The 218389-nt window shown below is 43.8% G+C and overlaps 5 protein-coding genes and 1 long non-coding RNA gene across 10 annotated transcripts in view; 3 read left to right on the forward strand and 3 right to left on the reverse strand.

The window, feature by feature from the left end:
* NEFL (neurofilament light chain) overlaps positions 1-3297 on the reverse strand; it is a 4590-nt gene extending 1293 nt beyond the window's left edge. Inside the window, exons 1-3 of the mRNA XM_062617018.1 lie at positions 2197-3297; positions 1530-1654; positions 323-642 (exon numbers count right to left, since the gene is read on the reverse strand). Coding sequence (XP_062473002.1) covers positions 323-642; positions 1530-1654; positions 2197-3249 — 1498 coding nt within the window. The 5' untranslated portion in view covers positions 3250-3297. The remainder of the gene's footprint in view (positions 1-322; positions 643-1529; positions 1655-2196) is intronic.
* Positions 3298-40185: 36888 nt separating this feature from the next.
* DOCK5 (dedicator of cytokinesis 5) lies at positions 40186-109018 on the forward strand. The gene is made up of 52 exons (XM_062617017.1): positions 40186-40280; positions 54977-55060; positions 61430-61470; positions 62484-62539; positions 63213-63309; positions 66664-66812; positions 67609-67744; positions 67888-68045; positions 68715-68796; positions 69553-69682; positions 70378-70450; positions 71213-71355; positions 71970-72095; positions 72607-72731; positions 73106-73204; positions 73355-73427; positions 73935-74038; positions 74553-74745; positions 75301-75398; positions 76050-76139; positions 77185-77285; positions 77831-77965; positions 78644-78755; positions 79875-79945; positions 80769-80875; positions 81305-81441; positions 82153-82248; positions 82901-82999; positions 85464-85558; positions 86206-86284; positions 86789-86889; positions 87926-87984; positions 88464-88618; positions 90223-90308; positions 90846-91002; positions 91525-91565; positions 91672-91762; positions 92352-92471; positions 93149-93238; positions 94349-94453; positions 95519-95660; positions 98012-98093; positions 98289-98373; positions 99084-99170; positions 99339-99515; positions 101415-101498; positions 102230-102367; positions 102475-102641; positions 103349-103526; positions 105336-105474; positions 106919-107034; positions 108791-109018. The coding sequence occupies exons 1-52, from the start codon at positions 40238-40240 to the stop codon at positions 108887-108889; spliced, it is 5631 nt and encodes a 1876-aa protein (XP_062473001.1). The 5' UTR covers positions 40186-40237; the 3' UTR covers positions 108890-109018.
* A 5209-nt stretch (positions 109019-114227) lies between these two features.
* GNRH1 (gonadotropin releasing hormone 1) lies at positions 114228-117226 on the reverse strand. The gene is made up of 3 exons (XM_062617019.1): positions 117079-117226; positions 116296-116391; positions 114228-114385 (listed from the first exon to the last, which is right to left on the reverse strand). The coding sequence occupies exons 1-3, from the start codon at positions 117217-117219 to the stop codon at positions 114347-114349; spliced, it is 276 nt and encodes a 91-aa protein (XP_062473003.1). The 5' UTR covers positions 117220-117226; the 3' UTR covers positions 114228-114346.
* A 2605-nt stretch (positions 117227-119831) lies between these two features.
* KCTD9 (potassium channel tetramerization domain containing 9) lies at positions 119832-128684 on the reverse strand. 2 transcript variants are annotated; one of them, XM_062617024.1, is made up of 12 exons: positions 128525-128684; positions 127007-127128; positions 126310-126353; positions 126051-126147; positions 125549-125607; positions 124832-124960; positions 124127-124194; positions 123928-124023; positions 123682-123831; positions 123219-123324; positions 122832-122965; positions 119832-122068 (listed from the first exon to the last, which is right to left on the reverse strand). In XM_062617024.1, exons 1-12 carry the CDS (start codon positions 128570-128572, stop codon positions 121952-121954), a joined length of 1170 nt encoding a protein of 389 aa, XP_062473008.1. In that variant the 5' UTR covers positions 128573-128684; the 3' UTR covers positions 119832-121951. The 2 variants fall into 2 exon arrangements, with proteins under 2 accessions (XP_062473008.1, XP_062473009.1); XM_062617025.1 differs by lacking the exon at positions 124832-124960.
* A 175-nt stretch (positions 128685-128859) lies between these two features.
* Positions 128860-141172, forward strand: CDCA2 (cell division cycle associated 2). Its single transcript, XM_062617026.1, has 16 exons — positions 128860-129024; positions 129996-130586; positions 131048-131178; positions 131757-131910; positions 132737-132930; positions 133014-133092; positions 133911-134125; positions 134497-134581; positions 135086-135294; positions 135746-135824; positions 136434-136480; positions 137317-137457; positions 137667-137838; positions 138279-138493; positions 138855-139688; positions 140572-141172. The coding sequence occupies exons 2-15, from the start codon at positions 130061-130063 to the stop codon at positions 139656-139658; spliced, it is 3051 nt and encodes a 1016-aa protein (XP_062473010.1). The 5' UTR covers positions 128860-129024; positions 129996-130060; the 3' UTR covers positions 139659-139688; positions 140572-141172.
* A 2064-nt stretch (positions 141173-143236) lies between these two features.
* Positions 143237-215037, forward strand: LOC134162792 (uncharacterized). 4 transcript variants are annotated; one of them, XR_009964451.1, is made up of 5 exons: positions 143237-145789; positions 145905-146072; positions 153065-153193; positions 156608-156737; positions 214927-215037. It is a non-coding gene; the product is annotated as an uncharacterized LOC134162792 (long non-coding RNA). The 4 variants fall into 4 exon arrangements; XR_009964448.1 differs by having other exon boundaries at positions 143237-146072; XR_009964449.1 differs by lacking the exon at positions 214927-215037 and adding an exon at positions 196476-196888 and having other exon boundaries at positions 143237-146072.
* The last annotated feature ends 3352 nt before the right edge of the window (positions 215038-218389 follow it).

Below are 218389 nucleotides of genomic sequence, written 5' to 3' on the forward strand. Positions count from 1 at the left end.
TAATGTTTGCTGACGTAACATTACCTGCTGTTAAAGTATTATCATTCTTGGGTTTAGACACTTGAGTGGAAAAAAACATCCAGTGATTTTCAAAGGAGTATAATCAGTCCTACAATCTGCCTGATAGTGAACATTTACCTTATCCTACATTCAGTATTCAAGCTTTCCTGCCTACATCTTTGTGCTTAATCCCACAACCCTTTGCTGATGTGAGCAGACAGTGAGAGTGATCTAATTGTTAGACTTCATCAGCATTTCTGGAGTTTACCCCACATGAGCAGGGTGAAGCATGAGAGAGGGATTTGAAAATAACTATAAATACCTTCCTCCTCCTCTTCAGCCTCTTCACCTCCTGCTTCTTCCTCACCCTCCTCTTTCTCTTCCTCCTCACCTTCTTCTGCAGGAGCTGCCTTGGCTTCTCCTGCTTTAGCAGCCTCAACTGTTTCCTCTATGTCTATCTGCTCTTCCTGGACGTGACTGGAGTAGTATGTGGGGAAGGAACGGGTCGTCATCAAGTAGGAGCTGGACTGGAGACCACTGTAGGCAGACCTGCCGAAAGTCGGGGCAGTCTGGGTGTAGCCACTGGTGATGCTTCCCACACTAGTGAAACTGAGCCAGGTCTCTTCACCTTCCAGCAGTTTCCTAGCAGGAAAAAGCAGGTAGAAATCACTTCATTACGCTGGAGCAGTAATCGGACACGGATAAGATACTGTCACGCTTTGAGCGATGCAAGCCCTTGAGACTGCATATTTATGAGTGTAAAGAAATAGGCCATAATGAATAAGTATGTGGCAACAGTACTGTATCTTCTTGGAATCATTTGAAAATTTGAGGTGAAACTATAAGAACACAACCTCTAGGATTTGGTTCCTATAGCAGGTGAAGTTAGAGATGTGTTTTAGTAGCATGTAGGCTTGCAGCGAACAACATAGATCCAAATTCAACGCTACATTTAGCTATTAGACAAGGGTTATAGCCACTTTCTCAATATTCCCCCTTGTGGCATTCACAGAAACTCTTTTCTGGCATTTGCCATTGCTAACAGTGTTTGGGACAAAACATTAGACAGCTATTTAGCTGCAATTCTGCAAAATATTTGCTTTGCAGGAGATGGCTTCTTTGAGTTAGAAATAAAGCGCCTTCTTAAAAGCATGTAATGGATTTTCAATACTGAGAACACAGCCACCTCTGTTAAATTCCACTGACAAAATCTTCACTGCAAGTACAGATCAGGTATTTTTATTTGTAAAGATGAACTGAGTTTATATGGCCAAGATATGTATGCATACATGCAGAGAACGCCTACTATCATACTCACTGAAGCTTGCTACACTGAACATTTTGCTTTAAGCAAGTATTTTGTCTCATAAGTTCTGCTTCTTCCAACAGCAAGGCAATGGAGAAGACCTGGTTAAACTCTGACATCTATCTAGGAACATTTCTGCTAGAGGAATGATAGAGTGAATTTTCCCAAAGAGAGAATGGGACCCTGACCCGTGTTCTGACTTACAACATTACCCCCATCATACCTATATGCAGCAATTTCGATGTCCAGGGCCATTTTCACATTGAGCAGATCTTGATATTCCTTCAAGTACCGAGCCATTTCACTCTTGGTGGTTCTCAACTCATTCTCTAATTTGTTGATTGTATCCTGTTGGAAGCAACAACACTGCAATGTAAAATCCTTCCACGTCTAATACCATGCAAGGAATCCCTCCAATCCTATTAACTTAATCTTGCTCTGGCAGTCAGAAAACGGCTTCAACTCAACCCTCAGCCAAAGAGGCACCACTTACCAAATCCCACCTTCTCTAGCAGGGTTTTCCCATCCCTATATCTACACCCTGTTATTCCATTGCTATTTAATGTTAAGAGCTCAGTTTCCTGCTGTCTTGAGGACAAAAGCATGCATGAAATTTGCTTATTGCTTTATTTCCGTTTCAGACTTTATGAGCTTTTTCTACTTTTAGCTTAAGGGTATCTTTTCCATAGTGACAGCGTCAGGCTTGACTGGCATATAGTTAATGATATATCACGCGCTATAGCTCTGTGGCATTTTGCATCACAGTTTCCTCCTTTACAGCTTCGGCTTGCAATACAGCTACTGTATGAGCTGGGAGCGATGGGTACGATGGTCCTGATGCACGTCTGAGTGCCCCAGAGCCCCCCTCCCCGCGGAGCCCGACCCCTCACCTGCAGGGCAGAGATGTCCGCGCTCTGCTTCTCTTCCAGCTCCTGCAGCTGCTTCTCCAGCGCCTCGTTCATGCCGCGGGTGGCCTCGATCTCCAGCGTCTTGGCTTTGAGCAGGCGGCGGCTCTCCGAGACCTCGTCCTTGGCGGCGCGGACGGCGTCCGTGTTCTTGGCCGCGCTCTCGCTGAGGACTGTGAAGCGGCTGCGGAACCACTCCTCGGCGTTCTGCATGTTGCGAGCCGCCAGCTTCTCGTACTGGGCGCGGATGTCGCGCAGCGCGGCAGAGAGGTCGGGTTTGGCCGACACGTCCATCTCCACGGAGAGGTGCGCGTACTGGATCTGCGCCTGCAGCTCGGCCAGCTCCTCCTCGTGCACCTTCTTGAGGAAGGCCAGCTCGTCCAGCAAGCTGTCCACCCGCTTCTCCAGCTCCGCCCGCGCCAGCGCCGCCTCGTCCGCGCCCTTCCGCACCTCCAGCAGCCGCGCCTCCGCGTCCTCCCGGCTCAGCACCTCCTCCTCGTAGCGCGCCTGCAGCCCGCGCAGCGTCTCCTCCAGGCTCTCCCGCTCGCCCTGCAGCGCCTGCTTCTCGCTCGTCGCCTCCTCGGCGGCCAAGCGCAGCTCCCGGATCTCCTGCTCGTAGAGGGCGCGGAAGCGGGAGGGCTCGGCGTGCTTCTGCCGCAGCACCAGCAGCTCCGCCTCCAGCACCTTGTTCTGCTGCTCCAGCTCATGCACCCGCTCGATGAAGCAGGCGAAGCGGTCGTTGAGGTCCTGCAGCTGTGCCCGCTCCTGGCTGCGGATGGACTTGAGGTCGTTGCTGATGGCCGCTACCTGGCTGAGGTCGAGGCTGTCCACGGAGTGCAGGAGGGAGCCCGAGGCGCTGGAGGTGGCATAGCTGCGGCGCACCGACACCGAGGACACGGGCGCGGACAGGCTGGAGTACGCCGAACGGGTCGAGCTGTACCCGCCGCTGCTGCGCATCGCCGAGACATGGAGCCGCGGGCTGTCGGCGTAGCGGCGCTTGTAAGAGGGGAAGAACGGGTCGTAGCCGTACGAGCTCATGGTTGCGGGGAACCAGCGGCTGCTCTGCGGACCGGCGCCGCTCGACCGCCGGTATTTATGGGCGGGAAGGGCGGGCGGGCGCAGCCGCCGGGCGGGGCCGGGGCCGGGGCGGGCAGAAGCGGCGGCGCGCTGAGGTACGGCCCGCTCGGCTCCGCGCCGAGCCGGGGGTTGTGGTGGGGTTGGTTTGTGGTCCCCGTTAGCGTGGGCCCGTCTCGTACCTTCCTCCCCTCGGGCCTCCTTCGAGTCTGCCCCAGGCTTTCGCGGCTCTATTTCAGGCCCCGGCGGGGTTTACCTCAGGTCCCGGTGGGGTTTAACCTCAGGCCCTGGTGGGGTTTACCTCAGGCCCCACTGGGGTTTACCTCAGGCCCCACTGGGGTTTAACCTCAGGCCCCGGTGGGGTTTACCTCAGGCCCCGGTGGGGTTTACCTCAGGCCCCGGTGGGGTTTACCTCAGGCCCCACTGGGGTTTAACCTCAGGCCCCGGCGGGGTTTACCTCAGGCCCTGGTGGGGTTTACCTCAGGCCTACTTCGGGACCCCTTTGGCTTCTCTCCTGCCCCCAAGCCTGCGGGGCTGTGGGTAACCCCCGTCCGTCCGTGTTTTTTTCCTCATAAACCACTTTTGTGGAAGGCCTGAGGAGCTTATTGCAAGCCCCATTTTGCAGGAGGGCTCCTAGGGAGGCCTTGTCCCTCAGGGGAGCTGCATGCAGCCCTCGCTGCACCTCAGAACCCAGAGACAACACATGTAAGTAATGCTTTTCTCGTTCAATTGGCAGTTTTTGCAAGGCTTGTGTGCTCTTTGAGCTGTTGCTGTGCTGGTCCTGTTCTCTTGCAAGTGGCTCCTAATAACCAGGTAATACATGAATAAAGAAACATGATGGGGTGTGGTTTGCAGTGTTGAAGTGCATTAATATGTAGTTATCTAGCTTTGCTTCCTCTGTGCCTTGGGTTTTTCAAGAGGCAAATCTGAGACTTGGATCACAGGGACTGAACATTTATCCTTGCCTAATGTGGCTAATACCCAGATTAAAATGAGGCAGCTGTGTTGCAGCTACCTCTGATGCTGGTTATTAGCCACTGATTGATTAAAACAAAACAGTATTTATGTAGTAGATGTTTATTCAAAGTAAGCTAGGAACACGTTGAGCACAGACTTCACTGGGTGTTTGAGAAGGCAATGATAAGTTGGCTGAGTCAGAAGGGCAAATGCATTGCAAGCCAAAGTCAGTTTTCTTGAGGAAGAAATAAATGTAGGTGTGGGTTGGTGGGTGTTTATTAAGAGATACCACAGAGATACTGAGTTATTTCCTAAAGAAAGGGGAAGGACTTAGTGATGCACATAAATGAATCAGTGTGCATGTTAGCAGTTGCAATGATACTTAAGTATTTCTGGCACAAAGAGGTGTTTGCTTAATATCAGCCATCTACTAAAGGTAGAGCAGGGTTGTGTTGTGTTTCCTCCTATCTTGTAGTGATTGCAAGCAGAACATTACCTGTTGTAGGCTTCAGGGTACTTGAAGGGTATTAAGCTGGGAAGGGCAGTGGCCTACCAGGGGTACAAAGCTGCAGTCTCTTCATCTGAGCTCATGCTAGGTGGAATGAGCTGCACAAAGAGCTTGTAAAGGCTTGCGTGTTCCCTGTATCACAGCAGAGCTGATGAGAGATTCCATTTTGCAAATCTCGTGTCCCCATGCTGATCAATGGAATTGCTCCCCATTTATGAGCACTGCAAGCGAGGCTTCTACTGCAAATTGTGTTCAACATTTGTGATTTGAATTTCAGTGGCAGTTGTATTTATGTGTGTTAGACCAGATATCCATTATTCAGGTGCTGAATATGCAAATTGCAGCAGCACAGGTACAGTATTATGCGCTAATATGTTTTAGATTCAGACAAGATTGGTTTTTGACTTTGGTCCAAAAGAGCTCATTTTTGTAGCAATATAGATATTATAGCAGATGGCAAGATACACAGTGGGCTTGGTCAGAGATCCAGTGAGCTTTTAAACATAAATTGTTCTGGGAAACTCAGTGCAAACTGGCATTCCTTGTTTCATGCCATTGGATTCATGCTAATCTCTCCTGTGTTCAATTTGAGCATAAGAATTATTAATGGTATCATTTATTATGCCATGCATTAATAAATGAATATACCTCAGCTTCTAAAAATGACTGTGCTTCATGTCCCAGGAAAGTGAGCTTTGTAATTGCAGGCTGTTAATATTCTTTCTCATATTGTTTTAGAGAGGGAGAGTAGTGTGTGCCAGGGAAGTGTGTCTGCAGACAGCCCTTCAATCTTGAGCTTCAGTGTGACTCAGAGGTAAGGATGAAGCTTTGTTACTAAAAGGAAAAGAAGGCTACTGCTGAAGGCATCCTACTTCAGAAGCTTGTACTTCTAGGTACAGGGTAATGCTAACTACTATTTACCCTGTCTCCCTTAAGGCTTTTAGCTATAATGCAGACTATAATACAGCTTCTTGATACATTATTGCTAGAAAAATCATTGAAGTAGTAGTGAACAGAGTAAATGCAGCCTTCCACCTAGAATGCAATGGCCTGTGCCATTTGTGTTGTCTTTATCCAAGATGCATTGAAAAAAGTGGGCAGGCAGTCACCAGAGATGAGCTGAGTCACCCAGCAGCTTGTAATATGTCCCTATCTGCTAAAGCCAAAGCTGCTCTCTTGCTGTTTTAGTTAGGAGTGAGTATCATGATTTCATCTAACACAGACTTAAGGTGGAAGAATCCCAAGTCCAGGTTCAGCCCTTGAAAGCCTCCCCTAGGTTGACTGACCTAAATAGTGCAAATTATTATGATAAATGATACTGAAGTAACAGTAGTGGTGTGATAAAATGGCAGCTGTGCTACTGCTGTATAAGCAAAAGCAATCCACTGCATGTCAATGCATTCTTGTTTGTACATTTTCCTCTGCTGCATACTGTGCAATTAATGTACTCAGTCTACAGGTGGCATTTTCTCAAGGGAGAGTTTAGGTTTAGCCCCGTGCTAGGGCCTCATTGAGCACCAAGAGGCTACTTGGATGCAGCCAGAGTCAGTGAACATTTCCCTGTGCTGCAAAAAACTTGGGTGTTGAAGTCTAGTGGGGTTTGCCTTTCTGCTTTTAAATCAGACTGGTTTCCCCAGCAGAAAGTGTAACGACTATGTTTGAGGTGGCTGGCAGAATGAAATCTGCATTGTCTGCTCCTGGTCTGATTTCAGAAGCATAGGAAGAGCTGTGCCTGCTTAGTTTGAACTTGCACAGAAATTGAGCAGTTCTAAGTCAGAAAAGCAAAAGCATTGTTTGTGCCTTTTTCATTTTAGTTGTTTCTACTCCATGAGGGCACAGCTCTCGAGAGAGGGGAATCAGGCACTCCTGCTCTTTAAAGTGTTGCACAATTCAGAGCTGTGCAACATCCTATTTTTTATACAATACATAAAATGAGATGGTAAGAGCTGATCTGTGCGTGGTACCTATACTGACAGAACAGGCAGTCGAGAGGTACTATACATAGTAAAGTATGATTAAGCAATTTCCTTTCGCAGTGTTCTGTAACTGTTAATAAATTTACTGCAAATTCAGAAATTAACATACTGCATTCAGTGTCACCATGTGGTATGGATTGATTAATTTTTATTGAGAAGACTGATCACTGCAGTTCTGAAGGAGAAAGGCTGGAACAGGCCCGTGGTAGCAGCCAACATTTGGTGCTGGTACTCAGTGCGATAGGGATGCAGTCGAGCATGCCTAGCTGTCCCCATAGGTTCTCTTATTGATCTTTCAGAGGTACAAAGCTGCAGTCTCTGGTGTGTTGCAAAGACTGAAAATGAGAATTCTTATTGAACCCCCTGGGAACTACATCTGAGAAACTCTGGTTTCAGATTTGAAGTTGCCCTCCAATGCTACCTGAGTGCATAGCTCTTGCATTCTTTAAAGCTTCTGGGAGGGAGGAAACCCCAAGGAACTTTATTTATGCCATATACAGTAAGAACCTGAGCAGCTTTCATTATTTTGTTATTGCTTACACCAATACTGTTTTGCTGTGCACAGTAACATTAATTTGCTCACTTTGAGTTTGCTCTCTCTTGATTACAAGAGCTGTAGGAAGCAGCCAGGCACTTCTTTCATCTGAGCTCTATCAATGAATGCTTAATTAGAAGATTCATTAGCTTTGTTTACTCTTTGGATCAGGACTCCAAACGAGGCCACACCATCTGATGGCAGACTCCTCCTTGGATTTTCAAGGGTTAGTTCTGAACTCGCAGAATCAATTTAATAGATGTGTTGCTTCTGTTTGATTCCAGCAATTAAACATAACAAAAAGGTTCTTGGACAGCTACAACTCCCCTACTTTGCCAGCTGCAATGTTTGTGGTTTGAAAAAGCCCACTCTGCTCGGCCTGTTTTGAAAAGGACCGTTTACTCATTTGCAAAGTTTATTGCCAACATGAGAAGTAAGTGGTTAGACCTGAGACCAAGGGCCACATCAGAAGCTTGGTGTGAGTTGGCATGGGGCTGTAGACTTTGCTGAAGTCCTGCCACTTAAGGCTACCTGGTGATCTGAGCTTCATCTTTGCCTTTTGTCTCCTTGTGAATGATCTTACCTGACTTAACACTGCCACCTGAAAAGTGGTATTTGATGATGCCATAAAATACCAAAGAATCGTGACAGTTCTCAGCTGAATCAGCTTTTGGGGAATTGCAACAGATTCCTTTCTGTCCCCTCACATGATTTGGTGAGGTACGGAACGCAGTTCTTCTTCTGTATTCACTAAGTCACAGATCTTGCTGGTTGTACCATCCAGCTTGTGCTGGATTGTGCAAGATTGGAATCAGTGGATGGATTCTTACGGTACAGCATAGAGCCAACTGATAGGCATATTGTTAGGGTATCCCGTAGCAGTAACGTGCCAGGCTTGGAAGTAAGCAATAGAATCGGTGTCCTTTGCAGAAAAGGATGAGTTACATGCCTTGTGTCGTGCATATATCTCTCTCTGTAGGGGCAGCTGAATATGTATGCTTACAAATCTTCGCTTCCCTGTGCCATTACATGGTGATTTCTACTTATGGTCTATACTTGTGCATGTTGAACAATGGAAGGACCTTAGACATTCTCATCAGTCCAGTGAACTACCTGAACATTTAAGAAACAAAGTGAACCCTAAGTGCTGGTGTGCCCCAAAGAGTTGCTCTGGGGAACCAGCTCTGTGACTCCTGCAGAGTTTTAAACAGTCAGTGAACATAACTATGTATATGTAGTTTTGTTTGAGGGCTGTATGCTGTAAAACAGGTGCTTGAGCAGCTCCAGATGATAATAGTAGGAGGAATCTAATATCCCTCATATGTTTGAGGTTCAATACTCATAGCTGCAGCAATATCCAGAGGCAAGGAGTGTGAATATTGCCCTGTTTTCTCATTTCTGCTGACCATATATTGGCTGTGCCAGCTGAAGTTAGTTCTGCTGGTGATGCAGAGGGTAGAAGAGAGGAGACTGCATTTACAGTACGGTTGAGAGCTCATAATACAGTCGGAGACTATTTCCTTCCAAAAATTTTCCAGTATGAATGGCAATAAAAATAAAATGTGGGTCAAAAAGACTATTTATTTGTGGACTGCTTGCACAAGTAAAAAGCAGAGAGATCTTGTATCTGTGGGCTGCAGGGATTTTAAGCAGTCTGAATTCCTGATGACCAGGATATGTTCTTCCTTTGATCACGAAATCCGGATGAACACTTGAGGAACGCTTTCCCTATAATGCAATTCTTCTCCAGAGCTTTCTCCTTGCCGCATATGCAGCAATAAAATTTATGTGGGGTGTAAACAAAGCACCCTCTACCTCAGAGAATGTGGATAATCTTCCCCTATGCATACGTGCAAGCATTTCTTAGCAAGACAGCATCATCCCATTATTTAATAGCTTGGCAAGTACTGGTGCTCATCAAACACAGAAGAAGAGTGAGCAGTAAAACTGTCTGAGCATTGTACTGCAGCGAGGTGACTGGTGGTTTCACAGCAGTTGAAGCTGCTCAGCTCTGCAGTACATGAATAAAAATTACTAAAGCTCTGCAGCCAGCGCATCTCGTTTCCTACATCAGATCTTGCATGCATCAGGTTCTTGGTATTACACTGGGTTGTTAAGGCTGATGTCAAGGATTTATGCAGATATTGGATAGAAAACGAAATGCAGCCCATTGCTCTGGTTTTATGCTAATGTAGTTTAATTGAAACATTTGCAGAGGTCAGCAGGGGTTTTATGTCTGGCACGACTCCTCCTAGAGAGAAAATGGCTTTTTACTTATATTATAAATTATAAATTCTGCAGCCTGCGTGAGAGGCTCTCAGTGCCTCTGTTGGCTGTGAGAGTTCAAGTGTTTTCTTGATACTATTAATAAGGGCAGATGAGAAGCTGCTGTTTCTGCTTTTTATTTGTGTACGGTTTTGGAGGGAAATGGGAATATTTCACTTCCATTAAAACTGCTCTTGGTTTTCTTTTTTCTATCTGAGTGGGACTTGCTCATAACGGGAACCCTGAAACTTTGAGTCTTGCGCAGGTCTTGTGGTCTTTCATTGCTGAGGAATAAAGATTGAATTTTAGGGTTTGGAGTTTTGACAAGTTCCCAGGTTTTTATCTTAGTTTACTCCATCTGAACAGCTATGATGTTATGTGACAGCCATCACCTTCTATGATTCTGAAGCCTAAAATATAGTAAGTTCCATAGTGTGGAAGAATCAGCTCATCATGGGAATAGTCCTTGGTTTGCTGTTAGTGAAAATGAGAGATGTGTTTCGGAGAGCCCTGTGCAGGTGCAGTGCCTTCTGTCTTTACATTCTATGATCCCCACAACAGGAGGCAAGACTTGGGTAGGTCAGGATCCATCATACCCTTTTAAAACTTCTGCTATCTTGATGATAAGCTCTTAGCCCTTGCTGTGACTAGTGGTAAAAATGTCAATGGTGAATTAAATTCAGCAGTTCCAGACATCTAGTTTGTGTCTTCTGTACATCTGCCAAATGTTTACATGAATAAATCTGTACTGATTCTTTTCATGTGGCTTAATCATCATAATCATATATTTCTTGTTTGTTAAATGTGCATTCATGAAGTCTTTTCACAACAGTACCCTCTGGCTTACCCTATTCCCAGGGAATGTTTCCTCTGAACTTAAGTGATGCTAAAAGGAGTTTGGAGCCTATATTTTTCGAGAGATCTGGACCTTAAGAACTTCCAGTTTTAATATTCAGCAGTTGTGTTGTCACTATCTTTGACGCTTTAAGATCCCTCAGGTTAGAAACTTGAAGCATGTACAAAATAAATGTATTACTGAAATAACTTCAGAAGCGCTTACCCTCTGTAACTAACCAGTCTCAGTCTCCTTACTTGGCATTGCCAAAAGCTACTCAGTCATTTATTTCAGTTACTCCAGAGTCTCAAAGGGGTGTTGTGGCTCTTGAGCAGATGGTTTTCAGCGTTACCTTCTAAGTGGTTGTCTGCTTCCTGTCCAACAGTGTAAATGGTGACGTATGCACTTAGATTGGCCCCAGTAATTAAGCAGCAGAGGTGTATGAGATCATTTGGTTTTGCCTAGCTGGTCCATTGCTGCTGGGATGAATGAAGTTCTGCAGTAGCTGCAAGGAGCGCAGTTTCTAGGCCTCCACAGTGAAAAAGAAAGAGATAAATCTTCAAGGGTCTGCTGATTCACGAACATGACTCTCAGAGCTGACTAGAAATGGTGTTAAATTTGCTTTTCAAGGAGAATAACCTGGCCGTTTATTATGAGGTAGGATAAAGCACTCTGAGTAGACAGGGGATTAGGAAAGATGAGGTAGCCAGATATATCCTTTTATCTCTTGTTTTTCTGCTTCTGCTGATGGAATCCGTAAGAGGATGTTTGTGAAGCTATAATAAGCATATTTCGGGTACTGAAGCCAAACACGAATGGTCATGTTCCACCTTTCAGTGCAGCTGCCTGCACTGCAGAACAATCCAGCTGGGCAGCAGTGTAAAAGCCATTTGTTTTGCAGTGGAGGATTCTAACTGCCTCCTGGTTTGTGCCTGCCTGCAGATGAGATGACATTTGGGAAAGCTGAGAGCACTCTCTCACCTACAGCAGCATGTCAGTGTAATGGTTACATGTCCTGGTATATAGGTATATACAAGCAGAAGACCAGAGGTTGTAGCAGAGGGTTCTCAAATATGTAATCCACTAAACCATCAAATCAGGAGGTTTTAGTGGCAGTTTGTGCTGCTACTCTTACATCAGTTCATGCATTATAAATCCAGACAAGATTATCTCTTCCAGTTCTGCTTTTTAAACTGAAATTCCTGAAAATTTTCAATTGGTAAAGGATAAAACCACAGGATAAAACACTGTTAACCTCTTTGTGTTACTGCACCACGTACTGCAACATTAAGGAGAGAGTACTGCATCTTTCAGTGGCACCTCAGAAATTGTATGGGGAGTTATCTGCTCATTTCTATTTAAAGGGAGAATCCTAACTGCATAAATATTTGTTGTATTGTTGGGAGATGCTTCCTTTATGCTCATGGGCTAAAAAGTCGCTATATAATAAGAAAACTAGATCTAAGCACAGCTCATAGACACAGACCAGAAATGGTTCTAACCAGATTTAAGGAAGTCTTTGTGCTTTGTGTAATCTTGGGCAAGTCAAGCACTACTGAAATGCCTTTGCAGCTCCTCTGCTCTGGAAAGCAGCAGCTTAGCGGCAGAGTCTTCAGTGCTCCAGACTTCAGGTAACATTTTTCCTTTGCAGATGCTTCTTGCCTAATTACATTGCAAGTGCTTAAGAGCAGGCTCACCCTCTGGATTTACATACTCTGTCTAGCAGACTGGCTCTCTGGTGTCTGCCCATAAAGCGCAGAAGTAGCACTTCTGGATCAGTTAAAGTGTTTATCATAAAGAGGAATATGCTTTAAAAGATTTCAGTGAAGGCATTTGTACAAGCTCCAGTATGTACTTGTGTGTAAGGCTGGGGTACTCCTCGTGTATTTATTGAAGCCATTTGTGAGCATGGCAGTGCTCTTGTTTCTGCTGATTGGAGCAAAGGAGAAATGGCACAACCTGGGTTGTTTCTGTAACTAGTATGACCTTTAAATCTGGTAACATCTGAAGTTTGGAATACGACCAGTAGATGTGGATATCAGATGTTCAGGAAGGTGGTTAGATGCTACGAGCCTGCACATTCTGCTGCAGAGAAGCCATTCTGCCAGTTGCAGCCCTGCAGACAGCTGCTGCTCCAGCAGCACTGCACAGCCAGGAGGAAGCAAATGACTTTATTTGTAGGCACAGCAAGTCACAGAGGTAATTTTGAGGCTGCCTCCCCCAAGTGTGTATGTGTGGGATAGCTGAGGGGGAGGAAAGAGTAAGGGAGGAGTTGTTATAGTAATGCAGCCTGATGAGTGAGACAGGAGGCCGCCTATTCAGTTTGATGGCCCCCCAGCTTTGATGCTGCTGGGTTCAGAGCTCAGAAAACACTCATTACAGATTTCATTTAGGCTGGGCAAGACTGTACAACTGCATCTAGGGCTCGCCTTGAGATGCAAAATACTATCCATGTAATCTGACCTAAATTAACTCCTTCAGGAAGCTTGCCATGCCTCAGGACAGTCTGCAGTGGACTGAGAAATGCAGGGGAAGAAGGCTGCAGGGGTTTGCACTTCCCTGGTGCTCCGTGTACTCCTCCAGCGCCTCCTGCCGGGATGTACCCCATGGAGCTGCACTTTAGGGGGACCAGGGAAGGCAGAAAGGGAGCAGAAACTTGTTTTTCCTGGATTCCTCAGGGAAGGAGATGGAATCTGCATGCATGAGGTCTAATAGGGGCCTAGGACTGTTGTGTCAGGGATAGCAAGAGGCAGGTGCAGCCCAAGGGAAAAGCTTAAACAAGCTGTTTGTGCATCCTTAGGGAGGGATGGGACATGGGAGAGAGGGATCTGACCTTTTGCAGATGGAAAAGGAGAAGCAAACTCTCTTGTGTCAGCCCTTGGCAGTGTCCTCTGCCTGTCACTGCAAGGATGTGATGGTGGGTCCCTGCAGTGGGGTCCTGCCCTACTCGTGTTCTCTGTAGTGGGAATTTATGGATTGATAGAGGCGTGATATAAGCAGAGAGGGTAAGGAAGAGGGAGAAGGGATTGTCTGACTAGCTGCTGTCAAGAGGAGCTTAGAGCAGGCATAACTCAGTCTGCCTCTTCCCTCCTCCCTCTGGGAAGCTGCTGCTTCTGCAGCAGGTCCACTTTCTGGCAAAAGTTCAACACTGCACCAACTTTCAAAGAGAGAGGAGGAGGGAGAGAGGAGGAGAGTCCCGCATAAAGGAGGAGCTACTATGTCCCAGGCTCTCTTTGGCCAGGAGCCCAACTGCTGCAAGCAGGAAAAGCCTTGGAAAGAGCAAGCTTCCCCTTTACCATTAGCAGCAGTGTCTGCTTTGCCCCAGCTTTCATATAGTTAGCAAGCTTTTGGTGGCCTTATCACCTCCAGATCTCACCCCAAGAGCTAATGGTTGTGGTTTATACTGCATAAAACTCCTCAAGTTGCTAAAAATGATGTAACAAAATCAGGTGATTGGGGTATCCCTGGTATCAGAACTGTTTTCTTCCAGGGAAGGTGTCTGGGGAGTAGAAAATGTCTATTTATCCCCTTGCCCAAATCAAGAGCACTCAAGGGGAAGGTGTTAAATAAGGAATAGGAATGTAAGATGGGAACAGATAGGAAATAATGATAAACCTAACGGAGCATGAGCATGAGTGGGCTTTGTACCAGACATAGGTCTCTTCTCCCTGGCTTCTGGTGGCCTTTGCCACGCACTAACTTACAGGGTGGTGGTTGTGGGCACTGAGTGCATCTCCCCACCAAGTCCAGACTGCAGGAACTGGGCCCATTTCCGCAGTGGGAGTGGGAAGAGCCCAGTTTCCCACTCTGGACAGCATGAGAGGAGTCAACTTCTGTGCCTGCCCTTGCACACCAAGCATGAGATTCTTTTCCCATGTGCACATTCATATGCACTTCATGTGGGAGAGCAGCTTCAGTTGTGTGGGTCTGGACATGCAGTATGATTTGCCCTTCTTTTTCCTTTTCCTCTCCTATGCCAGTTATTAAAGTCAGTGGTATATTGTGGTGTGAGAATTAGATGGGGTGCAGGAGAGGAAGAGCGATCAGCTGCTCTCCTGCTCCCCGTGGGTAGGATGTGGAAGTTAAAAGCATTGCTTGGTGGTCTCTGGCTTGCAGTGGGGAGCTGGGAATGTGGCAGCTTTGTGGATGCTCTCCCTGGAACCAGCTCCTAGGGAAAGGGTCCTATGGGTGCTCTGGGGAGGCGGTGGCTATGGAGGAAGCTGTGGCTGTTGCAGTTCTTTACAGGGAGGTTTGTGGGAAGGAGACCAGCTCTCTATGGGAAGGGCTCTGGTGTGGCTGCAGTGCCTGTCCTGCTGCCGTGTGCTGGCAGCCTGGGGTGGGCGGTGGCTGCTGCCATCCTCCCCTTTTGCCGCAGAAGGATGCTGAGTCACTCCTGCAGCGCCTGCTCCTCCTTTTGAACTTCCCAGTCTTCCTGATCTCCCGCAGTGAGACTGATAGAGGCTGCTCAGACTCTGCTTTTCCTCTAGCCTGACTTACCTCTCTCTTTTCTTTCTCTTTCTCTCCTGTATTTTGTCCCTTTCTGGGTCCCAACCAAAGGAAGGCATTGCTTTAAAATAAAAATGTATCGCTGCAGCTACCATAAGGTGATACTGAAGCTCTTTCTCCTTTGGTAATGGATCTTCTTGTTCCTCTAGAGAGCAACAATAATATTTGATGAATACAGTGAGTGCTGCAGCAATTTTCTTCTTTAAAGGAGCCCTCCTGGGCACTGAATCAGCAGTGATCATCCATCGGGCTGACGTTTCTTGGAAGAAGGGCTGGGGCAGGGGAAACATGATTTTTTGTGTATGTGCTTTGCTGGAATAGGCAGCAATAAAGCACTGTGTACTGCTGCTTTCCGCTGCCTGCTGTACAAGCTACTCCTTTAACCTCTTCTTCCTCCGGGATTGCTGCAGAACATGGCACTAAACTCTACAAACTCGCCCTGTGTGCAGCCTTCGGGAGGATGCTCTGCAGGGAAAGAGGAAAGATGAATCCTGGTGAAGGACTGTGGTGGTTTCACAGGGGCAGGGGCCTGTGGGGAAACAGGTGCTGACTGCACACTGACTGCTGCCTTAGGAAAACACTGCCAGAGCATTTCACTGTTTGTCCTTTCCAAACATCAGGGGCAGTTAATGGCTGTACCACATAGGAATTCATTAAATGAAGAGTCCTGGTCTCTTCTAACTCAAAGCACTTGTTTGAACAAGCTTTCTTATCAGTAAATGATGATTGCTTGCTTACAACTCTATCTTGAACTATCCTATAATGTTACTTCCTTTGTATTATTACAAAGAGATGTTAGCACTGCATTTTTTAAGATTAGCTTGTTCTTGCTGTTTTAAAACCCTGTTTCCTTTTGTTCAGTACTTCTACATCTAATATTAAAAAGAAAAAGCAAAGTCTAACTTGTACTTCAGAGATTTTTTTTGCCTTCTTATATTGTAAAGCAGGGTCTTGCAGTTTAGTGATGAGGAGCATCACTGCGTGGTCGTATCTTGCTTCATCCTGATGCATTTTCAAGCATTTTAATTAAATAATCTTGCATGGTTTTTCACAGAACCTTTGTAGATTTAGACAGTAAACTAAAGTTTAAATATTAATATAATCTCTTTTTAATCCTCTTCCTGTAGTGTTTAACGCCTTGTACTGCTTACAGCATGCAAGCCAAATTCTGCAGGGAATATCTTTCATTTTTATATGTTTTTTTTGCCATGGTGCACACACTAATTGATTCTAAAATGCATAAAATGGGGAAAGAGATGCAAAAATAAAACATTTTTCCATTTAACAAACCACTGAAAGCCGGGTTCCTCCAAGTGTTAGGACAAAGCAAGGCCAATTATGGCCAGTTCCACAATAAATATGGCTCATTAGCTCTTCCTGGCCTGAAACCTAACTATAGGCTCAAAAATAGCCAGGAGCTAGCTGGGTACGTTAGTTACACACACAAAAAAGCTTGATAATTAGTCCCTGCTGCTTCTGACTCTGGCATTTATTTTAGTTCAGTGGCCACAGTAGCCACAAATCTAAATCCAGTCCTTAGCAGGGACCTGCTCTGAATCTCACTGAGTGCTAACACTGATGTGTTTGGAAGCATGACTTTTGGGGAGGATTTTCTAGAAGAATAAGAACCTGAAAGCTCATTTCTAAGCTCTGAAGTTGTGTCTTCTACTGAGCTGCTGGTCAGATGCAGGAAAAGCCTTTTTCTTTTCCTTAGCCTATGTTCCAGAATCTGCTCATAGACTTATTGCTTCCTTGTTCCAGTCTGTTTTTAGCTCATCCACTCCTAGCTGCATGTCTTTAGGGGTATGCAGATGATCCATAATGAATAAGTTCTTGTGCTTGTGCAGAGACAAGAGGGTTAGAGAGTAGGCTTGGAATTAGAGAATCTTTTTTGCCAAGTCCTGCAATTCTCATAGTTATTTATATAGGCAGAATTATCTATCTGTCTGCCTGCAACATCAGTTACATCAGGCTTCAAGATTTCATTTGAATAGCTTTAAGGGGATTACTCAACTTAATAAGGAGTGTGTGTAGGAAGGCTGATGGTGTTCCCTTCTCTGTGTGTCTCTGTCTTCCTCCCACACTCATCATCAAAGTCTCTGTGGCTGGTAAACTGCTTTAGAACATTTGGAATTGATGCTTGTGAGCCTTCTCTGGTAGGTAATGGGTAGGTCATTCCTAATCTCTCTGTGTAGCTACAAAAGGAGTATTAAAGACTGGCCTCTTGAAATGTAATAGTTTATCAAAGAAAGAGAATTAAAGGATAGAGGAAAATAAAGGGGAGAGGAAGCATCAAGGTTTATCCAGCTATTTAATTTTGATGGGTGTTTCTGTATGTTTGATTGACTAATAATTGGGTAAAACATTGTCGTATTCTAGAGCTTTTAATCTGTAGATCTCAAGATGCATCACAAATACTAATCAGCTTCAAAAGAGATTTGGATTGTTGTCACTAAATATTAGTGAAAGAGCATTGAAGTGGTACTGGCAATGTGTTCTAAAGATGGTCCTATTGTGTTTGCTCATTATACAGACCAAGGTCACCACAGCTTCTCATGAGTTGCTCCAGAATTACTCCACTGCAAAGTGAAACCAAAATGAGGACATTTTTGTTAGTGTCTGATGTTAATACATTTGATTATTGATTCTGGTGAAGAATCTGAAGAGAATGATCCTGGCTGTGTCTCTTCTGCAGTCTGACAACATTCAGAATGGTGATGTGCAAAATGACAACTCTCTTTCCCCAGGCTGGTTCACCAGATCTGTAAACCCAACCTGTTAAAGGAGCCATTTCCTTAACAAGGCACAAAATTGGCTTGCCATCCCCTGAATTATTGCAGTGAATATCTGCCATCTGAGCCCTTGCTGCAACCACTAATACACACTTAGATGTGCAAGGCTTGTCTGGACCGTGTGTTAAAGTGCTTTTGCATATACAGACTCAGGTGTTTGTGGGGTGGGGAATTACAGATGGGCCTGCTCAAAACCCTGCACTTGGATGGCAAAACAGACATGAACAGGGGTGAGCAGGAGGTAGAACAGGCCAGGTTTGTTCTAGACCTAGTGAGAAAAAGCTTCTGTTGGGGTCTGAGGATTCTGTGTGCATAGCATCCTGTGTTGTGAAATAGGACATACATGATCAACTACGTGTGGTGGGGAGATACATGTACTCTTTAACATCCTGACTTTCACACTTTAGGGAATCAGAGGTCTGGAAATGGGACAAGAATGTAGAAATTATAACTTTTCATTACACAAATCATTCATTTCAATAATAAGTATCTTTGTTTTCCATAAATCCATTATTATGGTCAGGAAGGAAAGAGAATATGGAACGTACCTGAGGTATGGCTCCAGCCCACCCTAGCTCTTTATCAGGGTAATATTGCCTAGCTTAATACCATAAAATGTTTAGCACACGGGCCTACGTAACATTTAACCTATGTCTGGATTTCTTTTAAGTCTGTGTTACTTTACCCTGTGAAGCATTTAGCTCACTATCTGCCTCCACTGCAACCCACACACTACAGACCCACTCTCTAGGAACTGTATTTAAAGATGATTCACTGCATGTGTGTGGCTCTGACAGTTTAGTTACAGTGCTCCATCTGTATGAGGTAATACAAAGAGCATTTGAGAAGAGTCAGAGAGGTGCTGGGGTTCAGCTTGGAGCCCAGATGTTTTGTGCATGAAAGCATGATCCAGGTTATCGATCGGGGAGGTTATAAATGGGCATCAGGAGGCACATGGTGATTGAATGGAATTACATCATTGGAAAGGAAGGAAGCAGGAGCTAACACTATAAAGTCAGGGGTCTGACTATGAGCATGCTGGAGAACATTCACTTATTAACATCTATACATTATGGATATGACATTGTTATTACCTGCTGCCTTGCTCAGGGCTAAACTTTGTGTGCTTCAGAGCCAAAGCTGTGGATGTAAGTAGTTCAAGGTAATGAACTTGTTCTCAAGGTTGGTGTAACTGAAGATTTATTTCTGCTGATCAGGCACTCACTGAACAGGCAGTTTTACGGGTTGGAGTAGTGAAACCAAATTTTCACTCGTCCCCCTCAGAAATTCCAGGCATGAACAGCTTTTCTGGGAATAGCAGCCGTATTACATAGGGAAGCTTCCCAGGCAGCAGCACCCCCTCACAGGGGCATAAGCATTGCTGTTAGACCTCATATGACCCAGACATGCCGGGAGCCTGGCAGACATTTGTACATCAGTTCTCACAGAAGCTGGGGGTTCATTTGGGACTCTGGCTAAATCTTTCGTTTTACTATTGGCATAGCAATAAATAAAGACAAAGAGACTCAGCATGACTGGTTTTGTTTCAGACAGGTTGTCTTCCATGATGAGATCATTCCAACCAGTGTTTTTCAAGATCCAGCACTTTTAAGTCACATCACTGGACTAATGCTGTGTCTAAGCAGATAGGGAAGAGCTGCAGCTTTGCTGCTTTTCTTGGTAACACTGTGAATTATTTATGCCAACTCTTTGTTGTTCTGGAGGCTTTGAGGAAGGGAGAAAAATGCGTGAGTATGCAGCTTCACTTATGGACCACAGTAAAATGGTTTATGAAGCAGATGCATCAGGAGGTAGTAGAGTTGGTTACAAGCTGTTGTAAGGATAGGCTAACCACCTACATGGATGTGCTGTGTTAGCTGAAATTGTAGCAAGAGGAAGTTTGCTGGATCCTGTCATAGAGAATCTGTTATTACCTGGGTATAAGAGGTGAAGTTTTCTGATATCCCTGTGCATCTGGTGTCATATTGGCAATAGAGCTTGGAAAAACTCATGCACATCCTGGTTTAGAGAGGTAGGCAAGCACCAGCCTGGCTTTGGAAAATAATGGCAAACTTGTTACTGATCACTTTTCATCAGAGCATGAACCATCTGGCTCCTGTTTGGAACATATCTGAACACAAAATGTCAGTGCACATATCCTCTGTACACACAATGGCACGTTCACATTCCCCTGTTGGGAATGGCACACAAATTCATGGCACTTGAGCTACTCCCATGACACACTTCTGTGCATTCCTGTGGGTCCCACAACACATCCTTCAGCAGTTTTATACTTCTGAAGATCTTTGTAGTAGTGGCTGTGATATTCTGAGGGTGTCCATGGGAGAACAGGAACCTGAATTTAGTTATGCTGAAATACAGAAATACCCTGTGCTTATGATGTATAACTAATGGCTCTAATAAAACATGAGAGAAGACAAATGGCTGCATGGCTATGTTTGTACTACTAGGTAAGTGCATTTAACTGTTTTTATATATGGCTTTATAGTAAAAGGAAGACGTTGCCTTGTCCATTGTCCTAAATTCTGTGTGGTTTTGTTTGTGCGTCTTCTATTACTGCCCATAATAAAATAGGTTGTTGCAGAGGATGTAGATTCTCTCACATGTGCAGCTGCTGCAACATTTTAAATTCAATTTGTTAAGGGATATAGGCATCAGCTCTATTAAATTACCTGCCTATGAGAAATGTGGGATAGGAAGGACCATTAGCAAATGCCATATGCTAACCTCAGCCTTGTCCACACCACGCTATGTTATGAACAAAGGCATATATTCCCATTTGTAGTTACCTCATATGAAAGAGACTTACAGGGTCATCACATCCATTATTCTTGGAGACTAAAGGCTGAGGTTTGGGTGAGGGAAGAGGACACAGTCAGATGCAAGGCTGCGTGATGGATATGCCTGATTACAGCATGAACAATAGCTGAGGAGAGAGGAGCATGCCGAGCTGCTGCTAGGAATTTACTAAAGTTTAATGAGCCCAATCTGCCATCTTTACATCCAGCAGGAATTCTGCTGCTGATTGGAAAGACAGCAGGATAAGGCCCGATATCAGACAGCAGGTAATGTCATTAGAGCCCAGTTCTGCTACTTTTCTTCTTAAGAGATGCAAAGCCAGCAGTAACTACACTTGCACATGCTTTGTCAGTACTCCACAGAAAGGTAAGCTAGGCTTACAGCACCTTATCCTCTGCTCTAAAATGACTGCTAAAATGACTGACAGACCTTGAGAGGAACCCATCAGATGTCAGGACTGTCCCTTTGCCTTCTCCATATACTGGCCTAATCCCTAGTCTGCCTTTCTGCCCAGAGAGCAAAATGTCATCAAAGGACTCTCAGTCTCTTCAACTTAGTCCTTACATTCCAAAAGAGTTTTTGCCATCAGCCCCTGTTCTAGCTATTTGATACTGTTTCCTTCAAAAGCTTTTTATTGGAGTGTTTCAGTGCAGTTCAGACTTCTTCTTTTCAGACCACCTTATCTTGCTTTTCTTTTAAGAGGTATTCATTATCTCACATTATAGTTTTCTGGCTCAGGACTAGACTAAAGGGTACCTCTGCAGCAGAAATAATACATACTGTCAAGAAGGAAGCTGTCTGGAACATAATTACTCACACTTTTCCTAGTAACTTGGAGTACATTTAAGGTTAAGTTTCACTCCAGGTGAAGGCAGATCTGATAAGTAGTGTTTGTGCACAGAAATTGTCTTTGATATTAGCTTATTGCTGCTTTTTCTCCATCAGTGTTTCCAATCAGCTCATTGATGAAGCATCCTGCTACAGGCACAAAGAAAGGAATAAATAGAATCACATCCTGCACTCCTGCAACTAATCAATGGGCTGGGGTTTAGGAGTCTGCAGATCCCATTACAAGGGCAATTGCTATTGTGGGTTCAGCAGATGTGGCTGCAAGCTGTGATTTTGCATGCAAATGTGATTTAAAAATAACCCAGTCTCCCTGCACCTCGCTCTCTGGTTTCAGAACTGGACATTTCCCTCCAGCCTTTGCTGGGATGTGTTTGTTTAAGTGCCTTTTCACGTGGTGAGCCTGCCACAACCAGGAGCTGCTTTCAGCTCTTCTCGCTATTCTGTTCTTTGCACAAGGCAAAAAGTTTCCCATCAGAAAACCTACTTGAGCCCATCTTCACTGCTTGGTATCATTGGACACTGAGCTAATGAGCAAAGCAGTGAGCTCTCCTTATTCTGCCTGATTCCCCTGCTGAAGGGACTAGGTGGAAGCAGAGTTGACTCAACAGTTGCAACAGAGATGAGCAATTCAGTGGATCTTTTTACGTGCCATAATAATGATTTCTTTCCTTTCACTCGGTGTGCAAAAATGTGTGTTTTGTTTTTGGCACTCTCTCTTTTGTCACTTACTGACATTCTGATATGTGACATTTTGACATTCTGGTAGTATTCCTAAGAGTCCTTTCAATGTTAAGACGGTACTAAACCGCTGAGAATGAAGTAAGAGCTGGGAAGTTTTGTAGGAGGAGCAGTACAAGCACAGATTCTCACAGAGAGAATGTTTTAAATTGATAAAGTAAATAATGGCAGAAGTTTGGCCCCAGACGGCAGAGTGCATTAAGGAAGCCCAGCCTGAACCTGGCTGTCGTCTTTGGTTAGCCATTAGCCACTGTCCCTCCTTGCAACCCCATGTAATATTCTAGTATCTATACAAGAAAATAGACTCCACCCATTCAGTGTTTAACTTCCTCTTTATCAGCACTATATCCTAATATATTCATAGAATCATAGAATAGTTCGGGTTGGAAAGGACCTTAAGATCATCCAGTTCCAACCCCCCTGCCATGGGCAGGGACACCTCACACTAAACCATCTCACCCAAGGCTTCATCCAACCTGGCCTTGAACACTGCCAGGGATGGAGCATTCACAACCTCCCTGGGCAAAAGTAGCTAAAGAAAATGGGACTCTCTGTATTGATTTCTATGGTTCTCACACAAACGTGCCTGAATCTGTTACTGGGAGCTTTGTCAACAATTGTACCCAGTTCTGAAGACTGTTTATCCCTTAACTTCTCACTGAGTTAGCAGGAGACTTGCTGTGGAATGGGGGACATCTCTGTGCACCCCCATGCTCCTATGGAAGGATCAGAAATGCTTAGATTTGGAGCTGTCATGCCAGTGGGTTAAAGTTAGCAGCAAGTGAGGCTCACAGATGTTAAACTAACCTTGTGTTCTCAATATCTGTCGGTTAAATACAGTGTTCAGTGATGCTTATTTCTGCATACCTGCATGTCCTTTCTCTCTCCGGCACAGCGAAGCCTTCCTGTAGTTACTCTTTCACATTTATAAGGAATGTGTTCTTTTGAAATGCAGAACAGTGGCAGAAGGTGTGTGTGAGCAGAGTCTGTAGCTGTGATGAGTGTTTATTTTAATAATGGGTAGCTTAACAGACATGAAAGGGAAAGCTTTTGAGGAAGAGAGGGTTGTCTCTTTCACACCAGGCTGCTAATATACTTGTTCTCAACCACAGCTGCTTTGAACCTTCATGTCCCAATATACATTACATGTCAGCCCGAACCATTTATAGATCCTGTGATTTTTAAAGGAAGGGGATACCTGACCACAGGGCCGCTGTAAGTGAGGTTGTAAAACGTTACATGCAAAATCAAGAATCATCCTACAGGAGTTACATTTTTAGTACCAAGCAGGGCCAGATCCTGCTTACTTTACTTCTATTTTAGCCAAGGGGTATTTTGGAAGGATAGGCTCAAGAGAGATTCTGTCTTTTATCTTCACAAGATCACTTTTGTCAGCCTAGCCACGGCATGGCAGTACAAGTGTCAGTGTTTGGGAGTTGTCTAGAGATCAGCAGCGACTGCAGAACATGACACTTGTGCGTTGGTAGAAAACAGCAAACAAATTGACCTTATATATCAGGCATGTCAATAAAACAAGCAACTCTATTCTTCTCTTTCTCCCTTCCCTGCTCTCTCCTCTCCCTGCCTGCCCCTCTCTTCTTTTCAGTAGGTAGATTCATTGGTGTATGATGCAGATGTTTCTGGTTTGATTTAATTGTCTTCACAACTGAGCTACATATCCTCCAGTTTTCAGTGCTTAACTCTGAGGACAAGAAGCCAAAGGCTGCTGCGGTTTATTCCAGGTTCTGAGCCTGATACCCAGTAGTGGGTTAGTGCATCACCTACCCTTGGGGGGGTATCTTGGAGCAGAATCCTTTGCCTTTATTCCTTTACAAAAGATTTATAGGAAAGAAGATGATTTATTTTGTGCAATGCAGGTTTACTCTTTCTCTACCACATTCTTTAGTTCATTGTACCTGTCCTGTGCTATATACTCCTTTCTGTCCCAGTCACCTCTCTGTGCTAGCTGACCTCTTCCTGAACAATTCCCATTTTAAACTGAATTGCGTCATGTCATGCAGTTCCTTTGGGATTATTTTTTTTGTTTGCTTTTGAGAACAAGGAGAAGTAAGGAAAACGCTAAAATGCTTAAGAGCTGCATGTCTGAGACTTCAGAAACTGAGCATTGAAAAGCATCTGCAAGTGGGCAGGCAATATACCCACTGAGTAGGATCAGGGGTATCTGCACTCCTTAATGCCAGTGCTTCTTGCTGATTGCAAGTGCTTGAGGAACCCTCTGTTGTTTCCTTACCATTCCAGCCTACAACACTAAATCCTATAACCAGTAGTCTGTATTACTAGACAGGAGTATGCTTTCATTGGCACAGTTTTTGGGAAAGGTATCTCTAAATATAGGTATAAAAATTGCACAGCAGTCTTGTATGGCACGGATTGCTTTGAATCTCACTCTCATGTATATGCCTTTATACCCACCAATAAATTACCTGTGTGTAAAAGGAGAATCAGACCCACCTGCTTGACAGAAGCCACTGTACTTTACTGTCATTCTGACTGGAGCAGCAAGGATTCAATGCTTCAGCTGTTAGTGGTGAGACAGTAGCTCTCACCCTTGCTGCTACAGATGGGCACTGAAAAGCTACTGACAGAGTTTTCTTTCTGTTAATGGGAGGTTTAGGCATTGATGTGAATACAAAAGAGCATAGTTTTCTCCATTAGGTTCATGTGTCTGGCTTATATGTAAGGACTCAATGTCTCTCCTGTTTGTGTTTTCACAGGGCATCTATTTTTCCTCTGTCCTTTATAACTGGACACTTTCCAAAAGGCATGTTTCAGTGCTTTCTTCCACACTGGACTTATATTTTGCCTTGGGTTTCTTTTCTTCCTTGCAGCCTCAGGCAATTATGCTGTTAACATGAGGGGCAGGAGGAAGGCAGATATCCAGGCTCTGACAGAGAACAGCAAGCCCTGTGATGCTGCAGTGCATCCCTCCTGTCCATACTGCAGAGTCATTAATAAAGTCCCATAAATTCTCACTGCGTGTTCTCAGGCTTGGAATCTGGGCTGCCCTTGACAGGGGAGTGAGGATAATGCTGGTTTGGCTCTTCCCAAATTCAAATAGGTCTGACCTCTGGGACTGCTCTAATTTATTGTCTACAGCAGCTTTTCCAAGCAGTGACAGACATCGCTAGATGAACTACTAGATCTTTTGTCCCGGTTTCCTCACATCCCTGCACAGTACCTTTATTCAGTGGCAAGGAAGAGCAGCAATGGAAGCTGGGCGTTAGTGTGTAACTGATGGCTTTGGGGGGTAATCTGACACAGCTAAAATCATGATCTTGGAAAGAAATTCAGCTCAGTTGTGAAAGGAAAAGTCAAAGGCGTTCCTTCCAAAAATGTTTCTCTTCTTTAGCGTCAGCAAAGTTCCGCTTTCCCTGCATTCTCCTGACCAGAGCTGTTCACTGAGGTTGACCTGGATTTAAAAATAGCTGATTTTTCATCAAAAGCTTCATCAAAGCCTGTAAGAGAATCGTGTGTAACCTGTGCCTCAGTTTACCAGCTAACCCAGAAGGGTTTGGGAAAACTGCACTGTCATGCTTTCATTGTATTGGGTCTTTGCAACGAAGAACCAGGAATTAAGATTTCTAAACAGATGTTTGCAAACCCTGTTCTGTGCAGCAAGCATTTCTATGTGAAAAACAGCAAACCAAACTATCCTTGACATGTATACATGCATCTATATGTATTATAATATTGTTTTGAGGAAAGAAGGTATCTGTAGTGCATAGAGATCACTTATATCCTAAGTTTCTGGCTTAAACAGCGCACAACGTGATGCCTATGGATTTGAGGCAGTTTGCTCTGAAAAGAGTTAAGCTTTGTGTTTGTCGACAAACCCATTGCAGCACTGCAGCAATGGGGATGAAGTAAGCTTGAAGGGCAGAAATGATGTACTGCATCTTTAATGGGGTGTGTCCAACCCACTTGCTGCAGTCTCTGCTGCAGTGAGGTTAGTACTGGGCTCTGACTGTTAACCCCCTTGATTTACTGGTAATGGGAGGTAGGACCATGTCCAGACACAGTGCTAGTATGGGCTGTTGATTTGCAACCAGCCTGTGAAGGATGGAACCTTTGTACGGCACATCCCAAACTTGGTCACCCGTGGTTTGACTTTGTCCAAAAACCCACTTTTTCCCTGATTCTGTGCTTTAGTGAGTTAAAAAGTTCTGTGGGATATAAAAAGATTTCAGCACTCGGTAGCACGTTACCCTGTTAGTAACTTCACAGCCATCAAGCGTGTTCTGCAGCGGTTGCTGAATGTTGCTGAATCAGTTTGGCACTTACAGGAAGGAGATTATGAAGCTGCTGAATTTCCTCGAGATTTTTGACAGTCCCTTAAACTCCTTTTATGTGAGGTCATAAAAGGTGCTGGTTTTTAGAGGTCCCGAGAAGCAGTTTTTAGAGGATTAAAGGACAGGAGCGCTTTTGGAAGTGTCTACTCTGCCTTCACAACTGCAGTGCCAGCTATTCTGTGCTGGGCAGTCGCTGCTGGCGTATTAGTTGTTACACAAAGCTTTCCATAGTCTCCTGAGTGCTTGTTTATATGAAAACATCCATCTGTAACAGAAATAGTATATTTAAATCTTGTGAATTTGTGTATTATGAACTTGGTAAACAGGGTTTGCAGTTATTTTGATGTAAAAAGAAGACTCTTTCTTAGCCTACATTTTAATTTATTACTACTCTGCCAGAGTGCTGCTCTAAGAAGAGTTCCAATGTCACCAAACATGCATGCTGTTTCGTGCTCAAAGCTCATCCTGTTTTAATGGCTGTTTTGATGATAATATGCATCTAAGTCTTCTTTCTTCTAAGGAACCAAAGCAGAGGCAGGTATTTTGTTAACCTAAACCCCAAAAGTAATATTTAACCAAACCAAAACTATAATTTAGATATAAGTTGAATAGCAACTTGCATGTTCATACAGATTAATGCTGCTAGCTCATGTGTATGCATGGGCTCCTGCAGAGTATGTGGAATCCTGATCAAAAGCAGCTGGCTTCCTGCTAATACCAAGGACTGATTGCAGTCCTGTGTTAACAGGGCAGACCTAATTTGTGCCTGTCTCTGAAGCGTTCACTGTACTTTTGGCACTGCAAATAAGAGAAATTGTTCAATTTCCTCTGATGTGAGACTTCACAATTCTAAATGCTGTGGAGACTTGAGAGGAGGTGGCAGAAAACAAAGCAGATAGCCTTTCACTTGGAATTAATACAGCACATGCATGTTCAGGGGGAGCGCAGAGCCTTCAGAGCTCATTGAGCGGGGCTAGAGACACTGCATCAGCTACAGAACAGCGAGATGCTGCTGATTCATCTCTACCTGTACTTTCCGTTGTGTGAGCTCTGGTGCCACCAAGCGCCAGCCTGCCGGAAGGAGGCAGCGCTGCCTGATAGCCAACTTCCAAGCGGGCTTTTTCAGGGAATGCTGCAGCAGGTAGGATCAGAGCGAAAATAATCTCTGAAACATAGAAATGGGAAGGCTTAAAGTTGGGATTTATAGCATGGATTCTTCCAAAGCCTTAAAACTTACTGCAGTGTAGCTATTAATAACTAATATAGCCACATTATCAGCTTAAATTTGTTGACTGAAATGCTAGAATCCATAGTTCAATAGTTAATGTACCAGACACTGATCCCACAGAGCCGTTTAGCCTCAAACAGTACCAGGTGCCGTGTTCATGACTATGTCTTGTTCCTTACAAGCCAGAGGGTCAGCAGATTTCTCAGCAGAAACATGAAGGGGTGGCCTGAAATGTGAGGCTGCTGGGCTGGATTTTGCATACAGGGAAAGAACTGGAAAGGAGTTTATTCTGAAGGCCTCTGAAATGCTAGTTCTGCAGGAAAAAGGAAAGGAGAAAGGAGACTAGCATGAAATTGTGGCAGCCTTAAAGCCAGGATGGGTGAGACAATACACCAGGATGCATTAATCTTATGTAATGCTGGAGAAGCAGAACTGACGTAAATAGAGAGCTGGAACGTCTGTAGTTACATACTCTTTTGATTCTCAAGTGGATTGTATCTGCCAGGACTCACTGTGCTGCTATTTGTTTTTCTGTACCACTCAAGGTGATTCAGGTTTGTCCTGCATTCCTTCTGCTGTGTTGCGAGAAGGGAATAGTGGCTGGTTTTAAGCTCAGGTGATACAAACTCTCACTGTTCTCTTCCCATCATTAGGTCTTTACTGAATTGCACCATCTCTGGCAGTGTATTATCAAGAGCTGGGTTGGTTTTTTAATCCTTGATTTCTTTTGAATAAAATTGGGAAGGTTTTATACTGGCTAATCATGGTGTTCTACTACAGCAGTCCTGTCAATCAGACTGGAATACTCGGATAAGAGATTAAACTGCATTAGTAGATACCCTGGAGTCTTTTGCAGGAGATGCCTCTCAGAGTGGGGACTGTACCCCAGCAGAGGAGTGTTCCCTATAGTGTATTTTCTAATCACTACTTGCATATGAATCTGACATTTCTTAAGTGGGTGAAAACTGGAAGTTGCCAAGTGGTAGATAAGGCTCTATGAATTTCCGTCTTGGAGGAAAGAATGCAGAGTCCCTTCACTCAGGCAGACGATCGTGCTCCTCACCAGGAGATCAGTGTGTTCCCTGCAGTGCTGAAACAAACATTTCCATGTTCATGGGGCTGGGGATGGCTTCATCAAATTGCAGATCAAGTCTGCTTCTGCCTCTCCTCCTATAAAACAGTACACGGAACTGCTCCTGAATCAGCCATCCCATCTGGTACTCACTGAAACCAGAGAGAGCTGAATCACCACATCAAAAAGAGGCAGAGCTGGTCCCTCAATTGATGGATTTATATCTTGAGATGTGGGAAACATGCAAAGGCCTGAGCAGTGTCCATGTGTCATTGAAGGCAGCAGAATCGTGCTGATGTATATCAGATTCAGTGTCCTCATTTGCTTTCTAATGCAGCTTTGGACATCTAATTACAGATTGTACATGAGCACACATAAGAAATGCACGTATTTTCTCAAAGGACAAAAGGCTCTATCCTTCTTGAGTAGTTTTAGGGGAGTTTTTCCATTTCTTAAGTACTGCAAGTGTGTCTTACTTATATCTCAGGACTGAACTAATGTTCCAGCCTGTCATCTCTCTATTTCTGTTACTTCACAGGCTTCTAAAAGAATGTGTGCCCGATTCCGAACTCCCACAGTGCTTAATCCTTCACTCTGAAAGCTGGTGTTGCACCAAGCACTTCGTCTTGCTCTGATTAGTCTTTGATGTCAGTAAAGCAATAACACAATCAAGTCTTCCTGCCTTTGTTGTGGTGCGGTTTTGATGAACAAATTAGCGTGTGTTTTTAGACTGCTGTGTTAAGAGATGAGTGTTATTTGGGCAGGGTATTGACAATCTGTTCCTCTTCAATGTCTATACTCAATTCACTAGTTAAAATCCAGATAAGAGGAAGACAGAGGGAAGCTTTTTCCTACCTACTACAGAGAGTTACCAGTTGCTAGCAAGTAATTTTATCTTCTTTTGCTTAGTTGGTTGATTCTGCTTTGCTATAGGCAGTGAATATACTTCTAAATGCCTGGCAACAGTGATGTGACGTCAGTCCAGACATACTCCTGAGCCACAGAAATAGAGTCAACGTGTCAGCATATTCCTGTAAGCGGGCTACACGATGCCAGGGCAGGGACAGACACTGTCTCAGACTGCCTCACTGCACATAGCAGTGAAAACATGGTGCTTGGCCTGCTTAGAGAGGGAGGTTATAGGCAGTTCTGGTGGTGGGTATGTGCTGAGGGCATGGATCTGAGCACAGCAGTAGCTGTTTCCCTACAGGAACAAGTGACTGCTTATCACCCAGTGACAACTTCTGTGCACAGCAGTGTGCCAGAGACACTGTCTTCCATAGAACCAAATGCTGTTCCATGCAAGGCAGCAGTTCCTACTTCCCGTAGGACCTGTGGAGCCATTACTGGAGCGAGTTACCACTCAGCCGGTTGGCAGCATCTTGTCTCAGTGACTCCTGGTTCTTCTGGGCTCCCACATGAAGTTTTGCTAAAAATACATACATACTTTGGAAAGTGAGGATGCTTTGGGTTATAGCTGATGTGCACACCTATAGAGAATCCTCATAGAGCATGACTCTGCAAATGCACTTGTTCTCACACAGCAAATACTGAGAGCATAACTGAATGACGATTTTAGCTCATCTATAGTAGTTTTTTTGTGTACAAGAGCATTCAATCTCTTCTTGTTTGTTGTTGATGTTTGCTGCAGAAGCATTTGAGGCAGGCAAGGACTTTAGTAGGAGATAGCTTGGCAGAAACTGAAATACTGCACGCTAACTCTTCAGTGCAAATTGCTCCTTCATGGATTCATGTGGAGCTCGTTTCGTTTGCTTCTCTGTTGCTGCTGCCAAGGAACCAGCCGTTGGTACCAAGTAGCACAGACTGTGCTGTAGGCTTGCCATGAAACGGTCCAGGGCTGATCGCGTTCTGCAGTGAAGAGCAGAAGTTGACTGCTCCCTGCTCTGCGCCTGGGCTGGCGCTGTTGGTTTCCATGCTGATCTCGGAGTGGCATCTAGTGTTTAGTACCTGTAACAGCATCTTCTCGCAAACGCGGGGCCTGCGGTAACCTTGAGGACCTCCCTGAGAGAAAGCATGTAGGTTTCTCTTTATGCAGAATATCTGCTCGCATGAGGGCTGTGGGCTTCGACCTTTAAAAGAACCCATTTCTAACTCCCTCCTTCTCCCTGCATCCCAGTGCTTGCCTTAGAGTTCTTTTCCTTCCAGTGCGCTCGTAAAAGTTTTGCTTCTCTGGGGGGATGAAACAATCGAGTGGGTTCTTTGTTAGAACAAGCCATCAAGGCAACAAATATGGTGTCTGTGTTCATGCTGTTGTCTGTTCCACCCCATTCCTGCAAGCAGTGAGAACCAAGCCTACTTTGCTGCCCTTTTTCCTGCTTCCCTTTAGACAAGAAAAAAGCCCTAAATTCAATGTGCTGCACTGCACGGAGCCAGCTACTCTCTTGAAGGCCTGCATATGCAAGAGGGGTGCAAGACTTTGAATGTCATCTAACCTTTGATTTCTAGGATGGAGGGGTTCCCAGGAGAAGTATTCAACCTCTGGAGAATCAAAACTGAATGAGCCTTTACAATAAATTCCCTTTAAAAAGAAAGCCAGAGAGAACTGATTTCCAGAGTCCATTTAAAGCTCTGCAGAGTCTCTTATCAGCAGTACTGCATGCATCAGGCAGTACCCTGGATTATTGTATGGGTATTGTTCCTTCATTTTGGCTCCCCATATTGTGAATCTGTCTCTTTCCTCTTTTTCAATGGGAGGAAAGGGAAATAAGAAAGATGAAGAAGAAAAATTAGCAAGATAAAACTCATAAAAAGAGTCAGTATTAGATGAATGGAGAAATTCTTAGCACTATGAATGTGTCATTCATGTGCTCATTTATTCCTCTGCAAATGGAACTGAGTCACAAGAAGTGTACAGTCTTTATTTTTCTATTCTGAAGTGCTCATCACCTAATAAAACTCTGTGCCTGTTCAGAGCAGTCCCTGTAGAGTTCTCTAAGCTGCTTATGCAAATAAATCAAGCCCTGTAAGTCAATATAGGGGGATTGTCTTTATTGAGGATGCAAAGAATACACTGTATCCAGAACCTTTCAGTTGTAGATTTGTGCTTCTGATGAGTTGCATATAACCATCAATTGTTTGCAACAAACCACAGCTTTATTGGTCCATACTGAGTGGAGATTAGTCTGAGCCACAGAATGCATGGCTGGGTATTAGACTGGGGGGCTTCTTGAGTGCCTTTGTTGTTTGTGATTAGAAACTGCAGCATTGAGCATTAGCTTGAGTTCATCAGTTCTAAGATCTTGAGTTTATATTTCTCTTTATCAGCATTGACATATTATTTCAGAAAGAATTTGCAGATAACAGAGACAAGCAGGTAACAGACACCTGTGATAACCGATGCAGGTCCTTCCACTGTTGCTGCTGTCTGTCCACCTGAATCTACATCTTCCATCACCAGCTGAATGGTGACTTTTCTTGTAAGGAGCAACCTCTGAACCAAGGCAAAACAATGACCTTTTCTTATAGAATGCATTTGAACTCCTTAGGAAAACCCACTCTACTCCTGCATGTAACAGGCTTCCAACTGAAATAGGTGGTTTTAGCTTGATTTTTGTTGTAATACTTTTCATGTAGACTCCCAGGAGCAGAGGAAGAAACAGAGGACAGGATTTTAGAAAGGAATTATTGATTGCAGTCTGCTGAAGACAACCCCTAAGACTTATTGGAAGCTCATTTCCAGCCTTGGAAATGTTGATTAAATCTGACCACCTCACCGCTGCTGAGGACGCTGTCGGGAACAAGCTCTTCAGACATTAAAGATGTAAGATGTACATTAAATATAAAGCAGTCGATAGCTGTGATTCAGCTGTGATGGATGGATGCCACCAGCACTGCACGAGGGCTTCTGCTAACAGGCACTTTGGAATTAGCCAAGATTCTTAATGAAAATGCCTGCCAGCACTAACTCCTTTTCATCTCTCACCTGATGTCAAAGAGGAGGGAGGAGCAGGATGACTGGCACAAAAGGAAAAGATGAATTCAGAGTCTGCAAGTCTTTTGCTACCTCTTGTAGCAGTGTAGTTGTGTTGTAGTGGCTCTGTTTGAGAGTTGTGGCCTGTATGATAGCAGAGAAGCAGCAATAAGGAAAAGAAAAACTAGTAGAGTTCTGTCTAAGCTACTAAACTACTGGCTAGAGCAAACAGTATCCTTCAGTGATGAGCACTACCTGCAGCTCATGCTGCTATACCCAGAACTATGCTGAAATCTTCATCTTCTTTGTCTGAACATTACTTCTGATTTCATCTCAGCTCCTCAAGTGCTGGCAAAACACTTTTCTGTTTTTAGTGCTAAACTTTTGTCACAGCTTCCCTTGCTGGCCCACGTGTTGTAATTATCAGTAACCTTTTCCTTTATCCTTCAGGCTTTTGCAGTGAAATGTCTCTTACAGGTTGGTGAAGAATGCCACAATGGCAGCAATGACAAAGTGTATTCTGCTATCAGGAAATGAGCTGAGCTCTGTTGTATCTCACTGATTATAAACCCAGTTTTAATTTTCACAGTAAATGGGAACAATATCGCATAAGAAGCCCCACAGTACCTTAGCATTGAAATGAAGTATTTGATCAGCAATACATTTCTCTAAAACATTCATTTCCACAGTAATTATTCCACACAAGGAGAGCACAAGGGGCATATTCACGGTGTGAATGGTGCCGTTAAACAGATATTGCCCTAGGGACACTTTGTTGCTGTTCTAAATCGTGCCAAATCCTCTGCTTCCTTTTCACAGTTCCAGACCATTCATGGAGCTGCTACAAGCAATTGCTTCCATAGAAAACATTATTAGGAAGTGTGTGAATATGTTTTTTAATCTAGTTAAGAAGAAAGGGACGGAACTATAACCCTGTGACTATTTCATTCTGTAGAAATCAACAAAGACTTCAGTATTTCTGAAGGAAGAGTTCCTTGCTCCTTGTTTTCGTCGTTCTTCATTTGTAAAGCCCACAGCAGTAGCTGAGGGAGGTTGAAATAACCCTGAGTTTGCCTAGGTACCAGACTCGGACACAGGCACAGATTTCCTTCTCCAGTGGTCTAATGATGAGTTGATAATGATCATTTCTTGTGGAAGTTTCTGCTCTGCTTCAGATGAAATCCTGTGTCTGCCCCTCTGGCCACACATCACAACTTGTGTTAGTGCACATCCTTGTCGGAACGCTCTCCCTGGTGGAGAACTGCCCATTTCCAGCAGCTGGCAGTGTATATTTTGCTGATTCCTTGAATCTGCTGACTTTGCTTGTGGTGTTTTCTGGCAGGCTTTATTTGGGTAGCTCCTGCCTCATCAGCTCAATTGCTGTCAGGACAAGGTGGCAGAGATCTCCATCTTTCTTCATCACAGATTTTGTAATAAAAGTGTGCAGTACTGGAAGTCTATTTCTGTCCAACTTTTTTGTTCTTTTATTCCCTAGAAACAGCCACAAATTCCAGGCCAGCAGTTTTGATTATGGGATTTTACCCAAGGCCATTGGCTTGTAAAACCTTTCATCAAACATGCAGCAGTCCTTCAGGCAAAGGGAATTGCGAGATAACCTCTGCCTAAACCTTGTGCTGACCTCTTTAGAAGAAGCTCAACAGCAAGACACAACCATTTAATATCCAGCTGTTGGGAAGGATCTTGGCATCATGACTTGAAATATATCAATCAGATGCTCTCCCAACAGAAATTGGTGTCACAACCCTTTCTGACATTACTGAGACCGGCATTTGGTGCATGGAATGTGAGAAGCAAGCAAACTAATGTCTTCCACTGAGTCTGTGCTGATTTACATGTGTTGAGGAGCGCGAGCACTGAATGAGTTACTAACAGGAAGAATAGAGTCTGGCTCCAGCAGTAATTCATTCATGAGCTGAAGAGCTGGATTTGCTGCTGGCCCGTGGGGCTCTTCCTCAGTGCACGTGGCAGTAGGAAATGGGCTCAAGTGAATTACAGATAATGAAGATAGTTAAAAGCAGTTTTTCAGGTGAGATCTCTGAATGTTTTACTACTTGAGTATCATTTCCCACTGTGTTTCATTTCAGGAATATTGGATTTGGGACTTAATACCTTACTCCTGTAGGTACTGTTGGCCTTCTCACATGGAGGTGGTGCAGACAGGTAAACGAAGGCATGCATCATGCTGTCACTTGCAGCTCTGAACATACTCTGAAATGGTGCAGATGTGGTGTTACTTCTTGCATTTTCTAATGAAGCAAATCTCCTCCTGAGCTTTGCAACTAATGCACAAGTTGATTGTGTGATTGATGCTTGCATTTGCATGGATAGAATTCATGTCTGAACAAAGGGGAGAGATCACCATCTGGATAAAATGCAGAGTAGATGAGAAGATTCTTCTATCTTGCCTTAAAAAGAAGCAGATGGAGGAGGGGTAGGGAAGCTAAGCTTTGAAATGTTAATAAACTCAGACATAAAAATACAACGCTATTAAAATGGAAAGCCAACTAACTGATTCCTCAGGCCCTGCTCATCTGACTTAAGAATACATCAAGGCAGAAATTGCCAAAGCTGCCTGAGGGTTCTTATAGTCCCCGTTCCTGTTCAATTGAAAAGGAGTCAGGTTTCAGTAGTCAGATGGCTTTGGAAATATTTGCACAAAATCATGAAACAAAAATGGTTGTATTTCATCTAGAATTCCTCTTGGGACATAGTGATAAACCTGTCTAACAGTTACCCTGCTCCGCACCAGATTACCCCACTCAGCAGCGGTAAAACTGGATTGGAATCAACAGCTCTGCCTCCCAGGACTGACTTGGAGGGAATCCAGGGGAACTACGTGGTGCTGTCTGCAGCCATGTCCCATGCTATACTAGTCATGGCAGTTGGAGCTGCTCAGGGGAAGGAAGGTCCCCTTGACCTCGCCAGGAAATCTGTGCCTGACCGTTATTTGAATGCGGATCCTGAAGTCATTAAAGCTGGGAAGATGTTGAACGTTGCTGAACCCAGCTGAGTAAAACCATGTGAAGGCAGTGTCTGTGCAGCTTCTGGATTTGAGCTGATAAGTCTGTGTGGCACAGTGCTGCGGACATGCAGTTTCAGGTCTTTATTAACTTACATACACGCTAGTGCATCTAAGCCTGAATGGCTTTCTGAGAAACTTGAGGTCCATTTCAACAGGAATTAGCTTTTGACTTACTTCTAAATTCCTACGAGGCACCTTTCAGCATCATTAAGCATCTGAATACCTTTGCAGATCTGTCTCTGAGACATACATCAGTTTTGGGCAGGAAATCTCCTGTCCGTGGAGGATAAAAGCGTGTTATCCTATGCAGTCAGCCTCCCAGGGAATTTGCTCCTCTGTTCTATTTAGAGAAATACTCTAGGCCTTGCTTAAGAAGCAATTTATACTGCATGTATTTATACTTTATATATTAAAGAAACAGTGAACAGCCATTCACGTCAGACCTTGGGTCAGTGAAATGTGCACGGAGCTGCTATGTGTTTCTTCCAGTAAAGATTGTTTCTTTCCATCACCGCAGGAAGATGGAACATACTGGAATGTATGTGTGCAAGAGAGAGGTCTTGCAATAATGCATGAGCTGGTGTTGGTTCCACAGTCCTTTGGTTACTCTTTAGCTGTACAAGTTTGTCGTACCTTAGTTCCATGTGATGATCAGAAGGTGGGTTGTAGAGGTATAAACATCAGTTAATGAATGCTTGCTGTGCTAGTGCATAATGATCCAGAAAAACAAGAGTGCAGTGAAACTGGTGTAGGGAAAGAGTGGGTTTGTTGAAGAATGGTTTAGAAATATCTGTTACTTTAACAGAACAACAAAACGAGCAGACAGTACTGTCAAACTAAGTGCAAAACTAGCATTATTATACAAGGATTTGCAGTGAAATACTCAGCTATATGAGATCTTCAGATAATATGTTAAATATTGTTCCATGATAAAACATGTGCAGGCAGATGCCTAAAATCACTCTTTCCTCCTATTTGTGGTCCATGTGTGTATTTGCATATTTAATTGCTTTATCTGGCTTATCTGCTGCTTTGTATTTGTGGTTTCTGCTGGAGATCAAGAGTCCAGTTCTTACCCGGAGCTGATCATTCATCAGCTACAGGGACTGAGTTATTAAATGAATGAACAGATGCTTTAGTTGCAGTGGTAGTTCTGTAGTTGCTGTGCGAAACCCGCTTGCTATTCTGCTGAACAGTATGGTTTTGTTAGTTTAGGGTTTGGTTTTATTAGTTTAGGATTTTCTCCACGCTGTTTCCACATCCTTTCTCTTGCTTTGAAAGTAAACCGCTTGACTCAAGTGCCAGCTTTCTGGTTTGCATATGCAGAGATCCAGGCTAGATAGGATTCAGGCTGGCGACTAGGAGAGTTCTGAAGTGTTGGATCACAGGAAAAACCTTTTCTCCTTTTCCATTCATTCAGTGAAGGTCTGTGTATTCTTTAGCTACTGTAGTTCTTACCTGGAACACAGGAGGGCACTAGAATTACATGCCTTAGAGTGAGTAATTCGGAACTGTTCCTAAGGCACGGACTTTGTGATGACTCTGTTAACTTCACGTATTGAAATGCTGAGTTTAGGTAAAAGTTTTACTTCATCAGACTGATCATTTGCAAATATACTGTTCCTTCAGCTGTGAAGTAAAATACCCAGGGTAATATGACATCCTTAAGTGCACTTAAAATGTGAATGGACCTTAGTCACCCCCATTCTCTCTAGCTCTGATCTGGAACATGACCTCACTACTGTGGTTTTCATGCGGGGTTTATATATAACGAGTTACTCTCTGATTAGAATTTAACTATATCTCCTGCTCCTGTTTGGGGCAGAGAAGAGCAGGGTCCAGGCTGTTCACATGGCCCTGTTAAACAGCACTTGAGCATTAAAAGAAAGAAAGAGAAGGAAAAATGTATTTGGTGTTATAAAATTAAATGAAAGGCTTTCTGAAAGAAACCCTCCTTTCAGTGATAGCTGAGATTGCTTCCTTCATGTGCTCCTGACATTTGCAAATCTTGATTTGACTTGAGGATTCCTGATTTTGTAGTGAATCTGCCTGCTCTGTGCCAGTATTTTCCGGCCCAGGTAAAGCAAATTCTTGGCAGCAAATGAAAAACAGAGCAAAGCATGAAAGATAGGCAAGTAGTAACTAGAGTAGCTGGTTTTATCACTGAAGTAGGGGAAGTTGGTGAATGTGTCATTTTAACTAACTTGAAGTGTTAGCACACACATAGCACCTTGAATTGCAGTGAGGAATTGATAGCTTGAAGCACTGGAACACTTGGGGCATCACTAGAGCAGCCCTCCAGGAGCGGATGGAGTGTTCCCTGGGCAGGATGGAATGCAAAACCAGCATGGCTTGCTCTGTGCAAGGGCCACAGAAAAGCCATGTCCCACCCATAGCAGGGAGCATTTGGGAATCCAGGCAGCCCAAGATCAGAGCAGAGAGGTCTAGAACAACCTGTTCACTTGTCTTGCCAGCCTGGCTACATTGCTCTGCATGTTAAGGTCTCGAAGTGCTTGCCAATGTTAAGCTTCCATAAAAAAAAGTCTGGGTGAATCTTCCAGAGTAAAAGGATTTGCAAAATATCTCAGTATTTACTTGGAGCAAGGGGCAAGGGGATGGGCTCCAGGCAGTGCCCTGTGCTCTCTGTGAGCCCCCAGCTCTACAAAACCACCCCAAGGGCTGGGGCACTACTAAATCTTTAGCTAGAGCTGCAGGGCGTTGTGCATAAGAACAATGACTGCAGATATGTGCCAGTACAACATCTGATTGTGGTTGGCTGGGTCGAATTAGTGTTTTATAAATAACAGTTAACCAGTTCCAGTTAAGTAGTTGCACATCTCTTATCCTGCTTACTGACACACTGTGTTGAAGCTTCAGGTGCTGTTTCAGTACCAAAGGAGCCCACGTTTAGCCTCTAAGCAGTAGAGTTCTCATGTGCATTGGTTCAGATGTACACATCTGCATGTAGTTGGGAGCATCTCGTGTCATGAGCAGCCCTGGGAGAAGATCCAAGCATCATTTTAGAGAAGGGTTTGGCTTTCTGGTGGAAACTGGGTGTAACATTTCTGCACATGACAGCTGGATGAGTAACATGCTGTGTGTGTAACATATTCATGGGCCACACATTCTTGACAGATGACAGATCACCACATATTGTTAGAAAAACAATTATACAATGATGCTGTAGCTAATAGTGACATCAAGCGTCCTTATGTTCAACATTCTGCTTGCAAAGAACAAGTTTATTTGCTAGAGCAAATGTAAGTATTGTATTACTGATATACTCTGCCACTTAGAGGCACCAGTGAAGATCAAGGCAAATGAAACTGGAAACACAGGAGAGTCTGGAGTATGGAACATGGGGCAGGGATGTGGGCTGAGACCAGGCACTAAGAAAAGATGTAGTTACTTGGAGCACCAGAGATCTGGTGAGAACCTGGATCTGCTCAGCTCGGACCTAACTCTCTGTGAGCCACCTGCTGCTCTGATTTGCAATGCTGCTGCATAATTCTGGGCCTAAGTAGTAGGTGTTACTCTCCCAGGTTGCCAGCCCAGAAGCCAGCTGGTCTGGTCGAGGTCAGAGCACCAGCCCTGCCCTGCAGGAGCCCAGGCCATGAAAATACTTTATCATCAAGTCGTGGTTCCCAGCACCACGCTCAAGTGGAGGTTTAATGTCATCGAGTGCCAAGTCAATCTTGCAAACAAGAACATTGTGTCTTTAGCAGAGTGCAGTCCTGTGACCATTTTGCTGAGCCCTTGGAGTGCTTTTAAAATAACCCTTTTGTTTTCATAGAATCACAGCCTGGTTTGGGTTGAAGGGACCTCAGAGCTCATCCCGCCCCAACCCCTGCCACAGGCAGGGACCCCTTCCACTGGAGCAGCTTGCTCCAAGCCCCTGTGTCCAACCTGGCCTTGAGCACTGCCAGGGATGGGGCAGCCACAGCTTCTCTGGGCACCCTGTGCCAGCGCCTCAGCACCCTCACAGGGAAGAGCTTTTGCCTCAGAGCTCATCTCAGCCTCCCCTCTGGCAGGTTAAAGCCATTCCCCTTGGCCTGTCCCTACAGGCCCTTGTCCCAAGCCCCTCTCCCGGTTTCCTGTCGCCCCTTTAGGCACTGGAAGGCTGTTCCGGGTTGTGAATGCATGACTTTTACAGGTCTGTGTTTGTAACAGCGGCGCAATGCCTGCGCCTGTTCCCACCCGTGCACCGAGGGGCAGCATCCCCCATCCCGCCCGCCCCGTGGTCCCCGTTCTCTCCCCGCGCCCCACCGGCACCTTGCGGCAGCGCCTGGCCGCGGGGCGGGGCAGGGCGGGAGCAGGTGATCCCCGCCGGGGCGGGCAGAGCCGCCGCTTTCCCCCTCCTACCGCTGCCCGCCCTCCCTTCCCCTTCCCTTCCCTCCCCTCCCCTCCCCTCTCCTCCGCTCGGCGCGGAGGGGCCGGCTCCGAAGTTGGGCGCTGCGGGAAGTTTGGTGCCATGGCGGAGCGGCGCGGGGCGCCCGGGCCCCGGCAGCGCGGCGGGGCGGCGGCGCTGAGCCGAGCCGAGCCACGCTGAGCCGAGCCGAGGCGAGGCGAGCCGCGGGGACCGCCGGCATGGCCCGCTGGATCCCCACCAAGCGGGAGAAGTACGGGGTCGGTGAGTGCCAGCCCGCCCCCCCCCCCCCTCCAGCCCCGTCTGTCCCTTCCGCGCTCCGCTTGCTCCGCCGCTCGTCTCCGCGGGTCCTTCCCCCATCTCCAGCCCTTCCTTTGCTGCTGCACGCCCCTGGCTCGCTTGGCTCCCTGCGCTTTCTCAGCTCTCCATTCGGCCGGTGCTCTCCACCACTTCCAGGGGCAGCAGCGGGTGGTCACTGTGAGCCCGCGGGGATGGGGGCCGGGCTGTGTGTCCCGTTCGCACCCTGGGGTGCTGGAATCATGCGTGTTCAGGAGTGGCCTTTCGAGTTTTGCCTCTCCAGCATGTTTCACAGTGAAGAGTGCTCTAACATAGCAGCAAAAAATGACTGTTGTCTCATAAAGATGTGGCTGGAAAAAGTGCTGACAGGATACGAAGGTTGTAATGAGTGAATTCAGGACTGTGGGTGAGACCTTTGCAGGGGGTGGAAATCTTGACATAGGGCGAGGCATGGTGGAAGCTTGATTGACACCTTGTGCCTTCTGCCCTGTCTCCCTCATGTGTAAAAGGAGGGTGTTGGGTGCTGGCTCGTTTTTCTCTAGGAGGAACCTAACCAGTGGTGTTGGTGGTGAGTTCTCCTTTCCTTGAGAGTTTGACAGATTGAAACCTGCCCAATGTTGAGGTTGCTTGTGAGGCTGGGCAGAGAACAACAGACCGGAAACCGCTAATGGCACAAGCAACTTATGACTGGTTTAATGAGGAGGGATCTTCCGAGCTCCTTGTGCCACAGTGGGCTTCTTGATGTGAGAAAGATGCTGCCGTTCATGCAGGCAAAGTGTTAACCACGCAGCTGCCCTGAGTTTGGTCATTCCAGCTCAGCCCATGTGTTTAAAGGTAAAGAGCCTCATCCTGCGCTGTATTTCAGAGTGCATTTGAAATGGGTTCCCCATGTGATTTCACGGTGGGTTTGCAGAGAGGCAGCCTGCTTCTTGCAGGACTGTGGCTTGAGCTTCTCCAGCTATTACCACAGCCCAACCTTATCTGCTTTCTGCTCCGGTAACTGGGAGGGTGTGGAGTATTGTACGCCCTGAACTTTGTTTCTTCTGTGCAGGTAACAGCCCAGGCTGTTTATGTAGGGGAGCCTGTTTGCATGACTTGGTGAGGTTACTCTGAGCATCAGGAATTAAAAGGTTTTGGTTATTAGAATCAAACTCTGTAATGCTGGTACGATTGGCTGGATTATGATGGGTTTCTGAAGCACAGCTTTGAGCAAGGCTCTTCTACCTGAAGAATGGCCTTGGGCAGTGGGATGAATCAGAGGCACTCCTCTGGCTTTCTTTTTGTTAGCTTCCGGGGTGGTATTTTGTGCTGGCTTGAGCCAACTGCTGCTGCTGACAGCTCCTCACCCCAAAAGGGCACTGGCTTGTGAGTAAGCAGGGTGGGGGATAAACTGCCTCTGCCTGCACATCCCCTTTACACCTGTGTGTTCAGGCAGCTTCAGATACTTCTTGCCCATGTATGCAGACACGTGAACCAAACTGACACAGAGTCTGCAATGCTTCAGCTCGTGCATTTAATTTGCAACCAGAACTGATAGGATTAACACACAGGCAGGCAAGAGAAGTATTTATGCAGAGACTGGCTTTATCAGGCAGCGTTTGATACATGGCGTTAATGGAATAGTAATATTGCCTGTGTCAGCACCAGTGAGGCAGCAGGGCCAGGGCACTGGTGAGGCTGCACCTCGAGTCCTGTGCTCAGCTCTTGTCCCCTCACTACAAGAGAGACACTGAGGTGCTGGAGCGGGGCCAGAGAAGGGAATGGAGCTGGTGCAGGGCCTGGAGCACAAGTGTGATGGGGAACGGCTGAGGGACCTGGGGGGGTCAGATGGAGAAGAGAAGGCTCAGGCGGAACTTGATCGCTCCCTGCAACTGCCTGACAGGAGGATGGAGCCAGGAGGGGCTGGGCTTTGCTCCCAAGGGATGTGACAAGGGGAAACGTCCTCAAGCTGCACCAGGGGAGGTTTCGATGCAGCTGAGGAGATTCCTTCCCCAAAGGGTGCTCAGGCATTGGAACAGGCTGCCCAGGGCAGGGCTGCAGTCACCGTCCATTGGAAGTGCTTAGAAATAGTGTAGCTGAGGCCCTTAGTGAGATAGTGGCATTGGCAGTGCTGGGGCAGTGCTTGGCCTTGATGATCTTTAAGGCCTTTTCCAGCCCAGTTGATGCTATGATTGTCAACTTGAGGCTTGCAGACTTGTCAGGTTCCTGTCTGCAGTTGCATCCTGTGTGGTGGTCAAGCTTGTGCTTGGGTACCAGTCCTCACTGATTCTGTGCTGACTTCGAAGGAGTTGGTGAGGATTGAGAGGGAAGTGTGAGCTGCTGGGGCCAGTAATCTGCTTGCTGACCAAGGTACCTACTGGTGCCAGTTAGCAGGGTGGTTGTAGTGAGGGTAATGCCACTGGTTTGTACAATACAGGCCATGGGATGGTAACAGCTCCCATTCACTGGTAGCGCGGGTAAGTTGCTAGCTGTGAAGTGTGAAGATACAAGTTCTTTTCAGACACGCTGTGGCTGTCAGTGATCTGTGCTTTGGAAACATGGAACTACTTGCATTTATTTTAAACATAACGCTGTAAATCGTACCAAAGCAGTAAGAAATTCCAAGAAGTGTGATTCCAGTGTGAGTCAATGTCACTCGTCTGCTCCTTGCACTTCAGTTCAGGGTGGTTTGTGTCCTGGATTATATTCTACACATTTTGTTGATTGTGGGTTCAGATTGATTTGCTGCCTTCTAGTTTGTCCTCAGTTGGTTAAGCCTTTACTGTGGATAGTACAGATGGCATATGGACTGTGTTTGAAATGGCAGACAGCAGAGAGTGCAAGATTGGGAGCTGCAGCGCTTTTAGGGAAGCATACGTGAGAGACAAATGGTTTACACTTTCTCACTTGCAGTGGGTTTGCAACCCAGTAACAGATGGGATTTGGGAAGCTTCAGCCTTGTAGAGGGACAAAAACACTGCCGATCATCTGATGGGCAGCATCTTGCCTCTTCAAGCAGTGGGATTTTCTGGGTCTCACAAAGCTTCCTTGCAGTGTGCTTCACCTCTTATTTGGGAAGGAAAGATACTGCCGGGAAAGGTTGAGAAACGTTGGGACAGCTTCTTTCCCAGCCTCTTCACATCCTGTTCCAGGGATTCCCATTTTGCCCTTCAAGTGTCTGCGTGCACGTGTGACTGTTAGAAAAGGAATGGCCTGATTTGATCTGATTGCAGAAGTGTGGCCACTTGCTATGGCTGCAATACCTTAGCCAGGTGACCAAAGAAACTGTTTGTTATGGTGGCAAAAAGCCTTTGCCTTTCAGTCCGTTATCTTCTATTCTATTGTTTTTTTTCCCTTTTGAATTGTTTTTTTTGCTAAACTGGCAGGTAATTACCCCTAATGGTCATTTTCAAGCCATTACCTCTTTCCCTGCTGCAGGGACCTGAGCATGGGACTGTTCTTGTCGTGAAGAGGTATTTACTTTGTCAGAATACCATGTGGTGCTTGAGTTCTAATCAGCTGCATCATGTCTTAGGAATGGCAGTCATTTTTCAAATGTAAACCAGTGCCTGCCAGCTACACTTGTGATTTATGGGAGCAGAAATGCAAAGGAGCAGAGAGGAAGAGAGAGTGCTGCAGAATACGATTTTCTTACTAATGGTTTGATTTGTGATAACTTCTGATATGCTGAAGCCATCAGCTCTTGGCTTCGTGTTCAAACCTCGTATATCTTCTGCAAAGCTGGCTCAATGCAGTCTGATCAAAGGAGTTTCACAGGCCTGACAGTAGCACATCATGTCAGATTAGAGCACAACTCTATTTGTTTCAACTTGCTGCTTGCCTTGTGCCTCCCATTCCTGCAGGATGCTTCTAACTCAAGTCCACTGTTGTGCATCGGGACCCTGACAAGGGCTCTGGAAGGATGGAAGAGCCCATTCCTGTTGCAGAAGTGTGCGTCTTCCTTTCTGTTGATAGAAACACTCCATACTCATTTTTTCTTCCATTTGCTTTATTGTGATTTGTGTCCAGATTGTCTTGTTGATGGCAATCCCAGCATCGCTTCCAGCAGGGAAAAGTGAAAACTTGGCATTGCTGACAGCAGAAGGTTTGGCTCTTCAAAGGAGTGGGGAACGCTTTCTTTCTGATTTGGTTCCCCAGTTTTTACTGCTGTATCTTGGTTTATTTGATGTCCAGGTTGGCGGTGCTGCTGCTCACTTCCACAGTCTGTCCTAGTTTTTGTTAATCCACATTATCCCAAGTCTATTTCCTCTTGCTTTTTGTGATTACTACTCTGCTCCTTAAGTAGTTCCCTGTGAAACTAATCCTGTGGACTTCAAAGGCATTGCTGACATGAGCAAGACATGTCACCATTCCTTTCCTTATTCTTACTTTGAAAACCAGCATTTCTAGAAGTGTCTGGTGAATTCTGGAGGTGTTGCTGCAATTAAAGTGGATCCCATTCTGGAAAGTGCTGAATCTGGGCAAAAAGTTCCTTGAGATACAGTGGAGATAATAACAGCTTCCTGCTCTTGGGAAGCTTGGTACTTTGATCCTCTAATAATAGAACAGTCTATCACTTCAGCTCTAAAGTTCTGATGCTGTTTCAGAATGTCATGGGCAAAAGTGGCCAACTAATGCTGAGAGAGTGCTTTTTCCTTTTCCTTTTTTAATGCAGGATTAAGTAGCTTTAATATTGGAGACCTGATTCTTGTAGGTCTCCATTCTCAGTGGGGGTATCAAGCTGCAGAGAGATGGAGCTTAATGGAAAGGTATGAAGTAGCTGTAGAAAGTGAAGAGAAAGCTGCAGTGCCAAATTCTTTATCTCTCTGCATCTCGTGCAGTTTAATGAAAACTGATGTGCTTACTGCAGATTGGAGTAGCTTGTTCCTCATTCTTCTGAATGGCAAAAGGATCAGTATTCTTCTATGGCTTTTTTTCCTTGCAGAGCAAGACCTTTAGTTCCCAGCCAAGATTTCCTGTTCCTCATTTCAGCGCTGTTCTCCTGTTTGCCGTTTGCTTGTTACCTGAGATAGGTGGCAAGATAAAACTGCTTTGGAATGAAAGGTGTCTGGAGCTGTGGAGCTGTGCGTCTCTGGGCAGTGGCAGCTCTCTGAGTGGGGCTTGTGTCATTTTGCAAGCATGAATCAATGAAACCACAGGCATCTGTTATGGGAGAGGAATCTGTTAGGAAGCCCGTGTTGAACGGGAAGGACTGGAGGTACAGCATCCAACTGCAATCCCTGTGGACATCAGAAATCCTGCTTGTCTCAGCCCTGCCAGCATGAGTTAGCTCAAGTGCTAGTTTCCATAGGGGTGCTGTCCAGTGGAGGTGAAGAGCTTCTTGGCAGCGTGTCCCAGGTTTCTTAAACTGCAGTGGGCAAAGCCATGCTATGAATTCTTCTCATTTAGATTGTCTGTCTCTTTCTGAGCACATGGATAGGAAGGGGAAGGTGTTGAAGGCCTGAGAACAGTTGGACAAAGATTTATGGCTGGAATTCTGGTGGGTCACATTTGTTTGCAGCTGATGAAGTGGGATCCCTTAGCTTTATACTCTCTGTGGGTCTGTCAGCTTGAGTTTGGAGTCTATGCGTGTAGGTGTGATGCTAGCCAGGGACAAGGAGTTTTAACTCAAGTGAACTGTACGGTAAAGAGCAGCCTGTAGGCAGAGTTGGGCTCCATGCGCTAGTGCTGTACCCGTTAGACCTCCTCTTCACCCTAACTCCCCCTGGAACGAATGCAAACAGCAGGACTCATTAAGATAGTGGTTCTCTTGGTTCTGTACAGCAGTATTTCCAGGTTTTCTTTCTACTCCCTTTGATGTTTTGCCCAGTAAGAACTAGGACAGTAATTTAAAGCCAGTGGCAAATTTACTTAACTCTTTTGAAAGTGCCACACGCTTTCAAGTTGGGAATTAGCTGAGGTGTCCAATTTATCAAGTGATGGGGTTTTGCTCTTACAAATCTGCTTGAAGATTTCATTGCAAAAGTTCTCGTACTTCGTGTATCTGAACACCAGTTGCACGTTTGCAGGCTTGAAGGGGAAAAGAAAGGTTATTACGGATAGACTTGGTAAAATTCATTTGCAGTCTCTATACTGTAAATGAGCATTTGTTCCTTCACAGACCATAGAAATGGAAATGTTCCACATCAGAGGTTACTCTTGTGGACACTGGATTTCAGACCTCTGGTAGGTATATGCAGTTGTTAAAGCCAGAATGTAAGTACCACAATACTCAGAAAACCCCTTCTTTTGTAGAGGACAACCTAAAGACTGGTTGTGTGCCTGTTTTCTTCTGCATCTCTTTCTCTAAAATGCACAGCACAGAGAAGATGGATAACACTTAAGTTTATTGAATTCCCGTGATACCAGTGGGCCTGAACACAAACCAGATTCTGATTCAGCTGAAGCCAGTGCAGTCCTGTTGATTTCTGTGCTCAAATGGTATTTGTTATGGGGTTAAAATGATTGCTCTAAAAGACAAGACTATGATTTAATATATTTTGGGGAGAAAACTAATCATTCAGGCTAGATGTTACTGCTCAGATTTCAAAGAGGCAGGATAAAGCTCCAGGGCTTGGAAGAAATGCACCTTACAATAATATCAAGTGCCCTTTAACCTAATAAGATCTATAAGGCTCCTGTCATTGTGGTATCTAGTTCTTGTAGCCTCGCCAGGAGATGAAAAGGAGCAGTCTAGTCTTGTATCCTGCATGCTGAGAAGGTCACTGTGTTACAGGGAAAGCAGTTGAATGTACATCTTAGTAAAGGAATGAAGTGATTAAGCACACGAGATAGATGTTTTGTGAAATTAGAACTGGTGGAAGATCAGCTTTGACAGCAGCAGATCTGAGGTTTCTCTGTAGCAAAAACAGCATTGGGAGCTCTGGCTGCACCCTTTTCCTCCTTGAGCCAACTCACACTGCTCAGTCTTGAGCACCACTAACCCAGAATGGCAGTTCAGCATCACTGCCTGCCTCTGTGTCAATGGGAGGATATGGCTCAGTGAAACTGCAACATCTGCCAGCAGCTGGGTTGAGAACCCTTAAGTCCAGGACCACCTTCCAGACTGGACAAGCAGTGTGTTGTCATCTTTTTGCACTTGGAAGCTGCTTTTGGTACGCGGGTTCCAAGCTGGGTACTCCTGCATCTGTTCATTCCACCGCAACACTGACATGCTATTGCGTTTTTGGTTAGCTTGAATCAGCCACAGCTGAAACACGCCCTAGCCTCTAAAACTCTTTTACACTGTGGCTAACACCTCATTGTTTTATCTTCCCTTCTTATGTCTGAGCACTGTGAGGTGTTCTCACTGATGGCAGGAAGTAGATGGAGGCTGCTAATGCCGTGGGAGCCAAGGGCATTTCTCTAACCCCCAGCCGAAGTGATGTTGCAGAAAAACCTACATGGTTGTTGTGTAAAGAGGTATCAAGAGAGCCTGATAAAAGTTCACAGAAGTGTGAATCTCCAAGTAGAGAGGCTGGGCTGTTTTCTTTTTCCATCTGTGCATCTGCAAAGGGGGACATTTCATGATGTTCCAGGGAGACTGGAATTGCAGGCCTGGGGGGTTTCCATTGATGTTTTCTTCTATCAAGCACCAGATTGGGTATATGCAGGAGCAGGCTGGCTCCTACCCTGCTCGTACTGATTTATTTCTCCATTGGCTCACGCCACTCCCTCTTACTCCAGACATAAACTGAGACAGATAATGCAGATTAATTCTTTATCGGAGCTTAAAATCCCTAAGGGCCCGTTAGAGAGTAAATATGAAAAGGAAGCAGAGAGCCTAGTGAAGGAGATGCCACAGCCAACAGTTTGTGCGTGGGTTACCCGTATGTACAGTAAATGCATACTGTCGTGTCCTCTGGCTCTGCTATGCGTTATTCTGGTACACATTTGCAGTAAGGTGGTCTATGTGTATAAAACCAGCAGAGCTTTAACTCCGTGTTAAGATGGATAGAAAGGAAAATTGAGCTTTGGGAGATGGGGGCTGCTGTGTAACTTTGGAGGGCAGGATGGGTTATTGCAAATCCTGGAAGCTCTGAGTTGATTCAGGGTGAAGGCAGAGTGGGTTCTGTGTAAGCGTATTTGGAGAGACTTGTTTTCGGGTGTGTATCTCTGTCCATATTGCAGTATAAATGCATTTTGAGAACAGAATCTCCCTTATTTTCCTACAGCTGCTGTGGTATAAACACTGCAACAAATATTTAAGGGGAAGATGACTAATAGGAATTCTGCAGACATGAAAAGATGGAGATTATTTCTTTTTCCTTTATAATCAGTATGTCTCTTGCTTCAGCAGTTCTAAATCATCTCAGTTTGCCTGATCTGAATCTATGAAGCTCTAAATGAAATACATGGACTAATTTGTCACTGGGTCTGCCACTTGCTCCAGAGCATTGTTATGGAACTGACTGTGGTTGGAGTCTGTAGAGATTAAAGACACAGGAGACCATTAGATCATCTAGTTGGAGCCCTTGGGTGATGCTTGTGAAGCCATCCCTATTCCCAGGGGCTGAGTTTGTTCAGTTGGGGTTTTTTAAAGCAATTCAGGCTTTAAGAGATGAAACCATTGATCCTAGAATCTGATCCAGTGTATGATGGAGAGATGCGAGTATCCACAAGCTGAGGATGGCATGACTGAAAGAGAGTCTTCCTCAGTCCCAGGTTTGGAAATCAGTCTGTGCATGACACACTCTGCAAAACATTAGATTATTTGCCCATCCCATCGCCAGGGTAATATTCTGTTATTCAGAGGAAATCAGGAAAACCCTACCAGGTTTTTGGTGCACTGTGCATCAGAAGGAAGGCAGATACCCTTCCTTGTCCTGGGCACATAAGCAGGTAGCACCCTGTTTGGGTTTGGTTATTGGAATAGTCTTAGGTGGGAACTGCAAGTGTAGGAAGCATGTCAGGGACAGTGGATGTTCCTGCTTCTCTCCTGGTTCTCAAAGGAAAGGAATGAATACAGAAACTTGATGGTTACTGAACCCAAATTAGACAGGCAATGCCATATCCTCCTGCATAGGCGGGGGTATGATTTCTCCCTTGATTTAATGCCCTTTTTAAAGATTATAGAACCCTGGAATGATTTGGGTGGGAAGGGACCTTAAAGCTCATCCAGTCCCAACCCCTGCCACGGGCAGGGACACCTTCCACTAGAGCAGCTTGCTCCAAGCCCTGTCCTTGAACACTTCCAGGGATGGGGTAACCAAGTTTAAGGATAAGTGAAAGTCTTTCCAGGTGTATTCCTGTGTGTAAGGCCAGCCTGAAATTTGAAGTGCAGAAGATGTTAAAGATCCACCTCCAGCTCATCATGTGTTTGAGGTCTCATGATGGCTGTTAATGAGAGCATTTCCATCCGTGTAATCCTGCTGTTCTGCATTATTTGCATTCAGAATGCTAAGCAGTCACTTGGAACTTTGTGTGGAACCCGGCATCAACCCATTCAGGAGTGATTTTTCTCATAACCAGTTAATGTGCATGTTTCCAGTGGTGAACTATGGCTTACTTTTTTGGTTTTGAAGTCATCTGACATCTGAATCTTCATTATGTTATTCTCAATTCTTCAGACACAAATTCCTGGGAAGCTACAAGAACATTTTTGCTCCAACATCAAAAAGCCTTTGTTCCTATTAAGAATTAATTCCTTGGGCAGTTCCTTGTCTTTTAAATAAAGCCACTGTTTTTTTGGTTACATCTTGGCAGCAGAGAGCATACCAGGCTTCTCCGAACGGGGCGTCCAGCAGAAATGCCATGGCTTAATACAGGGGTCTGCAGCAGAAAAGCACATGCTTCTGTTTCTGTACAATGGTTCTTGACTCTTCAGTTGAAAGATGTAATGGGACAAAGTCTGGTTATTGCAAGAGCTCTGAATGTGATTCTTTGTTCAGAGGAAGCAAGGCACGGCCCTCTCCTATCAGATAGTGGTGAGGGCAGGCTGCAGAGAAGTGGGACATGGTATTTGGAAGCGGTTATTGTGTCTGTGATGGGTGGAGGGGTGGTTATTTTGAGCCAAGTTAGAGATAATGGATCTTGCAGTGGCTCTGCTTTTCAGGCCAATAATCCACATTTGAAATGCATTTGAACAAGTTATTGAGGGGAGGATTCCGTTTCGTTCTGCTCGGAATTACACACAAAATAGTATGTGACAGTTTCTGCCTCATTCACTTGTTTCAGCTGGTTTAGCTTCACTTCACTGTTAGAACAGTCCTGAAAATGAGTTACTCTTGGGGTTAAAATGGGTCTAGGAATTAATACTTGATTTTCACCTCTGAGTGTGCTGCAGATGAACAGGATGATGTTCAGTTTTCCTGCCCCCAGTTCCTCCGCATGCAGAAGAGACTGGTCACTGGCTTTCTGCCCTGCATCACTGGTACTGTGTGACAGACACGGTATGAGTGCAGGCGATCACTTACCCAGGTGTGTGATGGCTCTTTAAAGCCAGATGTATATGTGGCACTGGAGCCCACTACACCACCACCTTCCTTCCATGTGGATGCTGTAGGCAGGCACTGAAGAAAAGAGCCTGACTTTCATGGGATCTGGTTTCACTGAAAACAAGAGCTGCTCCATGAGTTGCTTAACAGACCTCGTGGAAATGGAGGCTCCTCCCAGGGCTCTTGGACAAAGTGAAGCACTGTGGGTTTTCAAAGTGTGTTTTGGTTTTGGGTTTTCTTTGTAACACAGTTTTGCTGCTTCTCATTTCTCCCCTATGCATGACATTGAGGCTTCAAGTGCCACTCTCTGGGGTTGCACAGAAATGTGCTGTGGGTAGTCTGCTGTCTTCATGCAACTGGAGGGAGTGACATACCTAAACCTGCTCTTCCCATCATAATGCTGCTGTGTGCCAGCCCACATCACGCTCTGTGCCTTCTCAGAAACATCCAGCTCCCTGTTGTCATTGCTCAGAGCCCTGGCTGCCCTGGAAAGCCCAGGTTTCCTGCCTCTGCTTTCCTTTTGTGTAGCCCTTGGTTCTGGGATGACTGTTGTGTGATGCTTCAGAGGAGAGCAGTGTACCCCCACATGCAGCGTGCATGCCCTGTTGTGCAATGCCTTTAAAGTTCCTTCTCCATCTGCTCTGAGGAATCACCTTCTGCCCCGAAGCATGAAAATCGCTTCTCCTTATCTTCACCTCCATTACTCTGGCTGCTGTCATCAGTCATAAAGTTATCTGTTGCCCTTTTCAAACCAGCCCCAATGTTGACTCCTCTGACCTTCCCTCCTAATGAATTCCATGGGCTGGATGCACTGTGGAAAAAAACATTTCTTAGACTTCCCACTCGTCAAACTGGGGACTGTAGATGAAATAATTCCTTATATTGCCTCTAGTTATGCTCAAAAGAATGTGATCTCAAACAAACCCACTATCTCCTTCTTGTGGATCGTGTTCTCCACCTCTGCCTCTTTATTTGTATTGAATTTGCTAGACCTGAGTGCTGCTTTTCATTCAGGATGATAAAAGGAAGGAATCACTGTTCTAAAGTGAATTTCAAAGGACAAAATCTCTAAACTCAAGTTTAGCTTGAAGCAGAAAGACTTCACTGTAGATATTCCTGCACATCTGGGGACAGAAGTCTCTATTTTTTTCCCCTTTTCCATTCTTGTTGCTGTCAGGATTTATATGAAGGATTTTGGTATTTTCATGCCACGACCATGCTTGTTATGTGCAGCTTCCTTTTCCTTTCAAGTCTGCGAGAGGTCAGATTAAATACACACAAGGAAAAAGAGGCGAAGCAGTTCAAATAACTGCAGATGGACTCTTTGGGACAGGAGTGACATCAGGCAGCAGGAAGCATCAGTAAAGCTCCCAGGGAAAATATGCCAGCAATTTGTCTTTTATAACCTTGTGCATAACCATTGGGTAGGAGATTTTATATACAGTGACCCTCTGCTCTTGCTTAATTCAGTCCAGCAAAGCAAGATACTACCACTCTTGCCTTGTTTTGGATGTGCAGAAATGGTTCCTTTAGCTTTTAAGTGCTACACATGGGATCTGAAACCTTTCTGGTAGAGAAGGGAAAGAGAAGGGAACTGCAGTGTTCAGTTCTCTGATTTGTGGCTATCTTTGGGGACGGGAACTGCACTGCTCAGTTCTCCCTCTTCTTGGGGCCGTTGTGCACTTGGGGTTTGAATTAGCTGTGTGTTCTCAAAAGAAAGGCTTGTCTGATGGCCGCCCACCTTTCCGTGGGACACTGGGTGCTGCTCAGACTGCTTTTGTCTGAGGCTGAAGCAGCAACTTATGGAAAAATACAGCCTGGTATTTATATAATGCTGTTTGTCCCACAGAAACCCAAGGCATCTAGAAACTGGGTGGAGGAATCCCTCTCCATACGAGCACACGTGCATTTGTAACCAGGAGCCATTTCTCATGGCGAATGAGGACAGGAATCCCAAGCAGTGTATTAGGACAGAAATCGAGGCAGTCCAGCTGTAACCACAGGAGGAGACAGAGTGTAATCAGCCAAGTTAGAAATTGTCAAAGATGCTCTCCTTTAAATCTTGGAAGCCTGTTGACAGTGCTGGGGGATCACTGATGTCCATAGAGTGTGTGATGCCTGGACTTCACCTGGGGAATGGCAGCTCTGGGTAGTGCAGCGTCCCAATAGCCAGCAGTGACTCCAAAGGAAGCCCGGATTGTTTTATCCATGCACACTGCTTCCTGCTGCACCTTGGGGAGGTTTGGACGTGTCCCATCCAAGTCATGGATTGCGACATCGCTCCTTAGCGCTGGGGATTTGGCAGGTTTGCTGCAGCAGAAGGCATGGCCACAGGGCTTCACTTCCCTTTGGGGTGGGCGCTGCACTTTGCTGCTGACTCCTGCAATCCCTGGCAGGGTTATTTTCTCTCTCTGGCAGAACAGTTTCTCTTTAACTGAATCAAATACAATCTTAACCAGTTCTGACCATTCCTGGTCTTGGCATCTGTCAAAACAAGGTCATTTTAATGGATTACTGTGAGCTACTCCTGTGTATGTTCATGTTTGCCTTTGGTCATAAACATTATCCCGATTTCTCTGCAAAGATGTTGATGGGATTTTTACCTCTGGGCCTATTCTGGGGCCTTTAAGATGTCTAAACTGAATATCCAGATTACCAAGTTCTTCATTTCTTAAGCTTATCCAAGCTTTTATGTCTTGGCCTACAACACCGTTGCAGGGAGGGAGAGGAAACTGGATGTCAAAGCCTTAGGAGCAAAAGTCCAGCAACATTCCTGTGACCCACTGGAAAACAACATCATGGATTCAGCCCATCCTCTGTGTGAATCTCTGCAGGCACTGGGGTTATAGTAGGCATGAATTAGAGCCACTGAGAACAAACACGGCCCCTGCAGCGTAAGGAAAGAAGTATGTGTTTGTGATCAGGGTCTATTTCAGATCCTGCAGGGAATTCACGTCTCCTGCCTGCTTCTCTGGGATTATTTATAGTTAGAAGCTGGTGTATGTGAGGGAATTTCCGGTGTGGTGAGCCACAGTCATTTGTTTGTGCTGGATCCTTTCCAGGAGGCAATATACCTCCTCCTGATGGAAATGATAGGCACTGGATGGGAATTTCCTGACAGGAGAGCTCCATTTATTGAATTTACAGAGTTCTTGAAGCACAGCCCCTCTGAATCTGCAGGATTTTCCCAGAGCCCCCTGCAAACCTTTTGCATCATTGATTTGCCTTCTTAAAACTCAACCCTTGTGCTTGTTTCAGTAATAGGTTTCCTTGGGGTGTGTAAATATGGCACTTGTGTGTGTTGAGGGGGTTGTGTTGCTGCATTTAAGATGTGAACTGTGCTTAAACCAGTGTTATAAAGAAAGAGGTAAGATAATCTCATTTAGGTGGAGGAGTGCTCTGTTCTGATTCAATTCATTGAACCATAGCAAAGCATTGTCCTGGCTGCTTTCTCTCTTTTTTACCTGCACTGGTTTGAAAGCAAACTCAGATTAAGCTTTCTCACCTTAGAAGCCTGCAGCAGCTCTGAGAAAAGCTTTTCTGCTTTGCCCAGTGAATCTGTGCACCTCAAGAAAGTTCCAGAGAAAAGGCAGTTTAGAAGCTTGGGCTTCTGGACTTAATCCTATTCCCACTGGGAAGCCGATAAGCATTTGGATTAGCTTTGTCTTTGGTAGGGATTAAATTTGCAGAGAATCTCAAGTTTTCATGCTAAGATTGGCTCTTGTCTGGGAAGAGCCTTTAGCAGTGAATAGTCAGAGACATTTAGGATAGAATAGTGCCAGTTTTCCTTAGGACACCCAGTTGATGTTGTTTTGCCAGCGCTTGTGAGTGCTACAGTGCAGTTACTGCTGTGAAATGCTGGTCAAAAATCACCATTACCTCACTGATCCCTAACCTCTGTGTGAGGCAGTGGTGACCTTTGCTGGGCAGGTTGTCAGTGAAGTGACAGGAGACAGCTTCTGCATGGAGTGTCACAGATCTGTGTTCTTAAAGGTAACAGACAAACTTTGTTGGCTGTTAAATGATGTTTATTGTCCTTGCAGGAGACGATGATAGGATCTGGAAATAGATATGCTACATGCTTTTCTGGTGTATTATATACACAGGACAGCAAGGGGACTTCATAGTGCTTTGTCAAAATCATGTTCTGTCTTTGACACGTGCCGTGATACCAGATTTCAATATCTGGTCATTTCACAGCTTTCATGACAGTGGGTCTCATTTCTCTCTCCCCCTCTTCCTCTTTAGCCATCTACAATTACGATGCTGTGCAAGATGTGGAGCTCTCCTTGCAAGTTGGTGATACAGTTCACATTCTGGAGATGTATGAAGGTAGGTCGCAGCTCATTTCCAAGTACTTTGCAGTGGTTTTTGAAAATAAATATAGGAAATTCAGATATTCTTTTAAAAGAATACAAATTTCAGGTCTAGATTTTCAACTTCCAGTATGTCTAAAAGCACAAAACTTGCTGGATGCACTTTATTGTTAAAGCTGTATTAAAAGGCATAAACCACAGGAGCAGCAATCAGATCTACACTGCTCCTGGCACAGGTTTGTCAAGGTAACGTGTCACTGGTATCCCTAGGCAGCACTGCAAGAGAAACACTTACTTCTGGCTGTTATTCCTGTTTTTACCCCGCACCTGCTTACCCTGGCTCCTTCATGTGCCAGGCCTCCTTCTAGAGTCATGTGATGAACTGATCCAGCTAGGAAAGAGTAATAATTAAAAAGAAAAGTAGCTTTTAACCTCAATTATTGCTTTGATCTGAGACAGCAGAGGCAGTGGATGAAAGGAGAGGAGAGGCCAGGTCTAATTGTTCCGAAAGGAATGTTGGTTTAAGCCATAATATCATGAGCTGGCATTGTGTGTTTTAAAATGCCTCCAGTTATAGAGCTCCCATGCCTTTTTTAGGCTGTTTCTCCTAGTACTTTACTGGAAAGTTCTTCATAATACCTACCTTAATGTAAAACTTCTTGCAGAAAGGAAAACAAACTCCCTGTTATAAACAAGATGCAAATCACACTTGTGCTTCAGATCTGCTTCTGCTGAATGAAGACTGCAGTATTAGGAATGGAACACAGCCATTGAGTTATTTTACAGAATGTACTAGAAGGCTTTCCAAAATTGAAACACTCTTCCCAAAATACAAACTCAATCGTTTTCACAAGCAGCAGCAGGACTCAATGTACAAAACCTCTTCAGGAGCTCTGCTGGGAGCAGCAAGCTGCTTGTTTAGCATTTTGTTCGTAGCCAACTGTTCCTTTTCCATTTCTCTTTGACCTTGACACTGGAAACAGCCAAGTCCTACATGTCAAAGCATAATGTGGTGCTGGAGTGTGTTTTTACACTCATTTGTGTGATAGTGGTGAGTGCGTTTGGTAGAGAGAGAGGGAGAAAGGGAATAACCTCTGTATACAATAGTACTAACTTAGGAACTGGCTTTGTGAGAAGACACAAGGAAGAGGGAGCATCAGGGATGAAAACTGCCCTCATGAAGAGGCTGCATTTTGTACTTCCCATAATGTTGAGCTAATTTTTTGTCCTTTTTTAAAGCAACATCATTTTTCAATCTTATTGCTTGGTTTCTAACTGGCTGTTTAATGGAGAGACAGTCAAGAATAGAAAGTGAATGGCATCCCTTCTTCTACCTGACATATCCCAGGTTGGAACTTCAGCTGGAAAAGACTGATTGTAAACTGTTTGGGCAAGTGGATGTGTTTTGACTGTTTTCATATGCTGAGCCATCAGTGTGGCATCCTCATTTGAGACTGAGCACCTAGGAGTTACTGCACTACAACTGAATACTCCTCCTGGAAAGACCAGCCAAAAATCCAGGCCAGGCACATGTGAATCTGAAGTAAGAGATGCAGATTGCTTCTGAGATGGCAGCTCTGCTGTGGCTCTGGTCTTGTTTCCCATAAATTCATCTTTAGAACTCCAAATTCTGATACTCTGTCTGCCTGGGAGGAAATTCTTAGGTCCCATTGTATCCGTTTTCCTTTCTTTTGGGACATGAGCTTTCAGCTTTGTTTCTGGGTATCTGTGGGTTGTGTTTCTGAGGATTAGTGTTCCCACAGGCAGCTTTTTCCACTTTCTTCTCTTGCTGATGATGTGAACTTCCAAATACAGCTCCAGGCTGATGGAAGCGGGGTTTTGTTCCCTCATCACTGCTCTTATGTGGGTACACAAGTCCCAGTTTAGAAAAAGGTTCCATTTAACCAGGGCGTTGGCTTTGCAAGAAGAAAGGCCCTGGGGTGCCTTGTGAAGTCCTTTTCTTAGTGTGTACATTATTCCTGCAGCTCCCGACTATCGGAACATTCCTTAGGGAATGAAGGAGGAGTTTTCCAGGGTTGTCCAGATGCTGTCATGTAGTGGTAATAGCCACTTGGAAAATCTTACTCCCTGCTATTGTTCCCTACTTCAGGATGCACGGGAGCATGTTTTGTGAGTTACCAGAAGGTTCTGCATACTGTTGAACCAGCTCTGCAGTCATCTAGAACGTGCCTCCTTTTTCCTCCTGGTTGAAGCCAGCAGGTATTCATTCCTCAGTTCAGGGAAGGCTCTCTGTGTAGCAGCCAGCCCTCACTTGAAAGCTCTTTGTATTCTGCATCTGAGGTTTTGGCTGGCTCCGCTCTGTCTGTACGAATTGAAGTGCAGGGTTTGTTCCTTGACAGCAAGGTTGAAGCTTGTGCTGGGTTTTGCTGTTAACAGTAACTGTTATCTGACTCTCAACTAGCTGAATAGCTTTGAGACATAACACTGATACAGCTAAGCCACTGAGAGAAGTGTGTGAGGAGCAAAGAGGAATTAAAGTGCAAGCCAGAAGGTGTGGATGCACTTAGGTGCAGGCCACAAACTTCTAATGGTACGTGGCTTGGCAGACTCTTAGGTGGACTGCCTGCAGTCAGGTGCTGCTGTTGTACTGCCTGATGGCCTCACAATGAGAAAAACACCTTTAAATTGCAAATTCCCTGCTCATTTATGCTAGTGCATGCTATCAGGAGTTTGAGGCCTGTTGCAAAGGCTGGAAGTCCTTGGAAAGCTGGCCAAATTTGAGGTGAGTCTCTGCCATGTAACTTGTTGGTAAAGCTTTCTTTTCCATGCCTAAGCAGATGCTTTGCCTAATGTTTTATAAGTGCCAGTTTTAACTACACAGTTAGGCATTGTGGGTGCACCAAAGGATAACGGGGGTGATACCGTGGTAGATTGTCCATATTGCTGGACTGCAGCTTGCCTGTGTCAGGGATTCATCAGAGGGTGATCATCCCTATAAACAGAAGTTATATACCTCCCCCAGCTTGGACAGAGTTAAAGTGGAGGTCATCAGAGCTGAAACCAGAGTGAGCAGTTTGAAGTAAAAGGTTTCGGGTATTTCTGGTACAAGCTATAATGTGCTGATGCCCACTGCAGCTTGGATCCATACAGGGACAACCTCAGAGCTTCAAGCACGCTTTGAAACTCCCTGGTGTATTTATTAGACATGAAGATACCAGTTTTCTTAGACTTGCCTTCCCTTTAAAACAAATACACTCTCAGTGAAGGATGGGTTTCTTGGTTTAGGGGTCTTTTTTGTGCTACACTCTTGTAAACTGCAAAGCAAGGGTTTTTTTTCCCCTCCTTTCTCTGGTTGGCCATCTGCTTGCAGAAGGCCACGAGGCCTTTGTGCAAAATGACTTTAGCCACTTGATAACAAGATAAGCAGGGCGTGCTTATCCAGCAGGATTGCCAAATATTGTTAAGACTGGGCTTATGCTGCAGAATCCAAGGGAAGAAGGAAACTTGCTGCACCCAAGGCTGCTTCAGTGCAGGATTTACTCACTGGGAATCTGTCCTTGAGCAGTGAGCTGGGGAGGATACATTCCTGTTTCAGGGAATCTTCTCTAATCTGCAGTTACATATTGTTATTTCATGCAAGCTGTGGGAAATAGCCAAGTAGTGGATAGAAGGAACGTGTGCCACATGCTGTGCTTCCTGTCACTTTCTTCTCCCAGTGACAATAAGTTTGCATTCAGTTTGATCCCAGTTTCCATCTTTTGCGTTTCCTCTGACCACTGTAGGCAACTGGAGCGATCCCTTGTTTCTTCAGTGCAGTGGTGTGTGTTGTGGTTCTGGGAGGCTGCACCACAGTGGAAGAGGAACAGAGACCTTGTGGTTAAGCACGTGATGTGGGATTGCATCATTGCGGATAACTTTTCATCACCTAAACTGTTGTCTTCTGAATCATTACATGCAAAGGTGGAACTGAGGACAAGTGTTCCATTTAAAAACAAACCCCAAAGGCCAAACTTGATGACATTTCTTTGCAAGACACAGTCTGCTCTTCCTGCATTCCTCATCGGGCTTCCTTTTGAAAGAGTGTTGTAGTAGCCAAAACTTGCCCTGTCATCTCCAACTGAAAAGCCTTGCTCCATTTAGCATCTCTCTGCTGAGGGAAACACTCCAGAGAAACCCTGGAATAGTCTGTTATTCCCATGAAGCTTTAGGCAGATTTTGGTTTCTTTTTGAAGAAGAAATCAAGGAATCAATTGCCCACTAGCAAAAGCTGTTGTTCCTTTGGAAATGCTGAAGAAGTGGATTGAAAATTGGAGCAGGATTCTGAAAGAATTGCCTGGGATCCTTGTTGAAAGACTTTTGTGTAATAATATACAACATGCTTTTATGCAATGATTGCAAAATATTGCACAGGAATGTGGTTAATGCCAAGAGGTCACGTTAAATATGAGGAAGCTGAGAGGCTGTGTCAGAAGGAATGGGAATCACTGGCAAAATACTCTTGTTAAATTCCATGAGCTTTGTATTACACCATAAATAACCAGTACTTGGCCATTCAATTAATTACAACTTAGACAAAAATAGAGCCTAAATCTTCTCATCCCTAATCCAGTACCTTATCCATTGGTCCTTGATCAATGGATAATCTCATCTTCATCCTGTGGAAAGAATGGAATTTCTTCTCTGCTTCTAAGTTACCACTGGAATATTTGGGGTTGTGTGGTTGAGCCGATTCACTTTCTCATTGCTGGGGGAAGGGGACAAAGCTGTACTTAACCCCCCTTCCAAAAAACCAAACCAAAACAAAACACAGCCCAAATAACCCCCCCAACCACCCCCCAAAAAACCCCAGAGCAAATCAAAACCAAACAAGTCCCACCTTAAGCTGTGATTCATGGTCAAGGGGTCTCAGATCCATGATTCTTCATGGAACCTTCTTTGCTAAATATATAAATATGGGGGGGGGGGAGAAACCAAGCAAACAACTACCCACCCTCCCCTCCTCTTTGCCTGATTATTCCTTTAAATCCCTTTGCCTCTTGGTGCTGCTCCCTCGGCCAGCTGGCTGAACGTAATCGTCTTGGATCGGTGATGTGTGTCGTGATAGCTCTGAACATCATTCATGCATTACGGACCTTAATCTATACCCTTCATGTCTGCTTAGAGTCAGTGTTTTCAGTTCCAGTTCAAGTAGAAGCTTGGGAGGAGAGGCATAAACCAGTGCTCTAGGAGCAGGGTTAACCGAGAGCTGGGATTGCAGCGTCCTGCCATTTGGAATGATGTTTTTAGCGGCTCAGAGGCAGTGAGAAAGTGCAAGCTTGCATGCTGTCCCAGGATGGTACAAGGCACATTATGTCTACGCAGCATGCAAAATGGAGCAGATTATTCTTCCAGAGTGTTCAAGTTGTTATTTTCAGTACAGTAACTTCTGGAGAGCTCAAGGTGACGGAAACTGTTGCTTATGGCAAGGAACAGGCACCCAGCGGAAAGAGTGCTTGAGCATGCACGGCTTGTACATGGCCCAGACAAATGACACGGTGAGGGGGGAGAGAAAAACCCCTTTGTCCTTCAGTTTGGAGGCAGTGGAGGAAGAGTGGGAATGTTCTGCCCATAGCTCTGCTCCTCTGCTCTCTGCACATTAAGCAAAGCTTACTTGAGGACAGCAGAAATCCAGCAAGTCTCATACACTTGCATTTCAGTGACCTTGAAATCAAAATACTGCTCAAAGCCTGGGTGCTGAAGAGGGGGGATCCTGCATCTCAAAGTGATGCTTCTGAGTTGTGGAGACCACAGTTATTACTTTGTACCTTATACTTTACTAGATCTTGTCCAGAGAGAAACGGTGTCTGTACCAGGGCGAGCAGCTCTTTGCCTTATCTAATAAAACATCAAACATCTTTCAGCCTTCCTTTGAAGGAAGGTTTTAGACTGAGTCGCAGGAGAAAATAAAGAACCTGTGTGAAGTGGAGCTCAAGCACAGTCCAGAAGATGATTTGGGTGAAGATGCACTTCATGAAAAAGAATTGGACTTGGGACACTAGAATGTATTTCTCTTTGCCAGATAGATGCTGTATGACCTTGGGCCAGTAGTTCTGTGTGCATGTCTGTGTGTCTGCCTCGTCTGTCAAATGATCAGACCAGTAGTTCTGTGCTGTGTGAGCTTTATGGAGCAAGGATTGCGCCTTTCAAAACACCTAGCATGGAGTGCCCTGTCAATACAACCCCAAAGGATAGCTAGAGTAGGTGTAAGGGTGTCAATCCATTGTAGGAAGAGACACATGCCCTACTCTGAGGACCCAAATAGAGCAGAGGTGGCTTTGCAGCAGTAGATCTCAAATAAGCAGTCTCAGTAGATAGAAGCATGATGAGAATGGCAGTGGCTGTAGAGGCAGAACTAAGTATGAATGTTTGTGTTTCCCTTTGACAGGCTGGTACCGCGGATACACGCTCCGGAATAAATCCAAGAAGGTACGAGCTCATTTTTCAGGAGCTGATTTTGATGTCACACCTTGCCAGACCCTATCCAGTGCTGGAATCAGCTGTGCTTCTGCTGCATTCTTGCCTTAGTATTGCGCAGGACTCGTGATCTCCATGTCCTTTTCCTAAGTGATGGAAAGAAATATCTTTGAGCTGAATGTTTCAGAACCATTCACTGGGTACTCCTCCACTGTAAGCATGCATAAGGGAGTTTAAAGTAGCAAAATTGACTGTTCCATTCCTGCATACACTAGCTTACTGCCTTAATATTATGGTCTTGGACCTGTACACATCCAGCATTAGTTCAATGTAAGGCTAAGATTAGAGTTTTGATTTGACTTGGAAAATATTCCCCAAAATTATGCACACATGGATCTCAGCCAAACTGCTTGAGGTTTGTGGAACCAGTCTGCAAACTGCATGGAAATCTGGTTTCCCATAGGGATCCTGGCACCTCTCATGTGGTAACATCCATCACAGCCTCCATTTTTCAGGTGTAAAGGGAGTGAAAAGAAAACAGAAAAGGATTCCAGCAATCCTAGAAGGTTTCCCTTAAATAAAAGAAACTTGGAGCAGGTGAATGTCTCCCAATGGTGTGGTGTGTTAGGAGGTTTGCTAGAGACCCACAGGTCCAGGGCAGCTTGACAAATGACTCCAACAATATTCTGTAGCAAGGGCAGATGAGTACAACTGATGGTTTGCAAGAAGAGTTCATAGGATTTCAGTCAGGAAGATGAGGGTTGTTACACTGAAACAGAGACTTTGCTTCTCTGAGATGCTTATATCAAATACAATGGTCAAGCTTGCAGCCTGATGCTCTTTACTGTCTTTTCTCCTGTAATAGCAGGGCTGTTCGACCTAACACATTTAAACAGTAAGCATCAGCCACAATTCCTGTTCTGATCATGCTCTTACCCCTTTTCCCTGCTTCCTGCTGAATACATTTTTGTCGTGTTATATCCTAGGGTGCACTTGATTTACTTGATTTCTGTGTTTGTTTTTAGGGCATTTTCCCAGAAACATACATCCATTTAAAAGATGCCATTGTGAAGGACCGAGGGTAAGTTGGCACTTCCTGAGGTGTACTTTTGGTAGCATTTAGAAACCAATAAACAAGCAAACAACTTTAGTGGTGGTTGTAATGAATGCCACTGCTCTGTGTGTGCAGCAGCGCACACAACCCGTGCGAGTGTAGCTTGTTTTTGTCGGGGTATTGTACATACCAAGCCAGTTGTAGGTATAGGTGCAGGAGAGCTCTATTTGCAAGCATGAGAGAGCTCTGCTAGACAAGTTAGTCGGGAGGCAGGTCAATCAAGCTACTTTTAGCTCCTCTAGGGACTCCTGCAAGTCATAACTTGGCTCCTGCTCACAGCCAAGTAGCCAACAGGAGTGTGTATTCCTTCCTGTCTTGGAAAACACTTAAGGAAATGACTCCTCATTTGATTCTTAGAGCTGATTCTGTGATCATTATAGTGGAAGGAAAACAGCAGTTGCAGAGGAAGAGACGAGACTTTAGAAAGTACTTTTACTAACTAAACATGTTTGCATTAAAAATGGATAATGAATGTGCCTGTATGTGTTGGAGAACCAATTGAACAATTTAGCAGCATGTGAACTGTGTGAATATTCCCCTCAAACTCCATTTGCATAGTTATCACAAACGGATCTTTTACCACGAAGTTTTAATCTCGAGTGTAACACCTATTTTTCTGTCTTCTTCTTTTTTTATCCAGACAACATGAAACTGTGATTCCAAGTGAATTGCCCCTTGGACAAGAACTCACTTCTACCCTGAGGGAGTGGGCAGTTATCTGGCACAAGTTATATGTGGTAAGTTTTCTTTAGGGGTTGATATTTTATTCCATGACCCCAGATGAGATGAGGCTAGGCTTGAAGGCTTTGGAATAGAACATTATGCAGCACTGTAAAACTATCAGTGTTGTCAAATTGGTTTTAAGAGGCTAAAAACGTTCTACTTTAATCTATGTACTTGCATAACTGTGGTGGCACAGCAGTGATGAAGCGTCGATTGGCACAAGTCACACTAGTCATCATGTCAGGTGGCTGGGGCTCTGTGTGTGTCACAGCTCACTAGTAAAAGGTTCCTGCTTTGTTGTTTGTCTGTCCTGTTGAGAGCAAGTTGTGTGATGTTCTTTTAGCAGAGCCTTTCACAAGTATGAACTCTGCTTTTCTAGGTGTATTGTAGGTACTTAACAGAATGGTTGATCCTCACCCCAGAGTGCCTACAGCTCAAATAAGCAAGATGGCCAAAGGGTGGGAAGAGGATTAGGGCCATGTGTGGAGGGCAGAGTCACAATAACATATTGAGTTCTCAATAGGGCAGCAGAGATGCCTCTTGTCTCCTAAATCTGTTCAGTAGCCTGGCCAGATGATAGTCACCTCATAGAAGTTAGAAGCCAAGGAAACACGTAAAATGGGTGGTTTTGCTGAGGTAGGTGCATTCTTGGTTAAAGAAACTCAACTGGAGTTCACAATGAATTGCCTTCTTTTGAAGGTGATTATTAAGGTGTATTAAACAGAACCAAACTTGATTTTTCTTGGATTAGTAGTGATTTCAGCCTGTGTTGTGTGTGCTCTGAGATGAGGGGATGGGTGTAAATCGTCTCTAACCATTCAGTTTACCCAGAGCAAGCTTTCCTCTTGAGAACTTCACCAGGCCACAAGTACATCTTGTGTGCCACGAAACCACAGGAATTTATTCCCCCCTCTTAATTTAATGAGAAGCTATATGTGAGGGAATTACTGTGTGAAAAAAAGAGGTTTGTTCCTGGCTTCTCTTTTTAACTCAGTAACTTCAGCATCCTAGCCTCGGAATCTATTTTTCTTAAGAGCAAAAGTCTTTCATGTTCCTGTGCTTCACTGACAGAAGTCTTAAAATAGCCTTGAAAAATGTTGTGGTTAGAAATGGATTTGAGTTTATTTTCTTTTCCCCTGCAGTATGTATATAAAGAAAAGAGGAATACGAAAGGCTAAAGGAGGAAGGAGGTATTTGAGGAGAAGGAAGCATGGCTGATTTTTTTCTCTTTGGCAGCGTTTCACTTCTTCATTTCACAACCCACTTCTAACACCAGTGGGTATTATCTCCTCTGCAAAATAGGTGTAAAAATGGGTGAGAGTTTTTAACTTCATGTAGTTCATAGGAGCCAGGTAATGTAAACAGCTGGGGAGATAATTCAGCTTTAGCCAGCTGTCATAGTGAGGCCTGCTCTGTGTCTCCCTGGAAGCTAACACTGGTTGCCTTCTCTTTATCGTTATTTTTATGCAAGTTAAGAACATGTTTTCTGTCTTTGTTTGCTAAATATGTCTCTAACGTCTTCCCCGTAGGAAGTAAAAGACTCTTCTTGCCCCTGTCAGCCCCGCGGTCCAAATCAAAAGGAAGATGGCTACTTATAACTCCCTTTAGATTTGTGTTCTCAGGGGGCAAATTAGGAGTAGTTGATGTCATTCATGTTCTCTGCAGAGAGCAGAGTGGGGAAATAATTGAACTGAGCCTCTCTTTCTGGCTGTGTGGGAGCAGCTGGGGTTCATGGTTAAACATTAACAGCTTTGCTGCAGGGAAGTGACACCAGTCAGCTGCTGCCTGAAGCATTGGCCAATTCCTGCTGGCTGTTGGGTGAGATGTGAAAGTCAAGAACCTCTTGACGGTCATTTTGGAGCTGCATAACTATAAACATTAAAGTTTAATGTCCTCTGATTTGTGGCACCTCCCTCTGAGCATGAGCTGCACTTGGCACTCAGTGCAGGTCAGAATCATCCCAGTAGCTGGCTCACTGTGTGCTGGTAGAGGCTGGGTTCTCTTTTGAGTGATATAAATGATTTAGCTGACACTTCTAAAGGCTTAGTTGCTTATCTTAAGTGCATACAAATACGGTAGGTTACCACATAGCCATCCACATTTTAATTATGGCATCAGCCTTGGAGCCTGAAACTATGGGAAAGAGGTGATAGGTGTGAGTGATTTCATTAGGGCAGAACCAGTAAACAGCATGAGAAGTGTTTCCATGAATTAAAGATGATAGCAGTTGGAATGGCAGGAGGAAACTCTTCACGAGGCAGGTTTTGGTGTCCTGTTCAGTCAGTGCTTTCTAATTACAGACGCTGCGTTTATAGCACAAGATGGAAATGCAGTGACTGATGACTGCAGCAAACAGGAGCGGGTACCTGGGTAGACTGGGGAGGTGGTGCCTGGGAATCCAGTCATGTGAACTTCTTGTTGCATTCATGGGCAGTCTCTGGCATGGTAGATGCTGAGCAGCTGCTGCTGGGGTAGTGCTTAAAAGCGTGGGATGAATCAAGACTGATTTCATTCAGTTCTACACAAATGTGTAAGGTGATATTCAGCCTTATGCACTGATAGACACCAGCTAGAGAGATTATTGGGTTTCTACAGAGCTGCTTTGATTTCCATGAAACTCTGGCCTGCAGATCACACATGGGCACAGTGATCCATGTGTGAGTTCCCAGTGGGTAGAGTGTGAACCTTGACATACAGTGTGCATACTGGCAGGGAAGCAGTGTATCCCAGGTACTGCTGCATGTGCTTCTACTCCTGGTTTTAATGTAATGGATTTTGGGGATGTGATGGGACAGGGTAAGAAAGCAGGCAGCCGTGGAAATGGAGGAGGAGCAGATATGAGAAGAATCCAATGTGGGCTTCATTGTGGGTCATCTGTGGTTAGTATTTATGTGTTGGTATCACCTTTAGACTTGCAAAAGCGAATCAAGTTTTTGCATCAGTCTTACAACTAAATAGACAAAAAAGCCTGGGGACAGACATGAGGCTGATTTGCTGAATGTCACACATTCTGAGAGTGGCAGAGGTGGGAAGAGGTGTCTCAGTCTGCTAGAACACAGTTGCAGTCATTTAACATCATCTCTCCATCTTGTGTATCGAGATCATCCATCAGAGCCAGAAATCTGGTTTTGTCTGTGAGGTTTGTCTGAAGTAGTGTCCTGAGGAAAAGGTGAAGGCCCCACATCTTGAGACACTGAAACCTTGGCCGTGCAAAGAACTTGTTCCACGGCTCTCATCTTGCAGTGTTTTAGAGTGCCAGTTTCTCAGATAGTTCTAGTTAAATACAACTTGTAGGACAGATTCAACTGAGCACTTTTCAGCAGGATCACTGAGCTCATTGTTTGAAAGTGTCCCTTTTTGTCCTCTAGACTAACAAGACAACACAGTTCCGGCATGTCCAGCAAATGACTTACAGCCTGATAGAGTGGAGGTCACAGATCCTGTCTGGAACCCTCCCCAAAGATGAGCTCGCTGAGCTCAAGAAGAAAGTCACTGCTAAGATTGACTATGGCAACAGGTAAATCCCAGACTGGGTCTGGAGGGGAGGGGAGAATCCAAATCCCAGGAAAGGAAATAGATGGCTACTAATAGGAAATAATGGAAATGGCCACGAGGCGAGCACTGAATTAAGCGTCCACTGGAAAAGGGACAATTAGAGCTTCCAGTTTCCATCACATTGTAACTAGCCTGGCAGGTGGGCTTGTGGCAGTTGGTTCTTTGTATGCCAGCATTCTCTTTGACTTGGCAGACCTTACCTGTCTTCATTCTGCATAACTGCTGGCACATGATGGCATTTCCCATGGAGCACAGTTTGTGCCTGGCTGGCAGGAGCTGGGATTTGGATGCTGGCAATGAAGTAAACTGCTTTCTCAGCAGTTGAGTAATGTCATTCTATAGGCCACCAAAACTCCACCTTTCATCAGTTTGGAGGGAACAGGAATTGTCTCCAGAACTCATTTATCTGCCTGTCAGACTTGATTCAGGTCAACTAAATCAATTAAGAAGAAAGCTTGTGGTAAAGAATAATAATCAGCCACAATCTATTAGCTTGATAGGTACACATAGTGTTTTGTTAAAAAAAACAGCCTTTAAGCAAGAACAAAGGAGATGTCACCTTAAAATTAAGTTACCTGATGAATTATTTTTCCCTATAATAAGAAAATGGAGAATAACTCTTTTGAGGCAGGAAAGCCAGCAACGTGATTATTGTGTGGAGTTGGTTTGCATTGGAGCTGTGGGTTTGTGCTCTTTCTGTCACCTCTGCTTCTTACATCCTGTCATTTCTTTTGTCTTCTGACTTGCGTGCTATTCAGGATCCTGGGTTTGGACCTGGTTGTACGAGATGACAATGGGAACATCTTGGACCCAGATGAAACCAGCACAATCTCTCTCTTCAAGTCCCATGAAACTGCATCCAAGAGGATTGATGAAAGGATCCAGGAAGAGAAGGTCCATCTCTTGTCATTGGCTTTGTCCTTCTCAACTAACTAGTACCCACTGTATTTTTACATTCCTCTTAAGGAGATTGTGCTACTTTGGCAGCAGAGCTAAACTCTTCTGTTTGTTTTTAATGGAAGTGCTCTCCTTTGCAGTCCCTTCAACAGAACTTGGACCTCCGAGGGCAGCCAATATTCAACACGACACATACATACAGCCTGTATGTAAACTTCAAGAACTTTGTCTGCAATATTGGAGAAGATGCAGAGCTGTTAATGAGCCTCTATGATCCTGATCTCTCCAAATTCATCAGGTGAGGGGTTTCTGAAGATGCAGAAGTAATTCAGGCATCACTGGGGTCATTCTAAAGAAGCAAGTAGAGGTTAGAAAGGAAGATCCAGCAGATCGATTTTTCCAGTTCTGTTGGTTGCTGCCTCAGGGGAGATTTGGAAGGGGGTTATTTAATTTCAGATGAGATTTTGGAGAAGTCAAGGTTCTGAGCCCATGCACTTTTAAAACCAGGGCATTTGGGGGATATTTAGTCAAAATCCCAGATTGTCTTTTTACGTTCTTAATTATCCCTGCTGTTGCACTGGACTTGATGCATTTGCTTCCAGTTGAATCATCTATATATGCATGATGTTTGCTGTCAAGTCAGTGCAAGTTCACACCTAAGAGTTGGGCATCTTTTACCAGTAGGGGAAGATACAAAGAACTTTATCACTGAAGCATGTGTGTGTCAGGCACACTCTGTCTCCATCACTGGAGTTATCAGGTGTGGACATGAAGTCAGAGTTCTGTAGGGAGGTAACTCACATCCTGCTTGCCTTCTGCCTTCGCTGCAGTGAGTCACTTCAGAACCAGAAGATTTTTTGGTAGAACATTTCAAATATTCCTAAGAGATCGAAATGCCTTTGAGCTTTTGCCAGGAAATGGGAATTTCAGGTGTTGCTTGATTTAACTTTTCTTCCTTTATTTGCAGTGAAAATTACCTGGTTCGTTGGGGCAGTAATGGGATGCCTAAAGAAATCGAGAAACTGAATAACCTTCAAGCAGTCTTTACTGTAAGTTACTGTATTTACACCCTGGAGATTCTTCCCCATGCTGCAGACATCTGAGTTTTGGGTTCTTTACCTCTCCCCTCTTCCCATGGAGCAGGGACAGGGTCACATGCAGCATTTTGGGGTGTTTTCATGGACACTTAAGATGTTATAGGTGGCCTCAGAGAAATGCTGAAACATTTGGGTTTTTTTATGTATGTCCAAAGCAGCAGTAAAGGTGTATTATTTTCCATAGTACTGTCAGTGAGTGTTGCTCACCCATGCATTGCTGAAAATCCTATGAAGCACTTCTCTGTTGGAGCCTAACCGCAATGAAAGTCTAGGCTTGAGATCACAGTTGTTTGTTTTTCAGTCCATTGCTTTGCTGATCCTTTTGTGTTGGAGTTTGTTACTTGCAACAAGATGTTAATGGAGGATTTGTACATCAATGGAATAACTTCTGACGAGTAGCAGAGGGTGGTACAAACTGACTGCCTGGTCATCAGGATCTAGTATTTTGGTGATTGACATCATTTACTGTCCTTCCAGTACTGCGTTATCAGAGAGGAATGAGAGGGTTAGAAATTGCTGGGTGAAATTGCCAGTGTTTTGTTGTTTTTTCCCCTGGGACTCAAAGGGAACAGGTTTTCCTTGTAAATACCCAATAGATTTCTTCTTGTATGTGTGTATAGTCTAACAAAACCCATCGAACTGCCTCTGACTTCCTCGCTTCCATTGCTGAAGCAGACTGATGTAACCTGGATTTTAAATGATTTCTAGGATTTAAGCAGTTCTGACTTGATCAGACCGAAAATCAGCTTGGTGTGCCAGATTGTGAGGGTGGGGCATATGGAGCTGAAAGATGGGAAGAAACATACCTGTGGACTCCGGAGGCCCTTTGGTGTGGCAGGTATGACACATTCCATCCATGGAGAAAAGAGCAAGGGACAATGGGCTTGCAACAGGGAAGTGTGTGCTGTGTGTCAGCAAAGCCTGCTAACCTCTTAGTGTCAGCATCTCTGGCTTCCAAATGGAGATGCTGATACTGAGCTGGATGTAGTACCCCTTTGAGACCTTTTAATGAACGTTGTATATGAAGATGAAATACTGTTCCTGTTCTCTTCAATCACTCCCTAGAATGATAACACACTGCCATCAGCACAATACACTTTTTCAGATACTTATCAAGGAGGGATTTGCTCCTCAGGACTAATGGGGTAAAGCTGGAGGTTTTAAAGGAGCCTTGGTGAATGAGACATCCAGTTCCTGTTCAATTCCTGTGATATCTTGTGAAGAGACCTGCTTGAAAGTTGTGCTGGAAAACAAGTTCGATATAACCAGTATTTGAAATCTAAGTGTAATTTCTTCGCCTTGAAATGCCAGAGTCCCACCAGGTTTTTATCAGAGTATATTCACATTCTTTTACCACAGGCTGACTTACATCAGTGAAAAAGTGCCTTTTAAATAGTTGAGATGAGAGTGATGCTGTTATGAGTGGCATTGGCCCAAAATAAGCAATTCTTGTTTCAGGGCTCATAGCAGGAAGTTCTCTCTGTATTCTTTAGCAACTTGGCAAAACTATGGGATGAACTTGTGTCATTGCAGTGATGGACATAACTGATATCATACACGGGAAGGTGGACGATGAGGAAAAGCAACATTTTATTCCATTTCAGCAGTAAGTACTGGACTTCAGAGTTCATTGCATATCTGGCTTATTTAAAGCAGTTGTCCTTTGGAGAAGGACGGATTTGTATGGGAGCCTGGCAGTGTACCAAGGGCTCTACAAATAGATTAGCTTACAGCAGTAGTCAGCTCTTTGAAGGAAAAGGTTTTTGTCAGTCCTCTGAAGCCTTTGTTCCCCTTGCTTTGCATGTCTGCACGATAGGAGAAACTGCTTAGGGAGTTGTGGCAATGAGGTGGAATTGCTAGGTACCCTTATAATCTGAGGTAAGAAAGAAGAGCACAGAGGAATGCTGTGGGGTCTGAGGGATGGGACCTCTCAAGTGGGTTGAGAGGCAAGATTGTCAGAAACACTTAAACTTAGAGCTCGGGTATGTGCTGAGCTGCTCCCGTGTGAGGCCCCAGCTGCATTTGCTCTCACAGGTCTGCATGGTCTGTGGGTGGAAAACAAGAGCTGTGGAGCTGGCTGGGTTTGTGCTTGTCCTGAAGGCTCCTATAGACAAATGTAGTCACCGGGTCTGTAGGTCAGTGTTACTTATCCTAAGCCTGAGCTGGCACTGTGGTGCATTTCCTAGTTTGAGAGTTTAAATGTGTTTCATTGGGTTTGTGCAGGTGAAGAAGTAAAAAAAAAATCCCATGGAATCCTTTAAGGATAAATTTCTTTGGAAAACAGGCAGTGTCGGCCAGCCCTCTCCTTGCAGAGCACATGCTGGCTGTTAGGCTGTCTGCTTCCTGGTCCCTCTTGTTGTTCTTCTAGGATCGCCATGGAAACATACATCAGGCAGCGACAGCTCATCATGTCCCCACTGATAACTTCCCATGTGATCGGAGAAAATGAGCCCCTCACTTCTGTCTTCAACAAAGTCATCGCTGCAAAGGAAGTGAATCACAAGGGGCAAGGTATAGCAGTTGGGTGAGAAGCTAATGGGAAAACCTGGTGCAGGGAAGGGCTGCCCTGCCATACAGAGGGAAATAAATGGCTTGTGAAAGTCCAGAACTCAGGAGTTTGCTCCCTTCCCTGAGCCAAACGGATGGTCTTTGTAATGCTTGTGAGGGGGATTGGAGCTAGATGATCTTAAGGTCCTTTCCAACCCTAACTACTCTATGATTTTATGATCTGTTCTGACTTGGGTGAGAACAGCTTCTCTTGCTGATGATTTATTTGCTACTAGTGCAGTACTACTTTTTATATGGACATCAGATGTTTTTAAGTGAACATGGCTCTGGATTTAAGCTGCATTATTCAGGATTCTTCTGCTCGTGTGTCTGGACTTTACTCAAATACTCTAGCAGATTCAGCTCAGAAAGTATGTATTTTATGTCAGAGAATCTGCTTGCACAGCAAGGTTTTATTCTAGGAACTAGAGAAGTGGGCAAGTGAAAACCAGCTTGGGATATTTAAGGCATTCTTGCATGGAGATCACGTGAAGCAAGTTTTCTGTGAAGCATAACCTCAGATGTCATGTTTTCATACTCTGTTTTTCAGTAAACAAGCATTACCTTTCTTTTCTTAGGTCTTTGGGTCTCCCTGAAGCTGCTTCCTGGTGATCTAGCACAGGTTCAGAAGGATTTTTCCCACCTTGTAGACAGATCAACGGCTGTGGCTCGCAAAATGGGATTCCCCGAGATAATCCTTCCTGGTAAGTCCCATGTGCCTCTCCCCTGCCATGGGGTGAAGGAGCCATTTTCTGCTATGAACAGACTTATTTTAAAGCTGTTTGAAAACTTGTGTTCATTTTGCTTTGAACTTCCAGCTGATCTTTTATTTCTATCAAGGCAGTGAAAACATCAGCTTCCTTTTTGTATTGATAACTGATGGTGTGTACACTGTGGGGGAGCAAAACTCTCTGTAGTCAGAGAGACATTCCTGTTGCATATAGGTTTCACCCTGCTTTATTTAATCCATTCAAAGTGGATTTAGCCCTATAGAGCTCAATACATTGAATAGAAGTTACATAGACAGAGGTTTATTAAGAGGAGAAGGGTTGATTTTAAAAGATTTTGTATAATTTGAGATGAAGATGAAATGGTGTGATGTTTGGGGGTGGTTAAAGGCTCAGTAAAGGCTGAGAAGAAGGTAAGGATAATGCTAAATGTTGACCCATAAAACTGTATGAGAAAACCCAAGTCATTAAGGGCTGTGACTTTCAGGTGATGTTCGAAATGATATCTACGTCACCCTGATACAAGGGGAGTTTGACAAAGGGAAGAAGAAGACTCCCAAGAATGTAGAAGTCACCATGTCCGTGCATGATGAAGATGGAAATCTCCAAGAGGTAGGAGGCGGTTACAAGGCTGCTGTCTTTGCTAGATGATGGTTCCAGTCTGTAGGATCTTAAGTACTGCATGTATGCAAGAACTGTCTGATACCGAACAAGAAAGAGTACAGGTAATCTCAGTGACCCAATTTGAATACTTGCTTTGGTATTGATTTGGGGGTTTTATAATCAACGAGATGTAAGCAGATCTTTAGAGATTCTGTTAAAGTTTGGAAGAGTTGACATGCATTGAGCTCCCTTGACTGGAAAGCACAGACTTGAGTAATTCTGGCAGTTATATACTCTGAAAATTTCAGACCCAAGGTACTTCTTGCTTTCACTCAAGACCTTACCTCTTCTTCCCCCGCCCATCCTTGTCTTCTTGTCCAAAGAAAGCTATCCATCCTGGTGCTGGTTATGAAGGTGTCTCCGAATACAAGTCTGTTGTTTATTATCAAGTCAAGCAACCTTGCTGGTATGAAACCGTGAAGGTAGGAGTGTGGAATTTACAGTCTTGCTTCTTTCATGTAGAAAGGGACCTAGTTTAAAACCAGTATCTGCATCAGTAACAGAATGTCCTGTAAATTGACTGGAGATAGAGAGTTCTGGTGTTGCATTTTTCCCTGTGTTATCCCATGCAGGTGTCCATTGCAATAGAAGAAGTCAGTCGTTGCCATTTGAGATTCACTTTCCGTCACCGGTCGTCACAGGAATGTAAGTACCAGAAGATCTTCAGGAGTCCTGTTCTCTTCCTACTCTCACTAAGGTTTTCTGAGTATCCACCAAAGCTGTAGCATTTGCATTTCTACCTGTTTCCAGTGTTGTGCATTTTCTTTCAAGCAGCCTTTAAAAAAGGTTTGGTGCTGGTTTTGTTCTAAACCTGAAACGAGATGGGGAGGAACATATTAGCTCCCTTGAAAGGCAGTTGTCAGTGTTCATTGCTGCTTTGGCTTCTGTGTGTATGGTGTTGGTTTTAATTGATTTCAGAATTCAGTGCAAGTCTGGTGAGCTTCTGATGATCTTCCTATAGGAGGATTTCTCATTAGGGTAATGAAAGGCAATGAGAAAGTTAGAGCCCTGAAACAAGGTCAGCAGTGTAAGACACAGATGTGTGATGCTGTTAAATAAAGAAGAAGCTGCATGTAGTTAGAGAGCTGCATCATGGCTAGTATGGGCATAAATAAGACAATTCCTAATAAAGCTTTTTCCTTCTGTTTGCAGCTAGGGATAAGTCTGAGAGAGCTTTTGGCATGGGCTTTGTGAAGTTGATGAATGCAGATGGAACCACACTGCAAGATGGCAAACACAATTTGATTGTTTATAAGGTAGTTTGGGCATTTGCAGTCTTCACTTTTGTTTGACTCATCAAAACAACTCTGTGGCTGACTTTTTTCCTAGCAATGTAGATACCAGCATTGGAGAGATCTTAAATAACTTTTCAAGGATAATAGGGTGTTAGATACATAGATATTCACCTTAAGAGTGTGCAGCAAACAGGCAGGTGAATGCCTGCTTTGGAGGATCAGTGTGTGATGAGAAGAAAGATCTGGTGCCGTGAATCACAATAAGAGGAAAAAGTTAATTCAGTGTAGTAGTAAGTGAGGGGAGCAGGAGCCCTTCTAAACTTTGTGGCTCAGCTCTGAGAATAGCTAAATTCATTGACAGTATGGACAACTTCTGTTCCCTGAAGTTAGAGGCCTGGATAAGGTGTTTAAAGGAAAAGGTGTTTAAAGCCCTCTGTGGCTGTCTTGAAGTGTGTCTGCAGATGAGAACTCTAAGAGTTCAGATGAGGTGTGCTCAGCGCGAGATAACCCTTGTCTTTGCTGTGCTTAACAACAGGGTGATAACAAGAAAATGGAAGATGCTAAATGCTACTTAACACTTCCTTGTACCAAAACTGAGATGGAGGAGAAGGAGACCCCCTCGGGGAAGAATCTGCACCATCTAACCAACTTCACACCCACTAAAGATAGTACAAAAGACAGCTTCCAGATTGCCACTTTGATCTGCTCCACCAAACTTACCCAGAATGGTAGGACTTGCATGAGCAGCCAAGCCATATCATGCTGGATATTTGAAATAAAAAGGGTGCTTTTCTTTATGCAATTAGCTTTAATCTTGCTGTTCCATGTGCTGGTGGAATCATGTTGCCAGCACAAGCTGATGTTACACAGCCACTAGAAACCATGTCCGCATCTTAATGTCCTTTATACAAGAGGTTTCAATTTTAACTGTAAGAACCACCTCCAGGAGACTGCTCTAAGGTAAACACAAGCACTACTAAGAGCACACTCCAGTAAAATGCCTAGCTTGAAATGCCTTCTCTTGAGTACATGAGAAGCCTGCAAAGTTGTCCACCAAGTGCCTTGTGTTATCAAATTACACCAAGGTTTCCATTCCTAGCAAAACTCAACTTTCTTGCAAAGACAAAAGAGCCGTCTCAAGGTAATACTCTATACATCAGTGTGAGTTTTCCTTGTAAGCTGGTTCTAAAAATAACCTCTAGTCCTTGTTCTGTATTGTTGTGCAGCCATGAAGTCAGCTGTGATGTAATCTGTATCTAATTGCTGATGTTCTGTCTTGCTAGTTGACCTGCTGGGTTTGTTGAACTGGCGTTCTAACTCCCAGAACATAGCTCACAACCTAAGGAAGCTAATGGAGGTGGAAGGAGGAGAAATTGTAAAGGTATGCAGAGAGATGTGAGTCTCCTTGTTATTCACTTAGGTGTGTGCTTGATGTGGACCTTAAAGGGTTGTAATTGTGCTGTATCCAAAAGCTCTCTGTATAGGCTGTGAGAACCCTTCTAGTTGCTGAGCAGTAGAGCAGAAGTTATACTTTGCCCCAAGAGCTCTCATGAGTGGAATTACACAAGTTAAATGTTACCAGGATCAGGGTGATAGTGGTGACTTTATTTTCCCCTGTATCCTGAACAACTAAAGTAAGTGTTGTGTCATTGCACAACAGTCTTTATGTACAGCGTTATGCCTTTAGTACAGTGTAATGTGGTTGATTTGCCCCAGTGCAAGCTTAAACTATAAAGAATTGTGTGCAGTAGGTCTCTTGCTAGATAAAAAGGGAATGAAACAGAAAAGTGGGGCCACTCAGAGCTGGTAAGAAAAGATCCTGCTTGCTATAGTGAGAGAGAATAGTGTGATGACCGTGACAAGGATGTGAAGGAACACAGGACTAGGATCCCTTTTTCAGTGTTCATTCATGGGCAGCTTTTACAGATCAGCTGAGCTAGGCTGCAAGGGGGAATATGATCCAAAAGAGTAGTCTCTTGTGCAGGATTCACGTTGTCTTTTCCCACCCTTTTACTACTTTTTTCCCCTCAAGTTTTTGCAAGACACCCTCGATGCACTTTTCAACATCATGATGGAAATGTCAGAGAATGAAACCTATGACTTCCTCGTGTTTGATGCACTGGTGAGTGAGTCTTTTGTGCATTTGGAGTACTTGGTTTTCAGCTGTGTTTACAGGCTGTTCCTGGTACTTCCTTCAGATGAGTGATTGGTAATTTGCTCAAAGAAATCAATTCTATTTAAACATTTCTTAAAGCATCTTAAGGACTGAGATACGCAGCGAGCTTTTTAGTAACCACAGTGAAAACGGGAATAAATGTTTACTTAATTTATAGTCATTTCTTCAGGTGACTTTTAAGTTATCTGCATTAAGGCAGTTTACAGCAGAGAAGAGCCTGTTATCTGTCTGAAGCCCTAAATGAAATGTTCGGGGTCATGGTGGTGGAGGATTTGTGGCTGCGGTTGCAACCTCTGCACCCTAAATCCTAGCCCAGGGTTTAGGCAGTAGGGATGACTGCTCCTGAGAACCTTGAGAGAAGGACTGTAATGACTGAGTAAAAGACTTCACAGGGAGTTTTCTGTGTCTTTGGAGAGGCTGTGTGCTAGGTGTGTGAAAGGCACCAGCTTTGGTGTTCAGTAACAGAGCTGCATCATGCTGATCAGCAAACATGTACTTGACAGTTCAGGAAGAAAGATGAAGTTAGATGTATGCAACTGACATTGGTCAGAGGAGCAAATACAGGGGGACAGAATGGCCTACCTCTAATGCATGTCATTGGAGTAACAGGACTGAGTATTTGCCATGATCATCAGTATCATTTCTTAGTTTGAAAACCAGCCTTCAGCAGCTGTGCGCATAGCAGCTATGACAGTGTTACCTAGACTGTGCATAGTGCTGCTTCCTGTGTCACTGCTGGAGCTTTGAGAAGCAGCTCCCTTTAGCTGCTATGACCTGCCTTCCCTCCGAGCAATGATGTGGTCACACACACTGCAGTACTTAGCCACTATCAGAATATGAATAACACTATCTGCAGCATTAATGCTTTTAGGAAAACAAACAAAACCCATGAGCCAGCAAAACAAATGGTGTGCAATGAGAGCCTGAGTTCTGTTCGAGTGAGTTAGAGGTTGTGGCTCTGTACATCTGTTTCCTCTTGTGTTTTTGGCAGGTATTTATTATTTCTTTGATTGGAGACATCAAGTTCCAGCATTTCAACCCTGTACTTGAAACTTACATTTACAAGCACTTCAGTGCGACCCTGGCATATGTGTAAGTATTGGTAACCACAAGCCCACAGATGGTTTCGGTAAACTATGCTGATGTGATGAAGGCAGCATTGACCAGACAAGAGTGTTCCACCTTCTTCTCTGCCTTCAGGAGAGAAAGAAACTCTGTAATTGCTCTTTTTCCCCTGTAAGAAGTTTCTGTTGCAGAATTCCTTTTTTTCTGTGAAGAAAAAACACAGCTTTGTGGAAAATCCTGTCCCAAACTCTGTGATTCAGACTTTCTTTTGACCCATACTCCTCTGTCTGTGATGTAAAAAGCATCTTCATGTTTTTCAGCTTGATTTCCTATTGAAACAAGTTTAGTGCAGTTTGTGTACATCTCTCCCTTATGACTTTTGAGTGCTTTGGTCGAGTGTTGCTGCTGGAAGATCTGGCATCCCATAAAGCCAAGGATTTTGGAAGGAAATAGGCTGTGAAGAGGAACCCTTGTCTGCTACTGATTTATTAGACTGTAGGAATAAGGAAGCTGGGCTTCCACAGAAACCTAGCTGTGTCTGTATGAGTTCTCCTTTTTCTTTCTTTCCAAAGGAAACTCACCAAAGTGCTGAACTGTTACGTGGGAAATGCTGATGACTCCAGCAAGACAGAACTGCTGTTTGCTGCTCTGAAAGCCTTGAAGTACCTGTTCCGATTCATTGTGCAGTCCCGAATACTGTACCTGAGGTGAGACCAAGGTCATTGCCATCCTTATGTCTCTTTTTGGAAGTCAGTGGAGTTGCTTCCAGTCAGCACCACTGGAGGGGATATTCTTGAGCATACCCTCTATCCTTGAATTAAGAGTATCTTCCTGCCCTTTGTAGCTGGAGAAAGTAAGTGAAATAAAAGTTGAAATGCCTGATCTGAAGAGGAGAATCCTTCTAGCAGTGTTTTGGTAGTGCTGAAAAGTAACCCATTCTGTATTAAATAATCAAAACATTAAGAAACTTGGAGAAACAAATGCCCCACAGTTGAGAGGTGGTGATGATACCGTGTCCAAGCAGGGCATGGTCAACAACAGTGTTTTTGCTGTCGCTTCAAAGCATGTTTTCAGAGATTTACCATGAATGTTTGCTCATGTTCATTGTGGCTCTTTTCTTTCATAGAGAATGAGCTACTTGATTCTTGGAACCCAAGCAGAATGTGATGCAATGGCAGTTTGAAAATTGCAGTGTTCCCTTAGAACAGATTGCAGCAGGAAATCACTGCAGAATCCCTAATGCCATTTTTACGCTCATGTCTTTGTAGAAGGAGACTGCATTAAGATGTTGTTCCATAGGATAAAATCATATGTCAGCTACTACGACACTGCTAGATGTGTAGCATAGATTTTTGTGTGTAACTGGCCCTTGCTGGTCTTTGCAGGTTTTATGGGAAAAGTGAAGCTGGGGATGAATTTAATGATGCAATACGCAAGCTCTTCCTCTCCTTCAATGTCCTCATGGACCGGCCTTTAGAGGAGGCTGTCAAGATTAAGGTATGCATGATGTGCAGGGCAAGGGAAGAGCTTTTATTAATAGATACAGTTGGGGGAGCGGGGCTAGAAGAAGGGACAAGATTTGGGGCACATAAAGCCCATTCAGATGAGTCACACCCCACCTCTGACTGTCTGTTTTAACGAGCTGTATGTGGCAGGAAAGGAATGTTTAAGCCCCAAAGTTTATCAAATAAAGATGAGAGCCATGGCTTTGCTGGAAGCCCTTCAGCACCTGCTAGGGTGAAAGCTAACAGCCAATGAAGATGTCATCTACTGCAGTGTGCAAGGCACTTCAACCAGTAACACCAAGCTTGAGGGTGATGGAGATGGAGATGTGAAACTAGTGCAAAAATCAGCGATGCTGGGAATGAAAGTAATGAAAAACCAAATGGTTCCTAAATTTATTTTAGATTTTAGCCTTGTTCATCTGGTGTCACCCGGATTGTGAGCCTTCTGTTTGTGCTCTGAGAGCAGCCGTGGAGTGAGGCTGCTAAATTGCTAAAGGCAATGAGGCCTTTAGATTGCGTTATTTCAGTTCTTGTAGCCAACGTGGTTTTCTCCGCTTGAAGGAAAGATTGATTCTAAACTTTTAATTAGCACTTGAGAATCAAAGCTGGCTTTAAATTACCCAGGCAGTCAGAGTATCTGTCAGCAGCCATAGAACAGAGACCTTTCGTTGCTGTTGCACCTCATTGTCTGGATGCTACACTTATGGAAGCCATACTACTACCTACATAACTTATTACTGTTTATGTGAACATACTGAACTACACAGAACACTTAGTTCTGAGTAGTGCTTTTCAAATGAGGCTGTAGGGAGCTTAATCCCTAGGACTGCAGGATGTTTGCAGAAACAAAAGGACTTGGCTTTGGGTCCTTCCTTTGTCACCTTTTCCGCCCTGCGCTGCAGATGTCTGGTTGCTGGAGGCTCTTTGGATGGATAAATTTGATCTTAAGCCAGTTCTCTACAGGTGTCCACATATTTGCTCTTGACAAAAGCTGGATTTGCCATGTGAACTCTGGGCATTGTTGATGAGACTTTACACCCTTTTAGAATGAACTGACTCATCTAATTCGGTTTCCATGTGTGTTTTATGTCCTTGTTTTTTCTTCTTGCAGGGTGCAGCTTTAAAGTATTTGCCAAGCATCATAAATGATGTCAAACTAGTATTTGACCCCGTTGAGCTCAGGTAACTTTGTGTGTCCTCTAAACCCTGCTTGTCTATCAGAAAGAATGTTGGAAACTTCCCTGGGAGCAGCCCCTCTGATCATGACATGGTGCTGTACATGCTCTGTGTGAATTTGAGAAGGCACTGGCAGGGCTTTAAGGGAAGTCACTTCAGTTCAGAGGAATCTGTGCATCTCTTTGACACTTTGAGATTTAACTGGAAACCCAAATTTGAGGCCTGAGAAGTGCTAGATTGAAATGTGCAAGTTCCATTCTTAATGAGTCCTTCTGAGGTAAACTGAAGTGGGTGGCAAAGGTAAAGCCTTGGTCAGGAAAACAAAAGTTGTATTTGTTGAGGAAATAGCACTATGTGGATTTCTGTTCTTTGGGGCTCATAGCTTTGCCCAGAACCTCCAAGCCATGACTCCTTGTTCTGACACAAATAATTTGCTCCTAAACAGTAGGACAAACAGCAAATGTACATGGAATTTAATTTAATGGAATCTCAGATTGAAATGAGTCATCACTCTTGATGAAAGGGGCATCTGGAAGGATGTGCTTTTGCTGTTGTATATAGCAGTGTTTCAAGTTTCAGCAGTTCAGCAGTGGTCTGCTAAAGCTTTGCACAATTCTGCTTTCATTTCTAATGGATGCAAGCTTCATTTTAGGAGGTTTAAGCCTGCAAAAGATTGGGTTCCATAGTAATTTGTCTGGAGCTCACTTGCAGGTAACGTACCCACACAGTGACAAAACAACTTGCTGAGGTGCAGGACAGAGCAAGTGTAGGATGGTATCAGCTTGGTGAAAACAGTGACCATCTGCTTGCTTTGTGGTTTGCACACTAGTGTCCTCTTCAGCAAGTTTATCCAGAGTATTCCTGACAACCAGTTGGTTCGACAGAAGCTGAACTGCATGACCAAAATAGTCGAGAGTGATCTCTTCAAACAGGCTGGTAAGTAGCAAATCAGAGTCTGGATTCTGCCTGGGGCCATGTACCCATAAAACCAAAAATGTCTTTCAGGTTCCAGTGTCCTTTATATGGGTCAGCAGCTGTAGTCTGCTGTTAAATCCACCTTTAGACATGCTCTTTTCCATGGAACGGCCAAAACCTTTTTTGCTGTTCAGTCTTTATACAGTGCCCTGTACTATATGATCCTAATGCAGTCTCTTGATTTAGAAGGAGGCAGAAGGCCTGAGTGTGCTGTTTGATGCAATACGTATTGTTACAGGTTTTATTTTACTCTCTCTAGTTTGTTAGTGGTAACTCATGCAGATTTAAGCATATTTTGGTGTTCAAGATAAAGTTATGAGCAGAAAGCTACTGTGTGGTACCCAGGTATACTGAGACCAACAAGATGTGGTGCTCTGTTTCATTTTTTAGAGTGCAGAGATGCTCTTCTGCCGCTCCTAATAGATCAGCTAAGTGGCCAGTTGGATGACAACTCAAACAAGCCTGACCATGAGGCCTGCTCACAGCTACTCAGCAATGTCCTTGAAGTCCTGGATCGGAAAGATGTGGTGAGCATCAACTGTCAAGGGTGCGAATGAAGGTTAATTCTTCTTTTGAGAAGTTATGGCAAAGAAGTGTTCTCAGCTTATGCTTTGAAGAGTTACCAAGTTTTCTGAAGAATTCTAAGGAGCTGCCAAATTGCTGATGTTTGCAGAAATTGGGTTGCATTGCTGTAGAGTTCCTTGAATCTCTTTGCACATAAAGTAGCTGTGTCTGGGAAGGAGCCATGAAAAGTTGAATTAATGAGTATCATACAGTACAAAAAGCAATTACTTTCCTTTCTAGGAACCAGAATGTTATTCCTGGGTATTTTGGTGGCTTGTTGAACTATTTGGAGGAAACTGTAAAAATACTTGGATTTTGCAATGCAATAGGGACAAGGACCATTATTCAGTCAGGAGAACACAGTTACACCTCACATTGGTCATGGAAATGGATTCAAAGTTGCTATGAAAAGAGTAGTTTGAAATGAAGAGGAAACAAAGCCAGAGCAAAGCACCAGCTTCGGTTTAGCTCTGCCAGGATGAACTAATGAAGCTGCTATAGATCAGTTATGCTAGCTCTCCACCAAGTGTATACGTACAGTATTCAAATTGATTGCTTCTGTGTTCTCAGATCTCCTTTTATGCGTCCTCTAATAACAGTTAACCACTGTCAGGGCAACATAGAAGAGTGTACATTAAGAATTGTCTCAGCTTTTCCTCACTGACTGTCCCCAGGGGCCCACTGCTGTCCACATCCAGCTGATCATGGAACGCCTGCTGAGGAGAATAAACCGCACAGTGATTGGAATGAGCAGACAGTCTCCACACATAGTGAGAGCCTTTTACTTGCTTCACTTATTACTTTACCATTTGTTGTAGTGGAATTTATTCTCCTGGGAGATTTCGGCGTGTAGCAGTGGTTTATGAGATCATCTTTCCATTTCCTGCAGGGCTTCTGTGCCACTAAAACATGGCTTTTGGTGGTTTTCTGAGACCAGGTATTAGGATACACATTGTCCTACTCCAGCAGCAGACTGAAGTGAGTCACAGTCAGCTGTGATTTCAAGTTCATTTGGGCCCTTGTGCACAAAGAATTTGGTTTCAGTGCAGTTTCTAATACACAAGGAATCACTGCTGAAAAAAATGCTGTTTTGTCACCTTGGCTGAATAGGATTAAATGAAGCATCTCTAAGGGACCTTTCTGACCACTATGTGGCATCTTAGAACATATAAGCAAGTTGGTATGTTCTAATTTGCTCTGTGCTTCATCTACAGAGAGACAGAAAAGTTAAGAGTTGGGCATATATAACAATGTTTTATTTTTAATAACTCTAAGGTCAAGTTAATGCTATTCCCAATGTCAGCCATGAGAATTACAGTTGGACATAGTAAATCTGAAAATCATAGAATCATTTAGGTTGGAAAAGGCCCTTAAGATACAATGAAGTGTAAATAATCAAATGTTTTTCTTTTCCTATTCCAGGGTATTTTTGTGGCCTGCATGACAGCCATCCTGAGGCAGATGGATGACTTCCATTACAGCCATTACATCAATACTTTCAAAACCAGGCAGGACATTATTGTAAGTCAGCCTGGCTGGGGAATTAGCTCAGTTTATAAAGCATTACACTCTGTTTCTGAAAGGTCATTTCAAGTTATTGTGCTCAGTTTGGAGTGATTATACTGAATTCATCAGCAATGACTTACGGGTGCCTAGTGCCTCAGCCACTGAGGGTGCATTGACATCACCCTGCTGGGTATATACAGTGAATGCTGCTGGCTCAGTACAGCCTGAGAACAGCATTTGTAGCATTGAGTAAAAACATCTTTAATGACTATTTAAGTCTGTGCAAGTAAGAAGTTAGGAACCAGAAAAGTGAATGAAGATGGAAGAGGAAAACCATTTCACCCTCTCTTGCACTCACTGTATCTCTTTGGTCCTCTTCTCTTCACCTAATTCTTTCTGCTCCTCTAGATTTTAATGAAATGCTTTAGTCTTGCTTTAGTGGGCAGCAATGCAAATAGTTCCCTTTGTGTTGAAAACTGTCCAATTCATGTCCCCAAAGACTTTCAGTATGATACCAGGTGAGACATTCAGTTTTTATGTTTCTGGAAGCCCTTAGAATTAACAGCTGTGTCCAGCTTTTACTTCAGCCTGCCCAGAACAAGAGCTAAACCCAGTATTTATGCAAGTCTCTGAAGCATGACACAGCAACTGTTCTGGCTTCTTTGTCCCCTTACTCCTTGTTGTGCAGCTTAGTGGTGCTTGCTTATTGAAAAACGGGCTGAGGAAGGGCCTGGAGTTGTGTTCTTCCTGTAAAAGCCAGATCAAAACCCACAAGAAAGTGTTTGCCATTCATTTTGAATAGCAAGGTGATCTGTTTCCCTGTGCAGTTGGAATTGCAATCTGTTGGGCAACATAGCCACCTACAGGACACACATTTTATCACTTCTGCATCTAAAAGGCCGCTCGGCTGCGTTGTCTGTAGAGTACTCATCATCCAGTTTTAGACTGGCTTGTTCTGTTACCCAAGTAATTTTTTGTGGAGGAAGAACAGACAAAACCAAGTTGATTTAGGAGTTCTCTTAGTGTTCATGAAGAAAATGGGTGAGAAGGTTTTCAGTGGGGGCCTGTAGGAGCGCTGTGTCTGAGGAGGAAGGGTGCTAGGAAGTCAGATCCTTTGTGGACTTTGATAAAGGTGGACTCAAGGCAGAATCAAAATAAATTACACGTTGATTTGGCCTCAGTTCAGAGCTTTTCCTTCTCCTGAAGAGCAGTTTTGGGTAGGAGACCGTCATAACTGAAATCCAGTGCAAGGTTAGACGAGTGCTTCCTGAAGTGTGAAATCCTTACATCTTCCGAAGCAGGCCCCTGTTTGTGGGGTGCAGTGGTTGTGAACACCAACAGAACGTTGCGTTTGGCTTTACTGCAATAATTGGGTTTGGTTTTGTTGTTATTGCTGGTTCGAGTTTGCTCTGGTGTTCTCAGCCCTGCCAGGGCATCGTTACTTGGTTGGTTTAACACTGTTAGAAGTTAATTCATGCCTTCAAGGTGCCCCATGTCAGGTCCAAAGCTTTCCATCAAGCTCTGATTTAATAGTGCCTAAAGGATTTTTACTGAGGCAGCACCAAATGCCCATTTCTCTCTCCACATCGATGTCATTTGCTATTCTCTAGAGAAAGCTTTTTGGCTCAACAGATGGATTGATTGATTGATCGATTTTCCTGATGTTCTTTGCAAGGTGGTGATGTCTCATCTGACCTTCTTTGTGGCCCTCTCAGTTTTGAATGCTTATGTCTTTATAGAGTACAGAATCCATTTATATGCTCATAGGTACCATTTATATCTGTAGAGACCACAATATAGAGGTCAATACTGTTGATATTACCTCCTTTTGCTTATCTCTCTTCTTTTTCCTTTTCCTTTTTTCTTACTCTGCAATTCAACCTTGCCTTGCCCAGCTCTTAAGGTGGGATATAGCTGTGTTTGGAGCACTTTAGTGTTTGTGCAACAAGTCTTTTCCTCCAGTAATGTCCTAAACTATGTGTCTGACTGCGTGTTCTCTACCTTGTTTAAATGATCCTTCTTAAACTGGACCAGAAAAGGTAATTGGGAAGGGAAATTACATTCTAATTTCCATCTTTGTGGAAGATACTGTGTAGGGCTGTTGTACTGTCCTCCTTCAGCCATTTGGAAACAAGTCCTTGAATACTGGTTTTGCTTTTTAATCCGACTTGTGCACCAGAACTCCCTACAACACAGCTTAATGCAAAACAGTAAAGACAGATTTAATTAAACAGCTCAACATGTTCTGTGGAATTATTCCTCCTTCTGTAATTGAATGGATGAGATGTCAGAAATAATTTGGTTATTGGGATATACCCGCACAATAAGAGATCCTTCTTAGGAGGTACAGTGCATTGATGGCTAATCAGTGCAGTTGTTCATCAACACAATTGAAACATCTGCATTTCCCTGTGTTTTCCTGTGGATAAAAGATTACTGTGTTCAACTTGATGGGCTGTGGGTTTTGTTTTTCCAACAGGACTTCCTGATGGAAACATTCATTATGTTTAAGGATCTGATTGGAAAAAATGTCTATGCAGCTGACTGGATGGTCATGAATATGATGCAGAGCAGGTACCGAGTTGCTTCTGTTTTAAGTCTTGTTACTGCTTTGGAGCCTTTCTGCTTCTGAATGGAGGGGGACTCACCCGAGCAGGCTTGTGAGTCCCTGGGGTCACAAAGCCTTATTGTCTTTAACGCTTTCAGGGTGTTCTAAATCAGATTTCAGTTAATTGCAGTGCCTGCACTGCCATTTCTGTTGCTGGAACTGGAGCTCTTTCTTCTCCTGCCCAAAGGCACACAATGAAAACCATGCAGTCTTTCAGGCAGTCACTTACCTGCTGAAGAGCACAACATAAACCAGAGAAGCCTTTTTTGGTTTCGATTCTAGGGGAATCACATGGGAAACATAAAGCTAGAGTTGGACATGGGTGGTCTAGGGTTTAGTGTGCTACCTGTGAACTTGAACTGCTCAGATTCACTTCTGCCCTCTGCTGTGGGCTTCGTTTAGCCTTTTGTGAGTCATTCTCCTGCTAAATCTGTACAATTTGAATGGCTTTGGCTCGCTGTCTGCTGTGCTGGGTAGCAAAGCATGGCCCAAACCTGCTACCCACGAGACAGCAGCAAGCATCTGTTCTTGTCTCCTGAGCTTACATGTAGGAGACCTAAACCCCCAGCTCCAATGTTAGCCACCTTTTACTTGATGTTTTTATCTCTTCCAGGGTTTTCCTGCGGGCAGTGAACCAGTTTACCTCTGTACTCAACCGTTTCTTTCTGGATCAAACCAGTTTTGAACTCCAGGTAATAGTGCCATTGTGTCTGGATTTTCTTACGGACCCTGATCCTGAAAGGCAGGAGGAACAAATAAACCCCCCTGTTAAGAGATATGTAGAGATGGCAGATGTCTGTAGTCTTTCACAGCGAAGCAGGAGAATGCAAAGCAGCTCTGAATGACAGAACTGTGGTTAGTGCAGCAATAAGTTGCAAGCAGGTGCAACTGCTGCAGGCTTTCCAAGGTCAAGTTTAGCCTTGTGCTGACTATAGCTGATTTGTGCCTGACTAGTTAAGAAAAAATATTGTATGGGGATACCACTGTCACTGCCTTTAGTTGGCAAGTGCAAGCTAAAAGGAGTGAGAAATTTGAAGATGCTGTGTGCTGATGGCTGGGAACACACTCATCTGCCAGCTCACTGTGGGTACCCTTCCTCGTGAACACTACAGCATCTGGGGCTGTGTAGCTGTGTCGTAGCTGGTTGTTGCTTTTCCTTTGTCTTCTCCTCTTTTAGACTTGTTTCTCTTCCACAGCTCTGGAACAACTATTTCCATCTGGCAGTGGCCTTTCTCACTCATGAATCCCTCCAGCTGGAGACCTTCTCGCAAGCCAAACGCAACAAAATTATCAAGAAGTGAGTTTCCATGCACAAAGTTGCTTCGTTGGTACCATTCCAGACGTACCCATACAACCTTACAATGAGATGAAGAGTGTTGTAGAAGTACTTGATTAATGAATGATGGTAAGGGAGGAGGTGTGACTAGGACAGGTATCAAGTCTTTACGTTGTGGATATCAGTGTGGTCAGGCAGATCCTAAGTTGTTTGAGCTGAACTTCAGCACCTTGCCAAAAGATCCTTTCACTGTAAGGGCTGCAGTAAAAGTCTTGCCATAGTTCCCAAAGCAATGCCTTGTGCAATTCCTCCTCCATTACAGAAGGTGGGTAAGAAGAATCCTAAAAGCTCTGCAGCTTCTTAGTCCCCTCTCTTTGCTTTTTCTATTTTGGAAGAAGAGCACTTCAGAGTCATTCATCAACCCAAAAGGAGTCATTTTTAGTAACTTGGCCAAATTCACAAAGACACCGAGCAGCTGTTCCTTCTGCATTTAGCTGGAATCAATTGCCTAAATGTCTTTGTAGACTTGACATGGAATTTTGCTAGGGCATACACAGTTAATGTTTGCCATCTTTTGTCTGCAGTAATGACAGCTTTAGGATGCCTGGTAATTCAATATTCTTGCACTGACTCGATAACAGCAGTTAAGGCTTTAGGGAAAACCATGAAATACAACAGAAGTCTCAGTAGAATTGCACGAAGCAGCAGGGCTGCAGCTTTGTTCTGCTCTCGGGGACTCTGCAGTCTTCTGTCACGTTGGCACATGGCCATTCTCTTTCCCTGTGCATTAGTGCCGGGCAGGGTAAGGAATTAAAAGGATGAGGTGAACATCTAACAAAAGGTCTGTAATAATGAGGACCTCCTTGGTAGACCTTTAGTAGGGAAGACAGTCTGTGAGACCCCTTGCTATTCAGCATATTCAGGTTTGTGTGTGCTGTTGGTTTTAAGGAGAGGGTAATAGATCTTTGGGTTTGCCATTCATTTCTTCAGCAGCTTTGAAAGGTAATTTCAGTGTTCAGGCCTCTTTCAGCTTTTTCTTTCTAACACTTTTTTCTAGGTATGGGGACATGAGGAAAGAAATTGGCTTCAAAATAAGGGATATGTGGTATAACCTAGGTGAGTTCCAGCTGAAGAATTGTCTTTATCCAAGCTCCCAAGCTATGTTTCACATCCTTTATTACTTTATGAAAGCTGCTCATGTTCAGTGTGGGGAGATACACTGAAGGTTCAGCTGTTCCAGCACACAAAATCTCTTTCCTTTCTCTGTGAATAGCTTGCAGAAGCTGCTGAGAGAATTTCTTAGCTTCCCTTTAAAGGATGTGCTGCCATATGAATGACAAGAGTATGATTTTCCAGAGAGCCTTTGTGATGTGCAGCACTGCACACAGCTCAGTTCAGTTATTTCCTTGGACTGCTCCTGAATTTTAGAGCTGTACATGTTGATTCTACCTTAAGTAGCCATTATCCACATAAAATACACCTTCCAAGTAGAATGTCTGTGGTTTATGGGCTTTACTGTATGGGAATAATGTGCTTAAACATTTGAATATCCAAATCCTGCCATTAACATGTGTCTGCCTTTGATGTTCTTGCAGGTCCCCACAAAATAAAGTTCATTCCAGCAATGGTAGGCCCGATCCTGGAGGTAACCCTGGTCCCAGAGCCTGAGCTACGGAAAGCCACCATTCCTATCTTCTTTGATATGATGCAGTGCGAGTTCAACTTCAGTGGGAACGGAAACTTCCATATGGTAAGGGAGCCTGGTGTTTTCAGTGCAGATGTTCTGCACTGGGCGAGGAGAAGAGAGCATTTAAACAAAAAGAAACCCAGTACAAAAACCCCACACAAAACAAGCCTCGTGCCAAACGCTTTGGGAGGTTCCTGTGGTTTGTAGGAGTCGGGACTCTTCTGTCCCTGACTACCTTTGCATGACTTGGATAATGAGTGAATTCCTGTTTTCCATAGCTTTCTGCATTTGCAGATGTGTGAATGCCCACATCTACATTGTGAAGCAATTTGAAGCCCCTAAGAGAGTACTCTAAAAGATAATGTCTATTTCTATTTATAATAACAGTATGAATGCCCCCAAGACAGACCTTTGGTAGTAAATGTAAGTTTACTTCTCTGCAGAAAATGGCTGGACGGGCCAATGTTAGGACTATGTAGTTGCTTGTGTCCTGACTCATTGACTTCAGATTTGACAGCACATTTATGAATACTGATGCCATCATTCTGGAAAGGAGAAGAGGGGTACAAAGGACAGACACAATTTGCTTGAGGATACACAAGTAAAAGGACAGAGCAGGCAACAGGACCTGGATCCCTGAGTTCCAGCCCTGTGCTGATTTCTCCAGAAGTTACCTTTTATTGTTACTGAGAAAGCCCCAGAAAGTAAGGAAGGAAAAAGAGGAGCTTCACTTTTGTCCTGAGGTTAAGCTTTCACTGCAGTTCCGAAGGACTTATTCTTAGAGCTTTCCTCTGGGGATATCACACATTAACATCTCAACTGGCAGGCAGGGGACACTGTAGTTCTGCTGTAGACGGTCTTCTCCCTGGAGATGGGTAGAAGCCATCAATCCAAAAGGCAGCCACCTTGGCATTTCAGACTCTTGTCAAATGTGATGTGCATCTCCCTAAGCACCACCCTCACACTGGCTTAGACCCCAGCTTCAGTGTGCATATGGGATCTTTCTTCCCTCGGGGTCATCTGTCTCTGATGTGGTTGGCCCCAGGGTCTTGGGGGTTTTTGGGATCAGTAGAAGGAAGCAGGATGCGTGTGGCATGGATTTTCCATTCCAGTGCTATTTCTGTACTAGCTACAGCTACAACTGGGACTATGTACTTGACTGCTTGCACATAACAGGGCATACCTTCATGGCTAGACAGATAATCACACAGGACTTGGTTCTTGCATCATGAGGAGTTGCTTTAATTAGCAGTTACAAGTGTTTTTGATGGGTGAGGAGTTGTGACTTGCCCTTAACTGATGGTGGTAGTTCAGTTTCTGTAGGGTGAGGGAATGACTGTGCTGTAAGCTGGCTGCTAGAATGCTTCTCCATCCTAGCAAAACTGAACTGTTAATGGTGGGGGAGAAGAGGAAGAGTTACCCCAGAGCATGACTTCCTGGTGACTGTAGGATGAGAGAGGGAGGACTGCATTTCTTTGGTCCAATCTCGTCTTGCTTTCTTACCAATTTTAGTGTGGTCCAGCAATGAAAGCGTCTTCTAGCTAGGCTTGTAACACCAGCATCTGATGGTGGGGCGGTTCAGAGCCACCAGCCACAAGCATTGCTAATGCTCAGACCACGCTCCTGAGAGCTGCTGTCTATTATACTGTGTTTTTTTGCCTTTTCAGTTTGAAAATGAGTTGATAACCAAGCTGGACCAGGAAGTGGAGGGTGGCCGAGGGGATGAACAGTACAAGATTCTGCTGGAGAAACTGTAAGTCTTACAAAGCACGTGGGGACCCTTTTTCACAGCTCAGTTGGCTGTTTTTCTAGTGCAGAAACCCTCTAATTCATTACTGCAGTGAATAGGGAGACAGTGGTCTTAGTGCTATGTGGGTATTCTGAGACTGATTGCCTTAAAATGGTGCTTTTATTCTGGAGCAGCAGCTTGCACAACTACAGTGAACTTGGTGCTGAAAGCCCAGAGGCAGGTGCCAAACTGTCAGGGAGCTTGTAAGTGGAAAAGCTTGGGAACAGGAGGCTTGGAGTTAAAGCAGAGTCAGAGCCTTCTTTTAACACCAAGAGTAGAAGCCAGGTTTTTGATCAGTAAGACACACTTTGACCTGCCTGACTTGGGTACCTCAGGTCTGTGGGTGTGATGTGCTGTTCGGCACTGTGAGAGTCTCTCTTAAGGGAGTGTATTTGACCTGTAGCTGAGTACCTGTTCAGGTGATTTACACTGAAGTTCTACTTACCATCACTCAAACCCTTGCCTGAGGTTACCCCTTTGTCCCTCTGGGTGTTTCTGCAGCCTCCTGGAGCACTGTCGGAAGCATAAATACCTCTCTGCATCTGGAGAAGTGTTTGCTTTGCTGGTGAGCAGCCTCCTGGAGAACCTGCTGGACTACAGGACCATCATGCATGATGAGAGCAAGGAGAACCGCATGAGCTGCACTGTCAATGTGCTGGTATGGGGAAGGCTGGGTCTGGAGTGCTGCTTTACTGACCTGGCTTTTGTGGATTCTGAAGGATTTTTGTATCTTTGTAGGATTTTAAGTTATTTTTTATGCCATTTCTGGTTAATGATGGGCCCAAATCAGGCTACCAGCTATTGACAGCTATAAAACATAAAGAAATACAGTCCAAAATCAAGTCCTTGTCTACATGGTAATGTGGAGCCCTGAAATACAGGCAGGAAAGATGGCTGGCTGATAGTTTGGGAAATGTGGGCTTAAGTCCCTATTCCACTGCAAAGAGCCTGTATAAGTTCAGACAAGTCACTTTGTCTCTTTGGCTCACCCCTTTTCTAGAGGTGATAGTAGCCCCACCTCATGGTAAAGGGGTGGTTGCAGGGATAGATGAAAGTAGGCAAAATGACAGTAAAGATCTTTGAAGTGCCTAAACCTGATGCTTAGGTTACTCACCTAGAGACGATCACACACATCCGTGGTGCTTCACAGCATGAAAGTTTGACTTCTTTCTTTTGGCAGAATTTTTATAAGGAGAAGAAACGAGAGGACATTTATATCAGGTAGGCTGTTTCCCTCCAGGAACCTCTGTGTAGCCTTTCCTTCTCTTGGTGTCCTGTACACTGATGCAGTGTCCTTCACATCAACAACTGCTTTCTGCTTCCTTAGGTATCTCTATAAACTCCGGGACCTGCACACAGACTGTGAGAACTACACAGAGGCAGCATACACTCTCCTCCTGCACGCAGAGCTGCTCCAGGTATTACACTGAAGCCAGTTACAGTTTCCACTGTCAGGGTATGGGTTTGAAACGAAGTGCAAATAGCTCAGAATAAACAAAATTCACCTGGTTTTGTTAACGTAAGTTTGCATTCCCTAGGGTCTTGCGTTCATTGTGTTTCTTCTCTCACATGTTCTGACTACATAGCTAAAGGGATGAAATAAAGATGTTATTAGCATCAATTTGTTCTGTACTCTTGTGCTGTAGTGAGCTGAGAGAAAATGTCCATGTTTGGGGTCATAGTAGAGGTTTTTTTCCACTTCTGTGTGAACACTGCAAAAAGCATTAGCCTGAGCAGTCTTAATTTGGATTTGTCAGCCTCTTCGCGTCTTCCACAGGTGAATCAAGCATGCACATCTAGTTAGTGCTCTGCATAAAACCTTAAGCCAAAATCACACCAGTTTTGCAGATAGAATTTACCTGCAAAACTTCCTTGTTCTCCCTTTGCATTGCTGATGGATTTGTCTTGAAAGCATCCCTGCAGAAGCTGAGTCTCTCCACTGCGAGGATTTGTTGATCTCAAAATGTTCTGGTTCTTTCAGCTTTGCCTTTTTCTCTTCTGTACCAGTGGTCTGAAGAGCCGTGCGTCGCTCACCTTCTGCAGAGGGACAGCTACTGCGTCTACTCACAGCAGGAGCTCAAGGAGAAACTCTACCAAGAAATTATCTCCTTCTTCGACAGGGGCAAAGTGAGTGTCTCTGCAGTGTTCGTAAATCCTTGCCTTGGGGCATGTAGCTGGCTGAAACTGGTTTCAACAGTAAAAGCAAACATGGTTCCATAATGGGCCTTTGATGCTTAGGGCTGGCTTTTTAATAGGGACCAAAAACCCTGTTCAAGATACTGGACAGAGGAGAAAAAACCTACTGGTGTTTTCCTTTCTTTTTCTGGGTAATGGCTTTTGCACTGCAGTAAAAATGCTTGTCTGGCTGATACTGAGCTTATGCTAGTTGCACTTTGGATAGATGGTTCTACCAGAGCTAAATGAGACAAACAAAAGGAAGCGTGATGCAGTGAATGAAGTTTTAGTGTAGGGGAAGACCACCTGGGCTTTTCTCCCTTGCTGTTTAGTTCAGACATGTCCTTCCACCTCTTTGTGCCTCAGTTTTCTCTATCAGGAGTAGCAATGGAAACCTTTGTACATCACTTTCAGATCTACAAATCAAAAGAGCTGTGTGACTGTAATGATTGCAAGAAATGTACAGCGTGGAGGCTGAGGGAAAGTTGGCAGTGCATGAAAGTGCTGCCTGAATGAGAATCAGCTGAATGCTTTGTTTACCTATCTCTGGTAATGAATGCTTTTAACTGAGCCTTTTATGTTGCTTGTGCTCTTCTTCCCCCACCTGCCTCCCTTCGCCCTCCATGGAGATGTGGGAAAAAGCCATTCAACTAAGCAAAGAGTTGGCTGACATGTATGAGAACAAGGTCTTTGATTATGAGGGACTTGGGAATCTCCTGGTAAGACTTTTTTTTCTCCATTCTCTACTGACTGCTTAAATTAATATTGTTGAGCAGGATAAGCCCAAAATACATTATGTTAAAGACAGCAATATCTGAGGGGGGCCTACAGGGATGCTGCAGAGGGACTCTTCATCAGGGACTGTAGCAATAGGGCAAGGGGTGATGGTTTTAAACTAAAACAGGGGAAGTTCAAGTTAGGTATAAGGAATAAGTTCTTTACTGTGAGGGTGCTGAGGCACTGGACTGGGTTGCTCAGGGAAGTGGTAAATGCTCCATCCCTGGCAGTGTTCAAGGCCAGGCTGGACAGAGCCTTAGGTGGCATGGTTTAGTGTGAGGTGTCCCTGCCCATGGCAGGGGGTTGGAACTGGGTGATCTTAAGGTCCTTTCCAACCCCAAACCATGATTCTATGACAAACAAACCAACATAACCTCCATGGTTTCGTAAAGCTTAATATTAGAAAAATATTTTCATACTCCTTTTTCAGTGTGTGGTTTTGCCCTCAGAATTAGCATGACAACATCATATGCAGATGTTTGGCATTTTTGGTGTTCATCACGTAAGGTAACATTTGCACAGGGTATTTTCAGGCTCCATAAATCTCATCACCTTGTTAGTTCTGTGATAAAACTGCTGTGCATGAACACAGCACTGTAGAATCATCTTGGTTCTGGATGGTGTTTTTAGCCGTTAAAGATGTTAAGCCAGATGGTCTTTATGTTCTTTCATATGAGAGTCATCTGCCCAGTTTTCCTTCTGCCAGTTCTCTGACATTTGTCACCATTTGTGCCTGCTCAGTTTCAGAACATATTTAGTTTTAATTTGTGCTGCTGTAGTTCGGGGTTTCCAGTATCCTCCTGGTGTCCTGAACGCCGTGGCGCTGCTCTCATGTCTGCACACCAGGAGATGCAGTTGATTCTGGCCCAGAAAAACCAAATATTTAACCAAGTAAATGGATAAGTACGAGACACTTGTGTCAAAGCACTGCTGTAAAACGTATTCTGGAGGGGAGAAAAGAGAGCAGGAGTTGCCACTGGGAATGTTGCTGCAGTCTGGCCGTGTCCCTGAATGCTCCAGAGGGAAAATGCTGGGGCCCTTTTCTTTTTCAGAAGAAACGAGCTACTTTTTATGAGAACATCATGAAGGCAATGAGGCCTCAGCCAGAGTACTTCGCTGTTGGATACTATGGTCAGGGGTTCCCCTCTTTCCTCCGGGTAAGAATGCTTCAGCACTCACATTCTGGGCTGCTGGGTACCCTAAAAGTACTTTTGCAGAGCTTCCAAGATGCAAACTCCTTTTCCTTTGAGAGAAATCCCTGAAGTATTTAAAATCACTTCAGTGCATAAAAAGAGACAAGCAAGAAACCAGATCTGTTTGTGTTACCAGCTTTAATAAAGTTAGTGTGTTGCAGTAGGGTTTGTTAGGTGAGTGGTATCTTCTTATAAGGACTTAAACAGAATGTACCTTTGTATTTGTGCCCCGGAGGCTTCCTCAGAAATAAGGTTGTTGCCATTCATACACACGTATTTGTGCCAATGTGTAGCTTGCAAAGAATTTATCCTGTTGCTTTTCAGCCTTGAATCAACCTTATTTTCAGGACAGGGATCATTTCAGTGCTCAGGCACATTGGTGAGAATCTGTCCCACGCAGAAGGATTAAAATGCAAAGGTGCTTCCTGTTTGAGATTGCTGCTAAGCATTGCTGGATCTATGCTAGCTATAATACAAGAATCCAGCCAAAGTGAGTCAGATGGGCAGGGTGCAGCACGCTAGAAAATATTCCTGATTATGATTTAAAATGAAGGAACATTCTCATTTTCAGACTGGAGTTGTTAGAAGTTATTGGCCTTAAATGGAAGCCAAGCTTAATAAAAGAGAAATATGTTAACTTGGAACTGTGTAACCGGATGGCATCGGAGGCTTTCATCTCCAGGTCATGGCTTTGAATCCATCCCTTCCAGAAACCACACGTTATCTTCCCTAAAATCAGCCCCCTGACTGAGATTTCATGTGTTGAATGTGCTTAGAGTGCTAGAACAGATGAACGTGTTCAGTAACGTGTGTGGAACACTTGAATTTCCTAGGCAAACAAGGGGTTGCCATTGCAGGCCCTTGCTTCTGTTCTCACTCCAGCCTGGGTTTCTTCTCAGGTGTTCTGGTTGTTAAGCCAGGAGACAGCCCTTCATATGAACTAGACCTGAGATTGCCTGTGTGTGTTTGGAAAGCTCTTGCTCATGGCTTTGTTTCCTCTTAATTCTCTTTTTCTTCTGCTACCCACAGAATAAGATTTTCATCTATCGTGGCAAAGAGTATGAACGAAGGGAGGACTTCAACCTGAAGCTGCTGACCCAGTTCCCTAGTGCAGAGAAGATGACCAGCACTGCCCCTCCAGGAGAAGAGATCAAGTCTTCTCCTAAACAGTGTATCTTTTGGTTCAAATACGTTTTGGCGCAGTCATGGCTTGCCTCTTGCCTAGAATAACCAATGCCTAGAGCTGGTAAACAACAATAATAAGCAAGGAACTTACAGCACCAGGGGGACCTTGAAGGCAGGGACTGGCATGAAAATAAGACTATCCAGAACTGCAGTAGTGACCTTAAAACATAGTGAAAGCAGCTTGATATTGTCAGAGTTAAACAAATTGCTGTTAGGATGAAGCCTTAACAAATGGCAGGTCAGGATTTCTCGTGCCACCTTCTCAAGCAGGTGATGTTCACTGCTGTAGAGTAGTTGTGGTCCAGTTTGGTCCTTCTAGGTTAAGAGGTGAAATACAGGCAGTAGAAGTGAGATATAAAGTAAGTGGAAGTATGCTCTCTTCTTGCTTGCAGTGAACTAGCATTTAGGAAGTAGCTGTTGGTTTGGTTTGGTTTTTGGTTCCCTCAAAGCCATTTTGGAAGCAGTGTGATGTGATTTTGCTGGTGGAAGTTGTTGGGTGAACAGCACTTTTAAAGATTTTATTATTACTATTTTTTCCTTACAGGGATGGGACTCCAAACTGTGTGTCCCAGAGCACACTTAAGGCTTAAGATCCCAATTGTGAGCGTGACCAAGTGTAACCTAGCAAGAGGCTTGTTTATGACTTCCCGTTGACAGGAGCTGCGCTCCTGGAAGATGTGTATCAGTAACAACCAAGTTACTGGGCTTCCAGCCTCTGTTGTACAGGCCAGTGTTACGCAGGCCAGACTAGAGAATCTGATGGTCCATTTTGGCCTTAAAAGCCTGTGCACAAAGGCACAACTCAAGCAGTGATACCAGATGCTTCCCTTGCAATAAGCCTGCCAAGCACTACATCCACATAGGAAATTAAAAGTCATTCAAGACCAAACTTGGTATCAAAAAATGCCTCTTCTGTTGCTGCTTTGTTTCAGCTACTTCCTTAGCATCTGTTTGTGTTTGTTGTAATGGTTTTGGCTCAAGATGAACCTGAACTGCAAAATTTGGATCCAGATCTGAACTCTTCCAAAAGTTTGGGGGTGTTTGGTTCCGGGTCTTTGGCATAGCCCCGCTATAAAGGGGAGCAGCTGCATAGTTTGGATTCGGTACAGGTTCTTCTCGGACTCTTACAAACACCTTCAGAAAAGATGAGGAGTTTGAGTGCCCAGATCTCTTGTTGTGTTAGGCAGGCGTTGGTGGCTCTGCAGTGTGGTTTAATTTCATGCTTTTTTAACCTCCTTTGCCTCAGGCTTTTTTGCTTCTAATCTTTTTTCACTCTTTTACCATCAAATGTCTCGTTCTTCCTTTGGTTGTTTCAGAATAGGGTCGTGGAGATACCAAGTGAGCTCCGCACCATCCTGGGGAATGCCTACGCACCTAAACAGGAGTCTTCCACCAGTTCTGAACTAGAAGCTGTACTAGAAGCACATTTAGCATGGCATGAAGGCCAAGCTAATAAGCTCTCCTGAGAGAAAGAATGTATTAGCTTGGGCTCAGTGCTTGATCTAGCGTGGCTATGAGGGCTTGGGTTCTGATTTGGCTGGTATCCAGCTGGCTCATCAGTGTGGGCAGAAAGACCTTGTCTTTGCTTTCCCAATGCTGTTCAGAACTACCCTCAGTGAAGTGAAGGATGTGGAGGGCTACTCTGCCCACCAGTAAATCAGTGCCACTTCAGGGTGCAGTTGGCAGGTGATTTCACAGGAATAATCTGTGAATGAGAATCCACACAGGTTTTTACTTCTGTAAAGCCTTCAGTTCCACTCTGGAGGAACAACACTGTTAAGCTGTTGTGTTTAGGGATGCTATTACCAATTTATTTTTGCTATCTGTCACGGTTCACAGGTGGAAAAGCTGAAGATGAAGTAGATATTCACTGATGCAAACCAGCCAACTTCTTCCGTTAGCTTTATCCGTCTAAAAAGTGGGAGGGAAGGAGGAGCTCCTTCACTGTATGGAAGTATCTGACAACCATGGGGTGCTGAGGGAGAGAAGAGAGACAGACGCATCCATTACAGAACCTAGGACGGAATCTTGTTTCCTGTCTCCGGAGCAGAAATCAGTAACACCCAGGCTGCCCAAGCATCCTGCGGGGGGATTTCAGTAGTTGGAAGTGTTTGTACAGCCCTTATCTTTGGGGCTTTTAGTTCACAAGTAGAGGACAAACTACGAGAAGCAATAGAATGCCCATGGTTGTTGATGAACCAGGAAGTACTGTTCTTCAGACGTGACAAGAGCACAGGGAATTGTTGAGAAGTCTCTGATATTTGAGGAAAACAGGGAGGGTATTTCCCTCCCTCTCCTGGTTTCCAGTAGTTTTTCATCCTTAACTATAGCGCCCAGATGTGCAATGCTTTATTGTGAAGCCTGTGATGAACCTGCCGCCTAATTATAAAGATAAACCTGTTCCTGAACAGATCTTAAAGTAATTTCTTTTCCCTCTTTTCCTCTGTACTTTTCTCCACTAGCCCAGGCACACAGGAGGAGGTGCCTTTGTGTCCTGTGTAAATCTTTTCACTGTCCCGTTTAAACTTGGTTGGTTCTGAGAAGAAGCAGAGGAACATTTATGTAAGGAGGATGGGAGGTGAGAAAAGTCACCATTTACTCTGCTTCTTTCTAGCTACTACAGAGCAAACGAGGTGCAGCAGTTCACACACTCCCGACCAGTCAGGAAAGGAGAAAAAGATCCAGACAACGAGTTTGCTGTGAGTCTTTGGCTTTCAATGCCAGTGTCTGAGCTATGAGCAGGCAGTTCTATACCTGTATTTTGTTGATGGCATTTTGAGCAGCGCTGTCACTTTTCCCTGTGCACCTGGGCAATGGAGTTTTGGTATTAAAAATGCAGGAGAAACAAAGGGCTGTACTTCACATGGCAATCTTCACCTAAAGCCAGTGTGATCATGTCAAGGGGTTCCACGGCTGAAGCTGTAACATTCAAACTCCTTGATCTGGAATCCGTAACTGTTGTGCTGTGAGTGACGTAGCCATCCATGGGGAGGCCAGCCACTAACCGTGATGGATCAGTTCAACTTCAGGCCAATTTCTAAGGTTTGAAGTGGAGAGTGAGCCTTGGATGTAGTGTTATCACCTTTGTCCTTGCTGCCTACGAGGTGTACTGTTGCTCATGTGCAGTGTTTGGGCATGTTGCATATAACTCTCACTAAATATGCCCTAGTAGCAGTCCTGCTAGTAATGGTCCACACGGAGGGTAACATCCTACTGCTGCTAATGTTGATACCATTGCAATAGAGTTGGTATTTCATGCAAAACCCCCTGGATTCCACCCCAGAATTCCTGTGTAAGTCCTGCCAGCTCGTTCTGGAAGCCTGGCTCTGTGCTCTGCTGCAGAAGAGAATTAAATTGCAAGACCAATGTTTTCGTTACATCTTGGAATTTTATTTCCTTCTCTAACTAGAACATGTGGATAGAAAGGACAACCTACACAACAGCGTATTCATTTCCAGGCATCCTCAAGTGGTTTGAAGTCAAACAGATTACAACGGTGAGTTCTGCACATGGCTTGGGTCTAATCCCTTCTAATCTTTCATGAAGCAAAGAGTCTTGCAAAAGTGAGAAGTAGTCCTTCTACTGTTAGGCTGCCATTCATATACGAGGGGTTACTTAACTTCATATTCAGAAGAAGGTTTATTCTGTTTCTTCTTTCCATCAGGAAGAGATCAGCCCCTTGGAGAACGCCATAGAAACGATGGAGCTCACTAATGAGAAAATCAGCAACATTGTGCAGCAGCATGTCTGGGACCGGAGTCTTCCTGTACATCCCCTCTCTATGCTCCTGAATGGGATTGTGGACCCAGCAGTGATGGGAGGATATACCAACTATGAAAAGGTCTTTTTTCACTTTGTCTTTAGCTCAGTCTGTTGACCTCTGCAGTGTTGAAGACCTGGGTTGAAGCCTTTAGTGACATGGCTTAGTGGTGGGGTAAAGGTTGGACTTGATGATCTTAAAGGTCTTTTCCAACCTAGTTGCTTCTATGATTCTATGGGAGATTTCAAGTTCAGTTTTCAGCTACTACTCAGTGCATTCTGTAGCTGGATCTGTGTGTTCAGAGCTCAAAGAAGAGGAGAAAAGAACAAAGATGAGAGATTTCCCCTAGACTCCAAGGTGGGAAACATCCACATCTGTAGTGCTTAGTTTTAGTGCTGGGCATTGCCACAGAAATGAATGATCCAGCTCTTTTGGGCCTCCTTTATGGCAGTGCTAATAACATGATCCTACCTCATGGGGGCATTGAGGTGCTTGGTCAGCCCAATGCACACCGCGAGTAACAAAGGAAAGCAAAAGAGCTCGTGTTTCTCCATAGAACTAATACAGAGTGGTGAGGCAAATGAGGATTTCTCTTTCCAGCACATAATCTGCCTTTAGTGTATTGCAGCAAAGAGCAGGTATTTCAGGAAAAAAGCAGTATTTCCTATCCAGGTTTATTCTGTGATTCAGTTGACTTCAGTTGAACAATGTATGTTCCTCCCTTTCCGTGATGTTTAACTTAAGGTGTTTACTCCCAGTATCTGATGATGGTATTCCCAGCACAAAATACATTGCTTATTTCCACAAACTGAGTGGATGGTGTTAAAACACATTTAATTCTACTCAGATGTGTTCCAGTCACATGAAATGAAGTGCAAAAGTTAAATGAGAGAGGGTCTGATTTATCTGGGGTCTAACTCTGCTGATTCCAGAGGAGTTGCATATGCCTTGCCAGGGCTGAATTTGGCCCTAAACCCTCCCATTTTATGAATTAAGGTTGACATAAAGTTTAGAATTACGAAAGTGGGAAAGCAGTTAAAGCGAGGAAACACAAAGTATCCGAACCACATCTGGAAATACTCATTCCTGCTTCATATTTTCCTATTTCAGCTGAAGATCAGTGCAGAACATTTGGCTTTTGTGGGCGGCTGAAATCTTCAGTTTTAATTGTTTCATTGTAGCCAAAAGCCAAAGCCTGTGTTTCTAACGTGTGCTTTCTTCTTGCAGTAATTAAACACTTTCAAGAGTAACCCTCTGGGACCTACCCAGCAGTCCTTCCAGAGGCTGACCTCCTCTTGACATCAGCCTCGTGCAGAATCGTTCCTCTAGGCCTATAAACGCTGGTACATACAGTCCGGTTAATGGAACGCAGAGGCTGAAGTAGATCAGAGACGTGTTTTCAAACCAGATGAAAAATTATGAGGAGTTTTATCTAGGAAAAAGAAAAACGCAATTCTTCTGACCAGGAATTGTGATAGGTTTGCAATACACTCAGTGTGACTTGGCACCATTCTAAGGCTTCAATCCAGGAAAAGCGTACTTGTGTTTGTCCAGCTTCAAACCGAGAGCAGATTCTGTTGATTAAAGGTTAAACACATAGGAAGCACGGACTAAAGGTGCTTTGTTGAATCAAACCATGAGTCAAAAGTGTCAACGCAGCCTGTATTTCTGCTGTGCCTTTGTGACAAGCTTCATGGGATAACATTGGACTTAAGAGCTTCAATCACAGAGCTTAAGGAAGCTGCAGGCAGGATGTGCCCTGTTCACCTTTCTGCTGCTGAGGTGGTTGGTGTGTACTGCAGGTCACTGAGTGCTAAAAATAAAAGAGCCTTTTGAAAGTGAGAACGCCAGAGATGGGATCTGCTGCTTGCACTTGTGCAAGAAGTGATGTGACATGGGTTATTCACATCAATGCTGCTTTATGAGGAGGTGGAACTGGAGAAATGGAGTGTCTGTCTCATTTTCTCTCTCTGCTTTCAGGCCTTTTTCACAGAGAAGTATCTTCAAGAACATCCTGAAGATCAAGATAAAATTGAGCTGCTCAAGCAACTCATTGCTCTACAGGTATTGTAGTGGGAAAGAAGGGGGAGCACTGTATGTGCAGAGGCTTTTCCAGCATCATTGTTTTGGAGAGAGGGTGGAGATAAACACTGTAAGAGCAATCTGGAAGCTGCTGTGTTCTGAAATTGTGGCCTAGAGTGTTCCATGTGCCTTGCGTTGCTCTAAAATACTGTTCTGAAATAGTTGGCAATGTGGCATAGATTTTTCCCTCATGAATGCAACACGATAGCTTTTACCTTTTCAGGAAATCATCAGACCTGGTGTTCTGTCAGTCTGAGCACTGAACCTTGTCTCTCGTGGCCTGCATAGCAATGAAAGACTGCCCTGTTTTCTTGCAATGCAGATTGCAACCCTACATATTCCCACACAACAGGGCCCAGTTAAAGCCACCTCACAGTCACACAGCTTCAGGGGCTGTGGAGTGATAGCCCAGCATTTAACATGCTCTGTTTTCTAAAGCAGAATATGGAATCTGAGTGGGGAAGAGAGAGCCATAAGTGTAGGTGGGGAAAGTGTTCACATTTCTTGAACACATGGAGCTCGAACAGTCAAGATACGAGCCAGTGGCTGAGCTTCCTTACTGTGCGGCTGCTTTTTTTGCCTCTACAAACTCAAACCACATTGATTTATGTCCTTTAAGTGTGTCTGAGATGTGGAACATGCATAGAAAATTCCTTCCTGGAACAGGAGAGCTGATTTGTCCTTTTGTAGCTTCTTTTTATTCCTCTTTTCAGATGCCATTGTTGGCAGAAGGGATTAGGATCCATGGTGAGAAGCTGACAGAGCAGCTGAAGCCTCTGCATGACAGACTGACAGCCTGCTTCAAGGAGCTGAAGAAGAAGGTGGAAAAGCAGTATGGTGTGATCACTTTGGTAAGCATAGCTGGGTGTTTAGTGTCCTGCCTTAAAGAAACCCAAGTCTCCCTTTCCCACTTGCGAGTTAGTGTTACATGACTTACCCTAGGTGTGTTTGTCTGCAGCCTCCCTCCCTCACCGAAAGGAAGCAGAGCAGGTCAGGCTCTGTGGTGTTGCCCTATATCATGTCCTCCACGCTGAGACGGCTCTCTGTCACATCCGTGGCCTCTTCTGTGGTCTCTTCATCTTCCACGTCATCTGATAGCACTTCTTCCAGACCGGGTTCAGATGGGTGAGTAATCCTCAGCTTTTACCTGGGATTTACTTGGGTGGGGATATGCCTTCGCCAGAATTAATTACCCTTAAAAAGAAGGTGTATTCTATACACAGTAGGAATTCTTACACATCAGACTTTAAATGGAAACTAATGTTGATATTCCCATTTGCAGGTAGGGGGTTTGAAGCTCAGCTAGGGATAGTTCTGGGAATTGACTGTTTCTGAAGTCCCAGTTACCTGTATGATACTGAAGAGGGATGGAGGCAGTGTTTCAGATGCACACTACATTTCTTCCCCAGGAATGCTGGGAAAACAGAGCTGTAAGATACTGCAAGGTGATTTAGTTTGATGGGGTCTGCACAGAGGTACACAGTCGTATGGTACTTGTTCCTCCTACCTATTTGTAGTTGCCACACATGGAAAGATTTCCTGATGTCACTTCTCTGTGCATTTAGTTTGCATCTGTGACAGGCAGGGGGCCTGGGTGACCTGCTCAAGGTCCCACAGCTGACTCAGTGGCAGGGTTCAGCAGAAAATGCAGGTCTGGCAAATAGCTGGAGTAACTTAGGAGCACAAATCGCACTGAAAATGCCTTGGTCAGAGCTGAGTTTTTTGCAGTAATCTGGTATTCAAACTAAGAGATCACAGCTCTTAGCAGACAGCACTTTACATGTCTGATGGACTCATGTTTCATGTGTTTTCACTCTCGGTGTGGGCCACAGATCTATTCTGGAACCTCTCTTGGAGAGAAGAATATCAACGGCTTCCAGAGCTGAGGAGCTGCCCATGAAAGATGACGGTGATAACCGGATTAGCAAACTGAAGCGGAAGGAGTGGAGTATTAGCAAGTCTCAGGTTATTGTAGAGAAAGAGCCAGAACCGGAACTGACTTCCAAAATGGTAAAAAAGCCTTTTAAACCTATCAATAGTAAAATCCCTAGCAGGAGCCTTTAGTGTTTCCATCAGCCATGTTTGTCATTGGGAACTTCACTAAATAGTGGGAGGGGTTCAAATACCAAAAGCTTTGGTCATCTGAGTCATTCTGGCTTTCTTTTTTATGTGGGAAACTTGTGTCACGGACCCAGCTGCAGTTTGGCTTTAGGTACACACTGGAAGCATGAGGCACTGATGTTTCATCTAGGTGCTCAGTGCCCTCGATTCTTGTAGGAGTGGAGGACTCTGTGATGCGCTCAGCCCCATGTTCTGTTTTTGTTGGAGCAAGCAGACGGTGCGAGCCCACTCAGAGAATCCAGCTGTCAAACCAGATGTTCAGCTGCTGTCAGTCAGCAGCACTGCACTCATCAGACATAGTGCACGGTGAAGATGGGTTTGGTAGATTGGGGAGTTGAATAAAGAAGGTCTGGTACTTAGGTCACCAGCTTGGGACTTGGATAAACTGGTTCTTCCAGCGTGTACTCTGCTGCAGACCTCCTGCGGGAGGGCAGGAGTGTTTACTCCTTGAGCAGATCATTTGCAAGAGGAGTAAAAGAGAATCTCTGTCCGCACAGGAGTGTTGTAATGGGGAATGTGGTGGAGGCTGTTTGGCATTAAGGTTGACAGTGGGATTTAGAACGAACACCTAATACAAACGGATAAGTTTCAGCCCAGAAGGAGAGTTGCTTGACCTTGGAGTATTACCCTGATTGATGCAAAGACTGTGTTACCCTGTCAGAGAGCATGGGAGAATTGGGCATCTGAGTAGTTAACCTGGTGATTCAGTGATACTGATTTGACTTAACACAGGCTGCATAAACAATGAGAAACACAAGTTCTTGTATTTCCCCTTTTCTCCCAAGACCTCAGCTGAATCTGGCAGGAGCAGGTTATGCTGCTTATATATTCAGGAATTCTCATCAAATCTGAGTGGTGCTGCCAGCACTTGGAGCCGGCAGAATATTTATAAGAAGGGGGAAGGTGGTTCTAGAATCATGTCATTTGGTATTGACAGGCTTTCAACCCCAGAGGAAAGGCTGCGGTTGTTAACGTTAGGGGTTCATGAGACCTGGCCTTCTGCCTCTGCAAGAGCTGCCCTTGAATTCAGTGGGTTTAAGGCACAAACTGTGATATCAGCTGCTGCTATCACTTGATGAAGTAAAACTGGAGGGAAAAGATCTGGGAGAATGGCCATGGTGTCGACCAGTTCACTGGGACACCGAGGCCGTATTCAGGTGACCTCGTTATTTGAACAAAGAGCACAGAGGACGTGTGTGACACTGGAAGGAACAATATCTCCCAGGTCCCATACGCGAGGGGTTTGCTCTGTGAAGCCTGAAATAGTCTTGTTTCACAGCCCTGAGGAGCTGGATGATACCAGTGGTCCTGATTTCATCCATGTTTTCTTCTTGGAAAGACTTAACCCCCTTCCAAATCTGTTCACAGAACTGCAGGTCAAATGCAGCAGTTCTTTAGCCTGACGTCTTCCCTTCTCGGTTAATACACTAAGGTCATTGAAAGCAGTTTACTATTGCTACGAAATTAGTAAGGTCCCACAGAGAACTGGATGTGTCATAGGAGCACAGTGAATGCCTCCTGGCATGGCTCAGCTCGTGCAGTGCTTTCACTCTTACCGTTTCACCTGACTGCACCTCTGTCTCTATGCATGGCTTTTCTGGAGCACGTTGATGCCTCTGTGACAGGTGTGGTTATCCCATGTGTGTGCAGCAACCTTGCTGACTTCTAAGGGGGTTGTTTACTCTCTGTTTCAACCAGGGCATGTCAGGAAAAGCACAAAGGCCAAAGAGTCTTCAATTAGGAGACAACAGACTGACTTTGCTTCAGGGTTCCTCGCTCCAGCAATCAACACCTCGAAGCCCACCACCCATCACTCCCAAAACCCCAAGAACCCAAAGTAAGTTCCGTTATTTCAGGGCAATAGTAGGAATTGCTGTGTATTTGCTGAGGTAACCTCACTGGGGAGGGAGGGAGGAACTGCTCTGAAGTACTTCACAGAAAGTGACTCTGGGCTGCTAATATGTGCAGACGTTTTTGTCAGATAACGGGGTTTGGCAGTGCTATCAAAGGCACTACAATCGTACTTGTGACTTCCATATCACTTGTTGCAATCAGTATATCAGATGAACTCCAGAGAACAGTTTTTCCAATTTCTTTCTTGTTTCCTCCTGTATTGACTTGAGGGAAGGTATATTATCCCCAAAGAGAGCATCACATGCAGTCAATGTAGATGAGGGAAGGTATATTAAACCCCAAGGAGAACATCACATGCAGATGCTTATAAATGCATCAGGTCAGGAGGTTACAGCACATACTAGAGAAGTATCTCCTGTGGGTTCACTGGGTGGAACTGCATCAATCCAGCATGGTGTTTCTCATCAGCTCTGTGGCTGGATTGTCTCAGCAAGCCCCGAAGGCTTTGGTAATTCGGGGACAGTAACTCCCATCACGTGGCAGAAAGCTTCAGGAGAAGCTGCTCTGCAGCTTGGAGGCTCAGCTGATAAATGTGATACCTGAAAGAGATGGAGTTTATCATTAGCAAAATGAGCATTTCCCCTTCCTTGCATATCCAGCAAGCTTTGCAGTTTGTTCTGAAGCAACAGATCAACATGGCTAAGGTAAAATTGTGTCACCACTGACAGCTTCCTTGCTTGCTCTTGCCTTTCTCACTCTACTGCTCTGTTTCAAGTTCATACATAGGGCCTGACTGTCCTTCCTCCTAGAAGGATGTTATTCAGAATCCAGTGTAGAATATAAACTGAACTAGCCTAAAACTGTTGTGAGAGGATTAAAAGCAAAGAATACATGTCAGACTGGGATGGAGTGGGGAGACAACCAGAAACACAAACAACTGCAGGAGTATTGTGTGAAGAAAGAGCTGTGAAAGGAATTTGAAACCTCACTCTTGTACTTAGCAAGCGGTTTTAACTGCCTTCAGTAGCAGGAATTCTTCTGAAGTTTGGTCCTTATCTGCTCCATCAGTTGGAGTTAAAATCAAAGTGAATTCTCAGGTTGAGGCCCAGGCTGAAAGGAAACCCCACTGAACATTGCAGATGTGATAATGGATTCAGTTTTCTCTCAGGCATGCATTTTTCACAGAAGCTTAGATTCACTGGATGAAGATAGAACTCTTCTGGGCATTTGGAACTTAAGGGAGATCCAGCTGTGCCTCTACTCTGACATACCCATTCGGGTTTAGCTGCTGAAGTAGAGAACTGTACACGGACTAAAAGAGAGATTCATTTAATATCTTGTGCTTAAAATTCTGCATGGTCAATCCCATTTCTCATTCCTTTTCCACCTACTTGAATGTCTTTTCTCATTACTGTTGTTGCTTCTAGGTTTTCCCTCCTTGCAAGCTGATGGACTGGCAAGTGCTGGCTTACAGAGCACCCCACCTCCCCCTCCGCCCAAGAGCAAGCCCTATGAGAACAGCAACCCCAGGAATTCTGTGGAGGTAAGGAAATGAGAGCTGACATTTCTTTGGAAAACAGCTTTGGAGACAGAGACACCAGCGGAATTTTCCGAGCTGCTTCTAGGGTGGTGCTACTTGAAACTTGTCTCCTCGGGTTACTGGCTCACTCCCTGAAACCACAAAAGGATAAGAGGGTTTTTTGCTTCAGGAGGAGGCTGTCAAATGCAATCCCTTGTTTTTTGGATTCCAAGTGGGAGTTGTGTTGTCCTGGGATAGGCAAACTGTGTGTGGGGGTGGGAAGATCTGTTGGAAACAAACAGGCACAATGATTGAAACGTCTCAAAACCAGGATCAGCATAACCCATCACTGTAATCCGGCCCTGGAAGAGAAGGGAAAAGAGTTCACACAGGTTCAGAAACGATAAATGTCTGCTGTTGAGTTCTCAGCTCAGAATAATCTGATTTGTCAATGTATTAGTCACTGAAACCAGTCTGTATTATATCACCGTCTCAGTCACAGCCCTTTTCTCCAGTTTGTGAAGTTGATTTACTTCTAAGAACATCAAATTGCCACTTTTTTTATGCTCTTAACTAATGTTTCTCTTATACTAGGGGGTTGCAAACAGCTTGCAGATACTTCATGCTCAAATACTCTGGTCACTGTGTCAGAATCGTTTCATCTGCTCCTGAACCAGTGCTCCTAATAGGAGACTAATTGCTTACCAGTGCACAGCAAAAGAAAGCATCCTTTTGTAACTGTGCAAGGGCTGGATGTCCTCCCCAGTCCAATTTGCCAAGAGGATTTATGGAGTACTTTAGTGAGATGAACTGGAATTTGACCAAAAAGAATGTAAAGAATGATTGCTCTGACAGCACAGGAAGACAGCAGACCTGCTGATCGCTTAATTCTGTTAGAGAGAGATACAACACTGGCATAAAGCCTTGAAGCATGGGATAAATAGGAGGGCTTTCTACTTTGCCCTTCATTTGGTCAGGATTGACTGAGAAGAGGCAGTATAGCTGCTGTAGGTGGTGTGAATGGTGGCACTGTGACGGCTCCAGGGATGCTGTGGAAGTCACTGGTTCAAGAGAATTAATAAAAGAGCCCCCTTCCCTTGAGGCTTGTAAGAAAACTAATTACTGACATGTTCTGGCTTGCAACATTGACCTTGGCTTGCAGCCCAATGAAAAGGATTCAGAGGCACTAAAGGGAGATTGTAAAAGTATTTTCTGAAGGGTTTTCTTGAAAGAACCCACGAGAGCAAAGCACAGGGAGCATCCTGCAAGCCCTTGTGCTGGGCAGGAGGCTGTGGCTTACTTAGTAGACCTTCACTTGCTGCCATTTAATGCAGTTCCTTGTACCTTTCTGATTTGGAAGCATTTTGCATCCTTCTGACCCCTACTTGGTGCAACTCATCCAGCCAGCAAGATAAACATAGGTGAATTTTGAAACCATAAGGGAAGTGATTTGAGTGCCTTTCTACTGCTAAACAGGAGTGGGACAGAGGGACAGATGGCTTTGATTTGAAGTCAGGTCAGAAGCAGCTAAAGTCTGTCTGCAGCTCAAGTGTATTCTAGCAACGAAAACGTACCTTCTCCTGTTAGCTACTGGGCCTCTGTCCTTGTTTGCCCTTTTGGTTAACTGCATGTAGTACTGAGAGGCTCAATTCAAAGATTTGGTCCTGGAAGAAGCATCAGGCCGTACAGGACCTTTGGGTTTTCCTGTTTGATGAAGCCGAATGCCTTAACTTGCTGGCAGTGGTTCATTTTAAGGTGTGTTTTTGTTCTGTCTTCTCAGGTTGCTCCACCACTCCCCAGCAGACGTGAAGCCAAACCTCCCCCTCCACCCCCCAAAACCAGGAAATCCAGCGTTGTCTCTTCAGAGCAAGCCTTGTAGTGAGGATCAGCACTCGCTGGCGCAGCAGCAAGCACCCAGAGTGAAATGCCTGCTTTCTTTTTACTGACAGTGCTGGGGCTCTCTGCCCTGAACCCACCACTGATCTCGCCCACCATTCCATTCACTCCCTTTGGGAAATACCAAAAGGAACTGGTACTGTGACTGTATGCCCTAATCGCTGGTTTCCTTTCCAGTCCTGACACACTAATCACATCGCAGGAGAGGTCACCCTGCCCTGCTGGAATTCTCCTCTTAGTCTTGTCTGTCGCGCGTCCCTGATGCAATGTCAGCAGCTCACTCCTAGTGTAGATGTGTCACAGTAGTGATTTGCACCAGTGTTTGGAACAAGGTAAGCCACACCAGTGTGTGCCCTGCAGTGTTTTCACATAAGTTCATTACACTTTACAGCTGCACTTCCCTCCTCCTGTCCCTGTGGCATAGCCCAACCCTGATCCGCATGAAGTGAAACAGATCACAGCCAGCCCTGAGTTGTGAAATGTCAGCTCCTGGGATGTCAGGTGCTGGTGTGTGATGTGCAGTCTCTGAAGGGTCTTGATTGCAGGCAGAGACCTGAGCATTGTTAGCAGAATAAGGTCTTTTTTTTCTGCTAGTCATCGTATGTATTGAAGATGAAGTGCAGACATTCTGCCTTCACCTTAAATACATACATCTACCATCTCTGTTCTGAGTACTGGCAGTTGCTCATTCCCAATGGAGAGTTTAGGTTCACCAGTACTTTGTCATAATCTCCCTGTTGATTCTGGTTTTAACACTACAGAGCAGTTGATACTCCACCCTGAGCTGTGTTACCTCCCTGGTTTGTGCTTGCATCTGGGACTTGGTAGAATGTTTCATCTTGTGCTTTTTAATAGGGTGCAAAAGGGTTCCTCACACCAGTGAATATGTGAGAAGAATGGAAGCTGCACTGAGACCAGCACTGTACTGGTACCAGCACCTGAGAGGATGGAGTGCACAGCTCTAACTGTACATCCTGACCTCAGAACCAAAGTCTGAAAGTTACTGTAACCTTCACTTTGGCTGGGTAAATTCACAAAACCATAGCTAATTCTCATTCTGTTTTTTTCCCTGCACCCATTTGTGGCAGTTCTTGCACTTTGTTTTCCAGCCTCCCTTGATCTGGGTTTTTAACAGCCACTGGACTTTTAACGAAGCTGTTTAGATCTGGGATGCATTTGGAAGACTTAACTGTTCACCACTTAGTTTCCTGTTGCTTCCTCTAGCTCTTTGCAGCTTTTAGTTCCTTGGAGGATGAGTTAATGTGTTTAATTTCTTTTTTACTTATTTGTTTCCTGTTCTGTCTGAATATCAGCATCAGTCTTTGTATAGAGAAGAAAAGGCACCAGACGGGCCTTAGACACAGCATTGCTCTGGGCCTGAGCACACACTGGACTCTGGCTGGTACAAACCAGGACATCCCCATTTGTGATCAATACTCCTCATTTCGCACCTTTCAGGGCTACTTGCTCTGTGCTGCAGCCCTGAGGTGGGAAGCCAGAAGACAATTCAGTTTCAAACTCTCTTGCAGTGCAGTTCTTCTCTGTTCAGGGAGAAGCAAAACCAAAGCAACCCCGGGGTGGTTTTTGTTCAGACTGAAGTAGCCCTTTCTTTTGTTCTTACACATTCCTTTGGCTTCAGTGTGGTTCCTGTTAAAGAAACCTGCAGAAGCTGCATTTGCTTTGGTGCCTGCATGGCCCTGTGGAACAGGTTGCTCTCATGGAAGGATCCTATCGGATTCACATCACAGAACAGGTTGGAGCCATTTGGAAGTTGCAGTCGCATCACGCACCTCTGCAGCGCTGTTGTTGTTTAGCACACATACAACTGCCTTCTGCATTGTTGCCTTCTCAGGGGACATCTTGGAGACCTTCCTGGACAACTTGACCATGGTTCCCCCCCTTTCTCTGGTGCATTGTAGGACTTGTCAGCTCCACATTATGGTCTTGGACGTAGGTGCTGCTTGACTTGAAAACCACAGGGTTTTCTTGTCTTTCATTTTTTGCCCACTTCCTCCTCTTGTAACCACTGTGTTCCTTCTGCTGCACACATGAACTGAAGGTTCAGGTCCTCTGAAACTCTTCACTTGAACAAGAACTTCTTGTCTTTCGCTTGAGGCAGAACATCAGGATGTGGTCTGAATTGTAGCAAAGTGGGTATTAACTCCACCTCTTGTTAATTCAGTGCCTTCCCCCATTCTGCATCTGCCTGTTACCTCAGCCTTGGGTGCACTTCTCTTTCAGAGCAGATTGGCTTTTAACTCCTGTGGGAAGCCAGCAGAAACAAAGGACTCTGTGTAGGAATCTCAGCTAAGGGTTTGTCTGTTGTGGGGAAACAAACTGTCACCTGTGGGGATTCTGGTTCCAAGTGACTTTTGAGTCTTATTTCCCTACTTTTCTGATGTGCTTTAATCACTTTAACTCATACTTTGGGTTCTTTCTCTGGAGGAGGGAACTAGTCCATGCAAAAAAACCCCACTGGAGGAAGTCTGAGCTTGGGAGGAGCTGTTCAGCCGATCTTCAGTGACCCTTTCCTAATGCTCTTTGGTTCTCGCTGTTTCGGGTGTTCCTTTGCAGTTTTGTAGATGAGGTTTATGAACGGCCTTTCATTTGTGTTTTGGTCTTTGGCTTTTACTGTAGAGGCACTCCTTAAGAAGCAGGGAAGGTGTTACCTTCCTGTGTGCTCTGCTTGCAGCCCACTGCCTCACCTGGCAGGTTCCTTAAGCTCAGTCTTGGTGTGCTGTCCATGCAGGTCAGGCGTTTCTCCTTGCTACCTTTGTTGTCTGGCCAGTTGGAGACTGTTGTAGCTGAGGCATCACCTTAACTGGAAGGAAAGGAGCAGCTGATGCCTAAAGAGCACAGAGCAAGAGTTTCCTTCCTGGGATATTTTGGGCATTTCACTGGCAGATCTGCCAGAAAGGGGTTTAAGGTTGGGGGATTTTTCCTTCCTTAGCGTTGTTTTTGTTCTCCAGTCTGAAGTGCTGTAAACTCTCCCTGTTTCCCCTTCTTATATTTGGGAAACCAAGTCACAAATAGGTGTTCCTTTTTGACAGGTGTGTTATTCACATTGCGTGTGTGAGGAGTTCTGTTCTTAGCTGATATAAGTCAGCATAGGCTGCTTAGAGCTATGAGAAGGACTTTCTGTACTGATGCTTTGGGGCTTTGTGCCAGTTTCAGGAATGAGCATTGTCTTCCAAGTGTCAGATTCCTAAAGGCAGTTGGGCATTTATGTCTGTTAATAGGGATGGGGCCTGGCTCATTTTCATTAAGTGAAATAAGTGCCCGCACTTAGGAGAAATCCCACCAGACCACTGGTGGTTTAAGTGTTCCACTCTTTACTATGGTACTTCCCTGACTTAAATGCTGAGATTTAACTTTCAGAGTCAATTTAAGGTCTCACTACTTCGTTTTCAGAATCAGAATCATCTTTCCACGTTCATTAGGTGCTTTTGGAAGTGTCACCTACTGCCTTTTAAACTGGAGGGCTAGAAATGGGAGTAGAACATTAACGTTGTCACCTCTGCACCCCAGAAGTGAAAGCAAACAGCAGTGTTTCTAGCCAGTTCATGGCTTTTGAATGAAACAAACCTCCAAGTTAAATACCGAGTCTGCAGAGAAGACAAAACTCTAATCCCATTTCATAGCTGTGCTCTTCAAAGCGAGTGTTACATGTCAAGTCTTAGAGGATTTTGGTTTGCTTTGGAGAAATATGCTCAACACTTGTTTTCTGGAGCTTTTAATTAAAACTTGTCATGCTGTGATAAATTCCTTTAAAAATGATGCAGGCTCTAATCCACATCAGGGAGGAGGGAAATGGACAGCTTTCCATTGCAGTGGATTATTGGATTAGGAAAGGACACCGATTCCAGTGAGAGCAGCTCTGTGATCTGCAGTGGCAGAAAACACCATCCTGTCTATGCAGTGGGTTTGGAGAACCTGCATCTAACGACCTTCACACTGTGCAGCCCAGTGTGTGCTCCACACATGAACAGTGAGTTAGACTTGGAGTGATGATGGCTCAGATTTTCTCTCCTTATTTATTTTTATAAGTGTAAATGGAAGTAGTAAGTTTAAGATGTCTGTAATTTAACTGTAAGCTTTTTTATGGTGAAAGCATTCCTGACCCAGTACTGCTGCCTTCTTTTAATTCTTGTAATTAAAAACCTTCTCTATTTGATATTTACTGTCGCAGACCAAATTATCTAGGGGATCAGGGTGAGCTTTTCCTAGGACTACATGGGAAAGAAAAAGAAAAGGAATAATGTAATTTCATTCAAAGGCACAGGAGGTTCACCTGACTCTGCTCCTGTTAATATGAAAGCACCTTTAGGACTTTGTGGCACTACAAAGAGTACACAAAGGAGGATAGAGGAGCTTAATAAAGGTGAAAAGCATCTGTTGATGCTGTATTGGTCTGACTGTCCTGATTTAAGGCTGTCAACCCCTGGACGTGCCTGACTGTGTACTTCAAACCTGGTTTTCACATGCGTGGTCTGCAGTTGTCTGTTCTCTTCAGCAGAGGTGTAAATCCTCAGCAGCTCTGAAATTCAGCCCCAACATGCATGGTATTAATTAATGTAGTTTTTCATTGTTGGCGTTACAAAGGTTTAATGACATGATAAACTCTGGGACTCATTCATCTTGAATTCAGGAGGATATGGATGTTGTGTAACAGTATTTTGTGAGTGGTTTGAGATGCTGGGTGTGATGGTTCAGTTACAAAACGCACCTCTGCAGACTGCAAAGACCTTTCTCTTCTTCCTCTTTCTTTTAGTTCCCTGCAATTGAATCAGCAAAAAGTACAGCTTTTAAACTGGCTCTGGAGAAAGAGCAGGAGCTAAGCTTTGGAAAGGGAGTCTGCGTCTCTCTGGGTAAATGACATCTGATTCACTAAGTCTGTAAAGCAAGGTGTATAAATTCTTGTGGTTTTTAAAATGTATTAACTGTTGTAAAGTTTGTAAATACCTTTTTAAAATAAATGTAGTTTTTATGAGTGAACCAGTAAAAAAAGAGCATACAAAGGTCTTTCATGCAAGGAGTACAGAAGCGCGAGTGGAATTACATCCCAGCTGTAAGTTTAGCCTTGGTTTTTATTGTTGCATTACTGTTTTATCCAGAGACCAGTGAGATCAGACACAGCCCTTGGCCAGGCATTGTCTGCATATGAGAAACAAAAGCTGTCATGTCCAAGTTCTCATTGCAGGACACAGAGCAGACCCTCTGCTGCTGAGTCCCCACCACTGGACTGGAACGTGTTCTCTTTTACATGCAAGCTGATAATCAACACAACAATTATCTCCTACTATTTACATGCAACTGCAGAGGATTTATTCACATACAGCAATCTGAGCAAAGTCCATTTGAAGAGAATTTAGGGGTTTGGGAAGAGAATTCTGATAGCTTTGACATGTTATTCTGGGTCTGTTCCCTTTGGCTTCACGGGTTAAGGCTTCTTTCGTCTGGCTTCTTCCATCAGACTTTCCTGTAGACACACACATCATATACTTCTTTTAAAGAGAAGAAATGACTTCGATAATGGCATTTTAAGGCTTGGTCAGATGCTCAAATGCTAATGGTCTACATGGGAGGAGGATTAGAATGACATAAACCTGACTCGACATGTTCCCTCTGCCACCTGCCCCGGGATCTGCTCACCCAGTATAATGTAACTGACACTTATAATGGCAGTATTCATACCAAAGTGCGTGACCAACTTTACATCTGTTGGTGGGCCCAGCACCGCAGCAGTTCTTGGAGTGAAACCCAGCAGCTGTTCAGCAGCACACATTGACAGCAGCTCAGGGCAAGCAGCATGAACTTGAACAAAGCAACGCCTCTGTGAGCTTGAGCAGTTGGCCAAGAGAGCAGAGGCAAGAAGGCAAAAGCATCACAGGGTCATTACAGAGTGGCACAGTTGCCCTGTAACCATTGTCTGTGTAGCTTGGTGCTGTTTGAATGGAAACCGTGTTCCTGTGTCACATCCTGCTGGATCTGGTCTCCTATCTGTTTGTTTCTGTATGTTCTTGCCTCAGAGTCAAAAGCCTGAGGTGTTTTGGATGGATGCCCTGGCTGGACATGTTCTGGTTTGCCCTGATGTGCCTTAGCTAGGTGTATTCTTGTTTGTGCTCACTACCAGCTTCTCCAGGAAATGATGAAGATAATTGGAAGTGTTTTTCCACAGGGTGGACCGTTTCCAGACACCTCCCCTTTCATTGCACAAGATTCCTGTAGCAACTCCAGGAATGGGTTACATCGGAAAAGCTGCATCTGGAAAAAGCTTGACTTTGTTTTCAGTGTCATTAAGCAGCTAGAAATAAGAAGGCCGCATAGTTCAGGCTGTGCTACAGGAATAAGACATGCAAACTAAGGGTTTGATGCTGAGGTTTAGGAGCTTTTGTACTGATGTGCAAGATTAGCAGCAGTTTCTGAGCAAGCCGAAGAACTAAGTTGGAAGAAGAATCCTAGAATGGTTTGGGTTGGAAGGGACCTTAAAGCTCATCCAGTTCCAACCCCTGCCACAGACAGGGGCACCTTCCACTAGAGCAGCTTGCTCCAAGCCCTGTCCAACCTATATGTTCCATTTTATGTTCAGGACAAATAGGATTAAAGATGACCTAAAAAATATTTAATTTTCAGGTAGTTTAAGTAGTTCCTGCATGCAAACCCAGTGGCAGCCTGGCTGTGCCCTGCCTGCAGCACTGGTACTCAATTCATGAGCCAGGTTCCTCAGTGAAAGCTGCCCTGGTACTCAATTCATGAGCCAGGTTCCTCAGTGAAAGCTGCAGTGCATACTTGAAACTTCAGCTCTTGGCTTCACAAGTGAAGTACAGGTTGAGAGTTTCAACTTCTAGGACAGCTCGGAGACACTTCCCAGGAAGTGGTGACCATCTGGCCCCATCAAGGTGTTGCTGTATTAATTAAAGAGCACATTTTGGCTTGAGAGTATTCTTTCTGTGGCAGTCGGTTTGGATGCGAAGTCTCTGCTGTCATGGCATTAGAGCATCTAATGGAAAATCCATTTCCCAGCCTAGGGACCTTGGGAGCAGCAGCTTCCATATGGCTTGATCCTTCAGCTGGCAAAGAGTGCCTTTTGAAGTTAAGCATCTGTGAATGCTGCATAGATTTATATTAAGGTGGAATGTGTGTGACTTGGTTTTGATTTAGTGGGTAACGACATTGCTACACCGGAGCATAAGGATAACGTAGCCCTGTCCTAGGGCTGAGCTACTTGAGGCTGATGCAGACACTGGGGCAGAGCCAGCATTGCCACATGTGAACTGAACTTAATGCCTCTTCCTCCATCAGCCTTTTTTCTCTCCCCTCCATGTACATTCCCAGCCTGCATCCATCCCCTGATTTTCCCATAGGGATGAAGTTACATCCATTACTCACCACGGCTTCCTTCAGAGCGCTGAGCCTGGAGCGCTGGTACGAGCCTGGGCATTCTGTCCTCTGCACTTCCCCCATTTCTGCCGTGTCACTTGCAATCTGGAGTGGGAAGTGACACAGCCTTGGGAAAGGGGTTTATTTCTGCTAAAGCAATGCTGCCCTGGTACAGATGAAGAGGAAACTGTTCCACTGCACAACTTCCATTCAGCTCCTCCCCAGGTGCCGCAGCCAGCTTCAAATCAGGATGCTGGGACTACCATTACAAGGGACTACATAGGAAGTACTAGAAAGGATGGGAAAGTCATGGGGGGACAGAACCTTCCACATCAGCTTTGTCATCCAGCTGCTTACCCTCTAATTCATTGCCATATGACAGCCACCCCCTGCCGCATCTCTGGATGAATGTTGTCTAAAACAGCCCATCAGAGGCTGAAATGTAGGAGAGAGGATGAAATCAGGTTTAACCTGGAATTCAGACTCCATCATCTCTCCTTTGGAGCAGCCTGCCCAGGCCTCTCCATCTTCCTGTAAGGCTGGCAAATGTCATCTTACCCCAACAGTTACTTTCCAGTTACTGCTTTAAAAAGGTGTGTGTGTGTGTATACATATGTATAGATGGATAGATATATAGACATAATGATACATAGATATATAGACATGATATATAGACATAATGATACATAGACATATATACAGTGAAGCTATGTCACCTCTTCTTTGCTTGCATCTTTTCCAGACAAGGGATCTTAGCTAAAGCCACAGGGTGTTGTACAATCTAGAACCCACCTCCTGAAATGATCCCATCGTGTTTTCCACGCTCCGCTTTCCTCCTGGTTGCAGGCCATAAGACCAGTGTTGAGCAGAGCAGATTTCCAGAGTCAGGACAAACAGGAGGATGCTGACAGAGATCTTCCTGGACTTCTCCATCCTGTGAGAGAACACAACATCTTCCTGCTCATAACAACATCACAGCTCCGTTTTGATCTTACAGAATTAGGAGATGCTGCCATTCTGGATCTCTGTACCCCAGTGTGGCATCGTGCTGATGTGGGAGCTGGCTTTTTGAGCCTCTCCAAATGTGGATTAGCTCCTTATAAAGAGATTTAATAGCTGAAAAATCTGGATGAGGATCTACAGTAGGATTTTTGATCCCCCTTTCAGAGCTTCCAGAATGCCTGGACCTCAAAGGTTCCATGGAAGTCCCTGTGGAGGTTGGACAGATGCGTTAAGTTTAGCCAGTTTCTGTTCTATTATCCCTGCTCCTTAAGAAGTGCTGTTTGCAGTCCCTTCTAACCAAGTTTCTTCTAATACTAGCATCTGCAAGCACTGAACAGGTAAGAAAGAACATGGCATGCTGTTCGGTCACGTTACCTGCTTGCTGAGAGAGGTTGCAGAGGAGCTGCACCTCTCCTCCGTTTGAAAGCGCCTTGTGAGTGTTCTTGTCCTCTCAGGTTTTATACACAACCATCCCAAGGCCAAACCCTTCACAGCAGGTGCCTTTACCTAATTCTATCTCCCAGGCTGCAATTTTGTTCTTAAAAGTGCTGTAATGCAGCAGGAGTAAAGCACATAATTGGAACACCCCTGTGCAGCTATTAAATTCAGCTGGTTTCTCAAAGAGCAATAAAAGTAACAGCCTTTCTTTAAGAAGCTATAAAGCTGCCATTCAAATCCAGCTGATTGCTGCTGCCCCATGGAAAATGCACCATCTTTTCTTGCAGTGAGTTCTGATTTGTAAGTAAAAGTTTTTGGGTGAAGTTGGAAGCTGTTGAGGAGGTCTGGAAATGGGTGAGGAATTCAGCTTAGTCCCTCCCTGTGTATCAGGCATGAAGGAAACAGTTCTTCCGTGCTTAAACAAGAGCCTGGGCTTGCACGGGTGCACAGAGCTCATCCAGCCCCAACCCCTGCCACGGGCAGGGACCCCTTCCACTGCAGCAGCTTGCTCCAAGCCCCTGTGTCCAACCTGGCCTTGAGCACTGCCAGGGATGGGGCAGCCACAGCTTCTCTGGGCACCCTGTGCCAGCACCTCAGCACCCTCACAGGGAAGAGCTTTTGCCTAAGAGCTCATCTCAGTCTCCCCTCTGGCAGGTTCAAGCCATTCCCCTTGGCCTGTCCCTACAGGCCCTTGTCCCAAGCCCCTCTCCAGGTTTCTTGTCACTCCTTTAGGTACTGGAAGACTGTTCCAAGGTCTTGTGTGTGAGTTTAAGGATGCATGCTCTTCAGTCCTGAGAGCGTTTGCAGCTGTATGAAGGACTCAGTAGCTGTTTGCAGGCAGGAGTTAAATTCAGCAATTTTGCCTGCAGAAATGTATTTTTTTACCCACCTGGCAGCTATTTTGTTTGCTCTGCATTGTTTGATGCAGAATTGAATCTCTCTTGCTCAGTGTTCTTCAAACATCCTCTCTTCCTGCTCGCGTTACCTCTCTGACATTAATGGATTCAAAGTCATTTAAAAAGTAAATAATTTCAGGAGGATTTAGTGACTAGCAAAGAGTAATTCTTCCTGCTCTAATGCTCCTCCTACTCATGGCAAGCATGGCCAACATTTAGCTTCAGCTGATAAACTGATCAAGCTGTGAAAATAGTTGGTTTCAGTAGAAACATCACCCCTGCATAGGCACATGGCTTTAGAAGGGAGGTTTTCCTGTAACTCCTTTCTTCCCTGATGAGCCTCCCCAAACTTAAGGTTATTTCAATGCAAATGGAAGATTTGTTCATCCTGAGGGATGACATTTAAAGAAAGAAGGGGGCTGCTTAGCCCAATAATTGCACCTCTTATTAACCCACCACTTTAACTCCGTCTAATGATGGTCTGGCCTTAGCATCTTTCTACAGCTGTGCTTCTCCACAGGTTTCTGTTCTAGCTCCAGAGCTGACCTACCAAAGAGTGGCAGGAAGGGCATGTAATTGCGGCGTTAGTGAGCTGCTGCACATCTCAAACTCTAAGCCACAGCTATTAACTTCCATAAAGGAGATGGGAGGTTGAAGAACACATTACAGCTGGTTTTATTTGCCCACCAATACTTTTAAGGACCAGTACAATGGAAAGCAGTAAACCCCTCTGATTTTGGCAGCATTCCTAGCGTGAAGATGTGTACTGGAGGTGAGAAGCTGAAGACAAGACTGGATTTTCCCCCGTTTTGTTCTCGAGGTGCTCTACAGCATGCACTTACACAGATGTGCTGCACTTGTACTCTTGTGCCATAGTTTATAGTGAGCACTTTCCAGACCAAAATCAAGGACAGGGTATTTTAATGTGCTTTATCACTTCCCTGTTAAGTTGAGCTGCTGGTGCTGTGTGATGATCACCTCCAAGTGTTCTAAATGGTGCCCATACCTCTGGAAATTCTGACTGCAGCTATTTCAGTAACCAAATATGAAGGGTGGGATCAAAGGAAAGCTGAGAAGCGTTGCAGATGAATGACAAGTTAAAACCCCAATTGTCTGTGCAGAAGTAAAGACACCTCAACCAGAGACAGCTCATAAAGTGCGTGCTCAAGTGTGGATGACTCCCAGCTTACAAGAAGACAACCCAGACACTTTTAGATTTCACACTTTTATTAATGCAATTTAAATTAGGCTGGAACCTGCACATTCTGAATAGGCCACCCTGGGCTATTCGTACAGCTTTGTCATAGCAAAAGAGGTACCTTCAATTCAGCTGTGAATGAATGATGCCACATGCTGTGATTATTCCAAACACAGTGCATCAGTGGAAGTTCAAATATAGTTTATACACAGTGATTATGAAAATATAGATTTTTTTTTCCATACAATATTTTACTTCTAACTACAAAATATGATAAAGAAAAATAATTCATTTATTTCTCTAGCCCTAGGAATCTTCTACTGCAACAGACACATCACTCTCAATGAAAGCGATGAGGTGGGAGAAAGGACTCCAAACTCACGCTGAAATATTCCTCTTGAAGCTACAGTTGTATTTCACCACGGATTTGGTGGTGTCCTGGAGCCAGATCAAGAGGTCTGGGAATCTTGAGGAAGGAAAATCCCAATTCTGACCCACAGAACACTGGGATTTTGAGTCCCAGAAGCTCATGTCATATGCCTGAGTCAACCCAACTTGAAAATAGGGGAGAATCCAGCAATTTCCCCCCAAAAATCATATGCTGGTCCTGAACTAATCTTTCTAGATCAATGACAAAGCAGCATTTTCACAACTACTGAGACAAGAAGAATTCTGCTCAGAGGACAGGAAATCTGCACTGCAAGTGAAAGACAACCCACCAAAGTGACAAGCTACTGCCAACAGTGTCACATTCTCTAAGTTTTAGGATACATTGGTTCTTAACTCCCAGTAGTAGCTGTATTTGCTTAGATTCAAGGTTAGTTTTAACTTTGGGGTGTTTTAAGCAAGCATCTGAGGTAAGAGTTCTTGATGCACCTTCTTTTTTTTTGGTATAGTTTCTTCATGTGCTTTTTGATTGTGTATAAAATAAACGTGTTAGATGAGACCTAGATTGACACTACAGTGGAAACAGCTTATTAAATGAAGTGCACCACCACTTAAAGAGATGCTGTGAGGCTTTCTGCACTGCAGAACTCACACAGTTCCCTATTTGCTCACAGGTAAAGCAGTTGTGGAAAGGGTACTTTGCCCTACACAAGATACTTTTAAAGCCACATTAAGCAGGCCCAAAGTGGAACACTTAAGATCTGGCTGGGAAAAGGGTTATGCCCATGCTTTCAAGGATTCAGTGTACAGGAGTATTTGCATAGTACATTAAGGGGAAACTGGTGCTATATATTCATATACTGGAGTAACAATGGAGGATGGAGCAAGTGCTGTGGCCACAATGCTTGTCTCTACTTTGGTGACAGTATTGCATTTTCCTATGTACATTTAGCTCCCCACAAAGAATGAAAGCTCTACAGGTACTCCACTTTGCAGTGGTTAGGACATCTGAAAGCGAGAGAATTCTTCTTACCAGCTGTGACTGATAGTGCAATTTCACACTAATGCAGAAAGGATTAAAGAAGACATCCAATTTCTGAGCAGGGGGTGTCTGAGTTGCTGCGTAGGCAGATCCCTGCAGTGGAAGCAGCTTCCCCTGCAGAGTTTAGAAGATGATAAAGCTGTTCTATACCTGCATTCAAACTACTACAAGGCAATATGACAGTGATGACAGTTAACTACTGTTTTCACCCCAGAAGAGTACCTGAAAACATCCTGTGGACATTGTCTAAACCACACGTGTCATTTAACACACTGCATGAATGAAGAAACTAACTGTAAATACACTAGCCTACCTGTAAACCTGAACTTTGTTGCTACTATACATGAATAACATTTTCTATTCATATTGCAGCTACAGATTTAATAAATAGAATTGCATATATTGTGCTTTATAAATTAAAATGCATTCCAAAGTGAGGCAATGCTAAACAATGAATCTGTTCAACTCTCCCCCCCAAACGAGCCCATTTCCTCACTCTGTTCATAAAGGTAGAAACAGACACTTTCTGTTTCTATCTTTTAAACAAACCCTCCCTCCCCCAAAAGTGATCAAAGAAGAGTTTACTTAGGCACTACTGCAAATGTAAGTTGTCTAATAATCATCACGTCTAACTTAATAAGGGGAGGAGGTGAAGAAAGTCACAGAGGTTTTGACTCCTTCCTCTTCGGCATATTCTCTTCCCTATCTGACGCTCTGAGACATGTGCAAAGGTGTCAGCATCTCTTCAAAGATAGCTCCTTTTACATTAGATCCCCTCAAGTTAGCTTCCTGTAGATCACAACCTGATAGATCACAGTTCTAAAGGGTAGAAGGAAGATCAATGTTAATTGAATATACCCAGAACTTAGTTCAAAACTTTACGTTGCCACAGAAACCACATCTACCTCCAAACACTTCAGTGTAAATGTCCCCTCCATCTCTCAGGTTTAGAGTTTCATTTACTTCTTGTGACAAGGACCTTCCCATACCAGCAGCTGAAGTTATTTTTAATGTTGTTAAGACTTAAACTCTTCATATCAAATTCTCTTCCAGACATTACCAATGCTTGTTGAACACCACCAGGGAGAAGCTGCCTCCTGCAGTCCCACCAAACATTACTCTGAATACTTCTCTAGGACTTGAGGTAGAGCAGCCACGTTCAGAGCTTGTAGAGTCAGCCAGTTTGTCTTTCTAACTGTGATAGCAGTGTACTGCACACCACCAGTCAGGTAAGATTCCATCACTACTTTACAAATGGTGGCTCAGGACCAAAAAAGTCCCCCGCAAACCCAAGCAACTGAGTTTCTCTGAAGTTCTTCAGTGATGGCATGATCGCCATGCATCACTTTTGAGATGAGACAAGCCATTCCTGTGGCTTTGGGGTGCTGGCAAATCCAAGACATTAGACTCACCTGACAAAGTGAGGCTAGAATGAGATTGCTTACATCATCTATAGCTCACTAAGCCTGAAAAAAGACTGGTTCACTCTAAGTGGTTAGAAGCTGGAGACCTCAGGCAAAAGCCAGCAATGGCCCCAATTTTACCAGCTGACTGCTTAGTGTATTAATGAATCTTAACTCACTTCCAGATCAGTTCCTGCCAAAGTTGCTCCTCTAAGATTACAGTTCTTTAGTTTTGCGTTTTTCAGCGTTGCAACTCTTAGATTAATTCCTGTCATTTGACTGCCTTCCATGTCCACACCTTTCAGGTTGGCACCTAAAACACACAAAGAGTAGTTTTATGAGGCGAAACAGTCAGAAGCACAGCAGCTCCAGAACAATGCTTCCTCAGAACCATGTAAATTGATAGAAATCAAGGTAGAACTTGGAATTTAATGATCATATGGTCACACAGTCCTGTATTTGTGGCCCTGTTTCATGAAGACATGGACTGTACAAACCAGAGCGAACCTTTCACATGCCATGTAGCTTTACAAACATGTGGTTCGGTTTCCACAAAACCTCCTTACCTTCCAAATTAGCTTTAAGGCCTGAAGGATCTTCAAAATTGCACCCTTTTAGAGATGCTCCTTCTGCATTGGAGCACAGCATTTTCACCCCTTGAAGGTTTGCACACTGGTAGAGAGACACGTCAGTGAGATTGGTAAAAGCTCAAAGATGAACAGTACCAAGCATGAGCGGAGAAGAGTTTTCATTTCTGGTTTGGAAATGAATCCTATTAAAGCACAACAGCCTTGTTATTGTGGGAAAGTGCGAGAACTTGCTATACAGTTACTTCTCTATCTTCAAGAAGGTAGACAGTTATCACTCAGTGCCCTTTTCCCCCCTTTTTTACCTAAGAGCATCAAAAAGCTTGTGATCTAACCAGAAAATACTGAAGAACTACATGTTTTACACTTATCTGCTTGCTCCAATTCCCCTTCTCTTAAAGTAAAGGACAGCCTGGACTTTCCAAGACACAGCAGCTCTTACATCAAGCACTGATCCGGAGAGGTCCGCTCTCTCAAGATTGGCGCAGCACAGGTTGGCGTGCGCCAGGTTGCACCGGCTCAGGTTTGCCATCTTGAAGTTGATGTATCGAAGGTCGAGACGGGAGAGATCCGCTCCGCTGAAATTGAGACCCTAAGAACAAAACAAGAAACCCCAGAATGATGCTGCGGGATATTTCCCCACCGAACATCAACACTACAGAGCAAGACAGGGTCTGCATTTTCCTACCTGACAGCGCAGCTCGGACTTGGTTGGGGTTGCCAGCAAGAATCGGACAAACTCCTTGCGAGATATAGGAGAATGATCCTCAGCTGGCTGTGAATTCTGTTGAGAGAGTTGTTTAAAAGCTAATATAGATAGGACTAACATTATACATTGCCTGGAAGGATAGGGCACATGCAGTCGTGTATTAAAGAAAACAAATTACCTTAATAGCTATTTCTAGATGTTCAATTAGTGAATCGATACCAAAAAACCTGGCTTCTTCCAAAACACCTACCAAAACAAAGCAGCGTTTGTTATGCACAGGGAGGTGTTAAACAAGAGAGCACTCTTCTTCCCTCACTGGAGAAAGGCACACTAAGAACATGCCAAAAGTTTGGGTTAATCCAGCTTTACTGGTGGAGAAGCATCCATTCACCTGACTCTCCCTACTTGTACCACCTTTTACACATTTTAGCTACACTAACAAAGAGGAATAAATAGATCACTTGAAGTTTAAGGAGTCTCAAAGAAAAGCATAAACTCATCACACTGACAACCAATACATTACAATAGATGGAACTGGACAGAGGAAAAGTGATCTGTCTTGCAGCTAAAAGGAAAAAATAACTCAGAAAGGATGTTTCCAATACCAGTATTAGGTTAATGACATCAAATCCAGAATCACAGCCAGATATTAATCCATTAGGGAGAATTTTTCATGTTGTCAAGAGAAATCAGTTTAAGCAGTCTATCTTCATTAAACCAAGCATGAGGAATTGCAATGCTTGAGAATAAATTCACCAAAGAAATATCCCAAACACTTAGATGAGCATACAAAAGTCCCACTCATTTTACCACCTTTACCTGCGGGCAAAGTTTAACTTCCAAAGAGTAATAATTTAGGAGATGTCATACGGGTAATACCTACCTAGCAAATTAATGCCATCATTTACAATGAGCTGTCCGTGACGCAAATAGTTCAAAATTGGCTCAAAATACTCTGGACTGCGGTCAATTAGGAATGCTCCTCTATGATCTTGCTTATTTCCCCAAGCATCTGTTTCCACAACATATATATAATTAAATTTGATGTAATAATAGAAGAGCATTTGCTTCAGTTTCAGAACTTTATTACCAAAGGGGACTGGATTATGAATCATTCCACTTGAAAGGGTGTTTCTTAGAGAATAGGAAGGAAGAGAGGAGTGTGAGGGGGCAAATCACTTTAAAATGAACTTGCTCCTCCTGCTATAAAGAACTAAAAGGTTTTATCACATACATTAGAATGTTTGCTCAAATCAAAGCAGAATTAAGATGTTAGTCTGTCCCCATTTCCTAAAGGCTCTTGTGCAGCGTTTGCTCATTGATGTCGTTGACAAAAGTGAGCAAGATGCAACGATAAGATGAAAACTTAAAATCAAAGACCCCAAAATATTAACTATGGATGGAAACTGTATTTCCAGTTTGGGAGATAAGCTCCATGGGCAATGGAGAAATAATTATTTGAAAAAGATTGTATGTTCTGCTATGATACTTAATACTTTTGATATTTTAAATTATGAACAGGAGTCTCAACTTGATAGTGCCTTTGGTCTACTTTGCTGATTTGTTCCTTAGCAAATAAAGCTTTTTTCAATATACTAACCTTTATCTTTAAACATGTGGGCCAACATACTGTCAGGCTCTTTGTTAACCAAAGTGCTCCTAGAAAACAAAGGCAGCACAATTTGAGTGAATGTTTTGCTCACAAGACAAACTTGGGGGTTCGTGTGTATTTTCTGCCCTTGACAGCTTGAAGGCAATGCTGGTGTGTGATACACATTCCAACAGCTACCACGCTGCTAACTCATACAGTGGGATAGCAAAATACGTTTCTGTGCCGATGTATTGTATTTTAAATACAAAGCACTTGGTTAACTGAGATATTCCAAGGATAAATCCAGGCCTGTTCAGCCTTTGCACAGGTTTTACTTCACATGTAAAACTAAATACAAAAACCAGAGAAAGCATCAGAAGTCAAGGACCTCCAACTCCATGCTGTTATTTTCTAGCTCTTTTGCAAGAGCACCTGAAGCCTCGCCAACTGCTATGATCTATTCACTGAACTCAAGTCCTTTAAGAACAAACCCAATGAGCTGCAGTTTTACCGTGTAGTGGTGAAGTATCGGCCTCCAACATTGAGTGTTAACCAGTCCGTGTGGGACCCTGTCAGTCCTTCATGAGGTCTCCCATCAGTCTGAGGATCTACACAGAGAAGAAAGTCATTCTTAGAGAAATGGTTTCGTTTCTGAGTGCTCCATATGGTAAGAAAAACACCAGAAAATAAACTTTTAGATTTACATTCAAGCAAAACAAAACCTCTTTTCATTAAACAAAAGGTTACGAGAATAAGAATTAGAGACCTACCAATGAATGGTTCCCCTTCACAGACAAACAGAACATCATCGTCCCTGAGAGAGGAAGAGGAAAAATAAGATTACTCATAATTTCTTCTTCATTTCCTTCACAGTGGGAACCCTTCCTGATTTGTTTCAGGTCAATGATAATCAGCTGCCATTATTTAGAGCTTCAGTATCTCATTTCCATCTCTATTTTGCAGGTTCCAGTGGACTGTAATGTGACTGACGTTACTGGAGACGTTATCTGAACCAACCAGGTAGGCATCATTTCTGCTACTCAACCAGTTTAGTTTTACAAAACAGTTTCTTTTCTCCCCGCTCTAGGAGTATTTATTCTGCAAGGCCCAAGCAATGCTGGAGTTTATCTCCTTTTTGGAAAACCCTCATCCAAATGCAGACTACAACACTGGGATTTTCCTGGTACATACAGCACACCATGAGTCAACAAAGGGGGATGCTGAAAGGCATAAAATGCAGCTTCAATCCGTATCAAGTTCTGATTCATCAAGGCAGAAATGCTTTGAAGTTCAAAAGCCAGTATTATGTTTCCTTGAGGCATGAAAGCGCTTTTGGGCTTACTGCCTGGGAATGATACTATCTGTTTTTAAGGAAAGCACTGGTTATTGATTAAGGTCAGAGGATGAATAGGCCAGTGAGTCTCTTAATCCATACCCGTGATTTGACTTCCATTGGCTAAGCCTTACCTAATCAAAGCGATATCATCAATGAGTCCACCTTTTCCATTGTAAACACTGGTCGCTTTTATTCCAAGCTTATTACTAGCCACAGACAGCAAATCTGATAAAGTCCCATACACAGCCACAACCTGTGGGAGAGAAAAGTAGCTGCAGGCTCTGTGTTTGTATGGCTTCTGTCAGATCAGACTGATTACCAGGTTATCAATACCTTCTTACAGGGGGAGGGAGATCATGTACAGATCTTTACTATTACAAGGAAACAAACAGACCAACTGATGTTAGCAGAGCTGCCTTAAAACAGTGTGACCTGCACATCTGTGACCACAAGTCAAGGCACTTGAGGAGGCAGTGAGGGAATGAGTCTTGGTACTAGATTATGATTCAGTTATTTATTTATCTGAAGAAATACTGCTATTTGCCCTAAGCCCCTCTAGAATTTATTTCCCTCTCTAAAACCAAAGGTTAAACTATAGTCCCATTAACTGTCTTCACTCCAGACGTGGATGGGAAGACCTGGAGACCATGGGCAGCATTTAGTAGAACCACAGGGCCTTTTCCTATGCTGGTTGTGCCTAGAAACATCACTATTTTCCCTCTTGAGACAATACTTCATAGGTTTTAAACACACAAAGAGAGTTTAAGCAGGATTATTTGCTGGCTCTCCAGCAGCGTTAGTTTGACGTGGCAGAGGCCTGACATCCTGCAAGATGAAGACTTTCCTTAGGGTCTGGCGCAGTAACTTTTGTTTGAGGAAGAATATATTGCCGTGTAATGAGAATATATTGCAGTATATTGAGAATATATCGCAGTATATCCAACTGAACTCTCACATTTACCAGGCATACATAAAACCACCCAGAAAGGCAGGACATCCTGCACTATTGGAAATGACAGGCTGCAAGGGCAGCAAGCAAAAGCCCATAAGAAACTAAAGGTCTATTCTTCAATAGCCTTGCGTCACATCATACAATAATCAGAATCTCAGAAGCAAAGCAGGCTTTAATGCGGGTACATTACTGCACCTCACTGGGGGGTTGGAATAGATGATCTCAAGGTCCTTTCCAACCCAAACCATTCCAGGTTTCCCTAAGGAAGCGGTGTAAAAGCGGGAGCTGAGCCATGCACGCAGGTAACACATTGCACAGCGAAGGAAACTCATCTTTCCTTCTGCTTCCAACAGCGACATGTGGGGGACGGTCACCATTCCCCACCGCTTCCCACCCTTCCCCAGGACGGGCGTGGCGGGACCCGCACCCCCCAACGTGACCGCGACCCGGCGGTGGCTTCAACCGCGGCCCCAGGGGTGCGGCGGCCCCCGATCCCCTCAGGCGGGCAGGGGCAGGGGCCAGGGCTCCCCCGCAGGCCGCGGGGCCCTTCAGGGCGGCCCTGAGGGGGCGGCTCAGGGCCTCTCCTCACGGCGCGGGGGTCCCGCCACGGGCACCGGCGCCTGAGGGGAAGGGAAGGGAGAAGGGAACCACGCCGGAAGCGGGCGGGGGCTCGCGCGGGACCCTCCCCGCCCCTCACCTTCCCGTTCCGGGGGCTGCCGTTAACGAACAGCGTGACCCGCCTCATGCTGCTGCGGCGGCGGCGGCGGCCCCGCTCCTCCTGCCGAACCCGGAAGGCAGCGGCCGCTGACCGACATGAGCGCGGCCAATGGCGGCCGCGCCGCCCCGAGCGCGGTGCCCAATAGCGAACGCGCACCGCGGGAGAGGCGGGTGGGCAGGGAACCGCCCCCTCGCCGGGCTGCAGCCAATCAAGGGAGGAGTAGAGCCCCTCATTTGCATGAATTCGAGGCGCGGCGGAGTCTCCCCTGATTTGTAGAGGGCTGTCACGTGGGCGCGGATCGTTGGCGATTTGAAAATACGGTGCAGCGCGTCACTAACGGTTGTGATCCCTCCGCGAGTAAAAGGACAAAGAGTCCCCCGGTCCCGGGGAGCCCTGCCGGGGACCGGGGAGCAGGCGGAGCGGGGCTGCCTCTCCTCACCACCCGCTCTCATTCTGTGCACCTTTATCCACGGTAGGCGGTGAGCGCAAGGGGGAAGAGGACGAGAGGTGCGACGGCGCGGAGGGATACGCGGTAGTGAGGTTCGGTTTGAACTCCTGAGGCGGGACCGAGCCGGTGGCTGAGGGGATGCGCTGGGGCGGGCGTGAGGGGGGCCGCGGAAAGGTGGGGTGAGCCGGGCCGAAGGTGGAGGAGGTGGGGAGCGCTGGTGAAGGGGTATAAAGGAGTGGGGAGCGCTGGGAGGGTACCTGAGGGGTTTTGAGGGGCGAGCGGTGCGCGCTGGGGGTGGGGGGCGCTGGGGGAGTCGTGGCCCTTGAGGTAATGGAGGTGAGCCCGCACCGGGCGGTTCTCCCTGGCGCAGGCATGTCTCGTTGGTAGAGGAAGGCACCGATTTCTTAGCGTGGGCTTAAAGCAAGTTGTGCGCAGGGTATTTAACGGTTTAATTGTTGCACCAAGTGCGGAAAAAGGCGCAAAGTGGAACCCAAGTTTCTGTGGAACCAAAGTTTCAGACTGATGTTGTTGAGTTCTGCATGCTTAACTTAAAATCCAAGGAGCTACGTGCAGAAAATCTTAGCATCCTAAATGTTCTGCTTCCTACTAAACTGCTCATACTTGTTGCAACGCTTACAGCAAAACGATCACAGTGCGATTATAGAATCCTGGTTTGGGTTGGAAAGGACCTTGAGATCATCTCGTTCCAAACCCTTGCCATGGGCAGGGACACCTTACACATACTTTGTGCTTAACGCACTTTATACTAACATGAAATTGATGAGGAATGGACGTGTAGTGTGAAGCACTTCTGCTGTGCATATTTATAGTGCCTTTTTATATCCTTTCTGTGGAGCTGTCTGGAGATAAGGCTCTCCCTTTCCCCCCCCCCCGTTAAACACTTGGTTGGAGGTAAAAACCTAGATTGGGTAGAAGTTTAAGAATGGTGGCCAGCTTTTGCTCTTACTCTATACCTATTAAAATATCTTCTTTTTCTTTTAGCTAGGTGCGTGTAGTTACGGGAGAGCAAAGGCTGGCTGAATGCTCCTTAGAATACATCACTAAGAATGCGCGGGCGACCTAAGAAAGTAAACGTTCCCCTGAAAGGTAAAGAAAATGAGAGTGCCTGTCCTGAAGGGAAGGAAGAGGCCATTTGCTCTGATCTCTCAAAAGGCCACAAGATTTGCAAAGGGACTAAATCAAAAGTCATCAAGGCATCCAAGAAGGAGAAAGTCAGTGACTGGAACCAATCACAGTTGCAAGAATGCACCCTGAGATACAGCACAGGCCTCGGGAAGGAATCGTGCCACAAGAAGGAACAGGATGGTAGCTGTCAGTATACTTGGAGCTTTCCTGATACACCAACAAGGGATGTGATCATTGAACCTCCCTTGCCTTTGAACAGCAAGGAAAATTTGTCACGAAGTAGGCCTGTTTCTTTGGGTGGTGAATGCTACTTCACACCTAATAGGAACAAAGCAGAAGAATCTAATTGTGGAATATCAAAGAAACGGGAAAAAAATGTTGGTGTTGCAGCTGTAACAACTGGTGAATTTGGGATTACTCAAGAAAACTTTACTACACCATCTCTTGGTAAGGCTGGAGTGCCTAATGACAGTTGTCTTCCTCAGAGGGGTGTCAGGTTCAGGTTGTCTGGCTGAGTTGGAATATGCCCAAGGCTAGGACTGTGATGTGATGATGTTGCTGTAATTCCCTATTGAATGTTTTTCTGTACGGTTAATGAGGTGTCGGTGAGTTTCACAAGGCAGTAGTAAGCCAAATCCTGCAAATATTGGTAGACAGTTCCTTAATTACCAATGGGAAAAGTGAAATAGAGCTCCTTGGTTGGTATGTAGTTTAGTTAATTGTAGTTAATGTAGTTTAGCTAATTTGGTTTTGCTCAGGAAGGATCTTTGAGCTGAGCAGCTAACTTTAGATGTTTTCATAAACACAAATCACTCTTAAACAAACAAAAATGCCATTTTAAAACTTTAGATATTCTTACTCCAAAAAGAATTTTAGGTTTTTATTTTATTTTATTTTTTCTATTTCAGGGAAATCTCCAACTCCATTAAAATTTCGTCGAAGATCAACAATTGGAGTACGGGGGTCACCAGAAAATAACGCCCTTATTCAGTTCCTTGCCCAGCAGAGAAGCAACAGGAAAAAAGCAGCTTTTGCACAGGTGAGAGTCTTTCTCAAATATCAACATATGCTGGCAGCAAGAGAAGGCAGGTGTCTGGAATAAGCCAGGAGGAGGAACAACCATGGCCTGTATTTTATTGACTTCCTTTGGACACCTTACATTAGAAGAGAGGAACATTAGCGGGTTTGCTTGTGCAGAGTTTGGAGTCTTCTCTCCATGCCCAGCTTACTCATATATTTTAACTTGTATGTACTATAACCTGTTTTTGCCATGCTTATTTTTTGACTAATTACTGTGTTAATAGTTTAAAGTGAAGTAAATGCTAGCATAAGTGTCTTGGTTTATAATCAGATGTTCTTAAAGTAGCGTAGGCTGTCAGAAACCAAATTTTGGATCTGATCTAGAGGGGCAGATTTTGAGAGGCAGTAAAACTTAATAGATTTCTCAGTACAATTCCTCTTTTTGCGCATTTTTATCACAACTCAAACTGAAGCCAGGTTAAATACAAGATTCTGTTCTTCTCAGAGTTTCTTTTGTGCCAAAGTACAAATAGGAAGTAATAAGCCCATTTCTCTTGGGGAAAAAACCAAACCATCTTGTGGTTAATTTTGTTTTAGCAGGTTAGTCCTTTAAAATGCAAACCTGCCAGGTTGTTGAAGGACAAGATAGATGCTTTTCAAGCATCTTTCAAATCGGTACAAGAAGCTGAAGCAGAAACTGGCTCCTCTGGACTGTCACAAGTGGATGCTGCTTCCCAGGGAATGGGCTCTTGTAAGTTGGTTATATTTGCGGTCAGTGATTTATTTTAAACGTGAGGTCTGCCTTTAGGCCAAAAAGTACTAAACTACAAACAGTTATTATAAACAGAAAAAGAAATACTCCTTTGTAAGGTTTGGCACAGGTTTTGTTTGTTTAAACCCATCTCATTTCTTAGTGCATCCTGAATAGTGGTTTCTCAGAATAGCCCCAGGAAAAAAACCCAAGCAAGCACTTGTATATTTTGGGAGCTGTTTTCTTAGGGTTACTTTCTAGATTTATACCCTTTAATGCCTAGTGAAAAGTAAATTAGTGTTTTCACACTTTTTCTGTGAAACTGAGAATGGTTTTCCTGATGACTGGTTTTAGCTGTGGTAACTGATATCTCTCTTGATCATGATGTACAGGCTTGTTTAATAACTTTCAAGTACAGCAATTTTAGAAATGCTGTTACATTACTGAGGTGTGACAACCTTGTTAACAGCAATAGTAAGTATTGCAAAAGCAAGTCAGGGCAGTACTGTGGTTTTAATGTGAGAAAATAGTAGTGTGGATGCTTCTACAATGCTACTCTGGTAGCAGAAACTACAATGCTTCTCTGGTATTGGTGGGCCTAGTAACATTTCTATGAAAAGAACAAACTTGCTTTGTTTTAAAGATTTGGTAAAGTTATTTTCTAAGTAGAACCTAAAATGCATGGGTTTTTTTTTTTTCTTTTTCCTGACTAGAAAGTTACCAAGCTTTTTGAATCTCACCATTCTTTAGGTGAAGAGCCACAAAAAGAGCATTCACTGAAAAACCTGAAGTTTGTGGTTTGTTGTTTGTTTTTTATCTGATGCAGCTCAGAACAAAGTATGTTTTACAGAAGAGCAGAACCTGGATCAGTGCAATGAAAAGTTCATGTCTGATGACAATGGAGCTGATTTGAAAGAGAATCCAAGACAAAATCTGACCAGCAGCAGTAAGCCTGATACCGAGATCTTGTCTTCATGCCAAGATGTGTCTGTCACTGAGCCTGCTGCTGCTGTTTCAAAGGTACTTTATAATATAAGTGTGGGCAGAGAACACACACACACATATATATATACACATATAAAATCTTGTAATTTTTTCTCTAGGAAAGGGTTTATGAGCAACACAATCCTATTGAGTCGTTGGAGACTGTTATAACTAAAGATGTCTTAGAAACAGGCCATGGTAAGAGGATTCATCACTATACAATCTCTGTTATATTCTTATTAGAAAGTAAAAATACTTAGAATATTTGCAAGAAAATGTTTCACAAGCAGTCATTCCATGTCTGTCATCTTGTCTACAATTAATAATGCAGTAGAAACCTGATACAGCTTTGACATAAAGGCATAACACTGAAAATAGTGATCCTTTTTCAAGCGCTGCTGCAGAGGAGGCTCAAGTCAAAGTTTAAAACTGAATGCGGAGCTCGTTCAGTACAACTTAGCATTAAACATGCTTTTACTTAAGCACAATTCATAGGAAGGAAATAGCTTTTAGGAGAGGAACTGAAATATTTGAAAGGTGGGGTAGGGCCTCGTGGGCTGTGTGTTGGCAGTTCTGATGGGAAAAGCAAGCTTAAACTGACACACAGGCATAATTGTTTGGAGTTTCCCTTAGTTTTGCTAGTCAGGCCAGTTGTAGGGAAAAGCATAGTTCATGCTTGTGAAGGAGATAGGGGTGTTAATGTAGAGAGTCCCTTTGTGTACATTAGAGCATACATATTTCACCCCCAGTTTACATGGATGAGAGAGAAATCCTTGTGTAAAATGCCTTTGCCTTCTGTAGGGCTCCCTTTCTACTTTTGTATGGTTTGTAAATTTCTCAAAATATGAAACGTAAATGCAGCACAATAATAGCAGAAATTTGGAAACATGGATTTTTTGTGATATTGATGCATAGACTCTATGGAGATGTGTACTTATACTTCATGTTGCTAATGCTATCGTCTTCTCAGTTTTACTTCAGTTTTCAATTGTCATATTTGTCTACTTGCTCTAAAGATTCCAGTTGTGAGCACATCACTAAAGACGTTACAAGTAATGTTATGTCAGATCTAAGCAGAAGGGAAGTCAGCTTTGCAGAAGAACCCAGCCTGGGAATGTGTGATGAAAGCAAGGCAGCAGTCACACCACAACACTTAGGAAGGGGTTCCCTACCTGAGCACGGAGAGAGCGGCTCCCTCTTGCGATCTGTGCTGAAGAAAACACTGACCAAGGTGGGTTAACTGACTCACGTGGAGTCCTAAGGATGAACTTCTGCAGTCATCATTGAACTACCAGGAGCTGAATTGTTGAAGATAATTTTTACTAATTAAAATGCATTTTGAAATAATTTAATGCTCTCAGTGGGTATCTGTTTGCTGTTTGGTCATCTTGGAAGCTTTGCTTGAAGTTTTTATGGTAAGAGAAGATCCATATTATGTTGTTGAGTTTTATTCATTTAGGAAACAAGTAGGTTTTTGTAAGCACTGGGACCGATTATTAAATGTTGCTTACAGAAGAGGATATTTTCACTTTCGATTTGCACAAGGACAATGTTTTAATTAAATGGTATTGAATAGATGATTGTATTACTTGATTTTGATAGGAATACTCAAGTGGGATTGACAGCGGAGGACGTGAATCTCTTGCAGTCTCCAGCTGTGCAGAAACCTTTGAAGCAGTGCAAACAGGTCAGATTCACATTTTGGTTTTTAAATAGGCGAAGTATTTTGTGGCATCTTAAGGCTTTGCCTCTTTGCTAATTCTGAAGAATGATATGCATTAACCACCACTGAAGTAGCTCAAGTGTGGCGTCCTACTGTGTGAAGGAGAAAATAAGGTGAGGAAGAAAAATAGTGTCTATTAAAAGAAACTGAAAAAAATTGCACTCTGAAACTTGACCTCTAACACCAGAATAGAATCACCTGGTCTTGAAGACATTTCACACTTGTCAGCTGGAACTTGCGGAACAGCCAGTCATTTAGTCCTCTTTCTTCATTAATTCTTGATACTGTAGTAAAGCTATAGTGAAAATTCTGGTGAACTCCCTAAAACATGTAAAGGTGGTATTTTGCTGTTTGTTTTGCGGGGTGGTGATTTTTAAGAGAATGTTAAGACTCATAAAAAGCCCTTGAAAAGTCTGCTCTCTGACAGTTCCAAGTCCACTAAGCAGCCAGTGTATTTTATTACAGTAGAGAAAACAGAAACATGGAGCTCCAAAAAGCTAAAGAAGAGAGTCACTTTTGGAGAAGTCCTGAGCCCAGAAATATTTGATGAAGCTTTACCTGCAAATACTCCACTGCGCAAAGGAGCAACCCCAGTCAGGCTACAAAGCAGCAGCCCTTCTGCAAGGCCAAGTCTCCTTGAGGAACCGTTCCCACAGCTGAACTTCGATTGCAGCAATGTAAGGGTTTTGTTGGAGTCTTTTAAGCCATAAACCCAGCCTCTTGGTCTCTCTGAATGTTCAGGTTTGGGTTATTTTTTTTCCCCAGCCTGCTTCATTTTGAAAAGAAATTGCTAAAATATTACAATAGAGCCTTCTGGAAGCTTTAGAGTGGCATTGAGAACTTTTGCTTTTGGTTTCTGAATTCTAAGTAGCATTTTGCCCTATAGAGCTATATTTAAAATTGAGTACTGGTAGCACATGAAATGTTTTTCACTTCGCTAATTCATATACTTTTGATACTGCCTTTTGATAACTGTATTTCTTTTTGCCATATATGGCAAATGAGCTGTCATGTTCTTTAAGGAAAAAAGTAAAATCATTTGTTTGTTCCAAGCACTGATAGAAAAGGTGTTTTTTGTATATATCTGGTATGGTATATTGCTAAAATTAACTTTCCTTTTGTTTAAAGGAATGTATTGAGCCTCTGCAAGAGTCACTGGAGGGTTCTGTTGCTGCAGAAGACCTTTTACCTGTTGAAACTGCAGAAGGTAACCCCACCTTGTTTTTTTGTCATTAGAGATTACATCTTTCTGTCTCTGAAAACTGAGATATGACACAAGGGTTGGGGTCTTTTTTTCATACAAAGGGATCTATTTCAATTGTGCTAAAATAGAAATGCTCTTGCTTTCTTCTAGTGGTGGTTGCAGTAGCTGCGGTGTTTACATGTTCTTTTGGTTAACTGGACTTTGCTTGACTTTGTATTCTTCTCTGAAAGTGACTGATCTAATTAGACTTAGTGCTTTAAATACTTTTCTTACTATCTTGATTCTGGTAATTTTTGAGGGTTTAAAAGCAAGACGACGACAGAAAGCTGAAGGGGGATTGTGCATGTGTACGCATACATCTCAATGAAAGTTGTGCAAGGACTTTGCTACCAAATCCTCACCACTTTTGTTTTCCTGCTTTGTAAAGCAAGCTGTAATGCTTTTTTTTAATCTTGCCATATTTGATAGAGCTTAAGACACTGGTTATTCAAGACTAAAATGAATAAACATGCTGTGCAGAATGTTGGAAGTGATATGGATACTTTCCTCAAAATGTGATTAACTTTCTGTGTTGAAACTGAATCATAATCTTATTTTCTTCATATACAATAGCGGAAAGTGACAAATCTGATAAGACAGAAACTCCTGCTAAAAGGAAGGTGAGTTTAGTGATGATGTTTGTTTCATTTTTAACTTCTACAGGTGAAATTGTTGCATTTATAGCTCCTGATGCTTGTAAGAATTTTACAGGCTTAGGTATGAGGGTTGTTTATATCCAAATATATGGGGATATATCATGTTAATGCAGATAATATCTTAAGGAAATCTCATTTTCGAGTGAAAGTGGTTTTCCAGTTATTAAAAATATTTTTGGTTATGGTCTAATGCTTAAATTTATTATTGAATTTTCCAGGAACTTTCTTAAATAGTCTGACAATATTTAGAAGATTTATGCATAGACAATCATTCATAAGATTAGGGTCTTCACTCATGGGAATCTAAGAACTCAGAATCACAGAAAATTGAGGAGAACGGAAACAAAGTTTTCTGTCAGATTTTTCCATGTGGTTGAATTTCTTTGAGTCACAGGAACATGAGGTAGAGGCTGATAAAGTCAAGGTGATTGTGCAGCCTGTGATGACTTCAGGTATTGCTGAAAATGTGGTTCCCAGCTGAGTGCTGAAGGTCTTCATTCCTGTTACCCTGGCTGTTAGCCATAAGGCAGACACAGTATCAGATGGACATCTCTTATAGCTGAACATTTTCGATTTTCTCATTAAAATCTCCTCTTTGTACAAACAGGGCTGTATTGTACTGTGTGAGAAGACTAGCTCTATAAAGCTTTAATTTCCAGTTGTCAGTGTCTAGCTCTTACAGCATCATCTGTGAAATAACAAGACTATTGCAATGTGATTTTTGTGACATGTGAACCATGTTTTAAAAATAAGCACAACACACATGCACCCAACAGCTTCAAATTTGTGTTCTTCAACAGTGTAGCACCATTTCAGAGGAGACCGATTTCAGCATCTCAAAAGCCACAAGTAATCAGAATGCTAAGGATACTCAAAATCCAGGAAAGAACAAGGTTCAAAGACAAAGGAACATAACCACGTCTGCTGCCAAAAAGACACAAGTAAGTGTCGGCCAGTTGCAGCTGGTGATTTTGCCTTTATCTTTGAATTTGGACACTCAATGCAAGTGTCTCTTCTTGTGTGTTCTAGTGATTAATTTGATTTAATAAAGGTTTTCTAAAGAGTGCTGTTTCCTGTTGCTGCCAATATTCTCTTGTACAGGAACATTTCAATTACACTGTGTTTTATTCAGCCTTCTCCATCTTTTCAGAAAATAAAACATACAGGCTATGGGAAAAGAAGAAGGAAAAAAGTAAACAAGTCTTTATATGGGGAGAGAGAGATGGCTTCTAAGAAACCTCTTCTCAGCCCTATCCCTGAAATTCCAGAGCTTTTCTCTGCCTCATCTTCAAACTCAACAAAGGCAACTGCATTTTTTTCAGGTAATATGGTTTTGAGTTTTGTTTTGCCTTACTCCTCCTGGTGCTTCTAATTTTTTATTTCAACAGTTACATAGGAAAACTTTTGAGGGTTGAGTTCTGTGCATAGGCAAAAGGCCCAGGATACATTTTTTACTTTTAATTGCTTTTGTAATAGGAGAGTCCAGAGGATCTAACAGATTGCTAATCTCCAACTGGGTAAGTTTAACTCTTATTGGACTCCAGTGGAAAGCTGACTTTGCCTTGATGCTGGTATTTTCAGTCTTTAAAAGCAATAAGTTGGGCATGAATAGTGAAGTGTTTCTACAGTGCTTTTGTGGGATGGTTGTTTAGAAGATTACTTGTATAAATAAAATACTATAAGACTTTTGTTGTAATATTTAACAAAAGGCTTTGTCCATTCACCATTAGAGTCAAGTAACCACATGCTTATTCCAATCCAGAGGATGTACTTTTAGAGAATACCAAATCTGGAAATTCTGACAAGGATGTTCAACAGAAACTGGTGGCTGAAGAAATAGGAGGGAAAAACACCTGTGCGGTTCACACATCCTCAGGCTCTGAGGACCTGGATGCAGGAGAAGCCAGCAGCCTCAGTGACACCGTGTTTCAGGTGCCGAAGGGTGATCTGGAGCCTGTGTCTGGCAATGAACAGGAGGTAACTGATAAGCTTAGGAATACTGCTAGAAAATCAGAATTGTGCTTGATGTTGTTGGATAAAACAAATAATGTTTTGGGGAATTAAAAACCTGAGTGATTCGGTATTGGAACAGGCTGCCTGGAGAGGCTGTGGAACCCCCAGCCTTTGAAGGAGGTATTCAGAACTTTAGCAATGCTTCACTCAGCAGAAGTTTAGTCGCACATTTCAACCTTCAAGATTCAGTGTGTTGGTTGGGGTGTTTTGTGAATGATGAGACTTAGCAGGAAAACAGTTGCATGTGTTTAGTTGTCAGCTCTTTGGAACCAGGTTTTTGTGGGTTACAGTTGCCTATATTTACAAAAACAATTTCTTTCCCCAGTTTTCAAACGTTGTGCCAGATGCAAAGTGTGCTTTTGATACATCTGACCATTTCCAACAAGGTGAAGAGACTGCCTATGTAAAAAAGGCAAAAGAAAGTGGTTTCTTGATAGAAAATTGGAAATTACAAGAAAATCTCCTCAATGAAGCAGAGCAGCTGACAGGGCTGGAGCTTCTGCACCAACAGGACATGAGCGGACATGCAGATGCCCAAAGAACTCAGTGTCCACAAAAGGATTCTGCAAGAAGTGGTCCACCAAGAAGAAGAAGAAGCAGCAGCGCCTTGCGTTTTCTTCCCATTGGAAACTGTCTTCCATTTTGTTCTTATAATGTGGAAGAAATCTTCACTGCTCCTCATCTAGAAAATAAGAGTGATAACAGTGGTGGAAGGAGAGTGAGGCGCAGCATGAGACTACATAAAGGTGCAGAAATTGAAGGACTTGCATGGATTCAAGTACCCAGTGAGATCCAGAAGAACCCTCCCCTGGTAGCTTCTGCTTGCAAAACCAGGAGAAGGACGATAAGCACATCCACCTTTACAGAATCCAAGAACCTTCACCATAAAGGACAAAATCTTCTCCAGTTTTCAGCACCAGGGAAGAACAATGACTCTGTTAATCTTGCTGATGGGCCTTCCAAAAGATGGAGGAGGAAGAGCATGTGTGAACTCACAGCTCAAGAAACAAGAACTTACTCTCCAACCAGGAGAAGGAGCAGAAGACATTCTGTATACAGGAAGGACAGAAGTAACCAGAATCATTATGATGAAGTAGAAATACCTCTTGAAAATAACTCTAACATTTAGTGAGGTTTCATCTGATTGTCTAAAGTGAAGGTCAGTATTAGACTCATGTTCTCTCTCTTAAATACTGTTTTCTTCTCTCTCCCACTTATGTTTCCTTACTTACTATTTCTTTCTTAATTTTTCTGAACAACTTAGAAGTGATTTTCCTTGTCTTGATGCCTGAAATGCTTGAAGATCATAACTGTGTGGAAGACCTAGTTTGGCTGAGAGCATTGCTCTGGTAGACAGTCATGGCACGTAATCGGGAGGATAAACTTCTATCATGAACTGAATTTGATGTCACCTCTTTCCTATAGTCTCCATCCTTGCTTACATGTTCTCAGACTTTGTGCTCTCTACAGGTCAATAGCAATGAAGCACTGCTAGTATTAGAAGAAAACTCAAGTAGGACAATATACAGAATTTAAATAACATTGATGTGCATTTGCACACTTGTTATTGTAGTCTGGGATTTTCTTGCTAAATCTTTACACTTGTGGTACCTGCAAAGCAGGCTGGGATTTTAGCCCTTGGAATCTGGTTGTGATGATTCGACTGGATGCGTTTAGCACACCACCTTGCTCCATTTGCTCCACTCAAACGCACAGTAAGTGTAGGAAGCTGCTAAACTGGACATGTGTCAGCAAATGTGTGACTCTCAATAAAGAGGAATGAACTTGATAGTTCAAAAAGACAGTCTGTGGTGACAAGTTAGTTTCTAGACAGAGCTCTTTCTTTTGAAAGAACAGGATTCAAGCTGAAGCCTTTGTTATATTGTTGAAGTTGAAGTAGATAAAATGTCACTTTGTCTTTAGTAGTTATACTGGTGTAAGTTGTGCCCATCCAGCTAGAATTGCTTGAAGTGTCGATGTTTCCCATGTGCTTGAGCATTCCTTATAAATTGCTTTTGAAATCTGCATGAATTTTTTTCCAGATTTCAAAATTATCCTAAAAAGACCCCTTGAGATGCTCTGCAAATAAGAAAGAAATCACTTCTGGCTTGAAGGAGAGGAGTAGAAGGCGGGGAAGCTGTTACCATCTTCTGAAAAGACTTTGCTTTACCTTCTGGGCATGAGCAAGAGGCCCTATAAGTAAGGCTGAGGTTTGTGTTAGAATTAATGAATTCTGTTTCTGCTGTGAAGGTTGGACATTAGGAAAAAAAAAATCTTTGCTGTATTTAAAACTAATTTAAAAAATAAATTGGTTAAGGAGAGTGAAACATTCATCATACGGTAAAGCTGTGCTCCATCTCTGGCCATGTCCAAGCTTTGGTGTGTTACTGAACCGTGCGTATCCTCCAGAAGTTGACCTGTTGTCTTGCTGTTTTCATTTTTCTAGTCTGAACAGTGTAATAAAAAGTGATGACTGTAGGTGGTCTCCTTACACATTTGCTGTTGCTTTCATTTGTCATCCTGTTGTGTTTCAGCCGTAGTGAAATACCTGTGCCAGCTTGAAGGAAATAGCTTTCCATTGCAAATGATCTCTGCTGTGACCTTGGTTTTAACATTCTTGATATGGAATAAAATACTTTATGTGCTTGGCTGCTTTTACAATGGTTAAAAGCAAACGGAGCAGTTTAATTTTTTTATGCGTGTTTTACTTTTCTCTGCAGCCATCATCAGTTTGTCCCAACACAAGAACTCCTAAAGGCAACTTGAAAGGAACTTCACTACTTAAATGCTGTTTATCTTATGCCGCTTTAGAAATGTTACTGAAGTTGCTGCAGAATCATTTTGGTTGGAAAAGACTTGTAAGATCAAATCTGTTACCTGGCGCTGCCAAGTTACGACTAAACGTGTCCCTCAGTGTCACATCTAAACATCTAAACCCCCAAACCCAGTTTTCTTGATGTTTTATTTTGGGGTTTTCTCTTGTGTCTCAGTGACTGTTTTAGACTGGGAGACGGAAGAGTGGTAGTTCCTTGGGTTGAACCGGTTGCAGTGCAGTCTGTTGCTTTACCAGGAGAGGGCAGTCTGACATGAGCTTTTATGGTTTAATATAACATACACATAACATACTAGCTAAGGTTCAACTTTAAAGCTCCTGGAGATAAAAGCTAATAATAGCTGCTCCTTGAAATGAAAACTAATAATAGCTGCTACTTCTAACATTTAAAAAATCAAGCCAACAACTGTGCTGCACATTGAAATGAATTTGGAAAAGTAAAACTGCTGTACTGTATTCAGGTATGACTTCCTATACAGAAATCATGCTGTGTTCTTAAACGTTGTAGAGCACTGCAGCTGTGTGTGATGCTTGAGGGCTTAACCTGAAGTGCTGCCTGGAACATGCTTTTCCTGATATTGCTGTCCTATGCATCAGTTGCTGCAGCCCTAGAAGAGAATTCTCTCTTGAGGTTTCTTGAGTGGGAAGGCTAAGTGCATTGCAGATGTGAAGTCAAGTCAGAAAGAGAAGAGCAAGGATAGGGAGAAGAAAACAAAGCTTGTTTTTTCTTCCTGGCAGAACTTGCCAGGTTGGAAAGGGCTGTTAGGAATTAAATGTAGATGCTTGATGGCAGTTTGCATGGCTTGCATGAGGATGAAGCTGGATCCTACAGAGAAAAAAAGAGGTTGCAGTGAATGGGACTTGACCTGGAGAGAACTTGAGAGGAGTCTTGAGTTATGCAGAAGATTGTTGTAAGGGGGAGGTAATAATCTGTTCTCCATATCTGTACTGAATGGGACAAGAAATAATGTGTTTAAATTAGAAGAAAAAATGTCTCTGTTAAACATTAAGAAAAAGTTCCAGCAGCAGAGATGGTTGATCATGGGAATACATTGCCTTGGGAAGTTGTGGAATCTCCATCACTGGAGGCTTTTAAGAACAGATTAAACAAATATCTGTCAGGAATGACATATGATCCTTCCTAGGGGTAGGGATAGGGCCTGGATGGCCTCTTGAGGTCTCTTCTGGCTGTGTTTTCTGATTGCTGGAGATTAGGGTTGCAAGAGGTGATTTGGGACTTGCCTAATAACTAAGACCTGAGGTAGAATCTGTCATGGAATAGGGACCTGGAGGACTGCTAACACTGGGGGCTGTTTAGCATGGGAAGGAACTGGGGCACTTGGGAGAGAGCTCTTCATGCAAGGCTAGCAAAATGCTCTTAGTATGTGAAACATTCAGATCTCGAGTGACTCACTGCTCTTCCTCAGAAGAGTATAGACTCCTGAAGTGGTGTAACCTACAACTTGGTGTCTTTGCTGTTATACAGGAAGTGTAGCAGCAGATTAAACAAAGCTGTTCCACTTACAGGTTTGCTTTTCTACAAGTGAGTTAACATTAACCTTTGAGCGACCAGCAACTTCACTATCCCCATTCAGTCAACAGAAGAGCTTTCTGAAGACACCTCTTGGCTGCATTGCCATATTGGGGTGTAGGAATTAAATTCAAGGTATATTGTGTGCCAGTGCAGACATGTGTTGAGATATTCCAAGTTTGGAGTCCTGCTTTTCAGCTGTTGATGTGGTTTCCACTGCTAGTCTTTGCCGCCTTCGACTTGGGTCACTGTTTTGCCTTTGTGCAGTATTGAGCTCCATGTCAGTCTGTGTGTTACAGTGGCATCTAAAAACCTGTGGTGTTGGCCAGTCTCACCTCTCTCCCTGCTCTTCTAAAGGGAGTATTTTTCCTCTCTTTAGAAGGTTGTTACAAAGCTTACTTTGTGTTTAAATGTACTTAACTAATGTTGAGTGCTGTATTGTATAGGCTTTAAATGGCTTCAAGTAGGATAATAGCACTAAGTGTATATTGCCCAATAATTGCATTTACCAGATTGCTGTGTAATTATCATGCTCTGACTGACAGAAAGGACAAGTGTAGCTCCTAGAAAGACTGATTATTTTGCTGCTCTGTAATTATGATGTTGTTAATAGGGAAGAGTAATTACAGATCACTTGTGCTATCCTGTGAAGTGCAGGCTTCATACATTCTCAGCTGAGTTCTGAGTGTAAAGAGTATTTCACAGCTGGCATGGTCTTTGCTTAAATTTGCTTAATGTAAGTGAGGTGGAGATACAAAGAACAACAATACACACACCTGAATTCTTCAGGAAATTTTAAAGGGAAAGTGTTAGTGTGTTCCAGGAATTGTCTTATGCCAGTACTTTGTCATAATGAAGATGCACAGAAGTGGAGAGGATATGACCAAGTTTTCTCACATGGGAGTTAATGGAAGTAGTTTCCCCAAGCTGACATTCATGGTAAGTGGGGGAAAGAAAATAACAAGAATTGTATGTTTTTTCTGCTTTTTTTCTTAAACGTCAGTTGTATCTAAAGCTTTACCTGGTCTTCAGCTTATTGTTTTCTACTTCCTTCTAATTGGGCCATAGAAGGGCATACTGAACCACCTAAGTGTAGCATATAAAATTCACTATTATATGTTCATTTATTCTAGCTGCTGTTTAGAAATGCACAAAAAAAATTGTGTTTTACTTTTCCACTTCTCACTCTGAATCTTTTAGCACTCTGATACTTCACTTAAACCTGAAAGGAGCTTAGTGATGAACTGATTTGTGCCTAAGGAAGCAAACAGAAAAGCATTGTTAGATCCATGTACAGGGAAATGGAGAGAGGAAGGAAAAAAAACACCACTGAAGTATGTCGAGTGTAGCTTAAGCACACAGAGCAGGAGTGGGCAGTGAAAGAATCCTGTTTTCAAGCTGCTAACAGGTAGGTGAGCAATGGAAATCAGTCTAAACCAGTAAAGCGTAGTTGGGTATTCCTTCAAACTGCACGTTTTTAAGAGGAGGAGGTAAACAGTGCAAATCAAAATGCTTTCACTTGAAACAAGGTAAGGTCTAATTTCACTGTGTCCCAGGAGGAAAGATGAAGTTGTGCCTGTGACTTACAGACAAGAAGGCTAATGTATTAGTTTTGTAATTAAGTCCTGTAAATTGTGCATAACAGAGCAATGAACTACTTTAGCCAGGCTTTGGAGGGGGAAGAAGAAAAACCTATGCGCGCTGGGAATGAGGGCATGGAACATATTCCCTAACTCAAACCTGAAAAACCTGGTGTTAGTCTTGGGTTATTTCCAGTGACCCCTTGACTCCCATCTTCCTGCCCCCTGCACAGATTTGGAACTGGTCAGCCAGTTCTGTTTTTGGAAGGGAGAGGAGACAGATATAATGAATGGCTTTTATTGTGCAATATTTCAAAACCTTTTTGACTGCATTCGGATGGGATGGAAAATGTTCTACCCTGCACTGCAGCCAAAATAAATAAAACATATTCCCTAAACCTGGATGTGTGTTTCACTCAAACTGGCAGTAGTTAGAGCTCTACTCTGAAACAAGAATTCAGTTTGACAATTTTTAGGCCTTGTTCAGCTGAATGTAACAGCCAAAGAAAATACTTGGAAAAAATTAAATAATACACATATTTACAGCTTGCAGGTGGCATTAATTTTTTTGTGGCTCATAGTATTTAGTTTTAGGAATCCCTCTTAGTTGGGCTAGATTGGAGAGTTCAAAAAATACATATTGTCTCTTTTTTAAATTAGTTTTTTCTTTAATGAGAATAGTCTCTCTGAAGGAAAATACATTTTATGGAGCTCCCTGATGGGTGATAAATAGTTGTGATTCAAGGCTTTAAAAGTTTAGGGTCTACCAAGAAACTGAAAAATGTACAAACACAAGACCCAGCAAACCAGCAGTAAAACCTCCTGACAGGAGCCTGCTATGCACTGGCTTCCAGCTCCACTAAAGCTTAGTTTAAATACCCTGTTATGGTGCAGGCTTACTGCTGGTTTTAGCATTGCCAAGCAGTTGAGTGAAGTCCTTGCACTGTGTTACTGGGATACTTCACGTTGTGAAACATGTTTTATAGCCCGAAGAGCCATATTAATAATAACAATTTTTAATTTAGGCTGTGAAGGAGTAAAGCTAAATGATCAGAAGAGCCACCATGCCCAGACAGCCTCCACCCTGCAACCAAAGCTGTTATTTCTCACAATCCTAACTTGCAAGCAAAAATCCCTTTGAACAAATAATATGCAAAACTCTTAATGATTTTAAGTACATAAATGAGCCTCATTTTTTACATCATTGTGATCAAATCATTAAAGATTACAAACAGGGTCTCAAAGTCCAAAGAGAAGTTGCAGGAGTGGGTAGACATCATTCCTTCAAAGCCCTAATGATGTAGTGAATAAACAAGGTAGGAATCAGAAAACTGGGCTTTTTGTCCCCTCTATGATCTGGGTTGGGTTTTGTTCTGTTCTTGAATTAAATTACTCAGTTTCCTTGCTCTTTGTCTTCTATTTATTTGCCAGCACTTGTAACATCAGGGTGAAAAATACGGATCTAATATCACCATCCATTAAATCAACTGAGTTATACTGAAGACACTTTTGAAGCCCTGTTTCACTCTGTCATAAATAACCTGCCTGTGTCACACAAATGTTTGGACAAACAAATGCACTTAGCTCCATGTTCAGAAGGTCAGTAATGCTGAGTTCTGGTAGTAAATAATACTCACTAATGCAAATCTATTAGGGTTGTAAGGGAATTCACATTTGAACTGTGACTTGGATATGTTGAGTATCCTCGTGTGTGCTGTTGAGGAAAAAGTAATCGTGTGGGTACAAATATGAATGATGAATAAAAAGCTCATTTTGTTCTCCCCTCAAGAAAAAAAAATCTTAAGTACCCATGGTGTGTTTTGCCAGGAAAGCTCTGTAAGGTTTATATAAGAAGTAGGTAATGTACGTGTGGCTTATCTTAATTCCAAGCATTACATAATATAAGCTATGGAATATAAACCCAAATGTTCACTTTATAATTCTCTTTTGCATCTCCTGCTGCTTGCTTCTCACAGGAGAAGAGGTCTGTTGTACCTCGTGGAGTTTCCCAGTGCAGAAGCACTGTGTTCCACTGCCTCGGCTTTGGAGTGTTCTGCCCTCTGCTCTGCCTCGCTTACCTTGCTTCTCTCATCCCAATGCTTCCTCCTCTTGCTCAATACTCCAATGTCCAGCTCTTGCCCGTCACAGAAATGAAAGCTGCCTCACAGAGTGAGGATCCAAAGGGGGAAGCAGAGCAGTTGGTAGCACAGAGAATGGCTGCATATGCAAGATACTGCCAGCAAAGCAAATGAGAGCGTTGCTGCCAGGAGCTTTCTCTAATGTTTGGCATACTGCCTTTTAATAGAACCACAAAGAGCCCCAGTCACAGCCAGATCTGTGGCGTTAAGTGCCTTGGAATTGCACCTTTGTATAAGAGTTAAAGCAAATGATAAGGCTTTAGGCAGAATTAAATATGTGGTTTCACACCGAGACACAGAATAGCCAATGTCTTAAATTGGTCTTCTTTTATTAGCAAAGAAAATCTCTGCTTCTGAACATTTCTTTTTTCTCATTCCACTAAGGATCAGCAAGGGCTTGGGACTTGGGGTGGTAGTTGAGGAAAAGCCTTAAACCAAATCCTGAACCTTTCTTTTTCCATATTTTTAGCCTGCCTTTCTTCTGCTTTCAGTATTGAATGCAGCACAACTACTATGACCGTGCCAAAAGCTGTTTAAACAATATTAAGATGTTTTCTTCAAACTTCTCCCTAGGAAGATGCTCTTTTTCAAGAGGAATGTTTTCCCTGGAGCATTACATCATGAATTGGTTCAGTTCTTGGAGTAAGAAATTGGACCAAATGGTGGAGAAGGTCTCCAGGGGAAACATACTTAGGCTGTTAAGTATTCCCACCAGAAAGCTTAGAAACCGCTTACATATTACCATTCTGTCCACATTTAGCCTTTCACCTTACTGCAGCTGAACAGAGGGGAGGGGGGGCTTCGACTTTTTTTAAGGAAACTTGAACCTCCTTTGTTTTTGTCATTACAATTTTCCCCACTCTTGTTGTATCTTGTGAACTGAGCTCTAGGAGTGGAATGTCTCATTTTTGACAGTAAAGATGAATTTGTTTTCTATGCAAACTGCTAATGAAATCTTAATTATGAAAGCTTCCTTGGAAACTCTGAATTTAGGGGATTTTTGAGGATTAAAAGGAGAAAAAACTCGGGAAGACCAGAGGATGGAGGGATTTGGGTGGATCAATGGGACAGCAGCCATATGAACAATGTCTGAGCTCTAACAGTATTGTGTTTCCTCTTGTGTGTGGACTGGTTCCCAATCAATGAAGGAGGCACTTGATAAGTTTTCTTATATCAAATGAAAATCTTGGAACAAGGAGAAGTATACTCCTTAAATTTAGTAGTGCAGATCAACAGATTGAGTTTTCTCCTTGCTCTGGTAAAAGCTGATGAGCTTGCAGTTTCACAAAGGTCCACAGTTTGTTTTGCAGACAGACAGTTAAGGAGCTAAAAGCAAGTTGGATTTGGAAAGTTTTGAACTGTTCATCTTTAATTCACACAATTACCTTACAGGATATAAAATAAAACCAATAAAACCTAGAAGAATAACAATAAAACAATAAAACCTAGAAGAATAACTTCCTGGACAGACATGCCCCAGGGCGGGACACTTGGTGGTTCATGAGTGGCTTGAATTGGACCATGGAGCTGAATTAGAAAGGAGCCTCCTGTGCTACTTCTGAGTCATGTTCCCATTGTTTTTTTGGGCAAACCACATTCTACTGCCCCAGATTTGTTTGATGGGCAAAGAGAGACTTTTTGTATCTCAAATCTTTTGTTTGGCACCTTCAATCGCTCCTTAGCAAAACAAAACCAAGCAAAAGCTTAACTGAGTTTGGTTTTCTAACTCAAAGGCTATGGTACTCTGTAACCATAAAAGAAGGTCGAGCCCTACACATGCTTCCTCTATTCCTATTTGATATCTAATCTTTCTAAGAAGTGTTTTGTCCCAGGCAGACTGTTCTTAACAAGAAGGATCATGAAGCTGGTCCAGTTGCTGAGGGACTGGCACTGAAACTGGTGACTGGAAATTGGCACAGGATTTTAAAAGACTTTTGCCAAAACCCATTAAAATTATGTAATCATATTAAACACACACTAAATACACTGTGCATATTGCTGCTACATTCAGGTTATGAAATCATTTAATAACAAAGTATGTAGTAGATATATAAGATTGTAAGAAGAGAGGGACTGTTCTGAAGCATACTGAAATCAGAGGAAATCCTGTTGGCTGCAGTGGGTTCTAGATGGGAACATCCAAATGGTACTGTATTATTTCAGTAGGGGAAAAAGGTGTGATTGTAAGTTCAGCACTTGGACCTGTTGTCCAGAACCAGGATGCAACCCCCTCTTCAGATGTTTCATTTCTGCCACAGAACAAATGTAGCAAACTCAGTAATAGTGCAGACTTCTGACACTGGCAATTCCCAGAGCGTCTGAAGCTTCTAAGGCAGCAGACGGGCTGCTTGATCTGCAGTACTTCTGCTCTCTCCAGAGTGACTGACAACTCGTGTTAGTGTTCTTCTCTGGAAACAAAGCTCAGCATAACAGCGATGAGGCTGGACCAGAACTTCTGCTGGAGTTCCCTGTATACTCCATGGAAAACAGTAGTCCTGTAAAGGTTTCTACTTGGAAATTACTTGGGGGTGGAGAACTGGTGTTCTTAGGAGTTTGAGAGATTATCACCAGCAGTGAAGTTTCGATTCTACTGATGCTTCCATTTTAATTCACAAACTCACTCCAATTCAATTCTTTTGCAGCAGGCCCTTTTTTTGTCTTCACATCTCCCACATTCTGTGGCTCAGAATATACTTCTGCTTAAAACCTCTGAGCTCTTACACATCTCTAGTAGAATGGCCACTTCATCTTCCTGCTGCTGCTAACAAAATGTAGAAAGATAGATTTACTTTTGCTTCCCTCCTCAGCCAGTTTTTCACTGCAGAACAAACTTCGAGAACCTGATTGCACCAGATGATTTAGCTCTATGGCCAAATAGGCCCTGCTTGATTAAGATGGATTGTAGCTGTATTTGAAGCAATAGTAATTAAGACTCCCATGGCAAGCAAGGAAAAATAACAAATTAATCTAATAAGAGCTTATGGGGAACTCTTAAATTGAAAAGAAATCCAAAATTCCGGAACACTGGTAAAATCAGTTTATTAAAGCTCATAGAATTATTACAATCCTTAATTTTTTTTTTTTTTTTTGTATTTGTGTTGAAATTTGTAGCTTTTAATTTTAAAAATACTTAAAATTGGAGCAGAAACTGAAAGCCTGATTTTTTTTGGCACAGAATAGACACTTTCAGTTAACTCCCAAGATCTCTTTAAAATGAGATGAACTATGTTAAGAGTCTATTTCTAATAGTTTTTTACACAATACATGCAGCTGGTAATGCCTTTCTATCACAAGAATCTATCTAGATTGCATGATCTTTAGTAGTAAATAACTTCTTAAAATACACTGAAAATAAAGACTGTGAGGTCTAATAAGCAGTATGAGGTCTCTTGGTCCTGAGCTTGTGTTGCTCATGACGCTCCAGAGCTCTCTCGATATCGCACAAGTCTTTTCATAGTTTGGTGCCTCACTTTCTATGTGTGTTCAAATGAAATGAGCACCTCTTGAAGGCAGTGGAAGGTACATTTACAGTGTGCAAAGCTTTGACATGATCACTGAACTATTAGTGCTTTTAACTATTTCTATACCAATTCTAGCTCGTTGTGCAGAGGTGAAGCATTTAATGTCTGGTGGTCAACTGCACTAATGATCCTGCTCTTCAGGTGCAGCTGACAGAAAAAACCCAAATGATTTAAGGGTGATACTACTTTGAGAAGAGAGGTGGCTTGTTCAGCTTTTTAAAGTCCTTCAGATAATGTCTTTTATATCTATGATTGATTTATTTGATATTTATGCAGTTGGCAGTGGGATTTGAAATATAACATAAGCACTTCCTGAGATGTCAGTACTCCGATGTTAGTGGTCTGAACAAGGATGTAATTCATATCTGCAGGTGCTTACTCTGGTATCAAACACTTCAATAACATCATGCTTGTGGAATCCGGCACTCCCCAGTGTCCCATTTGTATCCTGATATGCCCACGTCTTTCCTATGTGTGTTTTTCTTTCTTAAGGAGCTCTCATTTCCTTCAATAGGATATGTTTTATTTCATCCTTTTTCCTGCATTTACTCATATTAATGTCACCGCATGCACTGGTAATAGCTCGGCTTGGAAATAACCCGTATATCCCTGAAAACACTGGGCCTGAAATTCAATGCCTGGGATACTTTATTAAGAAAGAATGGATGTTTAAGTGTAGGGAGGTAATCATTCCTTTTTTGGACTCTGTTCTAGCGCGTTCAGAGGTGCATCAAGCACGCTCAGCCACAGCCTGATGCCCTCTGCATTGTTCTGGTAGGCAGTGGTTGAGAGACCGGGCTGGAAAGTTTTCTGGGTCTTTTCTGCAGAGGGGCCATACAGTTTGAAAGTGGATGTTGCCAGATAGAGGATAAAGAGACTGTAGATACCTGCAGGCTTCTCTTAAAAGAATGCCTCCAGAATGAAAAGGACAGAAGTCAGCTCATAGAATCATAGAATGGTTTGGGTTGGAAAGGACCTTAAGATCACCAGTACCAGCCTCCTGCCGTGGGCAGGAACGCCTCACACTAGACTATTTCTCCCAGGGCTCTGTCCAGCCTGGCCTGGACCACTGCCAGGGATGGAGCCAGATGATAGTCTCTTGCAACTCCTTTCCTTTGTGACTTCTTCCCATTTCACTCCATCTATGAAAAACGTGAGGTTAGTTTCCAACCTCTTTAAGTGATGGTGATCTCTTCATTTGCTTGCAAAGTACATTTGCGTGTTTTGTGGGGTCTGACTATAAGGTGTTGTGAGAAGTGCTAGTTAGCACTTCTCTGGAATGGCATTGTCCCTCTTCCAGTTGCTTTGGAGACACAAGTCTTAATAAGCCTCCTCTAGACAAGGCAAAAGGATCTGACATGGAAGGACTTGAGGCTTACAAAGGTTATAGAGTTGATTACCAAACACAACAGTATCAGGAGGAATCCCATTTCAGAAGCTCCAAAATGCCACAGCAAGTTCTTAGTTAGGAGGCCCCTTTGGAGCAGCTCTTTGATTAAATATACTGGAGTGTTCAGTGCATGAAATCTTTTTATTTCCTGTCATTATCTTGGTACAATCACAAGTGCCTTTTTTATTATTTTGATGGATGTGCTCATCAGCTGTAGCTTTTCCCATCCCTGGGGGAATTTGCCTGCCCTGAAAAGCTGAACTACACAATATCTAGTAGAAACTAAATTCTTTTCCCAGCTGGTAGGTAGTGCAGCACCGGTGTCTCTAGTTAACGGTGCTCTACTTGGGGAAATGTGACAAGCCATAATCTGTTTGAACAACTCACTTGGGTAAGTTAGTGCTTCATTGTAAACCCTCGTAGGTGACTCAGCTGGGAGATTGCAATGAACAGGAATGCTACAGATTAAAGGGTCTTGCTTGCAACTCGAGCCACCCCTTTACAAGGCATAGGATCTGTATGAATACATCTTACTATAAAGCCAGCCTAGGTTTCATGTTTGTTTGCAGCAAGAAGTGATTTTTGGTACTAAACTTCAGCTGGTGGAGTAAGCCCACATTTGCAGTGGAAGCAGACCCAATCTTTTGTGTTGCCACAACATCTATATTGCAGTGGCAGGTAGATTTTCTTTTTTCCTGAGACATCTTTGCATTAGGCTGCATAGAAACTGGGTTGATTTAGAGAGAGAAACCTTGCTGTGTTAGGCTGACTTTGCCTGAGATTGGATGTTTTGTTCTTATGTTGTGGTTTTGATACACATTAAAGTACAAGGTGTGAATAAATGTGGGAGAAAATAAGCCCTGTAACCTCTGTTAGGATTTTGTGACTGTCATTCAATGAGCCATGTGGTGACAGAGTCAATGCAGATAAACCAGCTCTGCCTCCTACTACTTGGAATAAAGAGGACTGCTTCAGTTTGAGCTGTACAGGAGCTATGACCCAAAAGGGAATTTATATATATATAATGAAAGACAATGGTCCAATTATGCTGAAGCATATTACGGGTTGGTATGATGAGAATGCCCTTATAAGATCTGAGAAGTACAATCTAGTGTGGCTTATAAGATACTTAAAACCCCACAGATGGGGTTGGGAGAGGCATACAGTATTCATGTTCTTTCACTCTCACAGTTTATAAATAGCAAAAATGCAATTTCCTGCTTTCATTCAGGGCAGCTGCAAGTCACACTGGCCTGTGGCAAATGGCCAGTTTGACTCAGGATTAAGCCCAAGTGCCACATGCATCTTACCTGCTTCAGCCAAAGCTGTACTTGAGCAATGCTCTCTGTCTTTCTCAAATTTCCCCCTTCTTCCCATCATCGCACAACTTCGCTTTTCATTTTAAACATGTTCTTCTATGATCCAGCCTAGAAAATAGGTAATTCTCTGCTACCAGCAGGTGGGGATGGGGAATACAGGGCATTAACTCTAATGGGGGAAGAAACAAAACAAAGAGGAATAAATTTCATTTCCTCTCTTCAGCAGGTGGAACAAGTCTGCCTGCCTGAGTGAAGTGTATGCTCCTGTCTTCCCCTCCACACAGCCTCTTCTTAATCGTTAGGGTTATTTCTCCTTTTAGCTGGCAGGACTTCAGTGCATCTCTCCAGAGAAGTAAGCAAATGTGATTGGTTTTGCTGTTTTGTCTTTATAGTGTTTCAAATATCCTAGAGCTTCTAATTCTGGGAGAGGGCAAGTTTTCCCTTCACAATTACTCACTGAATGTGCTGAAGGGAAGCAAAGAAATAAACAAGTCTAGAAATCAAACTGCCATGGTTGCCAAGGGTGTGCACTTCCTCAGTGATGTGCTGCAGGAAAGCCACACCTCAAAACACTGAATCTCTGCAGACAAGAGCTTCTTAAAGGTTTAGCAGTTCCTATGCGTAGAGAAAAAGAACATTGGGGCATGCTGGCCTGTCCCTTTCAGAGAGATTGAACACAGAGAAACGTGTAGACATGCATAGAAAACAGTAATGTAATGATTAAATTACTGTGATAAATCCAAAAGATTAATGTTTTTCGTTCTCCCTTTCACAAAAATAAGGTGGTTCTAACTCCAGCTATGCTAAAATTCAGAAAACAAACTACTTCTCATTTTTTTCCTTTCTGCTTGAATGTTGTGGCTATCCAGCCTCATGGGTGCCTTTCACAGCCAAGCCTCTTCCTAAAGGAAAGGAATAGGCAAGCCAGAGGGAACAAGAGAGGGCAGGGGTGTGGTGACCTGATGGGTCACCTGTGGAGCAGCCTGGGCTCAGGTGCTTTTAGTTACCCTGATTGCAGCCTCCTCCTCAGCACCAGCTCAGTGGTGCTGGGCTTTGCAGGGAGCAGGTAAGTTCTTTGAGGGGTTTTTCCCCTCAAATTTCTTTTTATATTTACTTTTTCCCCATTTCTGTGATGTAATGAATGTAGTTTTGGAACTGTGACTCCAGAACTACCTTAGAGTAAATCCTGCTTTGTGTTTGGGGAACGGGACAGGGTGTTGCTTTGTGTTTGAAGAAAGCGATGTTTTGGGGTGATAATGGTTCTGCTCAGTGGGTGCTGAAAGCTCTCTGTATGAGGGGGGCTCTTTAGCTTTTCATGGAATCTGTTCCTTGAAGTGATTCTCCTGATTAAGTAATGCCTGAAATGAAACAACACTCCAGCCCTAATAGCAAGATTGCCCTTATCCTGCTTTGAGTCTCATTTGGCTTCACTTTGCTGCCTAGGCTTATTTCCTTCCTGGAAGGTTCTAGAGCAGCTATGAAGCTTTGCTGGCTATGTAGTGGAAAGGAAAAATTGTGGTCCAAAATGCTCTCAGATGCTGTCTGCAGACATGATAAGCTGTTTCTCAAGTAGTACCTTAAGTAGTCTCTGGTGGCTTTGCTCATTGTACTCCTGGTTTAACTCCCCTTGGGTTCATAGCCTTGAGATCCTCCCTAGATTTCAATCCAAGGTCTCATTTCACTCTGCTTGCAATTAGGACAATGGGGTATTGGGGTGTTTGGTCAGCAAAGGTCTCAGCTAAATGTGACATTGGGCTTTGAATGAATTTCAAACAGTAATTTGAGCTTTGAAGGCCTTAGAGGGCATGTTTTTGCTTCTGTGGTGTGTGTAAAACAGCAAAAGGAGAGGGCTGGGTTTTGATTTTACTATGAAAACTTGGAGAATTGGGTAAGGTTGTTTTCTTTGGGTGCTGCTGGGTTTGAGTAAGCTGAACTGGGGCAACCATCTTGTCTGTCCATCCCCTCATCCCCATTTTGTGCTGCACATCACCAGCTGTAAGGGGTTTGTTAATGCAGATTGGAGGCACCTGAATGGTGTTTTCAGGGGGAGGGCAGCGAGCAGAGACACAGCTTCCACAAAAGAAGGGCCATAATGAAGCAATTGGATGTATCTGGGAAGTGGAAGGTTAAGCACTAAGCAGATCCAAAGTTACACAATTGTTACCTCTCAATACAGCCTATAAATGGTGGGTAGCATGCTCTAAAAGCTGTGGAGCTGTGTTGGTGTTTGCTCTGCCCGGGCTAATTCACCCTTCTGCCTAGTAGGTAGATTAGGCTAAGCAGAGTGGCTTGCTAGTGGGACTAAACCACTTCCTGCAACAGCAAGAGCTAGAACTAGTTCAAGTGTCTCTGGGCAGTTGTTGCCTTGCGCCCTGTGGATGTGACTGCCGTGACGGCGCACGTTAATTCCCCTTTCTGTCCAGCTATTTTCCCTTTCACCCTTCACATGTTTCATTCCCGGTCTCATAATGATTTAAACACGTGCTTAACGTTATGCACTGTGCGTAACCCTATTGATGTGCATAAATCTTGTGAGAATAGGGTTTACACGTGTGCTGCAGTGAATTTAGTCAGAGTATAAACTCGAGCACATGGGTACACTTTCACAGGATCAGGGCCTCGGGTGCAGGGCAGGATGGTCTTTTACTGTGTGCCTGGACAATGCGATTTATCATAGCAGGGAGCAAAACACATCCATAAATGAGTGCAAGGTGTCTGCCAGCACAAATCCAGTTGCCTTAAAATTGCAAAGGTGGAAGTAATCTTTGAGGATGGGGAGGGGTGGTGGGGAATGAAAAGTTATTAAAAGCAGAAGAGATCTCAGGGAACCCAACTTCGTTTCATTCTGATGAAGAAGCTTTGAATACAATAGGGAAAAAGCATTGGGAGTAATTATCCAAAATGGGTGGCATAAATCCGAGCAGAAAGTAATACATCAGTTTTAAAGCTACTCATTTCAAACTGTGAGTTAGATTTATTTGACCTGCATTTGGGAGCAAATATTAATGAAAGGGCGAAGGCAGCTTATGGCTCTTTCAGTTCTTTCATTTCCCACTAGATGTCTCCGGTGTAAAAACTAATTATGAATGTTCTTGATTTAATTTGGAAAAAAAAATTGGATGAAGCTTTTTTTTTTTCTTATTTCTTTTCAAGTATTGTGCTGTTGTGCAGCTTAACCCTTGATCTTTCTGCAGTAACTACTTCAGCCTCAAGTATGACAAGAGGCTGCTTAGAAACGATGCAGTTAATGGAATACTCTTTAATAAAGAGTTGTCCAAGTATTATGAGAATCAAATCTTTATTCCTAACCAATTCTTTGGCTCCCATCTTTAACATGTAACTTAGCTCCCAGCTCTGATGACACATGTTCCATAGCCTATGAAACTTCCCTGTTTTTTCACTTATCACAGTATTGTGCTCTGTTTGAACTTGGACCTCCTTTATGAGGAAAACTTCTGGGTGAATCTCCAAAAGTGGTTTCGTTTGTCTCGCTTCCTGTTTGCTAAAATTGATGGGGCTCTAAATAGATACAAGGATGCACTTATGTGGATTACACTGCAGAGTTGGGGCTTAATCCTAGAAAAAAGCAGGATTTCTGTTGCCTGCTGATGGGAAGCCATTAGAAATGCTTCTAACGCACAAAGAAGTTGTGCACAGATGCACAAAGTGGGGTAGTGCTTTAGGTAGCAGTGGTTTGGGATTGACCTGCTCATATTTCATTTAAAACAAGTTTGGTTGATTTGTCTTTCTTTATTCTTTTTAAAAGCCTGGAGCTTGCTGCTGTCTGCATGATGGTTTCACCCTGCTGCTGTCTGATGAATATCCAGCTACAGAGGACTGGGCAGTTTATGCGTGGAACAAGCCAAAAACCCATCTCTACACTTGGCCTTTTTGAGGTAAGGACCAAAATCAAAATGTCAGGCTTGGAATAAAGCATAGTTAGTTCCACTCCTGCAGATCTGCAGTTAGTTGTGTATTTGCTTTACCATTGTGCATCTGTTTTCCTAGTCCAAGTTGACAGGTTGTCAAAATCTGCGATCAGGTGTGAAATTTGTCCATTGACTTTCGCCTGTACTAACGGTTTAGATTTCTAGGAAAGGTTTTCAATGAGTGTTTTGGAAATTCACTGTTGAAACATTTCTGTTAGCTCTGATGGTGCTTTTAGTGCTGGAGTTTCATTGTCTTCGTGGCCATTATTATCTTCAGCAGCAGAAAAATTAGGTCAGTACAAGACACTTGTGGAAAACATCCTGGTTTGTATCTTCCCTGCACCATTTCGGTGTGCAGGGTACGAGCTGCTTTGATGGTGACAGCTTTGAGCAAGACCACCACAACCAACAGTTTGTTAGTGTCAGAACCAGGCTGCAGACCAGGTACTACCATGGCCCTTGCCCCACCCAAGCAGATTGGTGACAACTCCTCAAGTGGAATTTAGGGATGTGCAAATTCAACAGCTGGTTTATTGTCCTTTCCAGTCCCCTCTTACGCTCGGCTCTGCTCTCCCAAGATAGACATGCCATTAAACCCAGTGTAATCACTGGCACAGCAGGTGTATTGAGAAACAGACATCGAGCAGTGTTTTAAATAAAAGGCCTGAGTAATAATAATAATAATATTAAAAAGCAAACAAAAATCCCCACTGCCAGTCACCACAAGAAAAGGTATCCACTGGGAAATGAATAATTGCCCTCTGTGGACTGCACAGCATATGCTGGCTGCATCCTGCTGCCATTTGCATTTCAAACTGTTGAAGTTAAATTATAGCATTATAAAGAAACCCACTTCAAAACCTAAAGCTTAAAGGTACAAAGGCAACAACGATCCAATCTGAAATGTCTTCATAGCTATTACATAGATGTAAGACTTGTGATGGATGGCAGAAAACAAGCGCACAAAGAGTTCTTTTACAACTCTTTTCCCCACTTAATGACAATGAAGCGTAAACAAACATTGCCAAAGAGTTGCTGACATTATTCTGATCACTTTATTTCACTCTGCTGCTCATATTACTGGGTGCTGGGGTGCAGTTTGTTGAGAGTGAATGTTCTCTGGTCAGTTCTGTGTTCAACATCTCAAAGATCACTTCCCAGAGTGGTCAGGGAAAAGCTGCTTTTCCTGTCTAATTTCATACTCCTAAACTGAATCTCTCTGAATTTAAACTGTGTGGTATTTGTGAGCAGTTGACTTTGAATATACTGGACAAAAGATTTCAAACTTGGTATGCGTTTTTCTACTTGTGTTTGCTTGGGTTTTAAAATCTGGCTGCTTTAATGGGAATGAGGTTCCTGAAAAGTCTCTCCCTTTCATGGTTTCACTGCTGGTTAGTTATGCAAATAGGTAATGAGAAAAGGTGATTCCTTCCAATCCACCTCCAGCTTCACTCCCAAAATCAAAGGCTTCATAATTCAGCGAAGCACCTCGGCCTGTAGTAACATTCACGTGGTGTTAAGACCAATCTGATGTATCCTGCCTCTTGGCAGCGCTTAGCTTGAACTCACATGAGCAGTGCTTGCGATAAAGCCTGTCTGAAGCACAGGCCGAGGAAGCCCGTATCTGCTTGTGAAAGGCGTAATCTCAGCTGTGTGAAGTGTGGGGAGCACAGGTTACACCATGCAAGTATGGCTGAGTGGGAAGCAATGGTAGCTGTGATTTCTGGGACACTCCTGTACTTTGTTAAATGTATAAATGTGTGCTAAGCAGCTTTGTTTTCAACTGCTGTGGGGTGGTACTGATGAAATAGCACGCAGCCTGAAACACCACCAGCAGGGACCTGCCCTTTCTTTTGCTTGCTTTCTTAAACTTGCACTTTCTTTCTTGCACTTTTCTTTCTTATACTAATCTTACTGGATTATATCTCACATTGAACCCTGTTCTTCAGTCTGGCCTTTCAGAGGTAGTTGCAGGTCTCAACACTTGCACAGTGTGCTGCTGTGTGTGCATCTCACAGAATCCCTAAGCTTGACAGGAGTCTGTGGGCACTATTATAATTAGATAATAGAATAATTTCATATGCAATTGAAAGTGCTGCAGGGAAAGAAGAGGGATGTTTGGGAAAGTGGATTGTAATTACTTGAGCTGGAATTTGGCCAGGATACAGAGGTTAGTCTTGTGAAAAGTACCGAGGGACCTTCAGTGAACACAACTAGTTAGGATCTCAGTTAGACTCCTGATTTAAAAGGTGCAGCCCTCACAGCCTGGTGCCCCCATGGTGTACTCAGGCAGGACTGAACAGAGCTAGCAGAAAAAGCCACAAGCAATTTTCCCTGACAAAGGTAAAAAGGAAATGGAGGTGACTGGGAATGACTTTTATTCTGCCCTAAATTGTCCTTGACATTTTCTCCAACACTTCCCACATGAAACAAACAATTGGATTCAACATGAAATTCTGTGTGTGTGGGGAGGCACCTCCCTGCTGAAGGGAGCTGGGATTTCAAGGCTAGTGGCTAATGTGATTGTATGGTCATGTAAAAGACCTCAAAAACCGGGAATTTGGCACTGTTTTCAGTGGAAGATAAGCAGAAACCCCGTGTCACCTACTAGAAAATCCCAGCATAAAGTTTGAGCCTTAATCAGACCGAGCAGTCCAGTAATGGTTCAGTTTTCAGTCCTGGAGAAGATGCTGGTGTCATTAAGGAAGACTCTGACTTCTCTCTGAAAAGGACCCTTCTTATTTTCATCTTTACTGCTAGTCAGAAAGATATATACTCTCCAAATAATAGCAGTTTCCTTGTGCTGGAGTTATAGTGGCTTTGTGATACAATAAACAGCACCCTGTCATAAGTCTTGTGTAAAAAATGGCCTGACATTTCTTTAAGAGTAAAGAGAAACACTACAGCAGCGATGACCTCTGCGCAAGGTCACAGATGTTTTGCATGGTGGTTCCATGCTTCTACGCTAGGATATATTGCTTACTTTTCACAAAGAGTTTTCCTGAGGAATTACAGTACGTTCCAAAACGTCGGCTGAGCTCCACTCAGCCTTTCAGGGCTCATTTTTTAACTGATACTAACCAGAGTAAATATGGCAGGGTGGTGGGTCACTAACTTTTTGTTCCCCTTCCTTTCACTCGGTTTGTACTTTAAAATGAACTAGTCTGAAATGGCTAAAGGTCCAAATTGGATGGAATTTTACAGAATAAAATGGAGCAGGTCTTGAGGAGGTTTGTGATTCAGCACGAGTTTGGAGAGCTGCCGAAGTGTTTGGAGATTTATCAGGACATCTGTGGCAGTTGAATTGGAGATCTTGCCACAGTAGTTTACTCATTACATTTCTTATACTTCCCAGCATGTGTGAAGTCAGCTGGTGGAACTTTCTGCCACCAGCCACTGCTGAAGGGCTCGGTGGTGTGTGCAAACCCTGGGGAGAAGGTTTGAGGTTTATATCTTTATTTTTTAATGCCAGGTTGGATGGGGCTTGGAGCAAGCTGCTCTAGGGGAAGATATCCCTGCCTATGGCAGGGGATTGGAACTGGATGAGCTCTAAGGTCCCTTTGACCCAAACCAGTCTGGGATTCTATGATCCCACGGTGGTATCAATAGAGCTGCCTGATTTGAGAGGACTATGCCATTTGCTGCTGATAGATCCAGTTGTGCATTTGACCCCTGTGTATATATGTATTGAATGCATCATCAACGAGGAACTCGCTAGGGTCACCAAAAACCGTTTCCCTTAGGACATTTCACATTAGTGGTCCATTCCCTTGGGATGCTGTGCAGCTGGGTTCCTACTCCTGCGTCAGCTCAGACTGAGGGTAACAGAACTTCCTGAGCTCGGGGGTAATAATGAAAACCTTGCTGATGTATCAGCTGAAAATGTTCCTGGGCACTTCAATCACATGGACAGAAGCATGCCAGGAAGCCAGTCCATCCTGGCAAAGTAGGGATTCAGCCTAATGAATGTCAGTTGAAATAGCTGTGATAATTCGCTTTTCAAACTGTCTAATCTTAGATATTAGGGTAACCCAGAATCAGTTCTGGTGTATCTTCATATGGTAAGCAGGAACAAGCTGGCTGCTCTGTGAATATTGTGAGCTCTCTGCAGTAACACCAAGAAGTAGATGTGAGGCCAGGAGCCATTTTCAGCAGGTGGAGCCTAGGCTGCCACACAGGCAGTACCAGCTGAAAGACAAATAAGTATGGGTGAAGATTTTGATCTTATCTAGGTTACCACAGCAAGTTCATCTGAGCCATTAGCCCAGGTTTCTCCATAGAACACATTCAGCCATAGCACAGCAAGGCTATTTTCTGTCTCCAGTTCTGCAGATGGCTTCTTTAGGGTAGTTCACTGCTTCATAATGAGTCTGCATTTGAAGAGGAAAAGTGTTGGTTTGTACATACAGTAAGAAGTTCATACCCCAAACAGTTTAGCACCTCAAGAAATGTAATGAAGGGAACAGGAAGCACAAGGGATGTTGCATGATCCTAGGAAAAAAGAAATAAAGCCCAGAAAAGAACACAGTTCCATAGACTTCTGCTCTGGTGTTTCATCTGTGGGACCAGGCTTTTTCAGATGGTTTCAGCTAGTTGAAAGGCCAGGTAGCAACGGAAGGTGAATAAAACCCCAATTCTGCTGAGTAGCATGTTCTTTGGTGAATGCTGTCATTGACCCTGGTGGTATATCTGCAGAGTAAGGGCACTAAGGCAAGCAAGGATGTTCCTGTGTAAGCCATTTTGAGGCTTGATTCTGGTTCAGCAAGGAGCAATCTCTGTTCTCCGAGTCTGCCCCACTGTATGCTCAGAACTGTTTCTGATGTGCTTTGCAATCAAATAACGTAGAAGTTTTAGTTACCACGTGGGACGAGTAAAACACATAACCCAAAACTAATTTGTCACAATTTAATGGTGTGATGCCCTTCCTAGTAGGGTAGAAAATGATCATCTCCGTTGCCTGGGGGCACGATATCATACAGAAACGCTTTCTCTGCTCCTTAAGTACTGTCCATTGGACATTAATTCACTTAACTGGCATTCTGTTTAAAGGACAAACAGTGTTAAAACATCAATACCCTTGTTTCTCAGAGATCTGTGGGTGTTTGGTGTTTGGCTGATAGATAGTGGTGGTGATCTGGTCATTTCAAATGAAAATTTAACTGTGTGCTCCGAGTATGGCAGTGGAGGGTAGTGATGCCCTTAGGAATTGCTTTCCCAGTTTTTCTGCCATAAATGCTTTAGAAGTACCAAATAAACCATATAAATAAGCTCTGGTTAGTACTGTTAGGTAAGATTTAGTTCTGAGCTTTTCTGTTCTGAGTATGTTTGTGTGGGACAGATAGTCCCAGTCAGTAAAGATCACACAGGCTTTTAGTATGTTATTTTATCTATATGGTGATGTTCCAGAACCATGTTACAGAATCATAGACTGCTGGAATGGTTTGGGTTGGAAGGGACCTTAAAGCTCATCCTGCCCCATGGGCAGGGACAACTTCCACTAGAGCAGCTTGCTCCAAGCCCCTGTGTCCAACCTGGCCCTGAATGCTGCCAGGGATGGGACATGTGTTACCCTTCCTGATTTTGATAAGGAGATTTCTGCTGAGAACTGTGCTCTGTATTTGACTTAAACATGGACAATCTTCTTGTTCTCCCTTGCATGCGCTTGAAAACGTATCCAAGTGCACTTGAAATCACCCAAGTGATTGGAAGTGACCTGGGGCTTTGGGGTGGTCCCTTCTTTGCCTAAATATAAATGAGTCTCTCTGCTGGATTTGTATCAGTGCCTGACTTGTGGCATCTTCCATATCTTCCTCATTCCTTAGTTTTCTGATGTGCATATTATCATTGATATTATCGTCTTGACATTGTGTTGGCACCAAAGTTTAGACCTTTACAGAAGATAGCATGTTGATAATAGTTCATTTTAGTAGGGCTTTGCACTTAGGAAGTTCAAAGGGTTTAATAAGTGAAGGTCAAGGTATCAGCTGCAGTTTCTTCTATGGGAAACTGAGGCAGGGAGACATTTTCTGGATTATGTGGCAAGTGATGTAAATGGATGAGCTGGTTTTGTTGGCAGACTGCTGAGCTGCTCTGATCGTGTGATCTAAACCAATAGTGCATAAATCTTGAAGGGTAGGATGAGGAATAACAACTCCTCCAGGCAGAGTTCCTGCTTCCCCCTCTCGCTGTTTGCTCTTGTGAAGTGGTGACTTGAGAAGGACTACCAGGCATGAAAACCTCCTACTTTACACAATTAGTCAACATAGTCCCCTGGCTTGGCATTGCATAAATTACACTGAACACCTTTGTCCCTGGGTAAACTGTAACAGGAGAAGAAGAGCCAGGAGGTAGCTGGAATCACAACTGTTAATGACAAAAGAAAACTTCTAGCTGGCTTTCCAATGTCTGTTAATACGGTGCCATTTAAAAGGTTCCAGTTAGGGCTTTCACCACTTGACCACTGCTTGATCCATGAAATTGCAAAGCAAACCCTTCGTTAGCCGTTTGGTGCAGCAGTTTCATCTGCTTTCCCGTTCTTCTTCAGCCCTCCCCTTTCCTCCTCTCAGCCAGTCTTTCCAGCTAGGTAAAGGAACTCTGGATTTGATCCTGGCTGTTCTTTCACTGGGGTTTTCAAACAGCAAAAAAGTCCCTTTATCTTAAAAGCAAACAAAAAGAGGCTGATAACAGAGTGGAAAAGGAGTTCAGAGGTAATCCAAAAGGAAAGATACTGGATTTTCTTGAGAAGGGGATCTGGACCCTTCCTTACTGCTCTGATTTTGGCGTGTATTGTTTTATCCACAAGATGGCAACAGACCGCTACCTACAGAGCCCGCCCTTATCACAACTGGCAGCCTCTAGCTGAGGTTTCTCCCCTTTATCTTGGTTACTTTATTTAAAGGTATAGCAAACAGTGACCTTTGCTGCCTTGAACTCTATGGAGAAATGTCTGAGACATGTACAATGTGCTTCCTTTGTTTAAATAGACACTGTCAAGGTGTTGTTCACTCTGTCATTCAAACCCCCCAGGGAAGCTCAGCACTAGAACAAATTTTCTTAGAGGTATTTTATCCCCTTTGCACGTGTAGGATGGTTTGGAAAGGACTGTCATTTCAGGTGGGAAGGGAAAGGATGCGCTTCCAGCTCGGCAATTTCAGAGATGACCTTGGGGGATGTCTCTTTGCTCACCTATCTCTTTGTTCAGCCTCAATTTCCCACCTATAAAATAACTCATTTTTGTGGAAAATCCATAGGAAACCTGGACCATCATGTTGCTGTATGAGTGAGATGAGCACATGCTGGGGGTTGGTTGGGTGGTTGGTTGATTGCTTGAGTTTTTAGAAAGTATGTGTGAAGGGAATTTGAAAGCACGGCTTGTTGAAAGATGCTGTGGAGTGGCAGAATACCATAGTGTATATTTGGGAATCAAAAGCAAGAACAATGTGAGCAATACCTTTCCTGCAACTCCCCTGGAAGGAACATCTCTGCTGAGGCACGTATCTCTTCCAAGCTGTTCTGTCACAAGAGCCAACAGGGTATTCCCAGTTTTGGCCTCAGGTGGACTTGAGCAGTGTCCGCTAGAGAGCAAAAGCTGTCTGTGTGATACATCTTCTGTGTAGGCCTGAGGCCATTATCTCTTATCCCCTCATCTACAGAAGCGCAGGCTAGAAATGGAAAATTCTCCTGATTTCTGCAATTATTTGCAACTGAGATCCTCTTGTGATTGTTCCTTATTTAGATTGAGCTGTTTGCTATCACTTTAAAAACAATAGGCTCTTGGGTGGGGAGGGGGGTTGTATAGCCTTCAATAATTAGACTCGAAAGTGCCAAGGGACATGACAAATGAATCTTCACTGAAAGATGGGCTGAATATTTAAACTGAATGCACACAGCTGGTGATCTTGTTCTTCACCATGTGGCCAAAACCTGCTCACCTTATTCAGAAAAGTCCTACTGACTGGAACACAAGCAAGCTGTAGAGGGGTTGGCACACAGTGTGGCATTAAGGGTATATCTACTTACATAGGAATTGTCCTGTTATCAGAATGGCGCTTACTTGATTGACTCTGGCCAGTTTGGAGGACTGTAGCAGTCAGTTTTTATGAGGTGCTTAAGTCATTGAGTAGCAATAGTTATACTCTAACCAGACCGTAAGCTAAGATTTTCAACTTCCATTATAGGTACTGAATCTGAGACCCTTGAGGAAGACTTAATATCCAAATCAAAGAAAGAAGGCAGCCTTAAAATCAGGCAAATCTGTCAGGTAACTTCTGTCTGAATGAGGCATTGAGAATCTTTAGCTGTTTTCAGTCTCAGCCACAGTGTGCAGAGGTTGCTGTGCTGATGTAGGAGATACTTTGGTAGGTCTCAGCCAGACCCAAGGGGGTGGCATGTTTGGTTCAGTGTTAACTCTTGCTGGAGCTCTGGGAGTGGAAGGACATGGTTTCCTTGGCTTTTCTGGTTTAGATAGAATGCTTTCAGGAACAGAGTTCTGTTCACTAGGTGGGTAAGAGAAACCACCTCCTCTATGCCTAGAGAAGAACTCTGTGCCTGCAGGGCTCTTAACAGATGGTTTCCACCCTTACAGTTCTGCTGTGCACACAGTGTTTGTTCACCCAGTCAACTGACTGGAGGTTCATGATGATTATGTGCTCTGAAACTGTACAGTTACATTAACTTTATGAGCTTAACGGGAACATAACTATACATGGCCTTGTGTTGGAGTTCTAGCAACACGTGTGTTAGGTATGAGATCAAGGTTTAATAGTATCTTGTTTTCTAATGTTTACCTCCCAGTTAGATGAACTAGTGATCATTGTCGAATAACAACCTAGCTGCCATGTAATTACACAGGTTTTCATTGTGATGCTATTCACTATTAACCATTATACCTCAATGTGTTCTCTGAAATCAGTAAGATTTCTATCTTGTTTGAAGCCATTTAGATTCCTGTACTATGTAAGCATTGACTGTGCTCCTGAGCAAATAGGAAATTTACTTGTCAAAGTTTGAGGGTTGCTTTTTGTTTGGTTGCTCTTTAAGAACAGATTTTGGTTCTTGGGTGGTTCTTGCTGCTTTCTTCATTGCACGTCTGTGATCTGTGCCCTCTGTAAGTAGCACAGGGGTAATGCTCCAAGAGAGGAGCCACTATTTCACGGTTGATAAATGCACTGATAGTACCAGTGCAATACAAATGATGCAATATTTGACTCCATCGTGGAAGTGTTTTATTTCACTATTATGAAACTGCCCTGAGTTAAATCCCATTTCAGCCAGTGGACTATACAGAAAAGGTTGTTGGTTTGTTTCCTGTAAAGTATCTTTGATATCTAATGAGCTGACTATGAGGCATAAGAATTTGTGAAAGAAAAATGTGAATATCATAAAAAATACATCAATATTTGGCTAAGCTTTAGTTATGTTTTGTTTCTTTTGCTCCAAATGCATATAATTCCATTGAAAAAAGGAAAAAGAAAACAGAACAGTTCCTCAGCAGGGCCTGATTTTTCCTTCCTATTAATATGAGAAGAAATTCTTGGTATTTTTGCAGCTTTTGGCTTTTGAGTCAAAAATGCTTTGATTTAACTTTCTGGTTGCATTCTGTTCTGTTGCCCTCTGCTTCAATTGCCATTGCACTGCTGCTGAGAGTAAGTCAGGGTGAATGAGCACAGCCACACGCTCTGCTTTAGTGCACTTCCAGGTGGTGTTGGTGTTTAAAACAACTGTTGGAGAGGCCTCAGAACTGCAAACAGGGCTTGGCAGAGGGGCTGTGTTCAGATTACTCTTAAATAATGAAAGAGTACAAAGCAAGTGAGCAAAGGTATCGGAAGCAAAGCCCTTCAGTGTAGCACTTGGTGTGAACGTGAGAGCCTTCCCTTGGACCCCTGCACTGCCACGCATATGGTCTCGTGCTTAATAATGTGACATGCTGCACACTGAGAAACTATTTTGTTGAAAATATGAGGAAAGCAGCATCTTTGCTTTTTGTGGAAAATTAGTGCTGGGCTACGGAGATGATTTGCTTTTCTTGGAAAGGTTTTGCATACAAACTTCTTCTGTTTAACGTGGCGAATACAAATGTAACCTGGTCACTTGATTAAAGCTCTCATTTGCTTTATGTTTTCCATGTGAGAACCACCTTCTCTGGGACACAGATTGGCTGCTTCTGGTTACTGACTAGTAGTTGTCCTTTATATTCACCATTAGGCTTTGTATCACCACTTGGCATCAGCAAGCTTGCTAATGGCAATGTCTTTTCCTAGGAAAAGAAAAAGAATGACCTAATCTAAACTAAGAAATATGCACTTGAATTCTATGGTCTTTTCTTACATTTAGCATCATGGGTTTTTTTCCTTTGTGCCTCATCTTGAACAACTAGGTTTTTTGTCTTTTCCCTCCCCCTGTAAGAGTTCCCTGGGATTTTCAGGTGAAGTGATATAAGTTTATCTCTGATGATCTCAGATCTGAATGTTCCTTTTGAGGAGGAGGAAGAAGAAATGGCCATCTGGCCTGAATACCTATTGCACTGTAAACATGTTTGGACTCTGACTTTAACAATGTGAGGCTCATGGAAATGTGTGTTAGAACCTGGATTTTGCAGCTGGAGTCGGGGGGGGGGGGGGGGGGGGGAGAGTTGTTTGGAATCATGGGAAAGGTCTGGATTGAATATTTAGTCTTGGTCTTTAACTGGTAGAGGTTAAGGATGGTGTTTTATGGTTCAGTAGTTCGGGGAGTGCTTTAGTTGCTCAGTAATGCAGCAGTGCAGTGTTCTGACAGCATTTTCATTTGAATATCTTCTGATGCCAAAATGTGGCCATGACTTGAGGCCTGAAACAGTGTTTTGGGGTTTTGAGCAGGAGCAAAACTTACAGGGGATAAGGTGTCCTCACCTCTGCAGAGCACCTTAAGATACGGCAAGTAAACTCTGCAAATTGGGTCCAGATTTATCACCCACATGCTGTATTGTCTACATGCACAGAAGGGGATTTGTTAGCATTATCATTTACCTAGGTAGCGCTGAGAAGTGTGATATTGTGGAACATATGGGCTGCAATATCATGGCAGAGTAGCCTGTGTGAAGGATGCAGCAGCTCAGAAAATATTCTCGGTTTTGTCAGTTTAAACGCATGCTGTTTAAAACGAATTGAAGCAAAACATTTGGATTACTATGGCTTGAAAAAAATGCTTTACAATGCCTGTCTTCCTACCTCTTGTTCCAGTTCAGTGACTACAATTAAGAAAAAAAAAAACCCGAGACAAACCCAGCAAAGTTTGTTACTCTAAAATAGAAAATAACACCTTAGCCACGTGAAGTCAGTGAGTCTTCATTGCCTGACATGACTGAACTCCAAAGAAGAAATGGTCTGGTTCTGAAAGATGATGAGCCCTTTCTTTACTGTCAGTGACACTTAAGTGAGTGCAAGAGTATCTTGCAGCTAAGGGTAAATGTGCTTTGCATGTCCTGTGGTATTCATAGAATCATAGAACAGTTAGGGTTGGAAAGGGCCTTTAAGATCATCTAATTCCAGTGTCCCCGCCAGGGGCACGGACACTTCACACAAGACCATGATCAAGTGTAGGTCCTGATTCAAAACCCAGTGATCTAGAGGATATTCCACCTGTGTCACTTAGGGTTATTAAGAAATGCTCTGATTTTAGCAGGAGATGTATTTTCAGCTATTTAAGAGGCTGATCCTGTCAGTGAAATCGGGGGGCAGCACACAGTTCCAGTCCTATTCTATCACTTGTTCTCCATGCGTTAGCAAAGCCACGATGCCGCTGAACCCAACTCCAGCTTTTGTCACACTTTTGGAGGATTTGTCTTCACATGCCTTTTGCATTATTGCAACCGACAAGTCTAAGACACTGTCTAATGTTAATTCTGCTCATTGCTGCCAATTATAATCAGAGCTAGTCAAAATAAACAAATTAAACAAATAAACATGTCAAAACATCTCAGCCCCAGAGAAAATACGCCAAGTCTGAACTCTCAGTGCTGCAGCAGCACCGATGTGCTGCGTGTTGTAAAACGTTCCATCACATTTTTCACCTTTTGTCGAGGAAAGGAAAGAAAAGGTGGGTCAGTTTAGAATTACAGTTTAGTTCTACCCTGCTAAAGAGCCTGCAACTGAAACCAAATGAAACCCAAATGTGCCTTCAGCTCCTTCACCCAACCTAATGATCATCTGCTGTATGTTTTAAATGCTTTCTTAGGGCTTGGGGTTTTTTCCTCCCTGAGTGATTCTTTGCTGTCAGAGTGCCAAGATGCTAAATCATTGTAGGATTTGGACAAGATGCAGGTGAAAATATACCAAATGCGGATATACACTTCAATATAAAACATGCTGCTGCTGTGACATAACACCATCCAAAATGGTAAAATACTGTGCAATTTAACTTCGAAAGTACCCCAGGTTTAAAGGAGACCTACATAAAACATGTCTTTGCTACACGGAGGGGACGTTGCAGCCTGGATTTGCTAAAAATCAGTGGTAATGGGAGGAGGGGGCAAAACTTTTTTAGTGGTATGTTAACCTTAAAAATATGTTGTGAGGTTCAAGGGAAAAGCTGTCGCTTTAGACAGGTGGTTCTTGTAAAGAGGTGATCTTTTAAAGTGCACTCTCACAACAGCAAAACCAGCTTCTCGGCAGAGATAAAGCTACAGTGCAGGTGACTGCTGGGACTCTTCTCTTGTCCATCAGAGCTTTCAAATCTGCTCTCAGAGTTTGCGTTTGGAAAGGGACTTGCTTTTTTAATATAAGCCACATGCACCAAATACCTGTTTCAAGTAGTTGGTGAGTTAGAAATGGATCCTTGAAATGCAACGCATAGGCACTGTGCCCTTGCCTTTACAAATCTGAGCCTATCCCTTGTTGTGTGTGTAATTAGAAGACTTGCTCCATGTGGGTAACCAGTGGTGAGGCTGTGCCTGAATTTCTTGGGAAGAAACAATTGTCTGTTGTAGGTTGCTGTGACCCATCCCTAGCAAGTTGGACAGGGCTTGGAGCAAGCTGCTCTAGTGGAAGGTGGAACTGGTGGAACCCCAACAGGGGTTGGAACTGCATGAGCTTTAAGGTCCCTTCCAGCCCAAACCAGGCTGTGATTCTGTGATTCCACTGAGATCATTTATGCCAAGTTCTCGAAGGCTGTGGAGGCATGGGATGGAGAGAGGGACAGCCTTAAGGTAAAATGAAGGGGAATGCCTCAGCAAATGACTGCAGGGATTGACTGAGCTGTGTAACAAATACTTGCTCAGCCTGAAATAACATTGGGAAGACACAGCAGTATTTTGCTCAGCCCTGGAGGAAAATCCAAGGCAACTTCCTCGAGGTGTGTTGGATTTTGCAAGGCAGTTTGAAGAGAGTGTGAATTCCCCACAAAAATATACAGGACTCTTAACTGCCGAGGTTCTTCCTTCTCTCCTTCCCTTCCTTTTCTTCTCCCCACAATGTTTTTAATGTACACAGGGTCTGGGGAGAAAAGGAACACTGTGCCTTTGAAATGTTGTTTGCTGAAGACAGTATATAGAATCTTGGTTATTAACAGCCTCTCACAAGACAGTTATTTTTGGAGTGGCCTCTGAGGAGGCAACCTCTTGGAATCGAACTCATTTATTCTGCGTTTCACTGTCCTGCCATTTCCTGCAGAGAGAGGGGAAAAGTGAAACCACATGTTTTGAGGAGCGAGCGTAGGAAACCCCACTGAAGACAAATGACTGCTCCTCTCCCCTGGCAATTAGTCCGGCCGGGCTGTTTGCCAGCCCAGGTGTTCCCGACTGGGTATAAATTTGCCAAAGAACAATGAAAATAGCAGCTGATTGTGCTGACAGATTCTTCTGGTAATTTCCTGTTGTTTGGCATCTTCAGGTTACTTTCCCACAATTACGGATCCTGATGAAGTCCTGGGCCTTCAAATCCACTTTTTAACTGCAAACAAAGTAATTACGTGTGTGTGTGCACGTGTGTAGCCCTGTCCTCCTCTCTAGCCCCCAGCCTTTCCCCCTCGTTCCCAGATGGTTTAATTTAATTCGTTTTGCAAAATACATATTTTAATGAGTCTGAATTTAAAAAAACTATTTGCACCTGCATCATATAGAATTTCTTGGCAGTCCCACCATAGCTTTTGCCAGGATTCATGCTTATTCTATCACTTAAACCTACCTCTTGGAAGGCTTTCCTCTTGTGCCTTCCATTATCTTCTACATCAGGGCTGCTCAAGAAACACTCGCTAATGGAACAGAGCCTTGAGCTGGCCACAGGAGGGGGGGAGAGTGATTTGACAGCTTGAGATGCTGACAACAAAGTTGTGTTAAAAGTGAGGGGTGTCTTCAGATACCAGGGATTGATTCTGGAGCTGGGGGAGAAACGGCTCTCCCTGAAGAGTTACAAGTTTTATCGTCTAGAAGGAGAGAGGGAGAGAACAGAGGGAAGGCAGACTTTACAGTCAGCCTAAAGCTTCGTGCAAGCCAGTCTGTCAGGAAGTTATAAATACTCGTTTGGGTTTCTTGAGCAACTCAAATTCTCTTTTTTTTGAGTTGGAACAGAGCTGGATGGGCACCAGGGGACATTGGCCCCAGGTCCATTGTCTCGTTCCTTCTCAGTGTGCATTCCAGAGAGATGGAGAACAGAGCACATGGGAGGGGGGTGTTGCTGCACTGTGTGTAAAAGAGAGCAGGAGAATTCTGTCCAGGCTTTCCTCTGTGCATTTCCTGCTTGTTTCATTATTCCTAGAAGATCAGTTTGAAAAGTAACCCCGAGTTTGGAAATACCTGTTGGAAGTACCATCAATTTGGAAATACCATCACTGATTTGTTTCCAGGGTTTGAATGTGCATTCCAGAGAACTCGGACTTCTGTGACTTAATAGGAATAAATGTCCTGCTTTGTCTAGAGAATTTTCTACCTTTTTGTTGTCCGTGGAGGGAGGAAATGTCAACTTATTTGTGGGGCAGGTGAATTAGAGCTTAGGCTGATGAAAACCACCCTGAGGTTTAACCTTTCCTCACAAAAGTGCAGTTTGGGCTAATTAAACATTCTGGCCAACGATCTGCCTTGCCTTCAAAACCCAAACCAAACCCCAGCCAGAAATCTCAGGTAGATGCTCTCAGCCTGGCTCCTCTGGAGGAGGGGAGGGACACCTATTTCAGTGGGTTGAGGACCTTTTCTCTCAGCTGCTCTCTGTTGGCTGCTCACAAATAGGATGGGAATTGTTGGGGTGCTAAGGCTGTGTCCTCTATCCCAAAGCATCCCCTTCTTTGAGGCCACTGTTTTGATCCACTTATGGAAACAACTCGCAAAATATCTTCTATCTCATGGGACCGACTTAGCCCTTGAGGTTCCTTTTAACCTCCTCAGCAGAGATCTCTATCCCTTCCAGGTCGTCTCTGGTTCAGATCCTGCTGACAGCCTTTGCAGGGCCTATCGCAGTTCCCTCAGTGATAATGGCTGTTACCAATGAGGGTCCCATGTGTATTTCACCAAGCAGGTTAGGAAAAGGAGGGAAATTGTGTTGTGAAACTCCCCCCTCGCCCTCTGGTTTTCATCAAAACATTCTTTTCGGTGGAAATCTTCTCCCAGCTGGAGTGTCGCCTTCTGTTCAAATCCCTAAAATTAGACTGAGAATCTTCTCTCGCTTAAACAAATCCATGCTGTCTGCTTTACAGTAATTATCCTTCTGTAGCAGCGGCAAAGACACGCAGGTCTGCAGCGTTCTTGGAAGATGAAAAGCCCCGAGCGGCTCGTCTTGGTCCTCACGCACATCGGGAAAGAGGTAGAACACATGGGACATGCAGGAGGGGTTGAAATGCTTCTCCCCATAAGCAGAAATATGCTACCCGTGCTGTGAATCCACCTTCCAGCGACTATTTCAGGTTTGTGACTCTGGGGAGCCACCAGCTATCTACCCACTCTGCCGGATTCAAAGCCTACTGAAGGCAATTAGAACCCCGTTGCTAATTATCAGTGAGATCTAGTGTCTGGTGTTACCAAGTCCTCCTGTCTATAGGTCCCATCTCGGTGCGTGTCCCCTTCCATGTGTCCCATCCCCCTGTTAAGGAATTCTGGTGACTCCATTGGCTTCTTGTCTCTGGGAAAGCTGATCCCAGTTAGTGGTCTCCCTGCATGCTTGTGTGAGATCAGGCAATAAATACTGCATGAATGTGACATGTCTCTAGTAGGACCTCGCTGTCTCCTCATCGATTTACAGTGAGTGAGCAACACAGCATCGTGCAGCCTCCATAAATCAGGGCTTGTGTTCTCATTTCATACTGTTAACGGTGTGTCAGGGGCTCACTCCTGTTGGGCTGAGCACTGCTGGTGGTGTGATCTGCCTTATGGTGCTCTGCACTGTGGCAGGTGCAATAGGTCCATGCTGCTGCTGGGGCAGCCGTGCTGCTCGCACTGTCATTGGGGGGGGCTTTTGAATTGTCTGCTGTTTCACACAGTTTTGTGGGGTTTTCTTATTTCTTTTCTGACTCATCATTAGTGAGTCAGATGGGTCTGAAATGGGATTGCTTCCATTCTAATGAAATAGTGGATGGAGGAGGTCCATTTCTGCTCCATAGCTCCCATTGATCCATTCTTCCTCTCCTCATTTTATCTGCCTCTCTTTCCCCCTTTCCTCTCTGTTGGGAGCCTTGTTTTTCCAGGGCAAGGACATCCTCTCCCAGCACTTGTTCAGCTCCTGATGTGGTGTGACCATCATTTCATGATATTTATGATATTCCCAAGACTTTAAACACTTGGATTCTGCCTCAGCTGGTGGAGAGAAACGGAATGTGGATCTGTCAGGATGTACCTCTGCTTCTTTTGCAAGCTTCCTGCATGACTTAAGGCAGGTCATTGTGCAGCTCTGCCTCCCTTTCCCTGTCTATGACATAGAGACAGTACCTCTATCCTACACACTGCTTCAAGATCTACAGAAGGAGATGTTTGCCAGAGTTGAGTGTTGTTTCATTTAAATTAAAACATCAGTGTTTAGAACCTGGTCCTAGTCTGCCTCGTGGTTCAGTTCTTTGCTGTTCACTTTAACCTTCACGAATTACACTGGAGGAAGGCCCTGGCTCATAAATCTGCCCCCAGACAAAGCGAACGAGAGAGGAAAGAAAACTGTTCCAGCAGGTGGTTGGCAGGACTTGAACCATAGACTCGAGCACCGGCACAGACCTCTGCAGGTCGGGTGCTGAAGGTGTCGCTTTGCTAACTGCCCGAGGAAGTGAGCTCTTAAAGTGCGTTTCCACCAACCGCTGCAGCTGAGGAGGTGACATGTTCTTTACAAGGATTTTACTTGCACCAAATGGGATTTTTAGTCTCGTTATAATCACTGAAAATGCTGCTTTCAGAATGTCCCACGCTGCCCAAGGAATTTGATCACCCAGGTCCTCATAAAATGAATGCAAGTGGAAGTCTAAACCCTGATGGTTGCAGTAAAAATGAGTATTGGTGTTTTGTTCCTTTTAGATAACAACCCTGCTGAACTGCGAGACAGGGCTAAAGGAGCAAAGGGGGGCCCTTTGTCCAAACCCCCTTGCTGTTTGCTGACTTTCCTGGTTTTAAACCATGCTTACCATGTAGCTCTGAGCACAGAGGACTTTCTCACCAAACAGCAGGCTGCGTCACTAAAGAGCCAGCTCCTCTTCAGCAAAAGTATCTTAAAATAGCCTTCATATAAAAAAAAACCCTAACCCTTTTTATTAGACTTTGTCTGAATGCAGCATTCTGGCAGGTAGTTATTGTGTTTCCAGACAGAAAAAGAGAGAATGCACAGTGTCTGTTAGATCGAAGCAGGACAATACAGCAGATTCTAAAGCATACGTCCTGTCTATGGGTATGAAAAAAAGATGGGATGATGTCTACTCTTTCTTTTCCATGTACTATTATCTTTGGATCAAGCAAAGAATGTTGGAATACCTAAAAGCATTATCCTGGCAAAAGCAGGGTTGGCATAGGCAGGGGAAGGAAGATCAGTGAGGCGCTGTGTAATGCCAGAGATAAAATGATACTCCATAGGTTTATCATTCCATCTGGCTGTTGAAGGTTGTGGAAATGTGTCTGGCCATTTTGCATCACTACATTAGGCTCTCCCAGCCATTGGCCTCACTTAAATATCTGCCTTCCCTTGAATTACTGTCTTTGCACTCAGAACACATTGATGATATTTGAGTTTTGTTGCTGAGCTTTCTCACTGTGGATTTTGTGGGTGGGAAAAGTGGGGATGGAAGAACTAACTGGGAAGTTATTGTTACTGAAGTTACAGTCAGAAATGCTGACTGTGATAAAATGCAAAAGCTTAAATGGTGTCCACTGCCACTTTTTTGTAGGCATTTGCAAATGGGCTGCTGGACTCCATGTAGTCTAATCCGCATCAGTGGACGTGCCAGGCTTATGTTACAGTCCCCTTTACAAGAGAATGTGGTTGTATGTTATTGATGTACTTTCCTTGTACTTCTCTCCACGCAAGTGAATTTATACAATTTGGCTTAATTAAACATGAATCTTTCCTGTTAGAAAATTCTTACCACTGCAGCTACACAGGTGCCATTTCTTTACATGTGCACTCCTAGAGGATCCAGCAAAGGACTCGTACCAGAAGAATAGATTCCATGGGGAGATTTATATTAATTATTAAGAGGTATTGTTGGCTTATGCTAGGATAGCTCTTCCAGGCTACTAATGATGAGGTTTGTAAAATTGATAGGAATGTTGTAAAGATGTGTAAGTAGCGCTGATTTTGGTGGTGGAAATTGGTGGCATTTGGGTCCTGAAGTGACCTCACTTTTGAAGCACCGTTTTTCAGCCCAAATGAACTTCTTAAGAAGAAAAGGAGCCTTGTAAAGGAAATGGAATTATTTGGTAGAAGGTGATCTCTCAGGAACAGGATGTGTGCCTCACGTGAGGAGATGCTGTGTGCTGGATGTGAGCGGCTCGGGGGTGTAGACCACGCTGTGAGGTGACTTTCAGTTGCAAACAGGTCAGGTACTAAAGACTTCAGTAAAGGAAGACTTCAGTGCCAAAATGCCTGGCAAACCTCAGGTTGTACTGGATTTGGTGCTAGCATTCTGTCGCTGTAAGAACAGAATCTTTCCCTTCCTGTTTGTTAATGTTCTTCCGCTACCTTTCAACCTTAGGCTTATGACCTCTGAACACAAGCTCAAAAATGAATGATTTTAGTTTTCTTTTAGCCAGTGCCTGCATTTCTTCAAGTCAGTTATCATGCATTGCATGACAAATGAGCTTCTAGAGCACTGAAACTTCTAAGAATATTATTGTTCTTTTTACTGTGTTCTGCCTGAAAAACAACTCGCTGCCTCTTAGGCTTGGACAGAATCCTCATGTAGGATTCAGTCCTCCAGCTGAAGTGATACCTTGAACTGTGCAATAGCTTTTAGGTGTGTTCTCCAGGTCTTGCCATTTGCCACCTCTGGTGCATGTGTTTAGCTCCTGATTAAGAAAGGGAATTTTCCTGTAAACCTGTATGGAAATAAAATGCTTAGGTTTGGTTTGTTCTTCTTGCACTGCTTTCCTCAGGTATAGCCACAGTCAGCATTCCATGCCATACTGAGCTGAAGAGACAGAAGGTAAACCCTACTGGAGCCCAAACTGCAGTGCTCTGCAAGGGCTACATCATGTACCATGTCAATCCATCTCTGGGAAGAGTATCTGTTGAGCCGGTGCTGGCAATGGGTGGGAGCCTTGGAAGTGTTACTTTACTTCAGGAAAGCATGAAATATGTGGTCGTTGAAGAACTTGGGAACCCTTTCATGTGTGTGGATGCTGGACCTGTCATCCTGCTGAAACCTTATGCTAGTGAGCAGTATTCAATGCTCTCACTTGTCCCTGCACTTCCACTTGGCTGCAGTGCTCCCACTGCTCTATGGGCTCTGCAGTGCTGCTGTGTGCTGTTCAACAGCTGCTGCTTGTCACCCAAGTGGCAGCTGGGCTGCACTTGAGCACAGCGGTTCCCTTGTGCCCTGGTTCTGAAACACTGTGACTCCATCAGGGATAAAAAAGATGGATGTTATTTTAATGGAAAATCTGGGAGCTGGCGGTGAATCTGTTCCAGGCAGTCCAGTTTGATGTATCTTAAAGGGAATCGGCTATCAGTAGGCAGGTGTTCTTCGGTGCATTTCAGTCTGGGTCCCTGAAAAATCATTATTCATGACTGGAAATCTTGTACCTGCGTTTTAAATTTTCCTTTTTCCTCCCTCCACCCCTCAGTGTTTGAAGCTGAGCAGCCCAATGGTGGGAATTACCAGTCTCTTGGAGACACAGAGGATTTTCAAATGGTTTTCATGTTTTTTGGAACAGTTTAAATTTGGCTGATGGCTTTTAGTAGGAATTCCTGGATTTTTTTCCTCCCCCCCCTTTCTCTTTGCAGTTATGAAAACCAGGTTTGCTGCCTTGGGGGAAGGGAGCGGGATGAGGGAAGCAAGGCTGGGAAGCAGAAGATGAATTTATTCTGACTTTATCTTTATTTCATTCTCCCAAGTTAAATTCTGCCCTGTTTCACTGAGGCCAGCTGGTTTTAATCATTTCAAGAGAACACTATTTATTAAGTGTCTGTTTCAGGCAGTGTCAAATCCTTCAGCTCCTTCTCTATTCTCCATTGTAAGCAAGAACATCAGTAGCCCAGGTGGGCTTTGAATAGCTTCAGAAAGTAGGTAGGTGAGAATCTATTTATTACTTACTGTAGATCTCAGTAGACAGAGACTCCAATTAAGGCAGGAGCTGACATACTTAGCCAAGGCTTTCCAAGCAGAGGATGCAAAATGAGTGAATAAAAAATGAAATAAACCACCCCAAACTTCTGCATTTTCTCACCCAGTCTGGAACCATAATTCCTCGGTGCTTTTGCTTTCATTCCTTCTTTTCTGCGCATATGAATGCAGAAAGCAGTGAGGGAGCTTGTTTTGTTGAGCTTCACCAAAGCCCAGGTGATACTAAGAAATGCAGAAGTCCACGATCCTGTGGATAACTTTCACATTCATTTGCTATAGGACTTTATCTCCCTTTGTCCTTGTGCCTGAATTAAATTAATTTATACCACTGAAACTGCTGCGATTGACACCATTGTAACTCCAGATCAAAATCAGATTTCCAGTATCTCAATTTTGGAAGCTTGGATAACACTTTGTATTGTTACGTGCTAAATATCTGTGTTCAAATGCACAAAAAAAGCTTCAAATGGTGAAAGAGAGATCATTTATTGTAGTAACGAATGTGCAGGTTGTAAATAGCATGGGGGGAGTAAAAAGAGCAACAGAATCTACTGCAGCTCTGGTAACTCCTGCTGTCAGTCTGAAGAACTCGAATTCAGTAATAGGAGTATCAGCCTGAGGTAGTTACTACAACCTCATTTAAACAACTTGATTGGCAGAAGGACTGGTTAAATATAGGAGAATTTTTTTCCCTGCTGTTTTCTATTGAAACTTTGATTTTTCTATAGCACTTCAACCTCTATTAAATTGCTTTGCAAACAAAGGGGGGAAAAAAACAGAGGAAAAAGTCCACCCATCATCACAATTTCCAACTCTGGATGCTTTCCAGCAAATTGTTCTTGAATAAAAACAGTGTTCTGTCTTCAGGGTAACATTGGCTCTGATGCAGAGAAATCACTGCATTCAGTTGCACTGCAGATAGCTGTAACTGTAAGGGATGGGGGGACACAGAGCAGAGAATCATCAGAACCATTAGCATTGGTGTAGTGACTCAGTTGGAATTTGTGGTAGTTAAAGCACAAAATGCAGCCACTGGTACTTGAGGACGTGAACTCTAAATGTACTTTTTGATTCCCTTTTCCCAGGCCTACATTTTGGTTTCTGCATATGTTGTTCAAACATAATTCTCTCTTTTGAATAGAAGTGCTTGGCTCAGGACTTGAAATGCTTAAAATTCAGCTCCAAATTTTGTGCCATTAGCACTCTGCTTCAGTGTGTGAAAAAAAAATACATAAAAATAGGGAAAGCTGTAGAAAGAGCAGCATCAAATAAAGGAACAATTGTCAAAAAACCTCACAGAAAGACTATTTCAAGGAAAACCTGCTGGGTTTTTTTGAAGGCATTTAAGTAACTTTTGGTACTTCAAATTGGTGTTGACAATCCTGGAGATAACTGTCTTTAAAAACCCAAGAGTGTCAATGTTTTGATGGTATGGAGCTTAATTGCATTGAAGCCATTGGAGCTACAACCACTGGATTGCTTTCCAGAATCAGGTGTAATCTGATTTTCAGGCATTTAAAGTACTTGTAACTGCCATCATCTTCTGTAAGAGTTAAAAAGGAGCCCAACAGTTGGTCCTGGGAAGTCTTCCACTGACAGGTCCCCAGCTGGTGTCTCTGTGAGCATCATCTACAAGCTGAGAAACTCCTGCAGCCCCTCTTTGAGTGCCTGCTGGTTTTAGACAACCTACCCCTGTTTGTTAAGGGAGAGCTGGTGTGGTCCAGCAACACAATACATAAATTATTGATCACTCCAGCATGTTAAGAGGACTTCATTGTTCACACTCATCTCTTCCACTTGACATTTCTGCAACCTTGTGTCATTCTGTAGCATATCCTCTTCATATTAATGGCAATTTATCATTAATCCATTTGAATAATACTTTATTTTTTTTTCCAATGGAAAGAGACAGAAAACATCTGCATATTGAGTAATATTAGCTACAGTTTGTGTCTCAAGTGAGACTAACTGACAACCCTCATTTATTATGACTGTGTAGGCTTAATTGGGTTGACGTAGGATTTGGACTTTGTGAAAGGAGAAGCAGTTTGAAGAGCTTTTCAGGAAAAACCCACCACTTTTAGAGAAGGAAAGAGGAGGGAGAAGAGTGGGAGAGGAGGGAATAAAGAATAAATACGTGAAATAATGATGCTGAGATATTCTGTTAGGGCTCAAACGTTTAGGAGGTGTTTTAATAATGATGCTTAAATGAGAGATTAGTTATTAAGCCATATGGTTGGTATTACAGCTCTCATCTTTTGTTTCCTGCTTATGCTGTCAAGCATTAATGTGATTGTTTTGATTCTTAATGTCTTAATGCATCATTCTTCCCGATGCATTAGGCTAATAACTTTGGTCCTCTTAAGGGCAGTGCCACCATTCATTACTCTCCCTGTTTCAGCTGACCAGAAAAGTCAAAATGAGGGACTTGGAAAATACCTGCATGTTCAAACATTTATATAGCCAGCATGTGGAGATCGCTGACAAACCTGAGGTGCATTAAAGCTGCTGACTTCCCCCTGTGCTGGTGACATGTGTGCAATGCCTAAGTCAGCTTCCCCAAGGCAGTTAATGATCTCTGTTACAAGTGAATGTGATGGGGAGTTTGTTGTCTTAACTCTGGACCAGGCTTCAGGTAGTTCTTTGTAGGTCTTTAGGAAAACAATGTGTTAAATGCATTGTAGTTTATCACTGTTTGGGCAAGTGACTGCATCTGTTTATGTGCAGTGCATGGTTTTATATTAAAGGATGTCTTTTATACACTGATACAAGTCACCTTTCGGGTGAAGTATAGTAGTAACAACCCAAGAGTACAAGATGATTCTAGTCTGCTTTTCCAGTGCTGGCATCGTTGAGAACTTTGGAGTTAAGGTGCTTGATTAAGCTTGTTTTTATAGAGCATTTACAAAGCTTTGCTTTTAAGCATTTTCCCAGATGAGAGCTGGTGTTCCCAGTGCAATGGTCATCCCTGAGGCTGGTTATGGTCCATAGGGGTTACCCTTCACAGCATCACAATTTCAGTGTAGGCAAGCAGAGTAAACTGGGGGCTTTGGTGGAGCTGACTTCTTGAGGAAGAGTTTAGTTTTTCATGTAATCTTATGAATTAGAATAGCAGTGAAACCAGTGGCTTTAATTTGCAGGGTCTGCTGTGAAGGCTTGACCTTGCAATGATAAAGTTTTGGTAAATGATAAAAGTTGTGATTAAATAATGCGGTTTGAATGCCTGTAGATATGTATATATAGACAGAACATATAGACAAAACAGGTACACACAATGTATTTTGGCTGTTTGTGTATGCATTTCATTATCTGCCTTTACCTCTTGACAGCTCAAATGTTTTGTCCTCCTTGCCTGATGCCCAGAGCATGATTTGCTTGAGCATGAATCAGAAACTGTTCCTAGCAGCTGGGATTATAAAAATCCAATGCATTTTCTATGGGGGCATTTTGACTGTCATATTTTTCTAATGGGGTTATTCACATTCTCCCTTTCTGAACCCTCTCCTGCAATTTCAGATGGTGAGAGCTTCATGTGACATAAGCATTGGCTCAGCCTATGTTCTGTTGTGGAAATGATGCAGGGAATTGTATGTGAAATCTGTAAATCACTTAGGAATCCAGTGGGATGAAAATCAATGTGAGATTATTGTCATTCTGTGGTCACCCCAATTTATACAGTAGAAATAGCAAATGCAGCAAGGTGGAAGGAGGATGAAAGGTGTGACGAGCTGTTCACAACATTAAAATGACCAGCATCCGCTAGGGAGTCTGTTATATATTCAGCATGTCACTGAAACACTTGTGTGATGGGATTGCATTTGAGAAAGTGTCAATATGAAAGACAAGGAAATGATTTAAGTACAGGATATACCCAGTAGTATTGTCACACAGACTGAAATGTAAATGCACAGCAGTTCATATGAGAGGAAGAGCCAGGTTAGAAGCTTTAGGGAGATACAGCAAGTATATGGGAGATATGTTTTGCCAGGGATCTTACTGAGGTGATTGGTAGTTGGGGTTTTGGGGCTGGAGGAGGTATGGAGGGTTTTTTGCTTTTCTTTTTAATCCCTACTGAACATTTCTAGTGTTTCCATAGACAAATGGGGTGTGTTAGGTGCAGGAATGCAACAGACTGACAGAAACTTTAAGGAACTGAAACTGAAGTATTTAACCTGTTGAACAGAAGATGAACCTGAGGCAGATGATACAATTGCTGGGCCCAACAACATGTTGTATGTGCTCAGTACAAAGGAAAGTGGATCCCTGTGTTTTGTTGTATCAGTGTTGATGTTTCCTGTTGCTTGGCAGAACAATATCCTCCTGTACAGAGGCAGTGGAGGTGAAAATGCTCATAACATGCAGAGCTATAGAACTCAGTACAATCAGCACTGCCTCTCTCATCTACAGCCTGACATAAACACAGCATTCCTTCCCAGGAAAGGTTGTTTCTGTTGATCAAGTCCTAGGTGCAATTAACCAAAACCTGTAATGTATGTGTGTGGAATAATTGTTTCACCATAAGTGAAAAAGTCCTTTCTATTCTCATCCCTCCCCCTGCCAATGGAAATAATACTGCAAATTCTAAAGCAGTATAGAATGTTGATTGATCCCTGTTACCTCCCAGGCAGAGAGAGGTAGAAAGGAAGGTGTCCATCTGACAGGATTCACTTGAAATCTCTTCAAGTTGCTCAGTCTTGCACGAGGAAGAGGGGAAAATCAAAGTTGAGAGAGGAGAGGGTTAAGACAGTCCCAGAAGCATGAGCTGAAGTGAGAGTTTTCCAGTTGGGGATAAGGGCTTGATCTTCTCACCAGCCATCTTCACACAGTTCATCAGTTCTGCAGAGCGTGTCATTTCCCTAAAGCTCTGCACTCCTTTTCACCCACAAAATTGAATCTTGCACAGGTGTGGGCAGCATGGATGGGATTAAAGGCTTATTTCCCCTAAAATCTAGAGCTGTCTGTTTAAATGAGTGCCCTCATCCTGTGAGTTCCTTGCTCTGTGTGAGTGTTTGAGATCCTTTGCTCAAGACAATAGCATTAAGTCATCTCCCACACTGTCTCTACGTGGCTGAGACCCTGGAGAGAAATGCTTCAGACTCTAGTGGCTGCTGAATTAAACAATGAGAAATATATGCCAGCTCTTTCCATTTGCTTATTAATAGGTTCTGTGTCTCGTGCTCCAAGGGGATTGTCCTTTCTTTTGAATTGCTAGCGGGGAAGCATTCAAGCATTCAGTCACTGTAAATGGAGAAAAATGGAGAAGGAAAGAAGAATGTTTCAGGAAAGATTGGAGCATGTCTTCAGAAATGTAAGACCAGGGACCTGACTTGCAGAAATACCCACACTCTTGTTTCCAGTAACTTGGTTTTGGTACTTAAGGGGTCTTTGAAAATCAAACGCTGCCCATGTGTACAATCTGTAATCTCCTGATACCCCAGCACCTCAGCAGTTGCTCGAGCTAGAAGATGATTCCAAATCTGTGCATTTGTGGGACACTACACTGTGAAATCCCTGCAGTGCAGGGGTGCTTGCTTAGGTGAGCAAGTTCACTATGACATTGGATGAAGGCAGGACTGTGGAGCTCCCAGGTATTTTATCCTCTTCCTGAATTTTCAGTGATTTGTGAGTATGATTGATGCTCATCCTGGCTGATACCTGTGAATACGTGCATGAATTCTGAGCTCCTCTTTCACTTTTCAGTCAATCCTTTAGGTCGTTTTGAAAATCTTAGCATTGTGGTGGTTGTTTCTCGCAAATCCCTGGTGGTTTAATAAACAATTGTATCTTGTTGTTAAGATCACTACAATTTCAGTGTTTAAAAGGCTTATTTCTGCCTATGTGAGACCTTTTCTAATAGAATACAGGATTCTACGTTTTTTAATTCTAATCCAATTCCAGGATAATTTCAATTGGAAAAGATGTCTGAAGGTCATCTCCAATCCCCCACTCAAAGCAGGGCCACTTTAAAGTTAGATCATGTTGTTCACAGCTTATAAATGGGGTTATAGCGAATGAAAATAAAGAAGGCGCAATCCTAAATAAAACACAGGGTGGTTTAAAAGTGTAATTTTCTACGGACAATGGAACACAGGCTGCCAGTCTGCACAGACACTTGAGCTCTGTGTTAATGTGGTCATTTCCGTAAGTTAAGTTGAAGTTCTTCACATGAGCATGGCCACTAGTCTCAATGGCTGTTCCAAGTTGGATAAATGGGGAAACTTTCAGGTGATGTTAGTTATAGGCGCTAAATAAACAGTGGTTTTAAATCTTGGAGGGTGGTGAGAGGTGGAGTGGCAAGTGCTGGGCTGGCACCACAGTTTTCCAGTGTGTTCTTGCATGATATTTTCTTGACAAAGTATATAGCAGTAATTTCATTTCCTCTGGTGTTGTGTAAATGACAGCAGGGTCACGCATGGAATTAAGCTCAGAATATTTGAAGAGAAGATTCTATGAATGGGTGATGTGATTTGCACTGGACCATCAGTGTGGCTTTACTGCACTCCCATGTGTCTGTGTACCTCTTGGTATCAGGCAACTCTTCGCATCTACTTTTATTTGCTGTGTTGGGCATCTATGGGCTAATTGAATACGAACTGGCTGAACCCTGCATATTGCTCTGGATATTCCACTGGCAAAACAGTGACATTTAACAAACCAAGAAATGCAATGAGTTAATTAAGGAAGAATTGTCTATGATTTCATCTTACCTTTTATTTCCACCCCCACCTCCTGCAAGTCTATGCAGTGGAGCTGCCTCTTGCCCCTTGTGCCAGAATGATGAATGGGGGGACCACAATGAGGTCAATTAGCTAGGGTCGGCTTGAAGCTGAAAGGTGGAGTGTGTTTCTTTATTGAACGCTGCGTTCACACTCCAAACCGTGACCTGCACTCCAGTGATTTATTACAGGGGCAGTGTTTTGATCACTTACCTTCAGTACCTTACCTTGGCTTCAGAAAGCAGGTTTTCACTGTCAATTAAAATCCAGGAGAAGAAATCCATTCAAAATCCAAAATGTGAACCCCAAGAAAAGGATGGGGAGCCTGGTGATGGTTTTCAGAACTGTCTTTATTAAGTAACAAAGAAACTGGGTTACATTCTGTCTCCGAGAGGGGAAAAAATTCATCCAGGGCTGGACTTTTACAGCCTTTTTCCTGGCTGATTTGAAACAGAGGAACCAAATCTGTCCTAACGAGTTTAGAAGTGGTACTGGGGGAAAAAACTCTGCACCTACTATCTCTACGGATGCATGGTGGAAGAGGCAGGAAAACAACCTCCTGTTGGTTTTCTAAAGGTTAAAAATCTCATGTGTATATCGAAGGTCTTTATTAATGAATAGCGCTTAGCAGTTATGAGGCATCTTTCAACAGAGGATGTTGAACTGTGCTGCATGCACTAATGAAGCCTCTTGATGATGTAGTGGTAAAACAAATTGCTGCTTGTCCTTGGTCTAGACAGAAACCTGCTTTATAAAGATCATGGAAAGTCCTGTGTGCTAGTGTACAAAAACGTTTTGATAATACCTTCCACGATGGTTTTGGTTTGTTGCTGTGCTCCTCTCATTGCCTGCCCAAGCCTAATGATGAGGGATAGAAAATCCCTATTAGCTGATCGGGTCCATCCCTCCCACTGATGCAGCATCACTCCCAGAAGATTATTTTTTCTGTGCATCATCCAGAGAGTTTTTAAATGACTCCTGCAACATACAGCTAGCTCTCAGGGGGTGGCTATTCCATCTAATCCTGCTGTCCATTTGCATGGCATGGCAGCTTTCTCACAATAGACTATCAGGGCTTTAAACTAGAAAAGGATGTGGGCATCTATTGCAGTGCATTAGTTTTATTTTATTGTCAATATCTGTGTTACCCTTATGGGGAAAGAATACCTTGAGTGAAAACAAAGAGTTCTCATCAGTAGGTAGTGTCTTATGGTACCCAGGCATACATTTGATCTACATGTGTTCTGATACTCAGCATCCTTTCAGGCAGTTGTCGCACCTTGTCTGCTTTATGTTAGGAACAGGTTCACATGAGCCAGGCTGCGTGGCTGTGCAGTCTGTCTCATGGAGAGGGGGGTGCTTTACCCAAATCTCTTTGCTGTTTGAGGAATTATGGCAAGCATCTGATGTGCCACAGTGGGCAGGCTGGTCCAGAGGAAGATGACCTACTCACAGTGTACCTGGAGAGCTCTGGAACAGCAAAGTGTTGTTACACGAGGCTGGACTCGGTGTTCAGAGCTTTTAATGTATCAATAGAAACCTGGTGATGTTATTGACAAAGCAGTGTACGTGCACATGGTGCTGCACAGGGTATGAAAGCAGCATAGCAGTGCTTGTGTCTTCAAATGGCCTGGGCCTTGGTTCAGTAGGCCCGGGGATAGCTGCAATACTGGTTGTCAGATCAAGTCCTAAGTGTCATCAGGTTGTGCCCTGCAATTGAAGGTTTAACTTTATTTTAGCTTAAAGAGGTTTGCTTGCTTGTGAATCGGTTTGCTTCATGCAGCTGCTTCTGGCTCTTCACAGATTTTAAGTGACTCCTGGTCTTTGCTGTGTTGATCTTCACACCACCTCTGTAATGCAGTGGTGTGGCCATGAGGCAAAGCTTCCCATCATCTCGGCTACCATCTTGGCTGTTTGCCTCCCAGTCTCATTTCCTAAGCTATGAAGTGTTGGCTTTTGCTTGAGTTTTTTTCTGAGGTACCTATTGTTCAGTGTGCACAGAACCTCTCAAAAAGTCACAGAACAAAATAGACAAGATAACACTCACAGATTAAAGATGCTATTCAAGTGAATTTCCTCTAGGATTTATCAAGAAGAGTAGAATACCATTCTAGTTCATCTGAGATGTAACTCAGGAGTAAAATTCTACTAGCTATGGGCAAGTAACTTTCTTTTCAAGGCAGGTACAATAGCATTTTTTCCCCCTGTATCTTCATGACATTTGTCAGTTGTTTCCTCCTCTGCACTTCTCTTAGCCTTTGGTTTCTTTGGCAGAATTTCAAATATGAGAGTTTCAAAAAAGAAAAGAGACTTCAAACTTCACCTTTCCTTGTAGATTTTGGAGGCATTTCTATGGCACCCTGTTTTATTCCTGCAGACTGCTGTTGACCTGGTGCCTATTAATTTTTATAAGACTTTCTCCATGAGGTTTTGTAAGGGAGAGACACGTATATTTAGTCCCTGGCCTGGTAAATTTTTATGACAATTTTGCATGCTTGACTTAATTCCTATTTTTCAGGTCCCAGTTGTGTCTGTCCCTCGCCTGGTTCTTTTAAGGCTTGATTCTTGTCTTTTGAGTCTGATCCTGTAACACACATAAGCACCTAACTAGTCCCACAGATGTTAACAGAGAGGATTTTTCCAAGGCAAGTTAGTCCCCAGATCTCGCTGACTTCCAGTGGGAGCTGATTCCAAGCTGTTCTCTTTGCCTTCCATGTCAGTAGTACACTGCCATAATGACTAAAAGAGTTGTAAAACTGAGGATGAGAAAGAGATCTCTTAGTGCTAGTGGAAACCTTCTGGAGTACTGTATTAAGTCGTACAAGACGGATGTGAAATAGTGTAAGAGGTGCTAATGTTCCATTACTTTCTGTACAGACAAAAATAGGGTGAAAAGGTACTATTTTTTCACCTGAAATCAGCCCTGCCTCACAGAGGTTACTGATGCTTAAACACAAGTTGCTCTTCTGGAATGGGGCCACCGTGCTCAGCATCTTTCAAGATCTTACTGTCAGTGGCAGTTTGATTGCCAAGGAGATGCAGCAGCTCATACATACCAAAACCTTTGCAGTGTGAGTATGTTTGAACTGAAGGGAAACCTTCCCATCTAGAGGTATTAGAATGGAATCACTGCTAAGCCAAGCACAGCCATGTATTTTAGCAGCATATTTATTTCTTCTTCTGTCTGTGAGACGTTGCCTTTGTCTTAAAGAACATGTGAAGAATGGGTTTTCATGAGCTGCAATTTGCTGCTTTATTAGGCAGAAACTTCTCATCTGGGGAGAATAAGTTGTGAAGGAAGTTAGTTATGCCATAACTGGTATTTGGCTCTTCCCATTTTCAGACCAGTAGACCCGTGATCCGCAATGTCTAGTCCTCAATATGTACTTTAGTAAAGGTATGCCTCAGCAATGCCTTAGAGCAATATGATTCAGTTTTTGTGTTGATAATATGCTGATTTTAGAACTTGGAGACATTGGATCGAATCACAAATTGACTCAAAAGATAAAGAGTGTGCCACTTGTGTTAAAGTTACTATTTTTCCTCAGAGGTGACATGGAACAGTTATAAAAACTACATCTACCTTCTAGCAACCAAATGCCTTTGGCTGTACCAGTTTCCAGGCCGGATTGTCCTCCCACTGGGAGCTGGAAAACCAGTCTCTTGTAATTGTTCTGCAAAGGATACTCATTCCTGTAGTTTGCAAGCCAAAATGTCAGGTTATTAAGTTTCTTCCTAACCCTTGCTTTCTATAGTAGCACAGCTTGACAGAATGCTACTGCAATACCTGTATGCTCATGGGACATGCCCCTACATGTTTCCCTCATGTGAATATTTACTTGGAAATGGTACTGTAAATAGCAACAGTTCAAATATCATTACTTGTTGGGATAGTGGGAATTAAACCAGCATCCTCCTGTTGGAAATAAACAAAAAGAAGCCCAAATAGTAACTAATACCCAAATGAATTTTCCATTTTGTCCTACAGAGTTTCATTTAGGGTTGTATCCAAACCACTGAATTGCATAGGATAGCCTGTAAGCCCCCTACTTGAAAAAAACCATGGAAATGATCTAATTCAAACCCTGAAGGTTTTAGAGGTGTATTTATATAGGTCCCTTTTGGGTTTCTCCCCAGTAATCACTATAAAACTTTCCCTAAAGGGCACATGAATATATGTAAACCTTGGTTGGAGCAGAAAAATAAAACCAGAGTTATGAACCAAATTTTCAGCAAATACAAACTGCTATAATTCTCTTGAAAGCAAATACACCAGACACTGAGAAGATCTGCTCAGTTCAGGGGAAAAAAAGCTTTCTCCCTCTGGCACAGAGAAATGTTGCTTTTGCATTGCTGCAGACGCATTTTTGGGCTTATTCCTTGCTTTTTGAACAGGCTCAGGGTGCCAGTGAATGTGTCTTCTGCCTTTGTGTGGGCATAGAAGCACTTCTGAGAGCTTCCAGCAATCTCTGCACATAGCTCGTGGTCTTGTTTTAATATTTAATCACTAATTGGTGTGATGAGCAAGGGACAAACGAGGGAGCACTCTGACATCTGATCTCTTGAACCGATTACACGCACTTTGCACTACATGTTGTTTATCATGGTCAGGCTAATTTCCTTCCCCGAGTGCTGCTTTCATTCTGCACTCAAAGAAATCTCGATCTGGGGCTCGTGAAGAGGTGCCTTCCACTTTTGGGGAAGGATTCCAGAGTGCATTGGGCTCCTGCTATTGACCAGACTTCCCAATAAAAGCAGGGCAAATTCTGTGGGGTGAATGGAATCAAATATTATTCCATGCCTTTGCTCTCTCTCTGTGTTAAGGCTTCATCTGTATTCACTCTCTGTCCTTTTATTCATTCCCTTTCTCCTCTATTATCTTTATTCTTCTATTTTTCAGCCAAAATTTGAGATTTCAAAGCTCCTTTCTATCTTAAAGGCAAAAAGAATTCCAGAACCAAATGGAAACTGCTAATTCTAACCTGAGAAGCAGCTTTTGTTTCTTTCATTACGCCATTGATGCTGATGATTATTATTATTTGGAAGAAGGTGGTGAAAAAGAGAGAATTTGTCATTACTGTATAATTTAAAATTGCACAGCCTACAGCCCACAAAACAGAGCATGTAATTACACACTTACTAGAGGTAACAGCAGTGCTGATAATTATTCTTTACACAGGAGAATCTCGCTGATATCCCAGAGTCGGAAAGTGGGAACTACAATATCTTTAATACCATCCTTAGAGACCCTCATAAGCAGAGGAGAAGTATGAGGAGGCACACAGGGTCCAGAGCAATATCTTCATCGCGCCAGAATGTCAGGGGCTTTAGTACAGCAGAAATCAATAGATTCAAGTACATTTTTTTTTAAGGTACAATATTTTTTTTATGATCCTACCTTGAGAAAGTGCAGCAAAGCCTCCAAAGAGGAGCAGCCGGGGCTGAAACAAGCCTTTTGAATGGAAGCCATGGTGGTTTAGGAGAATAGTGAGCAAAGATTTATTCATTTATTTATTTCTTTGGAAGGCACGTTCTGCTGTGAGGATGTGTTAACCATTGCTGGGCTGTAACCCTGAAACTCCTTTGGCATTCAGTTGCCCATTATTTCTCTACCCTTTTTGTTGTTTCTCTTGCTTCTCTCTACCTGTTCTCAGCCTTTTATTGTAGCCTTTCTGTCCCCTTGATTTGAATAATTAGTCACTCAGATTCCATCTCACCTTTGGCATTTCTCTTGGTGATGCTTAGTCTGAGCTAGAAAACAATCTGAGGGAGGATTTTCCCCATTCCTCTTTTTCTTTAGCAGTTCATTTAAATTAGAGTATGATTTATGCACCAAATATTGTTCCCTTTATTTATGCTAAGTGGTATTTTATTTTGCAGGTAATTAATTTGGGGTTTAAGGAATAAAATGCTATTTACTATGGAAGCAAACAGAGCAAAACTTCTGATTTTACCATTTTACTTTACCCAGTTGGCATTGAAGTGATGGGACTTTGCCAATGGCAATTATTTGCGGAGGGAGGGTCTACATTAATGTGTTCTTATAGAGGTGCACATGATAAGGTAGACAGAAAATCTGATGGCACCTAATTTTCATGTGCTGCTGAGTCCAATCAGGCTGATTCTCACTCTATGTGTAGGAGTGTCCTCTGGGTTGCTCTAACTTAAGCCATCAAGTTAGGTCCGGTGTGACTGCCCGCTGTGGATCAGGGAGTCCTGTCTTGCTTCTTGATGGGCTCAGTTCTGCCTCAGATCAAACCTCTGTGTTAGTGAGAATGTGGGTCATGGTCACAGGGAGTCACCGGGAACAATAATGTACATGGAGCAGTTGGGGAGGAGTCTTGGGACATAAAGTTAATTAAAAACCCCTGTTCTTACCATCCCTAATAACAAACTTAAGGTGGAGAAGAAAAGGCTGTGTGGAGACCTCAGAGCAGCCTTCCAGTATCTGAAGGGGGGCTATAGGGATGCTGGGGAGGGACTCTTCATTAGGGACTGTAGTGACAGGACAAGGGGTAACGGGTTCAAACTTAAACAGGGGAAGTTTAGATTGGATATAAGGAGGAAATTCTTCCCTGTTAGGGTGGTGAGGCACTGGAATGGGTTGCCCAGGGAGGTTGTGAATGCTCCATCCCTGGTGGTGTTCAAGGCCAGGTTGGACAAAGCCTTGGTTTAGTGTGAGGTGTCCCTGCCCATGGCAGGGGGGTTGGATCTTGAGGTCCTTTCCAGCCCTAACTATTCTGTGATTCTATAAAGATCTCAGAAGTTGGGTTGAAAAGGAAGTCAAAGTGTTTGCTCTCCACCTTTAGCACAGACTGGCAGCTCTTGTCACCTGATTGTGTGAGGGCAGGGCTGGGTTTGATAAAGAACTTTCTATTACCCTAGGTATTTCTCTCATAGTGCCTCTGTATGGAGGGGAGATGGAATTCAGGTGAAAACCCATGCATGTTCCTTTGCTTTCGGAGGAGGTAGTGGAAAGATCTCAATTGCAGGCAGGTATCTCCAGTCCTAGCTGTGGCTTGGGATGCTCTTGTGCCAGTGCTAAGTTACCCAACTGCTCAGTGTCTTGCTTTCTCCTGTGTGAAGGTCACTAATTTAGGCCATGTTCAGCATGAAGGGCTTAGGTTTTGCCTTTAAGGCAAAAAAATAGGTAGGATGCAAAGTGTCTTGAACCAGATAGTTAATGAGTGATGTAACAACAGAGAAAGCCCAGCCTTGTAGCAATCAAAACAGAAATGACATTGATCTTTATTTGCTCCCAACCCTTGATGTGGCTAAAAACAAAGTAGGATAAATGGTCCTCTGGCAACTGTAGAAGAGCAACTAGTGTCTTGCAAGTTTTTAGGACTCTTCTTGAGGTTTATTAATAGTGATGGACCTGAAATGAATCAGTCTTGCCGTCTGGAGCAATATATATATATATTCTATATATGAGTTAAAAACCCACTGGAGTCACTCAGAAATCATGTTTACTTGGTAGTTGCTTATATTCCTTCAGTTTCTGCTTTGCAGGATAGGTCATAGATGAACAGGTATTGAATAGGAGGGGTCTGGATTCAGCCTTTGCTCAAGATTCCCAGGGTGACCTTGAGTAAATCACGAAACCTCTGTGCCTCAGTTCTCCGTTTTCAGGCCTTAGTAATTTGCTCTGATTTGTAATGTAATGCTATCTCCTGGTGGCACAGGAGAAGGTTGATGTCCAGTTGTTTGATGGTGGGCACGTGCCTGTGAGTAGGTGATGCGCAAGCTATATTCAGTTGTAAGATGGGAAGCACCATTCTCATTACTACAGTGTGGAGCTACCTTTGCATCTCCTGGTGCTGGAGCAAGAGATAAAGGCCAAAAGAGTAAGTATTGTGCTGAGGGCAGGAGCTGTGACAGGTCTTTTGTCTTCCCTGACTTCTTTGCATTTCAGAGTCAGATAAGCAGTTCCACTTTTGGTCTGTCCCCTGATATTTATCCCCTCATCATCGTGGACTATGTGAAACCCCCCTGCAGTTGCATGGCTAAAGCTGATCCTTTTTTCTGAGACTTCCATTGAAGTCTGGTGCCAAAACTAAGGTGCTATTAACATATTAATGCCTGCATACATCAATTGTGATAGTGGATCTGATATCTCTCTTTGCTTTTTCAGCTGGATTATATCTTTGTGTTTTGTGATTCCCATGTTATATGCCTAATTATTATTATTTCACACTTCATAACATTTTGGTAACTAAAATGCTCTAGGGTTCAGAACTTGTCTATTACATTTTAGCCCAGAGGAAACTTTGCATCCAGTTCCAACTTCTCTCCCCAAATATGAATTTATATTGGAAATTGTGATGGATCCTGCCTGGGATTGGTGCAGCTCTGATAGAATATTGTAAAACACTGACTTTGTTACACATTGAGATGGGGTATTTTCTCCCCCTCCCTTCCTTTCTTTTGTGTAAATCTGTTTTCACCACAGGAGCACATGCTGTCTCTTCTGGCTACAACACTACTTACTAATTCATCGATTCATCTTTAATGAGGCCCCCTGCCAATGTTTAAATAGCATTCGGAACAAAGAAAAAGGCAACATTTCCAAACCAGCTGCTTCTCTCCAATCTGGACATAGCAGCCATTCAGAATCTCAAGTAAATTTATTTCCTCCGTAAAGTTGGTAGTTTATAATTTAGGTGTAGCTTTCTAATGAATTGTTTGCAGGATGGAGGAAAAAGAGGGCGAGAGAGGAGTGAAATAAGAAAAGGGTTTCCCTCAGGCTATTATGCTACATGAAACCAACACGGTGTCTGTGGAGTGCACTAGCATTGCAGATGTAACAGTGGGAGAATTCTCCTTTGCAGCCAAAATCGTTTGTTGTACATTGGAAGTTGGTACAAGGACATGACAGAGCAAAGTTTCTCTGCCCTTCTTACAGACAGCTTCACTAGGTTGAGTAGCTTAACCCTTGTCGTATTTGAGTTGGCTTCAGACACTGCTCTTACCAGGAATGTGTGTGACTGGGGTCACTACTGAAACATACACTGGTTTCTATTTTCTCTGAAGACTGGATGAAAAAGCTGTGCAATTGGTTCAGATCAGCATCCTGCTGTCGTGTTCACTTGTGTCACACTGAATTTTGCAATTTGGCTGAATTCATGTGCTAAGGCCTGTTGTTAGGGTTAACTTGGAATTCCTGGGTGATGTCCATGACTGAAGCACTTCTCTATGTTCAGGAGGATTACATTCAGTGTGTACTCCACAGAGTTACCTTTACATAGATTGAAAGGTGAACAACAGAAGATAGGAGAGGGTTATTATTCATATCATCATGAGATTTACGGAGGGCGAGTGTCCCAGCCCTCACTAAGAGTCCCTTGCAGTTATCCCGATGCCAGTGCCTTGAGTTACTTATGTAATTGCCACCATGATACTGCCTTGCTCTACAGTGGCCCCTTTTTAAAGGCTTCTTATGGTTCCCATTTACTAAAGACTTGGGCTTGTGGTCTTTAAAGGAAAATCATCCTCTTAGTGGCTCGATAAAAGATGTTTCATGCAGATGAAGCCCAAAAGCTGCAGCAGAAGTGAAGTTCTCACTCTGAACATCAAGAGTGCAAGAACCTTCCAAGTTCTCAATTACACAGAACAAAACATCTCTCCCCTTCTCACACAGAAAGGAAATACTTGTAATAAATAGGAGCCAGTGTCTTGGTGCTCTCGGTCACCCCAAGCAGATGTCATCTACCAGCAGACAGAGGACCAGTAAAGGACTAAAGCACAAGGCAAATAGAGCTCTAAACAGACACCTAAAAACTCATCCAGTTCCAACCCCCTGCCACGGGCAGGGGCACCTTCCATAGAGCAGCTTGCTCCAAGCCCCTGTGTCCAACCTGGCCTTGAACACTGCCAGGGATGGAGCAGCCACAGCTTCTCTGGGCACCCTGTGCCAGCGCCTCAGCACCCTCACAGGGAAGAGCTTCTGCCTAAGAGCTCATTTCAACCTCCCCTCTGGCAGGTTAAAGCCATTTAAGCTGACAAGGGGTGTTCTGTGGCAATGAACTGAGGATCAGAGTTCAGGACTTCCATAGTCCTGTATTCTCTTTGAGATTGCTGTCCTGTAAGCATGGGGGGTAAAGCAGGGCTCAGAGCTGGCAGCTTTGCTTGTTGGTATTGATGGAGAGAAACCTGTGTCGGGTGGGTGAAGCTGATCGTTGGCTCTGTGACTTGATGTGCTCTGCGGTCTTTTCTATGGACTGCTCTCCCCTTTAATCTCTCCTCGGGTATAAGGGGACCTGCTTGGCTGTAAATCACTGTCCATGTGAATTACATTTCCTTGTCGGGCCTTGATTCAGTATGTGGTACTGATCTTGCCCAACTTCTGGCTTGGCAGCCCAGGCTGTAGAGTGTCAAGTCTTCTGTTATACTCCAACCCCCAGTATTGCCCAAGGTGGTGGAAAGCACGAGCCATGTTAGTGCAAGCATTTAGAGTGAGCTGCATCCTTGTAACCAGACCTGCTGTGGTAGAGATTCCCCTTCTCTTTCACTGCAACACAACTGTCTGTCCTTGACCATGACAGATGCAAATAGATGGGTGAACATTTTAATAGCCACATGCCATCTAAATGGCAGGACCAGTGTTGGCAAAGAAACCCCAGGCAGAAGAGGGGAAATCCTTGGAAAAAAAAGAATATTTTACAACGCCATTGATGTTGCACCCAATTTGGTTTCCAAAAGGTTGTTTCTACGTTAAATAGCAGCACAAGTCCTCCAGCCTCAGCATGCACATGTGCACACAGACTTGCCTAGAAACAACAACAAAACAAAATGAAGGCAGTTTGGAGGCATTTCCTGGGAAAAGGATTCATGAATCTGTTTCCATGGAAGCGACAGCACATCCCAAGTGGCAGTGAGAGCTGACAGAGCGCAGCTAGGAGAGTTAAAGTGCCATCCACTTCTTCCTAGCAGAGCAGGGGGGCAGAGGTGGGGGGAGTCGCTTCTACAGAGAATAGAGAAATGCAAAAGGACAGCAGGACATATGGTTAAATGGAAAGTCTGGAGAGCTGGGTTGGTTCTCAGCTCTGCCACAAACTTCCTGTGTCCCTTTGGGCAATTCCCATCAGACATCCTCCAACTCCTGCTGAAATCAATAATTGATTTCATTGGGCACTAAATCAGAACCTGAAGCATTCTGGCTGGTGTTCAGACTGCCTCTGTTGGCACCCAAGCAGTCTGTGATGTTTCAAGTTCAAGTCCAGCTTAGTTTGCCTGTTGATCTTTTACTTTCTCCTTAGGAATCAAATGATCTCCTCATTTTATAGGGTTTCTGAGCTGCTCAAGACCAGGGCTTTTAATAGACATCCGTTCAGATCTTTGTACAAAGCAATGCTTGTTAAACCCAGTACTAGCAACTCAACAGAACTGAAGACACTGCTGCACCAGGGAAGGCTTTCTTTGTCTTTGGATCTGATACTTACATTTGTCACGGGGTGTTTCTTTTGGTGAAACTCTCTGGCCTGTGCTATTCAGGACATTGGGCTAAATGACCTGATGGTACTTGCTGACCTTAAAACCCAAGAAATCATTCTACAGGCTCCTGGGGCCATGCAAGGACTTCTGCAGGTCCCCACTAATGACAGTGGCTTGCAGAAGGGCTGGCTCCAAGGGTTTCCTCATGTAATAAGGCTCAAACTCGGTTTGTTTGCAGTGCACATACTTGCTATTCCATGCATTCATTAATACAGCTGCTAAATTTCAGTCCTCTTTCAAAGAGCTTTAACTACTACCCCATAGATACACTGGAGTGCAGGGCCATACACAGCAGGCAGGGTGAATAGCTGGAGTGCTCTGGGTTGCTGGTTGTTGGGTTTTGCTTTTTAAATGGTTTCTGGCAGTGCATTACACTGAGGTAAGTGCTTTGTTTCTCCCTCAAGTGGCACTCAGCTCCCCAGGGTTTCCTTGAGGAGCATGTCCACTCGGGTTTGTTTCTGTTGGGTATGTGCTATATACAAGCTTTTGGCTGTCTTTGCCAAAGGAAAAGACAGGTTACTGCTACTTAAAAGAAATATTTTTAATTGCATAGTATTGATTTTCTTTTTTTTTTCTTGGTGGAGTGTATGGGCTGTTGTCGATGGATGTAGTGGAATATGGGGCTAGTTTACGTGGATAGATCAGCACTGAAATAACAGTACAATGAATGGGTTTTAAACCCATGCACTTAGTTTGGTGCAAGGCTGTATGTCAGCTACCCAGAATCTGGCTTTTCTTTTGATGCAGTGAAATCCATAGAACTGAGTATTTTCTGTTGTACTTTCAGCATTAGTGTAACACCATAGCAATGTAACACAGCCATCAGCATCTGCAAGCTGATACAGTGGCTGTATTGAAGGCTACTGAAGATTCCTCTGCTGTGCTCTGTGACTTTGGAAGGCAGCACGGCCAGGGGTGATGTTCCTAGATTTTTACATTGCTACTCCTTGCACAATGCAAGAAGCTGTAGAGCCCTCAGCATCCCTAGATACGCCTCAAGGTAATTTTGCAAATGCTTGGGTATAAACAGGTTAACATAGAACTGTGGAGTATAACCTTCTCCTTTATCATTGCTCTTATGTGTGATGATAATAGGCAGTTCAGAGCTGGTAAAAGACGTATGCATGTTGATACAGGACCAGGGAGTTCTAAAATTGTTTTCACATTTATATGTAAAGCAATTACTGATATATAGATACTTTTTTCTCTGCCTCATAACCTGAGCAGCAGAGCAGACATACAGGAAGTCTTACTTTTTATTTCACTCTGGTAGACTTGTAAAGCATGCAGCTCTGGTGTACAGTGCAACAAGAGTCAAATGAAACTTGAAATGCTTTTTTATTGCATTACTTGTAGCCCCATAATGCAGCAGATACCTTTAGATGAGGGAAGGGGGGAAGTGAAAGAACAGCGTGTGCTGACAGCTGACTGCAGTTGTTTCATAAAGATGCATTTGTGGTGATCAGTGTGTCCTCCTAACACACGGATATTTCCTTCTACCTTGGTGGTTCTAATCTGTCACATTTAGGGCACTTGGGAATGCAGTTTAACTTTTGTCACCAGTTGTTACTTTGGAAGCTGCTGGGAAGGATGCTCCTCCAAGCCTGCATGTTCTTTCCTGAGATCTGATGAATTCCTTTGCAGAGTGTGTGTTCCTCACTGTGCTCATCCACAAAGGTGCAAAGTCTTGTGATCAGGGAGAAAACCTCAACAGATTTGTTTTCACATTCTGCATTTTAAAGAATTGATCGAATCAGACCCAGCAGCTCTGTGCTGGAAAAAGAGAGGTGATGTTGTGGTCTAACAGCTGAGCTTAGGTCAGGATCATCGAGAGTCAAGTCCTCCTCATACCCCGCTTTTCCTCCCAGCCCTTGGAACATGTACTCTATACTGACAAGCAAAATCTGGACCTATTTGTGCTCAGCTTTGGCTTTAGCAAAATGCTACAGCAAAAGCCACTTGGTTTGCTCAAGGAAAATGGCTAGTTTTCCACCCAGAGCTGGAAACCATGGGAAAGCCATGGAGTACATCTATCACCAGTAGTTCGTAATCCATTGCCTCCTATCAGTCTGTGGCTCATACTCATACACAGGTTTTTGACACACAAATGTGGTCATTTATAGCCTCCATAAAGGGAAAGAAGAGATGAAGGTGAGCAGGGATGTCTGGCTGCATCTCCCATCTATCTTGGGGCTTTATACCTGAGGTTCTACAGCCTGTCATGGTTATTGTGCCTAAAAAAATCCCAAACAAACAAAACCAAAAAGGGGGAATGGGAATCCTAGATGGCTCTGTGGAGTCTCTGGAGTATCTGCTTTTATTGCATCTGAACTCTATTTCTCTAAGGGTGGCTGCCAAAGACTTCAGGAAGGGATGGGACTTGCACTGAGGAGGGATTGCTATTGTTTGACCATCATTTTTAAGGGCCAGGAAGACTTTATGAAGATTACGTCTTCTGAAAGATACTGGTTTGCCCTGGTATCCCTGAGATGTAGTTTCACACTCAGATCCATATCCTTTAGCATTCCTTCATTTGGGAGCATTTGGGACATTTTCAAGTCATAACCACTGCTATGCCGAAGACATAAAGCTGCTGGTGTGGGGTTTATTGCAGGGTCAAGGCCTAGGATGTTTGTTTTCTGCGGAAGCTGGATGTGCTGTACCCTGAAGCACTCTGTTGCATGGCATCCTAAATAAATAGATTTACATGTGCTGAAAGGCAACTAATCAAACAAATGAGATGGCAAAATACCTCTGAGTATTTCAGCTTCCAGGTACCTTCTGACAAATGGACAAGTTCAAGTTTGACTGTATATGCCTGTATGGCTCTAATACATATAAAGGCATGGTTACAAAAGTATGGAATCTGGGGTACCTTGCTGGGGGAGGAGAATGCAGAGAGAGGAAACAGCAGGGAAGTGTGAGGCTCTAGAAAGAGAGTCCACATTGTGAGGGTGATTGGTTTTAGAGATCTTCCTGAGCAGGCAATTCTTAAAGCTAAAGGCTTTTAAAACAAGTAGGGGAAAATGCTTATTGAAAAGGTTTGTTGTGGAAAAAACATTTACATAGGTAAAAACATTTCAATTGGTGTGGTAGGAACAGGAAAAACCCATCTCTTGTCCTGTAGCGCTCGTATATTATTCATGCTTGCTCTTTGGCTCTTTTCATGTCAAGATCTCAAAGCATTTTGCAAATAAAGATGTAAATTGTTATCCTTATTTTATAGAAGAATGGCTTAGAGAGAGAAATGACTGCAGCGTAGGAGCACCAGAGACCTGAACTAAAGCCTGGGTCTCTGCTGTCTATCAGCTGGACTCTGTAGGTGCCAGTTTTGGTGAGGGTGGAATGCATGATGGGGTTAGTTAGCTCAGAGGAAAAAGCAAGGTGGAGTGGTTCCTGGAAGGGAAAGAAGAGGGAAACACAATACCAAACAGTGAGGGGATTTAGAAGAGATGGAGAAAGCAGATGTTGGGTAAGGAGCAGGTGAGGAGATTTTTCACTATGGGTGGAGTGGACTAAAATGATAGAAGCTGACAGCAATGGGAATCTAAGATGTGTGTGCTTGATTCTCAGTACTGTCATGTAACAGAACTTCCTGGAGCAACTTGGACGAGCAGCTCCAAAGCACTGTAGGCATTTAACCTGCAGCCCTTTAACATGCCAAGAGGCAGCAGCCCCTGACTCGTTTTTGTACTTTTGTAATTGCCAACAAACACCTAACGCAGGGAGAACTCGCACTTCAATGAGTCTGCTGTTAAAATCTGACCCCTTGTCCTTGTGCTCATGCACAAATCTGCCACACACCCCATGCACAAATGCTTGTAATGGTTCTGCTTTTCAGTACCCACAATCTGCCCATCCAGGTGACAACTGATCTGAAGTTTCTGAGACTCCAAATGTCACTCTGGGCCTGGAAGAATGTTTGATTTTGTTCCAGGCATAAAGGAACAAATCGCCTGTAATGGCAGCATCACCACAAATTCCCTCGCTTTTCCATGTCACTTTCAAGTGCCTCGTTGATATTTTTATGGATTTTTATTATACAGCTTGTTATGCAGCAACTACAACCATGCCAGGTTCTTGGGGATCAGCATGCGGGGGGGGCTGAGCTATAATAGGAACTTGTACACTCGTGGTTTTAATATCTTTTACTTCAAAGCAAGGAGTTGATGTGATCTTTCATCATCTCAGCTGTTGTTTACCAGCTTCCTACAGATGCTGTTTGAACTAACAAACCCCACATTTCCTGGTTGGAGTGAGTAATTCCCTCGGTAGTTGCAATCCCTTCACTTGGAGGCTTAGTAGTCGTGATTGAGTGATGCCACTAACAAGAAGGGTATAAACCTTTAACGTTTAAACGTTCCCTATCACCTTTCAGTCAAATAATAACTGGCCAAATTAGCTTGGCTTAGCTTCCCAGCCCTGCTCCTTATTTACTGCTTCGAGGGAAAACGACCAACAAGTCCAGGGCTGTATTTGGAGTCAATTTACTCCCTGTATCAGAAACAGACAGACGTGTTCCTGATACAGGGGCTTCTCTTTGGCACTGATCTATGAACAGTGTTTTGTTTCCTCGCAGTCTTTTAAATCAGCTGAAATCTAGAAATTACAGGTGAGGAAAGAGCTGCGAGGTCATCTGTTCTGAGCAGATCAGAGCAAGTTCTTTAGCGCCTGTGATTACAGTGTGTGAGTATCTGTAATGGAGAAACTGGCAGCACTCACAGGCAGGTTTCCTCCCCCCTCCTTTTTCCCTCTTTTCCTTGTACAGAAGTTGATGAAACTTTCAGATACAGTGAAATAAATCCATTGGAATACAAATGGGCTGAGGTGTTCGTGTGCCAGAGCGGCTCTTCAAACAGATGCTGACTTCCCTTTCAGTGAACAGGATTTTTTCCCTCTTATCTGAAAGCTTATTCCAATGTGTGCTAGTATGGATGTTTATGGTAACAATATACAGCTCCAAGCGTTAAACCTGTGTACCTCTCACACACAGTGTCCCTGTCCCAAGGAGCTGAAGGTCTGAACAAGGAAGCATTGGGAAGAAAAGTGGATTTGGGAAGTGACTTGCTCAAGGTTATTTAGCAAGTTGGTGGCAGCGATGGGAAGCAGAACATGATTCCATGGCTCACTTCTTGTTCTCTTGTTCTCTAACACATGCCCTTTTGAAGGAGTTGTGTTGGTGAAGAACTGATCTTTGAAGCTGAGGTTTGTGGTAGACCCAGACTGGAAGCAGAGTGCATTGAACATTGCCTTCTTCTATAAAGGATCATCTCGCTGCAATGAGTTTCACAGTGCTAGAGAGTAGGTAGTGGTGGCCAGTAATCGTCCTTTTAGAATTAGACACTTATATATATGTACATGTATACATATCTGAATGTAGATATTATGAATCTCATGAAGATGTGAGTCAGAAGCTGTGTGATAGTCTATGGAATGTAACTGTGCTGAAGGGCCATAATTCCCTTTGGTTGTTCTGAGCATACCTTGAGCCTCTGCGGGCTCCCCTCCTCCTTTCCTGAGCATTTATGTGGAAAATTGGAGGCTCAGAAACCTCCCAGGCACAGGCAGCTGAAAATGCCCCTTTCTGGGTGCTAGCAGGTTACAATCAATACCTCATGTCCGTAGACTCTTGTCTCCAGTGCAATTTTGCTGCACACAAGTTTAATTGACCTAACTTCCCTGAGTTTCGAAGCCATGGGTGCACCGAGCAAAATAAACCTTCTGTAGGGCGCTTCCATGCTATTTCTATGTTGACTTTGTTTTTTTCCCTTGCCAAACAGCCACCTCTTGGAGCAAAAGGCAAAGCCCTCTCTCCTCTTAATATTTCCTTATAAAACAGCATTCTGAAATGAAAAGGAATTTTTCTAAGAAGCATATGTGAGAAAGTGATGGAGAGTCTTCTTTCATACATGTCCAAGAATAATTTTTCCACTGTTCAGGATGCTTGGCTATTTAGTCTGCATCAGAGGCCTGGGACCTTTATCAATCAAAGAGCCGCTTTGTCATTAAATGGAATCTGTGAGCCGCACTGAGATTAAACTCCATGTAGAATCTGGGAAATAAGGGTCTGATTCTCAGTTACACCAAGGCTCCTTTGTGCACCTACAGTGGCATAAGGCCCCCAAGACTTTATTTTGTATCAGATCTTTCATAAAATCTATTCACCCAAAGTGCTTTAGGGTTAAAATTAATTCAGTTAATGAGTTAAATAACTGCCAAGGGAGAGAGAAATTAAGAGTCATGGGCAAAGGGGAAAAGAGATGCTTCCAGCTGAGTTTAGAAGAGAGTGTGAATGAGGTGAAGGGGAAAAGAGATGCTAAGAAGATGCACTGATGGGCAGGAGCTGCAGAGGAGAAAGCTCTTATGCCCTGGGGGTCAAATTATATGAAGGAAGGAGGAAGGGCCTTTTTTTCTACAGGAGAATTGCTCCAATGGAAGTTAAAGTGATTTAACATATCACAGAAGTAGCAATATAAGCTAAAGGTTCCCATTTACTGTACTGTTGCTATAAAGTCTGCACAGGCTGCACAAACACTCATCTTTTATTGTTTGTTTATAATGCAACAGAAATGACTCCTGGAGTGGATTCCTATTGCATCAGGCATTCTAGGAAAGAAAAGGCTGACTTTTGACTCCCAGGATCATTTGGGCCAGACAGGACTGGAGCTGTTCCAGCCCCCGTACAGAGAGCAGCCTATCATTAAATTCTCCCCTGGTCTCATCAAAGCAGGAGCTGTTGTAGGGCTCTGTGGATAATCTGCCCCTGGCACTCTATTGCAAGCAGCAAAGGGGGGGCTCTTTCCTGAACCCATGGATTACTTACCTACCACCCTCAGGGTTGAAGGCTCTCTCCAGGTATGACCTCCAAGTATTCCTTCCTTTTCAGCTGCATCTGCAGATGGGGGTGAGGACCAGTGTGCTAGAAGATGCTTCCCTTTATCAGTAGCAAATGTACAGCTCAGGACTAAGAGAGGTTTTGTAGCAAAGCTAGAGCAAATGGTAACTGGTGGTTGTGTTCTGTCCATGTGTGGAAGAGTCCAGGGTACTGCACTCTCAGAGCTTACCACTACTTTACTTAAGTGCAGATATGTATTTTCTTCTATTTATTTTATATATATTACATATATAAATATTCTAATATCAAATATTAACACCATTTAGGTGTTCCCCCCTTTAATCTTCTGACAGTGATTTCTGTAGATAAAACACTTCGTGTGAACCAAACCAAATCAACTCAAGCACGTGTAAATTTTCTATTCCTCTTAATTTTTAGAAAGAAAATTTCACAATCCCCACAGTAGCAATAATTTTATGTATAGTTCTTAGTAACCAGAACCAGAAGAACAAAGCTTAGTTGGGCACAGAGCTATGTGGACAGGTACCTAGAAGAAGTGTTAGTCATGCTGAGCACCACATCTTGACACTACTGGAGGCAGTGGAGTTCATGTGTCTCTCTTAGGATACTTGTCACTGAAACCTTGGAAGCAACTAGTGGGCAGTGTGGCACAGGAGTCGCTGTGGAACACAGTGGTACCGCTGGCAATCCAGAGCTTGGAATGCACTTGTTAATCTTGTTTTCAGCAAGGTGGGTTAATTGCCTTCTCCTGCATCTCCATTCCTCTGTGGCTTTAGCAAGGCCTTCATTAATATTTGTTGGACATCTCTGGATCTGACTCTATCAGTGGTCTAGACAACAAGGAGTATTTGAACAGATGTTTTTCAAGTGAGCTATTCTTAATAGAATGTGGCTCTGAACCTAAAAGAAACTGTGCTAAACCAAGCTTTAACCAACTCGTAGCTCCTGCCACGCTTAGGCTGATGACGTTCCTTGCCCTTTAAGGAGCCTCTGAGGCTCACAAACAGAAGTTTTGCATCCAACAGTTTGGATACTAACAGCCTTGATTCATTTCCCCAGGTTTATATCACTGCGCTATCATGGTGCAGTTATAGTACAAGAAGGTGCCTTGGAAGCTTGGAGAATAGTAAATGCAGACCTGGCTTTGCTCAGCAGAACTTGTTCAGGGCTTTACAAGAAAGTTTCAGACAAACCCATCTGACAAAAGCTGGTTTAAAAAAACCCAACCCACAAAAGGCCAAAGCCCAAGTGCCTCATTTGAGGAATGTGAGAAAACACGTCCTGGAGATTCTCTTAACTGGGGTGTAGGCAGCCTTTGGGTGATGTAAGAGGGGATTTGCCCTCGCTTAATGTTCGCTCTGTGTAAAGTTTGCTGTTATGTCCCAGGTTATTGGGAGCTCTTTAAATCAAGGCAGTGAGAGAGGGAACTGTGAGCTTTGTATCTACACAGCAGGGGGCCAAAAAATACCCCCTTTACACGTGGGTGGGTTCTGTGTAAAACACAAGGAGGATTCCCCTGAGACACGTCTCTTCCAAAGTCCCTCTTAGAAAGTTGGGGGAAGGATTCCCAGGACATTGTGTGCTGCAGGTTTTGCTTGAGAAGGTCCTGTAAAGCAGCTCTGGGTAAGAGAGCCATCCACAAGGGGTTTCCTGCAGGCCCTAGAGCTTGAAAAGTCTCATATTTCCATAAGCCTTGTGTGAACCCAGAGGCAAGATTTGGATTTAATAGGCTGAGTTTGTGCCGGTTTGCCAGGCTAAATCTAGAACTGGGTGCCTGTTCTGAGGGAAAAGAACAAGGAAGATAATTTTTCTAGACTATATAAATTCAGTTTCTAGACTATATATATTCAGTGCACTCATCTTTCCCATATAGTCCTGTTTCTTCTCATGCATGCAAGTCTGGTCTCTGTGGCACAGGGATGAACACACAAAGCTAAGGGTCTGCCTCTAGTCTGTTGGTTTTGGATTCTTGTGCATCCCTCTGTTTGATTTGGACATACCTGGAGTCATGGAGTGTAAGTCTCCATGAGTTTCTCTGCAAGCCTCATTTTCTTCTCATCTGTAAAACTGGAGAGATAATTTCTGCCTTACGGGCATGTCAATGTTAATAGTTTAGTCCCCAGTTCAGCAAAGCACTTGAGCACATTCTGTTGGAGTAAATGGGATTTTAATCCTGTGATTACATTGTTTGGTGAGCTACAACCACAAGAAAATACTTGGAGATCATTGGAATTAGAAGTGTTCAAGAACTCCAAGATGTCATTATCAGTATTTTGCAGTAAATAAACTGTGGTGATAGTTTTCCCCTACCTCCAGTGAGTAATAGATGGGGTTTGGGTCATCTTAAGCATATACAGCCTGAGGTGTTGGGCAATAATGGTCTGGCTGACTGGTTTTGGTTGGTTTGGTCGTTTTTAATGCAGTAACTCGGTGGCCTAATGCACTTTCCTGGATTTTGGAAATGCGATTTCAGTTCTTTTCTTAGATCTGTGTGTCTGCCAGAGAATGGATGTTAGTTTAGGTTAGAGTTCTTAAGCTGTCCTGTTACAGATTCTGTATGTTGCATAAATAATGCTATAACATAAATAATAGCTGTAAATGGCCAAGCACTGAGCTTGGAGAATTACACTGGTCAAGCTCTTTGTCTCAATGGCTAAAGTACTCTGTTCTGCAACTGTAATGTCCACAGCTGCCTTGTTTCTGGCAGCAGAGCTGTCAGATGCAGAGGAGGAGAGTTGTAGGGAAGAGCACACACAGAGGGAGAACACAAGAGATCCCCAGAAAAAGAAGGAGGAGGCTGCAAAGGAAACCGTGGTGCCTCGGCAGCTTGTTTCTATCACCTCCGAGAGCTGATTGCATGCGTATCACACACAGCACAGAGCTCACTTGTCTAGACAATCGTCTAATTGTCTCTCCTCAGTAAGTAGCAGCCCTGGTGACATTCCAGACCTTGACCTCTGCCCTGTCCAGCGCCAAAAAAGTGCCGTTAGGAATCATGTAACACTGGGTATTAAAGATTGTTGGAAAAGGCCATGGGGTCAGCCTACTGTGGAGTTTTAGCAACAATGCTGAATATAGCTGACTCAATCCTTCCTCCCTTCCTCTGGAGACCTGGGCTTATTGCAGCAGAGTGTTAGTATGATTCCTGTGCTTAAACTAAAAGATGAGGCTGTGCTATAGAACCACTTGGGGCTGTGCTGGGAAGGAAGAATGCATAAAGTCTGAGATTGGCGATGCATACTTATCCTTCTCTTTATAAAGAGCTTTCTTCGTTGGCCAAGAAATAGGCTTCTGAATATTCTAGTTGGACACTGTGGTTTGGGATGTCAGAGAGTAAGTCTGCAAAGAGACTGCAAGCTGGAGCAACAGGGTTGTATGTATTGTACAACTATAAATAACAACAGTGGCTGTGGTTGAGGGGTTTAAGGGATGGGAATCTGAGTGCCAGTGCTGCTGAAAACCTATACAAACCTGCTGAGGACGGGGAGAGGGAAAAGGTTAAAAAAGGTTGTGACTGCACTAGAAATGATTGGGCTTTCAGCAAATCTTCTGTATTCAACTCCCTTCTCTCCAGAAGGGTCCCTGTGTGTAACCTGTCCCGTATGAGACTGTTGCTGCAAACCCCTGCCTTCTGCCCACCCTGCTCCACACAGCTGCCATTGCAAATGTGGTTTCTTGGCGCCTTGGAAGATGAGGCACTGAGCTTATAAACTGAGGGTCCAGTTCGGGGAGATAATGAAGCATATTGATAGTTTCAACCAGTCCTCACATCAGAGGTGTCCTGAAATACATTCTCAAGTTAGACTGACAATCTGTTGTTTAGTAACAGCTGTTCTTATTGCATGAGTTTGATTTTCCATGTAGCATTCGGGTTAAGCCTTGTAAAGAGTGAGAAATGTGTGAATTTGGGTTTTTAAACGAAGTTAAATGCATAGAAATTCTCTCCAACTGGTGAAAACGGGGGGAACTCTTAAAATCAGTGGAGCTATGCTGGTCTCCATCAGTTAAAGATCTGCCTTTCTATTCCCAGGCATGTTAAAGGTGTTACAGCGCAAATGACTGCAAAAACTCTTGCTGACAGTTTCAGGCTCCAAGGCAGATCACGTATCTGGTCCAGGGAGGGCACATCCATTGCTGCAGAAGGAAATAAGGGAGAGAATATTGTAAAGTGTTAACTGATATTTTTAGAAGCTTTATAATGACAGGTCACATTCCCAAGGACTATAAAGTGGCAAATCTAACAGCGATTATTCAAGCGGGGCAAAAAGATCCAGCAGCAATTACAGTTTAACACTGGGTGTGGGGAAATATCAGAAAGCATTTTATGGGGTTTGGGGAGTGAACAGCTTGAAAAGTCTAATTTGGTTAGAGATGGCCAACGTGGGGTTTTGATGTGGGTTTTAACTAACTTAGGATTCTTGGAAGGTATTGCTGCCATGGGAGGTATGGATCTTGACTGGATGGCGTGCACTCGCGCTCTGGTTTTGAAGTGGCAAGTTGGGATGCAACTACAGAGCTCCTCTTCGTTTCATTGAACTGTGCTGCTGAACCTATCTGAAATGTGTTTAAATGAGGGGAATGATGAACTCTCTTAGGCAGGGGTTGAAAGCCAGATTTTGTGTGAAGAAGTGAAATGAAGTGTGTTTTTTCTTCCTAAAAACCTTAAAAACCATCACATGGGTGGGGGAAGAATGGGAACTGGGCAAGCTGGACTCCGGTGCCAAGCTCTGTCAGCTTGGGAAAGCTACTTCAAGGGAGGCTCTCTTAAATGAGCTTTTCTATGTGTCTAACTGCAATTCAGCTGCGTTCTCGAGGTCAGACATAGACCAGAGCAGTTCAGGTATAGCAGCGGGTCTTTGCCTGGGCACAGGAATCCTGTTTGCATGAATAAGTCTGAAAATAAAACACCGATGTTCTTCGTGATGCCTTTTAAAATTGCAGGCTGCAGCTCAGGGCATGGCTCTCCTGGGTTTCCCCCTTGCCTTGGCCACTGAGCCTGTGAATCTGACCGCTTCCTTCTGCACTCCTCTTGCTTCTCAGACCTTCTCTGTAATCCACACAGGGCTGGGACAGCCTCCTGCCACATCACATCCAGCAGATAGCACAGGTATCCCTGGGCTCAAAGTGCCCTTTGATGTTACTGGATAAAAAAGGCTAATATTAATGATACTAAATATAGCTTCAAACAAAGAAACAGAGGTAGGATTATACCCCTGAACTACCAAAAAGCAGCTTAGGATCTGGTACAAGATTTGTCTTTTAAAAGAACATATTTCAGAAGAGATTTGCTGATGATTTCCAGGGTAAGGCCAGGAGTCAAGGTACCAAACTGTGTCTTAGGCTAAATGATTAACTGGAATTTTGTTTCTTTTCCCAAAGTATCAAACATCATCCCTACTATTGATTTAGCACTTCTATATCCAGGCTTTTTTGAGCATGATGCTTCAAATGTACTTGCCTGATTTAGGATTTTAAGTTATGGAGGTGTTCTTGAGAACTTCTCTTTCCAGTATTGTCTTGTGTATGTATGGGAAATATATATTTTAGCTTACTTTATCTGAAAGCAGAGGATGGAGGTAGAAGTGCCAGCCCCTTTAGAAGGGCTTGAGTTTGTCTAAGGCCAGCAAATGAAGCATATACAATTAATGCAGTCAAATATAAAAGGCTAAATATTGGGGGCAATGCACACAAGTGTGAGTACACTTTCCTAGGGAGGAAAGCATCTGCTGTTTGGGCAACTCGACACACAACAGAGTGCTGATTCCTTGGCTTTTCCTGGTGTTTGTAACCAAGGACAGTCTGGTGCAGACAAAATTGTTTCCCCTCAGGAAACAGAGGCCAGAGGCCTGCTGTAGTCAAATAGAAGTATTCAGAATGACTAAAGGGCCTGAAATGGTGAAGGTAATAAGAAAAGTGGAACTGAATGCTCGAGGGTCTGGTCTCAGCTGGAGACAGCCACATGGTGCCCCCAAGGGCCAGGGTCTGAACCCCACTATCAGAAATGGCCTCTGGTCTTTTGCTCGCATCCCTTGTATCACACTAACACTTCAGTGCAAGAACAGATTTCCACTGCTGCTAAATGGGTTATGGACACAGTAATACAGCCCCTGTGTCTACTAGCCAGTAATTAACATCCTATTAATACCTCTAACATGCAACTCTGCAATTCCAGATTTCCCATTGCAATGTAATGAACGTGTTCCCTGCAATGCCAGGGAGCATCCTGCCTATTGTGTGTGGTAAACAGCAGCTACGTGTCCTGGGGAAGGGTGGGCAATGAGAGCCTGTAGGACTTGTCCCACTTAACCAGGTTGGTCCAAGATCAAGGTCCTGAAATTTCAAGTGATGAAAGATGAATCCTAATTCCTGAAAACAAAAGAGCTGGCAAAATGGAGGGAGAGCTGGAGGAGGCAGTGGGGGATCGATACAGCTGCCGTGGACCGATCGCTCCGGTGGGTCAAGTCAGTTAACCTCGTTTTTATCCTGTGATCTGTTCACAAGGAATAACGAGGAGTCATCTTCTCACCAGAATGCCTTGTGGTGCTTCAGTGCTAGGTGCCACGTTGGGTGTAGCACTATTAAAGAACAAATAGGGAAACTGAACTAAGCCTTGGCTCTGCGTCTGTGCGTGCAAACTGCTGTTTGCTGATCCGCAGCTCATCAGCCTGCCCTCGGGTACCTCCAGTGAGAGATGTTACTTGTGATTTAAAAGATTGAATTCTAATGTTTGAAATGTGTTTATGACCTTTAAAACATGTTAATGTTGCCTCTTCTAGTGTAAGAGTTGTTGCTTGTGTACATTCTACTCGCCTTAAGGTGAGGTCTTTGCCTGGACATGATGTAGTCAATCCCTACCCCAATGGATTTAGTACAAACAAATGGGACAGTTAGAAGGGGACAAAAGGAAACTGAGGTACATGGGGCAGGGAACATTGTTAGCCTGTCACGTGCAACAGGTCTCTTGGCAGGGGTCAGCAAACAGCCTGGATCCTCCACTGACAGTGAGCTATCCACTGGATCAAAAATGTCATTCTTTGTTATGCAGAGATCCCTGTCTTGAAGGGAATAATTGGAATATTGCAATCAGAGTCCACAGATTCCACCTCCTAACTCAAAACGTGTCTTCAGCTCAGTGGGAAACTCTTTGGGGCCAGTGATTGCCTTCTGGGTTTTGTGATTATAAACACCTTAACACAATGGAGTCATAGTCCATGACTGGCTTCCCTGGGTGCTGCTTCAGTGCCAGTAACAACCACGCTCAATTGCCATGTCCTGCAAGGAAACGGTTGGGAAACACCGAGCAACCGTGTGCTTGTGTTATTGTAAACCCAGAAATGTTTACTCATTATATTTCAATAGGTTTGGATCATTGTGGATGAAAGTGAAACAAGATATAAGCCTGCAAGGACATGCATAAATACATAATTAAGTATATTTCCTTTCCATATGGAGAGGATTAGCTTCCTTGCCTCAGCGGGGAGTTGCTTTATTTGGTGTCTGCTTCGGTGTCCCGTTCTTTCTGACAGCTTACAGAGGTACTGAAAGGGAATTTCACTGGCTGGCTAATGAATGCTGGAGTAAGGGCATGTGGAAAAGAATAAGTGATTACCTCAGACAACAGAAGTTTAGGCACCTTAAGGGCTGTCCTATTATCCTGACTTCTCTTTTTGACCCTAAGTGGGCCCTATGGGATGATACTGCCCACCTGACCAAGCCTTATTGCTTAGTCATAAATCGAGACAGAGGGAGATGGGTCTAGTAAATGCTGAAGTGTCAGCAAGAGCTCCTGAACTCGGGTTTCATAACCTGAGAAATATTTTATCACCCTTGTGAGCCAAACCTCTGAAAAATCAATGGAACTTGAGAGTTGCCTGTATCGATCTGAAAGGCCGGGCTGTATTGAAATATTCATGGCAGAATGTGTGTGTCTGTGGATGTGTGGTTCAGGGACTACGATGTAGGCAGCTTTCAGGCAGTGAAACATCCCCATTGTTCATTTAAAGTAGATGAAGGCTATTAGGTGACTTGCACAACATGCACTTAAAAGGGAAGGAGTCTGTGTTACAGCGACGTTCTGCCGGTTCCAGAAATGCATGCTCATTACTATGATTTTCCTTAAATGACAAAGTGTTGGGAGGGAGAAGTCAAGGAGATCTGATAAAATTAGCACCGCATCCTCTTGGGGATCCCTGGGCTTGCTTTGTTTGCAAAGCCAATTTGGACACTGCGTCTTTGATCTTCACTTTCAGTATTTGAGCAGGCATGTTTAGTATCACTCATTTCACAGGAGATTTGGGATTCAAGTTTCTTCAACAATCTCAAAAGCAGTACATTAGAAGAAGAATTGTCTGCCAGTCGTCTTAGAATCTCAATACCCTTGATACTAATTTGAGGTGATGCATTTCACCAGATGTGTCTACCTGAACGCTGCTTTAAGCCCAGGAGGTTTGTGCTACTGTAGAGTATTAAAGTTGGCTCTTCCCCCCCTTTTCCTCTCCTCCTTTCTTCTTCCAAGAGCAATTGAATGAAAAGCATCCATAATCTGCATGTAGGTGTGACACGTTACCAATAGCTGGAAGGAAGAGCGTGTGTCAGGCAGGATTTGTTCAAAGCCTGAATAGAACCATGAAGAAAACCGCTGTCAATAAGGCTTCAAGAAACTGATGCTTATGTATAGGCTGATGAATGAACATATTTACCCAAGCTCCAGTCTGCCTTCGTGCTTCCTCCCTGCAGTGACTTGGTCACTTCTAGGGTGCAGGTTCAAACCTCTGCTGATCCCATGGGTTCCACTGGGCTTCAGGGGTTGGACACCTCAAGGCATTCAGGAGTTTAGGTGTCATCGGTGTTCAGGGGGATTGCAGTGCATCAGAGCAGTTTCTGTAAAACCACAGCAAGAAACGGCACAGCACTGCCCTGCCTTGCTGGGGGGATCCAACTGGGATGCTCAGTGGCTCTGGGCAGGGAAGTTCTTCAGTCGGCTCCGTAATTATGGATGTACAGGGAGAGGCTGAGCAGAGAAAGGGGAAATGGAGAACAGGAAAGACAACAATTACTCTTGAAGAAACACTATTGGCCATATAGGCTGCTGGTGGGCTGGGAATGCTGTTCTGGGAACAGGCACCTCCGTCATCTTTACAGCAAGACATGGAATGCAGGGTATGGAGTCTGGATCTCGACCAGAAGGGAAAATAAGGGCAATTAGAACTGATTTAATTCTTAACTCTCCATCATGTATAAATTCACCCATGGTTAAAAATAGCCCTATGAAATAAACCCAAGCACCCTCGAGAGGCATTACTTCAATCAGTGGCTCAAACTAAGCAGAAAACCAGGCTTTGTGTGTCTGAGGTTTGCTGGTATTGCTGAAGAGAAAGGAAGCACCTCATTCCCTCAGTCCATGGCCCAGGGAATGGACTGTGAATGGTGCTGGTTTAGGATTGGTATTATCAGAAGCTCAGTTCTATCCCTGCCACTGTTAGAGCTTCCCTGCAGTAAGTAAAATGAAAGGAGGAATAAACCCGTTCGTGCCATGCTTGCTTTATTTCCATTCCTCAGTGGCAAAGTAAAAGGAAAGTTTAAGCAACTAACATCAAAGATTGGAGTTCTCTGAAGCTAAAAAGCCCATTAATCACGATTTTAGAGCGTCCTTTAATTACCCTGGAATAAAATGACACGCACAGAGCAGGAGGGAAAACTCTTACTGTGAGTTGCTCGCGCTTGTTTGTGCTTCTGAGCTCACCAGAAACCCTTGTTGATCCCTCTTGCTTCTGCTGCCCCATTCATTCTACCCCAGCTATGGTGTGCCGTTAGCTGTGCTGAGTGTGCACCGAGGCAGGGAGAACAGGCCTGGCTCCTGAAGGAAATCATGGCAATGGAAACCTCATCTTGTGCGAGGACGAGGTGGCTGTGGGACACACAGCTCATCTGGGGTCCAAGGCAGTGCTGGTGCTGAAGGCCTTTGGTTAGCGTGGTGTTTAGGCTACAGGGACCATTCCGTGCTGCAGCTTTGATGGGCACCATGGTGCTTCAGGACGTGGGTCAGTGTTGTGTCCTGGGAGAGGAGAGCCTTAAATCCCTCTATCAAAGTGGGAGATGAAGAACCAGTAGATGGGGTCCAAGGTTACTGGTAGGACCAGTGCAGCTCCTTCCCATCTCCTTGCGTCTCCCTTCCACCCTGGAAAATGGCCTCTTGATACAAGAGAGAAACAAGAGACCCCAAAGTGGTTTTGGTTGACACTTTAAGGGATGGGGGCTGTCAGAACAAGACAGCTATGAGGAAGGAGCCACCCCTCTCCTCCTCTGACACCATGAGATGGGAGTTCAGGGTTCTGGTGGCTCAGGAACACCTGGAAACACAAAGCAAAGCCAAAGGACAACAAAATCCTGGCCCTTCCCATAGTGTTTTAGAAACCTTTCCATGTCCTTCAAACCCTCTGCAAGTGTTTAACGCTGGAGGTTATCCATAAAGCAGGGAACACCGACTGCCTGTGCAGAAGGGGACTCCACAGCTGCCAGCCCTGTCCCTTTGAGCACTGCGAATGCCCCCTCCTCCTGCAGGAGGGGAATGTGTGGGGATGGCACAGTGCATCCCCTGCATGCCGCTGCTCTGGGCTGGAATGTTTTGGGATTGAATTCGCTGCCATTGCGAAGCTCAGCCAAGTGGGTAACATTGTGAGTTGATCTGTTTTCAAACCCAGACAGTTGTTAATGAAACAGTTGCTGTTTTGTTGACAGAACATTAATTACTTGATCTTAGGACTTTGTAATTGCACAGGCCCCCTCTGTATACAGCACTAATTACATTAGCAATTATATGGCGTTTTAAAGACAAAGAAATGACTACAGCAATTGCAGTGTCATAGGGACCCTGCTGGGAAACTTCAAACCGGTTCCTGCAGTGTCAGGGAAGTGCTGAGGAAGTCCTGACCCACCCAAACCAGTGGCACCAGGCTTGAGAAGAGCAGGGGAGCCCGAATTTCCCACTCAAAACTGATCTGAAGTGTTCCTAAAAGCCTCTTTGCCTTATGCATAGGGAGGCTCCTTGCTGCTGACGCTGTAAGCCCCTCAAGTGAAACAAGCAGCACCCTCGCAGCAGGATGTACAGGACACACTTTGGTTACTGCTGCCATGTCTGTGCCCCATTCCCCCTCCCCGTGCTTTCTGCCTTCTGGCACAACTGGAGCGTGTTAACCTGAAACATGGCTGTAAGGTCTTTGGGTCAGGAAGTGTTCCCATCGCTTGTTTAGGTGTTGCCCTCCATGCTGGGTGCAGATTGTGAAGCCTTCGCAGTGTGAGTAGAGTGATCTGTGCGTGCTTGGGTGCTGTGCTAGGAGGAACGTGAACATCAGAGACATCCAGTGCTTGTATTATTTTCTTTACCACTTATTTTGTAGCTGTGCTCCTGGTTTTCAGGCCGGAGGGAAAAGTAATTATATGGCCAGGTCTACAGCTGGCATAAATTGGTGCACCTCAACTGAGTGGGGCTGACAATAGCTGAGGATCCGGCCCGTGTCTTGTCAGGTTCTGAGCTTGTAAACAGGGTGAGATGGTATTATTACCAACAGACAATCTCTGCCTGCGTGAGCTATTTATTCCCCCTCCCTTTTCACTGCTCCTCAAGCGCTGTTGCTATCAGCATTTCTGACCAGCTCTGCCCGTTCACACTCACTAAAACCTTGTGTTGTGTGAGGTGGGTTTGAAGCTGTTGCTGATTTTAATGGTGGCAAGATCAGAGCTTTCACCTCCTCATCGCAGACCTGGTTACTGACTTATATTCAGAGCTACGTGGCCACAGCCTGTGTCCGTGCTGGATTGAGTTTGAGAATACAGACAGGAATTGATGGAGATGAGTTTCCCCAAGTACACTATAGGTCTGTATGCTACAGACCTCACAGAGGACCAACAAGAAAATTGCATAGCTCACCCATGTCCCCTGGAAAAGGAGCTGGCAGTGGCCAGGTTTGTGTTCTGTCACTCCCATGTCTTTTCCTGTTATTGCTGTAAATTTGCCCTAATGCCAGGGAAGCAGGACAGCAGAGCATAGAATCCCAGCCTGGTTTGGGTTGGAAGGGACCTCAGGGCTCACCCAGCTCCAACCCCTGCCACGGGCAGGGACCCCTTCCACTGGAGCAGCTTGCTCCAAGCCCCTGTGTCCAACCTGGCCTTGAGCACTGCCAGGGATGGGGCAGCCACAGCTTCTCTGGGCACCCTGTGCCAGCGCCTCAGCACCCTCACAGGGGAGAGCTTCTACTTCAGAGCTCCTCTCCTTTCCCCCTGCTCCTCACAGTGCCTCGTGGGACAGGGTTATGGCACCCTCTGCAGTGGGGGGGGAAGTGTTGTGTTTCCCATTCCCCTTCCCCACACTGTGTTTGCTCCGCAGGGTCTGCAGCCACCAGCAGCTAATCCAGTCCTGCGAGCGGAGTTAATGAGACATCACCACCGGAACCCCCCGGCGCGATTAAAGCTTCGGATCTTTGCACCTCAGCAGCTGCTGTTGTCACCAAGAGAAAGACTTCCACTGCTCTGGAAGTGCCTCGCTGCCTGGTGAGTGGCTGTTGTGTCACCAGTTACTGGAGTGAAATTCAAGTACTCACAAAACAAGAGACCTGCGAAGGCAGAAAGCAGGCTGGGAGGGCCGCCAGCTGTAGGATACTAACAGCAAAGGGAGGCTTCCCAACAGGACACTGCAGTTACCCCACTATTGACTCCCTCCCACCCCTAAACTCTCACAGAGGTGTTGTCACTTCACTGATCAGGTGTAGGAAAGGCCAGGTCAGAAGAGACCGTTACTGACCTGTCCTTGTGCTGGCTCTACCCAACTGGGGGGGAACGCTTCCACATGGAGGTTAGGTTAGAAGAACAGTCATGTAGTGCATGGAATCACAGAAACAACGGGGTTGGAAAAGACCTTTAAGGTCAAGTCCAACCCTTAAGACTGAAGTCCTGCCAAGTCCACCACTTAAACCATGTCACTAAAGCAACCCTTTTGTAAAGTGTTACTGCTGCACCAAGACCCAAAGATGATCAAGGATAAAGCCCCTGGAATGCTCTGAAAGGAAGAGAATTCCCCCCTTGTTTACAGTACAAAAATTTTATTTCTTGTCGGGATAATTTCAAGTTTCCAGCAGAACATTTTAATTTTACAAACAAGAGGCTTCCATAAGTAGGACCATTAGAAACAGTAAACCAAAAAAGCTATCTTTACAAAAGCTCTGTGCATAGCAACTTCAGACCGTGGGTAACTGACAAAGCAAAACCCCAACAGAACGCCCAGCCAACCCCAAAACTATACAGGAGGGGGAAAATGAGGCCTTAATTTACAGAAGGGCAAAAATGGTCTTTCAAAACCATGCATATTGGAGGTGTGCAAAGGAAGAGGGAGAGAAGATGTGATACCAAGATAAATGATGAAACAAAACATACTCTTCAAAGGTAAGATGTAATTTGTAGTTACCTATCGCAACACTTTCATTTCTCTAGTGGCAAAAAGGAAAGCTGTTAGGAAATAGTGAACAGCAGTAACTAAGAGAGGACGGATTTGCTTATTACACTTGAAGAAAACCCTTACACATTGATTTTTTTACATTACTTTTCCTTTTTGTTGGGTGCTTTGCCACTGCTAAAGTCCTTCTTCCATGGCCAAGGATTTCTGATTGGAGTTATTTACACACAGTTTTCCTTGTAAAGCTACCAGGAAGTTCTACACTCAGCTCAGGTGTGGTGATTTCCATGCATGAGCCAAATCCGTGTTCTAAATCATTGCTGTGTTGAATGGTTTTCATTTGGCTTGGGTCAAACCAAAGCTCTTTCCCACACTTACACAGGCAGACACAGCGGTTTCTCCTCCTGTACTCGACGTAGCTTTCTGGGGAGGTTTCCTCTTGTGTGTGGGTGCACGATTCCCCCACCTGAGCAACTGGATGGAGCCAAAAGAAGCGACTCCAGTGTGAAGGGGATGCTGAGTGGTTCAGAACTGTCCTTCTCCTGTTGGGTTTACCCTGGTTCTCCCCAAGGCACCAGTGCGCTTTGCTAAGGGCCTGTGCTCACCAAGCAGTGGGAAAAAAGGAGGTGGGAATTATCAGAATGGCTTTTTTCCAGGAAATGTTCCATTTTTTTACATTTAAAACCTTCCTGACTGACATTCTGAAATGCAAATCTTGCTAAAAGCTGTGGGAGGACTGAAGGGAGCTCCTGCTGCCCCCCGATGCTATGGAGCTGTTTGGGGTTTTCTGGTAGGTCAGAATGGGAGGGAGGGAGCTGAGACATCAGACATGAGCCTGGTCCATGAAGAGGCTGTTTGGAAATCTGGGGCTCAGAGTGGTATTGACTGATGTTATTTCACTCCTAACTCTAATAATCCTCAACCTGTTTTTTTACCTGTGTGTGTGCAGAACTCCAAACATGACTCTGGACATCCCACTCGGCCTGGCTGGGACATCAGCACCTAGGAATGCATGGAAACCTTTTCTTGGTGGTCTTTTATGTCTTGCTCTGAATGGCAATGCCCGGGTTAGCATGATGTGACCTTGCAGCCACAGTTAACGGTGAGTTACTTTATTTCACCTTCTCTGGAATGCAGATGCTTTCGGTAGCCTGGCTGTAGGGCCCTGACACTATATTCATGCTTCTTAAAAACACATTATTCCTACCACATCTCTATTTGAAGTTGCTTCTAATTGGGTTTTTGCTGATAGGACAGACTGGGCCTTGAGTTCTAGAAGACAGAAACCCCCTCCACCTTTTAGAAAATAAATTCAGTAGCATTGAAGAGGCACTTAATGAAGCCCTGGCCAGGACCTCACAGTGGGGTCAGGATGACAAGGAGGGACCCAGTTCCACTGCCTCCCCAGTCTGTGCCAAGTTCCAGGTAAGAAGCACCCTGTACATCTTCACGTATGTTAAACACCTCTCTCCCATGAGCTGAACCATCCCTCCATGGTGAAAATGGAGATGCTCTACTCAAGGGGCTGATGTTACACATTGGCACAACGCACCCCTGCACCCAAGTCCTGTCCATGCCATGTGGGTGTGTGGGTCCCATCCCACCCCCCCAGCATCTTGTCACTTATCTCTGTGGCCAGATGTGAACCACAGGTCTAGAGAGGAGCTTCCCACTCTACTGCTACTTCAAGCAGGCTTCAGGCTCTCAGCCTTGTCCCTGCTCTTCACCATCCCAGGTTCATTATTCCCCACACATCAGGATCACCAGGAATACTGTTTTACTTACCCATTGATAAAACTACCGGGCACATGGACAAGGACAGTTTCAGGGGCCATATATGAAGGGTTTATTTATTAACATAAAGGTGTTACTATAGGAACAACTATTCATGCAGGTAGGAACTGGGTGTCTTTTGGTGGGGTGTAAATTGAGTGCCTGATTATTTTTTTTTTCTTTAAAAACATCTTTCCAACAATCAATGGTCTCTGGTTTGGTCAGGTAACAAGTGATGGGTATTCAACAGCCTTGTTCTCGCCTTCCAACTTCAGGAGAGAAGGAGAACAAAACTGTTTCTTTTTACTCTAAAACGCATAAAAATTCTAAGCAATCGATTACTTCTATGAACTTCAATATATAAATGGAAAATACTTACCATTTGTAATGACTCGGGATAAAAGTGCATAAATTATTCCAATACATATTTATCCTTATAAATGCACCCTTAATATGGAGTATAACTGAACTTAAGGTGTTCTAACTACATGGAAGAACAGGAGGTTGCAGAACCCTCTCCCTCATACATTGAATCTATAAAACACACTCAGTACCTCATGACAAATCTGATCCATTCAGATCCCTCTGGGCCATTCCTTTGCCAGGAGGGTCTTTGAGACTTAGCAGT

This window comes from Pezoporus occidentalis, unplaced genomic scaffold, assembly GCF_034315485.1.
Source record: "Pezoporus occidentalis ecotype Australia unplaced genomic scaffold, CSIRO_AGI_Poc_V1 ctg191, whole genome shotgun sequence".
NCBI classification, from domain to species: domain Eukaryota; kingdom Metazoa; phylum Chordata; class Aves; order Psittaciformes; family Psittacidae; genus Pezoporus; species Pezoporus occidentalis.

Coding starts and splice junctions, on each gene's coding strand:
- GNRH1 (XM_062617019.1), bottom strand. CDS start 117,219: ATGGAGAAGTCCAGGAAGATCTCTGTCAGCATCCTCCTGTTTGTCCTG. Junction 116,392..117,078: donor CGATGGGATCATTTCAGGAG/GTGGGTTCTAGA, acceptor TTCCCACTCCAG/ATTGCAAGTGACACGGCAGA. Junction 114,386..116,295: donor GCGCTCTGAAGGAAGCCGTG/GTGAGTAATGGA, acceptor GTGTGTCTACAG/GAAAGTCTGATGGAAGAAGC.
- CDCA2 (XM_062617026.1), top strand. CDS start 130,061: ATGCGCGGGCGACCTAAGAAAGTAAACGTTCCCCTGAAAGGTAAAGAA. Junction 130,587..131,047: donor CTTTACTACACCATCTCTTG/GTAAGGCTGGAG, acceptor TTTCTATTTCAG/GGAAATCTCCAACTCCATTA. Junction 135,825..136,433: donor ACCTGTTGAAACTGCAGAAG/GTAACCCCACCT, acceptor CATATACAATAG/CGGAAAGTGACAAATCTGAT.
- KCTD9 (XM_062617024.1), bottom strand. CDS start 128,572: ATGAGGCGGGTCACGCTGTTCGTTAACGGCAGCCCCCGGAACGGGAAG. Junction 125,608..126,050: donor CGATACTTCACCACTACACG/GTAAAACTGCAG, acceptor TTTGTTTTCTAG/GAGCACTTTGGTTAACAAAG. Junction 124,024..124,126: donor ATCTAGAAATAGCTATTAAG/GTAATTTGTTTT, acceptor CTCTCTCAACAG/AATTCACAGCCAGCTGAGGA.
- DOCK5 (XM_062617017.1), top strand. CDS start 40,238: ATGGCCCGCTGGATCCCCACCAAGCGGGAGAAGTACGGGGTCG. Junction 87,985..88,463: donor GGATATGTGGTATAACCTAG/GTGAGTTCCAGC, acceptor ATGTTCTTGCAG/GTCCCCACAAAATAAAGTTC. Junction 94,454..95,518: donor GGTTCCCCTCTTTCCTCCGG/GTAAGAATGCTT, acceptor TGCTACCCACAG/AATAAGATTTTCATCTATCG.